At 51.3% G+C, this 288,358-nt stretch overlaps 1 protein-coding gene across 1 annotated transcript; it reads left to right on the forward strand.

The window, feature by feature from the left end:
* Nucleotides 1-53,671: 53,671 nt before the first annotated feature.
* On the forward strand, nucleotides 53,672-190,269 carry LOC142255125 (chondroitin sulfate proteoglycan 4-like). Its single transcript, XM_075326588.1, has 10 exons — nucleotides 53,672-53,778; nucleotides 92,499-92,662; nucleotides 94,151-97,693; nucleotides 107,397-107,867; nucleotides 110,026-110,202; nucleotides 112,072-112,270; nucleotides 122,053-122,184; nucleotides 124,356-124,528; nucleotides 184,835-185,018; nucleotides 185,104-190,269. Exons 1-10 carry the CDS (start codon nucleotides 53,682-53,684, stop codon nucleotides 187,140-187,142), a joined length of 7,179 nt encoding a protein of 2,392 aa, XP_075182703.1. The 5' UTR covers nucleotides 53,672-53,681; the 3' UTR covers nucleotides 187,143-190,269.
* The last annotated feature ends 98,089 nt before the right edge of the window (nucleotides 190,270-288,358 follow it).

Here is a 288,358-nt window from a genome sequence, read left to right on the forward strand (position 1 = left end):
GCACATTCAAAAATACACCAGCCTTTACTCTCCCCAGGATGACACCAGGGTAGCAGAGTCCGTGCTAATCCATGACTTGTTCATCTTGATGAACGTTAGTCTGTGCACATTGTTACTGGACAGACGCGTGCGCTTATCTGTCAGCACACACCCAGCAGCACTGAAGACACGTTCAGAGACAACGCTGGCTGCGGGACACGACAAGATCTCCAAGGCGTAAGTGGCAAGTTCAGGCCATTTTTCAAGATTGGAAACCCAAAATGAGCAAGGCTCCAGTTGCACAGTCATGCCATCGATGTTCATTTGGAGATACTTCTGTATCATCCTCTCCAGCCGTTGACTATGTGTCAGACTTCTTGTCTCTTGTGGCCTTGCAAAGGATGGTCTAAAAAAATTATGAAACGATTCCATAAAATTGCTGTTACCACCAGATACGGTGTTGCTGGTACGGTTTGACTGATGATGACGAGACAGTCTCATGTTTTGCAAGTTACAACTGGGAGATTCACTCTGTGCACCACTGGTGTTTGGTGGAAAAGCCAAGCTAAGATTGCGTAACAGATTCTGCTGATACTCCTGCATATGTGCGTCACTTTCTATGCCTGGAATTATTTCGCCAAATTTGGACTTGTACCAGGGATCTAAGAGTGTGGCAACCCAGTAGTCATCATTACTTCTAATTCGGACAATCCGAGGGTCATGTTGTAGGTAGTGCAGCAAGAAGGCGCTCATGTGTCTTGCGCATCCCTGCGGACCAAGTCCTTGCTGTGTTTGTGGCGGCAAGGTGATAACCGTGCTTCCTTCCTCTGACATCTCCCCCCAACCTCTAACAACCGAAATTTGACCAAGGTCTCCCTCATCTGCTGAGTCTTCCATGCCCATCGCCAGTTCGTCCTCCATTTTTTCCTGGGCTCCTGCACCTTCGTCAACAGTTTGGCTGCTACCATGCGCCCTTGTTAATCCCTCTCCCCCACCGTCCCATGCCTGCCGCCTTTGTGATGCTGAGCGTCTGGACCTTGTAGATCTTGGTAGCCCTTCCGCATATGAATCCTCCTGTACTTCCTCCCCTTCCTCTTGTCCCACCCCCTAACTCCGAATAGTGTTTAGCATGTGCTCCAGCATGTAAATGACTGGAATTGTCATGCTGATAATGGCATTGTCAGTGCTAAACATATTCGTCGCCATGTTGAAAATGTGCAGAAGGGTGCATAGGTCCTTGATCTGAGACCACTCCATCAGCGTGATCTGCCCCACCTCTGCATCTCGTTGGCCCAGGCTATATATCTTAACATATTGCACCAGGGCTCGGCGGTGCTGCCACAGTCGCTGTAACATGTGGAGAGTCGAATTCCAGCGTGTCGGCACATCGCATTTCAGGCGATGAACCGGCAGGCCAAAAGACTTCTGGAGCGATGCAAGTCGGTCAGCTGCGCCGGTTGAACGGCGGAAGTGAGCAGAGAGTGACCGTGCCCTGTGCAGAAGCCCATCTAGGCTGGGATAGTGTGTTAAAAATTGCTGGACAACAAGGTTCAACACGTGAGCCATACAAGACACGTGTGTCACCTTGCCCCGGTGAAGGGCCGCACCCAGGTTTGCAGCATTGCCACACATGGCCTTCCCTGGCTGCAGGTTGAGTGGAGACAACCATTCACTAAACTCTGTTTTCAGAGCTGACCACAACTCCTCAGCTGTGTGACTCTAATGTCCTAGACATTTCAATGTAAAGACCACCAGATGCCGTTGAGCTCTGCTGCCAGCATAGTAAGGAGGTGTGCGGGATTCCTTGTGTGCAGTTACAACGCGGGTGGCCTGACCAGGCAGGCTTGGGGCGGAGGTGGAGGACCCAGATGAGGTTGAGGAGGTAGAAACAGTGGAGGAACTTCGACATACAGAGGATTGACGCACAAGTCGTGGGGACGGCAAGACTTGTACAGCAGACCCTTCTCCATCTCGCACCATAGTTACCCAGTGCCCAGTCAGGGACATGTAATGCCCCTGTCCATGGTTACTGGTCCAAGTATCGGTGGTGAAATGCACCCTGTCACACACAGAGTTTCTCAAGGAAGCGGTGATGTTGTGTGCGACATGCTGGTGTAGCGCAGGCACACCTTTCTTGGAGAAGTAGTGCCGACTGGGCATCTGGTACTGGGGCACTGCGACAGACATAAGGTCTCGAAAATCCTCTGTGTCCACCAGGCGGAAAGGCAGCATTTCTGTAGCCAATAGCTTGCAGAGGGTGAAAGTCAACCTCTTAGCTTTGTCATGGCTCGGAGGAAATGGCCTTTTACTTGTCTACATCTGAGGGACCGAGATCTGGCTGCTGTGCGGAGACAGTGTTGAGTAGGATGTCCCTGGAAAACTGCTGGTCTGCGAGGAAAGTGCAGGCGGAGACATGATATTGCCTTCATCCAAAGTTGGTGCTCTCGATGTCTGAGAGAGATCTACACCAGCACCTGTTTCCCCTCCCAAAACAACTGATGACCTGCCAAGCAAACTGCCTGTTGCGCTTAAAGAGGTGGAAGGTCTGCGTAGAAAAATGTGTGACAGCTGTCCCCACAGTCATAGAGGATGAAGAGCGCGCGGATGCACTTGAAGGGGCAGACGGTGGTTGGCCCGCTCCACTAGGCCGCATTGTAGCACAGTGAGCTTCCCACTGGGACTTATGCTTGTTATTCATGTGACGGTTCATGGACGAAGTAGTCAAACTAGTGAGTTTTTGGCCTCTACTTACAGATTGGCAAAAAATCCTACAGATCACATGAGTTGGGTGATCCTTTGCAATGTCAAAAAAGGACCAGGCTATGCAACTATTAGAGCCCATGCGACCCGCAGAGCCACCCCGACTAGTGCTCAGAGGGAGAGTTGTGGCTGAGGATGCAGTTGTTGACGTGATTCCAGTACTCCGTCTTTGTCCAGGAAGGTGCAAGCTAACGTCGTAGTCAGTCTCATCCTCCTCCACCGCCTCTGCTGACCTCCTCGAGTGCCTGCCTGTGGGTTGACAGTAAGTGGGATCTAGAACTTCATCCTCAACCGTTGAGTTTGCACTCCCCTCGCCCTCAGACCTAACCAATTCCTGCCCTGACTGAATAGTTAAGTTGTCATTCCAATCAGGTATCTGAGTCTCATCATCATCAGTATGTTCTTCATTGTCTCCACCAAAAGGTGTTACAGTTTGTGAATGAGGGTCTACATTATGCTCAGAAACTTGGTCATCAGGGCCTGAATCAGACTCACAAAGCTTCTGGGCATCACTGCAGACCATTTCCTGGTCTGTACTCACTGTAGCTTGGGAGCAGACCTCTGATTCCCAGGTTATAGTGTGACTGAACAGCTCTGCAGACTCACCCATCTCTGTTACAACATACTCTGCAGGGCGGGTGGAGACTTGAGAGCTGGGACAAAGCAAGTGCGATTGGGGTGACAACTCAGAGGACTGTTGTTTTTTGGATGTTGAAGTTGAGGTGGAGGAGAGGTCACTTGTTGGAGCACTTGAGATCAGTTACAGTAGTTCGTTTCGTAAAAAAGGGAGCACATCAGATTGTCCACGGAAAGTAGTAGACATCTTACTTTTGCTTGAAGACGGCCTTTCTTCAGCAGATGTTACTGTAGCTTTACCACCTCCCCCATGGACACAAACTTTTTTTCCCTTTCCAACACGCCTGTTCCCCTTTCCACCAGCATCTGTCCTTTTGACACTCATTTTGTTTGTGACCAGATTGGACACTTAAAATGTCGTAGCAAAAATGGAGAGGTGGTGTACAATGCAGAGGTGGTCTAGCTTTATTGACAGCTGAAGAACCAACACTGACTATCCCTGACAATGCAACTATGGCCCTAAAACTGGCAGCACTTTTTTCAATTTAAAATAGCGTAGCAAAAATGGGCAGCTGTGTAGAATGCACAGGTGGTGTACCTTGCTTGGCACCAGAGGAACACTAACTTAGTATCCCTGACACTTTTAGTATGCCACTAAAAGTCTCAGCACTGTTTGCAATTAAAATTGCATAGCAGAAATGGGCAGGTGTGTAGAATGCACAGGTGCTGTAGGTAGCTGGACAGCAAAAGACAACTAACTTAGTATCCCAGACACTTTTAGTATGACACTAAAAGTCTCAGTACTGTTTGCAATTAAAATTGTGTAGCAAAAATGGGCAGGTGTGTAGCATGCAGAGGTGGTGTACCTTGATTGGAACCAGAGGAACACTAACTTTGTATGCCAGACACTTTTAATATGCCACTAAGGGGGGCTTTACACATTGCGATATCGCTTCCGAAATATCGTCGGGGTCACGTCGTTAGTGACGCACATCGGGATCGGGCGCTGGTAACGACATCGCAACATGTAAATCCTAGGTGCACCGATAAACAATCGCAAAAGCGTCGAAAATCGATGATCTGTGTAGCGTCGTTCATTTTCATAATGTCGGGTCGACCGCAGGTACGATGTTGTTTGTCGTTCCTGCAGCTCCACACATCGCTGTGTGTAAACCCGCAGGAGCGACAAACATCTCCTTACCTGCGTCCCGACAGCAATGAGGAAGGGAGAAGGTAGATGGGATGTTATGTTCCGCTCATCTCCGCCCCTCCGCTTCTATTGGTCGGCCGATTAGTGACGTCGCTGTGACGCCGAACGCACCTCCCCCTTGAAGGAGGTATAGTTGGGCGGTCACAGCAACGTCGCCGATCAGGTATGTGTGTGTGAAACTGCCGTAGCGATAATGTTCGCTACGGCAGCCATCACCACATATCGCATGTGCGACGGGGGCGGGTACTATCACGCTGGACATCGCTAGCAATTGCTAGCGATGTCGCAGCATGTAAAGCCCGCCTAATTGTCAGCACTGTTTGCTATTAAAATTGCGTAGCAAAAATGGGCAGGTGTGTAGAATGCACAGATGCTGTAGGTAGCAGGACAGCAAAGGAACACTAAGTTAGTATCCCAGACACTTTTAGTATGCCACTAAGTGTCAGCACTGTTTGCTATTAAAATTGCATAGCAAAAATGGGCAGGTATGTAAAATGCACAGGTGCTGTAGGTAGCTGGACAGCAAAGGAAGCCACACTTTCTATCCCTGCAAATGAAAAAATGCACCAAGGAATTGCCTGAGCTGATGTAGCCAGACGCTGTTATATAAAGCCCTGCACAGCGTTGGCACGGACCTGCCTAGCAACAATGCCTATGAAGGGCTGTAATGCAGCCCTGAAAAGGGCTGAAATTACAAGCAGTCCCTAATCCCTAAAGCGCTGTGTAGATTGCGCTGTATGTCTATAGCGCACACAGCAGCAGCGGGAGCGGTGACTGTCACCCACCCGCAGCAGAGAGATAATGGCAGCGACGGGGAAAATGGCTGGGTCTTATAGAGCAAAGACATGTGACATGCACAGCCTATGACACATGCCCTTGCTTGTCTGGCAAAAATCCACTTTGCTGTGTTTGTGTCTGTGATTGGCTGACAGCCTGGCCTGCCCCACTGTACGCGCGGTTAGGGGAAAAAAAAAAAAGTGACTCACACTATTACAGTGAAAAGCCAGCTAGTAACTAGCTACGCTTTTTGGTGATCGAACCGTTCTCGAACGTAACTCAAACTATTGAACTTTTAGCAAATCGTTCGAGTTCGTCGAACGACTCGAACACCCACCAAAATCACTTGAACATGAAATTGGCGAACCTCGAACCTCGCTCATCTCTAGAAATAATGGGAAACAGACCAGAGGGGAAAACACAAAAAAGACAAAGGAAATTAAAAACGCACCACAGGTTCCGCACAGCAAATGTTCTCTGAATGTCTCCGTGGTCCACAGGTCACAGGTTTCCTCTAGAGGTAAGCAATGTAGAAACTATCAACAGAGATAACCTGAGCTAGGATGGAAGTCTTTATAGCAGAGCTAATTAGCAATAGATAACAGCTGGCTATAGCTTTCATTCAAAGTTCAGGAAATCAGAGAATCTACTTCACCCTAGCAACACTGGTAAAAGGAGAATCTGCACAGCCAGCTGTATTAACCTGAGCAACTGTGTCTGAAGCCCTGTGCTGTGATCTTCTAACACCATAAAAAGGAGGGACCACTCTCCATCGTGATACACTCAAGACAGATGTACTCTGTAAACACACACCCCTACCACTGATTAGCAGCTCTCTGCCTATCCACAGTGTACACATAAAGTTGCCAATCAGTAGTGTGGTTGGCATTCTGCAGAGCTCAGAACTTTTGAGAACTGCTAGATTTGCAGTACATAAAACTGTGATTTATGTTAAAATCAGGGTTTCTGCCCCAACATCATGCTGTTCTCATTAACTCCTGAGCTTCTGCAGTGTCAGCATGATGCAGCATTCAAGTTGGTGCAAACTTATTGGCCATAATAGTGGTCTATGGCTGCTGCATGGGAGACGAAGTACCACCTTTTTTCTGATGTCTGCAACGCTGCAACAATGATGTCTCGCAGTATATAATACAGTATATAATCAAAAGTAGAGCCAGAATGTCAGCACGTAAGATGTGGTACTCCCTCTCCTGTGCAGCAGCCACAGGCCACTTTTGTGGCTGATGGAATGGGATGCCACCAATTCTACACAGCAATATTTCCACACAGAATATACAAAAGAGAAAGAAATTAGTAGGCAGAGCATAAAAAAAAAAACAGGTGGGGAGCTGCAAGTTTACAAATTCAAGGGCCAGCATGTCTGGCTGGCAGAACAGTCATTTTCAATCCTCTTACACACAGATTCTCTACATCCTCATATATTGTGTTGTAAATGGTCTACGATTTTAAGAGCTTAATCAACAATGTTAGGCCACATCTATTTCACCCAAATGTCAAAGAATCTGCAAATTATGTGATAAATCTGCTACTACACACTGCATTTGTCATGGCTCTACTCCAAGGGTTGAACCCTGATCTCATGTTGTTGGTCAGTTTCCCTTTTGGTTGGACCACAGCATGTTTTGTGTTGGTCCAACTGCTGAAAGATCTGTTATCGAGTTGTGAGCACTTTCTTGTTTGGTTTGCCCAATCACTTTTTGGGAAGGGCTATTTATACTTACTACCCACATGCCTCATTGCTGGCTATATTTCTTGATGGATGATTGTCTGGAGTCCCAATTTCTCAGTTAAGGACACTCAGGGTCAACCATCCATGAGTGGGGTAACCATTATCTGACCTTAGTGTGCCAAACGCTGTCAGGCAGGGACAAATGAGGGTCACGTCTAGGCAAGTTCTAGCCTGTTTTGAGACCTGTGGATTTCTGGTTTTACATCTCCCCTGAATTCTCCTTCCTTATGAGAGTGTTATGGTTCAGTCATCACAACATTTTGCATACGTGTGAGTTAAGAGACTGAGAAGTCAATCTTTTCAAGAAGTTCTGTTATATCTCACATGGTGAAGTCACTTATCAAAGTGAAGGTTTGGAAGAGCAGGTGTGGAGCAGCACGTACAGGTAGCACATTAGCAATAGGGTAGAGGAATGGACTGTAGAAGAGATGCCAAACTGATATAGTAGAGGTTGAATAGTAATGACTGGAATAGCTAAAGTAGATCCTAGCGAAGAAAAGATAGATTGACAATGACTGGAAAAACAGAGCTACATCAGTGAAGACTGAAGTAGCAGAGTTGAAAACAATGGAGTCTGATGTAGTAGAGCTAGTAGAGTGGATAATAATATCGGGAGATGTGTGTGAGAAGCAGGGTCAGTCATAAATGAGGGACAGTTGTGGGCTGCGCTTGTAAGAGTGTCCTTACCTTCATCCAACGCTATAAAGCAAGTGTAACACAAAAACAACAATAACATAAATAAAGTACACACAAGCAGAGTGTGAGACGCCAAAGCTGGGAACGTACAAACACTTTATAACTACAAAACATATACAGCTGCACATTAAAATGCTAACAATGAATAGGAGAACTCTGATATTGCATTACTGCTATAGAAATATTTAAAAAAGAGATATTTAGCTTATGTATTGGCCAATGCATGTGAGCCCGGTCACCACAGCAAGGTAATCTCTGTATACCGGGAGCCTAACTTGAAATGCCACTATCTGGGTTAAAACCTCTATGTCTGGGCAGCTAGATTCCAGCTATAAAGGGGATTGAACACAGCCTGGTTATAGGGCGGAGTACTCAATCAGAAAGAGATGCACTATAAATATATAAAAATATTGTCACGAGGTGACTATTATAATAACAGGGGACAGGGGTTCCAATGCTCTCCGTCACGCTAGGGGACTCTAGGCTATCCCTAACCTCAGGGTTACTCCTGATGGTGGAGAGGTCTGAGTCCCGTTTCTGGCTATGCTCCTGACCAGTACTACTCTGATACCCCCCTCCCTCCAGGGAAGGACAGGGCAGGAGTGCGATGGAAAACAGAAAGACAAAAAAGGGAAAAACAAAACTCTGACACACTACACACACAGAGGAATAGACAATAAGAGACTCAGGAGTAAAGCAAGAGCAGGAAGGTAACAACAAAAAGGCAATAAGGGTTAACTCCACAATCACACTCAGTAACAAGTATAACAGCCACCAGATTGTCTGGATCACAACACCTCACCAGATAAGATAAGATAAACTATAGCTGGCATGAGTGAAAGGATCGAGCGGGCATTTATAGGAAGAGAGCAAATGTGATTGGTTTGTCCACAACATGTGATCAAAGGAGACTAACACGCAGACTAGCAGAGATTAACTCTTGATACCCGGCCTATGAATTACCCATCTACAGGTTGACACTGGAGAAAAAACAAAAAGCCAGCACCAAATGTGCACTTCAGCACTAAACATTCCAAACTGTACTTATTATAAAAATGTTGAGATTTTTGGCAAAAAATTGCAATTTCTTGAGCTGCCTCGCCACGTCACGGCAAATCTCATTTGAGGCAGTCCTACACTAAAATATTTTTATAAAATGTGCCATATGGCCTTACATATGAATAGTAGAACTGCTCTTAGCAGCACTCACCTGGAGTCTGCCTGCGATAATCAGAGACACCAGAAAAGTCATTGGGTGGAGTGTCAGAAACTGTAGTCTGAACAGCATAGAACGCCGCCATGACAGTTGGAGAAGCTTGTAAAAATCTCCATGTGACAAACACAGTCATAAAGGAGTAATGGAATACAAGAAGCCAAAAAGAATAACAGAATAAATGGAAATCCTCCCAAACCCAAATGAAAGAAAATAGGAGATAACTGGGAAGGGATTCATACAAACAAACTGCAGGGAATAGCACTAACAATGACCTTTACTACTGAGCTGGGATTCCAGACAATCATCAGTCAGAAATATAGCCAGCACAGAGGAATGTGAGTATTGAGTATAAATAGCCCCTCACAAAATGTGATTGGGCAAACTAAATGAGAAAATATAGACACCTACATAGATGTGAAACAGGAAGGCAAAGAATAAGAAAGAAAGACGAGATCCTTCAGCAGTTGGACGAACACAAAACAGACTGTGGTCCAACCAAGAGGGAAACCAACGAACAACGAGGGATCACTGGTTCAAGCCTTGTTCATGCAGCCATGGCAGCAGGACTTGGTGTAGGTGTGACACCCAAAAACCCTGGCTGATCAGTGGTCTCCAATGCTGACATTATCCAGATATGCTGAGTTGCAGACTTGCATAGTACAGCTCCATCAATAGTGGTCGCAGCCCAGTACTGCATTTCTGCCTTGTATTTGAATCAATAGTGGGAGCATGTGTAGTACCTGGCTGTGTCTACTATTGCATTGACAGACATGTGCTGTACAGCTACGCAGCTCAGCACATATGTTGGCTGATTAGTGGGGGTTCTAAGTGTCGCACCCTCATCAATGAGGTATTGATGGCCAATCCTAAGAATGTGCCATCAATATAACATTCTTCGATAACTCCTTTAAGTGCACTGGGATTGACAAGCACATCCCGACCAACTGCCTCCTGAGGTTGTTTCCTGATTCAGCACCAGCCTCTTTAGCTTAATTTGATAGATCACTGTCTTTTTTTCTTGCATGGTGCTGGACATCACAGTCAGCTACTAGTCAAGAAAGCTGAAACAATTTGGGGAGTCATATGTTCCTTAAATGCGCAGCAATGTCCAGAGCACTTTAAGCACCACTCTAGTCTTAAGGGTGATTTACACGCTGCAACATCGCTAACGATATATCGTCGGGGTCATGTCGTTAGTGACGCACATCCGGCGCCGTTAGCGACATCGCAGCGTGTGACACCAATGAGCGACAATCAACGAGCACAAAAACGTGAAAAATCGTTGCTCGTTGACAAGTCATTAATTTTGTTACTATCGTTGTTGCTGCAGGTACGATGTTGTTCGTCGTTCCTGCGGCAGCACACATCGCTATGTGTGACACCGCAGGAGCGACGAACATCTCCTTACCTCCCTCCATCAGCAATGAGGAAGGAAGGAGGTGGGCGGCATGTTCTGGCCACTCATCTCCGCCCCTCCTCTGCTATTGGACGGCTGCCGTGTGACGTTGCTGTGACGCCGCACGAACCGCCCCCTTAGAAAGGAGGCAGATCGCCAGGTAGAGCAACGTCGCAGGGAAGGTAAGTCCGTGTGATGGGTGTTAGCGATGTTGCAGCAATTTGCCCGTGGCGCACAACCGACGGGGGCGGATACGCTCGCTAGTCATATCGGTACCGATATCGCAGCGTGTAAAGTACCCTTTACACTCACCCTCCGAAATCTTCACCTTTTATCAACACTACTCTGGTTCCACGATGCCATCTTGTGACCACAATTACTTACTTTTCTGGCAGTCAGAAGTTATTTAACAAGCTCTCAATGAAGTCTTTGAGAGCCACAATGAGGTTCTTATAAATTTGCATTGAGTTGTGACCTCTGGCGCGCTCCATGGAAAACTGGAGCTTCCAGTGGGTCATAAACTGCAGAAGACCAATTGCACCAATGGTGATAAGGGTGCTTTACATGCTGCGACATCGCTACCGATATATCGTCAGGGTCACGTCGTTAGTGACGCACATCCGGCGCCGTTAGCGACATCACAGAGTGTGACATCAAAGAGCGACGAACATCTCCTTACCTGCGTCCACCGGCAATGAGGAAGGAAAGAGGTGGGCAACATGTTTCGGACGCTCATCTCCGCCCCTCCTCTGCTATTGTGCGGCCGCTTAGTAATACCACAGTGACGTCACTATGACGCCAAATGCACCTTCCCCTTGAAGGAGGGATTGTTCGGCGGTTACAGCGATGTCGCTGAAAAGGTATGTGCGTGTGACGCTGCTAATGTTCGCTACGGCAGCGATCACCAAATGTCGCAAGAACGACGGGGACGGGTGCTATCGCGCACGACATTGCTAGCTATCGCTAGCGTTGTCACAACGTGTAAAGCACCCTATAGACGATGAAGACAATGGATAATGAGTATAACATAAGACATGGGACTTAGATTAGCACCATTCCTGGGGGAAAGTTAAAAATATAAAACTGGAGTGGGGCTTTAAACCTTTTTTGCACCTGAATAAAATGCTGATTCCTGGGAAATGTTGCAACAGATAGAAGATATATGCCTCATTTTTCATTTTATAAAACGCACTGGAATATAAGACGCACCCCAAATTTAGAGGGAAAAAAAATGTAAAAAAGAAATGGAGTCCATCTTATACACCGGTTGTGTTTTCCCGGGAGGGGGGGCCGGGTGCGGCACTACACCGATGTAATGTGAGTGCAATGCGATGTTTCTCTCGCACCCATAGACTTGTATGGGTGCATGTGAAAACAAATTGGATTGCACCAGCAGCATGCTGCGATTGTTTACTTGGTCCGATTAGGGCTCAGAAAAAAATACGCTCATGGGAGCGGCCCCATAAAGTAATATTGGTCCGAGTGGAATGCAATTTTTTTATCGAATTCCACTTGCTCCGTTTTATTCGTCGTGTGTGCTTACCCTTAGATGGCCAACCACGTTAATTGTTCACACTGAATACACAGCATCCACAGGTTAAGATTAATTGTATGAGTTTTATAGTGTCATTGCAGTATTCTACACAACTACTACGTAGGATGTAAAAATGTATTCTCCTTATCTCCGGCACATGGCTCCACTGCTACTCCATACAAACACTTGCACAACATGGACACGTTGTTTGGGAACATGGAGACCCTTTTATGAGCAATCTTTTAAAGTCCTAGCGATTTCAGTGGAGAAGTAGATGTTTCAAAGTTTTAGTTGCTTGAACATTTATTCAGTATAATTTCCCAAAATTAAAGCAAAGATTCTTCAAACCCCTCCTTAAAAGTGATTTATGGACTTACGTGAAACGTAGACACAAGTTCAATTTTCGGAGCGTTGTTACAGCAATCACATAACATTCTGTCTTTTTATCCCTCCTTTATTCCCCTGTACAATTTATCTCACATCTTAGAAGTTCCTCTCTGGAAGAAGCATTTACATTGTGGTTAGACAAGTGGAGAATTACCATCTGCTGACACAATGATCTATGTGCGATGTCATCGCTGATTCGCTGCACTATAAAAACTGCCAGGACAAAACACATGCGCCCTTTGTAAGATGAATAAAAGGGAGTTGGGAATATTTTCTTTTTTATTTTTTTATTTTTGACTTTTTTGAGCAATGAGAGTACATTTATCATATACAGGTTCACCTCAGTTGGGTTAATTCAGGTTATAAAATGGGGAAAATAAGTATTTGATACACTGACAATTTTGTAAGGTTTCCACTTACAAAGAATGGAGAGGTCTGTAATTCTTATTGTAGGTACACTTCAACTTAGACAGAATCCCCCCCCAAGAAATCCGGAAAGTCACATTGTATGATTTTTTAAAAAATTAATTTGCATTTTATTGCAGGAAATACGTATTTGATCACCTACCAACCAGGAAGAATTCTGGCTCTCACAAACCTACTCTGCACTCATTACCTGTATTAATTGCACCTGTTTGAACCGGTTACCGGTATAAAAGTCATCTCTCCACCATGGCCAAAACCAAAGAGCTGTCTAAGGACACCAGAAACAAAATTGTAGACCTTTACAAGGCTGGGATGGGCTACAAGACAATAGTCAAGCAGCTTGGTGAGAAGGCAACAACTGTTGGTGCAATAATTAGAACATGGAAATAACACAAGATGACTGTCAGTCTTACTCGGTCTGAGGCTCCATGCAAGATCTCACCTTGTGGCATAAGGATGATTTTTAGAAAGGTAAGAAATCAGATCAGAACTACATGGGCGGACCTGACCAATGAGCTGAAGAGATCCGGGACGACAGTCTCAAAGATTACTGTTTGTAACACATTATGCCTTTATTATGCCACTCTCTGACCACAACCTTGTTTCATTCTTGGTCAAGAACTGTCAATCCACTCAGCACGCCCCCACTTACCACCCAAATAGGAATATACACACCATTAACACACACAAATTTCTAAAGAATTTGCAGTCATCACTGGCCCCAATCTCCTCACTCTCATGTCCTGACTCTGCTGTAAGATATTATAATGAAACCGTGCAGAGCACCTTAGATGACGCTGCACCTGCTACATGCAGAGCAACTCGGCACAGACAGCAGAAGCCCTGGCATACATTGCAAACACGTTTTCTCCAGCGGTGTTCCAGGTGCGCTGAACATCTGTGGAGAAAATCCAATCTAGCCGAAGATTTCATCCATTATAAGTTTACGCTCAAAACATACAAGGCTGCCCCTCACCTCTCCAAACAAGCTTACTTCAACACCCTCTTCACCTCTCTAGCCAACAATCCTAAACGACTCTTTGATACTTTCCACTCACTCCTTGGACCAAGAGTTCTGGCCCCAACCACCAACCTCAGCGCAGATGATCTGGCTAATTATTTTAAAGAAAAAATTGACCATATAAGCCAGGAAATTTCCTCCCAGCCTCATAACACCACACATTGTTTGCCCGCCTATACTTCATCTAGCTCACTTTCATCCTTTGATCCGGTCACTGAAGAAGTCACCAGGCTCCTCGCCTCTTCTCACCCTACTACCTGCACCACTGACCCTATTCCCTCACATCTCCTTAAATTTGTCACCCCAGCTGTCACCATTGACCTAACTAAAATATTCAATCTTTCTCTCTCCTCTGGTGTTTTTCCCTCCTCTTTCAAACATGCCAGTGTGTCACCCAGGGAAGTGGGTACTCGGTCCCGGGCAGTTGCAAATGGGAATGTCACTCTGGTGGTCATTGCCTGGCCCCGTGCTCTGGGGCTTCTCTTGTAAAGGGGAAATTATTTAAAGTAGGGATGAAAGTTAGGTGAGATGCCACCTGCGGGTTGCGGTTAAGGGGGTAGAACCGCCGCGGCTGAATGTGGGTACTCCCAGGGCTGGTGGTGGTTGCAGCAATGATGTTGGGCCCTCCACAGGTAGAGCCTTGCCTGGGAGATGTGAAGGTCAGTAACGGAGACCACACAAGGTTGTAGTAACTAGTAAACAGTCTCTACCTACTCCGACCCGTGGATGACTGGTTCAGGTCCCATGGATTATCAGTGCCAATGTAGTGACCCAAGTTGCTCTGTCCCCGGCACTCTCTGTTGATTGGGTCCCCGTAGCATAGAGCATTTAGGGGCCCGACTGTCCCTTTTGGGGTATCAGTCTCCTTCTACATATGTTGGGCACTGCAGACCCTGTGGGGAGGTAAGTATCCGAACCCCAATCCTAGTTTACTGCTGATGCCCCCGGATTATTTGGTTCGGTGAAGTCCATGAAGGTGTCCACATCGTGCAGGTGATTATCCAGCCGGGTAGAACTGGCACCTGATCTAGGGCCCTGTGCCCCGTGCGTTCTTCGGTCCCAGCGGTACTTGTCCGTACCCGCCCTGGCAACCTCTCTCCTGTGCCCCCGGGTCACCGTTGCATGGACCCAGCTCTCGCACGTCCGCACACCTCTCTATGTGCCACGGTTCTCTCTGTTCCCTCCCACCAGGCTGGCTAATCCCTGGACTCGTTCCTAACTCTAGGCGACTATCCCCTTACTTGATTAACCCCTTAGTCCCGGTGTGAAGAGGAGAACTAGGATTTTGGTTGTGCTTTGGTGGTATCGGCACTGGTACTCCAGGTCCCAGGGGGTGGGTCCTGCATCCCCAAGAGGATTCAGTTCCTTGTAGTGCCCTGAGTGGCTCAGGGGCGCTACACCAGCATACACCCATTACTTAAAACAACCATCCCTGGACTAAAACTGCGCCGCTAACTACAGATTAGTCTCTAATATCCCCTTTATCTCCAAACTCTTGGAACTCTTGGTCCACTCTCGTCTAATCCGCTATCTGTCAGATAACTCTCTCCTCGACCCTCTACAATCTAGTTTCCGCTCCTTACCCTCTTTTGAAACTTCTCTTACTAAAGTCTCTAATGATCTACTAACACCTAAATCTAATGGTCACTAATCCCTGCTGATTCTCCTGGATCTCTCTGCTGCATTTGTTACTGTGGATCACCAGCTCCTCCTCACTATGCTCTGCTCTATCGGGCAGAAGGACATCATTCTCTCTTGGTACTCCTCTTATCTCTCTGACCACTCCTTCACTGTATCTTTTGCCAGCTCCTCTTCCTCTCCTCTTTCCCTTACGGTTGGGGTTCCTCAGGGTTCAGTCCTCGGTCCCTCCTTTTCTCTCTATACATGGCCCCTATTGGACAAATCATCAGCAGATTTGGTTTCCAGCACCATTTCTATGCTGATGACACCCAACTGTATACATCGTCTCCTGACATCACCCCTGCATTATTACAAAACACTAATGATTGTCTGTCCGCTGTCTCCAACATCATGTCCTCCCTCTATCTAAAACTGAACCTGTCAAAAACTGAATTTCTCCTGTTTCCTCCCTCTCCTAACCTTCCCAAACCCAATATTACCATTTCTATTTGTCGTTCTATCATTACTCCCCAGCTGCATGCCCGCTGTCTTGGGGATATATATTTGACTCCGATTTCTCCTTCGCTCCCCAAATTCATTCACTCGCTCGCTCATGTCACCTCCACTTCAAAAACATCTCTAAGATTCGACCTTTTCTTACCGTTGACTCTGCAAAAACTCTTAATGTTGCTCTTATTCATTCTCGCCTGGATTACTGTAATTCATTACTAACTGGTCTCCCTGTTACTAAACTCTCCCCTCTCCATTCCATTCTGAATGCCACAGTCAGGAGCATTTTCCTCTCCAACCGCTTCACTGATGCCACTGCTCTGTGCCAGTCATTGCACTGGTTGCCTATCCACTACAGAGTCCAATATAATTATTATTAGTATTATCACTCTGACCCACAAAACGTTCTGCACCACCCTACATCTCCACCCTCATTTCTGTCTATTACCCCACACGTGCCCTCCATTCTGCTAATGACCTAAGACTGACATCCTCGATAATTTGAACCTCTCACTCCTGTCTTCAAGATTTCTCACGAGCCAGGCCATTGCTCTGGAACACTTTACCAAGAACAATTCAATTAATTACCAACACCCACACCTTTAAGCGGGCCCTAAAAACGCATTTCTTTAGACTAGCCTATCACCTCCCCTCCCTCATCTAACTATTCCCATTCTGCCCTTCATAAAATTTACTTGAAATTCTTGTCCCCTGTATCTTATGATTCCATTACTCTCCATGTACCTTTTTACACTCTGTACCTGTATAAATTCTGGCTGGCAACTGGTCCATGGAGCTGGTTTTGAATCCCCTATTAAATTGATGGCTGGACCATATATGACAAGCTTCCCCCCATTTACCTTTTGTGCCTCCCATATTCCCTCATAGACTGTAAGCTTACGAGCAGGGCCCTCACTCCTCTTGGTATCTAAATTTTGTTATGTTGTATTGTCTCATATTGTCTATACCTTTCCCCTTTGAATTGTAAAGCGCTACGGAATATGTTGGCGCTATATATATAAAAATTATTATTATTATTCATGGATTAAAATCATAGTCATCTTATGTTCTGATCCCAGAAATCTGGGACCTCTCCAAGCGTTTCCAAGCCCAAGGAAGGAAAAGGACACTTAAGAAAAATGTTGAGTTTGCAAGACATATTACTTGTCCTGTACAGAATCTTCTCCAAATTCCAACACATCATGGAGTACATGACACGACACAGGTTCCTAGCTAAATTCTTAAGTAACAGTTTATTTCAGCATTGTACATTTTCTCTCGTTTTAGCTGTTAGAACAATCTATTTTCAGACTGGAATTAATTAGAGAGAGCGACAAGGGATAACGTCTAACAAATACATCCCACCACGCGGTTGATAACATAAAGTGAGGAATCTGAAGCATTCACGTGTATTCACAGTATTTTTGTCGACAACCGTGCTAATTCTATTCTTACCAACTATTATTGAGCCTAGAAAGATACATCGTGAATGGACTCTATCCCCAAATTTCTAGGCTATGTAGTTATAGCGGTTGTCTGGGATTTATATATTGATGACCTATCTTTAAAATACAGTGGTGGTTGAAAGTTTGTGAACCCAACAGAATTTTCCATATTTCTGCATAAAGTTTACCTAAAACTATATCATATTCTCACACAATCCCTAAAAGTAAATAAGAGAACACAAACAAAAGAATAAAAAAAAAATTTAGACTGTCTTTTTTTATTGAGAAAAATAATCCAATACCACACGTGTGTGTGACAGAAATATGTGAACCTTTGCTTTCAGTGTCTGGTGTGACCCACATGGGCAGTAAAAACCTTTTCCAAATGTTTCCGGTAATTGTTGAATAGTCTTTCACATGGGCAGATACACTGTCCCTTGTAGAGATCTGAATTCTAGAAAGACATTTGTATTGCCCTCTCCTTATTATGTTGTAATGTCCCCTATCCTGTACTAATGTCCCCCATTCTGGACCCCTTCCAAGTATATTTGTCCCCATTCCTGGGCCCTCTCCTGATATGTATGTCTCCCATTTAGTTAGATATGTCCCTCATCCTGGTATAAATTTCCACCATCCTGATATATGTATATATGTACCCCATCCTGGACTCCATCCGTGTATACTTGTTCCCCATCCTGGTATATACACAGTATATGTTCCACATTCTGGGCCCCTTCCAGGTACACTGATGAGAAAAAGGATAACAATGCTTTGAACTTTTGAATTTTAGGCTCCATATCTCACCATCCACTACAGCTTGGAGCATGAGTCTACATTCATTTTATAGACAATCATCTTGGCTATCTCATACTTAAATTTTACTTGCCACTATTTAGCATATGATTAGTTATGCAAATTTCTGTCTTGTCACTGCATTATTACAGTTATGCTCCTAAAAGTCAAATTGTTTAATTTGATGATTTTATTAGTATGTTGCAGTGGTGTAACTAGAATCTGATAGGCCCCAGTGCAGAGTTTGAGCCTTCCCCCCCCATATGTTCATCAAATCTATGGGCTATTGTAGCATTCTAAATCCTATAAATACATACAAGTTGCCCCCCTTCATTGTGTAGTAATGTCCCCCATCCTGGGCCACTTCCTGGTAAATATGCCCCCTCATTCTGGTAAATAAGTCCCCATCATGGTCCCATCCTGGTGTATATCCACATCATGGCCCCCATCCTGGTATATGACCCTATCATAGTTATATCCTGGTATATATGGTCCCATCCTGGTATATGTCCCCATCATAGCCCCATCCTATTGTGTGACCCTGATCATGGATATAGTCTGGTATATATGACCCATCGTAGTATGTGTGGCCCCATCATGGCCTCTTCTTGGTATATATGCTCCCATCATAGACCCATCCTGGTATATATGCTCCCATCATGGCCCCATCCTGGTATATATGCTCTCATCATGGTTTATATGGCACCATCATGTCCCCAGCCTGGTATATAGCCTCATCCTGGTATATGTCCCAAGCATGTCCCCATCTTGATATATAACCCCCACCTTGGTATAAAGCACCCCGTCCTGGTATACAGCTCCCTCATCCTGGTATATAGTCACCTCATCCTGGTATATAATCACCTCATCCTGGTATATACCCACCTCATCCTGGTATATAGCCACCTCATCCTGGTATATAGCCACTTCATCCTGGTATATAGTCACCTCATCCTGGTATATAGTCACCTCATCCTGGTATATAGTGCCCCATCCTTGAATATGCCCCCTCATCGTGGTATATATCCACCTCATCCTTATACAGTATATAGCCATCTTATGACGGAATAAAGCCACCTCATCCTGGTGTATAAATCCCCCATCATGCTATATAACCCCCCCATCCTGGTATATAGCCCTCCATACTGGTATACAGCCCCCCACCACGCCACACACAGTAAAAAATAATAGTAATAATAATACTAATAATAAATGATTGTACCCTACCCTGCGCTCCCTGGCGTCCTCCTGTGACACTGGTATGCCAGCAACTGACCAGCGTGTAAGCTGTGCAGCGCATGACTTTAGTGTCTTGCGTGGCCACTTACAGCACCAGCAGCTGTCAACATATTCTCTGCTCCCCATGCCCAGGATTGTGTGCATGGGGAGCAGTGAATATTCATGGCCTTAATCGGCAGCCGGCACATCACAGTGCAAGGACCTGAGCAGTTCATGGCTGAAAATCCCACCGACAGAGGCAAAGCTGTTTTGCATGGAGAAATTGGCTAAATTTCCTTTAAACAGAGCTGAAGGACCAATCAACTATTAGCAGAATCATTTAGATGCAGTTATTCTGATGTAGTTTCAGGTCAAAATTATGTAGAAATATCGAAGATTTTGAAGGATTCACAAACTTTCAAGCAATACTGTATATGTCAATATATGCAATACACAACTGTATAAGGGATCTGTTGCTCCCTCTAGTGGAGTACCTGTGATTTATAAGTGTCAGTACCATATTTGTGCTGTCGAGAAAGGCCCCTTTCACACATCAGTTTTTTGCCATCAGTCACAATCCGTCATTTTGTGGAAAAAAAAACAAAACAGATCCAGTGCTGGATCCATTTTTTTCTCATTGACTTGTATTAGCGACGTAATGCGACGATTGGCCTCACGTTTCATCCGTCTACGACGTATCCATCGAAAAATGTTTGTCCAGCCGACGGACCCAACGTCCACATGAATGTTTTTTGTGTGCGTCGAAAAAAATGGACCACGACGGATCCGTTGTCATCCGTCGTTTGTTATAATGGAAGTCTATGGGCGCTGGATCCGTCGCAATCCGTCAAATGATGAATTCCTGCGCCGGATCAGTTTTTTTGTAACCGAGTATGCTCAGATGTGTAAATTCCATTCTGGTCAGGAAACCTCTCTCTCTCCTCCACTATGGGGTGATATAGGTTTTCATCAGCAAATAACCTTTGGCATGAAAAAACTGGTACGACGGATCCAGTTTTTTTTAACTGGATCCGTCGCATCAGTTTTAACACAATCTGCACACTAGTCACAATATATGGGGAAATAATTAAAAGCAAAACTGCTATGGGAATACTAGACTGAAAAATACAATGAACTATATGAAAACTTGAAAAAACTTGAAAATGGAATATGCATAACTGCTATGAATAATAGGAATACAAGAGATGTTTAGCCATTGTATTGATCAATGCAAAAGAGCCCCAAACCACGCCAAGGTAATCTCTATTTTTGGGGTCCCTAACTTATGTGTAACCTCACCTGCAGTTAATAAACTTGCTCTGTATGGGAAGCAAAGGACCATTTATATATGTGGAATAAGACACATGGCTATGGGTGGGGCAGGGTTCTCAGACAGAAAATGCATCCTAATTACAGAATGTACGTCTGGAACACCAATGGTGTGAACAAGGTGCAAAGCTGAAAAACATATTACCATACAATAAGGTAAAGAGCTGCACACTAGTCACAATGTATGGGGAAATAATGAAAAGCAGAACTGCTATGGGAATGCTAGACTGAAAAATACAATGGACTATCTGAAAAATTGAAAAAAAAACTTGAAAATGGAATATGCATAACTGCTATAAATAATAGGAATACAAGAGATGTTTAGCCATTGAATTGATTAATGCAAAAGAACCCCAAAACCAAACGCCAAGGTAATATCTATTTTTGGGGTCCCTAACTTATGTGTAACCTCACCTCCAGTGTGCAACTCTTTACCTTATTGGATATTATATGTTTTTGAGTTATTATATGTAATTAATATATTTAGTTAATGTATATTATATGTTTTTGAGTTTTGCACCTTGTTCACACCATTGGAGTTCCAGACGTACATTTTTTAATTAACACAATCTGCGACGGATCCGTCGCATCAGTCACCAAACGGATTGTGACTGATCACAAAAAACTGATGTATGAAAGGGGCCTAAAGAAATGGCAACTTTTTAAAACAGTGGATGAGTGTGAACAGGTGCAAGCTGCTGTGACTGTATAATATAGAATCTAAAGAATATAGCAACAATCTGCATTTTAGTTAGTGTTGGATCCTACCAGCCCTTTAAATATGTTAAGTTTTTAGCCTGGGAGAAATATTAAATTTAGGGTCTCATCAAAGAAATGTGAGTCTTGTTACTGCTGGCGGGCTCTCAAGAATTGGCCAAATTGAAGTACCTTAATTTTATAAGTGTATAGTGCACTAATGCAGCCCAAATTTCATGTATTTAATATTCTTAACGCTTGCAGAAGTTGCTGGATTACTTAGTTTGTATAAAATCTATTCTAAATCTAAAAGTTAGAAGATGTTTAGCACCTTCTTTTCTAGCTAATCTACTTCTATACGTCCGTCTTCTCCCTTCTATATGTTTTCCTCTCTAAATTTTAAAGCATTTAAAAAACCCTTCAATGCATCTTGCGCCGAATTTGAAGTGATGTCTCCCTCTAGTGGTCAATTACTAATACAGTAAATAAAGTTCAAAATTTTGCAGTTGTTACTGTAGGACCAGTCAAAGAGGCTCTGCCATCATTGAAAGTCAATAATTCTAATCACCGCACACTCAGAAGTAGTTTGCAAAAAGTGATCAAAGTTTATTTACAAACGTGGTAAAAGGGCAGTAGGTGGTGTCGGGAATTGAGCGACTAAAGCGTTTCGACCCTGCATGGGTCTTGTTCACGTTGTTGGTGAAATAGTGAAAAAGAAAAACATAGAATAAATAACCACATACAGGTACGATGAAACAATAATAAAAAAACAAACAAAACAATATACACAGTTAGGCCTGTTTCACACGTCAGTGATTCTGGGACGTTTGTGCTTTTTTTTCTACGTACCAGAATCACTGACATATGCAGACCCATTATAATCAATGGGTCTGGTCACACATCAGTGATTTTTCACTGACCTTGTCTCCGTGCGCCGTGATTGCCGCACGGAGACATGTCCATTTTTTTCTGGCATCACTGATGTCCCACGGACCACGCAGTGGTGTCATCCGTGAAACACGTGCCAGAAAAAAACGTGCATATAAAATAAAAATCATTTTTACACGCCCGGCTTCAGCGGCGCTCTGTGCAGCCTGTGCTGCCTGCTGCTTCTAAGCCGGCTGATTACTGTCGTGCATATTCATGAATGCACGACACAGCCGACCCGGAAGCAGCTGCTGCGGTCAGCGCCGGCCGGATGCTGCACCGCGGAAGCGTTCAGCACCAAGGAGAGCGGGAGCGGGCACAGGTGAGTTAATCTCCCTGTGCAATCACGGACCACGGAGAACGGAGCCCGGATTGCACTTAGACAACCCACGTGTGCCGTGAATCACGGCACACGCAGGGACATGTGCGTGTTTTACACGTCAGTGAAGAACGTCTGTGTTTTTCACTGACATGTGAAATGGGCCTAATAGGGTTAAAATGACATCTGATGAATACAATATATACATATATAAATATGCAGCGACCTAACATGGAAATTTGGATCATTCTTAACCCCTTCAGCCCCAGAGCGTTTTCCGTTTTTGCGGGGCTTTTTTCCCTCCCCTTCTTCTGAGAGCTGTAACTTTTTTATTTTTCCATCAATCTTGCCATATAAGGGCTTGTTTTTTGCTGGACGAGTTGTAATTTTAAATGAAACCATAAGTTTTACCATATAGTGTACTGGAAAACAGCAAAAAAAATCCAAGTGCGGAAAAACTGCAAAAAATGTGTGATCACACAATAGTTTTTGGGATATTTTATTCACCGTGTTCACTATATGATAAAACTGATGTGTCGTTGTGATGCCTGATGCAAACGTATGGACACCTCACCATAAAAGTGACATTAATATTTTGTAGATCCTCCTTTTGCAAAAATAACAGCCTCTAGTCGCTTCCTGTAGCTGTTAATGAGTTCCTGGTCCTGGATGAAGGTATATTTGACCATTCCTGTTTACAAAGCAATTCCAGTTCAGTTAAGTTTGATGGTCGCCGAGCATGGACAGCCGCTTCAAATCATCCCACAGATGTTCAATGATATTCAGGTCTGGGGACTGGGATGGCCATTCCAGAATATTGTAATTGTTCTCTCTGCATGAATGCCTGAGTAGATTTGGAGCGGTGTTTTGGATCATTGTCTTGCTGAAATATCCATCCCCTGCGTAACTTCAACTTCGTCACTGATTCTTGCACATTATTGTCAAGAATCTGCTGATACTGAGTTGAATCCATGCGACCCTCAACTTTAACAAGATTCCCGGTGCTTGCATTGGCCACACAGCCCCAAAGCATGATGGAACCTCCACCAAATTTTACTGTGGGTAGCAAATGCTTTTCTTGGAATGCCGTGTTTTTTTTGCCTCCATGCATAATGCCTTTTTGTATGACCAAACAACTCAATCTTTGTTTCATCAGTCCACAGGACCTTCTTCCAAAATGTAACTGGCTTGTCCAAATGTGCTTTTGCATACCTCAGGCGACTGTTTGTGGCGTGCTTGCAGAAACGGCTTCTTTTGCATCACTCTCCCATACAGCTTCTCCTTGTGCAACGTGCGCTGTATTGTTGACCGATGCACAGTGACACCATCTGCAGCAAGATGATGCTGCAGGTCTTTGGAGGTGGTCTGTGGATTGTCTTTGACTGTTCTCACCATTCTTCTTCTCTGCCTTTCTGATATTTTTCTTAGCCTGCCACTTCTGGGCTTAACAAGAACTGTACCTGTGTTCTTCCATTTCCTTACTATGTTCCTCACAGTGGAAACTGACAGTTTAAATCTCTGAGACAACTTTTTGTATCCTTCCCCTGAACAACTATGTTGAATAATCTTTGTTTTCAGATCATTTGAGAGTTGTTTTGAGGAGCCCATGATGCCACTCTTCATAGGAGATTCAAATAGGAGAACAACTTGCAAGTGACCACCTTAAATACCTTTTCTCATGATTGGATACACCTGCCTATGAAGTTCAAAGCTCAATGAGGTTACAAAACCAATTTAGTGCTTTAGTAACTCAGTAAAAAGTAGTTAGGAGTGTTCAAATCAAGAAATTGATAAGGGTGCCCATACTTTTGCACCGGTCAAATTTTGTTTAAATGCGGATTGCAAATTTTCTGTTAGTACAATAAACCTCATTTCAATCCAGAAATATTACTGAGTCCATCAGTTATTAGACATATGAAACTGAAATAGCTGTTGCAAAAACCCAAATTGTTATAAAGAAAAAAGGTTAATATTAATAGGGGTGCCCAAACTTTTTCATATGACTGTATATCCGTCATTGGTCGTGAAAGGGGTTAAAGTACAAAATGAGATAAAGACTGCAGTAAGTATGAACCAGGGAGGTGAAACAGAGAGGAAGAGGGAACAAAATGAAATAGAAAAAGATAAAAATTATATATACATATATACCTGAGATATACAATGCAAGAGGCGCTGTATCCATTGTATGCCTGTATCCATCATTGAAAGTGATTGCATTGCATCTAGTGCAGGAAAAAACTGTGAAAGGTGCTGTGACGCCCCTGAACTAGTCAGGGTGTTACAGGGTACTGCACTCTTTATCTTTTGGTGCAGGACTCAAACCCTCATGGTTCTGGGATCCTAACTTTTGGAATTGCTCCATCAGCATGCAAATCCTAGTCAAACCTCACACCACACCCTGTCAGGCACACCAGTGGGTGGTCAAGCTGGAACAGGGCCACCCACCTAGGGGTCAGACAGACTGGTGGGAGGGGCAGTGTTAGTTCAGTAGTAATTCCCAAAGAGTGAGGAGCTGGGAGTAGCAGCTCCCTGGAGTTGAGTGGTAGCCCTCAGAGAGTGAGGAGCTAGGGGGAGTTGGAGCTCCCTGGGAGAAGTTGGCTAGGTCGCAGACTTTAGTCTGGGACCAAAAGAGTCGGAGATCCGATCGCAGGGTATTGGAGAAAGGTGCCAGGCTTAGTTTAGGGGAATGGTCGGCACTGGAGTACCTAGTAACCGAACCGGTACCGAGCATGGCGGGGTACTGGACCCTAGATCAGGGAGCAGCTTCACGCAACCTGATAATTAACCTGTGGAGGATAGTATCTTTATGAACTTTCCCCAAGAGCTCAGAGATCGAAGGCATCAACACAACGAGGGGGATAGGGCTTTCCAGCTTATGTGGCCCACTGAAATCCCAAGTGTCAGCCATCGAGAGCACAGCTTCACTACTTAACAGTGGGGAGCGGGACCCCGACAGCTTCAGGTATAGGGGTAACAATGAACACTAAAATTCAGTGCATGGAGGCAACATACAGATCATCAGCAATACCAAAGGGAGCGGACTCCCGGACGAGCTCCCCTGAAGCGGTAGCGTCAGCTAGAGACTTGGTTTACCTTTGTGTCAGAGTCTGCTTTGCGGTCACATCACTACCAACACTGCCTGAGTGACTACGCTGTCCTCCCCTGCTTCCAATCTGCACCATGCTCCCCTACACACCTCCACTCATCCAGAGTTTCGAGGCCTCCCCTACCCGTGGAGGGAACGTCATCTGGCTGACCCACTCCATCTCCCCCGGGTACTCCCATCGGCAGCGGCGGTACTCCCCTTACCGCGAACCACGGGTGGCGTCACGATCTCTTATCCCCTGTAAATACCCCCTTTTTATTTGAAGTGGCTGCGAGCCCCCGGTCCGGAGACCCTCGAGCCACAGCAAACCCCGGATCCGAGCGGTTCGACAGCTGCAGGGGCGGCACAGTGCCACAATGCTAAACTGATAACTGTGGCAACTTTACTCTTAAAACGCTGAGTCAGACCGCCACTCATTTCAATTATAACCAACACTTTTTATGATGTGATGCTGGATTAAGAGAAAAATTGTCACTCCAATTAAAGAGAATTGGTCAGAACCGATAACACTATTAGTTTGCAGGTATAGGATTAATCTGCAGGTAGGTTAATGACATTATGATGGTGCTTGGCTGCAGTACAAAAAGTACGGTGCCCAGGAGAAAATAAACTTTATTCCTCCCAGGAACTGCTGGATTTCAGTCATGCAGGTGTGCTCACAGCACAAACAGCATTGGCTGTAAGCATATGTCCCTATGTCACGATAACTTTGGGATAGTGAGGAACTGGGGCTCCTAAGCTGTCCCTCAAGCCTAGAGGACCCTACGCTATCCCTAACCTCAGGGAAACACCTAACGGATCTGGGGCTGTGTGATGGCATATTTTTGTGCCTTCAGCTGACATTTTTACTGATAACTTGGGATAGATACGATGTTTACATCACTTGTTATTGTATTTTATTCCAATGTTTTTTTTTTTTTTTTCTCGTTACACATTTGTCTGGCGTCAGTCAGATTAATTTATTTTATATTTTAATAGATTGAACATTTCTGAACTCAGCAATACCAAATATGTCCATTATTAATGGATAAAAAGGGGGTGATTTAAACTTTTGTGTTTTTTAATTTTTTTAAAACTTATTTAATATATTTTACGTTAATTATTAGTGCTCCTCTGATCACTTGTGTTATACAAAGCGGGGCATCAGCACTGCTCTGTATAGCAAAAATCACGATCTCCTATGAATGCAGCCAGCGTTCACACGAAGATCTTGATGACAACCACGGGGGTTATCAGTAGACCCCCGTCTGTAAAGGCAACTTATCGGGGCCCCACAATCATGTGATGTGGCGCAGATGGGCAGAATTAGTGACGCACTTCCTGTCAGCATGTGTTAAATGTCGCTGTCAGAGACAGTGGCATTTAATTGGATAGTGGCACATGATGGCTAACTGAATTAGCTGTCAAGTGCTGTGAAAGATGCGAGCTCACACACTGAGCCCACATCAAAGGCAGTGGCAGATGATGTACATGTACGTCATAGTTTGTGAAGGGGCTAATGTGGCACCCCTGAGGCTTCCGTCGCCACAGGACATTGCACCCCATCCAGCAGTGTGATACCCCATTCTGGGGGAGGAAAGGAGTGAACACCGGTCCCCTAGTAAATCTACACAATACCCATTGTTAGGGACATACTGGGACCAGGGACAGTGGCAGTAACCCTCCCATGCTGCATGCTGGGAGGGGCCGTAAGACCCATCCCTGCTCCTATAGGGTACAGCATAGCAACTGGGGAGGTGGGAGGAGCCACGAGAGAGCAGATAGAGAAAGGAAGGTCAAGTTAGTTTCAGTTTACCTCAGAGAGTGAGAGAGTGAGGAGACAGCATGTAGCTGTGAAAGAGAAAGGAGCTCTGTGAGCTCAGAGTGTCCGCACAGAGAAAGCAACAGAAGTCTGAGAGAGAGTGGGGAAGGAGGAGGAAGTCTGCAGGAGGCAGGCAAGGAGGAGAGAAGGAAAGACAGCTCTAGTCAGGCAGGAGCTAAGAAGAAGAAAGAGACGCTTCCTGGTGAAGATCCTGGGACTCAGAGGGTCCAGGTGACACCAAGCACGGAAAAGAAGGGATTCCAGGGCCACGGATAGCTGTAGAGCTGTGGTGGCCTGTTCCACAGGAACATCGGTGGAGGGATCAAGCTGCAACAGGGGACGGTCCCTAGAAACCGGAGGAGTGCAAAATCATCTCCAAACAGTAAAAACCGAGGCCCAGGGAAAGTTGTAAACTCCCCGGGCCACAGCCCACAGCAGAACCTCTAGAAAGGGGACAATCATCCGACAGGTGACCCCCCAGCCTGGAGGCTGTAGTGGAGGCCGAGCAGGTTCATCCTAAAAGAGCTAGGCTTAGGAAGACAGCTGAAGACAGAGACACCTTAGAGAGAAGGGTACCGGTTTTTACTCCAGGAATCACCCAGAAACGGCGGAGATCCCTGACAGTGGGTTCCAGTCGTCTGAGGGCACCAGTGAGCTCCTACCAGGACGTGTGAGTAAAGAACTTGAAACTGCACCCTTGGTGTGGCCTCTGTTATTCCGTCTGCATAGACTTCCACTACACCATAGACTCTCACGAGCACCAACAGTGTCCCCGGGGCATTGCTCCACCTGTTGGGAGCAGTACCATCATTGCTGCCGCTTCATCACCCCAGAGGCCTTACACAGCAGCGGCGGCTTAATAGCCGCAAACCACAGGTGGCGTCACGAACACAAACTTTATTCACCCCAAGTCTGAAGCCAAATTTAAACTGACACCCACCAGGGCTACGGAGTCGGGCCCCGCCACCACTGACTACCCCCGGACTAGTCCGGCCCGGCACCGGGTGTCCCATAGCCCTGAGGTGGGCAAGTCAATTTTGGCGTCACGAACAGGATTTCGTGCCCGGCGCCCACCGGGTACTGTGCGCCTTTGAAAAGACTGTGTAATAGTGAGAAACTGCCGCCATTGAAGCCACTGAGCGCGGGAAGAAGGGGGGCGTGCCAGAAGAAAGGGCGCGAAGAGAAGCCCCGCCCCCTTGGTCTTGCCCAGAAAGAGTGCGAAGCAGTGCCCGCTATGCAGAGCGGAGGAGAGAGAAAATGGCTCCTGTAAGCGGAGGCCAGGGGGAGCTCACCTGGATCAGGCCTGTGACCTCCGCTGAGCTGGAGGCTGAGGTCGGAAGGATGGCTGACGAGATGAAGAAGAAGAGCGGACGGGAGACAGCCGTGTGGGGGAAGGAGATGGTGCTGGCCATGAGGAGTCTGCAGAAGTCTGTGCAGCGAGGCCTGCGTAGGGGTGATGCCCACGTCCATCCAGAGTCCACACCAGCGATGCCGATCCTGCTGCAGAGCATCTCCGGCCTAGATCTGGGTGAGTCCCATGCTGCCCCTGCCGGCGCGAGTGCCCCAACCCCCACTGCCATGCCCGCGGTCCCTGGAGAGACGCCCGGCACGGCGACGCCGATTCGGGTCGCAGCCACGCCAGGTGCAGCCCGCCAAGATTTTGCCGCTGGAGCGACGCCCATCCACACCGCAGCAGCGACGCCCAGCCCGGCCCGTCCAGCTCAGGCCCCAGCAGCGATACCCCGCTCGGCCAAGCAAGATCCCGCCGCAGCAGCGACGTTAATCCACGCCGCAGGTGCGACCCGCCAAGCCCAGGCCACAGCCACGCCAGGTGCGGCCCGTCAAGAACCGGTCACAGCAGCGACTCCAATCCAGGCCGCCGCCATGCCAGGCGCGGCTCGCCAAGACAAGGACGCAGCTCTGATACCATCACCCCGCAGCAGCCCCACAACAGCTGGAGAACAGGACCAAGGGACTCAGACCAGTCTGAGCACGGCCTGCATGCTGTCCAGGGCCCTGCCGCAGCGTGACCTCTGCAATTAAAAGAAATGAAGAAGCTGAACTGTATATAGCCCCTGTCAGCCCCTCATCCCTTTGTGAAGATGTCCCTTTTGTTTTGCCCTAATGTGCTTTTTGAAGATGACACCCTTTCCTGCCTTATTGCCCCTTGTGCTTTTTGAAGAAGTCACCCCCCTTTGTTTATGTGTTACCGGGCCACTGGACTGGAATGTGGTCCCCGGTGAATGTGAATGTGAATGTAAATGTGTCCTGTGTTACCAGGCCACTGGACTTAGTGGCTGGTTTTGTCTTTGCCCTTTGTAGTTTGAAAAGTTGAACGAACTGCCAGGCTACTGGACTTGTCGTAGCCAAAAATGTAAATAGTTGCACCTGTTGTGCCCCCTACCAGAATTATGGGGGAAGTGCCCAAACCGTGCAATGGACTGGAAGTGCACATATAGAGTTTCTTTGTAAGAAAGTTTTGCAACGTTCAAGTATCTGTGCCTCCCATAAAGGGAAGAAAAGTTTATTGTTTTATGTTATGCATAACAAAAATGTTTTTGCAATTTCTTTCCACATTTCTTGTTGTTTTTCAGCCCGAGGACGTGCTGGGATTCGCTGTGGGGGAGTGTGGCGCCCCTGAGGCTTCCGTCGCCACAGGACATTGCACCCCATCCAGCGGTGTGATGCCCCATTCTGGGGGAGGAAAGGAGTGAACACCGGTCCCCTGGTAAATCTACACAACACCCATTGTTAGGTACATACTGGGACCAGGGACAGTGGCAGTAACCCTCCCATGCTGCATGCTGGGAGGGGCCGTAAGACCCATCCCTGCTCCTATAGGGTACAGCATAGCAACTGGGGAGGTGGGAGGAGCCACGAGAGAGCAGATAGAGAAAGGAAGGTCAAGTTAGTTTCAGTTTACCTCAGAGAGTGAGAGAGTGAGGAGACAGCATGTAGCTGTGAAAGAGAAAGGAGCTCTGTGAGCTCAGAGTGTCCGCACAGAGAAAGCAACAGAAGTCTGAGAGAGAGTGGGGAAGGAGGAGGAAGTCTGCAGGAGGCAGGCAAGGAGGAGAGAAGGAAAGACAGCTCTAGTCAGGCAGGAGCTAAGAAGAAGAAAGAGATGCTTCATGGTGAAGATCCTGAGACTCAGAGGGTCCAGGTGACACCAAGCAGAGAAAAGAAGGGATTCCAGGGCCACGGATAGCTGTAGAGCTGTGGTGGCCTGTTCCACAGGAACATCGGTGGAGGGATCAAGCTGCAACAGGGGACAGTCCCTAGAAACCGGAGGAGTGCAAAATCATCTCCAAACAGTAAAAACCGAGGCCCAGGGAAAGCTGTAAACTCCCCGGGCCACAGCCCACAGCAGAACCTCCAGAAAGGGGACAATCATCCAACAGGTGACCCCCCAGCCTGGAGGCTGTAGTGGAGGCTGAGCAGGTTCATCCTAAAAGAGCTAGGCTTAGGAAGACAGTTGAAGACAGAGACACCTTAGAGAGAAGGGTACCGGTTTTTACTCCAGGAATCACCCAGAAACGGCGGAGGTCCCTGACAGTGGGTTCCAGTCGTCTGAGAGCACCAGTTAGCTCCTACCAGGATGTGTGAGTAAAGAACTTGAAACTGCACCCTTGGTGTGGCCTCTGTTATTCCGTCTGCATAGACTTCCACTACACCATAGACTCTCACGAGCACCAACAGTGTCCCCGGGGCATTGCTCCACCTGTGGGGAGCAGTACCATCATTGCTGCCGCTTCATTACCCCGGAGGCCGGAGATTACTTCATACTGAGAGATTGTATCTTTATCTCTCCCTCCTCCCTCCTTCTTTCAGATCCACTTTGAATGTCGGCACAAACTCATGGATCCTAATGTTTAAAACCTCCTGATGAACCCCTTGGCACTACCATACAAGGGGGGAAACGCGTCGAGGTATAGGAGATGTTAGCTGTATCGTGATGACTTGGGCTATCAATCAAGCACAGTGTGTATGATGGACTAATGCTAATGGGAATATGGATTTATCATATCCTTGAATTCGACTGATACCATGAAGAATGATGAAATATTTTCTTTGATGCGATAATCAATTCATCTATCAAGAATTTGCACCAAGGATTATTTTCCAGCTGTCGGACTTTCTTCTTTTTTGATTTTTTTTGATTCTCTGGCATTGTTGTCTGTGCTTCTTTGATTGCTGAGAAAGAAAATCTTTAGATTAACAGTTCAGATGATGGTTATACATCGACGTGAAGTCTCTGTTCTGTGGGGAATGACTTCCTAAGCATTCCAATTATGTGCATTATATTTAAATTAACAATTCAGGTGACGGGTTGTGTCTAATGGGACGTCCCTGTCTTATTGGGAGTGACCTATTAGGCATTCCATTGTGTACATAGTTAGGTACCTTTGTGTTTTCTCCTGGCATTGATCAGTTCTCGTTGGTGATAATGGTGTTCGACTAGCTTGCATTGAGGAAAATCAATAGGGGTTTCCAGAGGTAACCTGAGTTATCAGGTGGATTTATCGGTTCAGGTGTTGGAAACTGGGTAATCTGCTGGAGCTGGGCATTGAGACGACAACAACATTTTTGTCTCTATGGTCAGCTCCTTAAAATGGGATTGGCAAGTGGGTATATATATACACGGTTGAATAAGAGAAATATTGTGATTATCAGCATTATTTAGCTATAAATTATATCTTCTATCATATGTGAGCCCTTTTCTCTGGTTCCCCTGTTTATCTGAAATACTAAGTGTATGGCTATTGGGGGAGGAGTTACCACTTTTGGGGGAATCGGGATTTTGGTGAATGGAGATGTTATGTATATATAAATACTTATTTATTACCCTGATATATGTTTGAACCCAGCGGAGATACCAAATATATGTGTCTGTGGGTGTTTTTTAGCTTAATGTAATAAAGTTTATCCTTTTAATTTGAATATTGGGGTTTTACTTCTTAAAAATTATTCTTGACCCCTTTCATATATCTATATATATAGAAAACCAAGTCTGAAGCCATATTTAAACTGACACCCACCAGGGCCACGGAGTCGGGCCCCGCCACCACTGACTACCCCCGGACTAGTCCGGCCCGGCACCGGGTGTCCCATAGCCCTGGGGTGGGCGAGTCACTAATAATGACCCACATTTTTGCCCCCTTTAGTTAATAATGTTCCCCATCCTGGCCTCCTGTATTTAATGATGTCTCGCATCCCAGACATCTATGTTCCTCCATTTCAGGCCCCCATGTTGCCCTACTCTAGGTCATTATGTCCTCCTTCCTGGGCCCCTATAGGGTGCTTTACATGCTGCGACATCGCTAGCGATTGCTAGCGATGTCGTGCGCGATAGCACCCGCCCACGTTGTACGTGTGACATTTGGTGATAGCTGCCGTAGCGAACATTATCGCTACGGCAGCGTCACACGCACATACCTTGTCAGCGACGTCGCTGTGACCGCCGAACAATCCCTCCCTCAAGGGGGAGGTGCGTTTGGCGTCATACCGACGTCACTACGGCGTCACTAAGCGGCCGGCCAATAGAAGCAGAGGGGCAGAGATGAGCGGGACATAACATCCCGCCCACCTCCTTCCTTCCGCATTGCCGGTGGACGCAGGTAAGGAGATGTTCGTCGCTCCTGAGGTGTCACACATAGCGATGTGTGCTGCCGCAGGAACGAGGAACAACCTCGCTACTGACCAGACAACGATTTTTGGTGTTTGGACGACCTCTCCAAAACCAACGATTTTTGTCTCTTTTGCGATTGTTTAAGGTCGCTCGTACGTGTTACACGCTGCGATGCCGCTAACAACGCCGGATGTGCGTCACAAACACCGTGACCCCGAAGATAAATCGTTAGCGATATTGCAGTGTGTAAAGCACCCTTTAGTCCACTATCTTCACAGTCTGGGGAGAAGATTCTTCTCACCTTCCTGCACTCCCCCGGCCATCCTATTGCGGCTTCATACCCAACACGGTCGTTAAAATGGCCACTGACTCTTTAGACGATAAAAGGCCACCGCCAGTGTACTGCTCAGTGCGCGGTGCATAAGTAGTGATGTTCAATGGGCGCCGACATTTGTATGCACTGCACGATGAAACGCATGGCCTCTGATAGGCCCAATGACATTTTAACGGCCAAGGTTTCCGGTGGGCCCCCTCTATCCAGAATAAAGGCAAATTGAAAACCTGGGGAACACCAAAGGATTGTCTGGTGTCCTGCCAAACCTGATGCTGGTTCTGGATACAGCAGGAAAGTTTCGGATTTGGGTCTATATCTTTCATACGGTGTTCAGTTCTAAACTCACCAGGTGTCATGGCACCTTCTTACCCTGTTCACACTTCAGTGTCTGACACGCCACACGGTGCTTTTGAGTTGCTCACTTAGAGCCAGGCATCGACCTGTTGTGCGCTTACTAATCATTGGTCTAGCAGGAATTAATTTCTGCTGGCCTGTGAATTGCTGCTAGGGTCATGGGTTTCTGGAGACCTATCACGGTTGCCTCCGCCCCTTAAAAGATGGTGGTATCTGCTTCTCCATGCCGATAATAGCGCTATGTGATTCTGGACTATTTGCATGGTGAGCCAGCTTCTTGTGAACTGCTGCATGCTATCTGGTGTGCTGTGGAATTACTTTTGTTGTTTATTATTTTATTCCTTTTATTTATTTTTTCTATACCTCTGAGTGATTGCTAGGCGTTTGAGTTTGGGTTTCCCCCTGTCTGTCTTTCTGTGTGGGATTTACCACTCCAGTCCTCTCGTGGTTTGGGGGTTAGGGGGAATTAGACCTAGGGCTGATAAGGAGTCAGGGCTACGCTGGTGTTCCAGACCTCTTCACCTTCAGAAGCACCTCTGGGATAAGGGACAGTTAGGGCCCCTACCCTTTGGGCCAGTTTAGGAGCCCCTATTTCCAGTTACTCACTTACCCAGGATTACAGGAAATTGTCATGAGGGTATCTGCTAATTGTCCTAAACTACCACCGCCCCTCTGACACCTCCTCCTGATGGGGTAGAAAGAAATAGCAAATGGGTGGGGCTTGGGGTGTGGTTAGGGGCGTGATCAAAATTTCCAGTATAATTTGTCCCGCTTTCTATTCTTTCACAATTGGACGGTATGGCTGCAGTAGCTCTGATCACTGCAGCTAGAGGCAGATGCGGGTTGTAGAGCACAGTCAGTACCTGCCCTGTATGGTACAAGTTCAGCTCCTGAACCGCTTCATATACACACAGCCAACAACCACATGTGCATGAAGGGGTTAAAGTAGTTTTTGCTCTCGTTTCTTCCTCAAACTGTAGTAGGTAGCCAGTGAACAACACCCACAGCACCTCAAACTGCAAATCCACTTTGGAAGAGGTAGCCCCGGATTGCTGTCGCTGATCCTATTGAAAATGTGCAGTAAATAATTCCACAAAAAATGGAAAAAATTATGGAATTAACTAAAGAAAAAAAAACATCCAGCCTATTTTGTAGATAACATGACCCTAGGAATATCTCAGTGACATTCCAAGGAGGTCTGGTTCTTGTCTGCACCACCGGGCATTAGAGCAGGAGGAGCAGTGAACACTATATACAGATGTAGGTGCACTCACTCCAGTCTGTCACCTCGTGTTCGGTGCTTTATGGGGGCGTCTCTTAATCTGATACTTTTTTTCACAGCAAAATGAAAAAGTGAAGATGTTTTATTTCTGCACTGTAATAATTATCACTAATACCCAGGAATAATTAACAAGTATCACAGTACAGCAGATCGCTGAGTATGAGGAGGCACGGGGAATCTGTGTCACTATGTCTTATGTGATTGACACTTGTATAGAGATGTGCAAGAGGGGGGCAACACGGGAGATAAGATCTTAAAGGTTTAATAAAGTTATTCCCACACAGCGACACATAAACTACGCTCCCATGATGAGCTTTATAAGGGCTCATGAGCATGTTGCGGGTTTTTTTGCGTTTCTGCAGCGTCTTAAGCTGCAGCGTCACATTGACAAAATGCATGCGTTGTGCTTCCCCAGAAAAGTCTATGAGAATTATGCAAAATCCGTGCGCACGTTGCTTTTTTAAACGCTGCGTTTTGTCAAAAATTTGACAAAATCGCTGAGTTTAAAAAAGCAGCATGTCAATTCTTTTGTCCGTTTTGACAGCGTTCTACACCCATTGAAATCAATGAGTTGTAAAAAAAATGCTACCAAAATGCTAAGCACTGCATTTTTGTTGCGATCTGCATGTTTTTTTGACATAACAAACGCAGGCCTTTCGGTCTCTATCTCTCTCTGTCCATTTCGGTCTTTCCCTCCCACCCCCTCTCTCATACTCACAGATCCACGATCACCGGCATTCACACTGTGGCGGCTTCTCCTCTTTTGAAAATGCCGGCCGCTCATTATTCCATCTCGTATTCCCTGCTTCCCCCCTCCCACTGGCGCCTATGATTGGTTGTAGTCAGACACGCCCCCACGCTGAGTGACAGCTGTCTCACTGCAACCAATCACAGCCGCCGGTGGGCGTGTCTATATCATGCAGTAAAAAAAAAAAATAATTAAAAAAACGTGCGGTCCCCCCCCAATTTGGAAACCAGCCAGGGTAAAGCCACATGGCTAAAGGGTAGTATTCTCAGGATGGGAAGCTCCACGTTATGGGGAGCCCCCCAGCCTAACTATCAGCCAGCAGCTGCCCGGAATTGCCGCATCCATTACATGCGAGAGTCCCAGGACTCTACCCGGCTCATCCCGAATTGCCCTGGTGCGGTGGCAATCGGGGTAATAAGAAGTTAATGGCAGCAGACCATAGCTGCCACTAAGTCCTAGGTTATTCATGGCAGGCGTCTCCCCGTGATATCTTCCATGATTAACCTGTAAGTTAAAGAAAATAAACACACACATCCAAAAAATTCTTTATTTGGAATGAAAGACAAAAAAACACCCTCCTTCACCACTTTATTAATCCCAAAAAGCCCTATAGATTCGACATAATCCACATGAGGTCCTACGACGCTTTCAGCTCTGCTACATTGGAAGCTGACAGGAGCGGCAGTAGAACACGACCGCTCTCTGTCAGCTCCACGCAACAACTGAAGTGAGCCGTGCGATCAGCAATGATGTCACTCAGGTTACTCGCGGCCACCGCTCTCAGGTGGAGGACTCCAGCTGTGGCCGCAGGTCACCTGAGTGACGGCACCGCTGATCGCGCTTGCTCAATTCAGTCACTCAGGGATTTTGCGGTCACAGGTGAGTCCTTCATGTGTGACCGCAAATCAAGCTGCGACACAGAGAGAGAGACGTGCGATGTCAGTGAAATCGGGTGAAGCTCTGATGTCACTGTTGTGGACTCCGGTGTCCTGGCACTGACCTCGGAGGTTCATCTGAGTTCATGACAGCACACATAGACAAAGCCGCGGGATGACAATGAAGTCGAGTGAAGTTCATCCGAATTCACTCTCATCGCCCGGCTCTGTCTGTGTCTGCTGTCAGCGGGCATGTAGCAGAGCTGAATTGCCGGGGGACCGCATTGACAAATGCATCCAAAACGCATGAAAAATGCATCCAAAATACATGCATTTTGGATGCATTCTTTTTGTCAACACGCAGCGTCAAGTCTGCCAGAGGGTGGCCCAAACATGGAGGAGGCGATTGCTGGATGGTAAAACTACACACTGATGGCTTGCATAGAGCACTGTTCACACTAACAGATGCACAGTCACAAACCCGCAGCCTATGAGGTTTTTTGTTAGCGTTATGGCCATAAGACGGAAGCCTAAAACACTCGTCACGGGAACCTCCTGTTTGTAGGTCCCTACACTATATATAATATCATGATATAAAATCCCATATATATATATAATATAAAATCCCATGATGAGCTTCTGATAAGTATTTAATACTGGGTATTTTCACTGAGTATAAAACGCAGCATCTGACAGCTCCAGTAAAGTGGATGGGATTACAGAAATCTCCAGCCCGCTGCACTTCTTTTTATCTCAGTGTAATCTGACCTGCGGTGCGTGTTTCAAGTCCGCAACATGTCAATTTATCTTGCGGGTACACAGTTATGTGCAGATCTTCCCACAGACTTGTATAAGGCGTTTTTTGCCGCAAAAAAGGTGTGTTTTTTGTTCATAATCTTTATGCAATCTTCCCGAGGAAAATCTATGGGAAATTCAAAATGCTGTGTGCACACTGCGTTTTTTTTTCCTATAGGTTTTCTTGCAGAATTTCTGCAGCTTTTCTGCAGCAAAAAAAGAAGTAGCATGTCACTTCTTTTCCACAGGTACCTGCGTTTTTTCCATAGATAATGGTAAAAAAACCACAGGTACCAACCCGCGGATAAACCACGGCAAATCCGCACAAAAACGCAACAAACCAGAGCAAAAAAATTGGTGCGGATTTTGCCGTGGGTGTGGAATTCTGCCACTGGGTGTGGATTTTTCTTAAGAAAATCCAATTACCCAGTGCACATAGGGCCTTAGAACGGTAAAAAAAACCCGCATCAAATACTCATTTAAAGGGAACCTGTCAGGTGCGATACGCACCCAGAACCACGAGCAGTTCTGGGTGCATATTACTAATCCCTGCTTAACTGTTCCTGTATACATTAGCATAGCTATTTTAGCTTTAGCATAGCTAGAGTATTTCTAAAGATCTTTATTGTATGCTAATGAGCAAGGGGAATAGTCCCCTGGGCGTTAGTTCCCCTGGCTAGTTGCACCCATTAGCATGTTAGTACGTCCCTGTGGGCGTGCTATCATGATAATGAATACGCAGCATCACACGATGGATGATCTCACTCACTTCTCCACCGCCATCGTATCCGACAGGGGATTTTGTCTCAGTGCGCATAACCACAGAGTTTAGGTCATGCACACTACTTCAGTTTGAAGCTAGGACGCATACACCCGGCTTCATAGTGCGCATGACCTAAACTCCGGGGTCATGCGCACTGGGCCAAAATCCAGTGTCGGACGCGATGGCGGCGCGAGAGGTGAGTGAGATCATCATGTGACACTGCGTATTCATTTATACAGCTAGAAAACAGAAGCGCTGATAGGGTCTTACCAGATAAATAAACAAGTAATGTATAATATTATACACTCACCAGATGAGGTTGTGAAGGCACAGATAGGATGAGATAATGGCGGCTGCCGCGGCCCCGAGTGGATATATCTTCAAAGCAGGAGGAGAGAAGGGGTTAATGCCGCACAATCCGCCAGAAAGAGATGTGGAAATGTTGATTAATTAATCTCTTTTTTATTCCACAGGTCTATACGTTTCGAGATATGAAACCTCTTCCTCAGGACCGGAATATCAACAATGTAATTTTACGGTTGGGAGAAGGCAGTCTGGATGGAATGCTTCTTTCGACTGTCTCCAAACGTACACTCGGCCAGAGGTCGGAAATAGGGTAAACGATGATTCGTCTGAGCATATCATATGTTTCCGCTGCTCGAGGGACCAATTCTGGAGGTTTCTACACCACTTTAAACGCTTGGACACATTTGTCATTGAGAGCAGTGGTTTTCTAATTGCAGCTCTTCCGTGGAATCCAGATTTGTGCAGCTCCCGACGAACAGTTTTCGTGGAAACTGGGTTCTGTAGGTGTTGATTGAGCTCACCAGTGATTTTCGGAGCCGTGGCCTTGCGATGCTCTCTCACAATTCGTTTTAGAGTCTGACGGTCTCTCTCAGTCAACTTCGACTTTCGGCCGGACCTGTGCTTTGCTGCATACGTTTTTCCTTCTCTTTCAAATGCAGTCATTACTTTGGAGACTGTACCTCTTGACACGCCAAGCATTCGGGCACTTTTTGTTACACTAGCGCCTGCCATACGAGCACCAACAATTTGGCCTGAAAATCCGAGAGGTCTGCCATTGGTATCAGGTTCTCATCAATGTTCTTACAATTCTGAAAAACAAACAGTTAATTTACATACACATCACATAACACAAATAATCAACTACAAAACATTAACATATGTCACGGTTTGCATGTTTATAACATGTTCGAAGATCATGATGCCAAAACGTTAGGTGTTTCCATTATTTTGTCCAACCCCTGTATATATACACATATCTTGATCGATAAATAAATTGATATAATTATTTATTAAAATTATGGTTTTAACTCCTTTTATTAGTCCCTTAGGGGACTTGAACCTGCAAACACTTTATCACCTATGTACTACTGAAATTGAGGCCCCGTTGTCGTTCACATGTATGGAATCCGAGTTGTCATCAGATTTCACATGGACCTGAAAGTTGTGTTAAAAGTAATTACAGTGAAAAGTAAATTTACCCAACGTCTTGCTAATGTTAAACCTTTGCTGACATGTGCAATACGTATACAGTGGATGTGCGCACTTAAGGTCCAGTCACACTAAGCAACTTACCAGCGATCCCAACAACGATAGGGATCGCTGGTAAGTTGCTAGGAGGTTGCTGGTGAGATGTCACACTGCGACGCTCCAGCGATCCCACCAGCAACCTGACCTGGCAGGGATCGCTGGAGCGTCGCTACATAAGTTGCTGGTGAGCTCACCAGCAACCAGTGACCAGCCCCCAGCGCCGCGTGGAAGCTGCTGCGCTTGGTAACTAAGGTAAATATCGGGTAACCAACCCGATATTTACCTTGGTTACCACCGCACGGAGCTACACGTGCAGAGAGCAGGGAGCAGCGCACACTGAGCGCTGGCTCCCTGCTCTCGTAGTTACAGCACACATCAGGTTAATTACACGATGTGTGCTGCAGCTACATGTGCACAGAGCAGGGAGCAGCGCACACTGCTTAGAGCTGGCTCCTTGCTCTTATAGTTACAGCACACATGGGGTTAATTTCCCGATGTGTGCTGTAGCTACATGTGCACAGAGCAGGGAGCAGCGCACACCGCTTAGCGCTGACTCCTTGCTCTCCTAGTTACAGCACACATGGGGTTAATTTCCCGATGTGTGCTGCAGCTAAATGTGCACAGAGCAGGGAGCAGCGCACACTGCTTAGCGCTGGCTCCTTGCTCTCCTAGTTACAGCACACATCGGGTTAATTAACCCGATGTGTGCTGCAGCTACATGTGTGCACAGAGCAGGAGCCGGCAGCACAGGCAGTGAGAGCGGCGGAGGCTGGTATCAAAGGTAAATATCGGGTAACCAAGGACAGGGCTTCTTGGTTACCCGATGTTTACATTGGTTACCAGCCTCTGCAGAAGCCGGCTCCTGCTGCCTGCACATTTAGTTGTTGCTGTCTCGCTGTCACACACAGCGATCTGTGCTTCACAGCGGGACAGCAACAACTAAAAAATGGCCCAGGACATTCAGCAACAACCAACGACCTCACAGCAGGGGCCAGGTTGTTGCTGGATGTCACACACAGCAACATCGCTAGCAACGTCACAAAAGTTGTTCGTTAGCAGCGATGTTGCTAGCGATGTTGCTTAGTGTGACGGGGCCTTTACTGTATTGTGCTGGCTCAGGAGCTGAGCCCGCTCTACCCAGCTGTGTGATACAGCCAACACCCAAGTAACAGCTCTGAGCACAATAGTTTAAAGGGAACTTGTCATGTCGTAAAACCGTTATCAACTTGCAGATGGGTTAATCTGCAGGTTAATTGTGTTCTGATACCAGGAGCCAAAGCCCCACTGCTGGGGCAACCTGTCAGGTCCTTTATGCGCTCTAACCTACAAGCAGGATGATGTGTGGCCTAGTAACCCCTTCCTACCCATCCCTGTGTTGTAATATTGTGTAATATGAATTTATAAAAAAACGTTTTGTTACTTAGGTGCCGCCCCAGCAGCGGATCGAACCGCTCGGAACCGGGGGTGGTGTTCGTTCATGGCTCGAGGGTCTCCGGACCCGGGGGCTTAGGTGCCACACTCAAGTGTAAAAGGGAGTATTTACAGGGGATTTGATATATAGTTTGTGACGCCACCCGTGGTGTACGGTAATTGGGAGTACCGCCGCTGCCGTTGGGAGTACCCGGGGTGATGGAGTGGGGCAGCTAAGTGACGTTGCCCTCCACGGGTAGGGACAGGCCCCAGGACTTTGGATGGTGATGCGGGGGTGCAGTGCAGGGGTCAGTCGGAAACTCACTCAGCAATGAAGCAGATGCTGACAACAGGGTAAACCAAGTCTCTGAACGCCGTTGCCTCTCGAGGGGAGCTCGTCCGGGTCCCGTCCCCTGCAGTGCTGCTGGTGGTCTGTAACCTGCCTCCTGGCACTAAGTTCTAGATTGTCCGTTGTGGTCCGGTAGCTTGGAGCTATCTGGGCCCCGCTCCCGACTGTGGCTAAGTGAGGGAACCTGCTCTCAGGAGCTCACGCTTGGGATTTCAGTGGGCTGCTTGCTAGGAAAGCCCTATCCCCCTCGTTGCGCTAGTGCCTCGATTCTGGAGCTGATGGGAACAGTCCATAAAGGCCCCGTTCTCCTCAGGTTAATTGTCGGATTGCCTGAAGCTTCTCCCCGACCTAGGGTCCGTGTACCTCATCGTGCCTTCGGTCCCGGACCGGTGATAGGACCAGGCTGCCGGCCGTCCTCCTTGACAGGTCCCAGGCACCTAGCCTCAATCCCCTGCGACCGGGGGTCCGACTCCTCTAGGTCCAGACCACCATCTGTGACCTAGTTTTCCTCTCCCCTGGGAGCTCCAACTTCCAGCTTCCTCAGAGCTCCTCTCAGCTCGAGGGCTACTACTCAACTGACTCACCTTGACACCTCCCTGTCTGACCCCTAGGTGGGCGGCCCTATTCCTGCTTAAGCAGCCCACTGGTGTGCCTGACAGGTGTGGTGCAAAATGTATCTAGGATTTGTGAATGCTGGTGGAGGCAGAACTGCAGGATAGAGACCTGAATACCGCACGGGTAGGACAGTTTGTGCAGTACCTTGAATAGTCCAGGGGCATCACACTTACATCTCCAGGAGCTGACGGTGACGTCGCTCATGTAAATCCATGATATGACACCCACATGGGCGTGATAACACGGAAAGCATGCAAACGCCCACGGGGAGAAGCGATGCCCAGGGCATTAGGCCTTGTGCTTATTTACATAGGGAACAAGTAAATTATAAAACGTTTTTTTATAAATTCATATTACACAATATTACAACACAGGGATGGGTAGGAAGGGGTTACTAGGCCACACATCACCCTGCTTGTAGGTTAGAGCGCATATGGGACCTGACATATTCCCTATACCTTTCTCTCCATCATAGGGGCATGGTCTGTGCAGCTTGAATCACCACTCCGTGCATAGTGAGTGGTGGCTACCACCGCGCCCTGGCACTGACTGACAGCTGGCTCAGGTGGATCAGTGCTGCGCTGTCAGTCAGTGCCGGGTCTTGGTTATAGCTGTCGATCACTAAGCGGTGACTGAAGCTGCACCTCTATGACTGAAAGCCAGAGGCAGTTGGGAGAAATACATTTCATTTCCTCCCTGCAGCAGGGCTCTGAGTGCAGAGACCACAGAGGGTCAGAATGCTATTAACCTTCACATTAACCCCATATCTGCAGGCTAATAGCATTTTTGATATGGCAGCTTCCGTTTATCCCGTTTGATGTTAATGATTATGGATAGTTATGGCAGCCAAAGGCCTATCGAAAGCACCCATGAAGGAAATCAACAATTATACACTGTAATACAATAGCATAGGCTGTCAAGCAATCGTAAAATATGCTACAATTATATTATATATATATATATATATATATATATATATTTAAAAAGTTCAGTTTACGTCACCCCCCTTTCCTAAAACATGATTAGCACAAATAGAACAGTAACAGAATATCATGGTGTGCGTATTTGTCTGCAAGCTCGATTCTCTAGGTCACTACAATTACGCTAAGGGTAAGAACGCACTTTGCGTTTCCACCTGCGTTTCAGGTGCTTTTTAGGTCCGTTTTGAGAAGCACCTTTTTAATGTCAAAAGGCATGCGTTTTGATTTTCCAGCATAGTCAATGGAAAATGGGGACTTTCAGACCACACTTTGCGTTTCTAAACGTTGCGTTTAATTTGCATATTTTGTGGCAAAAACCATGTGTTCAAAGAAGGAGTATGTCAGTTGTTTTTGCCATTTTGGGTGCGTTTTGCTAACATTGAAGTCAATGAGAAATGGCAAAAACCAAGATTCCTTCAAATCCCTGCGTTTTACCTGCTTTGTATGTGCAGAAATCATGCGTTTTGGACAGGGGTGGGCAATTAATTTTCCTATGGGGCCGCATGAGAAATTGGGATGGTTTTAGAGAGCCGGACTAATATAATTAACTCATTTTTACCCAATACTGTATACAGTATATATACTATCCCTTCATAAACAAACAGTAAGTTACGGACTGTGTCACCCCTCGTGGCCCTGCACGCAAACATGTCCATTTTTTTCTTCGGCAGCACGGGTGTCACACGGATTGCACACTGATGTGATCTGTGTGACATCAGTGTGACAAATACCAGAGAAAACAAGAAAACACGGGTCTTTTTAATAAAAAGATTTTCTATATTTACTTCTCTCCAGCTCTGCTGTCTCTGGCTCTGCTGCCTCCCGCTCCTTATCGCTGGTAATTATACTCACTGAATATTCACTGCAGTGAGCAGCTGGAAGCAGGGACAGCGCTGGGGACCGCATCGCTGGGTGAGTATACAGGTGTGTGTGTGTGTGTTAAGAACCTGGAAGCCGGAGCACCTCGGGGACTCTTCACAGTTCCCAATGAACTCTGATGAACCTGTGAAGCTGTAGCGCGGGTGTCACAGGGGTGTCATCAGAGTTCATTGGGAACTCCGATGACCTCCTGGAGGTCACTGTGCTTGCAGAATACTCACCTGTCCCCGCGGTGATGTCCTCAGCGGTGCTGTGCCCAGCGCTGTCACCGTGATGCTCCGGCTTCCAGGTCCTGAGTGTGGTGAATAATCAATGAATGAGCGGGGGTCAGGAGCGGGAGGCACTCCTATATACTGCACCTGTAATATACATCACTACACTCCTATATACTACACCTGTAATATACATCACTACACTCCTATATACTACACCTGTAATATACATCACTACACTCCTATATGCTACACCTGTAAGATACATCACTACACTCCTATATACTACACCTGTAAGATACATCACTACACTCCTATATACTACACCTGTAAGATACATCACTACATCCCCATATACATCACCTGTAAAACTACATTCCCATATACTACATCACTACACCCAAATATTACTCACCAGTTACCCCCCCTCCCCCCATTGTCCCCTCAGGTTATTACTCACCTCTCCCTCCTCAGGTACCTCCGTACCAGCCCCCGCCGCTGCGGTTCTTGTAGGGGCCCCGCCACTGCTGTTCTTGTAGGGGCCCCGCCGCTGCTGTTCTTGTAGGGGCCCCACACGCGCGCCGTACTGACGACATCAGGGCGCGCCTGTGTGTCACAGAGAAAGTTGCCGGGCAGGGAACAGAGGACAGATTCTTGCGTTCCGCTGCCTACACTGTGCGGCGCTGCAGGATCTGTCCTCTGTTCCCTGCCCGACACGCAGCGTGTGATGAGGGCAATCTGACCACAGGCCTCCCGGAGCCTGGAGCTCCAGACAACAGGTCAGATTGCCCTCATCACTGACCGGTGAGCAAGGACACCTTGCCCAGGTCTGGTTTTGGACTTCCAAAACGCATGCTTTTTGGACATCAAAATAATGATTTGATATGTCCCTTTACACACACACATAATCCGACAATTAAATTTAAGAAAAATATGCATTTATTGCTATTTTAGCGATAAAATGTATATTACCGCTATCATTTTATGAAATATATCTCTTTTCCTTATTTTTCCAATTAATAAAGATTTGATCCTTTTTTTTCTCTTTTTTCATTATGTTTGACTGTTTAAACTTTATTAAGCAGTGTCTTGATGTTCAAAACGCATCTGTCAAAACGCAGGTGAAAAAGCATCCAAAAAGCGCTGAAATCGCATCTAAAATGCGGTAAAGATGCATGCGTTTTCAGCGCTAAATTTCTGAAAAAGGCAACTTTGGTCAAATCAATTAAGCCCAAAACGTGCGTTTAGAACTGCAAGTAGGAGAACGCAAAGTGCATTCTTACCCTAATACCAAATGTTTATACAGTGCCTTGCGAAAGTATTCGACCCCTTGAATTTTTCAACCTTGTCCCACATTTCAGGCCTCAAATATAAAGATAAAAAATTTTAATTTTATGGTGAAGAATCAACAAGTGGGACCCAATTGTGAAGTTGAACGAAATTTATTGCTTATTTTAAACTTTTGTAAAAAATAATAAACTGAAAATTGGGGCGTGCAATATTATTCGTCCCCTTTACTTTCAGTGCAGAAAACTCAATCCTGAAGTTCATTGAGAATCTCTGAATGATCCAATGTTGTCCTAAATGACTGATGATGAATATAATCCCCTGTGTGTAATCAAGGCTCCGTATAAATGCACCTGCTCTGTGATAGTCTCAGTGTTCTGTTTAAAGCACATAGAGCATCATGAAGACCAAGGAACACAACAGGCAGGTCTGTGATACTGTTGTGGAGAAGTTTAAAGCCGGATTTGGTTACAAAAAGATTTCCACAACTTTAAACATCCCAAGGAGCACTGTACAAGCGATCATATTGAAATGGAAGGAGTATCATACCCCTGCAAATCTACCAAGACCCAGCTATCCCTCAAAAATGTAAGCTCAAACAAGGAGAAGACTGATCAGAGATGCAGCCAAGAGGCCCATGATCACTCTGGATGAACTGCAGAGATCTACAGCTGAGGTGGGAGAGTCTGTCTATAGGACAACAATCAGTCGTCAACTGCATAAATCTGGCCTTTATGGAAGAGTGGCAAGAAGAAAGCCATTTCTCAAAGATATCCATAAAAAGTGTCATTTAAAGTTTGCCACAAGCCACCTGGGAGACACCAAACATGTGGAAGAAGGTGCTCCGGTCAGATGAAACCAAAATCAAACTATTTGGGCACAATGCCAAACGATATGTTTGGCGTAAAAGAAACACAGCTCATCACCCTGAACACACCATCCCCACTGTCAAACATGGTGGTGGCAGCATCATGGTTTGGACCTGCTTTTTTCAGCAGGGACAGGGAAGATGGTTAAAATTGATGGGAAGATGGATGGAGCCAAATACAGGACCATTCTTGAAGAAAACCTGTTGCAGTCTGCAAAAGACCTGAGACTGGGAGATTTGTCTTCCAACAAGACAATGATCCCAAACATAAAGCAAAATCTACAATGGAATGGTTCACAAATAAACGTATCCAGGTGTTAGAATGGCCAAGTCACAGTCCAGACCTGAACCCAATCAAGAATCTGTGGAAAGAGCTGAAAACTGCTGTTAACAAACGCTCTCCATCCAACCTCACTCAGCTCCAGCTGTTTACAAAGGAAGAATGGGCAAGAATTTCAGTCTCTCGATGTGCAAAACTGATAGACACATACCCCAAGCGACTGCAGCTGTAATCGCAGCAAAAGGTGGCGCTATAAAGTATTAACTTAAAGGGGACTAATAATATTGCACGCCCCAATTTTCAGTTATTTATTTTTTATAAAAGTTTAAAATAAGCAATAAATATCGTTCAACTTCACAATTGTGTCCCACTTGTTGATTCTTCACCAAAACATTAACATTTTTATCTTTATGTTTGAAGCCTGAAATGTGGGAAAAGGTTGAAAAATTCAAAGGGGCCAATACTTTCGCAAGGCACTGTAGTTTTTCTTTTTATTTAAGTACTGACATTTTTTTTAGTTGTGTCACCATCTTCCGAGACTCGAAACATTGCTAGTTCTCTGTGGACGGTGATGTGTGACACCCTGTTTTTTGGGTGGCAAGATGGAGTTTTTAATGATACCACTGTGTGACATGTACATTTTGATCACTTGTTATGTTCTGCGGTCAGCGAGCTCGGGCCACAGTCAGGGAGGTAGGGCCGCACTCGGGGACACCGGGCCGCACTCGGGGACACCGGGCCGCACTCGGAGACATCAGGATGCTGCTGTTATTGGCACAGCCAACTGCCAGGAATGAAAAATCCCTTAGCGTATAGCGGGGGATTGACATGATTACACAGGCCCTCTATCTGTGATATTATGTGGTAAGGCTGATAATCTGCCTAGTAACGCGGGAGAGTGGTTGGTAACCTATCAGCTCTCTGCGCGCCCAAAGTATGAAGTGGTTATTGGTGTAGAGGTCAGCTGTGTGGCTATAAAAGGTCAGTTTGTCAGCTGTGTGGTCAGTCACAGCTGAAGAACAGAGAAGATTTGTCATGGACAGCCTTCTGCAGCAGTTGATTCAGCGGGCCGGCGAAGAGGACGGGATCCAATGGATGAGATCCTGCCTGGGCGGCGGGGTCTCTGAAGCATCAGGCAGCGGCGAGCCGGGCGACATCGCGGCAACTTCTATCCGGGCTCCGGTCGGCGCGGCGGAGGAAGATTCAGTGCCGGTTCGGAGGACAAGGAAGAGGAAGGAGGCTTACTCACCGCCGGTGGACAGAAGATCTCGGCGAGCAGCATCTGGAGCAAGAAGTTCGGGCAGCCGGAGGAAGAGTTCCGCGCCGGCGCAGAGACAAGCTGGGAGTGAGCGAAGAAGCGGCCGAGAAAGAACATCGCGGGCGGCGCCGACATCGCGGGATCTCGCGACGTCAGAGCGGGAGTTCCAGCGGTTGCGTCATCAGGATGCGTCTGCCTTCCCGGATGTCGGGCGCCCGGCTTCCGTTCTCCTGGAAGGAGCGAGGACCGTCGGGATGCTGTCCAGCGAGGACTTCCCCTCGGGCAGTAGCATGCCTCCGCTGCTGCAAAAGAGCTCCGATGCAGCGGTGGCGCTACAAGCCTGGTCCTCTGAAGAATCCGGGAGCGAGAGCGGTGAGGCTGGCCGGCTTCCAGAGCCTGCCGCCACAGTCGGCGCGATCAACAATCAGCTTCCAGCGGAGAGGACCAGCAGGAGAGTCGATCGCCGCATCGGGTCTGGTGAGGACATTTATCCCCCTTTGCCTAATGTATTGGTAGATAACAGGGATAGTGTGAGGGATTTAATTTATAAGGTATGTGCAGAGTTTATGCAGTCAGGTGCCAGGGTAGCTGCCCCTCAGCTATTGGACTTAGGTGACAATAGCTTAAAAGGTATCCCTCAATCCTGTTTTAAAGAGGCTTTGACTTGTCAGGCTTCTCCTTTGGGGTTCCATTTATGTGGAGCTGTAAAGGAGAAGATTTGGAGAAGGGAGTATGTGGATGTTTTTTTCCTTGCTCCCTTCTGGTAGGGATTCCCAGCGGGTTGCGGGGCCTGAAGCTAAAGGTGATGTTGATGGTGATAAGAGAAGGATTTTCAAATCCTTTCACAATTGGCTTCAGGCCTTTGCAATCTATGCTGCGGTTTTAGGCGAGAAATTCCCGGGAGATTGCAGTGGGCTATTCCAGCACATCGATTCAATTTTGGAGGCCTATCGCAATTTCGGCGGGGTGGCTTGGCTCTCATATGACGAGTCTTTTCGCCAAAAGATGGCGGGTACACCAGAGGATGAAATGGGGTGAAAAAGATGTAGGGTTGTGGTTGAACTTGATGTTACCACAGAGGAATTATGTGGCAAAACAGGCTCCTAATCAGCAGCTGAAAAAAGGAGTCTGTTTTTGCGTATAACGAAGCCGAATGTAAGTGGATGCAGAATTGTAGGTTCAGGCACGAGTGCTCGTCCTGTGGTGGTTTACATCCACTTGTAAAATGCTTTAAACGTAAAGTGGTGACTGGACAGCAGCCTAATGTTCAGCGGGAGCTTTTTCTTAAAGGCACGGACGCCAGTGAGTTTGGCAAACATGCTCCCATGGCTAAGGCAATACCCAGACAGGGTGAGAGCCAACATAGTAACTAATGGTTTTGAGCAAGGGTTTTTTGTGCCACGGTTCAAGGGTCAGGGGTGTATTTTAGTTAAAAATTTACGTTCAGTTAGGTTACAAGGTTCTTTTGTTTCTAAACATATTGAAAAAGAATTGGGTTTAGGGAGGATAGCGGGTCCTTTTTTGTCTCCGCCTTTTGAAAATTTTCGGGTGTCCCCATTGGGGATCGTCCCAAAAAAAAGAGGCTGGTACCTTTAGGGTTATTCACCACCTGTCATACCCTAAAGGCGGGTCTCTTAATGACGAAGTGAATACTAGTATGGCATCAGTGAACTATGCATCGTTTGACATGGCAGTTGAGCTGCTTCGGCGATTTGGCCGGGGCGCTCTGCTGTCAAAATCAGACATTAAATCGGCTTTTAGACTGTTGCCGGTTCACCCTTCGGGTTTTAGTTCATTAGGTTTTTATTTTAATGGGGAATTTTATTTTGATAGGTGTTTGCCGATGGGGTTTTCGTTGTCATGTTTTTATTTTGAATGCTTTTCCTCTTTCTTACACTGGGTAGTGCAGGACTCTGTGCCGACTGGCGGTGTCCTGCACTATCTTGATGACTTTTTGTTCGTCGGCCACGGGGATTCTAATTTGTGTATGGAATTATTGCAGAATTTTTTAGAGTTTATGGGCCATTTTGGAGTTCCCGTGGCTGCCGAAAAAACTGTTCTTCCTTGTAAAAAGATGGAATTTTTAGGGATCACGCTAGATTCGGCAGCGATGGAATGTAGCCTGCCAAAGGAGAAGTTGCTACTTTTACAGGAACTGATTGAGAGTGTAGCAGGAAGAAAAAAGGTGACCCTTCGAGAGTTGCAAGCTCTGTTGGGATCTTTAAATTTTGCCTTGAGAATAATTCCCATGGGGAGGGTTTTTTGTCGTAGGTTATATGACAGTACAAGAGGGTTGAATTCACCGGGTGCGCACATCCGGGTGTCGTTGGAAATGAAGGAGGATTTATTGGTTTGGCGAAGGTTTTTGCAGGATTATAATGGAATCAGTTGTTTGCAGGATCAGTTTTGCTCGTCGGGGGATCTAGGATTTGGCGTAGTTGTAGACGAGCAGGGTTTTTTGGCTTCGCTGGGAAGTTCATGGTCAGCGGAAGTATGGCCGGATAGGTGGTCTGCAGTGGGTCTAACTACTAAGAGAGTGGTTTTGGAGCTGTTTGCTATTTTTGTGGCTACCGTTATTTGGGGTAAGGTGTTGGCAAATAGAAGGATTTGTTTTCGTTCCAGGAGTAAGGGAGTTGTTTTCGGGATTAACACGCTTTCTTCCAAATGTTTTTGGTCAGCAAAAGTTTTGAGGCAGCTGGTTTTGCAATGCTTGAACTTTAACATTTGGTTGAAGGCGGAGTTGGTTTCAGAAATGGAAGAATTTTCATCTTTGTCTTTTTTGCAGCAGCGGTCCGCCTGGAAGGAAGGAGCGCAGAGGGGGCAAGTGGAAGTGGCTTGCCCGGAGCACTGTTGGGGGATTTTGGGGATTTAATCCCTTTTTATATTAAGAATTCGTTAGCCTCGAATACATGGGTAGCGTATGCTGCTGCATGGGACAGGTGGAAGCAATTCTGTGTCGCTAGGGGATTTGATTGTTATGTGTTAAAGTTATCGGTTGTATGGGATTACATTCAGTTTGAGTTAGTGCAAGGGATTAGTCATTCTGCGTTGCACAAAGCCTTATCTGGCGTTTCGTTTTTTCTGAAGTTGCGGGGTTTTGATTCTTTATTTTCAATTTTTCCTATTAGGCAGATACTGAAAGGCGTGAGAAGAAGGTCTATTCGGGCTGACGTTAGACGCCCGATCTCGGTTGAGTTATTGGTTGAATTATGGTCGGCTCTTGGTTCAGTTTGTATAAACGAGTTTGAGGCGTGTTTGTTTAGAGCGGCGTTTGTGCTTGCATTTTTTGCTGCTCTCCGTATTTCTGAGCTGGTGTCTCCTAATAAAAAGATGGCTGGGGGGTTTAAGAGTCGAGGATGTGAAGGTTGGTAAGTCACAGTGTTTTCTTTCCATTATTAGCTCAAAAACAGATCAGTTAGGTAAAGGGCAGTTGGTGAAATTGTCTGCTGTTAAGGGTTCTCAGATATGTCCAGTTGTTAATCTTCGGAGATGGCTGTTAGTTCGCCCGCCGGTTCCAGGCCCGTTGTTTTTACATGTTTCTGGTGTACCGGCGACAAAATTTCAATTTAATGCAATGTTAAGGCATTGTTTGACTAGTTTGGGGAAGACTGATTTTCCTCGCATTCGTTTAGAATAGGGGCTGCTACTGTGGCTGCTAATCTGGGTGTGAGTAAGTCAAAAATTATGAGGCTAGGAAGATGGTCATCAGGTAGATATAAATTATATGTTAGGCCTAATCTGTTACCTAACTAAGTATGTTTAATTTTCAGAGCCTTACATCGTGTGGATTGTCGGCCACTCATTTATTTATTGGGCCCAGAAGCGCGCATCAGTGCGTAGGTATTCTGAGAACCTGTCTTTTTCCCTCGATAAGGTTATTATTTTCTGGGTTAGTTGCAGAGGAATGAAATGGGAGCATCTTTTGGCGGAGCTGAAGAGGAGAGTTAAAGTTCACCCGGTTCCTGATTTATTAATAGTTCATTTGGGTGGAAATGACTTGGGCAAGGTTAAGACTCTTGATTTTCTTTTTCAGGTGAAACGGGACATTATTTTTATTAAAAATCTTTTTCCTTCAGTGTCGGTGGTTTTTTCAGAAATCATCCCGAGGTTGGAGTGGAAGGCAGTTAATGTTTGTTTTATGGTGAAAATTAGAAAGAGGGTTAATAGGTTGTTAGCTAAATTTTTTTCTTCGTTAGGGGATTTTTCCTTTCGGCATGTGGATTTGGAAGGTTTTGAGGTTGGGCTGTACAGGACAGATGGTGTACACTTGTCCGATACCGGAGTTGATATTTTTAATTTAGGGCTTCAGAGTGTGGTGGAAAAATGGCTGGATTGTGTTGTGGGGGGTCACTAATGTTCCATTAGTGTCCTTGTGGGCAAAAATCGCCCAGAAAGGTTCTGGGTGGATTTTGGTATTAATTTATGGTGGATTTTTGGTGTTAATTTATTGAAGGTATTGCTAATGTTTTTATTCTATTTATTACGGTAACCCTTAATAAAAACAAAACGGCCAGTTTTTTCCAACACACTCCTTGTTGTCCGTGTCAGTTTATTTATGGTTGAGTGAATGGGTCTTGTGTGATCATGATCCGTGCACCGGCACCCGATGTTGAATGTATCTAGCACATTGTCAGTGAGTCAGGGATCTACGGCCGCAGTCAGGGAGCTCAGGCAGTATATGCCTCAATCAGGGAGACCGGGCCGCGGTCAGGGAGACCGGGCCGCGGTCAGGGAGACCGGGCCGCCGTCAGGGAGACCGGGCCGCCGTCAGGGAGACCGGGGCCGCCGTCAGGGAGACCGGGCCGCCGTCAGGGAGACCGGGCCGCCGTCAGGGAGACCGGGCCGCCGTCAGGGAGACCGGGCCGCCGTCAGGGAGACCGGGCCGCCGTCAGGGAGACCGGGCCGCAGTCAGGGAGACCGGGCCGCAGTCAGGGAGACCGGGCCGCAGTCAGGGAGACCGGGCCGCAGTCAGGGTGCTCAGGTCACTGCTGTTATTGGCACAGTTGGCATCTACCAGGTATGATCCGTGCATCGGCGCCCAACATAGGATGTATCTAGCACAATGTCAGTAAGGGGTTACATACTAAAAAAAAATTTAAAAAAATTGGGCATCATTATAACCGTAATCAATGAAGTGGAATACTGCTGCATTTTCCAATGATGGAGCATGTCACTTCTTCCAGTGTTTTTTTTTTTACATTCAAAGCAACGACAAAGTGCAAAAACGCCGAAAAAAAACAGAACTGCTGCATTTTTGTGACTTTTAAACATGAACTGTAGACGAAATACAACAAAAAAGCCACAAAAAAGGCAGAAAATCCGGCTTTATGGAAGCGGCTTCTCCACTGGCAAGACAGCGGACTATGGCTGCAGAAAAAAGCCGCAAAATGCAAAGTAATAGTTGATATTGTAGGTTTTATTCACCATTTCGTGTCACTTGATTTTTTTTCAGTCCATAATACAACAACTCGTCTATCAAAAAAAACCAAAAAACTTCCAAAAAAAGTTAAGGACAAAAAGGTGACGTTGTGCAGTGCTATTAGAGGAGTTTTCCAGTTCTGGGAATGTGTGATCTGCGGCTGTGCTCAGGGCATGCTGGGAGTTGTAGTCCCCCTGCAGAGCTGTGTCCCCTCCTCCCGTGCTCGGAGCCCCGGGCCCCCTCCCGGCCTCTGACGTCAGGCGGCGCCGCCGCGCGTGCTCCAGCAGAGGGACCCGGGAGGAATGAGCGTGCCCCGGGGAGGAGGAATGAGCGTGCCCCGGGCCGTGCTGCTCCTGGCGGCCGCCCTGTGCTGGAGCGCCTGTGTCCGCAGCTCCCCAGGTAAGAGGCGGCCGTGCACGGGACCCTGGACCTGCTGCACCGTGCAGCCCGGGCGGGCAGGGGTTAACTGTGGCTTCTCTGAACTCCTGGGAAGTTCTGGCGACTACCGACCGGGAGGAGGAGCCCACTGCGCCTGCGCCATTGTCAGGACCTCTTCTTGCTGTCACTCCGGCTCCTCGGTGCTCAGTTCTGTAGTGTGATTTGTCCTCTACATTTCATTCAGGGGGGAATGCGGAGGGGGCACAAAGCTAAGATGTAAATCTGACCTGCGCCATTGTCATTCTCTCTGTATTTTTGCAGCGCTCTTCATTATTTTTTATTTGGTATATAAATGGAAAAAAAAAAATTCTGGCAGTTTTTTTGGGGGGGGGAGGGGGAACAGATTGTGTTTTCGGCTTACAGTGTGCAGACTCCTCATCAATACGACTGGGCTGTGTTCACACACTGTGCGTTTAGCTGCATTTTTAATGAAAATTAAAAGCTGTGCTTTACAGCATTATTATTATTATTATAGCGCCATCAATTCCATGGCGCTTTACATGTGAAAGGGGTGTACATAATAGGGCAAGTACAATAATCATAAACAATACAAGGCACAGAGAGGTACAGGAGGAGAGAGGTCCCTGCCCGCGAGGACTCACAGTCTACAAGGGATAGGTGAGGATACAGTAGGTGAGGGTAGAGCTGATTGTGCGGCGCTGTATCAGGCTGAGGGTTACGGCAGGTTGTAGGCTTGTCGGAAGAGGTGGGTCTAAAGGGTCCTTTTGAAGCTTGTCAAGGTAGGCGAGAGTCTCATGTGTTGTGGCAGAGCATTCCAGAGTATGGGGGAGGCTCGGGAGAAATCTTGGATGCGATGGTGGGAAGAGGAGATTAGAGGGGAGCAGAGAAGGAGATCTTATGAGGATCGAAGGTTACGTGCAGGTAAGTACCGGGAGACTAGGTCACAGATGTAAGGAGGAGACAGGTTGTGGATGGCTTTGTAGGTCATGGTTAGGGTTTTGAACTGGAGTCATTGGGCGATGGGAAGCCAGTGAAGGGATTGGCAGAGAGGAGAGGTCGGGGAGTAGCGGGGGGATAGGTGGATTAGCCAGGCAGCAGAGTTTAGAATAGATTGTAGGGGTGCGAGACTGTTAGAAGGGAGGTCACAGAGTAGGAGGTTGCAATAATCCAGGCGGGAGATAATAAGGGCATGTATTAGGGTTTTTGCAGCTTCTTGGGAAAGGAATGTACGGATTCGGGAAATATTTTTGAGTTGGAGGCGGCAGGAGCATCAGCAAAAGTTTTTTGTTGTTTTTTTTGCTTTTTTTTTTTTAAGTTTTCCTTTTTTAATCTTCAGTCACTACAGTCGACAGAGTTAGGGGTTTCCAGAAGTTTATTCCCTGATTCAAAAGTTGTCACAATTGTGCTCCAGTTCCTTCCGCGCCCCGCACCCTCCGGAACGGACAGAATGTGCAATTTTTTTTATTTTTTTTTTTGTATGAAAAAGTTGCAAAACTGGTGAAAGGTACAAATATATTTAGATGAATTAGGGCAAAAAAAATAAATTCTATGACTATCACACCATTTCTGAGACTCGTAACTCTCTATTTTCGGGCTCTGGGGCTGCATGGGGGCTTACTTTTGCACCCTGAGCTGATGTTTTTATTGGTACCATATTGGTGTAGATACGATGTTTTGATCTCCGCTTACTACATTTTCTTGAAATGTTGCAGCAACCCAAAAAATTCTGTCATTTTGATTTTTTTTTTTGCTGTCATTAATGCTGTTTACTGATTGGATTAAGGGCTCATGCGCACTTTGCGGGGTTTTTTTTCCGTTTCTGCAGCGTTTTAAGCTGCAGCTTCACATTGTCAAAATGCATGCATTCCGCTTCCCCAGCAAAGTTTACGAGAATGATGCAAAATCCGTGCACACGATGCGTTTTTGAAACGCAGCGTTTTCCAAGTCAAAAATTTGACAAAATCTCTGCGTTTAAAAAAGCAGCATGTCAATTCTTTTGAGCGTTTTGGCAGCGTTCTACACCCATTGAAATCAATGAGTTGTAGAAAAAGCTACCAGGATGCTAAGCAGTGCGTTTTGCACTGCATTTTTGTTGCGATCCGCATGTTTATTTGACATAACAAACGCAGGTCTCTCTCTCGCTCTCCTCTTTTGTAAATGCCGGCCACTCATTATTCCATCTCGTATTCCCTGCTTCCCCTGCGCCTATGATTGGTTGCAGTCAGCCACGCCCCCACGCTGAGTGACAGCTGTCTCACTGCAACCAATCACAGCCACCAGTGGGCGTGTCTATATCGTGCAGTAAAAAAAAAAATAATTAAAAAAACAACAATGTATGGTCCCCCTCAATTTTGATACCAGCCAGGGTAAAGCCACACGGCTGAAGGCTGGTATTCTCAGGATGGAGAGCTCCACGTTATGGGGAGCCCCCCAGCCTAACAATATCACCCAGCACCTGCTCGGAATTGCCGCATCAATTAGATGCGACAGTCCCGAGACTCTACCCGACTCATCCCGAATTGCCCTGATGCGGTGGCAATCGGGGTAATAAGGAGTTAATGGCAGCAGCCCATAGCTGCCATTAAGTCCTAGGTTAATCATGGCAAGTGTCTCCCCGAGATACCTTCCATGATTAACCTGTAAGTTAAAGAAAATAAACACACACATCCAAAAAATCCTTTATTTGGAATGAAAGACAAAAAACACCCTCTTTCACCACTTTATTAATCCCCAAATAACGCAACAGGTCCGACGTAATCCACATGAGGTCCCACGACGCTTTCAGCTCTGCTACATGAAGCTGACAGCGAGCGGCCGTAGAACACCGGCGCTCCTGTGAGCTCCACGCAGCAACTGAAGTGAGCCACGCCATCAGCGATGACGTCGCTCAGGTTACCCGCGGCCACCACTGTCAGGACGAGGATGGCACTGCTGATCGCGCAGCTCACTTCAGTCACTCAGGAGATTTGCGGTCACCGGTGAGTCCTTCATGTGTGACCGCAAATCAGGCTGCGAGAGAGAGAGACGCGCGATGTCAGTGAAATTGGGTGAAGCTCTGACGTCACTGTTGTGGACTCCTGTGTCCTGGCCCTGACCTCGGAGGTTCATCTGAGTTCATGACAGCACACAGAGACAGAGCTGCGGGATGACAATGAAGTCAGGTGAAGTTCATCCGAGTTCATTCTCATCGCCCGGCCAATATGTCCAGATCCAATATGCAGCCAGAGCCATGAGCAGTTCTGGTGCATAGTGCTAATCCCTGCCTAACCGTCCCTGTATACACTAGCATAGATAAAGGGATCTTTAGAAAAAGTATTTCTTATATCGTATGCTAATAAGCGAGGGGACTAGTGCCCTGGGCGTTACTTTCCCTGGCTAGTCAGCCCCATTAGCATGTTAGTACGCTCCTGTGGGTGTTCTATCATGCTAATGAATGTGCAGCGTCAGAGGATGATCTCACTCACCTCTCTGTCGTCATCGCATCCGGCGGAGGATTTCGGCCCAGTGCACACGACCCCGGACTTCCGGTTATGCGCAGTATGAAGCCAGGTGTACGCGTCCTGGCTTCAAACTGAAGTAGTGCGGATGACCCAAACTCCGGAGTCATGTGCACTGAGCCGAAATAAAGTGTCGGACGCGATGGCGGTCGTGAGGTGAGAGATCATCCTGTGACGCAGAATATTCATTAGCATGATAGCACGCCCACAGGGGTGTACTAATATGCTAATGGGGGCGACTAGCCAGGGGAACTAACGCCCAGGGGACTAGTCACTGGCCTCATTAGCATATCATAAAGGATCTTTAGAAATACTTTATCCCCCCCCCCCAAAATTCAGAAAAATTCACAGCACGAAAGTGTTTACCTGCCCAGGCCACAGAATCAAATGCACTCACAGGATGCACTTGTGTGTTGTTTTTTTTGAGGTTTTTTCTTGTTTTGTTTTTTATGTCTTTGTGTATAGCTAAAATCACAATCTCCTATGAGATCAATCCCACGTCAAAGGCAGGGACACTACTTTTGACGTACATCTACGTCAAAGTTAGTGAGGGGGTTAAACATATACTGTAGACGAATGACATATAATCTGCCCCCAAAAAAGCAGCACAAAACGCTGCAGAATCTGCCTTTACAACAGAAAGCTGGTTTTGCCTGCAGAACAAAAACAAAAATAAAGCAACGTGTGACTATAGGCTACAAGCCACATTGAAAATAGTGAAAGAATGACTAATTTAATTTACAGAAATCAATACTCCTTTTAATGAATTGGTCACTCACAAATCAAAAAAGTGACTAACTGAGAGGTGTTAAGGCAAAAAACAAATAGTAGAAATTAAATGATCAATTGGGCCCAATTTTTTTCCTGCCACAATGTATCAGTGAAGTAAAAGGTGTCACAGCAGAGTCCATATATCAGGGATCGTCTACACTGGATACAATTGTATTGAGATTGAAGGTGCCCATATACCTAAGGCCCCATGCGCACGCTGCAGTTTTTGATGTGTTTTTGGTTCCCCTATATGACATTTTAGTTTTTCTATCCACACTTTGCTTTTTCTTTTGGCTGCTTTTTTGTGGTGACCACAAAATGCAGCTTGTCAATTCTTTTTGCATTTTTCACCCATCGGTGATAAAAAAAACCTCATTAAAAAACAAATGGCCAAAAAACGCATGTGTTTTTTGACGCAGTATTTTTTTTTTTTACTACAGGGTGATTTTTTTTTTGTGGTTATGACAAAACTGCATCGTGTGGACATACACTAAGGCCTCGTTCAGACTTCAATTTTTCACGTATGTGTTTTGTGGTTTTCAGTTTCAGTTATCTGTCAATGATGTCTGTTTTTTTTTACTGTTAAATGGGCAGCAGAAGCTTGGATTTTTTTTTAATATTTTTTACAAGGAAAAAGGATGATACACTGGTACAGACCAAAAAATGGATGAACATTGGATCCTGTGCACTGATAAAATACATCCCATTCCTATCTCGTCTGAAGGAGACCTATACACATTCGCTATCAGTAGAGTAGACCCCTGCTTTGGCCGCCACCGAGCTATCCTGACTTCTGCCGAGTTCTCTATGAGAGAGCCGCTGTCAGACTCCTCTGCTGGCCGGTACCTTATATCATCGAGAATAAAAAATAATGGCGGTCCGAAATCAGACGTCTGATCCTTATGTTCCCTGACATCATCTGTCCTGGGCCACATATAGGCGGCTTCAGCCTACGTTAGTCCAGCGCGGCCTTAAAAGGGGTGTGAGGACAAGTTATCGCCTATCGTCAGGAAACTAAAAAGACTGTCTTTGTTGCCCGTAGCAACCAAACACCGCTCCATTTTAATTTCCTATAGCACTCAAAAAATGAAAGCTACACTATGATTGGTTGCTATGAGCAATAAAGTTTTCTTTAGGCTGGAGTCACACTTCCGAGTGACTCACATTAGTCTTGCATCGCATCACCCGGCACGGTGACAGGAGCGGGTCGGCTGCATGTATTTCTATGCAGCTGAGACACTCCTGTCAGGAGAGTGTGTGGCCGTGCCGGGTGATGCGATGCAAGACTAACGTGAGTCACTCGCAAGTGATTCCGGCCCTAGGAGAAGACACTTGATCCCATTCTGTGCTCCCCTTTCATAGTGCAGTTTACTCAGCTGATAGATCCACCTTTACCCCTCCCTGGTCATGTGGAAATACCACTAGAGCGGCAGTGACCAGAGCCAGCGCCGATTGCTGCTTTTTAAACATTTAGGCAAGCGTCATACTTGCGATTGTAGAATCGGTCCGATTCTCATGCCTGAGAGTAGGACGAGCTCTGTCCGAGTGTTGATCCGTGTGCATTGCAATGCAAGTCTGTGATTTTTCTCATGATAGTAGTCCGTGAGCAATCCATATTTAATCCGTATGTGATCCGTTTTTTTCTCAGCAGCTATTAGTCATGTACAGGAGCATTTACAGTGGTCTCTGCTACTTGATAGAATTGTATTTAGAAAAACGCATGTCACTAGGATGGTCCATGTGCTGTCCGTGTGACATCCGTTTTTTTTCTCGCACCCATAGACTTGCATTGGACAGACTCATGCGAAAAACTCTAAAAACCACAGCATGCTGCGATTTTTTTTTTTTTGATTTTTTTTTTCTCAGTCCGATTTGAGCTGAGAAAAAAATAGCAGATCGGAGCTGCCTCATTGATTAACATTGGTCCGAGTGCAATGTGAGATTTTCTCGCATTGCACTCGTGCGAGTTAATCGCAAATGTGACGCCGGCCTTAGGCTGTGTTCACATGTTGCGTTTTTTACATGTTTTTTTCATGAGTTTTATGCAAATCAAATAAAAAACTGTTTTTAAAGCTATGTGCACACACTGCAGATTTGGTACAGGCATTTTCTGCATCAAATCTGCACCTTCTTGCAGAAAAAAGTACCAAAAACGCATCCAGTTTTGGTACATTTTTTTTTCGTGTCTTTTTGTTTAGTGAAGTTAATGGTGCAAATGGCTAAAAAAACGCAGGAAAAAAAATGCCCCAACAATGACATGCTGCAGTTTTTTTCAGCATCAAAATCTGCAACGAAAAAAATGCAACATTGGCACAGCACTTCAGAAATCTCATAGACTTTGCTGGCTTCAGGAGAGATTGCAGAATGCAGATTTTGGTGCAGATTTAGAAAAAAAAAGTATCAAAAACCACAGCGTGTGCACAAGGCCTTACAGTACCAGCAAAACCCGAGAGTCCAGAAATCTCATGCGCACACAGTTGCTTTTTATGTTCCTGACTGAAAACTGCTGCATTTTTGCTTTGTTTTTGAAATAATCAGCATGTCAATTCTTTTCAGCATTTTTGCAGCTTTTTTTCACCACTGAAAGCAATGAGAAAGTGCAAAAAACACAGGTGCGCTTTCTGCTGCATTTTTGCTGCTTTTGTGGTGAATGAAACTAACTTTAAACATGTTCTGTAGACAAATGACCAAAAACGCAGCAGCAAAACCTGCTCTTTGGAAGCAGGTTTTTTTACTGCCAAAGGCTTCTGCCACACTCACGTGAAATTCACGCACGTGCCGAGAGACACGTATTTTCCCTGCGTGTTGCGTGCAGGTAAGTACGTGTCTCTGGTACGTGCGTGACACGTGTGTTCTACGTGTGCTATCCGCGATAGCACACGTAGAACCGGTAATTAACATACTCACCTGGTCCTTCCTGCTGTCCGCGCTGCTGTCCGTGGTGCTGATCCTCGGTCTCCAGCCCTCCCGTCTACCCGCTGCTGCTGCTGCTAGGCAGTGAAGTGAATATTCAATGAGAATAATGAGCGGCGGTCGGCAGCAAGAGGCAGCAGCGGCAGAGACAGGAGGGCTGGAGAAGGTGAGTTAATGTTTTGTTTTTTTTCACTGACATGTGTGTTTTCTCCGGCGCGTGTCACACGGGACCGCATCCACACTACACCCGTGTGGTACGGGTGCGGGCCGTGTGACACCCGTGCTGCGGGAGAAATCACTGACATGTCAGCGCTTTGAAAAACGCACACACGTACAAACGCACACGGACACACGTTCCGTGTGGTTTTACGTGTGTGTGCCTGCTACAATAGGGTAGCATTGCTTAACGTGTCTCCGTGCCGCCTGTACGTGTAAAAAATGACAAACACGTGCCGGCAGCACGGATGTGTGTCGCAAGCCAAAAGAAGAGGAAAAAAAGCAGAAACATATGAGCATACCCTAAAGCAGGGGTCTCAAACTCGGCTGGGTGTATGGGCCGCACAGAGGAAAAAAATAATTTGGGGGGGCCGCATTCTTTGCAGGACAAAGTGACATTGTTATTGGTACCATATATATATATATTTACACACCTTTGGATCACTGAATTTGAACATTTTTAACTTGTTTATTATAATAAATGTGCACATTCTTTGTTTAAATATATATATATATATATAAAAAAAATTTGATAGTAAAAAAAAGTCATGCCTTATTTTGTTTTTTTGTTTTTTTACATTTTATCCCTTTTTGTAACTAATAGTGTTACAATTATCACTATATAGAAATTTTGGCCAACATCTTTTAGTAATGTTCCCCATCTTGTTGTAATGTGCCCATCCTTGTCCCCTTGTAGTATTGTGCCCCATCCTAGTCCCCATCCTACAGTAATATGCTCATCCTTGTCCCCATCCTGTAGTAATGTGTCCAGCCTTGTCCCCATCCTATAGTAATATTCCCCATTTTTGTCCCCTTGTAGCAATCTCCCTATCCTGTAGTACTGTCCCCTTCATATAGTTGTTCCATTCTATAGTAATTTGCCCATCCTACAGTAATGTCCCTATCCTGTAGTAATGTGCCAACCTTGTGCCCATCCTATAGTAATGTCCCCAGCCTTGTCCCCATCTTATCATAATGGGCCCATCCTGTAGTACTGTGCCCATCCTAGTCCCCATCCTATAGTAATGTCCCCAGCCTTGTCCGCATTCTATAGTAATGTCCCCATCCAATAGTATTATGCCCATCCTTGTAATGTCCCCATCCTTTAGTAATGTCCCCATCCTTTAGGAATGTCTCCAGCCTTGTCCCTATCCTATAGTCATGTGCCCACCTTGTCCCCATCCTATAGTAATGTGCTCACCTTGTCCCCATCCTGTAGTCATGTGCCCACCTTGTCCCCATCCTATAGTAATGTGCCCATCCTGTAGTAATGGGTGGGGGGGCTGGGGCAGTGGCGGCGGCTGAAAGGGGGCAGTGGCTATAACTTACCGATCGCTCTCCTCAGCTTCCACAGACGCTGGAGAGAAGGTGAGGGGAGCCGTCTCTGGCCCCAGATCCACAGTGATTGGAGAGATCGGTCACAAGGCCGATCTCTCCAATCAGAGCTGGGGGCGGGTGAAACAGAGGTCACCCAGCTCCAGCCAATGATCGGTGCTACAGCTGCACTGATGGTGGGTAGATTTCAATGTTTCAACCATTTTCAATGGCTAAAACATTACAGTGGCTGTGATTGGCTGACAAATGCCGCTCAGCCAATCACAGCCTCCGTAGGTCCGGGGAGGAGACACCACCCCTCCTCCCGAATCTAAGGTATTTGCAACGCAAAGCGATCACAGCCACCGGGGCTCCGGGGCCGCGATTTCGCCATGACGTACTGGGTATGTCATGGGTCCTTAAGTACCAGGGAGCCATGACGTACGCAGTAAGTCACAGGTCACTAAGAGGTTAATGTGCTGTCCTTCACATACACACACACACAAAAACACCATTCTTCTCACCTGTCCCGCGTTCCCTCGGCTGCCTCATCTCTGCTTCTTGCTGTCTGTGCCCCCGGTGACTATCGCGGCCGGTGAAGGGGCTGCAGCCACTGTCAGTGATTTCTGTCAGATGAATGTTTTGCCGGCGTTGCGCGCGCAGTGTCCTTAACTGTGAGAGCGCAACAAAACATTAATCTAACTAAGTGCAGACAGTGGCTGCGGCCCCTGCACCGGCCGCGATAGTGTACAGTGGCACAGGCCTGGGGGCCGCACGAAGCAGCCTGAGGGGCCGCGTGTTTGAGACCCCTGCCTTAACGGGACATGTGACGCCCTGGCCGGGTTAGGTAGTCACAGATAGGCCCCTGCACTACACCTTTCCCTCACAGGTGACATCAGCCAACCTTTAAAAACCTAGTCACCCCCCTCGGGGCTGGATGGACACACCAGGGGGCGGAGCCAGGCGGTTGGAAGACGCCCACCAAGGAGTCTAGACAGCGCGGGGCGGGAAAGTAAACAGTTCAGTCAGATCAGTTTAGAGTTCAAGTTGGAGAGGAGTGTGGGCTGGAGCTGTGTGCAGCTCCAGCAAAGGCGAAAACCCCAAATTGAACGGCTCGGTGGAACCGAGGTGGACCAGGACAGGGTAGTGGCCCGCCGGTACCGACCCGGGGAACTGACTCTGAAACCGGAGCACACAGAGGGGTACTCGGACCCTGAGGCCGGGACCAGAAGTGACTGGAACCGGTTACTTTAGCTATTGAGGACAGGACTAGAGGTCCTGTCCCACCCAAAGTCCTTATTAGAAGACAACAGCCCACCGAGGGGGATAGAAGGCCACCGCCAGGGCTCAGAGATCCCACGGGCCAGCGTCTGCGGGCAAGGGCTCCTTAGGCCACATCCAGCCGGGAGCGGACTCCTGAAGTTGCAAGCACAGGCAGTCCACCATTTCACAAAGGCGCAGGAGAAAGACAGAGACCACCAGCCGGGTGGGGGAACCAGAACACTGCACCGACCACCATCACCTTGGTTTACTAGAGACTCGTGTGTTTCATTCAATAGTGAGTACACCAGCACCCTGCGGTCGCCCATCTACCTGCACCAAACCCCACCGGGTCCCAGGGCCACCATCCCTGCCCACGGAGGGGTTAACAACTTGCTGCATAACATCTCTCCCGGGTGCCCCGTCACTTCAGCGGTGGTGTCCAACCTCACCACATACCGTGGGTGGCCTCATGAACTTAATACGGCTCAGCCCGTATATATACGTCCTACATCCACCACTACAACCCCCCCTTTTTGATCGAAGTGACCGCCCGGGTCCGGAGACCCTCGAGCCACCCACAGAAGGTCCGGATCCGAGCAGCTCGGCTGCTGCGAGCGGGGCAATACAGACACAGTGATGTGGGAACAATCCAAATTTTTGTGCAGGTGGTTGGGGTTGTAACGTCATCGGCACGCTCCCCTCCAATGCAGAGATCAGTTGAGCTGGATTACTTTTTATTACGTTTCGCCCCCATATTTTACTCTGTGTTATACCCTTGTGTGTAGGAGTTTGCGCCTCGTCTCCTTTCTGACTTCTGTTTCGGTGTCAGCCTGCGGCGATGGCGTCTCTCCTCTATCATCTAGATTTCCCCGATTTGTAATCTGCGAGTTACAGGGATTAGAAAGCAGATGTCATGTGCCACTTCAAAGTCCAACAGCTGAGACAGTTTTGCCCTCCAAAAATATACAGGAGGCCGTCTATAGTTCTCCCTGCGGACGCCCGCCCTAGAGATCAGTAACCCATTCAGCACCAGATTGTGAAGCAGCGTGGAGTACAATGTCCTAATCCTGATATATGTGGTTAAGGCCCCCTTCACACGTACCGTCTCCAGTACGTATGAAAACGGACGTTATACATACCGGAGACACGGACATGCGCAGACCCATTAAAATCAGTAGGTCTGTGCACACATCTGTGTTTTTTCACAGACGTGTGTCCATGTGTTCCGCACGGAGACAAGTCTGTTTTTCTCAGGCAGCACTGATGTAACACGGTCCGCACACTGATGGGATTCAAGCAAGGAGTTTGTATGTTCTCCCCGTGTTTGCGTGGGTTTCCTCCGGGTACTCCGGTTTCCTCCCACACTCCAAAGACATACAGATAGGGACTCTAGATTGTGAGCCCCAATGGGGACAGTATTGCCAATGTATGTAAAGCGCTGTGGAATTAATAGCGCTATATAAATGAATAAAATTATTATTATTATTATTATTATTATTCATGTGACATGTACCAGAGAGAACACGTGTCTTAGAAATAAAATGATTTTCTATACACACCTGTCCCCGGCGCAGCTGTCACTTGCTTCCGGGCCTTGATAACCACAGTCTTGATAGGATTGTTAAGAAAAGGCCATTCAAAAATTTCAGAAAGATTGACAAGGAGTGGACGCTGCTGAAGTCAGTGCTTCAAGAGCCACCACACACAGACATATCCAGGACATGGGCTACATCTGTCGCATTCCTTGTGTCCAGCCACTCATGACCAATAGACAAAGCCAGAAGCGTTTTACCTGGGCCAAGGAGAAAAAGAACTGGACTGTTGCTCAGTGTCCAAGGTGTTCTTTTCAGATGAAAGTAAATTTTGCATTTCATTTGGAAATCGCGGTCCCAGAGTCTGGAGGAAGAGTGGAGAGGCCACAATCCAAGCTGCTGAGGTCTAGTGTGAAGTTTCCACAATCAGTGATGGTTTGGGGAGCCATGTCATCTGCTGGTGTAGGTCCACTGTGTTTTATCAAGACCAAAGTCAGCGCAGCCGTCTACCAGGAAATTTTAGAGCACTTCATGCTTCCCTCTGCTGACAAACCTTTTGGAGAACGAAATTTAATTTTCCAGCAGGACTTGGCCCCTGTCCACACTGCCAAAAGTACCAATACCTGGCTTACTAACCACAGTATCACTGTACTTGATTGGCCAGCAAACTCACCTGACCTAAACCCCATAGAGAATCTATGGGTATTGTCAAGAGGAAGATGAGAGACACTAGACCCAACAATGCAGACGAGCTGAAGGCTGATATGAAAGCAACCTGGGCTTCCATATCACCTCAGCAGTGTCACAGGCTGATTACCTCCATGCCACGCTGCATTGATGCAGTAATTCATGCAAAAAAAGCCCCGGCCAAGTATTGAGGCATTTACTGTACAGACTTTTCAGTAGGCGCCAACATTTCTGAGTTTAAAATCATTTTTTCAGTTGGTCTTATATAATCTAATTTTCTGAGATAATGACTTTTGGGTTTTCATTGGTTGTAAGCCATAATTATCAACATTAACAGAAATAAACACATGAAATAGATTCTTCTGTGTGTAATGACTCTATATAATATATAGGAATAGATCGCTCTGTGTGTAATGAGTCTATATAATATATAGGAATAGATCGCTCTGTGTGTAATCACTATATAATATATAGGAATAGATCGCTCTGTGTGTAATCACTCTATATACAGTCATATGAAAAAGTTTGGGCACCCCTATTAATGTTAACCTTTTTTCTTTATAACAATTTGGGTTTTTGCAGCAGCTATTTCAGTTTCATATATCTAATAACTGATGGACTCAGTAATAATTCTGGATTTAAATGAGGTTTATTGTACTAACAGAAAATGTGCAATCCGCATTTAAACAAAATTTGAATGGTGCAAAAGTATGGGCACCTCAACATAAAAGTGACATTAATATTTTGTAGATCCTCCTTTTGCAAAAATAACAGCCTCTAGTCGCTTCCTGTAGCTTTTAATGAGTTCCTGGATCCTGGATGAAGGTATATTTGACCATTCCCGTTTACAAAACAATTCCAGTTCAGTTAAGTTTGATGGTTGCCGAGCATGGACAGCACGCTTCAAATCATCCCACAGATGTTCAATGATATTCAGGTCTGGGGACTGGGATGGCCATTCCAGAACATTGTAATTGTTCCTCTGCATGAATGCCTGAGTAGATTTGGAGCGGTGTTTTGGATCATTGTCTTGCTGAAATATCCATCCCCTGCGTAACTTCAACTTCGTCACTGATTCTTGCACATTATTGTCAAGAATCTGCTGATACTGAGCTGAATCCATGAGACCCTCAACTTTAACAAGATTCCCAGTGCCGGCATTGGCCACACAGCCCCAAAGCATGGAACCTCCACCAAATTTTACTGTGGGTAGCAAGTGCTTTTCTTGGAATGCCGTGTTTTTTTCCCTCCATGCATTACGCCTTTTTGTATGACCAAACAACTCAATCTTTGTTTCATCAGTCCACAGGACCTTCTTCCAAAATGTAACTGGCTTGTCCAAATGTGCTTTTGCATACCTCAGGCGACTGTTTGTGGCGTGCTTGCAGAAACGGCTTCTTTCTCATCACTCTCCCATACAGCTTCTCCTTGTGCAAAGTGCACTGTATTGTTGACCGATGCACATTGACACCATCTGCAGCAAGATGAAGCTGCAGGTCTTTGGAGGTGGTCTGTGGATTGTCCTTGACTGTTCTCACCATTCTTCTTCTCTGCCTTTCTGATATTTTTCTTGGCCTGCCACTTCTGGGCTTAACAAGAACTGTACCTGTGTTCTTCCATTTCCTTACTATGTTCCTCACAGTGGAAACTGACAGTTTAAATCTCTGAGACAACTTTTTGTATCCTTCTTCTGAACAACTATGTTGAATAATCTTTGTTTTCAGATCATTTGAGAGTTGTTTTGAGCAGCCCATGATGCCACTCTTCATAGGAGATTCAAATAGGAGAACAACTTGCAAGTGGCCACCTTAACCCCTTAACGACCGCGGGCCGTAAAATTACGTCCTAAATGACATAATCTTACTGCCCGCGGTCCTCCGGCGGCAGCATGCCGCGATCGGCACACATCTCAGCTGTTTTTCACAGCTGAGATGTGTGCCTGCTAGGCACGAGCAGAATCGTTATCTGCTCGTGCCGATTAACCCCTTATATGGCGCTGTCAATACATGACAGCGCCATTATAAGCGCAATCGCGGTAAAGTTTTACTTACCGCCGAAACCGGAAGTCACGTGACGCGATCACGTGACTCCCGATAGTTGTCATGGTAGTACAGGGTCATGTGATGACTCCTGTACTACACATGAATTGGTTTCACTTTCGCTGTGCCCGGGGCACAGCAAAAGAGAAAGAGAGCGTATCTGCTGTTTACAGCCTTCCAGCTGTGATCAGCAGATACTGCAGAGCGATCGGAATGCTGATCGCAATAGCCCCCTAGGGGGACTAGTAAAATAAAAAAAAAAAGTAAAAAAATAAGTTTTAAAAAATTAAAAAAAAACAAAAAAACCTAAAAGTTCAAATCACCCCCCATTCGCCCCATTGAAAATTAAAGGGTTAAAAAAATAAAAAATATACACACATTTGGTATCGCCGCGTTCAGAAACGCCCGATCTATCAAAATATAAAATCAATTAATCTGATCAGTAAACGGCGTAGCGGCAAAAAAATTCCAAACGCCAAAACGACGTTTTTTTGTCGCCACAACTTTTGCGCAAAATGCAATAAGAGGCGATCAAAACGTAGCATCTGCGCAAAAATGGTACCGTTAAAAACGTCAGCTCGAGACGCAAAAAATAAGCCGTCATTGAGCCTAAGATCCCGAAAAATGAGAACGCTACGGGTCACGGAATATGGCGTAAACGTGCGCCACTTTTTCGGACAAACTTCCGATTTTTTTTTAACCCCTTATATAAAAGTAAACCTATACATGTTTGGTGTCTACGAACTCGCACTGACCTGAGGCATCACACCCACACATCAGTTTTACCATATAGTGAACACAGTGAATAAAATATCTCAAAAACCATAGTGCTATCGCACTTTTTTTGCAATTTTTCAGCATTTGGAATTTTTTTGCCATTTTCTAGTACACAATATGGTAAAACTGATGGTTTCATTTAAAAGTACAGCTCGTTCCGCAAAAAATGAGCCCTCACATGACCATATTGACTGAAAAATAAAAAAGTTACGTCTCTCAGAAAAAGAATGGCGAAAAAAAAAAACGGAAAGCGAAAAATCGGCCGGTCGTGAAAGGGTTAAATACCTTTTCTCATGATTGGATACACCTGCCTATGAAGTTCAAAGCTCAATGAGGTTACAAAACCAATTTAGTGCTTTAGTAAGTCAGTAACAAGTAGTTAGGAGTGTTCGAATCAAGAAATTGATAAGGGTGCCCATACTTTTGCACCGGTCAAATTTTGTTTAAATGCGGATTGCACATTTTCTGTTAGTACAATTAACCTCATTTCAATCCAGAAATATTACTCAGTCCATCAGTTATTAGATATATGAAACTGAAATAGCTGTTGCAAAAAGCCAAATTGTTATCAAGAAAAAAGGTTAACATTAATGGGGTGCCCAAACTTTTTCATATGACTGTAATGTATGCGTTTCTCTTTTTGTATTGAATTACTGAAATAAATTACCGTACCTTTTTTATGATATTCTAATTTATTGAGATGCACTTGTAGTTCTATAGGAGCTGTGGAATCTGCTGGGCATGGTGCTGCTAGATTTACTAGTATGGAAAGCAAACACATTGATATCATAAAAAATGTCGCTGTACAGATTTCTCCTTAAAGGGATTGGCCACCACTCAGATAACTCCTTATCAATTTATTCCCTCATGCAAAATACCTGCCTGTATTTTCTCTCCGGTTCCATTCTAGCCATGTAGGTGGCAGGGCTTGCGTGATATATTACATGAGCCCTGCAGCTAATCAGCGGCTAATAATGGACTGTTTCACTCTTGCCTCCTTCTGACTAGAGTTGAGCGCGGTTCGTGGTTCTCCAGTTCGCGGTTCGAGTGATTTTGGGGGCTGTTCTAGATCGAACTAGAACTCGAGCTTTTTGCTAAAGCAAGATAGTTCTAGTTACGTTCGAGAACGGTTCTAGCAGCAAAAAGCCAAGCTAATTACTAGCTGGCTTTCCGCTGTAATAGTGTAAGTCACTCTGTGACTCACACTATTATGAAATTTCAGTGTATAGTGTGCGGGAACAGCGCATTCAGATTACTGCTGTTTGGATAATGGCGATTGCCTTTTTTTTTCTTGTGTCTTCCTTCCCTAAGCGCGCGCGTGTAGTGGGGCGGGCCAGCATGTCAGCCAATCCCAGACACACACACAGCTAAGTGGACTTTTAGCCAGAGAAGCAACGGCATGTGTGATAGGATGTCCATGTCACATGTCCCTGCATTATAAATACGGGCATCTGCCCGTCAGGACGCCATTATCTGCCTTCTGCGTCTGGGTGTCAGTCACCGCTGGCGTAGCTCCTGTCTCCGATACTGCTGTGTATGCTTTATACACAGCACTATACAGAATAGGGATAGAAGTTTCTATTAGCCCTTATAAGGGCTAATTACAGCAGGCTCAGAGCCATAGGTGACAGTAAGGTCCGTGGAAAGAGTTTTTAACAGCTACAGAAGATAACAGTGTCTGTGTAGCTAAGGTCAGGGACTTCCTCGCTGCATTTCCCCATTAGGAGGGATATAAAGTGAGGCTTCCTTTCCTCTACACAGACCCACAACCCTGTCACTGTACCCTCCTGCCCTTTGCACACTCAAGCTCATTGTTACTAAGCCATTATACCAGCAAACACTGAGGAAACTTAGTGGCATCCAAAAAGTGGCTGTTGGACTTCATTATTGTCCCACTGGTGCAAAGATATTTGCAGCACCTCTGCATTGCACACTCAAGCTCATTGTTACAAAGCCATTAGAATACCAAACACTGAGGGAACTTAGTGGCATCCTAAAAGTGGCTGTTGTACTCCATTTGTGCCCCACTGGTGCCAAGCTATTTCTAGCACCTCTGCATGACACCCTCCTGCTCATTTAGCTACGCTATTTTGATAGCAAACTCATGGAATTCCTTGCTGCATTTCATCATTAGGAGGGATAGAAAGTGAGGCTTCCTTTACTGTACACTGACCCACAGAACACGGCCACTGTACCCACCTGTCCACTTTTTCCACGCTATTTTATTTGCCCAAAGAGCTGACTCTTTTTCTGCCATCATAAAATTGTTTGGAATACTAAGTTATTGTTCCTTTGCTGCCAAGCAAGGTACAACACATGTGCGTTCTACACTCCTTTCCATTTGTGGAACGCAATAATTAACTGCAGGTAGTCCAGCCAATCTTTCACGAAGGTGCAGGCGTGGATATAATCTTGCCTTCATCCAATGGTGGTTCTCTCGATGTCTGACAGCTCAACAATACCATCTGTTTGCACTTAAAAAACAAGTGACGACCTGCCAATCACACTCCCGCTTACGGGTAACGGGGTGTAAGTTCAGTGTGAAAAAGCATGTGTGACTGCTGTCCCCAAAGTCACAGAGGATGAAGAGCACGCAGATGCACGTGATGGGGCAGGCGGTGGTTGCACAACCCCGCTAGGCCGCATTGTAGCACAGTGAAATTCCCTTTGCGACTTATGCTTCATTTTAAGTCTTGTATTTGGTGGGATCCACAGTATGCAGCAAAACCACGCAACATGAAAAGCACTGTTTGCAGTTGGGTTCATAAATGATTGTTTCACTTTCCCAAAACAAACAATAAGAACCATGGATTAAATTGAAATAATAGAACAATCTATTCAGTTGCCTACTGCTTGCTAAGCCCTCTGCGTAGCAGCAGTAATTGTGTGTGTGTGTGTGTGTGTGTGTGTGAAGACAACTTACCAGTGGCGCATCACAAGAGCTTCCCAGTTATCTACCTAAACATAGACAAAACACATCACCCACCTTGAATACCCTTGTTAGCTGAAGCTTCACAGATAAGGCAGATGATAACAGTGTGAATGCAAACCACACAGCTCTGCAACACAGTCATGTAAATCTTGAAAAGCAACATTCAATGCAAACATGTGTCGCTGTCCCTCTATGATTTAAACTGTACGTGACAATTTGACAGTGCAGAGGCAGCAAGTGTGATTGTCTATATAGTCGTCCTACCCAGAACAGATATGTGTTTTCATAATAAAACAAAGTGTTGCATTGACGCATTACTGTCTGGGCACAGCCTACCGTTCGGGTACTTTGATGTCCAGTTGCCATAAATACAGACTTTATGCTCCTATCATGGTTAACAGTATAGACAGCACCGGAAGAATGTTGGTCTGTGGCACAGGATGCTGCTCACTGGCGTTACGGTACTCCTCACCAAACTCCAAAATGACTCCCCTCGCAATTGAACGAAGTGTTTCCGCGGTTTCTCCTTCCTCTGTGCCAATTTACCCCAGCCGCAGCCTAACTCCAGTGTTTTGCCAACTGAGTATGCTCTGCCTGACTGTGTCATTCCTGAGGCAAAGTCTTAATTTTGGGCTACAGCGCATGCTCGTTTGGACTGTGCCTGAGTCATTCTGCGACCTGCGGCTCAACACACTTACACAGGGCCCTGGGGCTTGACTCACTGTCGGGAGGCCACTAAAACTAACTGCACCCAACATCAGCCCCAGGTGTCCCCTTACACTGCAGTGGCGGTCCCCACTGACCGCAATACCGATAGTGGCGTCACGAAAATACATATAAAGAAGCAACCTAAGTGTGACCAGACTCTTCCTTCACGTGGAGTCCCTGAAGGACCAACACAACACCTGTGGGGCTTCGCACTGACTGAGAAAAGCCTCTTTGCACAGGTACTTGCACTCCGTGCCGGGTCTAAGTCCTGTGTTGTGCCTAGACAGCATGCTGAAGCGGATAGTCTTTTTTTCAGAAACTGTATTTCATGCTACTGAGCATGCTTCAGGCACTTACTGCATCAGAGGCTAGGTCGGGTAATGAACTCTTTGGCCCTGCCCCTGATGTGGGTGGCCCATATAGACCACAGGGCATCAGGTGTCCTGACAATTTGGCCAGGCCACTCCCAACAGGCTTGCAGAGGCCCGCCCATTTGACTTGTCACCTCATTGTTGTTGGTCAGACGATGACTGTTGAGGTGTTTTGGTTGTGGCAGCCATGAGGTCATCATTCAATTGGCGGTTCAAAATAGGACGCTAGTTATGCCACTCATGACGTGTCACTCTGCTTTTGTCTCCAGGAGGTGCATTGTGGTCCACCCGGGTTTGGGGCGGACCCAGGTTATAAAAGGGGCTGTAGTCAAGAAGAAGGTTCCCAGTCTTCTATTATGCTCCGAAAGAGCACACCTTCATGTGTTGAACCCATTGCGGCTTTAGGCCAGAGGTAGGCAGGGATAGGGCGTCGATGCAGGCCGCCAACACAGTTGGTAACGCAGAACGGTTAAGACCAGCTCCTGTCCTACAAGTCCTGCTTGTGCAGCCCAGTGGCATTAACAGGCCTGCTGCTGCTGATGCGCCTGCTGTCCACAGGTGTGTCCCCTACGCACACGGACAGCGTAACCAATGGCCCCTGTGTTGTTAACAGGGAGTTTCGGGGCTGGGTGGCGTGTGGACCCTGTCACGCTAACAGGGCTCCCAGTCTCCAGATCCGAGTGGCGTCATACTCAGTTCAGGCTACTATTTGTTTCAGAGTCAACCTGCTCTGTATCCTCCACCTAACCTTCCAGTTGCCAACCTCTCCTTTTCCATCTGTGAGCACGGTGGACACCGAATGGCGATTGGGATATCTACCTTTCTCTTTCTTTTCTTCTTAATATTTTTTATATAGCGGTAACATAGTATATACCACCTTATCCAAATCTGCCAGTCCCACCATACCAGATGTTGTTTCTTCAGCAAATTTTAATGTTGCTTAACCACCAAACCCACGGACACAAACTTTTTTTCCCCTTTCCAACACACCTGTTCCCCTTTCCACCAGCATCTGTCCTTTTTCAACTCAGTTTGTATATGACCAAAAATGCAACTCTGCAGAGACACCGTACTCAACGCCGTCTCAGCACAGCAGCCAGCCCTCGGTCCCTCAGATGTGGACAAGTAAAAGACCATTTCCTCCTATCCATGACAAAGCATTGAGATTCACTCTGTGCACCACTGGTGTTTAGTGGAAAAGCGGATGTAAAGCCTGCTTTACACCTTACACTTAGGTGTGCAATCTCGTATGCGATGTGACACGCCCAGGTTGCATATGGGATCTTATGAGATTGCACATAGGACGTTCATTTGCTGTCACACGTGCGTTAGTAGTCTATGTTAAATTGATCAATTTTGTGTGCGATCCTTTAGATCATGTGTTCTGTGACGTATGCATTGGGCACCCTTTTTTTTTTTTTTTTATTTATTGACTTGCCAAGCGTGTGTAATGTGTAGGGATGCGTTTTTACTATGTCATCTGCCATTCAGCTCTGCTACATGGCCGCTGACAGCAGACACAGACAGCCATGTAGCAGAGCTGAATGGCAGATGACAGCAGACACAGAAAGAGCCACACGATCAGAATGAACTCGGGTTAACTTCACCCGACTTCATTGTCATGCTGCGGCTCTGTGTCGCGTCCTGATTAGCGGTCACCAGTGAAGGACTCACCGGTGACCGCTAAACTCCTGAGTAACTGAATTGAGCAGCCCTCTCTCATACTCACCGATCCCCGATCACCGGCGCGGCACTGCACGGCTTTCTCACTGCTCCGGTGGCTTTTACTATTTTGAAAAAGCCGGCCGCTCATTAAACAATCTCGTATTCCCTGCTTTCCCCGCCCACCGGCGCCTATGATTGGTTGCAGTGAGACACGCCCCCACGCTGAGTGACAGGTGTCTCACTGCACCCAATCACAGCAGCCGGTGGGCGTGTCTATATTGTGCAGTGAAATACATAATTAAATAATTAAAAAAAAACGGCGTGCGGTCCCCCCCAATTTTAAAACCAGCCAGATAAAGCCATACGGCTGAAGGCTGGTATTCTCAGGATGGGGAGCCCCACGTTATGGGGAGCCCCCCAGCCTAACAATATCAGTCAGCAGCCGCCCAGAATTGCCGCATACATTATATGCGACAGTTCTGGGACTGTACCCGGCTCTTCCCGATTTACCCTGGTGCGTTGGCAAATCGGGGTAATAAGGAGTTATTGGCAGCCCATAGCTGCCAATAAGTCCTAGATTAATCATGTCAGGCGTCTCCCCGAGATGCCTTCCATGATTAATCTGTAAGTGACAGTAAATAAACACACACACCCGAACAAATCCTTTATTAGAAATAAAAAACACAAACATATACCCTGGTTCACCACTTTAATAAGCCCGAAAAAGCCCTCCATGTCCAGCGTAATCCAGGATGCTCCAGCATCGCTTCCAGCTCTGCTGCATGGAGGTGACCGGAGCTGCAGCACACACCGCCACTCCTGTCAGCTCCACGCAGCAAATGAAGACAGCCGCGCGATCAGCTGAGCTGTCACTGAGGTTACCCGCTGTCACTGGATCCAGCGGTGGCCGCGGGTAACCTCAGTGACAGCTCAGCTGATCGCGCGGCTGTCTTAATTTGCTGCGTGGAGCTGACAGGAGCGGCGGTGTCTTCTGCAGCTCCGGTCAGGAGTTATTTCGCAAAATTTTGTGTTGTACCGGGGATCTAACAGTGTGGCAACCCAGTAGTCAGCCTGACTTGGAATTCGTACAATCCGAGGGTCATGTTGTAGGTAGTGCAGCAAGAAGGCGCTCATGTGTCTTGAGCATCCAGGAGGACCAAGTCCTTGGTGTGTTGGTGGCGGAGAGGTGAGAATCGTGCCTCCTTCCTCTGCCCTCTCCCCACAACCTCGCACAACCGAAATGTGAGCAAGCTCTCACTAATCTGCTGAGTCTTCCATGCCCATCGCCAGTTCGTCCTCCATTTCTTCCTGGGCTCCTGCACCTTCCTCAACTGTTTTGCTGATACTATGCGCCCTTGATAATCCCTCTCCCCCACCGTACCATGACTGCCGCCAAGGTGCCGCTGACCATCTGGACCTTGTAGATCTTGTTATCCCTTCCGCATATGACTCCTCCAGTACTTCCTCCCTTCCTCTTGGACCAACACCTGACTCCGAATAATGCTTACAGTGTGCTCCATCTTGTAGATGACCAGAATTGTCACGCTGAGAATGTCATCGCCAGTGTTAAACATCTGCATCGACATTTGAAAACTGTGTAGAACGGTGCATATGTCCTTTATCTGACACCACTCCAGCAGCGTGATCTGCACCACCTCTGGATCAAGTTAGCCCAGGGTATACATCATAACGTATTTCAGCAGGGCTCTGCGGTGCTGCCACAGACGCTGCAACATGTGCAGATTAAAATTCCTGCGTGTCGGAACATCGCATTTCCGGCGTTTAACCTCCAGACCTTTAAGACTTCAGGAGCGATGAAAGTTGTTGAGCTGCTGGGTGCGAACGATGGAAGTGAGCACATAGCGAGCGTGCCCGCTGTACAAGGCCATGTAGGCCGGGATGTTGTTTTAAAAATTGCTGGAGAATCAGATTAAACACATGAGCCATACAAGTCACGTGTGTCACATTGGTCTGACGAAGGCACGCTGCCATGTTTGCATCATTGCCGCACACGGCTGTTAAGTCACCACCGTAGTCCGCTACGTCAATTTGTACTCCTGTCGCAAGGTGACAACGTGTTCCTTTCGTGCATAGTGCTGATGATGGGAGAGGAGTCGACGCCAGCAGTGCAGGTGGACGCAGGTTATGCTCACCCACTGGGTTGCGTTACCTTGACAGATACAGAACCACAGGCTGAATGCAGGTGGTGGGTATCTCACAGATGAAGTACCATCATTCAGCTACAACCAATGGGAAGACACAACACCTTTTTTTAGGCCCCTCCTGTCTGAAGACCACTGCGAGACATAGCTATGAACCTCTGGTTACTGTTACCCCCAGTTTAGTTTTATGAGTTTGTGTGCTTGTTACCTGACTACTTTTCCTGCTTGCTGTTTAGGTACCTCGTTGGCCGATTTGCATTTCACCTGTGCTTGTTTTCTGATTAAGTCCTGTCCCTCCCATTCTGTTCCTCTTCCTCAATTAATGTTTTGACCCTGTATGACTACTATTCTCTGGAACTGCAGCCTTCCACAGGTATTGATCAACTTGGGCCCTGCGTCATTCAAAATCACTGTATAGGGGTTAAAGGGTTTCAGGGTTCTGGGGGCCCAGCTTGGTGAGTGGGTTCCCTCTAGCCTATCCTTTACAGCCCGTCTGAGTGTGTCGATCCAGGCAGGCGTTACACCGTGCCCTCGACAGAAGGACATGTAGGCCGAGATAGTGTTTTAAAAATTGCTGGAGGTTCGGATTCAACACGTGAGCCATACAAGGCACGTGTGTCACATTGCCCTGAAGAAGGGCCGCAGACTGTTTAGCATCATTGTCGCACCCGGCATTCCCTGGCTGCTGGTTGAGTGACAACCATTGATGAAACTCGGTCTCACTCTACAGAGCTAACCGTCCACAACTCAGCGGTGTCTCACATTTCCCCTACATTTCAAAGTAAACATTTGACCGCCTGATGGCCTTGAGCTCTGCTGCCAGCATAGTAAGGAGGTGTGTGGTATTCCTTGGGCGCAGTTACAAGGAAGGGTGGCCTGACCTTACAGAGTTTGGGCTGAGGTGCAGGAACAATACGAGGTTGATGAGGCAGAAGCAGTGGAGGAACTTGTACATACAGAGGAAGGATTGAAACACACAACTCGTGGGGACGGAAAGACTTGTACAGCAGACACTTCTCCATCTATCACCATAGTTACCCAGTGCCCTGTCAGCGACATGTAACGCCCCTGTCCATGCTTACTGTTCCAAGTATCTGTGGTGAAATGCACCCTGTCACACAAAGAGTTTCTCAAGGAAGCGGTGATGTTGTGTGCGACCTGCTGTGTTAGCGCGGGCACCTCTTTCTTGGAGAAGGAGTGGCAAATAGCCATCGGCTCTTGGGGCACTGCAATGGGCATAAGGTCTCGAAAATACTCGGTGACAAAAGGGTGTACAGGCAACCTTTCTGTAGCCAACAAGTTTGAGATGCTGAAACTAAACCTCTTAGGCATGTCATGCACTTCGAAAATCATGTAAAAAACAGCGAGGGGACTCCAACCACAGTCTCCCTCGTTGCCATTAATTGGGCCACACACACCCCACTTGACTGTCATCAGTTGACCCCCTTTTGAAAATGAAAAAGATGCTTTGCATGAAGCACTCTCAAAAATACGCGTGCCTTTCCCGTCCCCTGGATGACCCAGGGGAAGAAAAGTCCCCTGAGAGCCATGACTTGTTCATCTTGGTTCTTTTAGAAACACAGCGAGGGGACTCCAACCACAGTCTCCCTCGTTTCCACTAATTGGGCCACACACACCCCACTTGACTGGCATCAGTTGATCCCCCTTTTCACAATGAAAAAGATGCTTGGCATGAAGCACTCTCAAAAATACGCGTGCCTTTCGCCTCCCCTGGATGACCCACGGGAAAAAAAGTCCTCTGAGAGCCATGTCCACATTGTCAGTGGACAGACGCGTGTGCTTATCTGCCAGCAGACCCCCAGCAGCACTGAAGACAGGTTCCGAGAGAACGCTGGCTGCAGGACACAAGATCCCCAAGGCGTACGTGGCGAGCTCAGGCAATTTATCCAGATTGGAAGCCTAAAATGAGCAAGGCTCAAGTTGCACAGTAATGGCATCGATGTTCCCTTGCATATACTCATATATCTGTGTCTCCTCCTCTTTTTCCTCGTAACGCTGTTTTGTTTTTGCATGAGAATTTGTTCTTGTCACTTTCCCATGTGTTTGTGTTATGTTGCGAGTTGTTTGTCACCTTTTGGACACCTTTTGAGGGTGTTTTCTAGGTGTTTTTATGTGTTTGTGATTGCCTGCCATTGTTTCCTATGCGGTTCGAGTGGTTCGCCGAACCAAACTCGAACGAGACCTCCGTTCGGCAAACCGAACTCGAGCCGAGCCACGGCCGGTTCGCTCATCTCTACTTCTGACGAAACTGACATTAGAAGTAAGTATGAGAGCACCAGTTCTGACTTCTTCCAGATGTCAGTTTTGTCTGAACAAAGTGATCGTGAAACGGTCCATTAGCAGCCACTGACCTTCTGCAGGGCTCACACAGCATAGCAATGTCACTGTAGATGTGGCGCTTGCATCGCTGGAACAGCATCGGCATCAGAGGTGACTACAGTCTCTTTTTTTAATTTTACGTTGCAGAATATAGTATAGCATTTTATTTAAAGCAGCACTCCAGTGTGGGGTTTTTTTTTTGTTTTTTTTTATTTTAGCGCTGGAATGATGCTTTAAATGTAAGTCCTCTGCCCCCTGTCTTATACTCGCCTGCCGTCTTCATCATTTTCCAGCGATGCTCCGTCGGTCCCCGCGATTTGTAACTTGTCGGCAGCTCCAGTCTTTTATCTAGCGAGTTGGAGGTCACAACTGAATACAAGTCTATGAGAGCCTTGTTTTGGCTTTTCTCCAACGCTTGTTCTCCAACGTTGAAAAATATTCTGCTGGAGTGGTGCTTTAACACTAGAACTACTGAGGTAGTCATTTTGACTACTTTGCACCATGTATTTCTATATAGATGTCACGAGTCCAGTAGTTCTAGTGTTAGGCTATGTTCGCACGTTGCGTTTTTTTCCGCGTTTCTGCAGCGTTTTTAGCAGCAGCGTTTTTGCGCTAAAACGCATGCGTTTTTGATTGCCAGCAAAGTCTATGGGAAAAGCAGAAATCCTGTCTGCGCTTTGCTTTTTTTTCTGCAGCGTTTAATTTGCATATTTGTGGTAAAAAACCATGCTGAAAAAGAAGCAGCATGTCAGTTGTTTTTACCATTTCTGCAGCGTTTCCTTAACATTGGAGTCAATGAGAAATGGCAAAACGCAACCAAAATCAACTTTCCTGCGTTTTTCATGCTTTTTACCTGCTTTTCCATTGCGTTTTTGGCTTCAAAAACGCATGCTTTTCTGGCATAAAATTAAAGGGTTATAATGTTCCTTTACACACACACAAAAACCGAAAATTTAAATGATAAAAAATATTAAACTTTACCTATTTTTCTGTTAAAATGTGCATAACCGCTATTATTTCATTAAAATTGATAATGTTCCATATATTTTTATTAAAAGTTAATTTTATCCTTTTTTTCTCTTTTTTCATTCTTTTTGACTATTCCAACTTTATTTCTCAGTGTCTTGATCTACAAAACGCATCTGCAGAAACGCAGGTGAAAACGCAGGTAAAAAGCGCTGAAAACGCACTAAAAACGCAGTAAATACGCATGCGTTTTTAGCGCTAAAAAATGGCCAAAAGCCATTTGGTCAAAAACCAAGGGAAGGAAAACGTGCAGAATAAACTGCAGGTACTCCGACGCAACGTGCGCACATAGCCTTAAGGAGTTTTTTGAGCAGAGGTTTTCTAAAATACTGTTTCAAAAAGTCTCCCAATTAATTTCTTTAGTAAATTCACTTTACTATTCATATGAGGAGTTTTTGATGCTTTTTTTTCCTCTGAAGAGGTTGGGGTGGAGGGTCACATCTTTGAATGGGATCCTATAGAAAACCTCTCCAAACTGGGCACTGTCCAATCAAAAGGCTGCAAATCACTATGTAGGAAAAAAATCTATTTCAAAAACACTTCAGAAAACTGTTCAGAAAAAGAAAAACTTTCTCAAAAATGGAGCGTTTTCTGTAGCACTTTTGACTTGAAAACTAAACGTGTTTGAAGTCCTTTAAAAACTGTGAACACCCCGCACCTTTACTGTAACATTTTTCACAGTGGGAACATACTTTTAAATAGGGGAATATTTACCAACACTGGTAAAATGGAAAAATATGAAGCAACCAATCAGAATCCTCCATTTATTTTTATTTGGAAATCAAAAGCAATCTTATTGATTTCTTTAAAGGGAACCTGTCACCACTTTTTGGCCTATAAGCTGCGTCCACCACCACCGGGCTCTTATATACAGCATTCTAACATGCTGTATATAAGAGCCCAGGCCATTGTGTAGAACGTAAAAAACACTTTATAATACTTACCTAACGGTCGCTCGGTTGGCCAGATGGGTGTCTCCGTTCTCCGGTGCCGGCGCCGCCTCTTTCGGCCATCTTCGGCCTCCTTCTTCTCTAGCCGCGGTGCATTACGCGTCCGACGTCATCGACACGCGCCAGAATTCAGGTCCTGAGCAGGCGCATTTTGATCTGCCCTGAGCAGGGCTGATAAAAGTATTGTAGTGTGCAAGCGCAGGACCAGCGAGTGTGTATGACGTAGACGCGTCATGCACACAGGAGTCAGAAAGAGGACGAAGATGACCGAAAGAGACGGCACCGGCACTGGACAAGGAAGACGCCCATCTTGCCAACCGAGGGACTGTTAGGTAAGTATTATAAAGTGTTTTTTATGTTCTCACAGAGGCCTGGGCTCTTATATACAGAATGTTAAAATACTGCATATAAGAGCCCGGTGGTGGTGACCGCAGCTTATAGGCCGAAAAAGTGGTGACAGGTTCCCTTTAAGCAACTGCTTCATTACCATTCTGAAATATGCCAAATTGCCTTATGCCATCCATATTGGCAGTACTGCTAAGGCCAGTGATTGGCTGTAGCGGGCATGGTTACTGTAGTCTTGAATTCATTGCTGCAGCCCATCAATCATGACAGGCAGCAGCAGTGACGAGGCATTGATGGAGAGGGAGAAAAGGAAAACCTCTTCAACAATAACATCTGAGTACCGACATTGCTGGTTGGCCTACAACAGTTGATAAACTGAGCCTAATGGCCCTTCCCTGCTGACCTTTTTCAGTTGGAGGCAACAGGCCGTATACAACATTCCACACTAGGTTGGCGACATTGTGTATAGTACCTTTATCTAATGAGAGATCCTTTAACTGCACTCATAAAGTGTCTTAATGGCGGAAATAGCAGTAAGTACTTACACGTCTGAGCACGCCGCGCCTGGAATGCCGGAATACTGTGGATTCGTTCTGTTTGCTTTATTAGTGTCTTTACTTAGCAGAGGAATTTTGGAGTAAAATTCCACATAATTCTGCCGGTTGCTGTGTTAATCACAACTTCGCTACGAGATCGCAGAGAAAAATACCTGTAATTTTATTAATGCTTCATATTTGTTGTTTTCCATTTTGGCACATGATCGCCATACCTCCCAGAAGAGAGAACACACCAAATAACTTTCTTTTTTGCCTACAACTAAATTGTGCCCCTATTGAGGTCCCTTAGTGTTCCCACACAGTTCACTCCTCTTTGCCTCCTATAATATGCAATATAACACTTTTACAATTTCCCTATACATAATATGCTGTCTCCACTGTGCCTCACCACACACAATATGATGTTCCCACAGTGCTGTCTTCCCCAGACTATGATGACAGTCCACCTCAATGGTATAATCACTGCCCTACAGTGCCCTTCACATAGGTTGGCACCCTACAATGCTCCCCCCACACAGTATGATCCTCTACAGTGCCCACTCACACAGTATGACACCATACAGTGTCCCCTGACAAATATGATGGCCTACAATGCCCCCTCACACAGTGTGATGCTCCACAGTGCCCCCTCACGCAGTATGATGCTCCACAATGCCCCCTCACACAGTATGATGCACTGCAGTGTCCCCTCACACAGTATGATGCCCTACAGTGTCCCCTCACACAGTATGATGCTCCACAGTGCCCCCTCACACAGTATGATGCCCTACATTGTCCCCTCACACAGTATGATGCTCCACAGTGCCCCCTCACACAGTATGATGCTCCACAGTGCCCCCTCACACAGTATGATGCTCCACAGTGCCCCCTCACACAGTATGATGCTCCACAGTGCCCCCTCACACAGTATGATGCTCCACAGTGCCCCCTCACACAGTATGATGCTCCACAGTGCCCCCTCACACAGTATGATGCTCCACAGTGCCCCCTCACACAGTATGATGCTCTATAGTGCCCCCTCACACAGTATGATGCCCTACAGTGTCCCCTCACACAGTATGATGCCCTACAGCAGGGGTCTCAAACTCGGCTGGGTGTATGGGCCACACAGAGGAAAAAAAAAATTTGGGGGGCCGCATTCTTTGCAGGACAAAGGGACATTTTTATTGGTACCATATATAATATATATATATTTTATTGATTTTTTTACACATCTTGGGATCACTGATTTTCAACATTTTCACTTGTTCATTATAGCAAACGTGCACATTCTTTGTTTAAATATAAACCTTTTTTTTTTTTACATTTTATCCCTTTCTTGTAACTAATAGTCTTACAATTAGCACTAAATAGAAATTTTGACCAACATCTTTTAGTAATGTTCCCCATATTGTTGTAACGTGCCCATCCTTGTCCCCTTGTAGTATTGTGCCCCATCCCACAGTAATGTGTTCATCCTTGTCCCCTTGTAGTTATGTGCCCCATCCTAGTCCCCATCCCACAGTAATGTGCTCATCCTTGTCCCCATCCTAAAGTAATGTTCCCCATCCTTGTCCCCATTTTGTAGTAATGTGTTCATCCTTGTCCCCATCCTATAGTATTGTGTTCATCCTTGTCCCCATCGTATAGTAATGTCCCCCATCTTATAGTAATGTTCCCCATCCTTGTCCCCTTGTAGCAATGTCCCCATCCTATAGTACTGTCCCCATTCTATAGTAATGTGCCCATCCTTTAGTAATGTGCCAGCCTTGTCCCCACCCTATAGTAATGTCCCCAGCATTATCCCTATTCTATAGTAATGTTTCCCATCCTTGTCCCCTTGTAGTAATGTCCCTATCCTACAGTAATGTGCCTACCTTGTCCCCATCCTGTAGTAATGTCCCCATCCTATAGTACTGTGCCCATCCTAGTCCCCATCCTATAGTACTGTGCCCATCCTAGTCCCCATCCTATAGTACTGTGCCCATCCTTGTCCCCATCCTATAGTACTGTGCCCACCTTGTCCCCATCCTATAGTACTGTGCCCACCTTGTCCCAGTCCTATAGTAGTGTGCCCATCCTAGTCCCTATCCTATAGTAATGTCCCCAGCCTTGTCCCCATCCTATAGTAATGTGCCCATCCTAGTCCTTATCCTATAGTAATGTGCCCATCCTAGTCCCTATCCTATAGTAATGTGCCCATCCTAGTCCCTATCCTAATATCCCCATACTATAGTAATAATGTCCCCATCCAATAGTATTGTGCCCATCCTTGTAATGTCCCCATCCTATAGTAATGTGCCCAGCCTTATCCCTATCCTATAGTAATGTGCGCACTTTGTCCCAATCCTATAGTAATGTCCCCAGCCTTATCCCCATCCCATAGTAAAGTGCGCACTTTGTCCCCATCCTGTAGTAATGGGTCAGCAGCTCCACTCACCTTCCACAGATGACGGAGTGAAGCTGAGGGGGCGGTCTCCGGCCCCAGATCCACAGTGATTGGAGAGATCGGTCACAAGGCCGGTCTCTCCAATCAGAGCTGGGGGCGGGTGAAACACAGGTCACCCAGCTCCAGTCAATGATCAGGGCTACAGCTGCACTGATCTTGGCTGGATTTCAATGTTTCAGCGATTTTCAATGGCTGAAACATTAGTTGCTGTGATTGGCTGATGAACGCCGCTCAGCCAATCACAGCCTCCGTAGGTCCGGGGAGGAGACACCACCCCTCCTGAGGTCCCCTCCTCCCCGAATCTAAGGTATTTGCAGCGATCGTAGCCACCGGGGCTGCGATTTCGCCATGACGTACTGGGTATGTCATGGGTTCTTAAGTACCAAGGAGCCATAACGTACCCAGTACATCATAGGTCGCTAAGGGGTTAACGTCCAATACACACACACACACACCATTCTTCTCACCTGTCCCGCGCCCCCTCCGCTGCCTCATCTCTGCTTCGTGCAGACCCCAGACCCGTGCCCCTGTTACTATCGCGGCAGCTGCAGTGTCACTGTCAGTGATTTATGTGAGAAGATTGTATTGCCGGCGCGAGAGCGCAGAGCCTGTAACACATTCATCTGACATAAGGTGCAGACAGTGGCTGCGGCCCCTGCACCGCCCGCGATAGTGACCAGGGGCACGGGCCTGGGGCCGCACGAAGTAGCCTGAGGGGCCGCATGCGGCCCGCGGGCCGCGTGTTTGAGACCCCTGCCCTACAGTGTCCCCTCACACAGTATGATGCCCTACAGTGCACACCACACACAATACGATGCCCTACAGTGTCCCCTCACACAAAAACCTTTGTCACCTTTATAGTACCAGAATGGCCTTTTTTAATCCAGATAACACTGATAGACTCAATAGGGCAGCTGCCATTTTTTCTATGGATTGCTCTTCCACTAGTGTTGAACCTGTTGATTTCAAGGAATGTCTGCAGAAAATGGAAAAATCCATGTCTTCCAGGTTGCGCACCTGGTGGGACTGCATGATGCTGCAAAAGTATGTTGAAAATTCTATGATACCGCGGGGTCTGCGAATTAAAAAGCAGCCCACATTTATGTTTGATGCAGAATTCTTAGTGTCATGGAATGCTATATTGTCAGAGTGCTCCACCAAATTAATGAATCTTATAGTGGAAAAAGAGCAATCCAGAATTGTAGCTTTGGAGGAAGAGATTAAAGAACTGGATGCATCACTCACAAAATATAAGGATGATTCCTCCTATGTAAAGCTAAAAAAGGATGTTTATGAGCGGCTTGAAAAATTGGAAAATAACATCACTGAAACCAAGCGCAGGAAGTTCACTCGAGACAGGAGGGATTATGAGAATAATGAGGTTTACACCTGGCGGGACAGTAGAAATTTTAGAAATCCCAGATCCATACTAAGGGGTACTTTGCACGCTGCGACATCGCAGGCCGATGCTGCCATGCCGAGCGCGATAGTCCCCGCCCCCGTCGCAGCAGCGATATCCTTGTGATAGCTGCCGTAGCGAACATTATCGCTACGGCAGCTTCACATGGACTCACCTGTCCTGTGACCGTTGCTCTGGCCGGCGACCCGCCTCCTTATTAAGGGGGCGGGTCGTGCGGCGTCACTGCGACGTCACACGGCAGGCGGCCAATAGGAGCGGAGGGGCGGAGATGAGCAGGATGTAAACATCCCGCCCACCTCCTTCCTTCCGCATATCCTACGGAAGCCGCGGTGACGCCGGTAGGAGATGTTCCTCGCTCTTGCGGCTTCACACACAGTGATGTGTGCTGCCACAGGAGCGAGGAACAAGATCGGACTGTCACGTCAGCGTAATTATGGATTACGCCGACGCTGCACCGATGATACGATTACGACGCTTTTGCGCTCGTTAATCGTATCATCGAGCCTTTACACACTACGATGTCGCATGCGATGCCGGAAGTACGTCATTTTCAATTTGACCCCACTGACATCGCACCTACGTGCAAAGCCCGCCTAAGACGCAATGAGGATGAATTCAGATCTAACCGACGTGGGTCTCGGGTGAGCTTCTCTTCCACTGAATTGGACACCACTGGAGGAGAATCAGATCCTGAATCCTTGGCTGCGACATCAGAACGCAATAGCGATGTTTTTAGGTCAGGAAGTGAGAAAAAACAAAAACCTACCAGGAGGTCGGGGAGGAAGCATAAATCAAGCAAAAACTCATGGTTACTCCTTCAGAAACCGCAAGTAAATGATGGTAACGAATTTACAGTGATTAATTTATCGGCTACTATACTCTCTGGAGAGGAGATTGATGTACTTAAAAAAGGCTTGAGTTTCGTACCCACCAGAAATTTCGACTTGTACTCCACTTTTAAAGACGTTAATAAATTTGTTAGGCAACTAACTGTGAAAAAACATTTTCTTCAAGCAGAAGTAGAGAATTATGGTATGGGTCAGAAAAAAACATGTTGTAATCAATTTGAGGACTTGATGTTCATGGAACAGGTTACTCTGCAAAACCTGGACTCCCTGAGTACCAACAATGGGAGGGATGAGAACCTAGTTACTGATACTGATTTTTCCAGCAGGGTCCCAAACTCTCAGTTTTATCCCTTGGCTTCTAGGTCATCAGCTATGGATGACTACCAACATGTGGTGTTTGAGGAGCTTAAAAAACTGCATGTAGCTGATATTGCAACCGCAAAAAATGATAACATGACAATTCAAGAACGCACAGCCCTCAAAAAATTAAAATCCAATGACAGGATAATTATTAAAAACTCGGACAAGGGCGGTTTGGTGGTAATTCTGGACCGGGATCTTTATGAGGGCCAGATACAGCTTATGTTGAGTGACTCATGTACGTACCACAAAATTGGTGGTGACCCCACTAGTAAAATACAGACAGACCTGCAGCAGCTATTACAAAGGGGTGTAAACATGGGACTTTTGACTGAGAGGCAATTGGAACATATGGTCCCTGAGTCTTCCAGGGTCCCTCTGTTCCATGCCTTGCCTAAGACACACAAAGGGGTTTTCCCACCACCATTCAGACCCATTGTGTCTGGCATAGGGTCCCTTTTTGAGAACATTGGGACATGGCTGGATGAAAGATTACAACCATTGATGAAGTCTTCTCCTGCGTACATTACGGATTCAAAACATGTGCTTAATGTGATGCAGAAAATTGAATGGCGAGAGAGTTATTTATGGATATGCAGTGATGCTACTGCTTTGTATTCATCCATACCCCACAATATGGCATTAACTGCACTGCAGGAACAGATGCTGGTCTGCACAAACGATTCGGAAAATTTGCAAGATTTTATTTTGGATGTTATTTCTTTCTTGCTTAAAAATAATTATTTTGTTTTTTTGAATCAGTTTTATGTCCAGATCCGCGGCTGCAGTATGGGAGCCAAATTTTCACCTTCATTGGCCAACATACAGTTAGGTCCAGAAATATTTGGACATTGACACAATTTTCGCGAGTTGGGCTCTGCATGCCACCACATTGGATTTGAAATGAAACCTCTACAACAGAATTCAAGTGCAGATTGTAACGTTTAATTTGAAGGTTTGAACAAAAATATCTGATAGAAATTGTAGGAATTGTACACATTTCTTTACAAACACTCCACATTTTAGGAGGTCAAAAGTAATTGGACAAATAAACCAAACCCAGAAAAAAAATTTTTATTTTCAATATTTTGTTGCGAATCCTTTGGAGGCAATCACTGCCTTAAGTCTGGAACCCATGGACATCACCAAACGCTGGGTTTCCTCCTTCTTAATGCTTTGCCAGGCCTTTACAGCCGCAGCCTTCAGGTCTTGCTTGTTTGTGGGTCTTTCCGTCTTAAGTCTGGATTTGAGCAAGTGAAATGCATGCTCAATTGGGTTAAGATCTGGTGATTGACTTGGCCATTGCAGAATGTTCCACTTTTTTGCACTCATGAACTCCTGGGTAGCTTTGGCTGTATGCTTGGGGTCATTGTCCATCTGTACTATGAAGCGCCGTCCGATCAACTTTGCGGCATTTGGCTGAATCTGGGCTGAAAGTATATCCCGGTACACTTCAAAATTCATCCGGCTACTCTTGTCTGCTGTTATGTCATCAATAAACACAAGTGACCCAGTGCCATTGAAAGCCATGCATGCCCATGCCATCACGTTGCCTCCACCATGTTTTACAGAGGATGTGGTGTGCCTTGGATCATGTGCCGTTCCCTTTCTTCTCCAAACTTTTTTTTTTCCCATCATTCTGGTACAGGTTGATCTTTGTCTCATCTGTCCATAGAATACTTTTCCAGAACTGAGTTGGCTTCATGAGGTGTTTTTCAGCAAATTTAACTCTGGCCTGTCTATTTTTGGAATTGATGAATGGTTTGCTTCTAGATGTGAACCCTTTGTATTTACTTTCATGGAGTCTTCTCTTTACTGTTGACTTAGAGACAGATACACCTACTTCACTGAGAGTGTTCTGGACTTCAGTTGATGTTGTGAACGGGTTCTTCTTCACCAAAGAAAGTATGCGGCTATCATCCACCACTGTTGTCATCCGTGGACGCCCAGGCCTTTTTGAGTTCCCAAGCTCACCAGTCAATTTCTTTTTTCTCAGAATGTACCCGACTATTGATTTTGCTACTCCAAGCATGTCTGCTATCTCTCTGATGGATTTTTTTTCTTTTTTTTCAGCCTCAGGATGTTCTGCTTCACCTCAATTGAGAGTTCCTTAGACCGCATGTTGTCTGGTCACAGCAACAGCTTCCAAATGCAAAACCACACACCTGAAATCAACCCCAGAGCTTTTAACTACTTCATTGATTACAGGTTAACGAGGGAGACGCCTTCAGAGTTAATTGCAGCCCTTAGAGTCCCTTGTCCAATTACTTTTGGTCCCTTGAAAAAGAGGAGGCTATGCATTACAGAGCTATGATTCCTAAACCCTTTCTCCGATTTGGATGTGAAAACTCTCATATTGCAGCTGGGAGTGTGCACATTCAGCCCATATTATATATATAATTGTATTTCTGAACATGTTTTTGTAAACAGCTAAAATAACAAAACTTGTGTCACTGTCCAAATATTTTTGGACCTAACTGTATATATGAATTGGTGGGAGAAGCAGTTCATCTATAATTCTTGGAACCCTTTCCTTTCTGATATATTCTGGTATGGTCGTTTCATAGACGATATTTTAATAATATGGCGCGGGAGTGAGGCAACCATACCAGATTTTTTCAGTTACATTAACTCAAATGCGTTCAATTTGAAATTTGTTTCCCATAGTCAGCAGGAGTCCATCTCCTTCCTGGATCTCACCCTTATTGGTGATCCAGCAACTGGACGGGTCAATTCTGAGCTCTACAGAAAACCCATAGCAGGGAACTCCCTTCTCTATGCCACTAGCATATAGTGAAAAACATACCTACAGACGAATATATTAGGGCCAGGAGATCTTGTAGCACGGAGTTGGCTTATGAAAAAGAATGTGAAATAATTGATGGTGGGTTGAGGAATAGGGGATATGGCAAAGCCGGTAATAGGGCAAAAAATAGAGTGAACATGGAGTCCAGAGCTCATTACTTGATATCAAAAACCGTCACACGGGATAGATCAGACTAGTGTACCGGTTTTTTCGACTCAGTATAGCAATAGTTTTTGGAAAATTATTGGAATTGTGCGCAAATATTTGCCTATCTTATCAGTGGACGATACTCTTAAAAACATTTTGGACACAGGTTGTCGATTTGTCTCTAGACGTGCCCCTACCATAGGTAGTCTCATTTCGCCTAGCGACGCATATCTGGTGAAATCTGCACCCAGCACTGTAAAAAATTGGCTTCCCACATGCGGTTCTTTTAGGTGCGGCAAGAAGCAATGTGGAACGTGTTCACACATGTATAATACTAAAGAAAGTGTGAGTTCCAGTACTGGAAAACGTTATAAAATTAACTCCTTTGTGAACTGTGGTTCAGACCACTGTGTTTATTTGATAACATGCGAGAAGTGCTGTATACAATATGTTAGCTCTACGATCCGCGCCTTAAGAAAACGCATTGGGGAACATTTATATGACATTTCAAATCCGACCTCTAGAAGCCTATCGGGAGCATCGCAACATTTTTTATATAACCATAATGGGGACACTAGTTCTCTCAGAGTGAACATAATAGAACAGGTTTTTTCTCCCAGAAGAGGCGGTGACCGTATTCACATGCTGCGGGATAGGGAAGCAAAGTGGATATTGGCTTATAACACCTGCATGCCAACAGGTATGAACATCAGAAGTGATTTGATGTATATATATTAAATGTTGTGATGTATGGATTATATATAGGCATGTTTTGTAGTCATGTTTTTTTTGTTTTTTTGTTTTTTCAATAATTTTTTGAACGCAAAGATTTTTTAGAGTATATTTGCCTTATAATTATGTAAATCGATTGAGTCTAGCAATAACAATATTGTTGTACCTTTAACATGGGGTTAAATTGATGCTGTCAGTTTACTAACTGCAATGTTACTATGCATGTCGATCTAATCAAGTGAACCTGTGTACCTTTGACCGGATTTGGTACGCCCAAAGGTGATGGTGTGTTGTTTTTTTTTTTGTTTTTCTATTTATTATGTGTTTCATTCTGTTAAAATAAGTCTATGACTAAGGGCCACACTGGCCTGACACGCGTAAGACGTTGCCTTTTAACTTTGGATATCCCTCTAACGCATGTTAGTTTTAACATTTTTTCAAATAAAATGAGTTTTTAAAAAAATTATTACACTTTTTGGACGTTGTTGCTGGATCAGGAAAGGAATTTCCATTGCTATCTATCCTACTTCTCTGAACACTGAGTTTATGTCCTTCCTGAAGTCTGGAGCCAGATGGAATAGTGGGTGAGCGGAAAAAAAACTTTTTATACTACTGTCCCCTCACACAGCCTGATGCCCTCCAGTGCCCCCTCACACAGCCTGATGCCCTCCAGTGCCACCTCACACAGTATGATGCTCTCCAGTGCCCCCTCACACAGTACGATGTCCTCCAGTGCCACCTCACACAGTATGATGCTCTCCAGTGCCCCCTCACACAGTACGATGTCCTCCAGCGCCACCTCACACAGTATGATGCTCTCCAGTGCCCCCTCACACAGTATGATGCTCTCCAGTGCCCCCTCACACAGTATGATGTCCTCCAGTGCCCCCTCACACAGTATGATGCTCTCCAGTGCCACCTCACACAGTATGATGCTCTACAGTGCCCCCTCACACAGTATGATGTCCTCCAGTGCCCCCTCACACAGTATGATGCTCTCCAGTGCCACCTCACACAGTATGATGCTCTCCAGTGCCCCCTCACACAGTCTGATGCTCTACAGTGCCCCCTCACACAGTACGATGTCCTCCAGTGCCCCCTCACACAGTATGATGCTCCACAGTGCCCCCTCACACAGTACGATGTCCTCCAGTGCCCCCTCACACAGTATGATGCTCTACAGTGCCCCCTCACACAGTATAATGCCCTAGAGTGCACACCACACACACAATACGATGCACTACAGTGACCCCTCACACATGTTGATACCCTACAATGCTTCCCATACACAGTAAGATGGCCCTACAGTGCTACCTTCCCCTTAATATAGTAACCCTCCACCTCCACTGCCAAATAATTTAAAAAAATAAATAAATACATGAACCTGTAATGGACGGAACAGATCTCTGCTCTGCACAATAAAGTGACGTGCCCTGAGCATCAGAGCCTTTTGGCACAAGTGAATGGTGGAGCAGGGAACTGAGGCCACACTGCTCCACCATTATATTCAAACGGAAATGCATCCTAAAGACAAATACAGTTGAAAGTGGAATTTGCAGGACAGTGCTACCCACACAGTGCCTCCTCGCACAGTATGATACCCTACAGTGCCTCCTCACACAGTATGATACCCTACAGTGCCCCCTCACACAGTAGGATGCCCTACAGTACCTGCAGCTTGTTAAATCTAGACTGTTGTATATGAATGGTTACTGTTTTTGTTTTTTTGCTTAACTTTTTTAACTCCTTTAACCATTTGTCTGAAGGATTTGGAGCTATGGATCAGAAAATCAGCCCTCTGTCCACTATATTAAAATGGTGCCATACAGTTCCTCATATATAATATATATGACTGCAATTCTTTATTCCAAAGTTATTTGATTTTACTGTTTTGTTTTTTTTTTCACCTTGCAGCTTCCTTCTTTGGTGAAAGTTACGTAGAACTGAAGAAAGTGGAATCGTTCTCTAAGTCTTCACTGCAATTACGTTTCCGAACCAGTAAATCGAATGGATTAATCTTCCTGGCAGCTGGGAACCATGATTATTGCTTGGTGGAGCTGCGCTCTGGACACGTACAGGTGACATATCTGCAGGAAACCACTGCAGCTTAGCAATGCCATCTTCCCTTTCTTTGTATCGCGGTATCCTGGTTGCTCCATTCAATTTTAAATGTTAACTCTAAAGTTAAAAAAAAAACAACAATAAAAATCACTTGCTATGTTTTTTCCTGGAGCAATAGAAGCGGAGGGGCGGAGCTGAGCGGGACGTAAACATCCCACCCACCTCCTTCCTTCCGCATTACCGGCTGGGAGCTGCAGGACGCAGGTAAGATCTGTTCATCGTTCCCGGGGTGTCACACACTGCGATGTGTGCTACCCCGGGTACGATGAACAATCTGACGTTCAATTCGTCAGGAATGAACGACGTGCATGCGATGAACGGTTTTTCGTTCAATCGCAATTGCACGTAGCAGTCACACACTACAATGTACCTTACGATGCCGGATGTGCGTCACTTACGACGTGACCCCGCCGACACATCGTAAGATATCTTGTAGCGTGTAAAGCGGGCTCCAGATTCGCTTATCTCTACTGGTGAGACCCATGTTTGACCATATTCTTATTGATGACACCTCAGTAGAAAAAAGTTAAAGGAATGATTCATGGTGCCATGAATTAGAGACAGATACTATCATTACAAATTTTTGAGTTGAGTTTCTGAAACCCTGTGACATTTCAGAAAAATATATTTTTAACAGGGAGCTATGAACAAGGTGACTGATATGACTAGTCAGAGGGGCAGATTCCCACCGGCTTCTTTCAGTCTGCCTGGTTCTACTTGACTTTAAGAAAATTGTACCTGATGTGCAGTTCTTGGCTCCGGACTCCATTCAGTGTTTACATCCGGGATCCTGCCAAAGCTTATAACAGCTGATCAGTGGGGATGTCAGGTGGTGGACCCTCACCGATCTGATATTGACCTATCCTAGGAATACTTCATGAATATTAGATGCCTCAACAACCACTTTAGAACTAACCTGACCCCATACCTATGCCTGGATGAGGTGTCTTTACACTTATCTGTTAAATTTAGATTTCTGCCTTCACCATGGTGTAACATATCTCATACACTTATGTGGTTGAGCTACAACATTTGTGAGCCACTTAGAAGGATGAGCAGTATTAGAAAATGCGATGGTACCCACGTTAGGTCAGAGACGGTCAGACATGTTGATTTAGTCTGAATCTGTTAAACATCTGATGCCCATGCGGTTTCCCAACTAGTCTCCAGCAGATGAAAGAAGGATCAGACTTATTGAATTTGAATGCTCAGTCATTCTATTATTATTAGGGAAATAGGCTACTGCCTGATGTACCCGCACACCTGTGACCATGAGACATACTGATGCTTCAGGAATTGCTGACCAAAGTTTGTGAATTGGCTCCAACTAGACTACTTTGTCCTTGAAATGTATGTTATTATGCCCTAAATCATATCCAACTTTTGTATTATTATATTTCATTTTGTAGTTTATTTTGTAAAAATTGTTGTTTTTGTTTTTTTAGGCAAAATTGAGACTCGGAATTGATGAACTAATACTTTTGCACGACCAAGGACCTCGTTCAGATGACATGAAATGGCACTTGGTCAAATTGACCCATGAAAACGCCGAAGTGACTCTTACTGTTGATACAACTATTAAATCAATTGTTATAAATCCTGTTGGCGCCAATGAGCTTCACGTTGAGCATGGCTTCTATGTTGGTGGACTTGGAAATCTGAAAGCTTCATATCTAAAAGATACACAGGAATATTTCAGAGGATGTCTACAAGACGTTGTGTTCAACGAGTATGAATTACTCTCTTCACTTCGACCATACCCTGGTCAGAAAAGTGTTCATGAAGTTTCCCTTGGATGCAGTGATGAGTTCTTCATAAGCGAAGATGACCCCATCAGTTTGTTCAGTTCTAAGTCCTTCTTAGCTTTTCCTCGTTGGACCATTGGGGATGACGCTGCCTGGGAGTGTTTGATACAAGCAACAGCTGGCAGAGGCTTGCTTCTGTACCACTCAGGAAAAGCAGATGATTTCATTTCCCTAGAAATTGTCGACTGGGTGTTGAAAGCCAGTATCGGCAAAGGGAAAAATGTCGTACATGTAGATTCTTCCAATGCTCTTAGGGAAAATAAATGGCATTATATTAAACTTGTAATAACCTCAAGGCATCTTCATCTGACTATAAATGATAAAACTGAGAAGGCTTTACTCAACTTCCGCATTAAAACACACGGCTCTTTGTACGTAGGTGGCATTGATGATGCTTCTCGAGACCATGTAAAGAGGTTTGGTTTAACAACACTTTCTGGGAAAAATACCAAAGGAGGATCGTTTAAGGGGTGTATTAAAAATATGAAAGTGAACTCCATTAAGTTTGGATTAAAGAACGCCTTAGCTACGAAAGATGTGTCACCTGGTTGCAAAACTGAGGTTGCGTTGAGCACTGTGCCAACTTCACAACCCCAGGCCTCACAAGTAATATCCGCTTCTCCAATTTTATTAGTTACTACTTTGATACCTAAGAATAGTCAAAAAGATAACTTCTTGGTTCTTAATAATTTGGTGGTAGCAGAGGGAAGCAAAGCCACCTTACAATCAAAACATATCAAACTGAATTTGGATTATAAAGTGCTAGGTCTTCGCCAGTCACAAATTTCATTCACGGTTGTTGAATATCCTTCACGTGGACAATTAAAACTAGATGTTTCTCCACAAGACAAAGGAACATTTACTATGCTTGACTTATGGCATGGACGTATAAGTTATGTCCACGATGGCTCAGAGGGAGCAAGTGATCACTTTAGCTTTTCTGTTACTGCCACAAGCAAAAATGAGATGCCTTCATATCTGAAAGGAGAAGAGGTACACTTTTTTAACATCACTGTAACGCCATCTAACGATGCTCCGGAACTATCTCTTCCGGAAGGAAATTTATTCATATTGCTTGAAACTTCCAAGAAACGCCTAACTGGTAATTTGATAAAAATTTCAGATGTTGATTCTGAACCTCAAAATCTAAATCTTGTAGTACTTGGGAACCTCAACATAGATGCAGGATATCTAGAAAACATGAAAGATCCAGGAAAAGCGCTTACCAGCTTTCCTTATTCTGAGCTCCTTGAAGGGAATATTTTTTACGTCCACCATGGGTTGAAGAATGCAAGATTTGTGTTGAGGGTTAGTGATGCTGATAAAGTCAGTAACACTGTTGTGTTGAGAATTTTGGCTGTTCCTCTAGAATATAAAATAGTTAACAATACCGGAATTGAAGTAATACAAGGCTCAAGTGCTTTCCTTAAGACCAGCAATTTAGCAGTGGAAACCAATGCAGTAAATCAAGAGATGGAAATACGCTACGACATTACAGAGACACCTAAGTTTGGTCACATTGAAAGAAGGAGCTCTGCAAATGAGTGGAAACCAGTGGGTTCATTTACTCAACGATCTCTTGAGCGAGATCGTATTCGATACCATAATACCTTCAAAGAAATTAAAGAAACTGATGTAATGGACACCTTTAAATTTAGAGTTACCATAGCCAACCATACCAGTGAAGAATTTCACTTTCTAATTAAAGTCAAGTGGCTTAAATATGCATTAATTAAACATTTTCCTTTGACCATCGAGAACGCAAAAAAGGCAAAATTTGGTTCTAATAACCTTGAAGCTGCCATGGAAGGAGATATTAAGGACGACACGTTAATATATTATAAGATACAATCTTTGCCTACCAAAGGATCGATTATGAACAGAAACATCATTTTAGGCAAAGATGACATGTTCAGTCAGAGCGATATAATGGAAGGAAACATTGAGTATGTAGTAAATGGACAACCACGTGAAGATTCCCAGGATTCCTTTGAATTTACACTGTTCACAAAATATGCACAATCAAAGCCATTTACTTACATCATTAACATTAAAGCGGATTTGAACAGCATCCTTTTGACGAACAAAGGCTTGTCCTTAGCTGAAGGTGAAACAAGACTTATCACGAAAGACGAACTTTTTGTACAAACCTTAAGTAACAAAACTTTTTCTTTTAAGGTTTTGAAAAGTCCTCTCCATGGAAAGCTAAAGCTCATTAATTTTTCAGATTCTCTTGTAAGCAATGATAACATCACCGCTTTCTCTAGCCAAGATATTTTGAGTGAACGACTCATGTACGTTCACGATAATTCGGAGACAGTGTCCGATACCTTTGTTATTCTTGCATCCTCAAGACTTGCGGAACAAGAACAAGTTGATTCGGATGGAACACCCTTGGAGACAGAATTTGCTTTTAATCTATCCATAGAACTGAGGAATGACGAGAAGCCTGTCCGCGTTGTCGACAAACTATTTCACGTGGTTAGGAATGGTAAGAAATTGGTAACGTTAGAAGACTTGTGCTACCATGATCTTGACACAGATTTCGATGATGGTCAGTTACTCTACACCAGGCGAGGTATTCCCAATGGAGATCTCGTTTCATCTAACGATACTTCCAAAAAGCTCTACCAGTTTACCCAGGAGGACTTGGAAAATAACCGTGTGCTCTATATACATCATGGAACGGATTACGGGCGCTTTGTCTTGTTTGTTACGGATGGAAAACATTACACGTCTTCCCTTCTAGAAGTCAGTGCCTCTGAGCCCTACATCAAGATAGTCAACAACACGGGACTGTTGGTACAAAAAGGTAAAGGGAACGTATTAACCAGCACTAACTTTAGCATTGCCACTAATATGTACGTTGAAAGTGACCGTGATGTTCTGTATTACATTTCATCGCCACCAAAACATGGAAAGATTTACATACAGAACTTGATGAAAGACTCCTTTACAAACCAAGATCTAAAAAATGGTCACGTGGCTTACCGGCACAACGATGGCAATCATCTTGTAGATACGGTTAAAGTTGCGGTAAAAATTAACACCGTGACGCTGGATGTCGACATTAAAGTTCGTATCTATTTGGAAAGTCATCAGAAACTTCCAACCGTGCAGAATCATGAAAGCCTTGTAGTAGAAGAAGGAAAGCCAGTCAAAATCGGGAAAGACAGGCTGCAAGTGAGTATATCGGAGCTTTTGTCAATTTTAATTAAAAAAAAATAATAATTTTGAAAAGTTTCTATAAGTTTATATTCACATGCAACATTTTTTTTTTCTGCACCCAACACTCTCTTGGCAGTAAAATCTTTTTGGTAAAACAGCCATTTGTTTACATTATGACATTTGACAACGTATTTTAGTGCTTTTTTTGCAGATTAAATGTGTGCTTTGCCTACAGCACTTGTTTAAAACACTGCAAAAAAAGCTGTTGCATTTTTTTTCCAGCAATTTTGCACTTTTCCATTGATTTCTATGGACGGAAAAATGCCGCAGTTTTCTATTTTAGGAAACAAACAAAATGAGCAAATACCGTACAGTAAGTAAATAAATAATAGTATATAGAAATAACATAGGGTACTGAGTTAATACTATATTTCATAAAAGAGCATCAAAGCCGTCCCAGCTATTGTAAGGTGTAGCCAGTAAGGATGGTCCCTAACTCAGTAGGCCTCAAAAATAGATGGGGGCAGAGCAGGACCTGCACCTGACTATTTGAACACCTGTCATTGGAAAGCTATATAGACAAGATGCACTGCCTGAAAAGGGGTAGCCATGAGCCTGTATTTTGAAAGTACAAAAAAACCTTTGAGTTTATCCACTACAAAGCATAGTGGCCACATCGATGTAAAGCTGTGACAGAAGGCTTTTTCTGAATACCTACTGTTGTATATTCTGCCTGTGAGCGGCACTATCACTTTCCTCTCATCCCCATCACATGACCCGGGCTGCAGTGACCTCTGATGTCTGGTGATGTCATGTCAGCTTTCGGAATTGGAAGTTGAGCAGACATCACCGAGGCGGGACCCAGTCTCCATGACTGACTTGGCTGTGGGCAGAATTTCACCGCTCATCACAGCCCAGCATCTCGCGCTCTCTCTCCTCTCCTTCACCGCAGAGCGCCGCAAGAAAGAGCGATGCTGGGCTGTGATGTGCGGTGAAACTGCCCACAGCCGGGCGTGGCCTGGACGGCAATGTGAAGAGGCGTGTTTGTGGAGCTCTCCTGCAAACTCCCTTGATAAATCCCTGAATACCGCTGTTATCACTGCCTCAGCCGGCTGTCAGGAAGATAAGGTGGTGAGGACTTGTCTGGGGTGAGTCTGGTGGATGCAGAGTGCCATGGTCCGTCACAGGCAAAAAGATAATGGAGGCGGGAAAGTCCCCAGCTCTCAAGATGGTGCCATGATAAGGCAGGAAGCTGAGAAAGTTAATGCAGCCTGTCAGGAGAGGATGCAGATCACTGCAAGGCTGGAGAAATTTGCCTGGACTTCAGAGAAATCACATCAGCATATAGATAACAGAGGTGAGGAGGGAGAAGATAATGCCAGCTCTGATGAGATGGGGGATGGTGAAAAGCAGCAAGATAAGACAGGAGAAGTGGAGAAAGCACATAGTGCACAGGAGGCTCCAGAAAACCCCACTTTAAAGGACATTTTTGCAGTGGTGTCTTTTTGTAAAACAGCTCTGACTACCCTGACGAAGCAAGTTAAGGGATTACAGGCAGAGGTTGCTGACATCAAGAAAGACCTCAAGAAAGCCGATCTGAGAACAACGGCTGTAGAGGAGAGAGTGGGGATAACAGAGGATCATATTACAAAACTACAAAAGTCTGAAAAAACATTTGCACAGCAGATAGCTGAAATCATGGCAAAAAATGATGATTTAGAGAACCGCTCTAGAAGAAATAACATCCGAATTGTCGGCATCCCTGAGAAAGCGGAAGGAAGAAACCCCACTGAATATGTAGAAGACTGGCTCAGGGGGAAAATGGGTGCTAATGTCTTATCCAAGCTCTATGCCGTGGAACGAGCACACAGAGTCCCGATACAGCCACAACCAGCAGGCAGGGGCCCTCGCACTATGCTAGCCAAGCTCCTCAACTACAGGGACAGGGACACTATACTGCGAAAGGCAAGAGACATGGAGGATCTTATGATTGACGGCCAGAGAATTTCCATATACCCGGACTACTCCATTTCTGTTCAAAAGCTACGTATGACTTTTACAGGAGTAAAGAGGCGCCTGCGAGAGATGGGGGTGCAATACTCAATGATGTTCCCAGCAAAGCTAAGAGTGACGGCGTTGGAGCGGGTGCACTTTTTTACAACTCCAGAGGAAGCCATGCAGTGGTTGGACGCAAACGAAAAGCGGATCCGTTTGAAGGAATGAGCTGACTGTCTGAATCTGCAGTGTGTTGGAGAAGGCCGGCTGAGGCTCTACAACATCCTTAGGAGCTTACAGGGGACCCTTCTTGTTTTTTCTTTTTTTTCTCCTTCCCTTTGGGATTGAGGTAGTATGCAGGGGGAATGCGAAGGGTTTGATGTGAGCTTCGCAGGACATGGGGACTGCCTAATTAGGCGCGGTGGTGGTATTTACAATTTGAGATTCCAGTTTAATTACTGTTCGCCATTTTACTGTTATATTGGTTGAGTGGAATATGATTATACATAGAAAGGGGGGGAGTGGAGAATTGTTGGAAAAGGGACGAGTTTTAAAATGTGTCTAAGAGGGGAAGGCGAGGGAGGTAGGGGGGAATTTAGTAGGGATTATGGACCAGGTTTGGAAAACCCGATGCTTCACGGGAGTACTCGAAAACACGAAGTGGTGGGGAGTAGGAGGGGAGGGGAGCAGGGGGGAGGGGGGAAAGGGGTAGGGTAAAGGCAGCATGGGGAGATACTACAAGGTTTGATGGTTTTACTGGGTGGGATAATGGGGGATAGAATTAAGGTGTTGAGTTGGAATATTAGAGGGTTATCAGATAAGTCTAGGAGAGCGGCATTAATTAAATATGTTCAAGACCAGAACCCGTCAGTAATATGTCTACTAGAAACGCATCTAACAAAGGAGACAACACATGTTTTAAATAGGAGATGGGTGCAGAAGGCCTATCATTCCACCTTTTCCAACTATGCAAGGGGTGTATCACTGCTGATCCATAACTCTGTGCAATATGAAGAGATAGAAGTGTATGTGGATAAAGAGGGACAGTGTGTGGCCGTCAAGTGTAAAATATTTGGCAGACTCATGTGTATAGCTGCAATATATATACCACCTCCATATAAGTGCACCAAACTAAGGGAGATGAGGGAGTTCTCTGAGAAGGGGGGAGTAATCCCTTTTTTACTGGTGGGGGACTTCAATAATGTGATAGACCTGTACTGGGATAGGAGTAGTAGACCTCCAGGTATCCAGGATAGTTGTATGACTTCGTTTGGCACTCTTATTGGGGAACTTGGAATGGTGGATGCCTGGCGAGTGAGGAATGGGAGGGTATCCTGCTTCTCTTGTTATTCGGCTTCACATAACACTCTGTCCCGCATTGACATGGCTCTAGCTAGTGATCTGATGGATGCAATGATAAGCGACGTGCAATATCTGACAAGAGTGATTTCAGATCATAGCCCAATTCTAGTATCCATACGACGGGGGACCCTGACAGGGGGAAGGAGGGGAGAGTGGAAGCTTCATCCAGCATGGATCCGTCATATTAATATGGGGAATATAGAACGGGATCTTGGGGATTTCTTTATCCACAACGAGGGTAGCACTGGTCCGCTGGTGGTATGGGATGCGATGAAGGCATACCTCAGGGGGCTCCTGTTCAGGGATATCTGTAAACGTAAAACACAGACGAGGCAGGATGAGAAAGATAGCCTGGAGGCCTTAGATAAGGCAGAGCTGGAAGCAATCCGGAGTACTACTACGGACGCGAAGCAAAATCTTAGGCAGGCGCATGAACAGGTTAATAAGATGCTTTTGGAGAAGGCGGTAAGGAAGCAGGCATTCCAAAAATTGCATTTTTATGAGGAGGGGGAAAAAGTTGGTCATCTATTATCGGTCATAGCTGCAGCTCAAAGGAGTGGTTCATTTGTGCATGGTATGGACACGGTGGAGGGGACACAGGTCACTGAGGTTGAGGAGATCCTTGGGGTCTTTAAAGATTTCTATCGCACGCTATATTCTTCTATTGGAGAGATGAGGGTGGAAGAGGTGGACTCATTTCTTGAGCGAGGTGAGCTTCCGGTGTTGTCTGTGGCGGATAGAGATAAACTGGAGTCACCTATTACTATTGATGAACTGGAGGACGCTCTGCATGGCATGAGCAATGACAAGGCACCGGGAGCAGACGGGCTACCAGTTGAAATTTATATACAGTTAGAAGAAATCCTATTACCCAAACTATTGAAAGTCTTTGAGGTGGCGGAGGGGGAGGGTGTATTGCCTGAATCTTTGAGAGAAGCAATAATAGTAGTAATTCCTAAGGAGGATAAAAATCCGAGGCTTCCAGACTCATATAGACCCATCTCGTTATTAACAGCGGACGTGAAGCTTCTGGCTAAGGTGTTGTCAAACCGGCTGACTGGAGTTATATCTAACCTAATTCATATGGACCAATCAGGGTTCATGGCCAATAGGTCAACAGCTGCTAATATCAGGAGATTGTACCTTAATCTACAGTTGCCGCCTGACAACCCTGGCCGGAGGGTGATCGCTTCGCTAGATGCCCAGAAAGCGTTCGATAGTGTTGAATGGGGGTATCTGTGGAAAGTGTTGCAGCATATGGGTTTTGGCCCAAGGTTTGTAAAGTGGGTGCAACTGTTGTATAATAGGCCTACTGCTAAAGTTAGAGTTAACGGTATGACCTCCTCAGCGTTTGAGTTGCACCGGGGAACGAGGCAGGGCTGCCCACTATCGCCGCTCCTATTTGCTATTGCAATAGAGCCTCTGGCGGCGGCCATTAGGAAAACAAAGGAGATCCATGGATTTAAGTATGGGCATTTAGAGGAGAAAATAGCTCTTTATGCTGACGATTTATTACTTTTCTTGGGGGATCCATCAGCCTCATTGGATCATGCCATGCAGATAATAGAGAAATTTGGAGAAGTTTCGGGACTGACCATTAATTGGTCTAAATCGAGCCTCTTTAAAGTGGATGGGGAAGTAGCCTGGACAAATGAGGATACTGGGGCTAACAAATTGAAGAATGTGGACGAATTTAAATATCTAGGTATCCAGATATCTCTGCCAGTAGAAAAATACATACAGGTGAACTTATGGCCTCTCCTTAAAAAATTGAGAGCCAAGGTGGATGCCTGGAACAAGCTACATTTGTCAGTTGTTGGAAGGGTTAATTTGCTAAAGATGGTAGTAATGCCTAAACTCCTATACATACTGCACAATGCCCCTGTTTGTATTTCAAGGAAAAGATTTAAAGGGATAAACTCGCTGTTTAGGGACCTGGTGTGGGGTAAAAAGCAGCCTAGGGTGCGATTAGAGACTTTACAAAGGCCGAAGGATGAGGGGGGTCTAGCAATCCCAAATCCGGAATTGTATTATATAGCGGCGCAATGTCAACACCTCAGGGGTTGGTCTGATCGAGAGGAAGATGGGGGCATTAAAGAAGTACTGGAATACATAGTGGGTAGAAGTCCATTGGTAATGGGACTAGAGGATGGTGCGGTGGGGCTCCTGGGTAGAACATCTCCTACAATGGCACTTATAAATAAGACCTGGGATAGGCTGAAAAGGGTGAGAGGGGTGACCCGGTTAACTAAGTTTACACCTATCTGGGATAACAGTAATCTCCCGGAGATTCAGAAAATGGGGAATATTGAGGAGTGGAGACGCAGGGGTGTAGTATACATGCATCAGATATTGGACGGAGGAATTGTGAAATCGTTCCCACAGTTACAGAGTGAGTTTCAGTTACCGGCGTCCGGCTGGCTTCACTACAGTCAATTAAAACATGCGATTGCAGCCCAAGCGGCTAAACAAAGTGTGGCCATACAGACTGACCTGGTATGTGTGTAAGGGCGGAGGAAGCACTAAAGGGATCATTTCTGGCACGTATAAAGATATACTACATACCTTTCTTTTAGACTACCCAATTAAAACTAAATCTAAATGGGAGGAGGAAGTAGGGCCGATAACGGAGGAGGTGTGGGAGAGTATCTTAGAGTATATCCCTAAACTTTCCATGAGCGAACCAGCCAGACTGTCTCACCTATACGTGATTCACCGGGTATATAGGTCTCCTTTACTGATGTTTAAAATGGGGTTGAAAAGGAATTCGGAGTGTCCAAGGTGTCAGGGATCTGACGCAGGTATTTTTCACATGATGTGGTCTTGTCCGAGACTGGTCTCCTTTTGGACTCAGGTTATCCACAAGATAGGAAGAACATATGGGTGTGTCCTCCCCAGGGAACCAGTGATATGCCTATTGGGATATGTTGAGGAGCTTGGGGTGGAAAATACTATGAAAATTGTCATTGCTAGGCTGCTGTATGCGGCAAGAAAGCTAATCGCCAGGTCCTGGATTAAAAAAGACCCCCCGACCAGGGGAGAGTACATTAAAAGGGTGAAGTGTATACTTCAGCTGGAACGGGGAGTGTATGAAAGAAGGGGGAATGTTAAAATGTTTGAGAAGCTATGGTCTCCTTGGCTGCAATGCGAATAAGACGAGTGATGGACCAATAAACTGGTCTGGGACCGGGATAGCCGTCGGAGACCTCTGATGTGTATGTTTTGTTTTATTTGTGTTACTAGTTGTTCCTCTTGCACAACGGGATGGTTGCTATACTACAGTTGAAGGGTATCCTAAGTGTGTACTAAATGGGATGTAGTATCGGGGAGAAGTGTTGCTGCCGGGGTGGGGGAGGGGGCGGGAGGGGGAGTTAAAGGGGTAATAGATGTGATAAATTTAATTTGGATGCCAATTTGTTATTCTGTTGTATGTATTCTGTTTTAATAAAAAAGTATCTGATTTAAAAAAAAGAAACTGCCCACAGCCAAGTCAGTCACAGAGATTGGGTCCCGCATCGGTGATGTCTGGTCAACTTCCAATTCCTGAAGTTGACGTGACCTACCAGACATCAAGGGTCACAGCAGCCTGGGTCACATGATGGAGATGGAGTGGACAGTGATAGCGCCGCTCACAGGCTGAATTGACAACAGAAGGTATTTAGAAAAAGCCTTCAGTTTCACCTTTACACCGATGTGGCCACTATGCTTTGTAGTGGGCCACCTCGTTAAGGAAAACCAAATAAATGGGCTGGCATACCTGTTTGTATAAGTGGAATGTATAGGTGCACATTCACACTGTGGCCATAAACAGACAAAACCGAGAATAAAATCAAAATGAGCAAATATTCTGCAGTAAGTAAATATTATTAGTAGATTTTGAATAAAAGCCATCCCACCGCAACCGGGTGTACCCATTCAGAGTGGTCCGTAACCCTTACATAATAGACTGGAGCAGAGTGGGAAGCAGACTTGTTCGTTTCTACACCTGCCCTTGGAAAGCTACATAGACAAAATCCACGGCCCAAAAAGGTTTTGCTTTAGATTTGTTTTACTTTGTACATATCGAGGCGTGGCTCCCACTTTTTCGGCTGTACATTTTCTCTATTTAGCTTTATATTGGCAGGTGTGAAACTGTCAGACTCTGCACCTATCTATTTTGGCATAGTAAGGAAGCAGCAGCGCCAGAGACATAAGCATCGGGGACAGATAAGTAAAAAGTTCCTGCTCTCCGTGTGCTGTCACATATAGCACACGGTGAACACTAGTGTGCCAATATCACGGCACACGGATGGGCCATACGCACCTTCAACACGGCCATGCAAAACACAAAGTTTTTCACTGACGTGTGAAGGGGGCCTTAGAGATGGGACCATCCTGATTGGGGTACACCTTGTTGCGGTGGGATGGCTTTTATGCTCTTTTGAACAAAATACTGTAAACTAAGTACCCTATGTTATATACATGTACTATTACTACTTATATACTTACTGCAGGGGATTTGTTGATTTTGGTTTCATCCTATCTTCTGTCTGCGAATAGTCGCAGTGTGAATGTGCACCTACAAATTGCACTTATATTAACAGGTGTGCCAAACCATTTCTTTGTTTTTTCTTTTGTTTTTCAATTCAAACAGGAAAAAAAACCGTGTGCATTTGATTTTGGAAATCTAGCTTTTGCTGCTACTGTACATGCAGCTTTTAATTTTTTTAAAATCCTGAAAAAACCCTGCAAAAAACATAATTTGTGTGAACATAGCCTAACCTTCTAATGTTATTCAGTAGATAGTTGAACACAGATTTGGGGACAAGACTTTCAGAATATATTCTTTTCCAGCTCAGTTTTGAACAACCTTTTCTGGTCTGAGGGCCACATTTCCATTGAAGGCTGAGTGTTGTAGTAGTTGGCTGCATTTCACATTTCTTAAAGGAAACCTGTCACCAGATTTTGCGACTAGAAGTTGTGGCCACCACCAGTGAGCCGTTATATACAGCATTCCAGAATACTGTATATAAGAGCCCAGGCCACGCTGCATAACATATAAAAAATTACTTTTATTATCACCTAAGGGGCGGTCCAGTCTGATGGGTGTCACTGGGCTCGGTCCGGCAACTTCAATCTGCAGTGATGGCCGTCCTCCTTCTATCCCGCCCAGTATGGATGACGTGTCCACAGGCCAGCATTGCGGTCCTGCACAGGCGCATTTTGATCTGCCCTACTCAAGGCATATCAAAGTACTGTAATGCGCAGTTGCGAGGAAAGGTTAAAGACCGCCTGTGCATTCGCACTATAATACTTTCATCTGCCCTGAGCAGTGCAGATCAAAGTGCGCCTACGCAGGACTGCAATGCTGGCCTGTGTGAATGGCATAGGACACGTCATCCACACTGGGCTGGGTAGAAGGAGGACGACCATCACAGCAGAGAGAAGGCGCCGGATCTGAGAGCAGCAACACCCATCAGACCGGACCGCCCCGCCCCCTAGCTGAGTATGATAAAAGTTATTTTTATGTTCTACAGAGCGGCCTTCGCTCTTATATACAGTATTCTGGAACGCTGTATATAAGAGCTCACTGGTGGTGGCCACAATTTATAGTTGCCAAATCTGGTTAAAGGTTGCCTTTAAAATTGAATAGTGATAGCTTCATGCATATGCAGCTACTGCTAAATTCACCTGCCTTGCTGGAGGGTTAAACTGGGGGTCAATGAACCCTACCTAGTATCTTGATGTGCAGGGGACCCAGATACTGTATAACTACACTGTGCTTGCTCCATCGCATCCTGGTTCCTTAGCAGTGTGCTACTCCTGCCTTTGAAAAATACAGTATACAGAAACTTTGGTAGTATGGCATGGCAGGTCACATGTAGCCCCATTTTCACAAGTTCTGCACCCCTGGTCTAAGGCCATAGAGTTGAAAAAGTGTATCTCAAAAGTTTCGCCCCCCTGTTTTTGCTTCTTCTGCGGCACTATTCTGTTAAAATGTGTCTCTCCTTTAGTAGTATATAAAACTATGAATTTATTAATAAATTCTATATTTCGGCGCCTCTGCTAGGCAATAATTGAATATGGATCTGCACTCCTATGTTTACTTTTCAATGGAGTATAGTTGATGTAATAACAATCCTTTTCAAGAAATGTGCTAATGGTGTATATTACTGCACTAGAAACTTGAATCCACATTTTCATGGAAAGGTAATTTTAAAAGTTTCAATTTTGTCCATGTTGGATTTTACTAATTATTGTTTTTTGTTTTTTTTTTTAATTTTATGCTTGTATTTCAGCTGTATTTTATTTGACTTTTAAAAGATACACTACATAGTAACCTAGGTTGGATTGCTCACATTTTGCATGTCACTTATTTTAGGTTGTCCACGAAGATAACGCACCCAGTGAGATTGTGTACACCGTAGTGACAAGTCCGTCACATGGATACATCCGTCGTTTTGAATCCACTGAAGGACTTTTTCCCGATGATCCAAAATCCATTACAACATTCACACAGCAAGATATAAATCGAGGAAACGTCCAATATGTGCAGACTGCATCTGGCCAAGTACAGGACAACTTTACATTAGACGTCACAAACGGCGTGAGAGACATTACTGGGATTATAGTGTCTATCGATATAATTCCAATCCTAATTCCACTGGAAATACAGAATATTACTATCAGGGAAGGAGCATCCAAAGCCTTGACCCCGGATTATCTACGAGTTGTGAATAAACACTTTCAAGATCTCAATTTTGAGTTTGTCCTTTTGGAGAGACCCCAAAATGGTTATGTTGAAAATATGAGATTTCCTGGAGTAAAGTTATCAAGGTTCTCCAAAAAACAGGTAAAACATTTTTAGTTTTTGATTTATTTACTTTTTTATTTATTTTGTGAGGGGAATATTTAATCATAACAATATTTATAGGATACCATAATTAGTTAGCAAACAAAAAGATATATTTGCAGCTTGTACTGTGCAGAGTGAGATTTCAACAGGGAGGAGGGACGCTGAGGAGTCATCAATCAGGATAAGTGGTAGAAGACATTCAGAAAGGATTATTCATCCATACTTAAAACTTAGACCAGCCTCATCAGGTTTAAGATGAAATAAATAATGTATACAGTTTGTATTGTGAAATCTGGTGACAAGTCCATTTTAAACAATAGACTGTAAATTGTGATAAATAAAAATTAATCCATCAGTATGTACCGTATTTTTCGCTTTATAAGACGCACCTGATTATAAGATGCACCCCCAAATTTGGTGAAGGGAAAAGAGAATTTATTTTTTTTTTTAGTTTTAAATGGGGTCTATCTTATAATGCCAGTGTCCGTCTAACAAATCATATAGGGTATATGTCCCTCATAGCCCCCCCATCCTAAAATTAGCCCCCTTAATCTGGATATGGCCCCCTTATATTGAATATAGCCCCTTTGTGCTGGCACACGTTCCCCTGTGCTGCCTATGGCCCCCTATGGATTGCACACGTTCCCTGTGCTGCCTATGGCCCCCTATAGATTGCACACGTCCCTCTGTGCTGCCTATTGCCCCCTATGGATTGCACATGTTCCCCTGTGCTGCCTATGGCCCCCTATGGATTTCACACGTCCCTCTGTGCTGCCTATGGCCCCCTATGGATTGCACACGTTCCCCTGTGCTGCCTATGGCCCCCTATGGATTGCACACGTTCTCTGTGCTGCCTATGCCCCCCTATGGATTGCACACATTCCCCTGTGCTGCCTATGGCCCCCTATGGATTGCACACGTTCCCCTGTGCTGCCTATTGTCCACTTTTGATTTGCACACGTTCCCATGTGCTGCCTATGGCCCCCTATGGATTGCACACGTTCCCCTGTGCTGCCTATGGCCCCCTATGGATTGCAAACGTTCCCCTGTGCTGCCTATGGCCCCCTATGGATTGCACACATTCCCCTGTGCTGCCTATGGCCCCCTATGGATTGCACACATTCCCCTGTGCTGCCTATGGCCCCCTATGGATTGCACACATTCCCCTGTGCTGCCTATGGCCCCCTATGGATTGCACACAGTCCCTTGTGCTGCCTATGGCCCACTATGGATTGCACACGTTCCCCTGTGCTGCCTATGGCCCCCTATGGATTGCATACGTTTCCCTGTGCTGCCTATGGCCCCCTATGGATTGCACATGTTCTCCTGTGTTAGATATCACCCCCATGCTGCTGCCCATAGTAAAATAAAACACTCTTTCCTTACCTCCTCCAGTGCTGATCTCCCTCCTGTCTCCCTCCATGCTTCTGTTCCTCCACTTCCTGGTTCTAGTGCCGGTCATGTGATCGGCACAGCAGAGTGACTTCATCTCTGCGTACCTGATCACAGTGGAAGCAGGGACACCGGGGAGAAATGCTGGATGAGGTAAGTAAAGCTTTTTTATTTTAGGATGAGCAGAAGCATGGGGGCCATATCCAACACAGGGGGGGCATGTGCCATCACAGTGGGATGCAGGCTCATATAATATGCACCGCTGCCCCAGCCCGTCACTGCGGTGCGGTTTCAGCACCACGGTGATGGACAGCGGCTGTGCATATTATATGAGCGGGAGCAGGAGATCTAACGCTGCCGCCTGCAGTATTCACCTGCCCCCAGCTGCGCTCCAGAGCGGACCCTGCAGTGTATGTGTGTGTGTGTGTGTATATATATAATATATATATATACACCCCCTCCCCCCTTCCCGTATAAATTTGGGGGAACAAAAGTGCGTCTTATAAGGCGAAACGGTATTTTTGTTTTTTTATCTTATTTGTTTGGTTGAGCCGCGACTGTACAGTATGTTTCACCTCTTGTAGCTGTCAAACGTGACACTTTGGGTTGTCGGTGTGCTCCTTCTCCACTTCATTTATTTTTTTATTGTGTCTCTGGACTCCGGTATGATATGGGCCTCTTTTATATTTCTGACGTGACAACAAATCGTATCAATAATCTTTAAAACTGGGATTTATTTATGTTAAATGTTTAATTTTTCAAGATGGAACAAGAATTGATTTACTACGTCCACGATAACGGTGAGTCCTCGCAGGATAACTTTACCATCGTTGTGAACAGTACGGAACTTTCCAAGGAAAGTCTACCACAGACGATATTTGTCACCATCACTCCTGTGAATGATGAGTTCCCAGTTATTACTGTTAATAAGATTTTACGGGTAAGGATATTTTATTTTCATGGTGTTTCTTGTTGTTACTGACGACTTGCGATAAAGGATTGGTACAACAAAATACAGTTGAAACCAGAAGTTTACATACACTCTCTATAAAGACACATCTGCAGGTTTTTCTCACTATCTGACATAAAATCAGAATAAACCTTTCCTGTTTTAGGTCAATTAGAAACCAAAATTCTTTATATTTGCCAAATGCCAGAATAATGAGAGAGAGATTATTTTAAGGCATTTTTATTACTTTCTGCAAAGTCAAAAGTTTACATCCATTTCATTAGTATTTGGTACCATTGCTCTTAAATGGAACCTGTCACCAAGCTGCGAAAACAACCACTGGGCTCTACGTCATGCACAGTTGTCGACATTGAGGTCCTGCGCACGCGCACTTTGAATCTGCTCTGAACAAGCCAGATCAAAGTATTGTAGTGCGCTTGCACAGGACCTCAATGCTGGCGCGTGTGCATGACGTAGGACACGTCATGCACCCCGGCTTCAGATGAAGGAGGACAAAGATGGCCGAACAAGGAGGCGCCGCACCTGGAGAACAGAGCCAACTATCTGACCCATCTGCACCGTACCGACCATTTAGGTAAGTATTATAAAGTCATTTTTACATTCTACACATGTTAGAATGCTGTATATAAGAGCCCAGTGGTGGTTGCCACAGCTTATAGTCACCAAATCTGGTGACAGGTTCCCTTTAAACTGTATTACTTGGGTTAAACATTTTGGATCTCCTTCCACAAGCTTCTCACAATAGATGGTAGGAATTTGGGCCCATTCCTCTTGACAGAACTGGTGTAACTGGTCTAACAGGCTCCTGTACCCTGGGTCATTAGATGACCTTGAGGTAACATGGTAACCATCGGAACCCACAATTACGATTGCTGGGGGTCAATGATGTTAAGAGGGCTGTTTTAACCCCTTTTTAGCCACTTAGATGTTGTCTCAATTGACAACATCTGCATTTAATTGGTTACTCTGTCCTGGTCAGTCCCAAATCCAGATGGGACCGATGCCGCAAGGTGTCAGTCGTCATGAACAGTTGTCACCTGCGGGAATTTCGCCTGCGGGTGGAGGCACTATTCATGCATTTCTTATCACCGCTTTAAAATGGAGTAAATTAATCCCCTTGATGTCCACGGTATTAATACATATCAGAGGTCGTTAAGGAGTTAACTTTCTGCTTCCAAACATATATCACTTACTCCTGTCCTGAAGAAGTGCCTTACATATAGCAACTATCTCCACCTGATCTCAGGGCTTTACCTTCAGTGTCCTGTCTTACCCTACAGCAATCTGTGTCTGATGAAGGTTCATATAGAGAACGTAACGTTACACCATTACTTTTTGTTGTAATTTCTTCTATTAAAATCTGAGTTGTCATCCTCACTTTGAAGTGCCAAGTGCCTCTTTTATTTATCATGAAAAAACCATTCCTCCAGCCAACCTCTATGTCCAGCCATTGCTTCTCTTGTTTGCTTCAAAACTCCTAGAACAGCATGTCCTCACTGAACTTTGCTACCATCTCTCAGCTAACTCAATCTTTGACAACCTCTAATCTAGCTTCCGTCCCACCCATTCCACTGAAACTGCTCCAACCGAACATACTATTTACTTACCTCGAAAGCTGACAGACCATTCTCTATAGTCCTTTTTCCAGACCTGAACTCTTCCACTGAAATAGTCAATCACTTCCTCCTACTCCAAATCCTCTCTTCCCTTGGCATTAAAGACCTTGCCATTATACCTCTTCTTTTTGTTTTTTCCATTCGGCAGTTGTGTAAAGGTTAAATGCTTTCCGACTATACATTAAGAGAGTAAAAATTTAGACTTGCATATTCTGTCTTCTAGGTGTGGGTTGGTTCGGTGACGGAAGTGACAAACCATGATCTATCTGCTGAAGATAAGGACTCCTCCCCTGAGGATCTCGTCTTCTCCATCACACCACCAAGCAATGGTCATCTAGCTCTCAAATCTCATCCGGATAAAAGCATTCTGAATTTTACCCAGCAACACATAAATGATGGTCACTTGGTGTTTGTGCACAGTGGTAAGCCATGGCAGTAGTAAGATGTCCACATCACGTTTTTTGTTGTTTTGGTTTTTTTTCCAAACAATTTTTGCCAGGCAGGTTTACTTTTCGTACAATCTAATAGTACCCAATTTGTCAAAAGGGCATCTTGAGACCGTTAGCATGACCATTTTGAAATAACATTTCCAGTATCACATATAGACAGGAACACACAGACACAGCATACTTGTGCATGTGTGATATCAACTGATGAGTCCATGTGCACTATGGACTTCTGTTGAATAGAAAAGTTTTAGTTTTAGTGCACATTGACTCCTCATGTGATGTCACACATCCACGAGTACGCTGCCTCTGCACAGTCGGGGCACCGCTGGCCAGGGTGCTTTGTCTTCTCCCATGTACCACTGCCACCTACACCTCTCAGTAAAATTAAGGCAAGCAGAGCACCTCCAGACTGTCCCCAAAGCAATCCCAGAACCGGCAATCATTTCACTGGAACAGGTTCAACTGACCACATCGACTGCTGTCCACTCAAATGAATGCCTATCTGTTATGATTTGACCAGGCACCCTCCATTGCCAGCTCCACCTGCCGGACTGTTCAGCTTCCATTGCCAGCCTTATTCACTGTACTGTTTATCCTTCCATTTTATTTATTCACTGCCCGGCAACATTTAACCTCTACGGGAGATTAGGTGACACTGTGGGTATTATTAGGCCCTACGGGTGAACTCCGCAACATTTTAGGCTTCATTTCTGCAGTAAACAAGACTCTTCTTGATTCAGCATTTCAATTTTTGGTTGACAGGTCAGGCTGTTCGTCTTTTTTCCATTTGATTAGCAGGAGTGCATGCGGCCACTGTCATATTTTTTTTAACATTGTATTATTAATAATCAGTTAATATGGATATAAGCAGTAATGACATTTTTAAATAAAATATCCATATAATTATGCTACATCGCTTAAAGGGTTTACTTTGAAATTCCACAAGCTGGTGAAAAAAGGAATAGAAGTTACAATAAACGTAATTCATTTGATAGAGTACAGGCAGGTTCTTCACTATCATAGTAGTGCAACTAACGCTTATCTCTCAGTAATAAAAAGTATCATCTATAGAGATAGCGAGGTGTGGGAGAACTGAAATACACAAAGTATGTAAAGGAAAGGAGAGCATTCTAAGGATGTACACATGAAATGTATATAGCATACCTTTAGTAGAAGTCAGAGTGTGCTCCTTGACTCTCGTTTCGCATCATGCTTCTTCAGGTATCCCTTGCTAATTATAGCATATCATCAGTAGAAGTCAGTGCGCTCCTTGACTCTCATTTCGCATCATGCTTCTTCAGGAATCCCTTGAAAATTATAGCATACCATCAGTAGAAGTCAGTGCATTCCTTGGCTCTCGTTTTGCATCATGCTTCTTCAGGAATCCCTTGCAAAGTATAGCATACCATCAGTAGAAGTCAGTGCGCTCCTTGACTCTCATTTAGCATCATGCTTCTTCAGGAATCCCTTGCTAATTGTAGCATACCAGCAGTAGAAGTCAGTGTGACCCGCCCCAGGGCCGTGGGGTACTCGGTTCCGGGTGTTGGTTAATGGGATTGTGTCACGGGGGCCTGTGCCCGGTTCCGTGGCCCTGGTGGTCGCTGAAAGTCAATAAATAATAAAAATTAAAAAAAATAAAAAAATAAAATAAATAAAAAAAATAATAAAGAAAAAAAAATAAATAAATAAAAGTATTTCGTGACGCCACCTACGGTTCCAGTATGGTTACTGGGGGCTGCAGGTCAGACCTCTGGGGTGATGGTTAGGCAGCCAGTTGTTTACGCTTCCCGTAGGTGAAGCGGGGTCCCCAGGGCAGTTTTAGTAGTACACAGATATGGCGGTTTTTCTTCACAGCCTTTTCAACTGTCACTTTAGTGCAGCAGCCTATGGCTCCTCAGATGAAGAAATAAAGTGCATCACACCAATTCATTAACTCTGACCAGATTTTACTTGCAGGTGTTAAAAAGGGGTTCAGTTTCTGATGTTACAGTTTTTGGTGATCTGGGAACAGTTCAGGATCTCTGCACCAGGTCAGTTGTGTGGCCTCCCTGCTGCGCTATGTTTCTCCTTGGTACTAGGCTGCCTGTAGCTATACCATATCCCTCTCTCACTGTCTTCACCTGTATGGCAGGCGGCGGGAGCTTCTCTAAGGGGCACTGCTGTACTCACTGCGATCCCTAAGCTCTGTGTAGCAGCTTTGCCTTCAGGTGCTGCTGCGGCCAGGAGATCTGCAGTCTCCCTGGCCCCCGGTCTTTATTGCTGGGCAGATTAGATCCCTCACAATCTCGGACGCCGGTGTCCGATAATCAGCGCTGTTCCTTGGGGATGAACCGGTCTGGCCCCACCTCCCCGGTCACTCCTCTTTTGCCTCACTCTTGATCCCTCAGGCGGTCACACAGTTACTTGTGCGGGCTAAGCACTGCCCTCTCCATTTTGATGTCTCCCCTCACTCTCTGCTCGCACAGTCTCCTTTTTTCCAACTGTCAACTGTCTATCTGACTCCGCCTCCAAACCTGGCTTTAAAGGGGACCTCACCTGAACTCGACTTGTAGAGCTCCCCCTCCAGGCTTGGAGTGGAAATGTTGTATGTGGGATTACCTAAGGTGGAGATCCTTCCCTGCCCAGGTACAGGTATATTTGTGGCAACTGAACCCTGGGGTGCCACATTCCCCCTTAGTTAAATTCAGTACTCCTGGACTGGAAACACAAACTTATAAAACATTAGCAACAATAAAGAGTAGTACAAAGTCTTAAAAAATAAAAATTACAGAAACCAATAAAACAGAAAAATGCAGTCCTTCCGCTGCAAAATGTGAGTATGGTATATATAAGAAAGTTTTTGACCACTACCAGTTCTGTGGTCCATTGTTTCATAAAAGTTCAAGAAGATGCAAAAGTTCATGCAAAAAGTCCTGCAGGCTAAACACGCTTGACGGTTATGGATTTACTTAGTTGCAATAAACAAATAAATAAAATATTTTTACATTTTACTAACTACTACACTTTCTATTTAATATTCTTTTATATAACGGGACGGGGCGGACCAAAGTTGCTACGGCTAGACCTACGTAATGCCTGTGTCACAACTGGTCGGTGCAGTGTACTGGTACTTAGTGCTGGTGCTATGCATGCACTATCTACTAGTCTGCATGAGGATCTACGCAATATTGGTATATGTGAATGTTGTCTTAGTCTTACCATAGGACTGGCAGGATCCCCAATAGCAGGGTTCTCTGGTTCTACTGCGACAGGTAGTTCTTCTGAAACGTTGACCGGTTCTTCCAGTCTTTCTGGGACTGCTACTGGTTGAGCGCCAGTCAATAATGTTATAATTATGGCTCCATTGTACTGAGGCCAACTTTCAGGAAAATCACCAAGTACTGTTCTTATCATCTTCTCTTTCTTTTCCTCTTTAGGTTGAGGTATACACGGGATTACTTCTTTTTGCTTCAACTGTTCAGGACATTTTTTAAGGTGGTCTCTAGAAACTGCCGCTGACGTTTTTCCCTTATCCTTGCTGATTAAGCAGATTTTCTTGTTGTCAAATTTAGAGGGCAATACTATGTATGGTTCTGCTTCCCACTGGTCATCAAGCTTATGGGTCTTTCTTTTTCTTTTTAGAACCATCTCTCCAGGTATTAAAGGAGCAGCTGGTGCATTCTTGTTATAATCTTTCTCTTGCCTTTCTCTAATTTGGTCTAGGCTTCTTTCTACGCACTCCTGTACCTTTTTGTACTGCTCTTGGCGCTTAGTGTCCCAATCAGCTTCAGGTGAACTGGTTTCAGGAACAACAATTCCCATTTCTAAGTCAACTGGTAACTTCCCGGGTCTTGCTCTCATCAAGTATGCTGGCGTGCAATTGGTGGAACTCACAGGGATGTTGTTGTACATGTCCACTAAATCAGGCAACTTCTCTGGCCACATGCTTCTTTCTTCCAAGGGCAAGGTTTTTAACAGGTCTATAACAACCTAGTTCATTTTCTCACACATGCCGTTTGTCTGTGGGTGATTCGGTGTGGTTCGTATTTTTTTACATCCATACAGGTTGCAAAACTCCTGGAACACTTCAGCTTCGAATGCAGAACCTTGATCCGTCAACACCTGTTCCGGGTAGCCATGTGGTCTGCAGAAGTAGGCTTGAAAGGTTCTCGCTGCGGTTCTTGCTGTCAAGTCCTTTACAGGTACTACCACCAGAAACCGGGAATAGTGGTCTACCATAGTGAGGGCATACGTATAACCGGATCTACTGGGTGTCAATTTCACATGGTCCAAGGCTACAAGTTCCAGCGGCTGCTTGGTGACAATTGGTTGTAGTGGAGCTCTTTGACTGTCATGATCCTTTCTTCTCAGGTTGCATGGGCCACAGTTTCGGCACCAGTTCTCAATGGTAGTTCTCATGCCAACCCAATAGAATCTGTGGCGTAACAGTACCTCAAGCTTTTTCCACCCGAAGTGTCCTGCTCCGTCATGGTATGCCTCCAGCACCATCTGAACATCTCTCTTCGGTACCACTATTTGCCACACCCTCTCATAGGTTCGGGGGTTGATGTAATGTCTGCATAGCCTACCCCTGTAGATGAACAATCTGCTCTTTTCCTTCCACAGGTGTTGCGCTTCCGGTGGGGCATCTGGGCTAAGACTTGAGTCTGGTTGGATTATTAGCTCTTTAACTAGGCGAACAGCCGGATCGCTGTCTTGCGTTTCCTCCCACCCGTGGTAAGGTAACTGGTTCAGCGTGGCCCCTTGGCGTTTGCCTTTAACACCTTGGTTACACTGGGATGCACTGTTGCGGTGAAAAGCCGGCAGCTCTATCTCTTCTAGCTCATCCGAGTCTTCTCCTGCATCTGGTAAATGGGGCATTCTCGACAATGCATCAGCGTTAGCGTTTTTGCGGCCTGCCCGATATTTGATGGTGAAGTCATAGTTTGACAACCGGGCCATCCATCGCTGCTCTAGTGCACCTAGCTTTGCGGAGTCCAAGTGGGTAAGCGGGTTGTTATCCGTAAATACGGTAAACTTCGCAGATGCCAGGTAGTGCTTGAATCGTTCAGTGACGGCCGAGACTAAGGCCAGGAATTCCAGCTTGAACGAACTGTAGTTTTCTGGGTTTCTCTCAGTAGGACGGAGCTTCCTGCTTGCAAAGGCAATTACACGTTCTTTGCCATTCTGCACCTGCGACAGCACAGCTCCCAATCCCACATTACTGGCATCTGTGTACAGCACGAATGGCAGATTATAATCAGGGTAGGCCAGGATTTCCTCACCGGTCAGGGCCCACTTTAGGTGCTTGAAGGAGTCTTCTTCTTTCTTACCCCATTCAAACGGAGGGCCCGAAGTCTTGCCCTTTTTGGTCTGGCCTACCAGGAGATCTTGCAAAGGCGCCGCTATTTTCGTGAAGTCCTTTATGAACCTCCTGTAGTATCCTACCAGCCCCAAGAACTGACGCACCTCTTTGACGGTTGTTGGCTTTGGCCAGTCTCTGATAGCAGTGACCTTTTCAGGGTCTGGTGCCACACCATCCGCACTGACCACATGCCCAAGATACTGAACCTTCGGCTTCAGCAAATGGCATTTTGAAGGCTTTAGTTTCATACCAAACTTTGACAATGCTTCAAACACCTTGGCCAGGTGCTCCAGATGTTCCTCATACGTCTTGGAATACATGATGACGTCATCAAGATATATCAGTACAGTCTCGAAGTTTCGGTGCCCCAGGCAACACTCCATCAGCCTTTGGAACGTGCCGGGTGCATTGCAGAGTCCAAACGGCATGCTGTTGAACTCACACAGACCCATCGGCGTCGTGAATGCGGTCTTCTCTCGATCTTCTTCTGCCATGGAAACCTGCCAATACCCACTGGTAAGATCCAAGGTGGAAAAGAAATTAGCAGCTTTCAATGCAGCAAGTGATTCCTCAATGCGGGGCAACGGGTAAACATCCTTGTGTGTTATGCGGTTTATCTGCCTATAGTCAACGCACATCCTCATTGTGCCATCTTTCTTTCTAACCAGGACAAGTGGGGCTGACCAGGGGCTACAACTATCTCTAATAACCCCAGCTTCCTTCATTTCCCGTAACATATCTTTAGCACACTGATAGTGAGCTGGTGGTATAGGCCTGTATCTCTCTTTTATAGGTGGATGGTCTCCCGTGGGTATGCGATGGTGTACCCCTTTTATCCGCCCAAAGTCTAATGGATGCTTACTAAAGACCCGTTCATATTCCTTCACCACCCGATAAACTCCGTGCCTTTGGTAAGAAGGGGTGGAATCAGTGCTGACATGCAGCTTCTGACACCAGTCTTCCAGCTGTCCCTTGGAGCTATTGTCCTCCGCCTGGTCGGACGGGGTCAAGGGTTCCACTGCCTGAATTGAGTTGTTGTTGACAGTGAACAACTTGGCAACAGTAGCATATCTGGGTAGCTTGACCTCTTCCTCTCCACAGTTTAAAACTCATACAGGTACCCTCCCTTTGCGTACATCAACTATCCCCCTGGCTGTCAGGACTGTGGGCCTACTATCTGAGTACATGGGCTCTACCATTGCCTGGTAATCCTGCCCTCTGAGGCCTATAGCTGCCCGACACCAAATCATCACTTCACTTCTTGGGGGTAACACAATGGGGAATGGGTCGCTTACCCGTACACTGCCGATTTCTCCACCAGACAACTCTACCTGTTGTCTCTGCAGAAGGGCTTTGATTTCTTTCTGTAGGACCCTCTGCTGCCCGATGCTGGCAGTTTCTGCAACCTGCTGGAGCAAGAAAAGAACTTCTCCTAGACAATTTTCAACAACATTAGTACCTAATATCATTGTTGGATTTCTTTCACGACAATCAGTATCCACCACAATAAGTTCTTGGCCCTTTAGCTCCTCCCACCCCACCTTTATCGTCACCTCCTTGTACCCTACTTGTGATACCGGCTGTCCATTAGCAGCATATATAGTAAGGTCTGGGTCTGGGCGAGTGAGCTCAGAATCGGCCCAAAATCTTTTGTAAAGGATATGCGGGATCGTCGTCACCTGTGAGTCAGTGTCCAATAGAGCAAGTGTGGGAATGCCATCTAGCAAGATAGATAGGAATGGTCGTCCTCCCACATATCTATCGCGTCAGTTCGATGGGCCTGGTTGTTTTATTCCTGGTGGCCGGCCCGCTGCCCCAGGAGTCGCTGGTTTAAAGGACATGACCTGGCAAAGTGGCCCGCCTCGTTACAACGGCGTCAGATAGGTTGTCCTGACGAGTCGTAGCGGTCGTTGGGTCTTCCTCTGGGCGGTGGGTTCCTCCTTCCTCGCATCCATGGGATTTCCTCAGGGCTGTCAGCCAACTGGATCCTCTCCGATGACTGTGGTTTCTGCTGAAGTTGCATGGCCTTTAGGAGCATGGCCACATCTTTTGTCAGCTGCTGTACCTGGGAACGCAAGTCATCAGAGGCACCAGGTATTACAGTCTGTCCATTGATTTCTGCTGGAGTTAAGGAAAGGGACGCCACCTCTGAGGGAGAAGTGATGGCTTGCCGCGGTTGAGGTGCGGGGTCTGTAGTCACAGGGACTCGCAGTGCTCTAATGGCCCGGTTCTTCAGAGTTACAAAGTTTAGACTCGGATGCTCCATGACCCATAGGCGCAGCTGTGTTTGATGAATTGGTGAATGTAGCCCCTCAAGAAACTGTTCAATTAACATTTTATCTTCCTCTCTTGCACTTTCAGGGTCTACCTACTTTACAGCCTGCAGCGCCTCCTGAAGGTTCAATGCATAATCCCGTATGCTATCCTGCGGTCTTTGTTTGCAGTTGTAAAACCTCATTCTTAGCTCAGCTACAGTACAAGTTTCAAAAGCAGCTTTTAAATTAGCAAATATCTGGGTTATTGTCCTTTTATCTGTATTCAGCCAGGATTTAACCTCTCGCTCTGCTGCACCCATCAGTTGCCCCAGCAAAACAGACACTTGTTGCTTGTCAGTCATAGAGTATATGTCCAGGAAATTGCACATCTTTTCTCTAAATTCAGCTAGGGTATTGGGCTCCCCAGCATATTGCGGTAACCATGCCGCCCCTGGGACATACGGCAGAGCAAGCGGCATGATCGGGGCTACAGCTTCAGGTGCTGCAGCTGCTCCAGCGGCATCAGCATCGCCTTGCATCTCCATCCTCACTGTGGCGCAGTTAGTTTTTCAAATGCTCAAAATGGCGGCAAAGTTCAGTTATTAAACAGTTTTCAAGGCACATGTTACCCAGGGTTACTGGGCCTTGTCCAGATCCTGTTCGTGACGCCAAAAGCTGACCCGCCCCAGGGCCGTGTGGTACTCGGTTCCGGGTGTTGGTTAATGGGATTATGTCACGGGGGCCTGTGCCCGGTTCCGTGGCCCTGGTGGTCGCTGAAAGTCAATAAATAATAAAAATTAAAAAAAATAAAATAAATAAAAAAAATAATAAAGAAAAAAAATAAATAAATAAATTAATAAATAAAAGTATTTCGTGACGCCACCTACGGTTCCAGTATGGTTACTGGGGCTGCAGGTCAGACCTCTGGGGTGATGGTTAGGCAGCCAGTTGGTTACGCTTCCCGTAGGTGAAGCGGGGTCCCCAGGGCATTTTTAGTAGTACACAGATATGGCGGTTTTTCTTCACAGCCTTTTCAACTGTCACTTTAGTGCAGCAGCCTATGGCTCCTCAGATGAAGAAATAAAGTGCATCACACCAATTCATTAACTCTGACCAGATTTTACTTGCAGGTGTTAAAAAGGGGTTCAGTTTCTGATGTTACAGTTTTTGGTGATCTGGGAACAGTTCAGGATCTTTGCACCAGGTCAGTTGTGTGGCCTCCCTGCTGCGCTATGTTTCTCCTTGGTACTAGGCTGCCTGTAGCTATACCATATCCCTCTCTCACTGTCTTCACCTGTATGGCAGGCGGCGGGAGCTTCTCTAAGGGGCACTGCTGTACTCACTGCGATCCCTAAGCTCTGTGTAGCGGCTTTGCCTTCAGGTGCTGCTGCGGCCAGGAGATCTGCAGTCTCCCTGGCCCCCGGTCTTTATTGCTGGGCAGATTAGATCCCTCACAATCTCGGACGCCGGTGTCCGATAATCAGCGCTGTTCCTTGGGGATGAACCGGTCTGGCTCCACCTCCCCGGTCACTCCTCTTTTGCCTCACTCTTGATCCCTCAGGCGGTCACACAGTTACTTGTGCGGGCTAAGCACTGCCCTCTCCATTTTGATGTCTCCCCTCACTCTCTGCTCGCACAGTCTCCTTTTTTCCAACTGTCAACTGTCTATCTGACTCCGCCTCCAAACTTGGCTTTAAAGGGGACCTCACCTGAACTCGACTTGTAGAGCTTGGCTTGGAGTGGAAATGTTGTATGTGGGATTACCTAATGTGGAGATCCTTCCCTGCCCAGGTACAGGTATATTTGTGGCAACTGAACCCTGGGGTGCCACAAGTGCGCTCCTTGACTCTCATTTAGCATCATGCGTCTTCAGGAATCCCTTGCTAATTATAGCATACCATCAGTAGAAGTCAGTGCGCTCCTTGACTCTCGTTTCACATCATGCTTCTTCAGAAATCTCTTGCTAATTTGCATTTAATTGTGTAAGCATATGATTTTATTTTTTTTTTTCCACTCAATAAAGACTACTTATTTAGGAGTCCCTTTTTCTATTAGATTTCTGTTTGCTCTTGACCTCCTATGGTAGGCTGCTGTTTTAGCTACACTATTGAATATCTGTTACCAATACACTTTGTTTTTTGTATTTTTTTTTTCAGGTGCCATGTCTGGAGGTTTAAACTTCCAGGTTACAGACGGTGTGAACTTTGCACCTAGGCAAATTTTTAGTATCACCGCAAGGAGACTTGTCATCAACATGGAAATTAATAAAGGGTTGGGTGTGTTTCCAGGTATGTATTGGGCAGCATCACACTCCCATATTTATTTATGTATTTTTCTTTTAAATGGTTTTCGTCCATCAACGACAATATACATTACAGCCGGGTACCGGGTCCTACTTTGTGATGTACATTTTCATCAGTGTGATTTAGTGGATTGGGCAGTGCTGTATTACTTATTGCTGCTCCTGCCTCTATTGCTGTAATCGATGCCAGGCCTTATCCTGGCATTTCAACCGTCAGAAGCTATGGTCAATATCGACCATATCATCTAGGCGATTAGACAGAAGGAGCAGCTCCCTCTGTCACTCAGGTCCCCCTGAGATCGTAGCTACCATGGCAGCCAGGGTCCTTAAAATGGCCCTGTTTATTTTACTTCTCTAAGGCATTTTATATTAGAAGGCCTGCCAGCATTTTGCCGTCAGTCGTAATACACTACACACAATCCAGAAGTATTGTACTCTATTATATGAGCGATCAAGCACATTGAAGTTCAAGTTCTCTTATGGGACTAAATAACTACAAAAAAAATGTTTTTCCATGTAAAAGATTTTTTATTTTTTTTATTTTTTACCAGTATTGGAGAAAAAAAGATATAGCATAAAATAACATAAAAATTAAGCCTTACCTATGACAAAAAAAAGAGGCAAAATTTCTTTGAATGTACAAACGAGAAAAAAAAATTCTAAGTGCATGTACAAAAGAAAAGAAAAAAAGTGCTTGGTCAAGAATGGGGAACAATGGCCTTGAACTGGTTGAAGGGAACCTGTCAGGTCCCATATACGTTCTGACCTACAAGCAGAGTGATGTGTGGCCTAATAACCCCTTCCTACCCATCCCTGTGTTGTAATATTGTGTAATATGAATTTATAAAAACAGTTTTATAACTTACATGTTCCCTATGTAAATAAGCAGAGGCTGTAGTCCCCGGGCGTCGCTTAGCCCTGTTGGTGTTTGCATGCTTTCCATGGTATCACGCCCCTGTGGATTTACATGAGCGACTTCACTGTCAGCTCCTGGAGATCCCGCGCGTTCACACTTCTCATTCCCGTAGCCTTGTTATCCGGTTGTTTGCTTGTCGGTTTCACAAGCGCACTGCGCATGATCAGAAGACTCCTGTGGTTCTGACTATGCGCAGAGCGCGTCTAAAGCCATCAAGTAAGCACCCGGATAACAAGGCTACGGGAATGAGAAGTGCGTACGCGCGGGATCTCCAGAAGATGACAGTGACGTCACTCATGTAAATCCATGGTATCACACCCACAGGAGCGTGGTACCATGGAAATCATGCAGAGGCCCACGGGGCTAGAGTCTCTGACATTTACTTAGGGAACACTTAAGTTATAAAATTTGGGTTTTTTTATAAATTCTTATTGCACAATATTACAACACAGGGATGGGTAGGAAGGGGTTACTAGGCCACACATCACCCTGCTTGTAGGTTAGAACGCATATGGGACCTGACAGGTTCTTTTTAAGCTGGCTATACACATAAGGCTGCGGTCAGACAGCCATAGATTATCTCATCCGAGAGTATGGGGTGGATTATGGTAATGACACTCTGATCAGAGTGTCCTCTTGATGTGATCAGATTGTCTTGGATGAGACAATCAGAGCACATGGTCAGGACATGAAGAAAATCTCTCCATCTTCTCCATTCTATGACCTCAAAAAAAACTTTGTAGAACACCTTATAAAAATACCCGAGTCCCCCTGATTCTGACCCTCTTTTCCGTTTTGTGCTCTATCACTCCATTGCAGAGATACTCAAATGTGTTTCTTCTGCAGTATAATATGTGAAATCTCTACTTTGGAGCCCAACATTGGCGTTTCCTCACAGTCTTCTCTGAGTGCATTCGCTTTCTCCTCTCCCACATGCTGCCAATCACAGCTCTGCGGCTTATCTGGCAGTCTCAGACTGTGAAGAAGGGGTGAATGCCCCCAGCCCCAGAGAAGACTGAAGAAATGCACGGTTGAACTGCAGGCAGAGATTTCACATAGTGCTTTCCAAACACAACAGATGTGCATATGAAACTCTCTCTACTAGTTTCTGCAAAAAAAAAAAGTTAACCTCTGATTCTACAGTATGACCTCTATAGATGATGTATGATGCTTTTTCTGTTGGATTTTTCCATTACTAAGGTAGTACAGTTTTTGGTTTTGTTTTTGGTTTTTCTTACCAGGAATGAGAAGAACAATTTCTTCAGATATATTAAAAGCTGCAACCAATGATGAGAACAATCTACACAATCGCTCCATAAGTTTTGACGTCACTACTTCTCCCATACATGGGAAGATCTTAAGAATTGTTGAAGAAAATACTACGGAGGAGGCGTCCAGCTTCACACAACAAATGGTGAGGAGTCCTTTTGGTATGAAATTATATATTACAAGCATTTTTGGTTTAAAGCACCAAAAATGTGAATCTTTTTTTTTTTTTTATTAATTAAAAAAGAAAAAATGATCTGTGAGATCCCCTCTATTTTTCATAACCAGCCAAGATACAGCAAACAGCTGAGGGTTGCAGCCGGCAGCTGCTGCTGTTCTTGTGCTGGATATGAAAAATGGGGGAGACCCCACATTATTTTTTTACAAAAAAAAAAAAAAATTTTTAAAAAACAGTTGTCCAAGCAACTATCCCTCTATCAAGCTATTCTGTTATTTCTTTCTATTTTATATGTTCTTATCTAGTTATTTCTGCTATGTATCCATCTATTCTAGCTATCTATCAATTATCTTATCTATTCTATATGTTCTTTCTAGTTATTTCTGCTATCTATCCATCTATTCTAGCTATCTATCAATTATCCTATCCTATCATATTTTATTTGTCCTTTAAAAAACGCACTGACAAAAACGCATCGAAAACACATGCGTTTTTTTCGTCAAACGCAGTGTTTACAGTTGTCAAGTCTGCCAGAGGGTGCATTTTTTTTTTTGTCAAATCAAGAACACAGCATGCGGACATACCCTAAACCAGGGGTCTCAAACTCGGCTGGGTGTATGGGCCGCACAGAGGGAAAAAAAATAATTTGGGGGGCCGCATTCTTTGCAGGACAAAGTGACATTTTTATTGGTACCATATATAATATAATATATATATATATATATATATATATATATATATCTCTCTCTCTATATATATATATATATATATATATATATATATATATATATATATATATATAATTTTTTTTTTTACACACCTTGGGATCACTGATTTTGAACATTTTCACTTGTTCATTAAAGCAAACGTGCACATTCTTTGTTTAAATATACACTTTTTTTTTTACACTTTATCCCTTTCTTGTAACTAATAGTCTTACAATTAGCACTATATAAAAATTATTTTGACCAACTTCTTTTAGTAATGTTCCCCATATTGTTGTAACGTGCCCATCCTTGTCCCCCTGTAGTATTGTGCCCCATCCCACAGTAATGTGCCCATCCTAGTCCCCATCCCACAGTAATGTGCTCATCCTAGTCCCCATCCCACAGTAATGTGCTCATCCTTGTCCCCATCCTAAAGTAATGTTCCCCATCCTTGTCCCCATCTTATAGTAATGTGTTCATCCTTGTCCCCATCCTATAGTAATGTCCCCAATCTATGGTAATGTGTCCATCCTTGTCCCCCATCTTATAGTAATGTTCCCCAACATTGTCCCCTTGTAGAAATGTCCCCATCCTATAGTACTGTCCCCATTCTATAGTAATGTGCCCATCCTTTAGTAATGTCCCAACCTTGTCCCCACCCTATAGTAATGTCCCCAGCATTATCCCTATTCTATAGTAATGTTTCCCATCCTTGTCCCCTTGTAGTAATGTCCCTATCCTACAGTAATGTGCCCACCTTGTCCCCATCCTGTAGTAATGCCCCCATCCTATAATTATGTCCACAGCCTTGTCCCCATCCTATAGTTATGTCCCCAGCCTTGTCCCCATTCTATAGTAATGTGCCCATCCTAGTCCCTATCCTAATGTGCCCATCCTAGTCCCTATCCTACAGTAATGTGCCCATCCTAGTCCCTATCCTATAGTAATGTGCCCATCCTAGTCCCTATCCTTTAGTAATGTGCCCATCCTAGTCCCTATCCTATAGTAATGTGTCCATCCTAGTCCCTATCCTATAGTAATGTGCCCATCCTAGTCCCTAGCCTATAGTAATGTCCCCATCCTAGTCCCTATCCTATAGTAATGTCCCCATCCTAGTCCCTATCCTATAGTCCTGTGCCCATCCTAGTCCCTATCCTATAGTAATGTGCCCATCCTAGTCCCCATTCTATAGTAATGTCCCCATACTATAGTAATAATGTCCCCATCCAATAGTATACTGTGCCCATCCTTGTAATGTCCCCATCCTATAGTAATGTCCCCAGCCTTATCCCCATCTCATAGTAATGTGCGCACTTTGTCCCCATCCTGTAGTAATGGGTCAGCAGACTCTGGAGTGGAGCTGAGGGGGGCGGTCTCCGGCCCCAGATCCACAGTGATTGGAGAGATCGGCCACAAGGCCGGTCTCTCCAATCAGAGCTGGGGGCGGGTGAAACATGTCACCCAGCTCCAGCCAATGATCACGGCTCCAGCTGCACTGATCTTGGCTGGATTTCAATGTTTCAGCGATTTTCAATGGCTGAAACATTAGTGACGAACGCCGCTAAGCCAATCACAACCTCCGTAGGTCCGGGGAGGAGACACCACCCCTCCTGAGGTTCCCTCCTCCTCCCCGAATCTAAGGTATTTGCAGCGATCGCAGCCACCGGGGCTGCGATTTCGCCATGACGTACTGGGTACGTCATGGGTCCTTAAGTACCAGGGAGTCATAACGTACCCAGTACGTCATAGGTCGCTAAGGGGTTAACGTCCAACACACACACACACACCCACACCATTCCTCTCACCTGTCCCGCGCCCCCTCCGCTGCCACATCTCTGCTTCGTGCGGCCCCCAGGCCCGTGCCCCCGGTCACTATCGCGGCAGCTGCAGTGTCACTGTCATTGATTTATGTGACCCCTGCCCTAAACCTTTCCCATTTTAGGTCAATTAGGAACCAAAATTATTTATATTTGCCAAATGCCAGAATAATGAGAGAGAGAATGTTTTAAGGCATTTTTATTACTGTCAAGTCAAAAGTTTATCTACACTAAAGGCCCCGTTACACGCAATGACATCGCTAACGAGATCTCGCTGGGGTCACGGAATTCGTGACACACATCCGGCCTCGTTAGCGACGTCGTTGTGTGTGACATCGTTGAATGTTGACATGTCGTACATTTTCAAAATATCATTGCTCGTTCTGGACGCAGGTTGTTCGTCGTTCCCCGGGAACGACGAACAACAGCGTTCCTGCGTCCTCCGGCAACAAGGTGGGAGTGACGTTCATGCGGCTGCTCTCCGCCCCTCCACTTTTATTGGTGGCCTGCTGTGTGACGTCGCTGTGATGCCGCACGATCCGCCCCCTTGGAAAAGAGGTTGTTTGCCAGCCACAGCGACGTCATTAGGCAGGTAAGTACGTGTGACGCGTACCTCCGATATTGTTCGCCACGGGCAGCGATTTGCCCGTAACGCACAAACGACGGGGACGGGTGCGATCGCTAGCAACATTGCTAGCGATGTCGCAGCGTGTAAAGCGCCCTTACGAGTACTGTGCCTTTTAAACTATATTGGACAGTCCATCTGATGATGTCATGTCTTTGGAAGCTTTTGATACACCTGTGGATGTACAGTCATATGAAAAAGTTTGGGCACCCCTATTAATGTTAACCTTTTTTTCTTTATAACAATTTGGGTTTTTGCAACAGCTATTTCAGTTTCATATATCTAATAACTGATGGACTGAGTAATATTTCTGGATTGAAATGAGGTTTATTGTAAGTATAATAGCAGGTCTGCTAAGCAGAAAATGTAATGCCCAATAGTCCAGAAAGTAACAGAAATGCAGCAGGGACTAAAACTTTTACTAGTAGCTAGATAAAATCAAAGTGCTTGTGCATAAATTGTGCAAACAACAACAAAGTGCCACATGGCAGCGCATAGGCTTGATCTCACCCATGCTTCATCCATGGGCTGGACTGGTCTCCCTCAAGGGAGACGGAGGAAAAAATTGGGAGAGATCGACCTGCAGTGGCAGGGATCAGCACAGGCCAAAAAGGTGATGGACCTATGTGTGCTAGGCAAATGGTGGCGCAGGTCGATCTCTCCCAATTTTTTCCTCCGTCTCCCCTGAGGAACTCTCATTACTGAGATGGAAACGCGTCGGGAGGAACTGTTTGTTTTTTGGTTGCGGGGCAGACATTCTATTTGGGTGCTGCCCTTGTCAGGGCGGAAGTTCATTCACGGGGCACGACAGGATTTGTAGTATACCTGTCCACCTTATCCTTCCGGCCTGTGACCTCTCACCTTGGGACCGATGTGCAGTCCAGCCCATGGATGAAGCTTGGGTGAGATCAAGCCTATGCGCTGCCATGTGGCACTTTGTTGTTGTTTGCACAATTTATGCACAAGCACTTTATTATTACTATTGATTTTATCTAGCTACTAGTAAAAGTTAAGTTTTAGTCCCTGCTGCATTTCTGAGGTTTATTGTACTAACAGAAAATGTGCAATCCGCATTTAAACAAAATTTGATCAGTGCAAAAGTATGGGCACCCTTATCAATTTCTTGATTTGAACCCTCCTAACTACTTTTAACTGACTTACTAAAGCACTAAATTGGTTTTGTAACCTCATTGAGCTTTGAACTTCATAGGTAGGTGTATCCAATCATGAGAAAAGGTATTTAAGGTGGCCACTTGCAAGTTGTTCTCCTATTTGAATCTCCTAATTGAATCTCCTATGAAGAGTGGCATCATGGGCTCCTCAAAACAACTCTTAAATGATTTGAAAACAAAGATTATTCAACATAGTTGTTCAGGGGAAGGATACAAAAAGTTGTCTCAGAGATTTAAACTATCAGTTTCCACTGTGAGGAACATAGTAAGGAAATGGAAGAACACAGGTACAGTTCTTGTTAAGCCCAGAAGTGGCAGGCCAAGAAAAATATCAGAAAGGCAGAGAAGAAGAATGGTGAGAACAGTCAAGGACAATCCACAGACCACCTCCAAAGACCTGCAGCTTCATCTTTCTGCAGATGGTGTCAATGTGCAACGGTCAACAATACAGCGCACGTTGCACAAGGAGAAGCTGTATGGGAGAGTGATGCGAAAGAAGCTAGCCATAAACAGAGTCGCCTGAGGTATGCAAAAGCACATTTGGACAAGCCAGTTACATTTTGGAAGAAGGTCCTGTGGACTGATGAAACAAAGATTGAGTTGTTTGGTCATACAAAAAGGCATTATGCATGGAGGCAAAAAAACTCGGCATTCCAAGAAAAGCCCTTGCCACCCACAGTAAAATTTGGTGGAGGTTCCATCATGCTTTCGGCTGTGTGGCCAATGCCGGCACCGGGAACCTTGTTAAAGTTGAGGGTCACATGGATTCAACTCAGTATCAGCAGATTCTTGACAATAATGTGCAAGAATCAGTGACGAAGTTGAAGTTACGCAGGGGATGGATATTTCAGCAAGACAATGATCCAAAACACCGCTCCAAATCTACTCAGGCATTCATGCAGAGGAACAATTACAATGTTCTGGAATGGCTATCCCAGTCCCCAGACCTGAATATCATTGAAAATCTGTGGGATGATTTGAAGCGTGCTGTCCATGCTCGGCGACAATCAAACTTAACTGAACTGGAATTGTTTTGTAAACAGGAATGGTCAAATATACCTTCATCCAGGATCCAGGAACTCATTAAAAGCTACAGGAAGCGACTAGAGGCTGTTATTTTTGCAAAAGGAGGATCTACAAAATATTAATGTCACTTTTATGTTGAGGTGCCCATACTTTTGCACCGGTCAAATTTTGTTTAAATGCGGATTGCACATTTTCTGTTAGTACAATAAACCTCATTTCAATCCAGAAATATTACTCAGTCCATCAATTATTAGATATATGAAACTGAAATAGCTGTTGCAAAAACGCAAAAATTGTTATAAAGAAAAAAGGTTAACATTAATAGGGGTGCCCAAACTTTTTCATATGACTGTATTTTAATGCACACCTGAAACATACTGCTTGTTTGTGTAGCATCATGGGAAAGTCAAAATAAATCAACCAAGATCTCAACAAATATGTATTTGATCACCTACCAAGCAGCAAGAATTCTGTCTCTCACACACCTTTTAATTTATAAAAAAAATTTTTTAAAAAAAGCCCTCCCACGCTGCACTTATTACCTGTATTAATTGCTCCTGTTTGAACTCATTACCTGTCTACATACTCCACTCTGCAACCTCTCCACAATGGCAAAGACCAAAGATCTGTCTTAGGAATCCAGGGACAAAAAAGTTGACCTGTACAAGGCTGGGATAGGCTACAGGACAATAGGCAAACAGCTTGGAGCGAAGGCAACAACTGTTGGTGCAGTTAGTAGAAAATAGAAGAAAGACACAATAACTGTCAATCTTAATCAGTCTGGGGCTCCATGCACGTTCTCACCTCATGGTGTAAGGATAATTCTGAAAAAAGGTCAGGAATCAGCCCAGAATTACACAGGTGGACCTTTTCTATTTCCTGAAGAAAGCTGGGACCACAATATCAAAGATTACAGTTAGCAACACACTAGACCGTCATAAATTAAAATACTGCAGGGCACGCAAGATCTCTCTGCTCACGCCAGCACATGTCCAGGCCCGTTTAAAGTTCGCCAGTGACTATCTGGATAATCAAGAGGAGGCATGGGAGAAGGTCATGTGATCAAATGAGACCTAATTAAAACTTTTTGGTATCAATTCTACTCATCATGTTTGGAGGAAGAAGAAGGACCTGTACCAAACCTATTAGGTAGCGAATAGGTGGCCAAATGTGTATGTGTCCAATTTACTCTCTGTTTGCTGCTATGGAAGGTACAGAAGAAGCTAAAACACTTGTACATACATGGCCACCGATCCATCAGACATAATTACCACCCGTGTATTTCGGTTTGATTTATTGCCGCAGCCATAAGTCCTAAAATTGAGAATTAATGTATCAAATTACCTAACTGTTATATATTATAAAGAAATGAGGAGACGGATTAATCATTGTTAAAGACTTTATTAAATACCGTCTTTTCCAATACCTAAAGCCATTGATCCAGAAGAAGGCGAAAAAACCTGGACACGTTCAGCCAATTTGTGCCACAGGGGAAAAATTCCTTCTTGACCCCGAGAAAAGGCAATCAGTACAAAAACCCTGGACCAGGGCTATACTACAACTAACTACTGTATTTGTTTTGTTTTATAAGACGCACCAGATTATAAGACTCACCCCAAATTTGGAGATAAAGAAAGGTAAAAAAAATGGGGTCCGTCTTATACTCTGGTTTTGTCTTACCGGAGGGGGGGAGGAGCAGCGGTGATGGAGCTGAGTCACAGGAGGCATGGACAGTGCTGCTGGGGGGTCGGGCTGGGCTAGTTCTGTAGAGCAGACCTGTGCGGTGGGTATCCCAGATGCTCTGTCTGCGGTGCGGGCTTCACAGAAATGGCGCCCGGAGTGGCGCATGCATAGATTGAGCTTTCAGCTCCATGACAAGATCTGCACAGCCAGTCGCCCCACACGGAGAGGCAGCCAGCCGGCCGCCCCACACAGAGAGGCAGCCAGCATTCCGCCCCGCACAGAGAGGCAGCCAGCATTCCGCCCCGCCCAGAGAGGCGGCCAGCCGGCCGCCCCGCCCAGAGAGGCGGCCAGCATTCCGCCCCGCACAGAGAGGCGGCCAGCATTCCGCCCCGCACAGAGAGGCGGCCAGCCGGCATTCCGCCCCCAATAGGGATACATAAGCAAGGATGGTTGACCTTAGGGAGATCAACATCCAACACCGCGGAGACACCATCACGTGTTTCTAAATGCAGTGATTCTAGAGCAATGCCCCCTGGGAAATATTCAAAACCAGAAAGTCTGCGGAGACACCATCACATGTTTCTCAATGCTGGCAGGAATCTAGCCAGGTCTTTCACTGGGAAGGAACAACCACGGGAAGGGCAGTCTCTAGTCAAGGAAACCGCCTATGCCAAAACATGGTATCCATCCACAGACAGCTGTTTCGGAGTATTTTCCCCTCATCAGTGTGGAGTAGGAAACTGGCTAGTGGGAGCAATCAACCATCCTTGCTTATGTAGTCTTCTACTAGACACGTGATGGTGTCTCCGCGGTGTTGGATGTTGATCTCCCTAAGGTCAACCATCCTTGCTGATGTAGTCTTCTACTAGGCATTGCTCCCACTAGCCAGTTTCCTACTCCACACTGATGAGGGGCAAATACCCCGAAACAGCTGTCTGTGGCTAGATACCATGTTTTGGCATAGGCGGTTTCATTGACTGGAGACTGCCCTTCCTGTGGTTGTTCCTTCTCGGTGAAAGACCTGGCTAGTTTCCTGCCTGCGTTGAGAAACATGTGATGGTGTCTCCGCAGGCTTTCTTGCCCCGCACAGGGAGGCAGCCAGCCGGCCTTCACGCACAGAGAGGCAGCCAGCATTCCGCCCCGCACAGAGAGGCAGCCAGCATTCCGCCCCGCACAGATAGGCAGCCAGCATTCCGCCCCGCACAGAGAGGCAGCCAGCATTCCGCCCCGCACAGAGAGGCAGCCAGCATTCCGCCCCGCACAGAGAGGCAGCCAGCATTCCGCCCCGCACAGAGAGGCAGCCAGCATTCCACCCCGCACAGAGAGGCAGCCAGCTGGCCGCCCCTCACAGAGAAGAGGCAGCTAGCTGGCGGCCCCGCACAGGGAGGCAGCCAGCCAGCCGCCCCGCACAGGGAGGCAGCCAGCCAGCCGCCCCACAAAGGGAGGCAGCCAGCCGGCCGCCCCGCAGAGGGAGGCAGCCAGCCGGCCGTCCCGCACAGAGAGGCGGCCAGCATTCCGCCCCGCACAGGGAGGCGGACAGCCGGCATTCCGCCCCGCACAGAGAGGCAGCCAGCATTCCGCCTCGCACAGAGAGGCGGCCAGCATTCCGTCCCGCACAGAGAGGCGGCCAGCATTCCGCCCCGCACAGAGAGGCAGCCAGCCGGCATTCCGCCCCGCACAGAGAGGCGGCCAGCCGGCATTCCGCCCCGCACAGAGAGGCGGCCAGCCAGCATTACGCCCCACACAGGGATACATAAGCAAGGATGGTTGACCTTAGTGAGATCAACATCCAACACCGCGGAGACACCATCACATGTTTCTCAACGCAGTGATTCTAGAGCAAAGCCCCCTGGGAAATATTCAAAACCAAAGAGCCTGCGGAGACACCATCACATGTTTCTCAATGCTGGCAGGAAACTAGCCAGGTCTTTCACCGGAAAGGAACAACCACGGGAAGGGCAGTCTCCAATCAAGGAAACCGCCTATGCCAAAACATGGTATCCATCCACAGACAGCTGTTTCGGAGTATGTGCCCCTCATCAATGTGGAGTAGGAAACTGGCTAGTGGGAGCAATCAACCATCCTTGCTTATGTAGTCTTCTACTAGACACGTGATGGTGTCTCCGCGGTGTTGGATGTTGATCTCCCTAAGGTCAACCATCCTTGCTTATGTAGTCTTCTACTAGGCATTGTTCCCACTAGCCAGTTTCCTACTCCACACTGATGAGGGGCACATACTCCGAAACAGCTGTTTGTGGATACAATGTTTTGGCATAGGCGGTTTCTTTGACTGGAGACTGCCCTTCCCATGGTTATTCCTTGTTCCCATGGTTGGTGAAAGACCTGGCTAGTTTCCTGCCAGCGTTGAGAAACATGTGATTGTGTCTCCGCAGGCTTTCTTGTCCCGCACAGGGAGGCAGCCAGCCGGCCTTCACGCACAGAGAGGCAGCCAGCATTCCGCCCCACACAGAGAGGCAGCCAGCATTCCGCCCCACACAGAGAGGCAGCCAGCATTCCGCCCCGCACAGAGAGGCGGCCAGCCGGCATTCCGCCCCGCACAGAGAGGCGGCCAGCCGGCATTCCGCCCCGCACAGAGAGGCGGCCAGCCGGCATTCCGCCCCGCACAGAGAGGCGGCCAGCCGGCATTCCGCCCCGCACAGACAGGCGGCCAGCCGGCATTCCGCCCCGCACAGACAGGCGGCCAGCCGGCATTCCGCCCCGCACAGACAGGCGGCCAGCCGGCATTCCGCCCCGCACAGAGAGGCGGCCAGCCGGCATTCCACCCCGAACAGACAGGCGGGGCACAATGCCGGCTGGCCGCCTCTCTGTGCGGGGCGAAATGCCGGCTGCCTGCCTCTCTGTGACGGGCGGCCAGCTGGCTGCCTTTCTGTGCGGGGCGGAATGCCTCTCTGTGCGGGCCGGAATGCCGGCTGGCTGCCTCTCTGTGCGGGGCGAAATGCCGGCTGGCCGCCTCTCTGTGCGGGGCGGAATGCCGACTCGCCGCCTCTCTGTGCAGGGGCGGAAAGCCGACTGGCCGCCTCTCTTTGCGGGGAGAAATGCCGGAAGCCTGCCTCTCTGTGACGGGCGGCCAGCTGGCTGCCTCTCTGTGCGGGGCGAAATGCCAGCTGGCCGCCTCTCTGTCCGGGGCGGAATGCCGGCTGGCCGCCTCTCTGTGCGGGGCGGAATGCCGACTCGCCGCCTCTCTGTGCAGGGGCGGAAAGCCGACTGGCCGCCTCTCTTTGCGGGGAGAAATGCCGGAAGCCTGCCTCTCTGTGACGGGCGGCCAGCTGGCTGCCTCTCTGTGCAGGGGCGGAAAGCCGACTGGCCGCCTCTCTTTGCGGGGCGAAATGCCGGAAGCCTGCCTCTCTGTGACGGGCGGCCAGCTGGCTGCCTCTCTGTGCGGGGTGGAATGCCTCTCTCTGCGGGCCGGAATGCCGGCTAGCCGCCTCTCTGTGCGGGGCGAAATGTCAGCTGGCCGCCTCTCTGTCCGGGGTGAAATGCCGGCTGGCCGCCTCTCTATGCGGGGCGGAATGCCGGCTGGCCGCCTTTCTGTGCAGGGCGGAATGCCGGCTGGCCGCTTCTCTGTGCGGAGCGAAATGCCGGCTGTCCGCCTCTGTGTGCGGGGCGCAATGCCGGCTGGCCGCCTCTCTGTGCGGGGCGCAATGCCGGCTGGTCGCCTCTCTGTGCAGGGCGCAATGCTGGCTGGCCGCCTCTCTGTGCGGGGCAGAATGCCGGCTGGCCGCCTCTCTGTGCGGGGCGAAATGCCGGCTGGCCGCCTCTCCGTGCGGGGCAAAATGCCGGCTGGCCGCCTCTCTGTGCGGGGCAAAATGCCGGCTGGCCGCCTCTTTGTGCGGGGTGGAATGCCGGCTGGCCGCCTCTCTGTGCAGGGGCGGAATGCCGACTGGCCGCCTCTCTGTACAGGGGCGGAATGCCGGCTGGCAGCCTCTCTGTGCGGGGCGCAATGCCGGCTGGCCGCCTATCTGTGCGGGGCGCAATGCCGGCTGGCCGCCTGTGTGGGGCGGAATGCGCCCAGCACAAAGAGGCGGCCAGCCGGCATTCCGCCCCACACAGAGAGGCGGCCTGCCGGCATTCCGCCCCACACAGAGAGGCGGCCAGCCGGCATTCCGCCCCGCACAGAGAGACGGCCAGCCGGCATTGCGCCCCGCACAGCGAGGCTGCCAGCCGGCATTGCGCCCCGCACAGCGAGGCGGCCAGCTGGCATTGCGCCCCGCACAGCGAGACGGCCAGCCGGCATTCCGCCCCGCACAGACAGGCAGGCGGCCAGCCGGCATTCCGCCCCGCACAGAGAGGCGGCCAGCCGGCATTCCACCCCGAACAGACAGGCGGGGCGCAATGCCGGCTGGCCGCCTCTCTGTGCGGGGCGAAATTCCGGCTGCCTGCCTCTCTGTGACGGGCGGCCAGCTGGCTGCCTTTCTGTGCGGGGCGGAATGCCTCTCTGTGCGGGCCGGAATGCCGGCTGGCTGCCTCTCTGTGCGTGGCGAAATGCCAGCTGGCCGCCTCTCTGTCCGGGGCGGAATGCCGGCTGGCCGCCTCTCTGTGCGGGGCGGAATGCCGACTCGCCGCCTCTCTGTGCAGGGGCGGAAAGCCGACTGGCCGCCTCTCTTTGCGGGGAGAAATGCCGGAAGCCTGCCTTTCTGTGACGGGCGGCCAGCTGGCTGCCTCTCTGTGCAGGGGCGGAAAGCCGACAGGCCGCCTCTCTTTGCGGGGCGAAATGCCGGAAGCCTGCCTCTCTGTGACGGGCGGCCAGCTGGCTGCCTCTCTGTGCGGGGTGGAATGCCTCTCTCTGCGGGCCGGAATGCCGGCTAGCCGCCTCTCTGTGCGGGGCGAAATGTCAGCTGGCCGCCTCTCTGTCCGGGGCGAAATGCCGGCTGGCCGCCTCTCTGTGCGGGGCGGAATGCCGGCTGGCCGCCTTTCTGTGCAGGGCGGAATGCCGGCTGGCCGCTTCTCTGTGCGGAGCGAAATGCCGGCTGTCCGCCTCTCTGTGCGGGGCGCAATGCTGGCTGGCCGCCTCTCTGTGCGGGGCAGAATGCCGGCTGGCCGCCTCTCTGTGCGGGGCGAAATGCCGGCTGGCCGCCTCTCCGTGCGGGGCAAAATGCCGGCTGGCCGCCTCTCTGTGCGGGGCGGCATGCCGGCTGGCCGCCTCTTTGTGCGGGGTGGAATGCCGGCTGGCCGCCTCTCTGTGCGGGGCGGAATGCCGGCTGGCCTCCTCTCTGTGCGGGGCGGAATGCCGGCTGGCCGCCTCTCTGTGCGGGGCGGAATGCCGGCTGGCCTCCTCTCTGTGCGGGGCGCAATGCCGGCTGGCCGCCTGTGTTGGGCGGAATGCGCCCAGCACAAAGAAGCGGCCAGCCGGCATTTCGCTCCGCACAGAGAGGCGGCCAGCCGGCATTCCGCCCCGCACAGAGAGGCGGCCAGCCGGCATTCCGCCCCGCACAGAGAGGCGGCCAGCCGGCATTCCGTCCCGCACAGAGAGGCGGCCAGCCGGCATTCCGCCCCGCACAGAGAGGCTGCCAGCCGGCATACCGCCCCGCACAGAGAGGCGGTCAGCCGGCATACCGCCCCGCACAGAGAGGCGGCCAGCCGGCATTCCGCCCCGCACAGAGAGGCGGCCAGCCGGCATTCCGCCCCGCACAGAGAGGCGGCCAGCCGGCATTCCGCCCCGCACAGAGAGGCGGCCAGCCGGCATTCCGCCCCGCACAGACAGGCGGCCAGCCGGCATTGCGCCCCGCACAGACAGGCGGCCAGCCGGCATTCCGCCCCGCACAGAGAGGCGGCCAGCCGGCATTCCGCCCCGCACAGAGAGGCGGCCAGCCGGCATTCCGCCCCGCACAGAGAGGCGGCCAACCGGCATTCCGCCCCGCACAGAGAGGCGGCCAGCCGGCATTCCGCCCCGCACAGAGATGCGGCCAGCCGGCATTCCGCCCCGCACAGAGAGGCGGCCAGCCGGCATACCGCCCCGCACAGAGAGGCGGTCAGCCGGCATTACGCCCCGCACAGAGAGGCGGCCAGCCGGCATTACGCCCCGCACAGCGAGGCGGCCAGCAGGCATTGCGCCCCGCACAGCGAGGCGGCCAGCCGGCATTGCGCCCCGCACAGAGAGGCGGCCAGCCGGCATTGCGCCCCGCACAGAGAGGCGGCCAGCCGGCATTGCGCCCCGCACAGAGAGGCGGCCAGCCGGCATTGCGCCCCGCACAGCGAAGCGGCTAGCCGGCATTCCTCCCCGCACAGAGAGGCGGCCAGCTGGCATTGCGCCCCGCACAGAGAGGCGGCCAGCCGGCATTCCGTCCCGCACAGCGAGGCGGCCAGCCGGCATTGCGCCCCGCACAGCGAGGCGGCCAGCCGGCATTGCGCCCCGCACAGCGAGGCGGCCAGCCGGCATTGCGCCCCGCACAGCGAGGCGGCCAGCCGGCATTGCGCCCCGCACAGCGAGGCGGCCAGCCGGCATTGCGCCCCGCACAGAGAGGCAGCCAGCTGGCCGACCCGCACAGAGAGGCGGCCAGCCGGCATTCCGCCCCGCACAGAGAGGCGGCCAGCCGGCATTCCGCCCCGCACAGCGAGGCGCCCAGCCGGCATTGCGCCCCGCACAGCGAGGCGTCCAGCCGGCATTGCGCCCCGCACAGAGAGGCGGCCAGCCGGCATTGCGCCCCACACAGAGAGGCGGCCAGCCGGAATTGCGCCCCGCACAGACAGGCAGGCGGCCAGCCGGCATTCCGCCCCGCACAGAGAGGCGGCCAGCCGGCATTCCACCCCGAACAGACAGGCGGGGCGCAATGCCGGCTGGCCGCCTCTCTGTGCGGGGCGAAATTCCGGCTGCCTGCCTCTCTGTGACGGGCGGCCAGCTGGCTGCCTTTCTGTGCGGGGCGGAATGCCTCTCTGTGCGGGCCGGAATGCCGGCTGGCTGCCTCTCTGTGCGTGGCGAAATGCCAGCTGGCCGCCTCTCTGTCCGGGGCGGAATGCCGGCTGGCCGCCTCTCTGTGCGGGGCGGAATGCCGACTCGCCGCCTCTCTGTGCAGGGGCGGAAAGCCGACTGGCCGCCTCTCTTTGCGGGGAGAAATGCCGGAAGCCTGCCTCTCTGTGACGGGCGGCCAGCTGGCTGCCTCTCTGTGCAGGGGCGGAAAGCCGACAGGCCGCCTCTCTTTGCGGGGCGAAATGCCGGAAGCCTGCCTCTCTGTGACGGGCGGCCAGCTGGCTGCCTCTCTGTGCGGGGTGGAATGCCTCTCTCTGCGGGCCGGAATGCCGGCTAGCCGCCTCTCTGTGCGGGGCGAAATGTCAGCTGGCCGCCTCTCTGTCCGGGGCGAAATGCCGGCTGGCCGCCTCTCTGTGCGGGGCGGAATGCCGGCTGGCCGCCTTTCTGTGCAGGGCGGAATGCCGGCTGGCCGCTTCTCTGTGCGGAGCGAAATGCCGGCTGTCCGCCTCTGTGTGCGGGGCGTAATGCCGACTGGCCGCCTCTCTGTGCGGGGCGCAATGCCGGCTGGTCGCCTCTCTGTGCAGGGCGCAATGCCGGCTGATCGCCTCTCTGTGCGGGGCGCAATGCTGGCTGGCCGCCTCTCTGTGCGGGGCAGAATGCCGGCTGGCCGCCTCTCTGTGCGGGGCGAAATGCCGGCTGGCCGCCTCTCCGTGCGGGGCAAAATGCCGGCTGGCCGCCTCTCTGTGCGGGGCGGCATGCCGGCTGGCCGCCTCTTTGTGCGGGGTGGAATGCCGGCTGGCCGCCTCTCTGTGCGGGGCGGAATGCCGGCTGGCCTCCTCTCTGGGCGGGGCGGAATGCCGGCTGGCCGCCTCTCTGTGCGGGGCGGAATGCCGGCTGGCCTCCTCTCTGTGCGGGGCGCAATGCCGGCTGGCCGCCTGTGTGGGGCGGAATGCGCCCAGCACAAAGAAGCGGCCAGCCGGCATTTCGCTCCGCACAGAGAGGCGGCCAGCCGGCATTCCGCCCCGCACAGAGAGGCAGCCAGCCGGCATTCCGCCCCGCACAGAGAGGCGGCCAGCCGGCATTCCGCCCCGCACAGAGAGGCTGCCAGCCGGCATACCGCCCCGCACAGAGAGGCGGTCAGCCGGCATACCGCCCCGCACAGAGAGGCGGCCAGCCGGCATTCCGCCCCGCACAGAGAGGCGGCCAGCCGGCATTCCGCCCCGCACAGAGAGGCGGCCAGCCGGCATTCCGCCCCGCACAGAGAGGCGGCCAGCCGGCATTCCGCCCCGCACAGAGAGGCGGCCAGCCGGCATTCCGCCCCGCACAGAGAGGCGGCCAGCCGGCATTCCGCCCCGCACAGAGAGGCGGCCAGCCGGCATTCCGCCCCGCACAGAGAGGCGGCCAGCCGGCATTCCGCCCCGCACAGAGAGGCGGCCAGCCGGCATTCCGCCCCGCACAGAGATGCGGCCAGCCGGCATTCCGCCCCGCACAGAGAGGCGGCCAGCCGGCATACCGCCCCGCACAGAGAGGCGGTCAGCCGGCATTACGCCCCGCACAGAGAGGCGGCCAGCCGGCATTACGCCCCGCACAGCGAGGCGGCCAGCAGGCATTGCGCCCCGCACAGCGAGGCGGCCAGCCGGCATTGCGCCCCGCACAGAGAGGCGGCCAGCCGGCATTGCGCCCCGCACAGAGAGGCGGCCAGCCGGCATTGCGCCCCGCACAGAGAGGCGGCCAGCCGGCATTGCGCCTCGCACAGAGAGGCGGCCAGCCGGCATTGCGCCCCGCACAGCGAAGCGGCTAGCCGGCATTCCTCCCCGCACAGAGAGGCGGCCAGCCGGCATTGCGCCCCGCACAGCGAGGCGGCCAGCCGGCATTGCGCCCCGCACAGCGAGGCGGCCTGCCGGCATTCCGCCCCGCACAGAGAGGCGGCCAGCCGGCATTCCGCCCCGCACAGAGAGGCGGCCAGCCGGCATTCCGCCCCGCACAGAGAGGCGGCCAGCCGGCATTCCGCCCCGCACAGAGAGGCGGCCAGCCGGCATTCCGCCCCGCACAGCGAGGCGGCCAGACGGCATTCCGCCCCGCACAGCGAGGCGGCCAGCCGGCATTGCGCCCCGCACAGCGAGGCGGCCTGCCGGCATTGCGCCCCGCACAGCGAGGCGGCCTGCCGGCATTGCGCCCCGCACAGAGAGGCGGCCTGCCGGCATTCCGCCCCGCACAGCGAGGCGGCCAGCCGGCATTGCGCCCCGCACAGCGAGGCGGCCAGCCGGCATTGCGCCCCGCACAGAGAGGCGGCCAGCCGGCATTGCGCCCCGCACAGAGAGGCGGCCAGCCGGCATTGCGCCCCGCACAGCGAGGCGGCCAGCCGGCATTGCGCCCCGCACAGAGAGGCGGCCAGCCGGCATTGCGCCCCTCACAGAGAGGCGGCCAGCCGGCATTGCGCCCCGCACAGAGAGGCGGCCAGCCGGCATTGCGCCCCGCACAGCGAACCTGCCAGCCGGCATTGCGCCCCGCACAGCAAACCTGCCAGCCGGCATTGCGCCCCGCACAGCGAGGCGGCCAGCCGGCATTGCGCCCCGCACAGCGAGGCGGCCAGCCGGCATTCCGCCCCGCACAGAGAGGCGGCCAGCCGGCATTGCGCCCCGCACAGCGAGGCTGCCAGCCGGCATTGCGCCCCGCACAGCGAGGCGGCCAGCCGGCATTGCGACCCGCACAGAGAGGCGGCCAGCCGGCATTGCGCCCCGCACAGAGAGGCGGCCAGCCGGCATTGCGCCCCGCACAGAGAGGCGGCCAGCCGGCATTGCGCCCCGCACAGAGAGGCGGCCAGCCGGCATTGCGCCCCGCACAGAGAGGCGGCCAGCCGGCATTGCGCCCCGCACAGCGAGGCGGCCAGTCGGCATTGCGCCCCGCACAGCGAGGCGGCCAGCCGGCATTGCGCCCCGCACAGCGAGGCGGCCAGCCGGCATTGCGCCCCGCACAGCGAGGCGGCCAGCCGGCATTGCGCCCCGCACAGCGAGGCGGCCAGCCGGCATTGCGCCCCGCACAGCGAGGCGGCCAGCCGGCATTGCGCCCCGCACAGCGAGGCGGCCAGCCGGCATTGCGCCCCGCACAGCGAGGCGGCCAGCCGGCATTCCGTCCCGCACAGCGAGGCGGCCAGCCGGCATTGCGCCCCGCACAGAGAGGCGGCCAGCCGGCATTGCGCCCCGCACAGCGAGGCGGCCAGCCGGCATTGCGCCCCGCACAGAGAGGCGGCCAGCCGGCATTGCGCCCCGCACAGCGAGGCGGCCAGCCGGCATTGCGCCCCGCACAGCGAGGCGGCCAGCTGGCGTTCCGTCCCGCACAGCGAGGCGGCCAGCCGGCATTGCGCCCCGCACAGAGAGGCGGCCAGCCGGCATTGCGCCCCGCACAGCGAGGCGGCCAGCCGGCATTGCGCCCCGCACAGAGAGGCGGCCAGCCGGCATTGCGCCCCGCACAGCGAGGCGGCCAGCCGGCATTGCGCCCCGCACAGCGAAGCGGCCAGCCGGCATTGCGCCCCGCACAGCGAGGCGGCCAGCCGGCATTGCGCCCCGCACAGCGAGGCGGCCAGCCGGCATTGCGCCCCGCACAGCGAGGCGGACAGCCGGCATTGCGCCCCGCACAGAGAGCGAGGCGGCCAGCCGGCATTGCGCCCCGCACAGCGAGGCGGCCAGCCGGCTTTGCGCCCCGCACAGAGAGGCGGCCAGCTGGCCGCCCCGCACAGAGAGGCGGCCAGCCGGCATTCCGACCCGCACAGAGAGGCGGCCAGCCGGCATTGCGCCCCGCAGAGAGATGCGGCCAGCCGGCATTCCGCCCCGCACAGAGAGGCGGCCTGCCGGCATTGCGCCCCGCACAGCGAGGCGGCCAGCCGGCATTGCGCCCCGCACAGCGAGGCGGCCAGCCGGCATTGCGCCCCGCACAGCGAGGCGGCCAGCCGGCATTGCGCCCCGCACAGCGAGGCGGCCAGCCGGCATTACGCCCCGCACAGAGAGGCGGCCAGCCGGCATTCCGCCCCGCACAGAGAGGCGTCCAGCCGGCATTCCGCCCCGCACAGAGAGGCGGCCAGCCGGCATTCCGCCCCGCACAGCGAGGCGGCCAGCCGGCATTGCGCCCCGCACAGAGAGACGACCAGCCGGCATTGCGCCCCGCACAGCGAGGCGGCCAGCCGGCATTGCGCCCCGCACAGCGAGGCGGCCAGCCGGCATTGCGCCCCGCACAGAGAGGCGGCCAGCCGGCATTGCGCCCCGCACAGCGAGGCGGCCAGCCGGCATTGCGCCCCGCACAGCGAGGCGGCCAGCCGGCATTGCGCCCCGCACAGCGAGGCGGCCAGCCGGCATTGCGCCCCGCACAGCGAGGCGGCCAGCCGGCATTGCGCCCCGCACAGCGAGGCGGCCAGCCGGCATTGCGCCCCGCACAGAGAGGCGGCCAGCCGGCATTCCGTCCCGCACAGCGAGGCGGCCAGCCGGCATTGCGCCCCGCACAGCGAGGCGGCCAGCCGGCATTGCGCCCCGCACAGCGAGGCGGCCAGCCGGCATTGCGCCCCGCACAGCGAGGCGGCCAGCCGGCATTGCGCCCCGCACAGCGAGGCGGCCAGCCGGCATTGCGCCCCGCACAGAGAGGCGGCCAGCCGGCATTCCGCCCCGCACAGAGAGGCGGCCAGCCGGCATTCCGCCCCGCACAGAGAGGCGGCCAGCCGGCATTCCGCCCCGCACAGAGAGGCGGCCAGCCGGCATTCCGCCCCGCACAGAGAGGCGGCCAGCCGGCATTCCGCCCCGCACAGAGAGGCGGCCAGCCGGCATTCCGCCCCGCACAGCGAGGCGCCCAGCCGGCATTGCGCCCCGCACAGCGAGGCGTCCAGCCGGCATTGCGCCCCGCACAGAGAGGCGGCCAGCCGGCATTGCGCCCCACACAGAGAGGCGGCCAGCCGGAATTGCGCCCCGCAAAGAGAGGCGGCCAGCCGGCATTGCGCCCCGCACAGCGAAGCGGCCAGCCGGCATTGCGCCCCGCAGAGAGATGCGGCCAGCCGGCATTCCGCCCCGCACAGAGAGGCGGCCAGCCGGCATTGCGCCCCGCACAGCGAGGCGGCCAGCCGGCATTGCGCCCCGCACAGCGAGGCGGCCAGCCGGCATTGCGCCCCGCACAGCGAGGCGGCCAGCCGGCATTACGCCCCGCACAGAGAGGCGGCCAGCCGGCATTCCGCCCCGCACAGAGAGGCGTCCAGCCGGCATTCCGCCCCGCACAGAGAGGCGGCCAGCCGGCATTCCGCCCCGCACAGCGAGGCGGCCAGCCGGCATTGCGCCCCGCACAGAGAGACGACCAGCCAACCGCCCCGCACAGAGAGGCGGCCAGCCGTCCGCCCCGCACAGAGAGGCGGCCAGCCGTCCGCCCCGCACAGAGAGGCGGCCAGCCGTCCGCCCCGCACAGCGAGGCGGCCAGCCGTCCGCCCCGCACAGCGAGGCGGCCAGCCGGCATTCCGCCCCGCACAGAGAGGCGGCCAGCCGGCATTCCGCCCCGCACAGAGAGGCGGCCAGCCGGCATTCCGCCCCGCACAGAGAGGCGGCCAGCCGGCATTCCGCCCCGCACAGAGAGGCGGCCAGCCGGAATTCCGCCCCGCACAGCGAGGCGGCCAGCCGGCATTCCGCCCCGCACAGCGAGGCGGCTAGCCGGCATTGCGCCCCGTACAGAGAGGCGGCCAGCCGGCATTCCGCCCCGCACAGAGAGGCGGCCAGCCGGCATTCCGCCCCGCACAGAGAGGCGGCCAGCCGGCATTCCGCCCCGCACAGAGAGGCGGCCAGCCGGCATTCCGCCCCGCACAGAGAGGCGGCCAGCCGGCATTCCGCCCCGCACACAGAGGCGGCCAGCCGGCATTCCGCCCCGCACAGCGAGGCGGCCAGCCGGCATTCCGCCCCGCACAGCGAGGCGGCCAGCCGGCATTCCGCCCCGCACAGAGAGGCGGCCAGCCGGCATTGCGCCTCGCACAGCGAGGCGGGCAGCCGGCATTCCGCCCCGCACAGAGAGGCGGCCAGCCGGCATTCCGCCCCGCACAGCGAGGCGGCCAGCCGGCATTGCGCCCCGCACAGCGAGGCGGCCTGCCGGCATTGCGCCCCGCACAGAGAGGCGGCCAGCTGGCCGCCCCGCACAGAGAGGCGGCCAGCCGGCATTGCGCCCCGCACAGAGAGGCGGCCAGCCGGCCTTGCGCCCCGCACAGAGAGGCGGCCAGCCGGCATTGCGCCCCGCACAGAGGGGCGGCCAGCCGGCATTGCGCCCCGCACAGAGAGGCGGCCAGCCGGCCTTGCGCCCCGCACAGCGAGGCTGCCAGCCGGCATTGCGCCCCGCACAGAGAGGCGGCCAGCCGGCATTCCGCCCCGCACAGAGAGGCGGCTAGTCGGCATTCCGCCCCGCACAGCGAGGCGGCCAGCCGGCATGGCGCTCCGCACAGCGAGGCGGCCAGCCGGCATTGCGCCCCGCACAGAGAGGCGGCCAGCCGGCATTCCGCCCCGCACAGAGAGGCGGCCAGCCGGCATTCCGCCCCGCACAGCGAGGCGGCCAGCCGGCATTCCGCCCCGCACAGCGAGGCGGCCAGCCGGCATTCCGCCCCGCACAGCGAGGCGGCCAGCCGGCATTGCGCCCCACACAGCGAGGCGGCCAGCCGGCATTGCGCCCCGCACAGCGAGGCGGCCAGCCGGCATTGCGCCCCGCACAGCGAGGCGGCCAGCCGGCATTGCGCCCCGCACAGAGAGGCGGCCAGCCGGCATTGCGCCCCGCACAGAGAGGCGGCCAGCTGGCATTGCGCCCCGCACAGAGAGGCGGCCAGCCGGCATTGCGCCCCGCACAGCGAGGCGACCAGCCGGCATTGCGCCCCGCACAGCGAGGCGGCCAGCCGGCATTGCGCCCCGCACAGAGAGGCGGCCAGCCGGCATTGCGCCCCGCACAGAGAGGCGGCCAGCCGGCATTGCGCCCCGCACAGCGAAGCGGCCAGCCGGCATTGCGCCCCGCACAGCGAGGCGACCAGCTGGCATTGCGCCCCGCACAGCGAGGCGGCCAGCCGGCATTGCGCCCCGCACAGCGAGGCGGCCATCCGGCATTCCGCCCCGCAGAGAGGCGGCCAGCCGGCATTGCGCCCCGCACAGCGAGGCGGCCAGCCGGCATTGCGCCCCGCACAGCGAGGCGGCCAGCCGGCATTGCGCCCCGCACAGAGAGGGGGCCAGCCGGCATTGCGCCCCGCACAGAGAGGCGGCCAGCCGGCATTGCGCCCCGCACAGAGAGGCGGCCAGCCGGCATTGCGCCCCGCACAGCGAAGCGGCCAGCCGGCATTGCTCCCCGCACAGAGAGGCGGCCAGCCGGCATTGCGCCCCGCACAGAAAGGCGGCCAGCCGGCATTGCGCCCCGCACAGAGAGGCGGCCAGCCGGCATTGCGCCCCGCACAGAGAGGCGGCCAGCCGGCATTGCGCCCCGCACAGAGAGGCGGCCAGCCGGCATTGCGCCCCGCACAGAGAGGCGGCCAGCCGGCATTGCGCCCCGCACAGAGAGGCGGCCAGCCGGCATTGCGCCCCGCACAGCGAGGCGGCCAGCCGGCATTGCGCCCCGCACAGCGAGGCGGCCAGCCGGCATTGCGCCCCGCACAGCGAGGCGGCCAGCCGGCATTGCGCCCCGCACAGCGAGGCGGCCAGCCGGCATTCCGCCCCGCACAGAGAGCAGGCCAGCCGGCATTCCGCCCCGTACAGAGAGGCGGCCAGCTGGCATTCCGCCCCGCACAGAGAGGCGGCCAGCCGGCATTCCGCCCCGCACAGAGCGTGGCGCAATGCCGGCTGGCCGTCTCTCTGTGCGGGGCCAAATGCCGACTGCCTGCCTCTCTGTGAGGGGCGGCCAGCTGGCTGCCTCTCTGTGCGGGGCGGAATGCCTCTCTGTGCGGGGCGCAATGCCGGCTGGCCGCCTCTCTGTGCGGGGCGAAATGCCGGCTGCCTGCCTCTGTGTGAGGGGCGGCCAGCTGGCTGCCTCTCTGTGCGAGGCGGAATGCCTCTCTGTGCGGGGCGGAATGCCGGCTAGCCGCCTCTCTGTGTGGGGCGAAATGCCAGCTGGCCGCCTCTCTGTGCGGGGCGAAAAGCCAGCTGGCCGCCTCTCTATGCGGGGCGGAATGCCGGCTGGCCGCCTCTCTGTGCAGGGGCGGAATGCCGACTGGCCGCCTCTCTGTGCAAAGGCGGAATTCCAGCTGGCCTCCTCTCTGTGAGGGGCGCAATGCCGGCTGGCCACCTCTCTGTGCGGGGCGCAATGCCGACTGGCCGCCTCTCTGTGCGGGGCGCATTCCGCCCCGCAGAGAGGCAGCCAGCTGGCCGCCCCTCACAGCGAGGAGGCCAGCCGGCATTGCGCCCCGCACAGCGAGGCGGCCAGCCGGCATTGCGCCCCGCACAGCGAGGCGGCCAGCCGGCATTGCGCCCCGCACAGAGAGGCGGCCAGCTGGCCGCCCCGCACAGAGAGCGGGCATCCGGCATTCCGCCCCGCACAGAGAGGCGGCCAGCCGGCATTCCGCCCCCCACAGAGAGGCGGCCAGCCTGCATTGCGCCCCGCACAGAGAGGCGGCCAGCCGGCATTCCGCCCCGCACAGAGAGGCGGCCAGCCGGCATTCCGCCCCGTACAGAGAGGCGGCCAGCCGGCATTCCGCCGCGCACAGAGAGGCGGCCAGCCGGCATTCCGCCCCGCACAGAGATGCGGCCAGCCGGCATTCCGCCCCGCACAGAGAGGAGGCCAGCCGGCATTCCGCCCCGCACAGAGAGGCGGCCAGCCGGCATTCCGCCCCGCACAGAGAGGCGGCCAGCCGGCATTCCGCCTCACACAGAGAGGCGGCCAGCCGGCATTCCGCCCCGCACAGAGAGGCGGTCAGCCGGCATTGCGCCCCGCACAGAGACGCGGCCAGCCGGCATTCCGCCCCGTACAGAGAGGCGGCCAGCCGGCATTCCGCTGTGCACAGAGAGGCGGTCAGCCGGCATTCCGCTTCGCACAGCGAGGCGGCCAGCCGGCATTGCGCCCCGCACAGCGAGGCGACCAGCCGGCATTGCGCCCCGCACAGCGAGGCGGCCAGCCGGCATTGCGCCCCGCACAGAGAGGCGGCCAGCCGGCATTGCGCCCCGCACAGAGAGGCGGCCAGCCGGCATTGCGCCCCGCACAGAGAGGCGGCCATCCGGCATTCCGCCCCGCACAGAGAGGCGGCCAGCCGGCATTGCGCCCCGCACAGCGAGGCGGCCAGCCGGCATTGCGCCCCGCACAGCGAGGCGGCCAGCCGGCATTGCGCCCCGCACAGCGAGGCGGCCAGCCGGCATTGCGCCCCGCACAGAGAGGCGGCCTGCCGGCATTGCGCCCCGCACAGAGAGGCGGCCATCCGGCATTGCGCCCCGCACAGCGAGGCGGCCATCCGGCATTGCGCCCCGCACAGCGAGGCGGCCATCCGGCATTGCGCCCCGCACAGCGAGGCGGCCATCCGGCATTGCGCCCCGCACAGCGAGGCGGCCATCCGGCATTCCGCCCCGCACAGCGAGGCGGCCAGCCGGCATTGCGCCCCGCACAGCGAGGCGGCCAGCCGGCATTGCGCCCCGCACAGCGAGGCGGCCTTCCGGCATTGCGCCCCGCACAGAGAGGCGGCCAGCCGGCATTGCGCCCCGCACAGAGAGGCGGCCAGCCGGCATTGCGCCCCGCACAGAGAGGCGGCCAGCCGGCATTGCGCCCCGCACAGAGAGGCGGCCAGCCGGCATTGCGCCCCGCACAGCGAAGCGGCCAGCCGGCATTGCTCCCCGCACAGAGAGGCGGCCAGCCGGCATTGCGCCCCGCACAGAGAGGCAGCCAGCCGGCATTGCGCCCCGCACAGAGAGGCGGCCAGCCGGCATTGCGCTCCGCACAGAGAGGTGGCCAGCCGGCATTGCGCCCCGCACAGAGAGGTGGCCAGCCGGCATTGCGCCCCGCACAGCGAGGCTGCCAGCCGGCATTGCGCCCCGCACAACGAGGCGGCCTGCCGGCATTGCGCCCCGCACAGAGAGGCGGCCAGCTGGACGCCCCGCACAGACAGGCGGCCAGCCGGCATTCCGCCCCGCACAGCGAGGCGGCCAGCCGGCATTGCGCTCCGCACAGCGAGGCGGCCAGCCGGCATTGCGCCCCGCACAGCGAGGCGGCCAGCCGGCATTCCGCCCCGCACAGAGAGGCGGCCAGCCGGCATTCCGCCCCGCACAGAGAGGCGGCCAGCCGGCATTCCGCCCCGCACAGAGAGGCGGCCAGCCGGCATTCCGCCCCGCACAGCGAGGCGGCCAGCCGGCATTGCGCTCCGCACAGAGAGGCGGCCAGCCGGCATTGCGCCCCGCACAGAGAGGCGGCCAGCCGGCATTCCGCCCCGCACAGAGAGGCGGCCAGCCGGCATTCCGCCCCGCACAGAGAGGCGGCCAGCCGGCATTCCGCCCCGCACAGAGAGGCGGCCAGCCGGAATTCCGCCCCGCACAGAGAGGCGGCCAGCCGGCATTCCGCCCCGCACAGCGAGGCGGCCAGCCGGCATTGCGCCCCGCACAGCGAGGCGGCCAGTCGGCATTGCGCCCCGCACAGCGAGGCGGCCAGCCGGCATTGCGCCCCGCACAGCGAGGCGGCCAGCCGGCATTGCGCCCCGCACAGCGAGGCGGCCAGCCGGCATTGCGCCCCGCACAGCGAGGCGGCCAGCCGGCATTGCGCCCCGCACAGCGAGGCGGCCAGCCGGCATTGCGCCCCGCACAGCGAGGCGGCCAGCCGACATTGCGCCCCGCACAGAGAGGCGGCCAGCCGGCATTCCGTCCCGCATAGCGAGGCGGCCAGCCGGCATTGCGCCCCGCACAGCGAGGCGGCCAGCCGGCATTGCGCCCCGCACAGCGAGGCGGCCAGCCGGCATTGCGCCCCGCACAGCGAGGCGGCCAGCCGGCATTGCGCCCCGCACAGCGAGGCGGCCAGCCGGCATTGCGCCCCGCACAGAGAGGCAGCCAGCTGGCCGACCCGCACAGAGAGGCGGCCAGCCGGCATTCCGCCCCGCACAGAGAGGCGCCCAGCCGGCATTCCGCCCCGCACAGCGAGGCGCCCAGCCGGCATTGCGCCCCGCACAGCGAGGCGTCCAGCCGGCATTGCGCCCCGCACAGAGAGGCGGCCAGCCGGCATTGCGCCCCACACAGAGAGGCGGCCAGCCGGAATTGCGCCCCGCACAGACAGGCAGGCGGCCAGCCGGCATTCCGCCCCGCACAGAGAGGCGGCCAGCCGGCATTCCACCCCGAACAGACAGGCGGGGCGCAATGCCGGCTGGCCGCCTCTCTGTGCGTGGCGAAATGCCAGCTGGCCGCCTCTCTGTCCGGGGCGGAATGCCGGCTGGCCGCCTCTCTGTGCGGGGCGGAATGCCGACTCGCCGCCTCTCTGTGCAGGGGCGGAAAGCCGACTGGCCGCCTCTCTTTGCGGGGAGAAATGCCGGAAGCCTGCCTCTCTGTGACGGGCGGCCAGCTGGCTGCCTCTCTGTGCAGGGGCGGAAAGCCGACAGGCCGCCTCTCTTTGCGGGGCGAAATGCCGGAAGCCTGCCTCTCTGTGACGGGCGGCCAGCTGGCTGCCTCTCTGTGCGGGGTGGAATGCCTCTCTCTGCGGGCCGGAATGCCGGCTAGCCGCCTCTCTGTGCGGGGCGAAATGTCAGCTGGCCGCCTCTCTGTCCGGGGCGAAATGCCGGCTGGCCGCCTCTCTGTGCGGGGCGGAATGCCGGCTGGCCGCCTTTCTGTGCAGGGCGGAATGCCGGCTGGCCGCTTCTCTGTGCGGAGCGAAATGCCGGCTGTCCGCCTCTGTGTGCGGGGCGTAATGCCGACTGGCCGCCTCTCTGTGCGGGGCGCAATGCCGGCTGGTCGCCTCTCTGTGCAGGGCGCAATGCCGGCTGATCGCCTCTCTGTGCGGGGCGCAATGCTGGCTGGCCGCCTCTCTGTGCGGGGCAGAATGCCGGCTGGCCGCCTCTCTGTGCGGGGCGAAATGCCGGCTGGCCGCCTCTCCGTGCGGGGCAAAATGCCGGCTGGCCGCCTCTCTGTGCGGGGCGGCATGCCGGCTGGCCGCCTCTTTGTGCGGGGTGGAATGCCGGCTGGCCGCCTCTCTGTGCGGGGCGGAATGCCGGCTGGCCTCCTCTCTGGGCGGGGCGGAATGCCGGCTGGCCGCCTCTCTGTGCGGGGCGGAATGCCGGCTGGCCTCCTCTCTGTGCGGGGCGCAATGCCGGCTGGCCGCCTGTGTGGGGCGGAATGCGCCCAGCACAAAGAAGCGGCCAGCCGGCATTTCGCTCCGCACAGAGAGGCGGCCAGCCGGCATTCCGCCCCGCACAGAGAGGCAGCCAGCCGACATTCCGCCCCGCACAGAGAGGCGGCCAGCCGGCATTCCGCCCCGCACAGAGAGGCTGCCAGCCGGCATACCGCCCCGCACAGAGAGGCGGTCAGCCGGCATACCGCCCCGCACAGAGAGGCGGCCAGCCGGCATTCCGCCCCGCACAGAGAGGCGGCCAGCCGGCATTCCGCCCCGCACAGAGAGGCGGCCAGCCGGCATTCCGCCCCGCACAGAGAGGCGGCCAGCCGGCATTCCGCCCCGCACAGAGAGGCGGCCAGCCGGCATTCCGCCCCGCACAGAGAGGCGGCCAGCCGGCATTCCGCCCCGCACAGAGAGGCGGCCAGCCGGCATTCCGCCCCGCACAGAGAGGCGGCCAGCCGGCATTCCGCCCCGCACAGAGATGCGGCCAGCCGGCATTCCGCCCCGCACAGAGAGGCGGCCAGCCGGCATACCGCCCCGCACAGAGAGGCGGTCAGCCGGCATTACGCCCCGCACAGAGAGGCGGCCAGCCGGCATTACGCCCCGCACAGCGAGGCGGCCAGCAGGCATTGCGCCCCGCACAGCGAGGCGGCCAGCCGGCATTGCGCCCCGCACAGAGAGGCGGCCAGCCGGCATTGCGCCCCGCACAGAGAGGCGGCCAGCCGGCATTGCGCCCCGCACAGAGAGGCGGCCAGCCGGCATTGCGCCTCGCACAGAGAGGCGGCCAGCCGGCATTGCGCCCCGCACAGCGAAGCGGCTAGCCGGCATTCCTCCCCGCACAGAGAGGCGGCCAGCCGGCATTGCGCCCCGCACAGCGAGGCGGCCAGCCGGCATTGCGCCCCGCACAGCGAGGCGGCCTGCCGGCATTCCGCCCCGCACAGAGAGGCGGCCAGCCGGCATTCCGCCCCGCACAGAGAGGCGGCCAGCCGGCATTCCGCCCCGCACAGAGAGGCGGCCAGCCGGCATTCCGCCCCGCACAGAGAGGCGGCCAGCCGGCATTCCGCCCCGCACAGAGAGGCGGCCAGCCGGCATTCCGCCCCGCACAGCGAGGCGGCCAGACGGCATTCCGCCCCGCACAGCGAGGCGGCCAGCCGGCATTGCGCCCCGCACAGCGAGGCGGCCTGCCGGCATTGCGCCCCGCACAGAGAGGCGGCCTGCCGGCATTCCGCCCCGCACAGCGAGGCGGCCAGCCGGCATTGCGCCCCGCACAGCGAGGCGGCCAGCCGGCATTGCGCCCCGCACAGAGAGGCGGCCAGCCGGCATTGCGCCCCGCACAGAGAGGCGGCCAGCCGGCATTGCGCCCCGCACAGCGAGGCGGCCAGCCGGCATTGCGCCCCGCACAGAGAGGCGGCCAGCCGGCATTGCGCCCCTCACAGAGAGGCGGCCAGCCGGCATTGCGCCCCGCACAGAGAGGCGGCCAGCCGGCATTGCGCCCCGCACAGCGAACCTGCCAGCCGGCATTGCGCCCCGCACAGCAAACCTGCCAGCCGGCATTGCGCCCCGCACAGCGAGGCGGCCAGCCGGCATTGCGCCCCGCACAGCGAGGCGGCCAGCCGGCATTCCGCCCCGCACAGAGAGGCGGCCAGCCGGCATTGCGCCCCGCACAGCGAGGCTGCCAGCCGGCATTGCGCCCCGCACAGCGAGGCGGCCAGCCGGCATTGCGACCCGCACAGAGAGGCGGCCAGCCGGCATTGCGCCCCGCACAGAGAGGCGGCCAGCCGGCATTGCGCCCCGCACAGAGAGGCGGCCAGCCGGCATTGCGCCCCGCACAGAGAGGCGGCCAGCCGGCATTGCGCCCCGCACAGAGAGGCGGCCAGCCGGCATTGCGCCCCGCACAGCGAGGCGGCCAGTCGGCATTGCGCCCCGCACAGCGAGGCGGCCAGCCGGCATTGCGCCCCGCACAGCGAGGCGGCCAGCCGGCATTGCGCCCCGCACAGCGAGGCGGACAGCCGGCATTGCGCCCCGCACAGAGAGCGAGGCGGCCAGCCGGCATTGCGCCCCGCACAGCGAGGCGGCCAGCCGGCTTTGCGCCCCGCACAGAGAGGCGGCCAGCTGGCCGCCCCGCACAGAGAGGCGGCCAGCCGGCATTCCGACCCGCACAGAGAGGCGGCCAGCCGGCATTGCGCCCCGCAGAGAGATGCGGCCAGCCGGCATTCCGCCCCGCACAGAGAGGCGGCCAGCCGGCATTGCGCCCCGCACAGCGAGGCGGCCAGCCGGCATTGCGCCCCGCACAGCGAGGCGGCCAGCCGGCATTGCGCCCCGCACAGCGAGGCGGCCAGCCGGCATTGCGCCCCGCACAGCGAGGCGGCCAGCCGGCATTGCGCCCCGCACAGCGAGGCGGCCAGCCAGCATTCCGCCCCGCACAGAGAGGCGGCCAGCCGGCATTCCGCCCCGCACAGAGAGGCGGCCAGCCGGCATTCCGCCCCGCACAGAGAGGCGGCCAGCCGGCATTCCGCCCCGCACAGAGAGGCGGCCAGCCGGCATTCCGCCCCGCACAGAGAGGCGGCCAGCCGGCATTCCGCCCCGCACAGAGAGGCGGCCAGCCGGCATTCCGCCCCGCACAGAGAGGCGGCCAGCCGGCATTCCGCCCCGCACAGAGAGGCGGCCAGCCGGCATTCCGCCCCGCACAGAGAGGCGGCCAGCCGGCATTCCGCCCCGCACAGAGAGGCGGCCAGCCGGCATTCCGCCCCGCACAGCGAGGCGCCCAGCCGGCATTGCGCCCCGCACAGCGAGGCGTCCAGCCGGCATTGCGCCCCGCACAGAGAGGCGGCCAGCCGGCATTGCGCCCCACACAGAGAGGCGGCCAGCCGGAATTGCGCCCCGCAAAGAGAGGCGGCCAGCCGGCATTGCGCCCCGCACAGCGAAGCGGCCAGCCGGCATTGCGCCCCGCAGAGAGAGACGACCAGCCAACCGCCCCGCACAGAGAGGCGGCCAGCCGTCCGCCCCGCACAGAGAGGCGGCCAGCCGTCCGCCCCGCACAGAGAGGCGGCCAGCCGTCCGCCCCGCACAGAGAGGCGGCCAGCCGTCCGCCCCGCACAGCGAGGCGGCCAGCCGTCCGCCCCGCACAGCGAGGCGGCCAGCCGGCATTCCGCCCCGCACAGAGAGGCGGCCAGCCGGCATTCCGCCCCGCACAGAGAGGCGGCCAGCCGGCATTCCGCCCCGCACAGAGAGGCGGCCAGCCGGCATTCCGCCCCGCACAGAGAGGCGGCCAGCCGGCATTCCGCCCCGCACAGAGAGGCGGCCAGCCGGAATTCCGCCCCGCACAGCGAGGCGGCCAGCCGGCATTCCGCCCCGCACAGCGAGGCGGCTAGCCGGCATTGCGCCCCGTACAGAGAGGCGGCCAGCCGGCATTCCGCCCCGCACAGAGAGGCGGCCAGCCGGCATTCCGCCCCGCACAGAGAGGCGGCCAGCCGGCATTCCGCCCCGCACAGAGAGGCGGCCAGCCGGCATTCCGCCCCGCACAGAGAGGCGGCCAGCCGGCATTCCGCCCCGCACACAGAGGCGGCCAGCCGGCATTCCGCCCCGCACACAGAGGCGGCCAGCCGGCATTCCGCCCCGCACACAGAGGCGGCCAGCCGGCATTCCGCCCCGCACAGCGAGGCGGCCAGCCGGCATTCCGCCCCGCACAGAGAGGCGGCCAGCCGGCATTGCGCCTCGCACAGCGAGGCGGGCAGCCGGCATTCCGCCCCGCACAGAGAGGCGGCCAGCCGGCATTCCGCCCCGCACAGCGAGGCGGCCAGCCGGCATTGCGCCCCGCACAGCGAGGCGGCCTGCCGGCATTGCGCCCCGCACAGAGAGGCGGCCAGCTGGCCGCCCCGCACAGAGAGGCGGCCAGCCGGCATTGCGCCCCGCACAGAGAGGCGGCCAGCCGGCCTTGCGCCCCGCACAGAGAGGCGGCCAGCCGGCATTGCGCCCCGCACAGAGGGGCGGCCAGCCGGCATTGCGCCCCGCACAGAGAGGCGGCCAGCCGGCCTTGCGCCCCGCACAGCGAGGCTGCCAGCCGGCATTGCGCCCCGCACAGAGAGGCGGCCAGCCGGCATTCCGCCCCGCACAGAGAGGCGGCTAGTCGGCATTCCGCCCCGCACAGCGAGGCGGCCAGCCGGCATGGCGCTCCGCACAGCGAGGCGGCCAGCCGGCATTGCGCCCCGCACAGAGAGGCGGCCAGCCGGCATTCCGCCCCGCACAGAGAGGCGGCCAGCCGGCATTCCGCCCCGCACAGCGAGGCGGCCAGCCGGCATTCCGCCCCGCACAGCGAGGCGGCCAGCCGGCATTCCGCCCCGCACAGCGAGGCGGCCAGCCGGCATTGCGCCCCACACAGCGAGGCGGCCAGCCGGCATTGCGCCCCGCACAGCGAGGCGGCCAGCCGGCATTGCGCCCCGCACAGCGAGGCGGCCAGCCGGCATTGCGCCCCGCACAGAGAGGCGGCCAGCCGGCATTGCGCCCCGCACAGAGAGGCGGCCAGCTGGCATTGCGCCCCGCACAGAGAGGCGGCCAGCCGGCATTGCGCCCCGCACAGCGAGGCGACCAGCCGGCATTGCGCCCCGCACAGCGAGGCGGCCAGCCGGCATTGCGCCCCGCACAGAGAGGCGGCCAGCCGGCATTGCGCCCCGCACAGAGAGGCGGCCAGCCGGCATTGCGCCCCGCACAGCGAAGCGGCCAGCCGGCATTGCGCCCCGCACAGCGAGGCGACCAGCTGGCATTGCGCCCCGCACAGCGAGGCGGCCAGCCGGCATTGCGCCCCGCACAGCGAGGCGGCCATCCGGCATTCCGCCCCGCAGAGAGGCGGCCAGCCGGCATTGCGCCCCGCACAGCGAGGCGGCCAGCCGGCATTGCGCCCCGCACAGCGAGGCGGCCAGCCGGCATTGCGCCCCGCACAGAGAGGCGGCCAGCCGGCATTGCGCCCCGCACAGAGAGGCGGCCAGCCGGCATTGCGCCCCGCACAGAGAGGCGGCCAGCCGGCATTGCGCCCCGCACAGCGAAGCGGCCAGCCGGCATTGCTCCCCGCACAGAGAGGCGGCCAGCCGGCATTGCGCCCCGCACAGAAAGGCGGCCAGCCGGCATTGCGCCCCGCACAGAGAGGCGGCCAGCCGGCATTGCGCCCCGCACAGAGAGGCGGCCAGCCGGCATTGCGCCCCGCACAGAGAGGCGGCCAGCCGGCATTGCGCCCCGCACAGAGAGGCGGCCAGCCGGCATTGCGCCCCGCACAGCGAGGCGGCCAGCCGGCATTGCGCCCCGCACAGCGAGGCGGCCAGCCGGCATTGCGCCCCGCACAGCGAGGCGGCCAGCCGGCATTGCGCCCCGCACAGCGAGGCGGCCAGCCGGCATTGCGCCCCGCACAGCGAGGCGGCCAGCCGGCATTCCGCCCCGCACAGAGAGCAGGCCAGCCGGCATTCCGCCCCGTACAGAGAGGCGGCCAGCCGGCATTCCGCCCCGCACAGAGAGGCGGCCAGCCGGCATTCCGCCCCGCACAGAGCGTGGCGCAATGCCGGCTGGCCGTCTCTCTGTGCGGGGCCAAATGCCGACTGCCTGCCTCTCTGTGAGGGGCGGCCAGCTGGCTGCCTCTCTGTGCGGGGCGGAATGCCTCTCTGTGCGGGGCGCAATGCCGGCTGGCCGCCTCTCTGTGCGGGGCGAAATGCCGGCTGCCTGCCTCTGTGTGAGGGGCGGCCAGCTGGCTGCCTCTCTGTGCGAGGCGGAATGCCTCTCTGTGCGGGGCGGAATGCCGGCTAGCCGCCTCTCTGTGTGGGGCGAAATGCCAGCTGGCCGCCTCTCTGTGCGGGGCGAAAAGCCAGCTGGCCGCCTCTCTATGCGGGGCGGAATGCCGGCTGGCCGCCTCTCTGTGCAGGGGCGGAATGCCGACTGGCCGCCTCTCTGTGCAAAGGCGGAATTCCAGCTGGCCTCCTCTCTGTGAGGGGCGCAATGCCGGCTGGCCACCTCTCTGTGCGGGGCGCAATGCCGACTGGCCGCCTCTCTGTGCGGGGCGCATTCCGCCCCGCAGAGAGGCAGCCAGCTGGCCGCCCCTCACAGCGAGGAGGCCAGCCGGCATTGCGCCCCGCACAGCGAGGCGGCCAGCCGGCATTGCGCCCCGCACAGCGAGGCGGCCAGCCGGCATTGCGCCCCGCACAGAGAGGCGGCCAGCTGGCCGCCCCGCACAGAGAGCGGGCATCCGGCATTCCGCCCCGCACAGAGAGGCGGCCAGCCGGCATTCCGCCCCCCACAGAGAGGCGGCCAGCCTGCATTGCGCCCCGCACAGAGAGGCGGCCAGCCGGCATTCCGCCCCGCACAGAGAGGCGGCCAGCCGGCATTCCGCCCCGTACAGAGAGGCGGCCAGCCGGCATTCCGCCGCGCACAGAGAGGCGGCCAGCCGGCATTCCGCCCCGCACAGAGATGCGGCCAGCCGGCATTCCGCCCCGCACAGAGAGGAGGCCAGCCGGCATTCCGCCCCGCACAGAGAGGCGGCCAGCCGGCATTCCGCCCCGCACAGAGAGGCGGCCAGCCGGCATTCCGCCTCACACAGAGAGGCGGCCAGCCGGCATTCCGCCCCGCACAGAGAGGCGGTCAGCCGGCATTGCGCCCCGCACAGAGACGCGGCCAGCCGGCATTCCGCCCCGTACAGAGAGGCGGCCAGCCGGCATTCCGCTGTGCACAGAGAGGCGGTCAGCCGGCATTCCGCTTCGCACAGCGAGGCGGCCAGCCGGCATTGCGCCCCGCACAGCGAGGCGACCAGCCGGCATTGCGCCCCGCACAGCGAGGCGGCCAGCCGGCATTGCGCCCCGCACAGAGAGGCGGCCAGCCGGCATTGCGCCCCGCACAGAGAGGCGGCCAGCCGGCATTGCGCCCCGCACAGAGAGGCGGCCATCCGGCATTCCGCCCCGCACAGAGAGGCGGCCAGCCGGCATTGCGCCCCGCACAGCGAGGCGGCCAGCCGGCATTGCGCCCCGCACAGCGAGGCGGCCAGCCGGCATTGCGCCCCGCACAGCGAGGCGGCCAGCCGGCATTGCGCCCCGCACAGAGAGGCGGCCTGCCGGCATTGCGCCCCGCACAGAGAGGCGGCCATCCGGCATTGCGCCCCGCACAGCGAGGCGGCCATCCGGCATTGCGCCCCGCACAGCGAGGCGGCCATCCGGCATTGCGCCCCGCACAGCGAGGCGGCCATCCGGCATTCCGCCCCGCACAGCGAGGCGGCCAGCCGGCATTGCGCCCCGCACAGCGAGGCGGCCAGCCGGCATTGCGCCCCGCACAGCGAGGCGGCCTTCCGGCATTGCGCCCCGCACAGAGAGGCGGCCAGCCGGCATTGCGCCCCGCACAGAGAGGCGGCCAGCCGGCATTGCGCCCCGCACAGAGAGGCGGCCAGCCGGCATTGCGCCCCGCACAGAGAGGCGGCCAGCCGGCATTGCGCCCCGCACAGCGAAGCGGCCAGCCGGCATTGCTCCCCGCACAGAGAGGCGGCCAGCCGGCATTGCGCCCCGCACAGAGAGGCAGCCAGCCGGCATTGCGCCCCGCACAGAGAGGCGGCCAGCCGGCATTGCGCTCCGCACAGAGAGGTGGCCAGCCGGCATTGCGCCCCGCACAGAGAGGTGGCCAGCCGGCATTGCGCCCCGCACAGCGAGGCTGCCAGCCGGCATTGCGCCCCGCACAACGAGGCGGCCTGCCGGCATTGCGCCCCGCACAGAGAGGCGGCCAGCTGGACGCCCCGCACAGACAGGCGGCCAGCCGGCATTCCGCCCCGCACAGCGAGGCGGCCAGCCGGCATTGCGCTCCGCACAGCGAGGCGGCCAGCCGGCATTGCGCCCCGCACAGCGAGGCGGCCAGCCGGCATTGCGCCCCGCACAGCGAGGCGGCCTTCCGGCATTGCGCCCCGCACAGCGAGGCGGCCAGCCGGCATTGCGCCCCGCACAGCGAGGCGGCCAGCCGGCATTGCGCCCCGCACAGCGAGGCGGCCAGCCGGCATTGCGCCCCGCACAGCGAGGCGGCCAGCCGGCATTCCGCCCCGCACAGAGAGCAGGCCAGCCGGCATTCCGCCCCGTACAGAGAGGCGGCCAGCCGGCATTCCGCCCCGCACAGAGAGGCGGCCAGCCGGCATTCCGCCCCGCACAGAGCGTGGCGCAATGCCGGCTGGCCGTCTCTCTGTGCGGGGCCAAATGCCGACTGCCTGCCTCTCTGTGAGGGGCGGCCAGCTGGCTGCCTCTCTGTGCGGGGCGGAATGCCTCTCTGTGCGGGGCGCAATGCCGGCTGGCCGCCTCTCTGTGCGGGGCGAAATGCCGGCTGCCTGCCTCTGTGTGAGGGGCGGCCAGCTGGCTGCCTCTCTGTGCGAGGCGGAATGCCTCTCTGTGCGGGGCGGAATGCCGGCTAGCCGCCTCTCTGTGTGGGGCGAAATGCCAGCTGGCCGCCTCTCTGTGCGGGGCGAAAAGCCAGCTGGCCGCCTCTCTATGCGGGGCGGAATGCCGGCTGGCCGCCTCTCTGTGCAGGGGCGGAATGCCGACTGGCCGCCTCTCTGTGCAAAGGCGGAATTCCAGCTGGCCTCCTCTCTGTGAGGGGCGCAATGCCGGCTGGCCACCTCTCTGTGCGGGGCGCAATGCCGACTGGCCGCCTCTCTGTGCGGGGCGCATTCCGCCCCGCAGAGAGGCAGCCAGCTGGCCGCCCCTCACAGCGAGGAGGCCAGCCGGCATTGCGCCCCGCACAGCGAGGCGGGCAGCCGGCATTGCGCCCCGCACAGCGAGGCGGCCAGCCGGCATTGCGCCCCGCACAGAGAGGCGGCCAGCTGGCCGCCCCGCACAGAGAGCGGGCATCCGGCATTCCGCCCCGCACAGAGAGGCGGCCAGCCGGCATTCCGCCCCCCACAGAGAGGCGGCCAGCCTGCATTGCGCCCCGCACAGAGAGGCGGCCAGCCGGCATTCCGCCCCGCACAGAGAGGCGGCCAGCCGGCATTCCGCCCCGTACAGAGAGGCGGCCAGCCGGCATTCCGCCGCGCACAGAGAGGCGGCCAGCCGGCATTCCGCCCCGCACAGAGATGCGGCCAGCCGGCATTCCGCCCCGCACAGAGAGGAGGCCAGCCGGCATTCCGCCCCGCACAGAGAGGCGGCCAGCCGGCATTCCGCCCCGCACAGAGAGGCGGCCAGCCGGCATTCCGCCTCACACAGAGAGGCGGCCAGCCGGCATTCCGCCCCGCACAGAGAGGCGGTCAGCCGGCATTGCGCCCCGCACAGAGACGCGGCCAGCCGGCATTCCGCCCCGTACAGAGAGGCGGCCAGCCGGCATTCCGCTGTGCACAGAGAGGCGGTCAGCCGGCATTCCGCTTCGCACAGCGAGGCGGCCAGCCGGCATTGCGCCCCGCACAGCGAGGCGACCAGCCGGCATTGCGCCCCGCACAGCGAGGCGGCCAGCCGGCATTGCGCCCCGCACAGAGAGGCGGCCAGCCGGCATTGCGCCCCGCACAGAGAGGCGGCCAGCCGGCATTGCGCCCCGCACAGAGAGGCGGCCATCCGGCATTCCGCCCCGCACAGAGAGGCGGCCAGCCGGCATTGCGCCCCGCACAGCGAGGCGGCCAGCCGGCATTGCGCCCCGCACAGCGAGGCGGCCAGCCGGCATTGCGCCCCGCACAGCGAGGCGGCCAGCCGGTATTGCGCCCCGCACAGAGAGGCGGCCTGCCGGCATTGCGCCCCGCACAGAGAGGCGGCCATCCGGCATTGCGCCCCGCACAGCGAGGCGGCCATCCGGCATTGCGCCCCGCACAGCGAGGCGGCCATCCGGCATTGCGCCCCGCACAGCGAGGCGGCCATCCGGCATTCCGCCCCGCACAGCGAGGCGGCCAGCCGGCATTGCGCCCCGCACAGCGAGGCGGCCAGCCGGCATTGCGCCCCGCACAGCGAGGCGGCCTTCCGGCATTGCGCCCCGCACAGAGAGGCGGCCAGCCGGCATTGCGCCCCGCACAGAGAGGCGGCCAGCCGGCATTGCGCCCCGCACAGAGAGGCGGCCAGCCGGCATTGCGCCCCGCACAGAGAGGCGGCCAGCCGGCATTGCGCCCCGCACAGCGAAGCGGCCAGCCGGCATTGCTCCCCGCACAGAGAGGCGGCCAGCCGGCATTGCGCCCCGCACAGAGAGGCAGCCAGCCGGCATTGCGCCCCGCACAGAGAGGCGGCCAGCCGGCATTGCGCTCCGCACAGAGAGGTGGCCAGCCGGCATTGCGCCCCGCACAGAGAGGTGGCCAGCCGGCATTGCGCCCCGCACAGCGAGGCTGCCAGCCGGCATTGCGCCCCGCACAACGAGGCGGCCTGCCGGCATTGCGCCCCGCACAGAGAGGCGGCCAGCTGGACGCCCCGCACAGACAGGCGGCCAGCCGGCATTCCGCCCCGCACAGCGAGGCGGCCAGCCGGCATTGCGCTCCGCACAGCGAGGCGGCCAGCCGGCATTGCGCCCCGCACAGCGAGGCGGCCAGCCGGCATTCCGCCCCGCACAGAGAGGCGGCCAGCCGGCATTCCGCCCCGCACAGAGAGGCGGCCAGCCGGCATTCCGCCCCGCACAGAGAGGCGGCCAGCCGGCATTCCGCCCCGCACAGCGAGGCGGCCAGCCGGCATTGCGCTCCGCACAGAGAGGCGGCCAGCCGGCATTGCGCCCCGCACAGCGAGGCGACCAGCCGGCATTGCGCCCCGCACAGCGAGGCGGCCAGCCGGCATTGCGCCCCGCACAGCGAGGCGGCCTGCCGGCATTGCGCCCCGCACAGAGAGGCGGCCAGCCGGCATTGCGCCCCGCACAGAGAGGCGGCCAGCCGGCATTGCGCCCCGCACAGAGAGGCGGCCAGCCGGCATTGCGCCCCGCACAGCGAGGCGGCCAGCCGGCATTGCGCCCCGCACAGCGAGGCGGCCAGCCGGCATTGCGCCCCGCACAGCGAGGCGGCCTGCCGGCATTGCGCCCCGCACAGAGAGGCGGCCAGCCGGCATTGCGCCCCGCACAGAGAGGCGGCCAGCCGGCATTGCGCCCCGCACAGCGAGGCGGCCAGCCGGCATTCCGCCCCGCACAGAGAGGAGGCCAGCCGGCATTCCGCCCCGCACAGAGAGGAGGCCAGCCGGCATTCCGCCCCGCACAGAGAGGCGGCCAGCCGGCATTCCGCCCCGCACAGAGAGGCGGCCAGCCGGCATTCCGCCCCGCACAGAGAGGCGGCCAGCCGGCATTCCGCCCCGCACAGCGAGGCGGCCAGCCGGCATTGCGCTCCGCACAGAGAGGCGGCCAGCCGTCATTGCGCCCCGCACAGCGAGGCGACCAGCCGGCATTGCGCCCCGCACAGCGAGGCGGCCAGCCGGCATTGCGCCCCGCACAGCGAGGCGGCCTGCCGGCATTGCGCCCCGCACAGAGAGGCGGCCAGCTGGCTGCCCCGCACAGACAGGCGGCCAGCCGGCATTCCGCCCCGCACAGCGAGGCGGCCAGCCGGCATTGCGCTCCGCACAGCGAGGCGGCCAGCCGGCATTGCGCTCCGCACAGAGAGGCGGCCAGCCGGCATTGCGCCCCGCACAGAGAGGCGGCCAGCCGGCATTGCGCCCCGCACAGCGAGGCGGCAAGCCGGCATTGCGCCCCGCACAGCGAGGCGGCCAGCCGGCATTGCGCCCCGCACAGCGAGGCGGCCAGCCGGCATTGCGCCCCGCACAGCGAGGCGGCCAGCCGGCATTGCGCCCCGCACAGCGAGGCGGCCAGCCGGCATTGCGCCCCGCACAGAGAGGCGGCCAGCCGGCATTGCGCCCCGCACAGAGAGGCGGCCATCCGGCATTCCGCCCCGCACAGAGAGGCGGCCAGCCGGCATTGCGCCCCGCACAGCGAGGCGGCCAGCCGGCATTGCGCCCCGCACAGAGAGGCGGCCTGCCGGCATTGCGCCCCGCACAGAGAGGCGGCCAGCCGGCATTGCGCCCCGCACAGCGAGGCGGCCATCCGGCATTGCGCCCCGCACAGCGAGGCGGCCATCCGGCATTCCGCCCCGCACAGAGAGGCGGCCAGCCGGCGTTGCGCCCCGCACAGCGAGGCGGCCAGCCGGCATTGCGCCCCGCACAGCGAGCAGGCCAGCCGGCATTCCGCCCCGCACAGAGAGGCGGCCAGCCGGCATTCCGCCCCGCACAGAGAGGCGGCCAGCCGGCATTCCGCCCCGTACAGAGAGTCGGCCAGCCGGCATTCCGCCCCGCACAGAGAGGCGGCCAGCCGGCATTCCCCCCCGCACAGAGCGTGGCGCAATGCCGGCTGGCCGTCTCTCTGTGCGGGGCGAAATGCCGACTGCCTGCCTCTCTGTGAGGGGCGGCCAGCTGGCTGCCTCTCTGTGCGGGGCGGAATGCCTCTCTGTGCGGGGCGCAATGCCGGCTGGACGCCTTTCTGTGCGGGGCGAAATGCCGGCTGCCTGCCTCTCTGTGAGGCCTGCCGGCATTGCGCCCCGCACAGAGAGGCGGCCAGCCGGCATTGCGCCCCGCACAGCGAGGCGGCCTGCCGGCATTGCGCCCCGCACAGAGAGGCGGCCAGCCGGCATTCCGCCCCGCACAGAGAGGCGGCCAGCCGGCATTCCGCCCCGCACAGAGAGGCGGCCAGCCGGCATTGCGCCCCGCACAGCGAGGCGGCCAGCCGGCATTGCGCCCCGCACAGCGAGGCGGCCAGCCGGCATTGCGCCCCGCACAGCGAGGCGGCCAGCCGGCATTGCGCCCCGCACAGCGAGGCGGCCTGCCGGCATTGCGCCCCGCACAGAGAGGCGGCCAGCCGGCATTGCGCCCCGCACAGAGAGGCGGCCAGCCGGCATTGCGCCCCGCACAGCGAGGCGGCCTGCCGGCATTGCGCCCCGCACAGCGAGGCGGCCATCCGGCATTGCGCCCCGCACAGCGAGGCGGCCATCCGGCATTGCGCCCCGCACAGCGAGGCGGCCATCCGGCATTCCGCCCCGCACAGAGAGGCGGCCAGCCGGCGTTGCGCCCCGCACAGCGAGGCGACCAGCCGGCATTGCGCCCCGCACAGCGAGGCGGCCAGCCGGCATTGCGCCCCGCCGGCATTGCGCCCCGCACAGCGAGCAGGCCAGCCGGCATTGCGCCCCGCACAGCGAGCAGGCCAGCCGGCATTCCGCCCCGCACAGAGAGGCGGCCAGCCGGCATTCCGCCCCGCACAGAGAGGCGGCCAGCCGGCATTCCGCCCCGCACAGAGAGGCGGCCAGCCGGCATTCCGCCCCGCACAGAGCGTGGCGCAATGCCGGCTGGCCGTCTCTCTGTGCGGGGCGAAATGCCGACTGCCTGCCTCTCTGTGAGGGGCGGCCAGCTGGCTGCCTCTCTGTGCGGGGCGGAATGCCTCTCTGTGCGGGGCGCAATGCCGGCTGGACGCCTTTCTGTGCGGGGCGAAATGCCGGCTGCCTGCCTCTCTGTGAGGCCTGCCGGCATTGCGCCCCGCACAGAGAGGCGGCCAGCCGGCATTGCGCCCCGCACAGCGAGGCGGCCTGCCGGCATTGCGCCCCGCACAGAGAGGCGGCCAGCCGGCATTTTGCCCCGCACAGAGAGGCGGCCAGCCGGCATTGCGCCCCGCACAGCGAGGCGGCCAGCCGGCATTGCGCCCCGCACAGAGAGGCGGCCAGCCGGCATTGCGCCCCGCACAGAGAGGCGGCCATCCGGCATTCCGCCCCGCACAGAGAGGCGGCCAGCCGGCATTGCGCCCCGCACAGCGAGGCAGCCAGCCGGCATTGCGCCCCGCACAGAGAGGCGGCCTGCCGGCATTGCGCCCCGCACAGCGAGGCAGCCAGCCGGCATTGCGCCCCGCACAGCGAGGCGGCCATCCGGCATTGCGCCCCGCACAGCGAGGCGGCCATCCGGCATTGCGCCCCGCACAGCGAGGCGGCCATCCGGCATTCCGCCCCGCACAGAGAGGCGGCCAGCCGGCGTTGCGCCCCGCACAGCGAGGCGACCAGCCGGCATTGCGCCCCGCACAGCGAGGCGGCCAGCCGGCATTGCGCCCCGCACAGCGAGCAGGCCAGCCGGCATTCCGCCCCGCACAGAGAGGCGGCCAGCCGGCATTCCGCCCCGCACAGAGAGGCGGCCAGCCGGCATTCCGCCCCGTACAGAGAGGCGGCCAGCCGGCATTCCGCCCCGCACAGAGAGGCGGCCAGCCGGCATTCCGCCCCGCACAGAGCGTGGCGCAATGCCGGCTGGCCGTCTCTCTGTGCGGGGCGAAATGCCGACTGCCTGCCTCTCTGTGAGGGGCGGCCAGCTGGCTGCCTCTCTGTGCGGGGCGGAATGCCTCTCTGTGCGGGGCGCAATGCCGGCTGGACGCCTTTCTGTGCGGGGCGAAATGCCGGCTGCCTGCCTCTCTGTGAGGCCTGCCGGCATTGCGCCCCGCACAGAGAGGCGGCCAGCCGGCATTGCGCCCCGCACAGAGAGACGGCCAGCCGGCATTGCGCCCCGCACAGAGAGGCGGCCAGCCGGCAATGTGCCCCGCACAGACAGGCGGCCAGCCGGCATTGAGCCCCACACAGCGAGGCGGCCAGCCGGCATTGCGCCCCACACAGCGAGGCGGCCAGCTGGCCGCCCCGCACAAAGAGGCGGCCAGCCGGCATTCCGCCCCGCACAGAGAGGCGGCCAGCCGGCATTCCGCCCCGCACAGAGAGGCGGCCAGCCGGCATTGCGCCCCGCACAGCGAGGCGGCCAGCCGGCATTGCGCCCCGCACAGCGAGGCGGCCAGCCGGCATTCCGCCCCGCACAGAGAGGCGGCCAGCCGGCATTCCGCCCCTCACAGAGAGGCGTCCAGCCGGCATTCCGCCCCGCACAGAGAGGCGGCCAGCTGGCATTCCGCCCCGCACAGCGAGGCGGCCAGCCGGCATTGCGCCCCGCACAGAGAGGCGACCAGCCGTCCGCCTCGCACAGAGAGGCGGCCAGCCGTCCGCCCCGCACAGCGAGGCGGCCAGCCGGCATTGCGCCCCGCACAGCGAGGCGGCCAGCCGGCATTGCGCCCCGCACAGCGAGTCGGTCAGCCGGCATTGCGCCCCGCACAGCGAGGCGGTCAGCCGGCATTGCGCCCCGCACAGCGAGTCGGTCAGCCGGCATTGCGCCCTGCACAGCGAGGCGGCCAGCCGGCATTGCGCCCCGCACAGCGAGGCGGTCAGCCGGCATTGCGCCCCGCACAGCTAGGCGGCCAGCTGGCCGCCCCGCACAGAGAGGCGGCCAGCCGGCATTCCGCCCCGCACAGAGAGGCGGCCAGCCGGCATTCCGCCCCGCACAGAGAGGCGGCCAGCCGGCATTCCGCCCCGCACAGAGAGACGGCCAGCCTGCATTGCGCCCCGCACAGAGAGGCGGCCAGCCGGCATTCCGCCCCGCACAGAGAGGCGGCCAGCCGGCATTCCGCCGCGCACAGAGAGGCGGCCAGCCGGCATTCCGCCCCGCACAGAGATGCGGCCAGCCGGCATTCCGCCCCGCACAGAGAGGAGGCCAGCCGGCATTCCGCCCCGCACAGCGAAGCGGCCAGCCGGCATTGCGCCCCGCACAGCGAGGCGGTCAGCCGGCATTGCGCCCCGCACAGCGAGGCGGCCAGCCGGCATTGCGCCCCGCACAGCGAGGCGGTCAGCCGGCATTGCGCCCCGCACAGCGAGGCGGCCAGCCTGCATTGCGCCCCGCACAGAGAGGCGGCCAGCCGGCATTCCGCCCCGTACAGAGAGGCGGCCAGCCGGCATTCCGCCGCGCACAGAGAGGCGGCCAGCCGGCATTCCGCCCCGCACAGAGATGCGGCCAGCCGGCATTCCGCCCCGCACAGAGATGCGGCCAGCCGGCATTCCGCCCCGCACAGAGAGGAGGCCAGCCGGCATTCCGCCCCGCACAGCGAAGCGGCCAGCCGGCATTGCGCCCCGCACAGCGAGGCGGTCAGCCGGCATTGCGCCCCGCACAGCGAGGCGGCCAGCCGGCATTGCGCCCCGCACAGCGAGGCGGTCAGCCGGCATTGCGCCCCGCACAGAGAGACGGCCAGCCTGCATTGCGCCCCGCACAGAGAGGCGGCCAGCCGGCATTCCGCCCCGTACAGAGAGGCGGCCAGCCGGCATTCCGCCGCGCACAGAGAGGCGGCCAGCCGGCATTCCGCCCCGCACAGAGATGCGGCCAGCCGGCATTCCGCCCCGCACAGAGAGGAGGCCAGCCGGCATTCCGCCCCGCACAGCGAAGCGGCCAGCCGGCATTGCGCCCCGCACAGCGAGGCGGTCAGCCGGCATTGCGCCCCGCACAGCGAGGCGGCCAGCCGGCATTGCGCCCCGCACAGCGAGGCGGTCAGCCGGCATTGCGCCCCGCACAGCGAGGCGGCCAGCCGGCATTGCGCCCCGCACAGAGAGGCGGCCAGCCGGCATTGCGCCCCGCACAGAGAGGCGGCTAGCCGGCATTCCGCCCCGCACAGCGAGGCGGCCAGCCGGCATTGCGCCTTGCGCAGCGAGGCCGCCAGCCGGCATTGCGCACCGCACAGAGAGGCGGCCAGCCGTCCGCCCCGCACAGCGAGGCGGCCAGCCGGCATTGCGCCCCGCACAGCGAGGCGGCCAGCCGGCATTGCGCCCCGCACAGCGAGGCGGCCAGCCGGCATTGCGCCCCGCACAGCGAGGCGGCCAGACGGCATTGCGCCCCGCACAGCGAGGCGGCCAGCCGGCATTGCGCCCCGCACAGCGAGGCGGCCAGCCGGCATTCCGCCCCGCACAGAGAGGCGGCCAGCCGGCATTCCGCCCCTCACAGAGAGGCGTCCAGCCGGCATTCCGCCCCGCACAGAGAGGCGGCCAGCTGGCATTCCGCCCCGCACAGCGAGGCGGCCAGCCGGCATTCCGCCCCGCACAGAGAGGCGAACAGCCGTCCGCCTCGCACAGAGAGGCGGCCAGCCGGCATTGCGCCCCGCACAGCGAGGCGGCCAGCCGGCATTGCGCCCCGCACAGAGAGGCGGCCAGCCGGCATTGCGCCCCGCACAGAGAGGCGGCCATCCGGCATTCCGCCCCGCACAGCGAGGCGGTCAGCCGGCATTCCGCCCCACACAGCGAGGCGGCCAGCGCCCCGCGCAGCGAGGCGGCCAGCCGGCATTCCGCCCCGCGCAGCGAGGCGGCCAGCCGGCATTGCGCCCCGCGCAGCGAGGCGGCCAGCCGGCATTGCGCCCCGCGCAGCGAGGCGGCCAGCCGGCATTGCGCCCCGCGCAGCGAGGCGGCCAGCCGGCATTGCGCCCCGCGCAGCGAGGCGGCCAGCCGGCATTGCGCCCCGCGCAGCGAGGCGGTCAGCCGGCATTGCGCCCCGCACAGCGAGTCGCTCAGCCGGCATTGCGCCCCGCACAGCGAGGCGGCCAGCCGGCATTGCGCCCCGCACAGCGAGGCGGTCAGCCGGCATTGCGCCCCGCACAGCTAGGCGGCCAGCTGGCCGCCCCGCACAGAGAGGCGGCCAGCCGGCATTCCGCCCCGCACAGAGAGGCGGCCAGCCTGCATTGCGCCCCGCACAGAGAGGCGGCCAGCCGGCATTCCGCCCCGCACAGAGAGGCGGCCAGCCGGCATTCCGCCCCGTACAGAGAGGCGGCCAGCCGGCATTCCGCCGCGCACAGAGAGGCGGCCAGCCGGCATTCCGCCCCGCACAGAGAGGCGGCCAGCCGGCATTCCGCCGCGCACAGAGAGGCGGTCAGCCGGCATTCCGCCCCGCACAGAGATGCGGCCAGCCGGCATTCCGCCCCGCACAGAGAGGAGGCCAGCCGGCATTCCGCCCCGCACAGCGAAGCGGCCAGCCGGCATTGCGCCCCGCACAGCGAGGCGGTCAGCCGGCATTGCGCCCCGCACAGCGAGGCGGCCAGCCGGCATTGCGCCCCGCACAGCGAGGCGGTCAGCCGGCATTGCGCCCCGCACAGCGAGGCGGCCAGCCGGCATTGCGCCCCGCACAGAGAGGCGGCCAGCCGGCATTGCGCCCCGCACAGAGAGGCGGCTAGCCGGCATTCCGCCCCGCACAGCGAGGCGGCCAGCCGGCATTGCGCCTTGCGCAGCGAGGCCGCCAGCCGGCATTGCGCACCGCACAGAGAGGCGGCCAGCCGTCCGCCCCGCACAGCGAGGCGGCCAGCCGGCATTGCGCCCCGCACAGCGAGGCGGCCAGCCGGCATTGCGCCCCGCACAGCGAGGCGGCCAGCCGGCATTGCGCCCCGCACAGCGAGGCGGCCAGACGGCATTGCGCCCCGCACAGCGAGGCGGCCAGCCGGCATTGCGCCCCGCACAGCGAGGCGGCCAGCCGGCATTCCGCCCCGCACAGAGAGGCGGCCAGCCGGCATTCCGCCCCTCACAGAGAGGCGTCCAGCCGGCATTCCGCCCCGCACAGAGAGGCGGCCAGCTGGCATTCCGCCCCGCACAGCGAGGCGGCCAGCCGGCATTCCGCCCCGCACAGAGAGGCGAACAGCCGTCCGCCTCGCACAGAGAGGCGGCCAGCCGGCATTGCGCCCCGCACGGCATTGCGCCCCGCACAGAGAGGCGGCCAGCCGGCATTGCGCCCCGCACAGAGAGGCGGCCATCCGGCATTCCGCCCCGCACAGCGAGGCGGTCAGCCGGCATTCCGCCCCACACAGCGAGGCGGCCAGCGCCCCGCGCAGCGAGGCGGCCAGCCGGCATTCCGCCCCGCGCAGCGAGGCGGCCAGCCGGCATTGCGCCCCGCGCAGCGAGGCGGCCAGCCGGCATTGCGCCCCGCGCAGCGAGGCGGCCAGCCGGCATTGCGCCCCGCGCAGCGAGGCGGCCAGCCGGCATTGCGCCCCGCGCAGCGAGGCGGCCAGCCGGCATTGCGCCCCGCGCAGCGAGGCGGTCAGCCGGCATTGCGCCCCGCACAGCGAGTCGGTCAGCCGGCATTGCGCCCCGCACAGCGAGGCGGCCAGCCGGCATTGCGCCCCGCACAGCGAGGCGGTCAGCCGGCATTGCGCCCCGCACAGCTAGGCGGCCAGCTGGCCGCCCCGCACAGAGAGGCGGCCAGCCGGCATTCCGCCCCGCACAGAGAGGCGGCCAGCCTGCATTGCGCCCCGCACAGAGAGGCGGCCAGCCGGCATTCCGCCCCGCACAGAGAGGCGGCCAGCCGGCATTCCGCCCCGTACAGAGAGGCGGCCAGCCGGCATTCCGCCGCGCACAGAGAGGCGGCCAGCCGGCATTCCGCCCCGCACAGAGAGGCGGCCAGCCGGCATTCCGCCGCGCACAGAGAGGCGGTCAGCCGGCATTCCGCCCCGCACAGAGATGCGGCCAGCCGGCATTCCGCCCCGCACAGAGAGGAGGCCAGCCGGCATTCCGCCCCGCACAGCGAAGCGGCCAGCCGGCATTGCGCCCCGCACAGCGAGGCGGTCAGCCGGCATTGCGCCCCGCACAGCGAGGCGGCCAGCCGGCATTGCGCCCCGCACAGCGAGGCGGTCAGCCGGCATTGCGCCCCGCACAGCGAGGCGGCCAGCCGGCATTCCGCCCCGCACAGAGAGGCGGCCAGCCGGCATTGCGCCCCGCACAGAGAGGCGGCCAGCCGGCATTCCGCCCCGCACAGCGAGGCGGCCAGCCGGCATTGCGCCCCACGCAGCGAGGCCGCCAGCCGGCATTGCGCACCGCACAGAGAGGCGGCCAGCCGTCCGCCCCGCACAGCGAGGCGGCCAGCCGGCATTGCGCCCCGCACAGCGAGGCGGCCAGCCGGCATTGCGCCCCGCACAGCGAGGCGGCCAGCCGGCATTGCGCCCCGCACAGCGAGGCGGCCAGCCGGCATTGCGCCCCGCACAGCGAGGCGGCCAGCCGGCATTGCGCCCCGCACAGCGAGGCGGCCAGCCGGCATTGCGCCCCGCACAGCGAGGCGGCCAGCCGGCATTCCGCCCCGCACAGAGAGGCGGCCAGCCGGCATTCCGCCCCTCACAGAGAGGCGTCCAGCCGGCATTCCGCCCCGCACAGAGAGGCGGCCAGCTGGCATTCCGCCCCGCACAGCGAGGCGGCCAGCCGGCATTCCGCCCCGCACAGAGAGGCGACCAGCCGTCCGCCTCGCACAGAGAGGCGGCCAGCCGTCCGCCCCGCACAGCGAGGCGGCCAGCCGGCATTGCGCCCCGCACAGCGAGGCGGCCAGCCGGCATTGCGCCCCGCACAGAGAGGCGGCCAGCCGGCATTGCGCCCCGCACAGAGAGGCGGCCAGCCGGCATTGCGCCCCGCACAGAGAGGCGGCCATCCGGCATTCCGCCCCGCACAGAGAGGCGGCCATCCGGCATTCCGCCCCGCACAGAGAGGCGGCCAGCCGGCATTGCGCCCCGCACAGCGAGGCGGCCAGCCGGCATTGTGCCCCGCACAGCGAGGCGGCCAGCCGGCATTGCGCCCCGCACAGCGAGGCGGCCAGCCGGCATTGCGCCCCGCACAGAGAGGCGGCCATCCGGCATTGCGCCCCGCACAGCGAGGCGGCCATCCGGCATTGCGCCCCGCACAGCGAGGCGGCCATCCGGCATTGCGCCCCGCACAGAGAGGCGGCCAGCCGGCATTCCGCCCCGTACAGAGAGGCGGCCAGCCGGCATTCCGCCGCGCACAGAGAGGCGGCCAGCCGGCATTCCGCCCCGCACAGAGAGGAGGCCAGCCGGCATTCCGCCCCGCACAGAGAGGAGGCCAGCCGGCATTCCGCCCCGCACAGCGAAGCGGCCAGCCGGCATTGCGCCCCGCACAGCGAGGCGGTCAGCCGGCATTGCGCCCCGCACAGCGAGGCGGCCAGCCGGCATTGCGCCCCGCACAGCGAAGCGGCCAGCCGGCATTGCTCCCCGCACAGAGAGGCGGCCAGCCGGCATTGCGCCCCGCACAGAGAGGCAGCCAGCCGGCATTGCGCCCCGCACAGAGAGGCGGCCAGCCGGCATTGCGCACCGCACAGAGAGGTGGCCAGCCGGCATTGCGCCCCGCACAGCGAGGCTGCCAGCCGGCATTGCGCCCTGCACAGCGAGGCGGCCTGCCGGCATTGCGCCCAGCACAGAGAGGCAGCCAGCTGGCCGCCCCTCACAGCGAGGCGGCCAGCCGGCATTGCGCCCCGCACAGAGAGGCGGCCTGCCGGCATTGCGCCCCGCACAGAGAGGCGGCCAGCCGGCATTGCGCCCCGCACAGAGAGGCGGCCAGCGGGCATTGCGCCCCGCACAGAGAGGCGGCCAGCCGGCATTGCGCCCCGCACAGAGAGGCGGCCAGCCGGCAATGCGCCCCGCACAGAGAGGCGGCCAGCCGGCATTGCGCCCCGCACAGCGAGGCGGCCAGCCGGCATTGCGCCCCGCACAGCGAGGCGGTCAGCTGGCCGCCCCGCACAGAGAGGCGGCCAGCCGGCATTCCGCCCCGCACAGAGAGGCGGCCAGCCGGCATTGCGCCCCGCACAGAGAGGCGGCCAGCCGGCATTGCGCCCCGTACAGAGAGGCGGCCAGCCGGCATTGCGCCCCGCACAGAGAGGCGGCCAGCCGGCATTGCGCCCCGCACAGCGAGGCGGTCAGCCGGCATTCCGCCCCGCACAGAGAGGCGGCCAGCCGGCATTCCGCCCCGCACAGCGAGGCGGCCAGCCGGCATTGCGACCCGCACAGCGAGGCGGCCAGCCGGCATTGCGCCCCGCACAGCGAGGCGGTCAGCCGGCATTGCGCCCCGCACAGCGAGGCGGCCAGCTGGCCGCCCCGCACAGAGAGGCGGCCAGGCGGCATTCCGCCCCGCACAGAGAGGCGGCCAGCCGGCATTGCGCCCCGCACAGAGAGGCGGCCAGCCGGCATTGCGCCCCGCACAGAGAGGCGGCCAGCCGGCATTGCGCCCCGTACAGAGAGGCGGCCAGCCGGCATTGCGCCCCGCACAGAGAGGCGGCCAGCCGGCATTGCGCCCCGCACAGCGAGGCGGTCAGCCGGCATTCCGCCCCGCACAGAGAGGCGGCCAGCCGGCATTCCGCCCCTCACAGAGAGGTGTCCAGCCGGCATTCCGCCCCGCACAGAGAGGCGGCCAGCTGGCATTCCGCCCCACACAGCGAGGCGGCCAGCCGGCATTGCGCCCCGCACAGAGAGGCGGCCAGCCGTTATTGCGCCCCGCAGAGCGAGGCGGCCAGCCGGCATTGCGCCCCGCACAGCGAGGCGGCCAGCCGGCATTGCGCCCCGCACAGCGAGGCGGCCAGCCTAGATTGCGCCCCGCACAGCGAGGCGGTCAGCCGGCATTGCGCCCCGCACAGCGAGGCGGCCAGCTGGCATTCCGCCCCGCACAGAGAGGCGGCCAGCCGGCATTGCGCCCCGCACAGAGAGGCGGCCAGCCGGCATTGCGCCCCGCACAGAGAGGCGGCCAGCCGGCATTGCGCCCCGCACAGCGAGGCGGCCAGCCGGCATTGCGCCCCGCACAGCGAGGCGGCCAGCCGGCATTGCGCCCCGCATAGCGAGGCGGCCAGCCGCCATTGCGCCCCGCACAGCGAGGCGGCCTGCCGGCATTGCGCCCCGCACAGAGAGGCGGCCAGCCGGCATTGCGCCCCGCACAGAGAGGCGGCCAGCGGGCATTGCGCCCCGCACAGCGAGGCTGCCAGCCGGCATTGCGCCCCGCACAGCGAGGCGGCCAGCCGGCATTGCGCCCCGCACAGCGAGGCGGCCAGCCGGCATTGCGTCCCGCACAGAGAGGCGGCCAGCCGGCATTCCGCCCCGCACAGCGAGGCGGCCAGCCGGCATTGCGCCCCGCGCAGTGAGGCCGCCAGCCGGCTTTGCGCACCGCACAGAGAGGCGGCCAGCCGTCCGCCCCGCACAGCGAGGCGGCCAGCCGGCATTGCGCCCCGCACAGCGAGGCGGCCAGCCGGCATTGCGCCCCGCACAGCGAGGCGGCCAGCCGGCATTGCGCCCCGCACAGCGAGGCGGCCAGCCGGCATTGCGCCCCGCACAGCGAGGCGGCCAGCCGGCATTGCGCTCCGCACAGAGAGGCGGCCAGCCGGCATTCCGCCCCGCACAGCGAGGCGACCAGCCGGCATTGCGCCCCGCGCAGCGAAGCCGCCAGCCGGCTTTGCGCACCGCACAGAGAGGCGGCCAGCCGTCCGCCCCGCACAGCGAGGCGGCCAGCCGGCATTGCGCCCCGCGCAGCGAGGCCGCCAGCCGGCTTTGCGCACCGCACAGAGAGGCGGCCAGCCGTCCGCCCCGCACAGCGAGGCGGCCAGCCGGCATTGCGCCCCGCACAGCGAGGCGGCCAGCCGGCATTGCGCCCCGCACAGCGAGGCGGCCAGCCGGCATTGCGCCCCGCACAGCGAGGCGGCCAGCCGGCATTGCGCCCCGCACAGCGAGGCGGCCAGCCGGCATTGCGCTCCGCACAGAGAGGCGACCAGCCGGCATTGCGCCCCGCACAGCGAGGCGGCCAGCCGGCATTCCGCCCCGCACAGAGAGGCGGCCAGCCGGCATTCCGCCCCGCACAGAGAGGCGGCCAGCCGGCATTCCGCCCCGCACAGATAGGCGGCCAGCCGGCATTCCGCCCCGCACAGAGAGGCGGCCAGCCGGCATTGCGCCCCGTACAGAGAGGCGGCCAGCCGGCATTGCGCCCCGCACAGAGAGGCGGCCAGCCGGCATTCCGCCCCGCACAGAGAGGCGGCCAGCCGGCATTGCGCCCCGCACAGAGAGGCGGCCAGCCGGCATTCCGCCCCGCACAGAGAGGCGGCCAGCCGGCATTGCGCCCCGCACAGAGAGGCGGCCAGCCGGCATTGCGCCCCGCACAGAGAGGCGGCCAGCCGGCATTGCGCCCCGCACAGAGAGGCGGCCAGCCGGAATTGCGCCCCGCACAGAGAGGCGGCCAGCCGGAATTGCGCCCCGCACAGAGAGGCGGCCAGCCGGCATTGCGCCCCGCACAGAGAGGCGGCCAGCCGGCATTGCGCCCCGCACAGAGAGGCGGCCAGCCGGCATTCCGCCCCGCACAGAGAGGCGGCCAGCCGGCATTGCGCCCCGCACAGAGAGGCGGCCAGCCAGCTGCCCCGCACAAATTCCAGATTTTGTTCTGTAAAATCAGTGTGTGATGACACATAAGGCTGCTATCGCACTTGAGTTGTTTTGCATCAGTCTCAATCCGTCGCATTGAGGAATTATGGTATCCTGCAAAATATTTTGCAGGAATCCGTTTTTCCCCATAGACTTTTATTAGCGACGGATTGTGACTGATGGCCCTGCATTGCATCCACCGTGTGATGGATCAGTTGTTTACTGACTGACCGTCAGGCGATAGGAACACACACTCTAACGTTTTTTGTGTGCAGCGGATCGTTTTTTTACTGTGAGCATGCTCACAGAAAAAAGCCTTGATGGACTGTAAATTCAGTTCCAGCAGCAGGAACAATTAGCTGATCGCCCGGCCGACGGCTTTTGGGAGTGATCAGCTGATCTTTCACAAAAGCAATGGATCCATTTTTTTCCGCATCAGTCACATCAGTTGTGCCACTATCTACAACGCAGCAGTCACACAACTGATTGTGACTGATGCAAAACTCCGCACGTGTGAAAGCAGCCTAAGGCATCTAATATAAAATACTGATTGTCCTAAGGCCACTTTACACACAGCGACATCGCTAGCGAAAGCACCCGCCCCCGTCGGTTGTGTGTCACGGGCAAATCGCTGCCCGTGGCACACAACATCGCTAGGAGCCGTCACACATACTTACCTGCCTAGTGACGTCGCTGTGGCCGGCGAAGCGCCTCCTTTCTAAGTTAGTCCTATAATCTAACACTAATCAATATCGTGGCCCTTCCTAGATTCCTCAGTATTTCTTTCTGGATGCAGATATACTCCCTGGAAAAAAAGAAAATAATGTCAGGTAAAGGCCTAGAAATCTGAAGACTTTTGTATAAACTGAAGATGGACTTCAATTGGTTGTGTTTATATGTGATCTGAGGTCCTTAAATTAGATTGTGACTAGATGCCCCATATGTGCACATGTGTGAGAACAAATAATGTATAACAATCCCCCACCTACCAGCGGGCATTGCGCCCCGCACAGCGAGGCTGCCAGCCGGCATTGCGCCCCGCACAGCGAGGCGGCCAGCCGGCATTGCGCCCCGCACAGAGAGGCGGCCAGCCGGCATTCCGCCCCGCACAGAGAGGCGGCCAGCCGGCATTGCGCCCCGCACAGAGAGGCGGCCAGCCGGCATTGCGCCCCGCACAGAGAGGCGGCCAGCCGGCATTGCGCCCCGTACAGAGAGGCGGCCAGCCGGCATTGCGCCCCGCACAGAGAGGCGGCCAGCCGGCATTGCGCCCCGCACAGCGAGGCGGTCAGCCGGCATTCCGCCCCGCACAGAGAGGCGGCCAGCCGGCATTCCGCCCCTCACAGAGAGGTGTCCAGCCGGCATTCCGCCCCACACAGAGAGGCGGCCAGCTGGCATTCCGCCCCGCACAGCGAGGCGGCCAGCCGGCATTGCGCCCCGCACAGAGAGGCGGCCAGCCGTTATTGCGCCCCGCAGAGCGAGGCGGCCAGCCGGCATTGCGCCCCGCACAGCGAGGCGGCCAGCCGGCATTGCGCCCCGCACAGCGAGGCGGCCAGCCGGCATTGCGCCCCGCACAGCGAGGCGGCCAGCCTAGATTGCGCCCCGCACAGCGAGGCGGTCAGCCGGCATTGCGCCCCGCACAGCGAGGCGGCCAGCTGGCCGCCCCGCACAGAGAGGCGGCCAGCCGGCATTCCGCCCCGCACAGAGAGGCGGCCAGCCGGCATTGCGCCCCGCACAGAGAGGCGGCCAGCCGGCATTGCGCCCCGCACAGCGAGGCGGCCAGCCGGCATTGCGCCCCGCACAGCGAGGCGGCCAGCCGGCATTGCGCCCCGCACAGCGAGGCGGCCAGCCGGCATTGCGCCCCGCATAGCGAGGCGGCCAGCCGCCATTGCGCCCCGCACAGCGAGGCGGCCTGCCGGCATTGCGCCCCGCACAGAGAGGCGGCCAGCCGGCATTGCGCCCCGCACAGAGAGGCGGCCAGCGGGCATTGCGCCCCGCACAGCGAGGCTGCCAGCCGGCATTGCGCCCCGCACAGCGAGGCGGCCAGCCGGCATTGCGCCCCGCACAGCGAGGCGGCCAGCCGGCATTGCGTCCCGCACAGAGAGGCGGCCAGCCGGCATTCCGCCCCGCACAGCGAGGCGGCCAGCCGGCATTGCGCCCCGCGCAGCGAGGCCGCCAGCCGGCTTTGCGCACCGCACAGAGAGGCGGCCAGCCGTCCGCCCCGCACAGCGAGGCGGCCAGCCGGCATTGCGCCCCGCACAGCGAGGCGGCCAGCCGGCATTGCGCCCCGCACAGCGAGGCGGCCAGCCGGCATTGCGCCCCGCACAGCGAGGCGGCCAGCCGGCATTGCGCCCCGCACAGCGAGGCGGCCAGCCGGCATTGCGCTCCGCACAGAGAGGCGACCAGCCGGCATTGCGCCCCGCACAGCGAGGCGGCCAGCCGGCATTCCGCCCCGCACAGAGAGGCGGCCAGCCGGCATTCCGCCCCGCACAGAGAGGCGGCCAGCCGGCATTCCGCCCCGCACAGATAGGCGGCCAGCCGGCATTCCGCCCCGCACAGCGAGGAGGCCAGCCGGCATTGCGCCCCGGACAGCGAGGCGTCCAGCCGGCATTGCGCCCCGCACAGCGAGGCGGCCAGCCGTCCGCCTCACACAGAGAGGCGGCCAGCCGTCCGCCCCGCACAGCGAGGCGGCCAGCCGGCATTGCGCCCCGCACAGCGAGGCGGCCAGCCGGCATTGCGCCCCGCACAGCGAGGCGGTCAGCCGGCATTCCGCCCCGCACAGCGAGGCGGCCAGCGCCCCGCGCAGCGAGGCGGCCAGCCGGCATTCCGCCCCGCGCAGCGAGGCGGCCAGCCGGCATTGCGCCCCGCGCAGCAAGGCGGCCAGCCGGCATTGCGCCCCGCGCAGCGAGGCGGCCAGCCGGCATTGCGCCCCGCGCAGCGAGGCGGCCAGCCGGCATTGCGCCCCGCGCAGCGAGGCGGCCAGCCGGCATTGCGCCCCGTGCAGCGAGGCGGCCAGCCGGCATTGCGCCCCGCGCAGCGAGGCGGCCAGCCGGCATTGCGCCCCGCGCAGCGAGGCCGCCAGCCGGCATTGCGCCCCGCACAGAGAGGCGGCCAGCCGGCATTCCGCCCCGCACAGAGAGGCGGCCAGCCGGCATTCCGCCCCGCACAGAGAGGCGGCCAGCCGGCATTCCGCCCTGCACAGCGAGGTGGCCAGCCGGCATTGTGCCCCGCACAGCGAGGCGGCCAGCCGTCCGCACCGCACAGAGAGGCGGCCAGCCGTCCGCCCCGCACAGCGAGGCGGCCAGCCGGCATTGCGCCCCGCACAGCGAGGCGGCCAGCCGGCATTGCGCCCCGCACAGCGAGGCGGCCAGCCGGCATTGCGCCCCGCACAGCGAGGCGGCCAGCCGGCATTGCGCCCCGCACAGCGAGGCGGCCAGACGGCATTGCGCCCCGCACAGCGAGGCGGCCAGCCGGCATTGCGCTCCGCACAGAGAGGCGACCAGCCGGCATTGCGCCCCGCACAGCGAGGCGGCCAGCCGGCATTCCGCCCCGCACAGAGAGGCGGCCAGCCGGCATTCCGCCCCGCACAGAGAGGCGGCCAGCCGGCATTCCGCCCCGCACAGATAGGCGGCCAGCCGGCATTCTGCCCCGCACAGAGAGGCGGCCAGCTGGCATTCCGCCCCGCACAGAGAGGCGGCCAGCCGGCATTCCGCCCCGCACAGAGAGGCGGCCAGCCGGCATTGCGCCCCGCACAGAGAGGCGGCCAGCCGGCATTGCGCCCCGCACAGAGAGGCGGCCAGCCGGCATTGCGGCCCGCACAGAGAGGCGGCCAGCCGGCATTGCGCCCCGCACAGAGAGGCGGCCAGCCGGCATTGCGCCCCGCACAGAGAGGCGGCCAGCCGGCATTCCGCCCCGCACAGAGAGGCGGCCAGCCGGCATTGCGCCCCGCACAGAGAGGCGGCCAGCCAGCTGCCCCGCACAAATTCCAGATTTTGTTCTGTAAAATCAGTGTGTGATGACACATAAGGCTGCTATCGCACTTGAGTTGTTTTGCATCAGTCTCAATCCGTCGCATTGAGGAATTATGGTATCCTGCAAAATATTTTGCAGGAATCCGTTTTTCCCCATAGACTTTTATTAGCGACGGATTGTGACTGATGGCCCTGCATTGCATCCACCGTGTGATTGATCAGTTGTTTACTGACTGACCGTCAGGCGATAGGAACACACACTCTAACGTTTTTTGTGTGCAGCGGATCGTTTTTTTACTGTGAGCATGCTCACAGAAAAAAGCCTTGATGGACTGTAAATTCAGTTCCAGCAGCAGGAACAATTAGCTGATCGCCCGGCCGACGGCTTTTGGGAGTGATCAGCTGATCGTTCACAAAAGCAATGGATCCATTTTTTTCCGCATCAGTCACATCAGTTGTGCCACTATCTACAACGCAGCAGTCACACAACTGATTGTGACTGATGCAAAACTCCGCACGTGTGAAAGCAGCCTAAGGCATCTAATATAAAATACTGATTGTCCTAAGGCCACTTTACACACAGCGACATCGCTAGCGAAAGCACCCGCCCCCGTCGGTTGTGCGTCACGGGCAAATCGCTGCCCGTGGCACACAACATCGCTAGGAGCCGTCACACATACTTACCTGCCTAGTGACGTCGCTGTGGCCGGCGAAGCGCCTCCTTTCTAAGTTAGTCCTATAATCTAACACTAATCAATATCGTGGCCCTTCCTAGATTCCTCAGTCTTTCTTTCTGGATGCAGATATACTCCCTGGAAAGAAAGAAAATAATGTCAGGTAAAGGCCTAGAAATCTGAAGACTTTTGTATAAACTGAAGATGGACTTCAATTGGTTGTGTTTATATGTGATCTGAGGTCCTTAAATTAGATTGTGACTAGATGCCCCATATGTGCACATGTGTGAGAACAAATAATGTATAACAATCCCCCACCTACCAATTTTTCAGATTATAATGACATATTACAATGGATACGTTACAACTTTGCAAAATATAATGGTCCCAGGGATCCAAAATGGTGTAATTTGCTCCAAATCTTTACAGTGTATTTATTTCTAATCTACCTCTCCATGTTTTTCAATTTTGCACCTTAATGATAAATTTGGAACAAATTCTGCCAGTGCAAGTTTTTAAACATGGTAATACACTTCCCAATGTTAGATGAGATTAATGTCTCAAATTTTGCAAATCTCGGAATTTATTTATTTTTTTCGAAAACTGATTTTTTTTATGTTAAAAATAGTTCCAACATAAATGTATTTTTGAGATGGCTATTACCTGTCTACAACGTGTTACCTTTATGTAGAAGTGGGTAATAAAAATATTTCCCCATATCTTATTTTTACATTTTGGAATAGTCATTTAAAACTTGCTTAAAACATTTAAAAATTTGGCTTAAGTATTATCAATAATTAGATGTTGCAATTTTGCCCCAAAAAAATAAAATGGTCCTATGTATAATATGTTCCTGAATGTGTGAGTACAAACCCCTCTTCCATGGTGGAATAATGATCATTTTTTTCTCCCACAAAATCTAAAATTAAGTAACGGGTGCCATCTTTGTGCGGATATCTCCATGTGGATGTCTCCATGTTTGCTGCATGGAACTCTCTGTGCCCAACATTCCGCCTTGTGACCTCACATAGAACCTTCATCACCCAAGATTCTAGCCGCAAAGACTGAAGCAATATAGTACTTTACAGCCACAATCAGATTTGGAGGGTAATTCTATGTTCACACAGGGTGTTTTTGTTTTCTTTTCTTTTTTTTAATTGGTTTTATGCAAATACATGCTAATAAAAATGCTTTTTACAGTACCAGCAAAACCTGAGATTCCAGAAATCTCCTGAACACACAGAAATGCACTGCTTTTTTTTCCTGAATGAAATGACAAAATGCTGCTTTTTTTTTAAAGAAGGCACATGTCTATTCTGTAAGCGATTTTGCTGCATTTTTTCACCATTGAAAACAATGACAGAGAAAGACACAGCAGTGCATTGTTTGGTGCATTTTTGGTGAATGAAAGTAACTTTATTTTACATGAACAGTAGACAAATGACACACCAAAAACGCCCAAAAAAAGCACCTATTTTACTGCCAAGAGATCAGGTTTTGCTGCAAAAAAACGACAGCAAATATGCCCTGTGTGAACATAGCCTAAGCATACAAGTTGGCACAAGTTTCACTGATTGAAAACCATTTGAAGTTCCTCATTTACCTGTGTCCTTCATCCTGGATCCTCTTCTCTTCTCGTCTTCACATTCTGAGATGACTGAGTAATCAATCTTTGATCCACCGCCCTCTTTATCTTCCCTTATTGACTTGAACATCTGAGTTCTCGATCCTTGATCCTCCACTCTCGCTGTCTTCATCTCCAGAGATGGCAATCTGCATCTTCAATCCTGGAACCTCCACTTTCTTTGTCTTCTGAGATAAACATCCGAGTCCTCAATCCATGATCCTCTGCTCTTCTCTTTACCTTGTGAGATGACATCTGTGTCCTCCATCCTTCGCTGTCCTCAACTTCATCTACTGAAATGAGCATTTGCCCCCAGAACATCAACCTTTTATAGATTCACAGTCATTGTGACATCATGCGGTGAGGTAACAATGGCTGCCTGGATAACATGATGTCACATGTATGACCATGAGTCACATCTCCTGTTATTAATATTGATGACAAGTAGTAATAATATAGGAGAACATATTGGTTAGGATCAAGGCTGTGAGGATCACGATGATTAAAAGAAAGTTCTAAAAGTAAAATATGTATATTTCGCCTGAAAATATAAATGACCTTATGATAATGTATTTGCGCTACAGATATTTACGAGCACTTGGAATTTAATCCCTGACGACAGCAATTTCCTCCCTTATATACAGTGCCTTGCGTAAGTATTCGGCACTCTTGAACTTTTTAACCTTTTCCCACATTTCAGGCTTCAAACTTAAAGATAAAAATTTAAATTTAATTTCATTTTAATTTAAATTTTTAATTTTTTGTGGAAGAATCAACAAAGGGTGGGACACAATTGTGAAGTTGAACAAAATGTATTGCTTATTTTAAAATTTTGTAAAAAAAAATAAACTGAAAATTGGGGCGTGCAATATTATTCGTCCCCTTTTCTTTCAGTGCAGCAAACTCACTCCAGAAGTTCATTGAGGATCTCTGAATGATCCAATGTGGTCCTAAATGACTGATGATGATAAATATAATCCTCCTGTGTGGAATCAAGTCTCCGTATAAATGCACCTGCTCTGTGATAGTCTCAGTGTTCTGTTTAAAGCACAGAGAGCATCATGAAGACCAAGGAACACACAAGGCAGGTCTGTGATACTGTTGTGGAGAAGTTTAAAGCCAGATTTGGATACAAAAAGATTTCCAAAACTTTAAACATCCCAAGGAGCACTGTGCAAGCGATCATCTTGAAATGGAAGGAGTATCATACCACTGCAAATCCACCAAGACCCGGCCGTCCTTCCAAACTTTCATCTCAAACAAGGAGAAAACTGATCAGAGATGCAGCCAAGAGGCCCATGATCACTCTGGATGAACTGCAGAGATCTACAGCTGAGGTGGGAGAGTCTGTCCATAGGACAACAATCAGTCGTACACTGTATAAATCTGGCCTTTATGGAAGAGTGGCAAGAAGAAAGCCATTTCTCAAAGATATCTATAAAAATTGTTGTTTAAAGTTTGCCACAAGCCACCTGGGAGACACACCAAACATGTGGAAGAAGGTGCTCTGGTCAGATGAAACCAAAATCGAACTTTTTGGTCACAATGCCAAATGATATGTTTGGCGTAAAAGCAATACAGCTCATCACCCTGAACACACCATCCCCACTGTCCAACATGGTGGTGGCAACATCATGGTTTGGCCCTGCTTTTCTTCAGCAGGGACAGGGAAGATGGTAAAATGGATGGAGCTAAATACAGGATCACTCTTGTCTGCAAAAGACCTGAGACTGGAACGGGGATTTGTCTTCTAACAAGACAATGATCCCAAACATAAAGCAAAATCTACAATGAAATGGTTCACAAATAAACGTATCCAGGTGTTAGAATGGCCAAGTCAAAGTCCAGAGCTGAATCCAATCGAGAATCTGTGGAAAGAGCTGAAAACTGCTGTTCACAAATGCTCTCCATCCAACCTCACTCAGCTCCAGCTGTTTAGAAAGGAAGAATGGGCAAGAATTTCAGTCTCTCGATGTGCAAAACTGATAGAGACATACCCCCCAAGCGACTCGCAGCTGTAATCGCAGCAAAAGGTGGCGCTACAAAGTATTAACTTAAAGGGGACAAATAACATTGCACGCCCCAATTTTCATATTTTTTACAAAAGTTTAACATAAGCAATAAATTACGTTCTACTTCATAATTGTGTCCCACTTGTTGATTCTTCAACAAAAAATTTTAATTTTTAACTTTATGTTTGAAGCCTGAAATGTGGGAAAAGGTTGAAAAGTTCAAGGGGGCCGAATACTTACGCAAGGCACTGTAGCAGTGCACATTATAGAAATAGAGGTCTCATTACTAATTAAAATGTAGCCTTTGCCCATAGCAACCTAACGAATTACAGCTTATGGGGGGGTTTGTACTAATATTTCTGGTTATTTTATTTTTTTTTTTCAGCAAAAACACTGTGGCAATATGTTTGAATTATACAATGCATTTTCACACCATTTTCGTGCTTTTTTTGGTGGTCCTGACCGTTTTTCTAAACTCAGCTTTCTTTAGTTTTAGCTTTTTTCATGGATATTAAAGTTTTCCAAAATCTTTTACAACTGCTGCTAACAGTATAAAATCATACAATAAGTAGAAATGGCTTTACTGATCCTTCTGTGCCAATGCTGCCCCTGGCAATGTGTACTACCCTGCATGCATGGACTGAAGAGTAGACATGTGGCTGTTGCCATCAGGCACTGACTGTAGCCATGTAATCATGTAGTGTAGCCATGTGCACATGGTTATGGAAGACATTCTCATAGTACTGGTAGTGGTTCTCATCATGGTGGCATGGACACCGATTGCTCCTTGGCTGATGGCTCATTTAGAAAAGCTGATCGAGGCTGGTAAATGACAACCGATCTGCTATATACAAGGCGGTGATTTACTGGCCTGTTTGCCTAATTGGCATTCACTGCAGCAGACTTTCTCCTTCCCACTGGTGGACACCCACAGAAAAAGGCCCCTTTGCAAGAAATATATATGGGCCCTTTGTAGCCTAAGATCAAAATGCACAATTTCACCAGGTTTGGAGGTTGAAATTGACCCCTTTACCTCTTGGGTCCCCGTGCGGCAGCACAGGCTGCACCAATGGTATGTCCACCCCTGGCTGTATCCATATCCTGGTTACAGTTGATTGATTCCTGTTTTGTTTTATTTTTTTAATTCATTTTTATCTAATAAATTTATATTCATACTGATGAGCAGAACTGTAACAGTGTTTTGAACTTGATATGCAGATTTTTACTCTCCATATCTCACCATCCACTACAGCATTGAGCATGAGACTACCTTCATTTTATAGACAATCATCTTGGCTATCTCATACATAAATTTGACCTGCGACTATTTAGCATTTGATTATTGGGAAATCGAACAATTCGTTAAGGGGTTAACGGGATATAACTTATTGATCTCTGGGGATCTACTCCCTGGGACCACCACCAATTACGTCTGTACAGCCCTGTCTGACTGGAGAGAGGGTCGAGGAAGCACACCTCTGCTCCCTTTATTCTCTACAGGAACTTAGTACTTGGCTATCTTTGACCGTCCCATGGAGAATGAATAGTGGAGATGTGTATGCTTGGTCTCCGCTCCATTCAGACAGAGCTCTACAGCGGTGGGGGTCCTAGCAGTCATACTACCATCGAGCAATAGGTTATCCCATGTATCGATAGAGACCTGTGGTCTGATCTTCTGCCACATCAGTTCGGTTTCTGTGTGTGTTGTTACAGAATGTCACATTGATGTTTCTCAGTTGGAATCTGCTCCAGGAAAGTGCTGGATTTCTATAGAATCTATAGTGTCTACATTTTGCTGACATTTTGTCACTGTGGTTTTGCTTTTTGCAGATCAATGACGGAGACATCGTATATGAGCACACGGACACTGAAGCCTTGGTGTGGAGTATGCAGGATTCCTTTACCTTCTCAGTGACCTCTCCTCCAGCTGTTCTTGAAATGCAGATGTTCCTCATCACAGTATCCTATGAGATCGATGATCCCAGCAGATCCACTCACCTTCTTGCCAATACAGGTCAGCAGGGTTTGAGAACAATGGCTTGTATTTACACAATTTGAATGTGATATTACTAAAGTATTTAATTTCCCTTTATCACCAGGTGCCTCTGTTGTGGAAGGAGGAAGAGTGCAAATAGACAAGTCAAAATTAGATGGCTCAAATCTTTTAGCCAGGCTGCCAGAATCCCAACGTCCCTTCTATGAAGTCTGGTTCCAGGTGACCTCTTTACCCAAACACGGTGTCATCGTAGTAGGAGATAGGAATATTACGAAAGAAAAGCCAAACTTCTCCCAATTCATCATCAGTAAATTTGGCATCACTTATGCACACGATGGAGCAGAGTCATCCACGGATCACTTCACATTTGCCGCATGGTTAAATTTAAAAAGCAAATCGGCAGTGAAACCAGACATGGACGTGTTAGAAGAGCAGTTCAATATTACCGTCATTCAGATAAATGATCAAGTGCCTGAGCTTAAGACAAAGAGGCCAAACTTAACAGTGCTACAAGGAAGAATGATGGCCTTAGGTCCCAAAAACCTAAATGTTGAAGATCTGGACAATCCTCCTGAAGATATAAAATACATCATTATTAGTGTGCCAAACAATGGTTACTTGGCAAAATCTGACAATCTCAATACTTCCATCCAGGTTTTTACACAGGCAGATATCAATAATGGTAATTTGTGGTTTATACAAGATGGAAGTTCACATTCTGGAGTATTTTATTTCAGTGTGTCCGATGGGAAACATAAACCACTCTATAAACTCTTTAACCTGGATATCATACCTGTTTCCATTACCCTGGTTAACAAAACCAATCTGATCCTTTTGCAAGGGCGAACATTTTTGACCCTCTCAAATAGTAATCTGACAGCAACAACAGACGGAAAGAGTACGACCATTACTTATCAAGTATCGCAGCCTCCTAGATTTGGCAACTTCATGCTTGCTGGAAGACGTGTAATGAACTTTGACCAAGCCGATATAGACTTGGGGAAAGTGACGTACCATATCGAGAACTTCACAATGTCTGAAGATAGCTTTGAGGTGTCAATCTTTACTTCAGAAACCAACCTCACCGGACATGAAGTCAACATCACAGTGGAGCCGCTAGTATATATTAAACCTGATCTGAAAATCCCCACTGGCCGCATGTACACTATAAAGACCATGGATTTGGATGCAACTGAACTAGGAAACTTGACCAACAGTGACCCAGAATATTATATACTTAATCCGCCAACATATGGAAAAATACAGAGAAAAACGCTCAAAAAAGATTTGTATGCAGATACTGAGATGTTCAATCAAAGTGATATCGACATAGGACGTATATCAATATATATTGACGCCAACATCACAGACCAGGAAATATTGAATGATTCCTTTGTTTTCATGCTCAGAGCTCTTGGCGTCCCATCTGCTTTGGGATATTTTACATATTCTGTTGTCCCTTATGAACCATTAATGGTAGAATCTACCACCACTTCCGTAGCTTCTCCAGTCAGTTCCCGCGCTCCCTTGTATACTACCTTGGGTTACGAGAGATGGACTACAAATCATAAAAACCTTACAGAAGTTCCTATCAAAAGATTTGGTAACCGCAATCGTTGGGGCAACCAAAACCTTGAGGAATCCATCCCATCTGTAGATGTAGGCCTCACCACCCCTTCCGTTAGAGACACTACTACCATTAAACTGTTGGCAATGACTCCAAAAGCTAAACTCAGTCAAACCAGTCCTCTCTCTATTATTGTTCCGCTGATAATCCTCGCCATCCTTATGCTCGTTGTCATCCTCATTGTCTGGTTCCTTCTTAGAAAACGGAAGGCAAAGAAGAAGGCCCCACCACATGTTCAAAGCCACTCCTATAGCATGGTGCCCCAGATACCCTCACCATATACAGAGCGAAGTGTTACTGTACCTAGTGTGACGGTAACCCCTTTGCAAAAAAACAATGACTGTTGTTCCGTAAGTCCTTTAATCTCGTCCAGACATGAGCATTTACGTACAAACTCCGCTCCCTCCCTGGGAGTCGATACTCAACAGAACTCTTGGCTACAAATGGATCCTGCAATGACTGAGCATTGTCGTAAGACTAATCCAACACTTAAAACCAATCAATATTGGGTATAGAGAGTCGTGCCTAGGTCCACAATTATTACATAGAAAACATATTTTATAAATATGTGTATTTTTAGTTTTCAATGAAGTAATCACCAATATATTTATTTTGCCTTCTCATATACTATGAAGAGGATTTTTTGTTATGTTAATTTCTTAAAGGTTACGAACACCATTTAAGGTGAAGAAAATATATAGAAATAGATTATATAGTGCATACCTTGGATTTAAAGGGGGAGGTCTCTTCTTCATAAATGGGTGCAATTGCAAAGTACTGGTAAAAACAAGCAATTTTGTAATTATTGACTAGCCTTCTCTTTTCTCAAGAATTGGGGGATATTTTTTTATTTACTGCTCATTTTGTGGATTACTGGCCACCTCTACAGTGTATGAAGAGGTAGCTGGTCTTCTAGGCAAAGAGCATATCACTTCCAAATCTAGCAATGCCCTTGCTCCGGATAGCATTAGTGCTCATGTGCTGCATGGAAGAGTGCACAGTTGGTCCAAACGTTGAGTCATAAAAACCAGTGGAAGGGTACGCTAAGGAATGAAGATGGGACAAATCCTTTAAAGAAGTTGCAATACATTTCAGGCCATAATCTCCATTTTTTTAATTTCTTTTCAGACTTTACCTACCCCCTATTTGTTTGCAACATGTTACTTGTTTCAGACTTTTCTTATGGACAGTAATATATACTGATATAAAGTCTGTGGATGTAGAATGCTGCTGGCGTTGCAAGCTCTCAATTACCAGCACAGTCAGGGCCGTGTGTACATCTTAGGCTGTACTAGGCACTGGGTCTGGATACCCCCTATTGTAATTAAAATATTAATGCATTTATAGAGTGCCAACATATTCTACAGCACTTTACAAATCAGAGAGAACAGGTACAAACAATATCAGATGTTACATAGCAAGACATTATTCAACAATTCAAAAAAAGTGGAGGGGGGCCCTGCTCACAAGCTTACAATCTGAAGTAATGGGAAGGCGGACATAAAATTAAAAAATGCTTATCATGTATGGTTCAATCATTTTTATATTAACTGGGGGTATTCAAGTGAAGCAGTATGACCGGTCGTCAGTCAGTATCTGTATAAGTTCAAAAGCATATTCAGTGGTACTCAATATTATAAGGACACATTGGCATTGCATTACTACTATAAGAATATTGGAGAAAGGAGAAAAATACATAGTTAATGTGAAAAATGAGTAAAAAGACAGGCATTTCATTACTGCTTTGGAAATAGTGACAAAAAGAGATTTTTAGCTTCTGTATTGGTCAATCCATGTGAGCCCGATAACCTCGACAAGGTGATCTCATTAAATCGGGAACCTAGCTGTAAATGCCTCAATGTGCGATTAAAAAATCTGTGTGTCTGAAAGCTGCTGGTCAGTTTTCTGATATAGTATCTGTATAAATACAGACACAAGTGCTGTGGAGGGTATGAAAACAGATGATCAAAGAGACCAGGTTCTGAGAAAGTGTTAGGAAAGAAGAACAGGAATGATAACAGTTGGATTTGTGAGATGAGGTAATAGGCCAATCTAACGCGGTGTGCTGTTAGAGGACTCTTAAAACTGTGGACACTGGAAAGTAACCAAATTATTTGGAGTGGGGTCATTCCAGAGAACTAGTTCAGCATGAGGGATGTCTTGGAAACGTGTGGGATTCGGGTTATAGATAATGTTAGTCTTAGATCAGTAGCAAAACAGAGAGCACAGTTAGTGTGGTAGACTGACCTGTAGAATAGTCCAGAACTACGGAGAGCTTTGTAAGTGAGAGTGATAAGTTTATATTGTACTCTATAACAGATGTGCCACCAGTGCAATGGCTGGCACAGAGCGGAGGCATCTGTGTAATAGCAGGACAGAAATATAAGAAAAATAAAGGCAAACATATACACAATTAATAAGTACATATATCATGTACAGGCACAAATACATGTACTCACAGGCACCCTATTTTTTTTTTTACAGGCATACTCCCTTATGCATACCCATACTATATAAATTTACTGTATGTGCATGTAATCATAGAGGCATATACACATATTCACTAAGTCCAACTATATAGAAAAAAATCAAATACTATTTGATGTTACCCAAGGCACCCACCCTCATGCGACTAGTGGCAAATATAGACCTGAGCACAAAAACATTTCTATACTGATTTGTTTTCTTTCTTTAGCTCATAATGGATTTCTTTCTTCATCTCACCACCATCATGAGTGTCTATTGTGTGTACTCACCTCTATCTTCAGAGATGCATGCAACCTATGAGACCCTTTCCATCCTAACTTGTGTGTGTGCTCTTATCCCCATGTACTTTCTGATACTGTAAAAAGGCTGAGTGTTCTGCCCTCACTGACTACTTGTGTACTTTCTTCGCCCTTGTTTTCGATACACTAATCTGCTATTTACAACCACAAGTAGGAACAGTCTGCTACCAGATGTCATAAGCAACCTAACAGCCAGCTATGTACAGGAGTTGCATAGATTCTGCAGCAGCAAAATTATAGAAAATTAATAAGACTATTTTTTTTTTTATTTAAATGTACTATGTTCATGTGGAAAAGCCACTGTAAGATGGAAATCTTCAATAGAAAAATTACAAAGTAAAGTTGCCTTTAGCCATTAAAGGGAACCTGTCACTGCGCAGGACCTCAGTGCCGGCGAGTGTGTATGACGTGAACGCGTCATGCACACAGGCTTCAGAAGAGGGCCAAGAGAGGAGGCGCCGGTCCCGGAGAACAGCGCCGCCCACCGGGCCAACCAGCACCGCAGCGACCGGTTAAGGTGAGTATTATAAAGTGTTTTTTATGTTCTCACAGCGGCCTGCACTCTTATATACAGCATGTTAGAATGCTGTATATAAGAGCCCACTGGTGGTGGCCGCAGCTTATAGGCCATAAAACTGGTAACAGGTTCCCTTTAAGTCATTATACGTCCCTCATGTTTTATGTGAAGACTACTGATTTTATTTTTTTCTATAACAAAGCTCTTCACCTACATTTTTTAGAATAATAGAGCATAGCATCGGGTGAATTTACGGAATGGTATTGCTGCATTGTTGCCGAGGTGCTTTTCTAGTGTCTGTACTCTGCTCTTCTTGATTTCATAACATATAGTGGTCAGAACGCCATATATATATATATATATATATATATATATATATATATATATATATATATATATATATATATATATATATATAATTAGATTTGCAAAAAAAATTTCTGAGAACAATTTTGAGAACTACCGCGCTACCTGATTGGGAATAGTCCTATGATGAACTAATGTAGCAATGCAGGGAAATGTGAAGACAAGGGAATCAGAGATAGAAAGTTTGTAAAAATATATATTTTATTCCAAATTTAAATAAAATTGCCAAGCGACTACACAATGGTCCAGGTACCCTGCAGCGATACCGGTGGGGAGTAGTAGGTAGGTGGCTGGATCTACGTAGCGCCTGTTAGAATGTAAAAAAAGTAGAGGGAATGAATTTGAGAGCTCTTGCGCTACCTATAGTAGATATGTGATAGACTAGTTTACCTGAATACCGCGGATTGGAAGGAGTATAGGCTCTAAAAAGGTGATGGAGAAGAGAAAGTGACTTTCCACAGAAACTGATAACAGGGGGTGCATGTAGGTATAAATTATGTAAAGGTTAGTCAATAGCACTAGAAAGCATATGTTGTGATGTGTATCCATACAGAAAACATGCCGGTGGGTACTTTATATATGCCACAATAAGGTTCCAGGTGGCGGTTTAAAGATTTTATGAGCGCCCTATAATGGAAGAGTCAAACAACAGTAGTTGCTTTAAACTATATGCAGAAATAAAACAACGAGTAATAGATAGTATTCAAGGTGTTAATAAATAAGGATAGCTGAGGTACCTGAGTATGTCCTGGCAGGGGATAGTGTTGGCTGGATGATATGAAAGCTATTGCTTGGACCTAAAACACGAGTATTAAAATCTTTTCATAAGACTGTCCGGAAGAGTAATATGCACCCTGTATATGATAGAGAACAGGGGCTTACCTGTCAAATGATAGCTAGTTGCCCCGAAGCGTTAGTGGAACAGCAGTTTATAGCATACTCCTGATTGTGTAGTGCATAAGGAGCGTGCTATTACCAGTTATGAGGTGTTAATAGTGGCAACTGGGGGTTAGTGGAGGGAAAATTGGGGCTGGGTATAAAGGTAGTATAGATCGTGGAGTCTAATGGTCAGTAAGGGGTTACATAAAATCAGCTGGGGCTAAGTGGAGGTGTCCAGGATAGTGCAGTCTGGCGGTAAGCCTGTAGCTAACTGGAGTGCCAAAGATCTTGCCTATCCAGCAGGTGGTCGTGAGGGAGGCTTGTGCGGGTGTATGGGTAAGCAGGAGTGCCGACGGAGACCGTGTGGAGTTGTGGTGTGATGGAATCACCAGTAGAGGAAGGCGTTCAGGGTAGAGGTAGTAACCAGTAATTTTCCACTAATTGGCGCCAAATTTTTAACCTCTTAGGATCGCTACTTCCAATAGGTGGCGCTGCGCTAGAGTTTGTCTCCTTTCCTGGAGAGACAATTTGAATATAACCTTTTATGATAAGTGAAATTGTGGAGGATTGCTAACTAGCATAGTTACATAGGTTGACAAAAAGACCTAGGTCCATCTAGTTCAACCTTCCTCAACTATATATTGAATGTATAAATTATACATTTTGTAATTAAGTCATTTATAACCAACAATGTTGTGTTTACTGAGGAAATCATCCAGCCCTTTTTTAAAAGCTGTTATAGTGTCTGTCATTACTACCTCTTGTGGTCGGCATTCCACAGTCTGACTGCTCTAACTGTAAAGAACCCTTTCCTATTTAGCTGTCGGAATCGCTTTTCTTCCACTCGCAGTAAGTGCCCCTTGGTCCTTAGTATTGTCTTTCGAAGGAATAAGTCATGTGCCAGCCCTTTATATTGACCACACATGTATTTTTATATATATATATATATATATATATATAATATATATATATATATATATATATATATATATATATATATAAACATCCATGCTAATATTATGTGTCTATCATAGGAATTTGTACTGAGCTGAGAAGGGGCAGAAAAAAAACAGATTCTCTCTGTCTTGCCTTGTAGGAGTGGCTCCATGGCTAACACTGCCACTCATTGGGCAAAATGCATGTGTCGCGGGCGGAGGAGGGGACGCTGCGCTCTCCCACTGCTCGGGTCCGGCCGCTGCTGCTACGGCTCGGTGGTGGCTCGAGCGGTGGGCTGGATCCTGGGGACTCGAGCGGCGTTCCTCGCCCGTGAGTGAAAAGGGTGGGGATCGATTGTGGGGATTGGATATTGTCCGTGACGCCACCCACGGTTGTGGTGATATTGGTGACACCACTGCTGCTCTGGACGGGGATCCGGGAGCGATGACAGGGAGCAGCCTGGATGTTAGTTCTCCCCTCTGTGGGTAGGGGGTTGGTCGTCCCGGGGCCCGGTGATGGGGTAGGGATGGATTGCAGGCGGGTTACGGGGCCTGGCGAGGTGCAGGGTCGCGGGGGCAGCGCTGTGCCGCACGGCACGGTGGTACTCACTCAGCCAATGATGAGGACACAGTTCTCGGTAAAACACACGGCTGGATGGACGGGTCCCACAGACGGCTGCGGTGTTGTTCCTCCCGGTAGGTTGATGGTGACTGCCTTTCCCTGCACCTGTGTAACGTGTACGGTTCCAATGGGTTCCCACTGGTAACCCGCTCCCCAGCTTGGATGGGTGCTGAAGGAGCCCCTTTTGCCCGCAGGCTCTGGCCCTGGGAACTTTAGCCTTGGCAGTGACTGTGCTTCCCTCTCTCGGTTGGACTGTTGCCTTCTGTCGGGATTTGGCTGCTGGGAAACCCAGGAGGTTCCCTTCGCTAACGGATTTGACAAATTCACGGCGACTCCTAGCCTTGTCGGGGTCCGTAAGCCCCTGCCGGATGGTGCTGGCTTCTCTTTGCGTACCGGTCCGGTACCGCTGGGCCACCGCCCGTCCACGGTCCTTACGGCAAGCTCCAATAGGCCACTCCTGCAGACAAGTCACCACCGTCTGCCAACCTTGCTGATCCGTCCGGGCCACACACCTGGACCACTTTCTGTCTGCTCAACTGCTACTTCCCTCCTTCCACTTTCACTTCCAAACCTCATCTCCCTACTTTTCCTGCCTCCAGGACTGTGAACTCCTCGGTGGGTGGGACCAACCGCCTGGCCCACCCCCTGGTGTGAACATCAGCCCCTGGAGGAAGGCAACAAGGGTTTTTGTCTGACTTTGGTGTGCCTGACCGGGAGTGTGTGGTGTGTTGGTGTAGTGCTCGTGACGTCCTGGCTTGCCCAGGGCGCCACACATGCAAACAGGGAGGCATGATTGGAATTAAATCGAAGCAGTCCACTTCCTTTCTAACCTTCTTGGGATTCTCAACTTACTGTGAAAACGGCCCACGTCTTCCCTGCCGCTTATCCTCTGAAAAGTGACATCCTGTTTATTATCACACCTGCCATTAATGGCATCAGATCGCGACCCTGTATCCAAATGGGTGTGCCATGACTGCCCGCCATAGTCGCGTGACATCGCCATCTTAGGACGAGTAGTGGGGAAGCGGCAGGCTACGGTGCTGGAAAATTGTCTTTTTTATTTTATTGCATAACGGTTTACACAGTAAATAGGTCTTCTTGAACGTTGTAAAACTACTGTAAGACAGTTATGTGATTTTTTTTTTTTATGCTGTATTATTTTTTTTTCTGTGTGTGGCCTTATATTTATATATAATTATGTTTTTTATATAGTTTTTGGTCTTTTTAAATGTTACTTTTTACCACTGTATTTCTGTTAAAATGTATTGAAAGAACTCGTGGAAGGTCACGTTTGTATTATTTTCTATTTGTGTATATATGTTGTATGTATTTATTCAGTATTAGTGCAAAAGTGGCTGTATCTATCAGGTTGTATCTCTTATACACTGAATTATATATTCTTTTTTTTTTATTTACTGATTCAATTTGGGTTTTTTTATTCTAGACCTTTAGTTTTACATCTTTTATTCTAGATGTCATTGTCTTTTCTTAAGAACAAAATAAGACATATAAACAATTTTAAGCATATGTTAATCTTTTCAAGTTAAACCAGTCAGCATGTTTTTACATAAGGAAGTACATTTTTGCTCAAAAGGTTACATACCCTGGCAGATTTTTTGCTTTCTTGGCCTTTTTTCAGAGAATGATTGATAACACAAAAACTTATTTCCCACTCATGGTTAGTGGTTGGGTGAAGCCATTTGTCAAACTACTGTGTATTCCTTTTTAAATCATAATGACAACCAAAAACATCCAAATGACTCTGATCAAAAGTTCACATACCCTGGAGAATTTGTCCTGATAACATGCACAGAAGTTGACACAAATGGGTTGAATGGCTAATAAAGGTAACATCCTCACCTGTGACCTGTTTGCTTGTAATCAGTGTGTGTGCATAAAAGCTGAGTTAGTTTCTGGGATCCAGACAGACTCTTGCATCTTTCATCCAGCCACTGACTTTTCTGGATTGTGAGTCATGGGGAAAGCAAAAGAATTGTCAACAGATTTACGGGAAAAGATAGTTGAACTGTATAAAACAGGAAAGGGATACAAAAAGATATCCAAGGAATTGACAATGCTAGTCAGCAGTGTTCAAATGTGGTTAACCAATGGAAATTCAGGGGCTCTCTAAAAACCAAACCACGATCAGGTGGACCAACAAAAATTTAAGTCACAACTGCAAGGAAAATTGTTCTAGATGCATAGGAAAAGCCACAAATAACATCAGCTGAAATACAGGACTCAATGAAAACTAGTGGTGTTGCTGTTTCAAGATGCACAATAAGGAGATACTTGAAGAAAAATGGGCTGCATGGTCAAGTCGCCAGAAGAAAGCCATTACTGTGCAAATGCGAGAAAGTATCTCACCTTCAATACGCCAAACAGCACAGAGATAAGCCTCCAAACTTATGGAACAAGGTAATTTGGAGTGATGAGAACAAAATTGAACTTTTTGACCTCAACAATAAACGTTACATTTAGAGAGTTGTTAAGAAGGCCTTTGATGAAAGGAACACGATTCCTACTGTAAAGCAAGGAGGTGGATCGCTGATGATGTGAGGATGTGTGAGTTACAAAAGCGCAGGAAACTTGGTCAAAATTGAAGGAAAGATGATGTTATCAGCAAATACTGGAGGCAAATTTGCACTCATCAGCCCAGAAGCTGCGCGTGGGACGTACTTGGACGTTCCAACATGACAACGATCCAAAACACAAAGCCAAGTCGACCTGTCATTGGATACAGCAGAGCAAAGTGAAGGTTCTGGAGTAGCCATCTCAGTCTCCTGACCTCAATATCATTGAGCCAATCTGGGGAGAACTCATGCGCGAAGTTCATGCAATAAAACCCAGGAATTTACAGGAATTTGAGTCTTTTTGCCAGGAAGAATGGGCAGCTTTACCATTTGAGGAAATAAAGAGCCTCATCCACAACTACCACAAAAGACTTCAGCTGTCATTGATGTTAGAGGGGGAAATACACGGTATTAAGAACTGGGGTATGTGAACTTTTGATCAGGGTCTTTTGCATGTTTTTGGTTGTCATTATGATTTAAAAAGAGAATACACAGTAGTTTGACAATAAATGGCTTCACCCAACCACTAACCATGAGTGCAAAAACAGTGTTAACATTCATATTCTCTGAGAAAAAACAAGCAAGAAAAAAATCTGTCGGGGTATGTAAACGTTTGAGCACAACTGTGTATGCCGTTGCCTTCCAATACATATTATACCTTTTTTTTTCCCAAAAATCTAATGTGCCAGTCATGAGAAATTTAGCTTAGACGTCCTATGCAAATCAGGATGAAAGTGCACTGGGGCATATCAATAGACTTATTTGAAGTGCATTGACATGCCCCCAGTGCACTTCCAGCCTAATTTGCATATGACATCTAAGCTAAATTTCTCGTGACTGGCACATTAGATCGCTATAAAAAAGTATCATATTTGTTGTGAGTCAAGGGCCTTTACAATACTACAAAGAGGTCATCATGAGAGATCATCACACTAACTTACTCCCTGGTTATACTCTTAGGCGGGCTTTGCACACTGCGACATCGCAGGTGCGATGTCGGTGGGGTCAAATTGAAAATGACGCACTTCCGGCATCGCATGCGACATCGCAGTGTGTAAAGTCTCGATGATACGATTAACGAGCGCGAAATCGTCGTAATCGTATCATCGGTGCAGCGTCGGCGTAATCCATGATTACGCTGACGCGACAGTCCGATGTTGTTCCTCGCTCCTGCGGCAGCACACATCGCTGTGTGTGAAGCCGCAGGAGCGAGGAACATCTCCTACCGGCGTCACTGCGGCTTCCGTAGGATATGCGGAAGGAAGGAGATGGGCAGGATGTTTACATCCTGCTCATCTCCGCCCCTCCGCTCCGATTGGCCGCCTGCCGTGTGACGTCGCAGTGACGCCGCACGACCCGCCCCTTTAACAAGGAGGCGGGTCGCCGGCCACAGGGACGTCGCACGGCAGGTGAGTGTGTGTGTGAAGCTGGCGTAGCGATAATTTTTCTCTCTCTCTCGATGAGGGAACAACCCAAAGCATATTCATTCCATGCAATACAGCATGACCATCAAATAATCCACCACACGGAGGGTAAAAATAGTCCAAAAATGGCATAAATGTCCCGGAGTTCAGTCACAATCCTCCAGCAGTCCTCCAGGGAAATTGGGGGTTTATCACAGTCTCTCTGGGGTGCTGGCCGCAGCCTCAGTGTCTCCTTCAGAGGTTCAATTTTGCTTCTTTCTCTCTTGTAAGTCTCACACAGAATGACTAATCTCTCAGGTAAACAGAGAGTCTAGGTGGATTCCAGGCCCTCTCCCCCACACCTAGGGACAGAAGCACTGCAAGGGGTTATAACCCTGCAGAAAGGACAAACAATACATCGAATAGACAGACCACCATGCTCAAAACATGAACCCACACAAAATGGTACATAACTCACAATATCACACCATCACAGTCAATATAGCCATATGAGGGCTTGTTTTTGTGGGATGTCTTGTGATTTTGAATGACACCATTTATTTTATCATTTGATGTACAGCAAGGCTGGAGAACAAATTTCAAGTGTAGGGAAATCGTGGTCCAAGTGCAATGTGAGATTTTCTCATACAAACACTAATGTGAACAGCCCCTTATCATGAAGCCCCACCTCTATCATGGCAACCCATTAGCACTAGAGATGGGTGGATCGATCCATAGATGATCAACTTTGAGTCAAATTTTGCAATTTTACACAAATTCTATTTCTCTCCCTATTTCTCGCTATCCCCAACTCTCGCTTTCTAATCAACTGTCTCCTTGTCCCCAACAGTCTGTCCCTCAACCCCTCTCTCCCGCAAATTCTCTTGCCAACTCTCTCCCTTTCTCCAACACTTGCTCTCTAACTCTCCCCGTCTCTTTCCCCCAAATTCTCTTTCTCCCTCCAACTCTGTCCCTATCCCTAATCTTTCTCACCTCCACCCACTCTTCATTCCCCTCCCTTCTCTCTGCCCAAACTGACGGGGGCCATCTTGGATATGTTTTTTGAATCCCGCTGTCACGCTTAAAAGGCATTTAAGAAGTTAAACTGATGAAATGGGAGCTCTCTCTGATCTCATTTACTCTCTGGTGCCATCTATTTTATGCACTCAACACGCTACACCGCCGGCTTATTCCTTCCGTTTAGTGATAGCGCCCAACCACCATACATGTACGGCAGCCATCATTAAGGGGTAAAGTGTACCTCCACTTTTAAAAGAAAAATTATTATAGTGCGGCACTTTGTAGTATATTCATTTTTCTAAGTTGTTATATATGAGTTTTTTGCTGATAACCCGCAGTATGGACCGGCCAAAGTCTCTGCTGTGGGTTGCCCTAATGTAAGCATCATTCAGAGCGAGCGCTGCCATCCCCACCACTGAGGATGGCCGCTCAATAACAGGGTGCTACCAAGTTTAGTGCTGCCCATGCTGCAGGTTAACAATAAAACCTCTTAAAGGGAATCTGTCACCAGGTTTTTGCTAATCTGACAGCACCATAATGTAGAGACAGAGATCCTGATTCCAGTGATGTGTCACTTACTGGGCTGCTTAATGCAGTTTTGACAAAATCACTGTTTAAACAGCAGGAAATTATCATTTGAGTACTACTTGTCATGCTGCAGGTAGTCCAGCATATTCACGACTTCTGCATAACCACACCCCACCACTGATTGGCAGTTTTCTATGATTCAATTGTTTTTATTGATTTTGCAAGTTGAAATGGGAAGTCATGCGGTGGGATAGCATAGGGTAACAGTAGGAAAAAAAAAAAGGGTCGTGATTATATAGGGTTACACTCTACATGGACGGAAAACTGCCAATCATTGTTGTGGGTGGGGATATAAAGCTCCACATTCACATAACTGCTAGATCTGCAGCAAATAAAACATTGATTTTATCAAAATGAGAGCAAACAGCTCAGTAAGTGACACATCGCTGGACTCAGGGTCTCTGTCTCTACATTATGCTGCTCTCTGATGGTGGAGCAAGAACCTGGTGACAGATTCCCTTTAAGTATATGATTATCCTGAACTTTTTTCAGGAATATTTGGAGCAGAAACTAAAAAAAAACATCAGCTCAAAAACTAAGAGTCTTGCTAGGAGAACTTGAGAGTTTCTGCTCCAAAATCTCAGTGTGAACATACCCTAATAGATTAGAAAAACGACTGTACCACAAAGTCCTGCACTATAATCGTTTTTCATAAAGTGTAAGTACGCTTTAACGCCCCTAGAAATTTTTCCTACATAATACCAACTATGAACACTAGGTGGTGCTCATATTAAACTTTTGAAGTTTTTAGTTTTCTTCTAAGATCTGCTATATGAATCATGCACTGTCTGCCATCATTACTGCGCTCAGCATAAACTGCCTTCACCGCAAGGAAAGAAGGTTCACCAGCGCACCATGTACATGTGTCCTGCGTGAGCTCACATGATGCAGCATTATTCTGTGAGGTTATTTATAATCTCATGCTAATATTCCTGTTACCAGAACATCGCTGCATGAGAATTAAAAAATAAAGTAGGAGACTAAGTTTTTTTGCTCTTTTTTTTTTTTTTTTTTTTTTTTTTTAAATTAGTACTGTCAGATTATATTTTGGGTACTTTCCTTAAGAGTCAACATTTTACAAGTAAATGACTCACGCTGAGTGTCCAGATACCAGGAATATGTGATGATTCAGCAAGTATAACTAAGAAAAGGAGTTTGTCCCTGGTCCCTGTCACGGTGAAATGTACATAAGTCCCACCTTACAGAATATACCAAGCACCACATCCCATACATTGTATACCAAGCACAGTCCCATACCTATAGTGCGGCTCAGCCCCGATCACTTTAATTGGACTGTGATGTAGTGAGTTTTTTCCACTAACGTAATAGAGGTTTTTCAGGTATATAATACTGATTATCTGCATGTAATGGGTCAATAGGAGCTGAGCTGCAATACCCAAGAATGGCCACTACACGGTTTATAGAGCTGTGTTGTTCCAATTTCAGACCATGTGACCTGCCAACAGCTGCTTGTTGGAGGGGCTATGTGTCGGGCCCTCACTGATCTGATATTGATGACCTATTATGAGGATAGGTGATCAATGGTGATGAGCGAGCGTGTGCAGGCAACGCACCAGAATTGGTGCATCTGATGTGATGCTCCTCTTCTTGGTCAGCTGCAGGCTGCTATTTTTAGGCTGGGAAGGGCCAAATAACCATTGGCCTTCCAAGCCTGATAATATCAGCCCCTAGCTGTCTGCTTTACCTTGGCTGGTTATTAAAATTGGGGTTACCTCAGGGATGCTGCCTGGAGGGAGAACGCCTGGATCCTGTGCCCGTTGGTGTTGCCTGTGACCTTTTCCTTGGCACCTTTTCTTCTAACTGGACGCTTTAGCATAAAACTAGTCGAGTACCGCTCACCGGTGTGGCTAACTGGGTGGGCTTGCTCTCAGGGTTCAGGCTTGGGATTTTCTTGACTATGTAGTGGGAAAGTCCTATCCCCCTCATTGCGCTAGTACCCCGATTTTGGAGCTGGTGGAGAACAGATCTTGAAGGCTCCGTCCTCATCGGGTAAATTGTCAGGACGCCTGAAGCTTCTTCCTGACTAAGGGTCAACGTACCCCGTCATGCCCTCGCCCCTGCCCAGTGATGGCACAAGGCCACCAGCTGTCCTCCTCGACAGTCCGTGCCCCTTGTCACGATCCCTTGCGACCGGGGTCCAGCTCCTACCAGGCCCAGACCAACGTCTGCCACCTAGTAGTAACAAGGAGCCCAGCTCCTGACTTCTCCTCACGAGAGTCACCACTCAACTGTCTGACTCCTGACACCCCTGACCTCCCCTTAACCAACCCCCCAAGTGGCCACCCCTATTCCCTTCAGGCTAGCCACTGGTGCAGAGTGTTTCTAGGATTTTGATTAGCTTGTTCTTGGCAACACCAAAGGTCAGGGACCCGTAACCAAGGAGGAGATGGATATGTGCAGAAGGGCAGATTGCACAATACCCTGTGACGACCTGATAGGCCAGGGCGTCACGTAAGTCTCTTACTTTTCTTTCCTAAGGTATCTTTTATCTGCTCAGCTGAGAACATAAGAAGAGGGAAGCCGCTCTGTGAGTGCACTTTTTAGGGATCATAGCTTGTAGATGGGTACAGGGTTGACAGCGTAACACATTGCCCTGTGGGGTCCTCTATAAGGAAGATGAAGGTTTACCGCATCTGCTCTGACCGTGTAACCTTCACAAGTGACGTGCCATCACTGAAAACTATTTATGTATGTGTCTGCCTGCTACCCTTTGTACATAAGTGTATGCTTCAATCAAAAAAACTCTGTTTTTACAAACTTGCTCATCTTGGGGATAGAAGTGTGTGGCACCACGTAGAGTGCGGCAGAGCTGAGCCTGATTTGTCCACTTCAGCAATAGTACCACCACACACACACCCAGGACCCCAGATTACTGTAGCGTGACGTGATGTGGAAGTCAAGTCCATTGCCTCACAGCTAGTGTCCCATAGCACGTTACCCGTATATAAGCGTATTCGCCTTTCGGCTATGAACACTATTCAGGTCAAAACAAAAAAGGTATGAGAAAATTGTTCTGTGGGTGTATTTTTTACTGTAATGTGAAAAACTGGAACAACAATACTTACGTTTTCATCGCTTCTGCCTTCCATAAATCGGTTCATTGTGAGCGGAGTAAAATATAATTACAGGAGGAATGTCTGTCATGTCGTGGTGCTGGCAGAGAAATGGCCTATTTGCAGATCCTTGATAAACCAGCCAAGAATTGACCTCAAAGTTCCTCCTAGAAATAAGAAATTGACTTTATTCCATAAGAAAAAATCTCTTTACTAACACTTTATTAACCAGCATCATATGCTGGATTCAATATTTTACTTTTGCACAATACCTATTATACCATGGAGGGGTTCGTATAACAACTAGATTATGTCTTTATTAAAGCCGATCGACCAAATTCATCATTTGCGTGGGTTTTTTTGTCTTTTATTTGTTATGTTTTTTTGTGGAAAATTTTTCAAAATGACAAACATGACGAATACATTTTGTGTAAAATCCACAATACTCGCATGTTTGGCTAAAAACATATACAAATTTAAAAAGGATTCAATATCCCATCAGTGGGTGGCAAAACTATGTGATCCTTTACTTTTAGTATCTGGTGTGACGCCATTGTGAAGCAATACCTTTATCCAAGGTTAAGTGCAGATGACCGTATTTGGAGTCTGAGTGCAATTTTGAACCCATTCCTCCCGACAAAAGGAAGGTGAGGAGATGATTTTTCTTCCTTGTTTTACGTGGGTTACGATTGTATAAAGGGGGTTGAAGTAGTGGACAATCCCTTTAAAGAGGTTAGCCAATACCTTTGATGGCCTATCCTTAGAATAGGTCATCAATGTCTGATCGGCTGGGCATCCCACTCCTCTGCCGATCAGCTGTTCTCAGTGCTGGCGGTGGCAGCAGGCGGCTGGAAATCTTCAGTTTCATAGGTGCCCCGTCTTCTTATAGTAGGCGTGCCCGGGTACTGCACATCCGCCTCCGTTCCAGACAGGGCAGCTCTGGAACTGAGTACTTCCAGCCACTTGCTGTCGCTGACGCACCGAGAACAGCTGATCGGAGGGGATGCAGTGTGCCAATCCGACATTAATGATCTATCCTAAGTGTGAGGCCCTGTACATCCCCAGGGGTCACAGGTCACTACACACACCACATACACCCCCACCCCAGTAAGGAACCATCAGTCAACTAAAGACCTGATTGCCTCCCTCAGAGTCAGACAGGCACACCAGGTGGGCAGAGTCAGGCAGATAGACACGCCCCCTGAGGAGTCTGCTGGCCTGAGGCAGGAGATACAAGCAGATTAAGCTTGGAGAATGGAGTGAGAGGAGGACAGTTCTTTGTGGGGCCTGGGTTGGAGCCTAGGACCCCCAATCAGTCAGGCAGGCGGTAGTGGCCGCCTGCAGGAGACCGGGAATGTGACGGGTGGAACCGTAAGGGACCGGGACAGGGTAGTGGCCCACCGGAACCGAATCGGGGAGCCAACTGGATACCGGAGCACCAGGCAGGGTACTCCGACCCCGAACTAGGCTATAAGCCACCACCATAGTCAAATCAACTGATTGCGGTCTGGACCTCGGGGGGTTCATTCCCACCTAAGTCCCGATTGAAGGCAACAGCCCAACCCGTCCGGATAGGTGCCACCGCCAAAGGCCAGAGATCCAAAGGGCCAGCGTCTGCGGGCAAACGGGCTCCTACGACACTTATACGCCAGGGAGCGGACTACCGGTGCCCAGGCACAGTAGTCAAATACACACACAGGTGCAGGAGAAAGGCAGACATTGCCAACGCGACTGGAGAAGCTGCAGCCGGCTGCGGGCCCCGTTCATCACCCCGTTTGGTTTACCAGCGACTCCAGTGTCTTGTATCGGAGTGAGTACACCAGTGCCCTCAGGCACTGCACTGCAACACTGCACCCTGCACCCCGACCCTCGCCAACCGGGCCCCGGGACCAACATCCCCCTACCCACGGAAGGGTCAACACCTAGCTGCGCCACTACACCGCTCACGTGAGTCCCGTACCTTCACCGCAGCGGTGGTGTCCATAATCACCACAACCCGTGGGTGGCATCATGAACTACCATCCCAAAACCAAATACCCGCATCCCCCCTGCGCATAGCGCCAACCTCCCTTGCAGAGCGACGTGACCCCCGGGTCCGTGAGAGGCTCGAGCCACCACCTGCAGAACACGAGCACGGACCCGAGCGGCTTAGCGGTCGCAGCCGAGGCCGCGGGGCGGTACTTAAGGATAGACCATCAATGTAAAAGTAGTGGACAACCTCTTCATTTGGTATTGCCATGAGCGAAACTGTGTGAACTAATAACCTATTACAAAATTTGTCACCGCTCTATCATCCAAAAAATTAAATAGTTCTGGTTCTTGGAAGGTGAAGTGAAAAAAAATTAAATAGACAGGGGCCTACCCACTGAGACGCTATGGCTCAAGCACTACATAAACTTTGAGTAGACCCTGTCAACAATTCTATTTTTTATGGTAAGAATATCACTGTAGTCTACAGTGTTCCTGCTGTCAAAAAAAATACTAAGACCCCTGAAACAGGGGAACTGTAGCCCTCATTTACCGGATAGATGACTACTCTGATTTTTATTATGTGAATGTCTGCAAAGGAATAAACATATGGAGCAGATGTCATGGGGGATGCACTCACTTTACTGTTATTTAATGCTTATTTTCTTTTTCTTTCAAGCAGCAGTAAGGAATTTCTTTCACGTGCACATGTGGCCCAGCGGAGGGCGGCCCTCTGTATTATCACACTGCTGAATTATAAGGCCGACCTTCCGCCTGCTTAATTTGGGTTGTTTTTATTTTCTGTTCCCCCCCATTATCTCTGCTCCTCTTCTGCACTAATATCATGTAGTCTGGGGTCTCAGGTGGCAGTTGTGACGCCAGTGTGACACCCCTGGACTATCAGGTCGTCACAGGGTAGTGCACGCTCTTTCCCCTTAGTGCAGTATTCAAATCCCTCATGGTTCTGGGTCCCAATCTTACAGTGCTGCCACCAATAGCAAATCAAATCCTAGGTACACCCTGCACCACACCAACCAGACACACCAGTGGGCGGCTTAAGCAGAATAGGGTCACCTACCTAGGGGTCAGGAAGGGAAGGTGAGGGGTGTCAGTGAACAGAGAGTAACAGAGAGTGAAGTGGAGGAGGCAGGGAGCGGTAGCTCCTAAAAGTAGCTGTCTAGGTTGTAGACGGTGGTCTGGACCTAGAAGATTTGGACCCCCGGTCGCAGGGGATTGAGGCAAGGTGCCTGGACCTGTTAAAGAGAACGGTCAGCAGCCTGGTCCTATCACCGGTCCAGGATCGAAGGCACGGCGGGGTACACAGACCCTAGGTTGGGGAGAAGCTTCAGGCAACCCGGCAATTAACCTGCGGAAAATGGAGCCTTTATGGACTGTTCCCACTAGCTCCAGAATCGGGACACTAGCACAACGAGGGGGATAGGGCCTTTCTTACAAGCAGCCCACTAAAATCCCAAGCGTGAGCCCTGAGAGCAAGCTCCCACACTTAGCCATAGTGGGGAGCGAAGCCCAGCAAGTTCCAGACTACCGGGCCACTATGATGAATTTAAACTTTGTGCCAGGAGGCATGTCACGGGCCATCAGGCAGCACTGCAGGGGACGGGACCCGGACGAGCTCCCCTTGAACGGCAGCGGCACACAGAGACTTGGTTTACCCGGTTGTCAGCATCTGCTTACTGGCTGAGTGAGTGCATGATTGAGCTCCCCGTCACGGCACCCCGTATTATCTTCCAGAGTCCTGGGGCATACCCCTACCCGTGGAGGGTAACGACACCTTGCTGCCCCATTCCATCACCCCGGGTACTCCCAACGGCAATGGCGGTACTCCCAGTTATCGCAGACCATGAGTGGCGTCACGAACTATAACTCCCCTGTAAATATCCCCCTTTACTTTAGAGTGTGGCCCCTAAGCCCCCGGGTCCGGAGACCCATGAGCCACGAACGGACACTGCCCATGGATCCGAGCGGTTCGATCTGCTGCTGGGGCGGCACACCAGTGCCTGATTTTTAAGACATGTTCTCACCACCACCTGTGACGTCACTACCCTTTGTGGGAATATATCAGGCACAATGCCCATTACAATTTCATCACTATGGTACCACAGTCTCTATAATTTTAAATTCACTCTCCCTTCTGGGGTCCGACCTGCACATCTCCTTAACAACCGCCCTCCTGACATCACAAAAGTAAAAAGAAAGGCACTCGTGATGTCATGCCCATATCCAAGGGAGCAAGATGTTTACAGCATGGACCACTCCTACTAGAGCAACAGATGATGATCTCTTAATTTAAGGATCTGGTGCCCCTGGTGACATCACTGCCCATTGTGGGCATGGGTCATTGCTACAAATTATGGGCTCCTTCTGCAGCTCTGTGTGTTTTTCCACATGGATGGGTGCAGGAGCTGCCTCTCATTACATACACCACTGACTGTGCATGCTGCTGTTTTTTTCCAGACGGACCCTCTTGTGCACTTGGTTGGAGACCATGGCACTAAGAATGATGTCAATTATTTGTACTTTTATTGAGAGATCAGCATGAGGTAAGAATCCACAGTGTCATAGATTGGCAATGTTTCAGTCCATTCCTGGACCTTTGTCAAGGACCGGGTAAAGTAGCGTGTGTGCAGCTTGGCCCTTTATCCACTCCTGTGCAGTTGCAGTAACAATGGTCAGCATACAGTTCATTGTGCACACAGTCCACACGTTGACCAAAAATGATGGTCTGAATCCAGCCTTAGGACTTTTTAAATTCTGGCCCCAAAGAACATCATGCTTTCGGCAGCACATCCCTGTTTACACCTGGTGATCTGCGCTTTCGGCAGCACATCCCTGTTTACACCGGGTGATCTGCGCTTTCGGCAGCACATCTCTGTTTACACTAGATGATCAGCTGCAGAAAATAATGATTTTTTTTGCCGTCACAAATGACCCAATCCTCTAACAAACAAGCATGTAGCTATGGTATCAGATCATCAGCGACATATTTACAAAGATTGATCATTGAGAATCAGTGGACATATGGCCATTTTTTGAGCATCCAAAACAGCATTAAAGTGCACCTGTCATTTCCGGCTGATGACTCTCAGTTCTTTTAAACAATTATTTTATATCTACTGGCTAGCACGGTGCAAAGTTTGTTTTTTTGTGTTGTTTGCAAAAATAGTTTGTTCTATTCGCCTGTACTACTTGACCGTTTCAGTGACATCACCAGCATGTGATGCCATTACTTAGCGGACTCTGTGCTGACCTGTAGGATTGGGCACCAGCGCAGTCTGATTATTACAATATTGCTTCACACTACAAATCTGTAGTCAGAAAACTTGGTAACATAATGTAATGTTAGTGTGAACTACTTTCTTTAATACCTGTGCATGAATTTAGTGTATGGCGTAATTGAAGTGCATATTCCAGTATTTTTTTTAATGCCGTCACTCCTGGATTCTGAATAAATGAATAAAATGTTATTAGACGGAGTCACTTGAGAATACACAGAGAGTAATTCTGGCGCTGGGCGATTTAAGCTGCTTGTACATTGGTACAGGGAACAGAGTGACTTTATATGGGAAACATGCTGGTATTTTGGGAAAGAATTTCGAGCTTTCAAAACATCATTCCTCTCCCAACACAGGCAGCATCAGAGAAGGGTCCATGTCATGTGAACACAGGCCAGCAGTCACTGGTATCCAGGTTATTGCACTATTTGCTTTGGTAATAGTCGCCTTCACCATGTTACAAAGTTTGCTTTAAGAGGACTTTTCACTTGCCAAAATGAGTATTTTTTGTTCACATTGTGAAAATGCCTCTGCTCCCCTGAATCCGGAAATGTTTTTCTTCTTTTCCTGCTCCTTCTTTTCCCAAATTGTCTTTTTAGCTGAGGGGGCATGGTCAGAGGCGTAACGATATAATACTTTTCACCTGAATGTGCATCTGAGCACTCACAGGTAAAATGGTGCAAAGATCCTATGGCTCCCTGCACTGCAATGTACATTGCCGGCCAATCAGAGTCCAGCAGCTGACTTTGGCTTGCCATTGACAGGCTTGGGCAGTGCATAACAGTGGCATCACTTGCTGCCCATACCAGCACTCAGAAGTTAGTTGCCGACTCTGGTGCTAGCTATAGAGGAGGATGCCGCATGACGTGGGAGGAGGGAAGGTGAGAATAATCATTTATTTCTTTTCAATATGTACTAGAGAAAAACAAAAATTGCCCACAATGGGGGACATGATGCTACGATATGGGGAATTATGACAGGACAGGGGACACGATTACAGAATGGGGGCACAGGTCAGGGGATAATAATACACAATGGGGCCAGGATGGGGGACATTATTACAAAATGGGGGTCCAGGATATGGGACATTATTACAGAATTGGGGCTCAGGACATAGGGCATTATTACAGCATGGGGACCATTACTAGAAGTTGGAAGGCATTACTACAGGATGGGGACCAGGACAGAGGACATTATTACAAGATAGTGACAAGGAAAGGGGATATTATAAAAGAAAGTGCCAGGATGCGGGACATTATTACAGGATGAGAGACAGTATTACAATATACAGGCCAGGATGGAAGATATTTTTACATTATCATTGTCCATCTGACCAACTTGCCAGTGGAGGCCCAAGTCCAAATTTTTCACTGGGCATATGGGATGGTAGTTACGCCACTGGCTGTGGTCCTCATAAAGACTCCCAGACAAAAGGGCTGAGCACCACGCCCACTTCGCTAAGAATACTAGTGTCGCACCCCGAGGCAGCCAGGCTGCTCTGATCCAGCCGATCCGTGGCTCGACGGGTATCGAACTCAGGGACATTGTCGAACAGTTTTAAATGAAAAATAAAAATAAAGTCCGACTACGTCACTCACAGTTTGTTGGCAGGGATGATAGGGCCGCCGCTGCAGGTTCCCACTGAGGATGATGGATGGGGGCAGCGTGGATGGTGGAGCCCTCCGCGAGCAGGGCTTTTCCCCAGGGGTAGATGAAGGGTTAACTTGGAGGCGCGCGGCAATGAAGCAGTCCAGGCAAGGAGAGCAGTTGGATGGTGTTTACTCACTGATTCGTCGCCATGACACATACTGGATTCCAGGTGCGCCCGTGTCCTGATGACTGTGCCGGCCAAGCTGGTGCCACTCTCCACCTGTGCACTCCTGTGTATGTGGGTCCTCTCTGGCGTGGAGCACTTGGAGGTCCTCCTGGTGTCTGTGCCCTGCCATAGGCAGCTTGGACTATTTAAGGGAATATGTCCCTGTCCCCACTTTGCTGCTGATGCCTCGGACGTTAAAGGGTGGCAGATGAGTCCGGGAAACCCACCCTCCTGGCAGAGTTAACAGAGGGCTTGAAGTCCGTGTCTGTTCTGGAGGTCTGCACCCCTGCGTTCAAAGTACTGTGAGCTTTGGATGTCTCCCCCCCCAGGATCCCTCTGTCCTTGGGGCTTGCTCTCTCGCTCTGCAGCTACTTTCCTCCTCTGAGTGGTTGTTCTTACTACTCAGGTCTTTGCAGTCTCTTTTACTATCACTCCGCCGACTTTCTTACTCCTCACTTTCCTTTCTGTGTCTCAAGAGTCTCTGGTCTGTCTTGATACCCTTCCTTTATCACTGTCTACTCCAGACTGACTGCTCACTAACTGTACACACATTTCTGTCCACAACGTCCCAGGTCACTATCTCCTCCCCCAGGTCTGGTCTCTTCCTCCCAGTTGGCTGCCTGTTATTTCACAGTGCCCAGCCATGTCATCTGGCTAGGTGAGGCTCCCAGCCGGGTACAGCGAGTCTAAATGTCCTGGTGTGCTAGTGTGTGTGTATGTAGTGGCTGGCAAAGCTACGTTGGACTTGGGCTGTTACCTTAATTGTTACCTTATTTTTGTGACACCTGGTTACCGCAGGGGCTTCACACTAGATTTATACACAGGGAAGAGGAGACCCTATCTCGGGAACAGAGAAGCTCAAAAACAAAAGAAATACAACGCGGACACCAGTGGATACTGTTAGCAGAGGTTGTTGTCTGTATAATATATCTGGGTGAAGCCCACTAGACACATCCATTCCGGACATGCGCCGTACATGTACAGCTTATGTGAGGAAGCGATTGTTTGACTCTAACCAGCTCATTTAGAAAGTGTTCAGGAGTTTTCAATGGGCAGAAGGAAGAATGCCACACCAGACAGCTCTGTCAGTAATTTATCTCCTGACAATAAAAGGATAAAGCTAAAAAAATGTCACCTGACTGATTCTTCTTCGCCCTGACAATCGTCAGCTGGGGAGATCAGTTAGCAGGTTCCGACTACTTTGGATCCTATAAGCTTTGTATCAAATCTAAAGGCCTCATACACCAGTTCTTTAAAAGAAACATAAAAGCTTTACTCGACAATCCTTTGATGCCAACTACACACACCTTATGCAATATAAAGGACATAATACACATTATATTTTACATGATAATACCGTGATTGGTTCTTTCAGGGATAAACGCAACTAGTTCACCTCTTTACAAAAGCAAAAAGTGGCCCACTGGGATTGTGGCCCAAGGACGCACTTATGATGCCTTCAGAGTTGTAGTACGGGTTAATACCCGATACCGAGCTGAGGGACCGTCTCAGTGTTACACTTTTAAAAGCAAGAAGACTGCGCCCTGAATGTTGATGTGGCAGCGACTGTTAACATATGCTCTGCATTGCACTTCTAATGATTCAGCTTTTTTCGTTTTAGACGATGATGTCATCAATTTTCCCCCATTTAGCACACGGCCCGGGGTAGTGTCATATTCCATCCATTTACAGACAGAATGCGAGAGTAAGGCCACGGCACAACCATCCGGAGAGAATTAGACTGCCTAAGTTAATCTCTTCCTGCTTTGTGAATATTCCATGGATAGGCTTCCTATGATTTACATAGTGGTATGAAAACCGAGCAAGTCTAATACCCAGAACGCTGATCTAAGGGGCTGAGACAGCAAGGAGCCGACAGAAAGGGAAAATGCCCCAATCCCCCACCGTCTAAGCAGGATATGTTAAAGCCAGTGCTGTCCCAGCACATCAGCATATACGATATATTTATGTGACGCTATTATTTAAGACGTATATGGCAATATTATTTATTTACACTGTCATTATATTTGTATTCTTCTATTTTATAAAATATTTTCTCCGTATATAATAGTAGTGTGTATTACTCTTTGTACACTGTATGGTGGTAGTTTTTTTTTTTTAGTATTCCATGCAGTATTTTTACAGCTGTACTATTTGTGCACTGTAGGGCAGTTTTTCTCACAATTCTAATTGCCTTTTTTTAAAATAAATTTTTGGACCTCTTGTCTGTAGCCTAATTTTGCTGGGCTATACCTTTTCTGGGGCGGCTCAGTGGCTCAGTGGTTAGCACTGCAGTCTTGCAGCACTGAGGTCCTGGGTTCAAATCCCACCAAGGACAACATCTGCAAGGAGTTTGTATGTTCTCCCCGTGTTTGCGTAGGTTTCCTCCAGCCTATGGGGTTCCTCCCACACTCCAAAATCATACTGATAGGGAATTTAGATTGTGACCCCCAATGGGGACAGAGTTGCCAATGTATGTAAAGCACTGTGGAATTAATAGCGGTATGTAAATGAATATATACACTCTCAATTTGACTCCCGGTAAGGGTACATATGTTTAGACTGTGGTTTAACCAATATCCACCAACTCCTATAATTCCCAAAACTAAATTCCAAATTTTTCTCTTTCTATTTTCATATACAGTGGTGTGAAAAGTGTTTTCCCCTGATTTCTCATTGTTTTCCATGTTTCTCATACTAAAATGTTTCAGATAACCAAACAAATTTACATATTAGACAAAGATAATGTGGCGCCCCTGACCTGGTCAGGCACCACAGAGTATTGCACCCATGCGGGAGCAATGCTTCCAGGTAATCTCCAAAGGCCAGGATGAGGTGCACACACAAACATATAGTGACCAGGCCTCCCACATTACCAGAGGGGACCCTTGGGTAGCCAGAAGGGGTTAACTTTCAATTCCCAGCTGGGGGTGTGTTCAGGGGCTGGTTGCTAGGAAGCAGGGCAGAGAGAGAGAGGAAGAGGGGAGTCTAGAGGAAGACGTTGAAGTGTGTGGAAGGGAGCAGAGGAGCTCTCGTGTCAGACAGGTCCTGAGGAGTGCAGTAGCTGAAAGCGGGGGAGAAAGGAGTACCGTGGGTCGGCCTGAAAATCATCCAGAGAGAAGGGTGGCTGAGTACGGAGATCCCGGTATCCGAGCACACAAGGGGAACTAGGTCCCCAGTACAGGCAGCAGATCATCCAGAGCTGCTTAACCTACAGGTGGGGGGGGTACTTCATGCCCTCACCACGACTACACAGAGCTTGAGCCAAGCAGCAATCACCAGGCCCATAAGGGGACAGGGCCAGAAGCCATCCCACCAAGGCCACGCTGCCGGCAGACGAGCCAGAGAGAGGGGAGCAGGGTGGTAACAGCTTCCCTGGAGGGGTCCTACCACGCTTCAAGCAAAGGATCCTCCTAAAACAGAAAGAGTGCAAGGAAGGCGAGTGGACAGCTACCCTCAGAACGGCCTCCTGGAATTCCTGGTTCAACCTGGTTATCACAGTGTCGCCCGGGCATCTCACCGTGACCTCCAAACAGTGAGTAAACACGTTGAAAGACTTCTTGGACTGTGTTTGAGTCATTCTGCGACCTGTGGTCCCACACACATACACCGGGGCCTGGGGCTTGCCTCACTCTCAGGGGGCTAATATACTGACTGCACCCACCATCAGCCCCAGGCATCCCTTAATCTGCAGTGGCGGTCCCCGCTGACCGCAATACTGAGAGTGGCGTCACGACAATCCTAAAAGAAGGTTCCCTACCTGTGACCAGACTGTTCCATCCACGTGGAGTCCCTGAAGGTACTGCACCGACACATACTAGCGGGGCTTCACAACTTCTGGCGTCACGAACAGGATTTGGACTAGACCTGTTCAGACAGGTGACCGTGTGCCTCAGAGGTCCGACCGCAAAAATTGAACCGCCGCCATATTGTCATCTTCAAAAGCGCGCGCTGCAGCCCGCGCGAGGGAGAAGAGCACCGCCCACGAAGAGGTGTGGCCGCCCCAGAATCCCCACAATTCAGGGAGCGTACTGACCCCGGAAGTGGAAAGGGGGCGCGCAGATTTTTGAAGAAAAATGGACGCTGCAGGAGGTAATGCCCCTGGTCAGGGCGACGCAGCCCAAGCGATGCCAGCCCCCGTCGCGCTGGACGCAGCAGCGCCTGGTGCCGGTGCCGCGGTCGCAGCCGCGCCGGCTGAAATCTCCCCCATAATGCCAGTTTCCTTGCTGTATGTCCCAGGAGCGCAATGGCTGCCCCAATATGCCGGTAAAATAGACACGCTGACCGGGTTTAAGAAGAAGATCAACACCCTGCTAGACATGCACGCGATGACTGGTAAGCAGAGGGCCGCTGTGGTGCTGGGACAATTGACTGAAGCAGCAGAATTGGAAGCTGAGTCCTGGACCAATGATGACCGGAGCTCTGTTGAGACCATCTTTGCCAAACTAGCAGCTGCTTTTGAACACCGCACCGAGGGAGAGCTGAGGACGGACTTCTATAACTGCCGGCAGAAGCCCCAAGATAGCATAAGAGCCTATGCCCTCAGGCTGCAGGCTGCACTACGGGCTCTCAAGCTGGTGGACCCTGTCAGTGATCAGGAAGGAAACCGGATGATGAAGGAACAATTCTTGCGGGGCCTGCGCTCTCCTGAGGATGGGAAGCAGATGAAGCTGTGGTCCCTGGAACACCCTGACGTGGACTTTGCCATTCTGAAAGACAGGGCAGTGAAAGCACTCCAACCTCCTGTGGACACAGACCCCGTCGCACCAGCATGGCCTGCCAGTTCCACGGCTGCAGGAGCGGAATCCTCCTCGCAGGCCCTGGTAACTGCAAAAGGACTCAACACGCCAGCAGAGACCATAAATACACTATCCTCCCAGGTGCAACAGCTCACTAAGGACGTCGCACAAATCCTGAAAGCAATGCAGTTGCCCTCAGAGACCAAAGTCCCTCATCGGATCCTGCTAGCTGACAACCCAGAGGACGTCCCTTGGATGCGGAGGAGAAGAGGTCCCCCAACCCGAGGCAGGAGCAGTGATCGCTATGACTCATCTGGACAACCCATCTGTCGTCGTTGCCAGGAGGCAGGACACTATGCAAGGGCCTGTCCTTTAAACGAGCCAAACCTGGGGCCGGGGGCCAGTCCTCAGGATTAAGAAGATCAGGCCCAAGTCGCTGCTGTGATCAGTACGTGGGTGGACGTCCTGTCCTGTCCATCGTCCTGGACGGGATCCCTACCCCGGCGTTATTGGACACCGGCTCTCAGGTCACCACGATCCCGTATGTCCTTTATCGGAGGTTTTGGTCGGACGACGATCTCCGACCACCGGACCCCTCCCTCACCATCTATGCTGCCAACGGACAACCTATAGACCAGATCGGGGTCAAAGAGGTAACCATAAAGGTGGGAAGGCAGGAAATGAAGGGACAAGGACTGATTGTTGTGGACACTGATATTAGAGAAAGGAACCCGCAAATGATTTTAGGCACTAATGTCATAGAAAATTGCCTAGGGGAAGTGTTGTTGTTGCTTCACCAGATTGTTGAAGGTGCTGAGGGCAGGTCGCAAAGAGCCTTGCAAAAGGAGATCCGAATCATTCTGAGGAAGCAACAGGTAAAACAGACTGGCGGTGAGATTGGTAGTGTACGGGTGATGGATGCAAACCCCATTGTGATACCCCCACGGAGTGAAATGATGATGTGGTGTAGAGCAGCGGTAGGTCTCAGAGGACAAGATTACCAGGCTGTACTAGAGCCCACTCATTCAGACCACTGGCCCACGATTCTGACAGCCAGGGGGGTAGTTGATGTACACAAGGGACGAGTGCCTGTACGAGTGTTGAACTGTGGGGAGGAGGAAGCCAGACTACCAAGGTACGCTACCATAGCCAAACTGTTTACATGCTCAGATGACGCCATAACACCTGTAGGTCCCCTGACACAAGCTGACTCAAAAGAGGGTGAGACCTCCCAAAAGCAGTTAGAGGATTGGTGCCAGAAACTACACGTGGGGACTGACTCTACACCCGACTACCAGAAACATGGGGTTTACAGGGTCGTGCAGGAATACGAGCAGGTCTTTAGTAAGAACCCACTAGACTTTGGTAGGATCAAAGGGGTGCAACATCACATACCCACAGGCAGTCATCCTCCCATTAAGGAAAGACATAGGCCTATTCCACCAGCCCATTACCAGCGCACAAAGGACATGCTGAAGGACATGAAGGAGGCAGGCGTCATAAGGGACAGTTGTAGCCCCTGGGCGGCTCCCCTGGTCCTGGTAAGAAAGAAGGATGGCACGATGAGGATGTGTGTGGATTACAGACGGATAAATCAGATAACACACAAGGATGCCTACCCTTTGCCAAGGATAGAGGAATCCCTTGCTGCCTTGAAAGCCTCTAACTACTTTTCTACCCTAGATCTTACTAGTGGCTACTGGCAAGTATCTGTAGCAGAAGAAGATCGGGAGAAGACGGCCTTCACCACCCCAATGGGCCTCTGTGAGTTCAACAGCATGCCATTTGGACTCTGCAATGCCCCCGGGACCTTCCAGAGGCTTATGGAATGCTGCCTAGGGCACCTCAACTTTGAAACCGTCCTGCTCTACCTGGATGATGTCATCGTGTACTCCAAGACCTACGAGGACCACCTGAAACACCTGGCTGAAGTCTTTGAAGCACTATCCCGATATGGAATGAAGCTGAAACCATCCAAGTGCCATCTACTGAAGCCAAAGGTCCAGTACCTAGGTCACGTGGTCAGTGCAGAAGGAGTAGCACCGGACCCAGAGAAGGTCACAGTCATCCAGAAATGGCCCACACCTACTACCGTTCGGGAGGTACGTCAGTTCCTTGGCTTGGTAGGCTACTACAGAAGGTTCATCAAGGGCTACACGAAAATGGCAGCGCCTTTGCAAGAGCTCCTGGTAGGCCACCCAAAGAAGAAAGGAAAGACCTCCGGCCCGCCATTTCACTGGGGAGAAGCAGAGGAACACTCCTTCAGACAAATGAAAGGGGCCTTGACGGGTGAAGAGATCCTAGCCTACCCTGACTACAGTCTACCATTTGTACTGTATACAGATGCCAGTAATGTGGGACTGGGAGCAGTGCTTTCACAGGTGCAGGAAGGCAAAGAGCGTGTGATTGCTTACGCCAGCAGGAAGCTCAGGCCTACTGAAAGAAACCCAGAGAATTATAGCTCATTTAAGCTAGAGTTCCTGGCCATGGTATGGGCTATCACAGAGCGATTCAAGCACTACCTGGCAGCCACCAAATTCACTGTCTTCACGGACAACAACCCCCTGACCCACTTGGATACTGCTAAATTGGGTGCCATGGAGCAGCGTTGGGTAGCCCGACTGGCGAATTATGACTTTACTGTCAAGTATCGAGCTGGCCGCAAGAACGGCAACGCAGATGCTCTGTCCAGGATGCCTCACCTAGCAGACGAGGGTGAAGATGTAGATGATCTTGAAGAGATTGAGCTGCCAGCGTTCCATCGCCATGGAGCAAAACAGTGTCGGCAGTCGCGTGCCAACCGCCAAGAGGTGACCCTGAACCCACTACCTCACTACAACTGGAAGGAGACCAAGGAAAATGATCCAGCGGTAGGCTTGGTAAAGAAACTGATCAGCCAGCCGGGCGCCAGCCTTGACAAAGGAGCCCCACCTGAGGCACAGTACCTATGGAAGGAGAGGGGTCGATTATTCATCTATCAAGACAAACTTTACAGGAGCATCATTGACCCGAGGACGCATGAGAAGGTGTGGCAAGTGATTGTACCACAGAAGGATACGAGGATGGTGCTAGAAGCCTATCACAATGGTGCAGGCCACTTTGGTTGGAAGAAACTGGAGGCCCTACTTAAAGTAAGATTCTACTGGGTGGGCATGAGATCTGCCCTAGAGAAGTGGTGTCGAAACTGCGGGCCCTGCAATCTTAGAAGAAAAGACCAGCACAGCCAGAGAGCACCACTCCAGCCAATCCAAACTAAACGGCCCCTGGAGATCGTGGCCCTGGACCATGTAAAGTTGGCACCCAGCAGACAAGGCTACAACTACGCTCTCACTATGGTTGACCACTACTCCAGATTCCTGGTGGTAGTACCAGTCAAGGACTTGACAGGTCAAACTGCAGCCAAAGCTTTCCAAACACACTTCTGTCGACCACATGGCTATCCAGATCAAGTGCTCACTGACCAAGGACCAGCCTTTGAAGCTGAAGTGTTTAAGGAGTTTTGTAACCTATACGGCTGCCAGAAGATCCGTACTACGCCTTACCATCCCCAGACCAATGGCATGTGTGAGAAGATGAACCACATCATTCTCGACCTTCTGAAGACGCTCCCACTAGAAGAACGAAGTCAGTGGCCGGAAAAACTGCCCGATCTAGTGGACATGTATAACAACATCCCTGTGAGTTCCACGAACTGCACACCGGCATACCTGATGAGGGCCAGACCAGGGAGATTGCCAGTAGATCTGGAAATGGGAGTTGAGACCCCTGAAGACCATCTACAAGGTGCTGATTGGGATTCCAACCGCAAAGCCCAATACAAGAAAGTACAAGAGTGTGTGGAGCGAAGCCTGACTCAGCAGCGTGAGAAACAAGAAAAGGCCTACAATCGAAAAGCACCTGCTGTTCCTTTGATGCCAGGAGATATAGTTCTCAAAAGAAAGAGAAGACGTCATAAACTTGACAATCACTGGGAAGAAGAACCCTATACTGTGTTACCATCGACGCTTAGCAATGAAAAGACATGCCTTATCAGCAAAGATGGAGGAAAAACAACAGCTGTCGTTTCTAGAGATCGCTTAAAGAAATGTCCTGAACAACTAAGAATCCCTGAAGAAAGTCCCAACCCTTTGCCAGTTCAAGAACCAAAAGAAAAGATGATCCATACTGTACTTGGAGATTTTCCAGCAAGTTGGCCTCAATACAATGGAGCAGTAGTTATTCCAGTCATTACATTCCCTCAATCTAGAGAAGTAAGAGACCCAGAAGAACCTGTTCAGAACCTGGAAGAGCCAAATGTAGCTGAAGCAGAAGACCATGCACTGGTATCAATACCCAGTACACCCATTATTCACATTGAGACACATACATCGGGTGGGAGGACACAACCTCAGACAGATGACAGTATAGTACTGCGTAGATCAACCCGCAGCAACTTTGGTCAGCTCCCATTACGCTATAGAGAAAGTACAGTTTAGTTCAAAGTGACTGTATGAAATGTAATGTTTAACCTGTTTACAGTTAGGTAACGTTTAAGCGAAATGTGCCCACAAGGACTATTGTGAGACCTCCTTAAAATGTTAGACCACTGGTTATGAACTGGATTTAACCACAAACTTTTGCATTGTAAAAAGTTACCTCCTTGGTATCAACCACAGAGTCTGCCTGTTGAGGGGCATGGCTCTGCACCAACAAGGGGGCACGCCTGTTTATGGGGCCTGCCCTCCAACACTCGGAAGCGGGTACGCCTGTTTATGGGGCCTACCTTACACCACTCTCCTCAGGAGAGGAAGATTGGAGGAAAGGTCTGGGGAATGTGATGGCCCAGCCCTGGTCACCAAAAGGACCGGCGACCTACCTCCTGGAGGTTTTTGGGTGGGGTTCGGACATGTGGGTGGTTGGTGGTGGAATGGTACCTGGTATGTTTAAATGTAAATAATTGCCCCTGTGTGGGAAAAGTTTGTATTTACCTTTTCTCTTGTCTTTGCAGCCCGAGGACGTGCTGATGATAACTAAGGGGGAATGTGGCGCCCCTGACCTGGTCAGGCACCACAGAGTATTGCACCCATGCGGGAGCAATGCTTCCAGGTAATCTCCAAAGGCCAGGATGAGGTGCACACACAAACATATAGTGACCAGGCCTCCCACATTACCAGAGGGGACCCTTGGGTAGCCAGAAGGGGTTAACTTTCAATTCCCAGCTGGGGGTGTGTTCAGGGGCTGGTTGCTAGGAAGCAGGGCAGAGAGAGAGAGGAAGAGGGGAGTCTAGAGGAAGAAGTTGAAGTGTGTGGAAGGGAGCAGAGGAGCTCTCGTGTCAGACAGGTCCTGAGGAGTGCAGTAGCTGAAAGCGGGGGAGAAAGGAGTACCGTGGGTCGGCCTGAAAATCATCCAGAGAGAAGGGTGGCTGAGTACGGAGATCCCGGTATCCGAGCACACAAGGGGAACTAGGTCCCCAGTACAGGCAGCAGATCATCCAGAGCTGCTTAACCTACAGGTGGGGGGGGGTACTTCATGCCCTCACCACGACTACACAGAGCTTGAGCCAAGCAGCAATCACCAGGCCCATAAGGGGACAGGGCCAGAAGCCATCCCACCAAGGCCACGCTGCCGGCAGACGAGCCAGAGAGAGGGGAGCAGGGTGGTAACAGCTTCCCTGGAGGGGTCCTACCACGCTTCAAGCAAAGGATCCTCCTAAAACAGAAAGAGTGCAAGGAAGGCGAGTGGACAGCTACCCTCAGAACGGCCTCCTGGAATTCCTGGTTCAACCTGGTTATCACAGTGTCGCCCGGGCATCTCACCGTGACCTCCAAACAGTGAGTAAACACGTTGAAAGACTTCTTGGACTGTGTTTGAGTCATTCTGCGACCTGTGGTCCCACACACATACACCGGGGCCTGGGGCTTGCCTCACTCTCAGGGGGCTAATATACTGACTGCACCCACCATCAGCCCCAGGCATCCCTTAATCTGCAGTGGCGGTCCCCGCTGACCGCAATACTGAGAGTGGCGTCACGACAATCCTAAAAGAAGGTTCCCTACCTGTGACCAGACTGTTCCATCCACGTGGAGTCCCTGAAGGTACTGCACCGACACATACTAGCGGGGCTTCACAATAACACAAGTAAACACAAAATAAAGTTTATAAATGAAGGTCATTATTATTAAGGGAAAAAGAAATTCAAACCTACAGGACCCTGTATGAATAAGTGATTGCCCCCCCCCCCCCCCCCGCCTTAAAACTTAAATTAACTGTGGTTTATCACATCTTTGGGAAGCTGAGTTCAATTACACTAGCCACACCAGGTCTGATTACTGCCACACCTGTTCTCATTCAAGAAATCACTTAAATAAAACCTGCCTGACAAAGTGAAGTAGACCAAAAGATCCTTTAAAGCTAGACATCATGCTGCGATGTAATGAAAATCTGCATCTTCTGCCAAAAAAAATGCATCAAACGGCAATGTGGTTTTGATGTGGTATTGATGAAGGCTTTTTGCCAAAGGATGCAGATTTGGTGCAGGAATTTGGTGTATAAATTTCAGCACCAAATCTGCATCTCTTGGCAAAATAACGGTTTTGATGCCATTTTGGTGCAGTTTACTACCAGGAGATGCAAATTTGGTACTTAAATGTCTGCACCAAATTTGCATCTCCTGGCAGGAAACAGCACCAAAATTGCGTCAAAACCGTTTTTGTGCGGGGTTTTTTTTGCCAAAAGATGCAGATTTGGTACTGAAATGTATACACCAATTTCATGCACCAAATCTGCATCACTTGGCAAAAAAGTCGCATAAATACCATAGTATTGGTGCAGGAATTTGTTGTATAAATTCCAGCACCAAATGTGCATCTCTTGGCAAAAATAAAACTACAGTTTTCTGCCAGGAGATGCAGATTTGGTGCAGAAATGACTGGATCAGATTTCTGCACCAAATTTGCATCTCCTGGCAGAAAACCACACCGAAACAATGTCAAAACTGTGGCTTTCTGCTAGGAGATGCAGATTTGGTGCTGGAAGTTATACACCGAATTTCTGCACCAAATCTGCAATATCCTGTCAAAAAATGCATCAATATCGCATCAAAATCGCATGAAATTTTGATGCATTTTTTGCCAGAAGATGCAGATTTGGTGCAGGAATTTGGTGTATAAATTCCAGCACTGAATCTGCATCTCTTGTCAAAAAAAATGTGATTTTCTGCCAGGAGATGCAGGTCTCATTGAATTCAATTCACCTGAGGTGAGGTCACTGAGTCTGAGTTCACCTGAGGTCGGTTTACCTGCGGTCACAGGTGGGGTACTGTGGGAACCTCCAGCTGTGACCGCAGATAAACTTTGAGCCACAGCTGTGAGCAACGACGTTACTATCTGCCTCTGCCTGAGTCTGCAGCGGGTGGTCACGTTTTGTACTGTGCCCGTGCATTGCGACTTCAGTGTTTAGCAGAGCTGGGATTGTTGTGGAACTTTGTGGGGATTACGTCTGACCTGGATGTTTGGTGAGTAAATAAATTGGAGAAAGAGGGTGGCTTTTTGGATTTTAGTTTAAATAAAGTTTTTTTCTGTTTGTGTTTTATTTCTTTTTACTTGCAGGGTTAGTAATGGGAGGGTCTCGGAGAGGCCTTCCATCATTAATCTAGGGCTTAATGGCAGCTGTGAACTGTGATTAATCACTTATATTTACCTTGACTGCCACCGCACCAGGGCAATCAGGATGATCTGGGTAAAGTGCCAGGATTGTCGCATCCAACAGATGCGACAATTCTGGGTGGCTGCAGGCTACTAGTTTTAGGCTGGGGTGCCCAATAACAATGGGCCTCCTCAGCCTGAGAATACCGGCCCCTAGTTGTCAGCTTTATTATGGCTATGTATCAAAATTGTGGGGACTGCATGTTGCTTTTTTAATTATTTATTTAAATAATTTAAAAAAAGCTGCATGGGGTCCCTCTTATTTTGATACACAGCCAAGATAACGCGCAAGTGTGCGGCTGCAGCCTATAGCCATCAGCTTTATTTGCACAGGGTATCAATATATGAGGGGACTCTACATCATTTATTTATTTATCTATTTATTTATTTTACAATCTTTTCCAGCAGGGGACCCAGGGGATATTTCCAAATTTTCCAGCAGGGGACCCGAACAGCCTCTGTGGGCGGGGGAAGCAGTGAATGTGTATGAGATGTAATTAGCGGACCCAAAAGCAGTGGGACAGACATGTGCGTGGAGACTGGTAAGTAATCTCCTCATCAAACACCTCCCATCCCCCGGTTGATCATACAGCACCACTATCCTAGCCAAAGTCATAATAATGTATAAGAAAAGCATTAGTGCAACAGCGAACATTTACCAAACAAAACCGAACATTTTTGATTCTTGAATAAAGTGTTCAGGATTGCTAACATGAATAGGCAAGGCTTGTGCCGAATTTGAGATTGGCAAACCTTTTTCGAACAAGTTCATTCAGCTCTACTCCTGACTGCATTTCATGACTCTTGTTGCGTTTAGCTATTCCTCCATATTACCGCTTTAACTGTCACTTGTCACCCAGAAGAGTCTCATGTCTTTACTGTAATGGTGCCATAGAGCACTATGGCCCATCATCCACCAGATCTGCCAAACAAACCATGCATACAGGGCAACATAACATATGTATATTGCATATCCATCATCTTAGTAGTCATGTAGAAAACATGCAGTTCTTATAAAACATGTCTGTCTTCTTTCCGAAAAAACACCACTTATGACCATGAAACATGCCTGGTATTGCAGCGCAGCTCCATTCACGTCAATAGGACTCAGTAGCAGTACTAGGAACAACCTGTGGTCATGGGTGACACTGTTTCTGAAATAAAGGGAGGTTATTTTCGACACTATATACAGAAAATCTTCCAGATGTGATGCTTCCCATGAGGTTTTGAAATCTTAAGCAGCACCTGGAAGATTTGTCACATGTTCTGGGAATTTCGTGGGTTCCAGAAATTCCAAGAAAGTCCTTTTGTGGAAGTTCAAAGGTAATACGAGGCCCTACGAAGAGCCAGATATTTTGCTTTGATCATTCGTGAGCATCTGGTTCCAGTTCATAGTGACATATTTGCTTTTCATTAAAGCATCACTCCAGTGTTTTTTGTTTTTTTTCTCAGTGTTGTAGTGGTGCCTTAAACGAAGTCCCCTGCCCCCAGTCGTATACTTATCCTGCGGCATTTTCAGCTATTTTCGGTGCTACTTCAGTTCCGCAGGGCCATCTTGTGACAATAACGTCTGACTGTCCGGAAGTCAGAAATTACGTCACAAGCACGCAATACAAGTCTCTTTTAGCCAGATCAAGACTCTCACAGACTTGTATTCATTTGTGAACTCTGATAAGCTCCATGAAGCCCATGAAACACTGGAGCTACCGGCAGGTCACAAAGAGACCGAGTGGAGCGACGTTGAAAACAAACAGATGAAGATGCCGGAGGGTGAGTATAAGACAGGGGCAGGGGACTGAAGTTTAAAACACCACTCCAGAGATGTAAAAAAACAAAACACTGGAGCCGTGCTTTTAAAGGGGTTGTCCACTACAGGGAAGACCACTTGTCAATCCACATGTTTACCCCTATTGAAATAACAAAGCCTATACTCACCCCCAGGGGTGGAATCGTTCCAGCAGTATCCGGACTCTCACTCCTTGAGCTCAAGTGATGTTGTGATGTCACGCGAACCCTGCATCCAATCATCGCTGCTCCCCACCTTCAGACGCAGGAGCAATCAACAGGATGCGAGTGGCAGGTACAGTGCTCACTTCCTGTTGATTAACTTATTTGTCGAAAGGCGGAGAGAGAAACAGGCGGTGATTGGGCACAGGGTTCGCTTGACGTCACAACCTCACGTGAGCCCTAGGAACTGCTGGAATGGTGCCACTGTTAAGGGGGACATAATTTTAGGGTGATGCAATCCAAGTTATGCATCTACACCTTAAATCCGTCTGACTCCAAATCAACTGAGTCATTTGTCATTAACATGCTATCTCATTCATCCAGAGACCAGTGATGTACACAAATCTAAATTGAACATATGACTGGTTTAATTACAGAAGTTCACATACATTTAAAGAAATCAGTTGGCTAAGTGCCCACAATACGTAACATGTCTCCTATTGGGTAAACTGTAAAAAGAGCTTATTCTGAGATATATTTATATACTCTATACGTGTTTCCTCATTTATATTAAGCTAAGTCAGATTCACTTATCACATGAAAGTCCCAGAATGTCTGGTGAGTCTTATGATGTCTGCTGAATAAAGGTGGGGTACATATTTCAAGTGCCATCTTAAGTCTTGTTTTTGGATATCTTCATATAATTCTTAATACTCATAACAGTTCATAATCATGTCCATAACATCACCACCGGGAGTGAGTATAGGCTGTTTTATTTTAATAGGGGAAATCATGTCTTGAGAATGGGTTGTCCCCTTCTCATTGTTTCACCCCAAAAACTGTTCCTGAAAATTAAAGAAACACTCCAAATGTTATTTTGTGAGTACAGAGCCGCTGTGCCACATGTGCTCAGATGCCGTATTGTGGCGCCTGCTCTTCATGTTATGTGCAGACCTTGACCTCGTGAGGTAGCAGAGATCATATGTTTGTGGCTGGAGTTTTGGCTTCCTGTTTAGAGATGTTGCAATCTGGGTGAGTCAGCAAGAAGCTACTACACCTAGGATTGTTACAGTTACTTGTCCTCCACAACGCTTTACGAGGAGTGATTTCTAGATTCTTTTTTTTTTCTTTTCGTTTGTTGAACCTTATGATCTCTCGAGCTATTTATTGGTTGAATATTAATATTTAGAATGTTTCCTTTTGGCTTCTGTCTAAATGTGCATGAATTAAAGATGCTCTAATGCCGGCGTCACACGGTGCGATATATCGGAGGATATGTCGGCGGCGTCACGTCATAAGTGACGCACATCCGGCATCGTTTGATATATCGTAGCGTGTGACAGCTACGAGCGATGGTGAACGAGCAAAAATACTCACCTTATCGTTGCTTGTTGACACGTCGCTCATTTTCAAAAAGTCGTTTCTTCTTCTGTGCGCCGGTTGTTCATCATTCCCGGGGCAGAACACATCGCTCTGTGTGACACCCCGGGAACGATGAACACAGCTTACCTGCGTCCCGCCGGCAATGCGGAAGGAAGGAGGTGGGCGGGATGTTTACGTCCCGCTCATCTCCGCCACTCCGCTTCTATTGGCCGGCCGCTGTGTGACGTCGCTGTGATGCCAAACGTCCCACCCCCTTTAGGAAGAGGATGTTCGCCGCCCACAGCGAGGTCGTCCTGGAGGAAAGTGCATGTGACAGGGGGTTAACGACTTTGTGCGACACGGGCAACAAATTGCCCGTGACGCACAAACAACGGGGGCGGGTATGATCGTGTGGCGCCCCTGAGGCTTCCGTCGCCACAGGTCATTGCACCCCATCCAGCGGTGTGATGCCCCATTCTGAGAGAGGAAGAGAGTGAACTCCGGTCCCCTGGTAAATCCACACTACACCCATTGCTAGGAACACACTGGGACCAGGGAAAGTGGCAGACAACCCTCCCATGCTGCATGCTGGGAGGGGTCATAAGACCCATCCCTGCTCCTATAGGGTAGAACAGGGCAACTGGGGAGGTGGGAGGAGCCATCTGAGAGCAGACACAGAGAGGAAGGTCAAGTTTAGCTAGTCTACCTCAGGGAGTGAGAGAGTGAGGAGCCAGCATGTAGTTGGAGAAGAAGAACGAGAGAAAGGAGGGAGGAGGAGGCCTGCTGGAGGCAGGCAAGGAGGAGAAAAGGAAAGAAAGAAAGAAAGAAAGAAAGAAAGAAAGAAAGAAAGAAAGAAAGAAAGAAAGCTCCAAGTCAGAAAGGAGCAGAGAAACAGAAGGAGACGCTTCCTGGTGAAGATCCTGGGACCCAGAGGTCCAGGTGACACCACGTAGAAGGCAGAAGGAGTCGCAGGGCCACGGGTAGTCTGTATAGCTGTCGGGGCAGTTTAGAGCTATGGTGGCCTGTTCCACAAGAACATCGGTGGAGTGATCAAGCTGCGACAGGGGACGGTCCCTAGAGACTGGAGGAGTGCAAAGACCATCTCCAAACAGTAAAAACCGAGGCCCAGGGAATGTTGTAGACTCCCCGGGCCAGAACCCATAGCAGAACTTCCAGAAAAGGGGTAATCAGCCGACAGGTGACCCCCCACCTGGAGGCTGTAGTGGAGGCCAAGCCAGGTTTATCCTATCAAAGGCAAGGCTAAGGAAAACAGCAGATGAAAGAGACACTAAGAGAAGGGTACCGGCTTTCACTCTCAGAATCACCCAGAAACGGTGGAGGTCCCTGACAGTGGTCCCAGCAGTCCAAGGGTCCCTGCAGCGCTGTGACAAGAAGTGTGAGTAAAGAACTTGAACTGCACCCTTGAAGTGGTCTCTGTTATTTCAGCTGCATAGACATTCACAAGCACCAACTGTGCCCCGGGCATTGCTCCACCTGTGGGGAGCAGTACCACCATTGCTGCCATAACACCATCCCGGAGGCCTCACACAGCAGCGGCGGCTTAATAGCCGCATACCACAGGTGGCGTCACGAACACAACCATTATTAAGCAAGCCACATATTTTACTGACACCCACCAGGGCCACGGAGCCGGGCCCAGCCACCACTGACTACCACTGGACTAGTCCGGCCCGGCACCGGGTGTCCCATAGCCCTGGGGTGGGCGAGTCAATTTTGGCGTCACGAACAGGATTTCATGCCCGGTCACACCGGGTACTGTGCGCCTGAAGAATCGTGAAATAGCCTGTGTTTACTGTGAGAAACTGCCGCCATTGAAGCCACTGAGCGCGGGAAGAAGGGGGGCGTGAAAGAAGAAAGGGCGCAAAGAGAAGCCCCGCCCCCTTGTCCAAGAAAAGCACGCGAAGCAGTGCCCGCCATGGAGGGCGGAAGAAGAGAGAAAATGGCTCCTGTAAGCGGAGGCCAGGGGGAGCTCACCTGGATCAGGCCTGTGACCGCCGCTGAGCTGGAGGCTGAGGTCGGAAGGATGGCTGACGGGATGAAGAAGCAGAGCGGACGGGAGACAGCCGTGTGGGGGAAGGAGATGGTGCTGGCCATGAGGAGTCTGCAGAATTCTGTGCAGCGAGGCCTGCGTGGGGGTGATGCCCACGTCCATCCGGAGTCCACACCAGCGATGCCGATCCTGCTGCAGAGCATCTCCGGCCTAGATCTGGGTGAGTCCCATGCTGCCCCTGCCGGCGCGAATGCCCCAACCCCCGCTGCCATGCCTGCGGTCCCTGGAGACACGCCCGGCGCGGCGACGCCAATCCAGGCCGCAGCCACGCCAGGTGCGGCCCGCCAAGATTTAGCCGCCGGAGCGGCGCCCATCCACACCGCAGCAGCGACGCCAAGTCCGGCCCGTCCAGCTCAGGCCCCAGCAGCGATACCCCGCTCGGACAAGCAAGATCCCGCCACAGCGGCGATGTTAATCCACGCCGCAGATGCGGCCCGCCATGCCCAGGCCGCAGCCACGCCAGGTGCGGCCCATCAAGAATCGGTCACAGCAGCGACTCCAATACAGGCCGCCGCCATGCCAGGCGCGGCCCGCCAAGACCAGCAGACGCAGACTGTGCTGACCGCTGTCTACCTGCTGCCAGGTGGGGAGCCGGAGAAGAATCCCTACATGTAAAGAAGTAAGAAAAGAAGCTGAACTGTATATAGCCCCTGTCTGCCCCTCATGCTTTGTGAAGATGTCCCTTTTGTGCTGCCCTAATGTTCTTTTTGAAGATGACACCCTACCCTGTTGTACTGCCCCTCATGCTTTTCGAAGATGTCACCCCCATGTATATGTGTACCGGGCCACGGAACTGGAATGTGGTCCCTGGTGAATGTGATGTCTTATGTGTCCTGTGTAACCAGGCCACTGGACTTAGTGGCTGGTTGAGTATTTGCTCCATTGTTGTTGTTTGAAAAGAAACGAACTGCCAGGCTACTGGACTTGTTGTAGCCAAGAAATGTATATAGTTGCACCCGTTGTGCCCCCTACCAGAATTATGGGGGAAGTGCCCAAACCGTGCAATGAACTGGAAGTGCACACATAGTTTCTTTATAAGAAGTTAGCAACGTTTAAGCATCTATGCCTCCCATAAAGGGAAGAAATGTTTTATTATTTTATATTGTTCATAAAAAAAATGTTTTGCAGTTCTTCCACATGTTTTTGTTGTTTTTCAGCCCGAGGACGTGCTGGGATTTGCTGTGGGGGAGTGTGGCGCCCCTGAGGCTTCCATCGCCACAGGTCATTGCACCCCATCCAGCGGTGTGATGCCCCATTCTGAGAGAGGAAGAGAGTGAACTCCGGTCCCCTGGTAAATCCACACTACACCCATTGCTAGGAACACACTGGGACCAGGGAAAGTAGCAGACAACCCTCCCATGCTGCATGCTGGGAGGGGTCATAAGACCCATCCCTGCTCCTATAGGGTAGAACAGGGCAACTGGGGAGGTGGGAGGAGCCATCTGAGAGCAGACACAGAGAGGAAGGTCAAGTTTAGCTAGTCTACCTCAGGGAGTGAGAGAGTGAGGAGCCAGCATGTAGTTGGAGAAGAAGAACGAGAGAAAGGAGGGAGGAGGAGGCCTGCTGGAGGCAGGCAAGGAGGAGAAAAGGAAAGAAAGAAAGAAAGAAAGCTCCAAGTCAGAAAGGAGCAGAGAAACAGAAGGAGACGCTCCTGGTGAAGATCCTGGGACCCAGAGGTCCAGGTGACACCACGTAGAAGGCAGAAGGAGTCGCAGGGCCACGGGTAGTCTGTATAGCTGTCGGGGCAGTTTAGAGCTATGGTGGCCTGTTCCACAAGAACATCGGTGGAGTGATCAAGCTGCGACAGGGGACGGTCCCTAGAGACTGGAGGAGTGCAAAGACCATCTCCAAACAGTAAAAACCAAGGCCCAGGGAATGTTGTAGACTCCCCGGGCCAGAACCCATAGCAGAACTTCCAGAAAAGGGGTAATCAGCCGACAGGTGACCCCCCAGCCTGGAGGCTGTAGTGGAGGCCAAGCCAGGTTTATCCTATCAAAGGCAAGGCTAAGGAAGACAGCAGATGAAAGAGACACTAAGAGAAGGGTACCGGCTTTCACTCTCAGAATCACCCAGAAACGGTGGAGGTCCCTGACAGTGGTCCCAGTGTGTCGCCCTGGGCAAGCCAGGGGACACAGGTAACAACACACACACACCCCACATTCCCTGCAGGTACACCAGCTAACCCACAAATCCTTGTTGCCTTCCTCCAGAGGCTGATGATGCACAACAGGGGGTGGGCCAGGCGGTTGGCTCCGCCCACCGAGGAGGTCACAGCTCTGGAGGTGGGAGAAACCAGGCAGTCCAGTGAGGGACATGAAGGAGTAAACAGCGAGTGTAGTCCAGGCAGGGCTTGTGTGCAGAAGGACGAGCTTGTGGAAACAGCGAGTGTAGCTCAGGAGGGAGCTAGAGTGAAGTGAAACAACAGTGAAAGTGACAGAAAGCCTGAAGTTGGTCTGTGGCTGTGTGCCCAGACGGAGTCAGCAAGGTCAGCAGACGGTGGTGAAGGTCTGCAGTGGGACTGTCTGGAGGTTGCTGGAAGGACCACGGAGGCTGTGTGTACCCGGGGGTCTGGAGCAGTATACAAAGGGCAGTCAGCACCAAGGCAGGGGCTTTTCGGATCCCGGCAAGGCTTGGAGTCGCTGTAAATTGCCAAATCCGTTAGTGAAGGGGACGTAGATCCCCCAACAAGGAAGTCCTGATTGACGGCAAAGGTCCAACCACAACGGGGAAACACCGCCACCGCCAAGGCACCAGTTTCCCAGGGCCGGCGCCTGCGGGCAAAGCGTGGAGCTCCTCCGGCTCAGATTGTAGTCGTGGAGCGGGTAACCGGTGGGAAGCCATCGCTACCAAACAGACATTTCAAAGGTGCAGGGAAGAGACCGTCACCGCTAACTGCAGGGAACCGCAGCACCGTGAACCGTCCGAGGGACCCGTCCAACCAGCCGTTTGTTTACCGAGAACTGTGTCGTGTTTACTGGCTGAGTGAGTACCTCAGTGCCGCAAGGCACAGCGCTGCCCCTGCGCCCCTGCACCCCACTGGGCCCCGGGATCACCAACCCCTACCCACGGAGGGACAACACAACAACTGGCTGCTCCGCCTCACCATCCCCGGGATCCCCATATAGAGCAGCGGTGGTGTACACTCAATCACCACAACCGTGGGTGGCGTCACGGACAATAAACAATCTCCCCAACCAAAATCCCCTTTTCACTCACGGGCGAGGAGTGCCGCTCGAGAACCCCCGGGATCCGGCCCACAGCTTGAGCCACCACTGAGCAGCAGCCGCCGGACCCGAGCAGAAGGGGTGAGCGTGATGTGCCGACACCCTCCTCCCCGCCCGCGACAACTTGGCGTCACGAACAGGATCTTACCGCTCTGCCGTCTGGTAGAGGTGCGCCTTGTTACCGCTGGAGGTATCCGGCAGAAAAATTTCAGAAGCCGCCATCTTTGGCGCGAAAAGTTCCCGCTCGAGCGTCTTCTCGAGCAGTAGAGGCGCGAAGGCCAAAACCCCGCCCCGAGAGAGGAGGGGCAGGAAAGAGCTAAGGGGGACGGAAACAAGATGTCTGCGCCCGACGGAGCCGCTGGAGGAGCGGTGGTCGCAGCCGCAGCGGCACCCGCGGATGGGAATGGGCCTGCCCAGGTCCCGGCCGTACCGGCGGGAGGTGCCGCGGCCCCCGCGCTCGCTCAGGTCATGCCGTTCTCCTTGCCCTATGTGCCCGGAGCTGCCTGGCTACCGCAGTATGACGGGAAACCGGATGCCCTACAGGCCTTCCGGAAAAAGCTTAACCCGTTGCTAGAGCTGTACCCCCTGACTGATAAGCAACGTGCAGCGATAGTACTAGGCCAGTTAACCGGTGCGGCGGAGCAGGAAGCGGAGACCTGGGCCGAGGGGGACCGGCTCTCTGTAGCCACCATCTTTGAGAAGCTACAGACTGCCTTTGAGACCCGGACTGAAGCGGAGCTGAGGATGCAGTTTTACCAGTGCCGGCAACGAGCTGGGGATAGTATTCGGGACTATGCTCTATGTCTGCAGACCGCCCTCCGCACGCTGAAGCGGGTGAACCCTATTAATGAGGCGGATAGCAACAAGATGTTAGTGGAGCAATTTGCGCAGGGGATGAGGTCCCCTGAGGATCGTAAACAACTCCGGCTGTGGGCCCTGGAACACCCTGATGTGGACTTTGCTGTGTTAAAGGAGCGGGCCATTAAAGCACTACAGCCCCCAGCTGTCAAAGTTCTGGAACCCGCCCCGTGGCCCGTCGAGATGGCTCCCGTGGTGGCGGCCTCAGCCAAACCAACCTCTCCAATACCTGCAGCCCCGAGCAGCACAGTGGAAGAACTGGCAGCCCAGGTCCGTCGCATGGACGGAGACCTTGTCAAGATCCTCACTGCACTCCAACCTCTGACCAGATCTCAGCCTCCAGCACAGATACAACTTGCTGACAGTCCCGAGGATGTTCCCTGGATGCAGCGGAGAAGTGCTAACAATCCGCGGAGCAGACCCCCAATCTGCTACAAGTGCCGTAAGCCGGGTCATTACTTCCGACAGTGCCCGTTAAACGAGCAACCCCTGGGGCCCCGGGCCAATCCTCAGGAGTAGAACATCGTGGCCCCCCGGACTGGCGGGACCGATACATCGGGGCCCGCCCTATTATCCCCGTGGCGGTGGACGGCATACCAGTGATGGCTCTCTTGGACACTGGATCACAGGTAACTACCATACCGTACACGTTGTACCAGCGGTATTGGGCCATAGACGAGCTGGCGCCCCCAGACAATAGTATAACGTTGATTGCCGCTAATGGACTTCCATTGACCCAGGTGGGGTATAAACAAGTGGCTATGACAGTGGGGCAAGCTGAACTGCAACACCAGGGTATGATTGTGATCATGAATGAGCCCAGTGATCATAACCCGAAAATAGTGCTGGGAACCAATGTGATGGAACACTGCATGGCTGATGTGTTAACCCTATTGCAACAGCTGGCCGCCACGGCGGCGGGGAGCCGACAGAGAGCTGTGCAGCGTGAGATCCGAGCCCTGATGTACCGCCAGCATGTAAGCTCAACAGGAGGGGAGATTGGTGGAGTGAGAGTGATGGATGTTGCTCCATTGACTGTGCCCCCTAGGAGTGAGATGATGATCTGGTGTCGGGCAGCAGTAGGGCCTCAGGGGCGTGACTACCCTGCGATGATGGAGCCCATGCCTTCCGAGTACTGGCCCACTGTAATGGCCGCCCGAGGGGTGGTGGATGTGAAGAAAGGGAGAGTGCCTGTGAGAGTGCTGAACTGTGGAGAGGAAGAAGTCAGGCTTCCCCGGTATGCCACCATTGCCAAGCTGCTTACCCTGGACCCTCACACTATCCATGAAGCCAGTCCATCCACACTCCCACCTACCACCAGCACTTCCCCACCCCAAGGGGAAACAAAGGAGTGGCAGCAACATCTACATGTAGGCACTGATGATACCCCTACACATCACAGGGCAGGGGTATACAGGGTGGTGCAGGAGTACGAACAGGTTTTCAGTAAGCACCCCCTAGACTTTGGGCAGATCAAGGGGGTCCAACACCACATTCCCACCGGTGAACACCCCCTATCAAAGAGAGGTATAGACCTATTCCCCCTGCACATTACCAGTGTGCCAAAGATATGTTGAGGAATATGAAGGAGGCAGGGGTTATTCGGGACAGCTGTAGTCCCTGGGCCGCTCCGTTGGTATTGGTCAAGAAGAAAGCGGATGTGTGTGGACTACCGGAAGATCAACCAGATAACCCATAAAGATGCCTATCCATTACCTCGTATTGAAGAGTCTTTGGCTGCACTGAGAACTGCAAACTACTTCTCGACCCTTGACCTCACCAGCGGATACTGGCAAGTGGCCGTGGCCCCAGAGGACCGGGAGAAAACCGCCTTCACCACCCCGATGGGGCTCTGCGAATTCAATAGCATGCCGTTTGGGCTGTGCAACGCCCCCGGAACCTTCCAACGGCTGATGGAGTGCTGTCTGGGACATTTAAACTTCGAGACCGTCCTGTTGTACTTGGATGATGTGATTGTTTATTCCCAGACGTATGAGGCCCATCTGGAGCACCTGGCCGAAGTGTTCGCGTCCCTTGCCAAGTACCGGATGAAATTGAAGCCCTCTAAATGCCACCTGCTGAAGCCCAGGGTGCAGTATCTAGGGCATGTGGTGAGTGCGGATGGTGTCGCCTCCGACCCTGAGAAGATTACTGCCATCCAGAGCTGGCCGAGACCAACTACAGTGAGGGAAGTAAGGCAGTTTCTGGGTCTGGTGGGGTACTATCGGCGCTTTATAAAGGGGTACACGAAGATGGCTGCCCCCATGCAAGACCTCCTCGTGGGACAGACCAAAGGTGGCAGACCCATTGGAGCCCCACTGTCGTGGGAGGACAAGCATGAGGAGTCCTTTTGCCAGCTGAAGGCGGCCTTGACCGGAGAAGAGGTCCTGGCGTACCCTGATTATGGGCGCCCGTTCATCCTCCACACGGACGCCAGTAACGTGGGGCTAGGAGCGGTCCTATCCCAGGTCCAGGATGGAAAGGAGAAGGTGATTGCCTACGCTAGCCGAAAACTCCGGCCGACCGAAAGGAACCCTGAGAACTATAGCTCCTTCAAGCTCGAGCTATTGGCGTTGGTGTGGGCTATCACGGAGCGGTTCCGCCACTACTTGGCGGCAGCAACATTCACAGCGTTTACGGACAACAATCCGCTGACTCACCTGAACACGGCCAAGTTGGGCGCGCTGGAGCAGTGGTGGGTAGCCCGGCTACCCAACTATGATTTCACCATAAAGTACCGAGCTGGTCGTGTCAACATAAATGCTGATGCACTCTCCCGAATGCTGCCCCATTTGTCAGAAGAGGGGTGCGAGGATGACGACCTCGAGGAGATCGAGTTGCCTGCGTTTCACCAGCCGTCTACTGAGAGGGTACAGGTACATCAGCAACGGGTGGATCTGGACCCACGGCCCAGTCAAGAGTGGCAGGAAGCTCAGGACCAAGCGCCGGCTGTTCGCCTTGTCAAGACTTTGGTGGAACAAGGCGCTACGGGAATAGACCCTGCCGCTCCGGCCGAAGCCCAACGCTTGTGGAAAGAACGGAAACGGCTTTACCTACACCAAGGGAGGCTGTACCGTGAGCTGATCAACCCGAAGACCCATGAGAAAATATGCCAGTTGGTCATTCCTCAAGCTGACGTCGCTACTGTCCTGCGGGCATACCATGATGGTGCTGGCCACTTTGGGTGGAAGAAGCTGGAGATGCTGTTGAGGGAGCAGTTCTATTGGAGTGGGATGCGTGAATCGGTGGAAGCCTGGTGCCAAGAATGCGGTCCTTGTACGCTGAGGAGAAAGGACGAGACTAGCCAGAGGGCACCCTTACATCCAATAGTCACCCATCAGCCGCTGGAGCTGGTCGCCCTAGACCATGTCAAGCTCACCCCTAGCCGAAGTGGGTACACCTACGCATTGACCATTGTAGACCACTACTCAAGATTTATGGTGGTAGTCCCTGTTAAGGACCTGACTGGTCGAACTGCTGCTCGAGCGTTTCAGGCTTATTTTTGCCGACCCCATGGGTACCCCGAAAAGGTGCTGACCGACCAAGGCCCGGCCTTTGAAGCAGAGGTGTTCCACGAATTCTGCCAGTTGTACGGCTGCAAGAAAATCCGGACCACTCCGTACCACGCCCAAACCAACGGCATGTGCGAGAAAATGAATCACTTGGTCCTGGGGCTTCTCAAGACGCTACCCCTGGAAGAACGGAACCTGTGGCCGGAAAAGTTACCCGACTTGGTCGACATGTACAATAATATCCCCTCTAGCTCGACGAGGTGCACCCCAGCGTATCTGATGAGGGCTCGGCCTGGCCTCCTGCCGGTGGATCTGGAGATGGGGTTGGAGGCCCCAGAAGCACTCCCTTCGACGGCGGAGTGGGAAAGTTGGAGGAGAGCACAATACCGGCAAATCCAGGAGTATGTGGAGAAAAACCTCAGTCGAAGTCGAGAACAGCAGGAGCACCGGTTCAATCAGAAGGCGTCCGCAGGTCCTTTCCAGCCAGGAGATGTGGTGCTGAAACGGAAGAGGAAGGCCCACAAGCTGGTTGATCAGTGGGAGCAAGTCCCTTACGTCATACAACCCACAGAATGGGAAGATGGGAAGGCCTACCGGATCAGTCGTGACCAAGGGGGCACCCTGGCCACAGTTTCCCGGGACCATCTAAAAAGGTGCCCCCCAGCGTTGAAGGCAGAGGCCGAAGTACCGGTTCCTCCACCAGCGGAGAAGGCAGCAGAGGTAATCCACACTGTAATGGGTGACTTTCCAGCAAACTGGCCTACACAGAACAGCGCGGTGATTCTTCCAGTGATACTGTTCCCACAACCCGTGGATGAAGAAGTAGTGGAAGCGGTTAACCGTGAGCCAGAACCAGTGCCAGTGCCCAGGGATGAACCTGTACCCAGCTCCCCTACACCTCCGCCTGCTCCACACTATAGCAGGGAGGAGGAACCGATTGTTTCCTCTACCCCACTGTCTAGCACCACTGACACCGGGCCCCGAAGGTCCACCCGTTCCAACCTAGGTAGACCCCCACTTAGGTACAGGGAGACCGTTCTGTAAATAAAAGGGGTCAGGTAATGTAAAGAGTGGTTGTTTGTTGTTTGAAAAGTTTTGAAAGAATGAAAAATGATGATACCGTGAGAGTAACCTGATTTGCTTTGCGATTTGCAACCGGCTGGAGCCGGCACCGTTGTCCCCGTGGGGACCGTTTAAAAAGTTGTTTTGCATGGAGGACTATCCATGGACAAGCCCGTGAACTTGCAGGGCAACCACAAACGTTAAGTGGCTTGTAAATAAGTTGTTTGCCGTTACCGTTTTCCGCAATGCCGCCTCCGGAGAGGCAGGTTGGAGGGAGGGCCCTCAGCAGAGCAGGCTAGGGCCCAGCCACCAAAGGAACCGGTGGCTACCCTCTGGAGGGGAAGGACAGATCCCGCTCGGGTAACTTGCGCTGGACTGTGGGTCAAGGGGTGCTGCCTGGGCTTTAGGGGCAGCATCAGGGCCAGGTTGCTTGGGTGGGAGAGAGCGGAAACCGTAACCGTAAACCGTTATGCAACGTTAAAAGAAATGTGCCTCCCGTCTTGGGAAGAGTTATTATTAAAAATGTACATAATTTACCGTTTATCATGTTATACCTTTTTACTTTACAGAAAACAAAAGGAAAATAAAACCGGTGTTGGACGGGCAGCCCGAGGACGGTCTGCGTTTTGCTAAGGGGGAATGTGTCGCCCTGGGCAAGCCAGGGGACACAGGTAACAACACATACACACCCCACATTCCCTGCAGGTACACCAGCTAACCCACAAATCCTTGTTGCCTTCCTCCAGAGGCTGATGATGCACACCAGGGGGTGGGCCAGGCGGTTGGCTCCGCCCACCGAGGAGGTCACAGCTCTGGAGGTGGGAGAAACCAGGCAGTCCAGTGAGGGACATGAAGGAGTAAACAGCGAGTTTAGCCCAGGCAGGGCTTGTGAGCAGAAGGACGAGCTTGTGGAAACAGCGAGTGTAGCTCAGGAGGGAGCTAGAGTGAAGTGAAACAACAGTGAAAGTGACAGAAAGCCTGAAGTTGGTCTGTGGCTGTGTGCCCAGACGGAGTCAGCAAGGTCAGCAGACGGTGGTGAAGGTCTGCAGTGGGACTGTCTGGAGGTTGCTGGAAGGACCACGGAGGCTGTGTGTACCCGGGGGTCTGGAGCAGTATACAAAGGGCAGTCAGCACCAAGGCAGGGGCTTTTCGGATCCCGGCAAGGCTTGGAGTCGCTGTAAATTGCCAAATCCGTTAGTGAAGGGGACGTAGATCCCCCAACAAGGAAGTCCTGATTGACGGCAAAGGTCCAACCACAACGGGGAAACACCGCCACCGCCAAGGCACCAGTTTCCCAGGGCCGGCGCCTGCGGGCAAAGCGTGGAGCTCCTCCGGCTCAGATTGTAGTCGGGGAGCGGGTAACCGGTGGGAAGCCATCGCTACCAAACAGACATTTCAAAGGTGCAGGGAAGAGACCGTCACCGCTAACTGCAGGGAACCGCAGCACTGTGAACCGTCCGAGGGACCCGTCCAACCAGCCGTTTGTTTACCGAGAACTGTGTCGTGTTTACTGGCTGAGTGAGTACCTCAGTGCCGCAAGGCACAGCGCTGCCCCTGCGCCCCTGCACCCCACTGGGCCCCGGGATCACCAACCCCTACCCACGGAGGGACAACACAACAACTGGCTGCTCCGCCTCACCATCCCCGGGATCCCCATATAGAGCAGCGGTGGTGTACACTCAATCACCACAACCGTGGGTGGCGTCACGGACAATAAACAATCTCCCCAACCAAAATCCCCTTTTCACTCACGGGCGAGGAGTGCCGCTCGAGAACCCCCAGGATCCGGCCCACAGCTCGAGCCACCACTGAGCAGCAGCCGCCGGACCCGAGCAGAAGGGGTGAGCGTGGTGTACCGACACCCTCCTCCCCGCCCGCGACACCAGCAGTCCAAGGGTCCCTGCAGCGCTGTGACAAGAAGTGTGAGTAAAGAACTTGAACTGCACCCTTGAAGTGGTCTCTGTTATTTCAGCTGCATAGACATTCACAAGCACCAACTGTGCCCCAGGCATTGCTCCACCTGTGGGGAGCAGTACCACCATTGCTGCCATAACACCATCCCGGAGGCCTCACACAGCAGCGGCGGCTTAATAGCCGCATACCACAGGTGGCGTCACGAACACAACCATTATTAAGCAAGCCACATATTTTATGGCACCTACCAGGGCCACGGAGCCGGGCCCAGCCACCACTGACTACCACCGGACTAGTCCGGCCCGGCACCGGGTGTCCCATAGCCCTGGAGTGGGCGAGTCAATCGCTCGTGCGATTGCACAATAGATCATACCGTGTGACGCCGGCATTAGTTCATTCTCTAATCTGCTCTGATAAAGGGAAAAAATACAACACAGCCGTCTGCAGATGGGTGTCTTTTACTGTTAATATGTGCGCATACAGCATCTTTTTCAGGCTGATTCTACCGGTATTCCGCCTGTAAATGGCACCATAGAACCGCCTCAGAAAATGAACATAGTGCACAGCAATGTCTAAACAACATTAGGCTATGTGCCCACTGAGTTTTTTGTGATCAATACTACAAGAAAAAACGCATCCCAGCAAAGTCTATGAGAATCCTGATTTGTGCAATTGTTTCAATTTTTTCCTTGCAGTTTTTGGTGCAGAAAAATCTGCAGCATGTCAATTCTTTCAGGATTTTTTCCTGCAGATATAATGCACTACAGTGTTTGATCACTGCAGGGCATTATATCTGTCAGTGCTGCACTCACATCACTGACACTTTGCCTCTCTTGCATCCGGCATGGTGTATGAGGCAATCCATTGCTCAGTAACCCAGGGTTGTCATAGTAATGACCCAGAGTTGCCATGGCAGCAATCAGGTCCCTGTGATCGCATTACAGGGACCTGATTGCCAGGAAGAGGTAAGCAATTCCTCTCCCTGCCTCGCATTGATCGCAGCATTTAGGGGGTTAAACTGCCAGGAGTGGCGCGGGCACCTCTCTGGGGAGTTAGAGCCAAGTCCCAGCTGAACATCAGCCGGAGACGAAACCGTACAGTATTTAGAAGAAGTGACATGCTCATCCTTAGGGTGGCTTCCTAGTGGAAAGCATAGAGTAAAAGACGCTGACCGCAAACCTACCAAAAGAATGGTATTTCACGAAAATAACCATCAACAATTTCCTGAAGTGGCTTTACTGGGAAAACTCAGTGGCTGCATTGGCTTGTAAAAGACGCCATGTGTATATAGCATTAGAGAAGACTCTGGTTTGGCTAAACATTGACTTACAAAAGTACCTACCTTAAATAAATGGCACTAAAGAGGCAGTTTTCTTAATCCTTAACCAAGGGGTCCCTAACCTGTAGAATAGGAGCTACATGTGGCTTGCGGGCCCTTGATGTGTGGTTTGCGGATGTCTTCTAGGTTGACGCATAAGCAGCAGATCTTGCAAACAGCTATGAGGAGCAGGTCTCCAGATGTTGACTTTTGTGAGTAGCCCCACAGAGAAATAGAACATTGGAAAGGGGGTATGGTAGGAATCTCTGGAAACTGGTAAACTTGGTATGATTTCTGTAGAAAAGCTTTGGCTGTCATTATACCAGTAATGGTGGCTTTGGGTATCACTACTGGGAAGGGAGGGGGAGTCGGGAGCTGGATGTAGCTCGCGACCCTCTTTCAGAGCTAAATGTGGCTCTGTAGGTCAGAAAGGTTGAGGACTTCTGCCTTAGGCGGGCTTTGCACGCTGCGACATCGGTAACAATGTATTACCGATGCTGCAGCGATAGTCCCGCCCCCGTCGCACGTGCAATATCTAGTGAAAGCTGCCGTAGCGATTATTATCGCTACGGCAGTTTCACACGCACATACCTGCCGTGCGACGTCCCTCTGGCCGGCGACCCGCCTCCTTCCTAAGGGGGCGGGTCGTGCGGCGTCACAGCGACGTCACACGGCAGGCGGCCAATTGAAGTGGAGGGGCGGAGATGAGCAGGATGTAAACATCCCGCCCACCTCCATCCTTCTCATTGCAGCCGGCGGCAGGTAAGGTGAAGTTCCTCGCTCCTGCGGCTTCATACACAGCGATGTGTGTGGCGCCCCTGACCTGGTCAGGCACCACTGAGTACTGCACCCATGCTGGGGACAGTACAATACAGGTAATCCAGAAGGCTGACCGAGGTGTGACTACACAGGCGCATAGTGATCAGGTCTCACACATGTACCTTTGAGAGGACCCCTGGGGATCCCAGGAGGGGGCAAAGCCTTCACCTCCACTGGAATAGTGGAGGGGGTAAAGCCTCCATCTCCACTCAAGGGGTGTGGTGGAGAGCCTGGTTGCTAGGTGGCGTAGGCAAGAACAGGAGAGGAGGAGCAGTGAGCCGGTTTAGTGTGCAGTTCAGGGGGAGCAGACGTCAGGAGCAGACCCCTGGGGCTGTTGCAGTCTGACAGCGTCCGCGCAGTGGCTACCGACGGGGGAGAACGGTCACCTAGTAGTGCTACCCGAAATCCATCTTCAGCTAAAGAGAGAGCAACGGAGTGGGAAGTAAGGAGACTGCTAGGGAGTTACCAGGCCCAAACGGGTAGTAGGTCCCAGTGCAGGGATAGATCCACCTTTCCTTGCCAAACCTGCTTGAGGGGGTACTTTACACCCCCAAGATCACACTACAAAGTCCGCAGCCACGTCGCCACAGTTAGGGCCCATAGTTCACAGGAGGCAAGCAGCTGGAGTGTCCTGGCCCAGGCTACAAGCAAACGGACAAAACGAAGGGGAGAGAGGCTTCAGCAACTTCCCTGGGTGACCCCCATAGGGACTAAAAGTCGGGGTTACCCCAAAACGCAAAGGGCTAAGGAAGGCGAGTCGGTAGTCACCCTCATCAGTCAGCCCGAAGGACACCTGGTTCCAGCCTGGTTCATCCCAGCTACGCCCGGGTTACTCACCCTGCCATCTAATGTGAGTAAAACCCCTGAAAGACATCCTGCTTGTGTGGAGTTATTCTGCGCCTTGTAGTTCTACACATCTACACAGGACCCTGGGGCTCGCCTCACTCTCAGGAGGCTACGACACCTGACTGCACCTACCATCAGCCCCAGGCACCCCTAACCTGCAGTGGCGGTCCCCACTGACCGCAATTCTGAGAGTGGCGTCACGACAATCCTAAAAGAAGGTTTCCTACCTGTGACAAGATCCAGCCGAGTGGAGTCCCTGAAGGTAATGCACCGACACAACACCTGTGGGGCTTCACATCTGGCGTCACGAACAGGATAAGGACTAGACCTGTTCAGACAGGTGACCATGTGCCTGGGCGGTCCGCTTGAAAAATTGGAAGCGCCGCCATATTGCCACCATGAAAAGCGCGCCGAAAAACAACAGCAGCCCGCGCTGGGAGAAGTTACCGCCCACGAAGAGGTGTGGCTACCCAGAGATCCCCTGCAGAGTCCTGACCTCGCAAATGAAGAGAGCGGAAGCGTTCAGAGACGTCGGGACAGCAAGGGAGCCAGAAGTCTGCTGTTAGAGGAAATGGCGTCTGAACACAGAGACCCAGAGCCAGGCTCCGCTGCCTGGTGGTGTCGGGAGCTTGCCGAGTTCTGCGATCAACTGGAGGCCAGGGTCGGAAGGCAGATCAGAGAGGGACGTACGGAGTTTCTGTAAATGACCGCGGCGGTTCAGGCCTATGAGGGGAGAGCCGCGCGCCGAGTGCCAGACCGGGCGGTGACGACTCAGACCCCGATGCTGCCAACGATGGGTGAGTCCAGTGTTGCCCCTGCCAGCGCGAGTGCCCCGACCACTGCTGCCATGCCCGCGGTCCCTGAAGAGGCGTCCGGCGCGGCGACGCTGAAGCAGGCCGCAGCCACGCCAGGTGCAGCCCGCCAAGCCCAGGCCGCCGCAGCGATGCCCTGCTCGGCCCACCGAGACCCGGTCCCTGCAGCAACGCCCAGTCCGGCCCGCAAAGATCCGGCTGCCGCCGCAACCCTTATCCACGCCGCAGGTGTGACGCTGACCCAGGCCGCCGCCATGCTAGGCCCGGCCCGCCAAGCTCAGACCGCGGCAGCAACGCCCAGTCCGGCCCGCAAAGATCCGGCTGCCGCCGCGACCCTTATCCACGCCGCAGGTGTGACGCTGACCCAGGCCGCCGCCATGCTAGGCCCGGCCCGCCAAGCCCAGACCGCGGCAGCAACGCCCAGCCCGGCCCGCCAAGAACCGGCCACAGTAGCGATGCCCGCTAAGGCTCCAGCTGCGACAGCGACGCCAATCCAGGCCGCCGCCATGACAGGCGCGGCCCGCCAAGAAAAGACAGACGTACCATTGTTTACCCCGGCCCGCAAGGCCAGAGCGGACACCGCTCCCCAGTCTAAGGAAGTCCCTGCTAGGAAGTCCCTGATAGGTGCGGACCCCGAATACTGGAGACTGAAGGCTGACCTGGAGGCCAAGTTCCCACAGGAGATGGTGGACCGGTATCTGCTCCCTCCGCACACCCCCAAGGCGACTTCTGCAGCAACCACGCCAAAGAGTCCCCCGCCCGGGCCTGCTGATGAAAGTCCATCCCCAGCACTGCCACGACAGGAGTGTTCAGAAGAACTAAGGGGGAGAGGAGGACAGAAGGCTGAGGAGCTGACTCCGGAGCCATCAGCAGTGGATTCATACCCCGAGCCAGAGATGTTGCCATACTCCCGCTGGGACGAAGAAGACCCGATACCTTCCGCTGAAGAAGATCTGCCCAAAAGCCTCACCTGGGAGCTTGTAAGCTGTACCCCGCAGAATCCAGTCCGCAAGACACGGCGCCGTAGCAGGTCCAAGTTCACCCCTGCACCACAGTCTCCAGAGCAGAAAGATGAAATAACGGCCAGAGACTTGGAGGAGAAACGGTTCCTGAGAAGGGCCAAAGCCCAGGTCAGAGGACCCCTTTGTCGAGGAGTAGTAGAAGATTTCAGCCTAAAATCAGGATACGGCTTTATAGTTGCACCTGGTATGAAAGAAGGCATTTTTGTCAACAGAAGAGACGTTAGAGCTCATTTGCCCAGAGGACATCCTGGAAGGAACCTAAGGATGGGAGACACAGTGCAATTTACAATGCATCAAGGAGAAAGAGGCTGGTATGCACTAGATGTTACACCTTGTCCTAAAGAAAAAGAAACAGACACAGAGGAAGAAAGGAAAGATAGAGATAGAGAAAGAACAGATAAGGAACCCACTGATGAGACCACCACGGATGATGAAAAAGGCCGAGAAAGCAGCAGGTGCCGCAGCCCTACAGGCCCAAGCCCTGGTGAGGAGGAATCCACGTAAAGCAAGAAAAGTAAAGTACAGAAGTTACCAGTTTGACAAGTTTTGAAAAGTTTTGCAACGTTACTGTTTAAGAGATGTGCCCACATAAACTAATGTGAGAAATGAACCTTAAGGCTATGAACTGGCTATAGCCACAAACTCTCGCAGTGTAAATAGTTACACCAGAGGCACCACCACCAGAGCCAGCCTGTTTAGGGGCTTGGCTCGCCTGCAACCAGGGAGCACGTCCGTATATAGGGCCTTGGCTCACCTGCATCCAGAGAGCATGCCTGTTTATGGGGCCTGGCTCTCCACCACAAAGAGGGTACCTGGTCAGCACCAACTGTGGAGGCCGCCTCTGCATCCTGCCAGAAGAGGCTGAAGGCGCGGCTCCACCAGGCCAGGTATGCCCTGAAAACCACCAGACCCTGGAAGCCGCCTCTACATCCTGCCAGAAGTGGCTGAAGGCGCGGCCAACGGGAGAGGAAGATTGGAGGAAAGGTCTGGGGAAGTGGATGGCCCAGACCTGGTCACCAAAAGAAACCGGTGACCTGCCTCCTGAAAGGGTTTGGGTGGGTTAACGGACTTGTGGGTGGAGGGTGGTGATGTATGGTACCTGGTGGTTTTAAAAATGTTTTACCATGTTTTAATGTTTTATGCATTTTAAAATGTTGTCTTGCAGCCCGAGGACGTGCTGGTGATAACTAAGGGGGAATGTGGCGCCCCTGACCTGGTCAGGCACCACTGAGTACTGCACCCATGCTGGGGACAGTACAATACAGGTAATCCAGAAGGCTGACCGAGGTGTGACTACACAGGCGCATAGTGATCAGGTCTCACACATGTACCTTTGAGAGGACCCCTGGGGATCCCAGGAGGGGGCAAAGCCTTCACCTCCACTGGAATAGTGGAGGGGGTAAAGCCTCCATCTCCACTCAAGGGGTGTGGTGGAGAGCCTGGTTGCTAGGTGGCGTAGGCAAGAACAGGAGAGGAGGAGCAGTGAGCCGGTTTAGTGTGCAGTTCAGGGGGAGCAGACGTCAGGAGCAGACCCCTGGGGCTGTTGCAGTCTGACAGCGTCCGCGCAGTGGCTACCGACGGGGGAGAACGGTCACCTAGTAGTGCTACCCGAAATCCATCTTCAGCTAAAGAGAGAGCAACGGAGTGGGAAGTAAGGAGACTGCTAGGGAGTTACCAGGCCCAAACGGGTAGTAGGTCCCAGTGCAGGGATAGATCCACCTTTCCTTGCCAAACCTGCTTGAGGGGGTACTTTACACCCCCAAGATCACACTACAAAGTCCGCAGCCACGTCGCCACAGTTAGGGCATATAGTTCACAGGAGGCAAGCAGCTGGAGTGTCCTGGCCCAGGCTACAAGCAAACGGACAAAACGAAGGGGAGAGAGGCTTCAGCAACTTCCCTGGGTGACCCCCATAGGGACTAAAAGTCGGGGTTACCCCAAAACGCAAAGGGCTAAGGAAGGCGAGTCGGTAGTCACCCTCATCAGTCAGCCCGAAGGACACCTGGTTCCAGCCTGGTTCATCCCAGCTACGCCCGGGTTACTCACCCTGCCATCTAATGTGAGTAAAACCCCTGAAAGACATCCTGCTTGTGTGGAGTTATTCTGCGCCTTGTAGTTCTACACATCTACACAGGACCCTGGGGCTCGCCTCACTCTCAGGAGGCTACGACACCTGACTGCACCTACCATCAGCCCCAGGCACCCCTAACCTGCAGTGGCGGTCCCCACTGACCGCAATTCTGAGAGTGGCGTCACGACAATCCTAAAAGAAGGTTTCCTACCTGTGACAAGATCCAGCCGAGTGGAGTCCCTGAAGGTAATGCACCGACACAACACCTGTGGGGCTTCACAATGTGTGCTGCCACTGGAGCGAGGAACAACATCGCACCTGTCGCTGCACCGGCATTATGGAAGTGTCGGAGGCTGCAGCGATGATACGATAACGACGCTTTTGCGCTCGTTCATCGTATCATCTAGGATTTACACACTACGACATCGCAAGTGACGCCGGATGTGCGTCACTTTCGATTTGACCCCACCGACATCGCACCTGCGATGTCGTAGTGTGCAAAGCCGCCCTTACACCTTTTATGCTAGGGAGCATTGTCTGGCTTATGAGGCTCACAGAGTTATTTTTAGGCATTCAAATTTTTCAGTGGAAACCACTTCAGGAAATCCTCCCTTTTAGAGGATTTTTTTTCCTTTCCTAAACTACTTTTGAAGAGTTTAATTTATTCCCTCAATCGTTTTTTGCAGGCTTTTAATTTAGCAGTGCCTATTTTGGATTAAAGAAGTGACATGTACTGTCTTTTTCCCACAAAGCGTTTTTCAAACGTCTTCTTCTGGAAGAAAAAAAAAATCTCAATAAACTCCTCATATGAACTTCACAGAGAATTTCCTATAGAAATGAAAAGAAAGGGTTTTCCAAGGGTTTTTTTTAACCTGTTTCTGAGGAGGATTGTGAAGAGGATCCGCTTCTAAAACACTACGCGTGAACTTAGCCGAACAGTCTCCATAAGGAGAGCACATCCATAATTCTGCACGTGATCATGCCCTAATCTGCAGTATATTTAGGATAATGTAAATGACAAAGGGAGGCAATTAAGGCCCCGTCACACTCTACGATTTATCTAACGATCTCATGAGCGACGTGACACGCCCAGATCGTAGTTACGATTTGCCGAGATCGCACAAAGGTTGTTTATTAGCGGTCAAACATAACGATCGCACAAACGACGCAAAATCGTTCAGCGATATATTGTTTGACCAAGGCAGTCGTGTGGATGTTGTTCGTTGTTGGCAGGATGTCAAACGTAGCAATATGTCTGTTGCGTTCCAAATGACGAACAGTATTTTGAAAATGACCGTGTCAACGATCAGCGGTTTTCAACCTATTTGCGATCATTCGGAGTCGCACGTAGGTGTCACACGCAATGACGTCGCTAACGATGCCGGATGTGCATCACGGAAACCGTGACCCCGACAACATATCATCAGATAAATCGTAGCGTGTAGCGCCGGCTTTATAGGTTAAACTCAACAAACCAGTGTTATTTGAACCTTAACAAACTAGGAAACTAAAGTGTTACAAGACTCCGAGAACTTCTGAGTACATACACGATGCTGATAGTTCAGTACGTCTATGCTGGGTTTAGCAGCCACTTTTATTCCACTTTGGCAATCAGTTTTTGGTAAGTGTCCCTCAAAAATAGTCTAATCACCAACTGTTCTCCCACTACTGAGACCTCAAGTGACTACATGTAAAATGCAGGGAATACTGGCTCTATGTGTTCAATTTTCCTGCAGCGCCACTGCTGGAGCAATGATGAATTACTTGTCTATGTGAATTTATAGCCAGCATATACTTTATAAAAGCGCACCAATCGCCTGGATTTTCCTATATAACCTAAAGCCAGTGCTATACTGGCACTATCAGGCTGATTCTATACATAACTTTAGTTGTCAGCTCGGATGTATAGGTTTTCACACAGGCAATAAAGTTTTTAAATGAGCAGCTTTTTGTATGACAGCAGCTGATAGCTTGAGTGGGTATTCATAGTTATTCTCAAGCCCTGCCTGTCCGTCCTCCCTGTTATTTATGCTAATTCTATTATAGAATCGTTTTACAAACTGTCTAGAAGGACCTGTGCTTATGTCATACCCATGTGACCAGAAGGGTCGGGTCCTCAGTCAACAGAAAAATAATGTTTCTTCCTGGTATCAGCTATGTTGGCTGAGGCCCTGCCCCTTCTGGTCACATAGGTATGACATCAGTACAGGTCCTTCTAGTTAGTTAGTAAAACAATTGTATAATAGAATAAGCATAAAAAACAGGGAGGATGGACAGGCAGGGGGATAACCACCCCAGCTGTCAGCTGATTGGCAGATGCTTTCATTCAAAAAGCTGTTCATTTTACAAACTTTACTTGCTTGTGTTTCAAAACCTATACATACGAGCTGACAACTATAGGTATGTATAGAATCAACCTGATAGTGCCAGTATAGCAATGGTTTTAGGTTATATAGGAAAATCCTGGCGATTGGTGCACTTTAAGCTTAATTATTAGTTTTTTTAAAGCATTTGGACATTATAGAAGGAGGTCCACTGCCCATATGTATTTTGTGCCTGTATAGAATAAAGATAGAATTATTTTCCAAATCCATTCTGCTGGTAGAGGAGATCACCCACATTGTGAATGGACCGTAGTTGTGAATCCACAAATTGGGTAAAGTTAATGAAATGAAGATGTGGAATAAAATGTAAATCTATAACATAATACGGACTCCTATAATTACAGCTGAATTTTTCCTGAAACTTGAGTTTCTTTTTTTACATTATCACGAGGGTAGCCACAAGTCATCTTGTGCCACTCGGCTGGTTTGCTCTTTACTCTTCTTTTCCAGACAGTCTGAGATAACTTCCTGTTTGTTGTAGACACCCCGTTCCATAAGATTATGCATCCTGTGACCTTTTATGTTCTTTCATCTTTTTTTAAGTTATTTTTGGTCACAAAGAAGACATCTGCCCTTGATTTCTGTTTTCTACGGGACCAACCAGTTGATTGGTGGGAAACAAGGTTCAACCATTGCCCCTCTCTAAGACGATAAGAGGTTGGGAAGTGCTGGTGGCGGATATCAATCGTTGATACTTGCCAGCTTTCACAGATGCCCTTCTGTGGGAAATTGCTTCCACCACAAATGCTTTTTACATAGCCAAACCCCTTTTTTTAAGCCATGTTGTCTGAAGCTCCTCCACATCTCTTCCATTCCCCTTGAATTTACATTTTCTTGGAAGAATTTTGTTACTTGACAGCATCCCACTATCATGCACAAAAGCAACTTGCAGAGGAAGGCTTCCTGCTGATTTGACAACTCTTGCAGGAGTTCAGCAGGTCTCTCCGTTATTCAAAAAGCCTCCTGAATGTTCCAGGGGAGTTGGCAAATATATAGTAGTTGCTTGTCATGGGTGTGTCATGAGTGGCAGACAGTCATGTGGTTTCTGACAATTGATAATCACAGAATTTGGCTGTGCAAAATGCTCCCTGACTTTCTATTGTTCTATTGTACTAGGCAGCTTTCCTGCTGGGTTTTCATCTCTTCACCTTTTAAGGTGGTGTCACACACAGCGACAACGGCAACGACATCGCTGCTACGTCACCATTTTCTGTGACGTTGCAGCGACGTCCCGTCGCTGTCGCTGTGTGTGACATCCAGCAACGAGCTGGCCCCTGCTGTGAGGTCGCCGCTCGTTGCTAAATGTCCAGCTTCATTTTTTGGTCGTCGCTCTCCCGCTGTGACGCACAGATCGCTGTGTGTGACAGCGAGAGAGCGACGAAATGAAGCGAGCAGGGAGCAGGAGCCGGCATCTGGCAGCTGCGGTAAGCTGTAACCAAGGTAAACATCGGGTAACCAAGGTGGTTACCTGATATTTACCTTCGTTACCAGCCTCCGCCGCTCTCACGGTGCTAGTGTCGGCTCCTGCTCTCTGCACATGTAGCTGTGTGACGCCCTGGGCAAGCCAGGGGTCACAGGTCATTGCACCACCACACCCTACACCCCAGTTAGGAACACCAAGGCTACCAAAATCCTTGTTGCCTTCCTCCAGGGGCTGATGTTCACACCAGGGGGTGGGCCAGGCGGTTGGCTCCGCCCACCGAGGAGTTCACAGCCCTGGAGGCGGGAAAACCAGGCAGTTGAAGCAAGACTAGAGTCTGAGGAGGAGTTCAGTTAGGGAAGTGAAGGCGTAAACAGTGAAGTTAAGCAAGGGAAGTGAAGTAGTAGTGGAGCTAAAGAGAAAAGCTGAAGTGACAGAAAAAGTGAGAGTAGTAAAGCCTGAAGTTGGTCCGGCTGTGTGCCCCGGACAGTGACAGCAAGGTCAGCAGACGGCGGTGACAGTCTGCAGGGGGACTGCTCGGAGGTTGCTGGAAGGACCGCGGACGGGTAGTGACCCGGCGGTCTGGAGCAGTATACGAAGAACAGTCAGCACCAGGGCAGGGGCCTCTCGGACCCCGGCAAGGCTAGGAGTCGCCGTGAATTTGCCAAATCCGTCAGTGAAGGGGATGTCTGTCTCCAAACAACCAAGTCCCGATTGAAGGCAACAGTCCGACCGTTACAGAGAGACACCGCCACCGCCAGGGCACCAGTTTCTCAGGGCCAGCGCCTGCGGGCAAAGTAGGGCTCCTCCGGCCCATATCCAAGCCGGGGAGCGGGTTACCGGTGGGAACCCATCGCAACCATTATCAAAATAGGTGCAGGACAGAGGGACCGTCACCTACTGGGGAAAGCAAGTGCAGCCGTCCGTGGGAACCTTCTTTCCAGCCGTGTGTTTTACCGAGAACTGTGTCATCGTCTCAGGCTGAGTGAGTACCACAGTGCCGCAAGGCACAGCGCTGCCCCCGCGTCCCTGCGCCCACCAAGCCCTGCATCTCCCACCTCATCACTGGGCCCCGGGATCACCAACCCCTACCCATGGAGGGGCAACACAACAACTGGCTGCTCCATACCATCCCTCCCGGGATCCCCATACAGAGCAGCGGTGGTGTCAACAAATTACCACAACCGTGGGTGGCGTCACGGACAATAAACAATTCCCACACCCAACAACCCCCTTTCACTCACGGGCGAGGAGCGCCGCTCGAATCCCCGGGATCCGGCCCATCGCTCGAGCCACCGAGCAGAAGCAGCAGGCCGCAGCAGCCGCAGCGGCAGCCGGACCCGAGCAGTGGGAGAGCGCGGCGTCCCCTCCTCCGCCCGCGACAACTTGGCGTCACGAACAGGATCTTACCGCTCTGCCATTGGGTAGAGGTGCGCCTTGTGACCGCCGGAGGTATCCGGCTGAAAAATTTCGGAAGTCGCCATCTTTGGCGCGAAAAGTTCCCGCTCGAGCGTCTTCTCGAGTAGCAGAGGCGCGAAGGCCAAAACCCCGCCCCGAAAGAGGAGGGGCCAGAAAGAAGCTAAGGGGGACGCGATGGCGGCTGGCTGCATGTGAACGCAGCTATAAAAGCAGAGACGCCAGGACTCTGCAGCAATACTGGGTTCCTGGAAGGCATGATTGCCAAGATGTACCACCCAACTCCCAACGAGGAAGCCCCCGCGCCCGGCACGGCGATGTGGTTGAGGGACCGGACCGTCCCGCTGAGTAACCATCTGCAGGCCCACATGCAACTCCTCCTGGAGGAGTGGGAGACCGACATGGGGGATGTGGTGGCTGCTATGTGGAGACGCGAGGCAGAAGAGGATTTGGAGGAGCGGGTAAGCGACCCACGCCCCTGTATTCCTGAGGGATCGGCCATTGGAGCTGAGGGGCCCAGCCGGCTTCCGCTCACCCTGCCTCTCTCCCCGCTACCCGTGATAGCTGCTGCCGCTCCGCCATTAGGCCCGCTACCTGCCCAACCGGTAGCGATACCCTGCCCAGCCGCTCCGGCGGACTGGCCGGCTGCAGACGTCCAGGACGGCCCTGAAGTGCATCAGGGGGAACCTCTAGGACCGCGGCCCCTTAACAGCATGGTGCCAGAAGTCCCGGTAGTGACTGTGCCAGACCCTGAGCCTGGAACCGTGGCCTGGATGAAGGCCCGGGTGATGCAATTCCACCAGCGTCAGCAGGATCAGATCTTCCGGATGATGGAGCAGTGGACCAACGAGGTGGAGGAGCTGATTACAACTGCCCCGATGTACGGAGGGGAAATGGATGTAGCAGAGTCGACTGGTGACCCACGTCCCTATGTCCTACCAGGACCGGCCGCTGCGGCTGAGGGGCCCGGCCTAGTCTCGGCCTATGCATCACCCTTGCCGTTACTTACAGGGCACCTTAGTGAAAGCTCGCCTAATCTGCTGCTCCGTGCTACCGCAGAAGGGGCTGAAGTGCTGGATGCTGGAGGCCAGGAGGCTGCAACAGCTGGCGGCAACCCGCCTGATGCAGGAACAAGAGATGACGACTCCTGCCCCAGCCCCGGGTCCGCTGTTGAGTTTGAAGAGGCAAGTGAGCGCTCCCGTTATGTAGGAGACCCCGTGGTTGTCCATACCCCGCGTACCGGTGGAAATGGGTACCGGGTACCCCTGTCACAGCAGGCATGTCAGTGCATGTTTGATATGCTGGTGGCGGAGGATGGGGCTGCCTCGGCGCAAGAATATGAGTAGGGCAGCGGAGCACCGTTGTCCAGTCCCCGTTGGGACCACCACTGAGTTTATGTTTAAAAATTGAAAATGAAGTAATCAACTGATGGAGTAACCTGATTAACCGTGATTGAGAAAACCGGCCGTTGCCGGCACCGTTGTCCCCGTGGGGACCGTTTAAAAAGTTTGGCATGGAGAACTTTCCATGGACAAGCCCGTGAACTTGCAGGGCAACCACAAACATTAGTGGCATGTAAATAAGTTGTTTTACCGTTACCGTTTCCGCAGTTACCGCCTCCGGAGAGGCAGGTTGGAGGGAGGGCCCACAGCAGAGCAGGCTGGGGCCCAGCCACCACAGGAACTGGTGGCTACCCTCTGGAGGGGAAGGACAGATCCCGCTCGGGTAACTTGTGCTGGACTTGGGTCAAGGGGTGCTGCCTGGGTTTTAGGGGCAGCATCAGGGCCAGGTTGCTTGGGTGGGAGAGAGCGGAGACCGTAACCGTAAACCGTTAGCAACGTTTAAGAAATGTGCCTCCCGTTGTGGGATGTTGTCATGAGTTGTAATGTTACCGTTATCTTTTTACCTTTTTCAGAAAATAAAACCGGTGTTGGACGGGCAGCCCGCGGACGGTCTGCATTTTGCTAAGGTGGAATGTGACGCCCTGGGCAAGCCAGGGGTCACAGGTCATTGCACCACCACACCCTACACCCCAGTTAGGAACACCAAGGCTACCAAAATCCTTGTTGCCTTCCTCCAGGGGCTGATGTTCACACCAGGGGGTGGGCCAGGCGGTTGGCTCCGCCCACCGAGGAGTTCACAGCCCTGGAGGCGGGAAAACCAGGCAGTTGAAGCAAGACTAGAGTCTGAGGAGGAGTTCAGTTAGGGAAGTGAAGGCGTAAACAGTGAAGTTAAGCAAGGGAAGTGAAGTAGTAGTGGAGCTAAAGAGAAAAGCTGAAGTGACAGAAAAAGTGAGAGTAGTAAAGCCTGAAGTTGGTCCGGCTGTGTGCCCCGGACAGTGACAGCAAGGTCAGCAGACGGCGGTGACAGTCTGCAGGGGGACTGCTCGGAGGTTGCTGGAAGGACCGCGGACGGGTAGTGACCCGGCAGTCTGGAGCAGTATACGAAGAACAGTCAGCACCAGGGCAGGGGCCTCTCGGACCCCGGCAAGGCTAGGAGTCGCCGTGAATTTGCCAAATCCGTCAGTGAAGGGGATGTCTGTCTCCAAACAACCAAGTCCCGATTGAAGGCAACAGTCCGACCGTTACAGAGAGACACCGCCACCGCCAGGGCACCAGTTTCTCAGGGCCAGCGCCTGCGGGCAAAGTAGGGCTCCTCCGGCCCATATCCAAGCCGGGGAGCGGGTTACCGGTGGGAACCCATCGCAACCATTATCAAAATAGGTGCAGGACAGAGGGACCGTCACCTACTGGGGAAAGCAAGTGCAGCCGTCCGTGGGAACCGTCTTTCCAGCCGTGTGTTTTACCGAGAACTGTGTCATCGTCTCAGGCTGAGTGAGTACCACAGTGCCGCAAGGCACAGCGCTGCCCCCGCGTCCCTGCGCCCACCAAGCCCTGCATCTCCCACCTCATCACTGGGCCCCGGGATCACCAACCCCTACCCATGGAGGGGCAACACAACAACTGGCTGCTCCATACCATCCCTCCCGGGATCCCCATACAGAGCAGCGGTGGTGTCAACAAATCACCACAACCGTGGGTGGCGTCACGGACAATAAACAATTCCCACACCCAACAACCCCCTTTCACTCACGGGCGAGGAGCGCCGCTCGAGTCCCCGGGATCCGAGCCACCGAGCAGCAGCAGCAGGCCGCAGCAGCCGCAGCGGCAGCCGGACCCGAGCAGTGGGAGAGCGCGGCGTCCCCTCCTCCGCCTGCGACAGCTGCAGTACACATCGTGTAATTAACCCGATGTGTACTGTAGCTAGGAGAGCAAGGAGCCAGCGCTAAGCAGTGTGCGCGGCTCCCTGCTCTCTGCACATGTAGCTGCATTACACATCGTGTAATTAACCCGATGTGTACTGTAGCTAGTAGAGCAGGGAGCCAGCGCTCAGTGTGCGCGGCTCCCTGCTCTCTGCACATGTTGCAGCACAGCGACGCGTGTCGTTATGATCGCTGCTTCGGCTGCTGTGTTTGACAGGTAAGCAGCGGTCATAACAGCGACTTACAAGGTCGCTGCTACGTCACAGAAAATGGTGACGTAACAGCGACGTCGTTGTCGCTGTCGTTTAGTGTGACCCCAGCTTTAGACCCAATGGAGCCCTCCTTAAATCGAGCTGCTGATTATCAGTATTCTCTTGGTGCTTAAATACTCCCATCTTCCCTGGACTTGTGCTCGTGATATTATTCAGTTCACTTAAGCTCTGGTTGCAAGCAGGTGGCTTGTACTCCTCTGTGGTATCATTGCTGAAACCATGCTGAACTTCTACCTGAGTCATCTGTGGATAAGTAGTTCATCTGGCTTGGCGCATAGGTGCGGAACCTATATAAGAGAGACCCAAGGGACTAGCGGTACTTTTAGTCAAGGGTCACTGTGGCGCCCTGGACTACCAGGTCGTCACAGGTACTACAACACACACCCCCACCTTGAGACAGGCACATCAGCCAGACACAAAATCCTTGTTGCCTCCCTCCAGGGGCTGATGTCCATACCAGGTGGGGTGGAGCCAGGCGGTTGGCCCCACCCACTGAGGAGTTCACAATCCTGGAGGTGGGAAAATGAAGTCAGATCAGTTAGGGAAGTGCAAGTAAAAGGAGTGAAGTAGCAGTGGAGGAGTAAACTGACTGTGTCCGGGTGCATGGCCCGGGCACTAAGAGCAAGGTTGGCAGACGGTGGTGGCCGTCTGCAGGAGAGGCAGATCAACGCGGAACCGTAGGACCAGGGTCGGGCGGTGGCCCACCGGTACCGAACCAGGGAGCGAAGTGAAGCCAGCACACACCGGCAGGGCCTGCGGACCCCGACCAGGCTTGGAGTCGCCGTAAAGAGGTCAAATCCGTTAGTGACTGAAACCCCAGGGGTTTCCTAACATCCAAGACCCGATAGAAGGCAACCGTCCGACCAGTAGAAGGATATACAGCCACCGCCACAGCTAGAGTTCCAAGGGCCAGAGCCTGCGGGCAAAAGGGCTCCTCCGGCACATATACACGCTGGGGAGCGGGTTACCGTTGGGAAGCCATCGGGACCGAATATACACAATGGTGCAGGGTAAGGCAGCCACCACTAACCGTCCGGGAGAAACCACAGCAGCCGGCTGCGGGACCCGTCCATCCAGCCGTTTGTTTTACCAGAGACTTTGCGTACATTTGTGGCTGAGTGAGTACAACCGTGCCATCCGGCACCACGCTGCGCAGTCCAGGCGACCCTGCACCTTGCCAACCCTGCCTCCCCGTCACCTCACCGGGCCCCGGGACCACCAACCCCTACCCACGGAGGGGGGAAACAACATCCCAGCTGCTCCCTACCATCGCTCCCGGGATCCCCATCACCAGCAGCGGTGGTGCCCAATCTCACCACAACCCGTGGGTGGCGTCACGGACCAAATTCCCAAGCCAAACTACCCTCCCTTTCACTCATGGGCGAGGAGCGCCGCTCGAGTCCCCGGATCCAGCCCACCGCTCGAGCCACCGAGCAGCCATCGCAGCAGCGCTGGACCCGAGCGTTAACGAGAGCGCAGCAGCGACGGCGTCCTCCCCGCCCGCGACAACTTGGCGTCACGAACAGGATCTCTTACCATTCTGACGGCTGGTAGAAGTGCACCTTGTGCCCCGCCGGCGGTGTCCGGATGAAAAATTTCAGAGTCCGCCATCTTGCGCGCAAAGATTTTCCTGCTCGAGCGTCTTCTCGAGCAGTGGAGGCGCGAAAGCCGAAGGCCTGCCCCTGAAGAGGAGGTGCCGAGAAAAGACCAAGGGGGGGCAGATGGCATCCGGCCGCATGTAAACCGAGACCATAAAAGCAGGGACGCCAGGACTCTGACACCATTTGGTTCCTGGAAGATACCGCTGCCAGCATGCACCGTCCGTCCGGTTGCCCCGCAGTCCCTGAGCCCGCGCCCGGCACCGCAGCGTGGGTAGAAACCCGGACCTCCCGTCTGAGCAGCCGTCTGCAGGTGCAAGTGCAACTCCTGGAGGAGTGGGAGGCCGACATGGCGGATATGGTGGCGGCCATATGGAGACGTGAGGTGGAGGAAGATTTGGAGGAGTGGGTAAGCGACCCACGCCCCTGTGTCCCTACAGGATCGGTCGTTGCAGCTGAGGGGCCCGGTCTGCGCCCGCTCACCCTGCTGCCTCCCCCGCTACCCGTGTTGGCTGCTGCCGCCCCGCCACTAGGCCCGCTACCCCTACAACCGGTAGCGGAACCCTGCCTGTCCGCCCGAGTGGACCAGCTTGCAGACGAGGTCCGCAGACGACCCGCACTGCTTCCGTGGAAGCTCCCGAGGACAGCGTCAGTCTGCGAATACACACCGGTGGCATCGTAAGTGACTGCACCCAGTACCGTTCCAGCTCCGATGATCCATCCCATTCAGGAGGAGGCTCAGCAGGTGAGGACCCCTGTACCCATACCCCACGCCTCGGCTGAGGCTGCGCCGGGTCGTCGCTATGAGGCAGCACCCCAGGCCATGACACCGCAGGACCTTCCACAGAGGACGCCAGTAGTGGGCAGTGTGAAGGAGGCCCTGCGGGGCCCGACCCGCGCGCAGGGGCAGGCAGATGCCCCTTACTGGGACAGGGAGCTGAGCCAGCTGGGCCGGGAAATCGCGGAGAGGGAGAAGCGGAAGCCTGAGCTGATAGCCCGCACGATCCAGCAGAAGGAAAACCTCCGCAGAGTCACCTTCCGGGTACGGGGCTCGATATACGAGGGCCAGGTACGAAGATTCGACCCCCGCAGGGGGTATGGATTTATTTTCGAGCCGGGCCTGGAAGCCGAGGTGTTTGTGGCCCGTCGGGATGTCAATGCCCACCTACCAGAGGGCCACCCGGGCCGTAACTTGCTCCCAGGCGATCTAGTGACGTACACGCGGCACTGTGGAGAGAGGGGCTGGTTTGCCCTTGATGCCAAGCTGAGAGGAGGCTAGGAGGCCCAAGAACCGGCCCAGTCCCCTCCTCCAGCCTGCGGTGTGGACTTGAAATAAGGCAGCGGTCCCTCCATTGCACCGTTGTCCCCGTTGGGACCACCAGTACCGTTACCCTGTTAGGTAATGAATGAATCAAACCGAGAAAATAACCTGATTGACACCGTGATTGACCCGGCCGTTGCCGGCAAGTTGTCTCTGTAGGGACCCTTTGTACCGTTGGCATGAGGAACTCTTCATGGACATGCCTGAGAACTTGCAGGGCACCCACGAACTGGTGGGATTGTAAATAAGTTGGAGCATGTTTTCCCTTGCCGCCTCCGGAGAGGCAGGTTTGGAGGATGGGCCTGGAGGAAAGTGATGGCCTAGGCCCGCCACTACTGCAACCGGTGGCGATCCTCCAGGGGTCAGGGGACCCCCATGGATGTGGGGTCCCCTGAAGTGACAGCCGGGTGCGAGGCACCATACCCGTTCCCGCTCGGGCAGCCTGGATCTGGACTGGGATCAAGGGGTGCTGCCCACTTCTTAGGGGCAGCATCAGGGCTAGGTTGCTTGGGTGGGAGAGCGGAAGCCGTCAGTCCGTTATTATTAAAAGTGTATATTTATGTGGTTTGTAATGTTTAAGTGACCTGCCTCCCATAAGGGAAGATTTAAAATGCATAAACTGTTGATGTTTTTATATTTTTGCAGTTAAAAAGAAAAAATAAAATCGGTTATGGACGGTCAGCCTGCGGACGGTCTGCATTTAACCAAGGGGGAATGTGGTGCCCTGGACTAGCCAGGTCGTCACAGGTACTACAACACACACCCCCACTCTGAGACAGGCACATCAGCCAGACACAAAATCCTTGTTGCCTCCCTCCAGGGGCTGATGTCCACACCAGGTGGGGTGGAGCCAGGCGGTTGGCCCCACCCACTGAGGAGTTCACAGTCCTGGAGGTGGGAAAAGGAAGTCAGATCAGTTAGGGAAGTGCAAGTAAAAGGAGTGAAGTAGCAGTGGAGGAGTAAACTGACCGTGTCCGGGTGCGTGGCCCGGGCACTAAGCGTAAGGTTGGCAGACGTTGGTGGAGACTTTGCGTACATTTGTGGCTGAGTGAGTACAACCGTGCCATCCGGCACCACGCTGCGCAGTCCAGGCGACCCTGCACCTTGCCAACCCTGCCTCCCCGTCACCTCACCGGGTCCCGGGACCACCAACCCCTATCCACGGAGGGGGGAAACAACATTCCAGCTGCTCCCTACCATCGCTCCCGGGATCCCCGTCACCAGCAGCGGTGGTGCCCAACCTCACCACAACCCGTGGGTGGCGTCAACGACCAAATCCCCAAGCCAAACTACCCTCCCTTTCACTCACGGGCGAGGAGCGCCACTCGAGTCCCCGGATCCGGCCCACCGCTCGAGCCACCGAGCAGCCATCGCAGCAGCGCCGGACCCGAGCGTTAGCGAGAGCGCAGCAGCGACGGCGTCCTCCCCGCCCGCGACATCACCATCTCCTCATTCCTTAGATACAAGGTTTCCCTTCCATTTTGCTGTTCGCTTGTTACTTCCCTGTACCTAGTCTGATATTGCCACCCCAAGAATTTAGCCATAATGACTTCAGAGATTGTAGCACCTAAAGGATCCTTTGTGCATGTGACATCAGTATTGGGGTCATGTTTTAGAGGTCAAGAAACTGTGAGGTGCAACACTATGCCAATTGTGAGTAAGTGATATTGCTGGATCTCCACTAGAATTGAGATGGTGACTCTCTTACTCCACTCCCAATTATATTGTAACATCGGTGCCACTTACTGCTTCGGCCACAAGGCGACACTGCACCTTTGTTGTGAGTGATACTTGACAGCATCAATCCAAGGATCTCTGTGTAAGTCCAAATCCCTAAAGAAATGAGCCGGAGGATAGGTTACAACACATGCGGCGTACTGTATATGAGCATGTTCACACAGTTTCAATTTAACAGACAAAACCTAAGATAGAAATAAATAAGCATATACCCTGCAGTAAGTAAATAATAATACCACATAAAAATAACATATGATACTTAGCAACACTGTTTTTGCTCATAAAAGCATAAAAAACATCCCACTGCGATAGTCTTAAAGGGAACCTGTCATCAGAAATTTCGCCCAAAAGCTAAAAGATTCCCCCTCTGCAGCTCCTGGGCTGCATTCTAGGAAGATCCCTGTTATTATTGTGCCCCATGTGAGACCAAAATAAAGCCTTTATAAAGTTCTACCTTTTTGTATGCAGCTTCTGTAAATTCGTCCCGGGGGCGGGCTCTCTGCCGTCCGTTATTCTGCCTCCTGGTCCTGTATGCCGCCCCCATCGCTCCTTTCCATATCTGATGCACCGCCCACTGCTCCAGCCATCCCCGCGCATGCCCAGTGCCAGTCTCACAGGACTGAGCAGTTTGACCGCTGGTGACGTGTGCGCAGACAAGTGATTATGGACGGGACTGTGACTGTTATCAGCAAGTACCCGGCCATAATCTCTTGAGCGCGCAAACCTCTCCAGCGGTCAGACACACTGTGCTCAGGGTAGTGCTAGACTGTATGGGCTGCTTCCAGGGATGACGTCCCTTTGTCATGTGATAGGGGCGTGTTCAAAATACTATCACATGACAAAGGGACGTCATCCCTGAAAGCAGCCCATACAGTCTAGCACTACCCTGAGCACAGTGTGTCTGACCGCTGGAGAGGTTTGCGCGCTCAAGAGATTATGGCCGGGTACTTGCTGATAACAGTCACAGTCCCGTCCATAATCACTTGTCTGCGCACACGTCACCAGCGGTCAAACTGCTCAGTCCTGTGAGACTGGCACTGGGCATGCGCGGGGATGGCTGGAGCAGTGGGCGGTGCATCAGATATGGAAAGGAGCGATGGGGGCGGCATACAGGACCAGGAGGCAGAATAACGGACGGCAGAGAGCCCGCCCCCGGGACGAATTTACAGAAGCTGCATACAAAAAGGTAGAACTTTATAAAGGCTTTATTTTGGTCTCACATGGGGCACAATAATAACAGGGATCTTCCTAGCATGCAGCCCAGGAGCTGCAGAGGGGGAATCTTTTAGCTTTTGGGCGAAATTTCTGATGACAGGTTCCCTTTAACCCCTAGTATTAAGCGGGCTTTACATGCTATGATATCGTTAATGAATTATCTTCGGGGTCACGGTGTGTGTGACGCACATCCGGCGTCATTAACGATATCGCAGTGTGTGACACTTATGTGTGACCTTAAACGATCGCAAAAGCGGCAAAAATCGTTTGCCGCGGAGAGGTCGTCCTGAAACAAAAAATCGTTTTCTTCTCATTAGCGATGTTGTTCGTCGTTCCTGCAGCACCACACTTCGCTGTGTGTGACACCACAGGAGCGAGGAACATCTCCTTACCTGCCTCCACCGGCAATGCAGAAGGAAGGAGGTGGGCGGGATGTTTACGTCCCGCTCATCTCCGCCCCTCCGCTTCCATTGACCGCCTGCCGTGTGACGTCGCTGTGACGCCACACGACCTGCCCCCTTAGGAAGGAGGCGGGTCGCCGGCCAGAGCGACGTCACAGGGCAGGTAAGTGAGTGTGATGGCGCTTTACTTGTGAAAAAGGGGCATATATACAGTAGATAAGTACTATAATTGTGAACATTTCAAGGGATAGAATGGTACAGATGAGAGGACCCTGCCCGCAAGGCAGAGAAGGGATTGAGGAAACAGCAGGTGAGGGTAGAGCGGGTCATGCAACGCTATGGTGGACTGAGGGTTACGGCAGGTTGTAGGCTTTTGGGAAGAGGTGGGTCTTCAGGTTCATTTAGAAGGTTTCCACAGTAGGCAATAGTCTGACGTGTTGTGGTGGTGAGTTCAAGAGTCTGGGGGATGCACGGGAAAATTCATGTGATTGTCGGAAGAGGAGATAACAGGGGAGTAGAGAAGGAGATCTTGTGAAGATCGGATGTTGCGTGCTGGTAAGTACTAGGAGACTAGATCACAGTTGTTTGGAGGAGACAGGTTGCTGATGGCTTTGTATGCCATGGTTAGTGTTTTGAAACAGAGTCTTAGGGCAATGGGAAGCCAGTGCAGGGATTGACAGAGAGGAGAGGTCAGGGAGGGTGGAATTGGTGGATTAGTCGGGCAGCTGAATTTATGATAGATTGGAGGGGAGTAAGGTGTTAGAAGGGAGGCCACAGAGCAGGAGGTTACATTACTCCAGGTAGGAGATAATGAGCGCATGCACTTAGTGTTTTTGGTGATTCTTGGTTATGGAATGTACAAATCTGGGAAATATTTTTGAGTTGGAGTCAGCAGGGCTTGGATATGTGGCTTGAGGTAGGGTTACCCCCATGCAGCGAGCACGCAGAACTGGGGTGAGTGAGCAGCCATTAACTTTGGTGGAGTGGTAGAGTGAGGTAGGGGAAAGATGATGAATTCTGTTTTTTCCATGTTCAATTTTAGAAATTGAGCAGAAAATAAGGATGAAGTAACAGACAGACATTGTGGGATTTTGATTAGTAAGGAGCTGATATCAGGTCCAGAGAGGTAGATCTGCGTATCATCAGCATAAAGACTGAAAACCATGGCAATCTATGAACTGTCGCAGGCCAAAGGTGTAGATGGAGAAGGACAGCAGGGGTCCAAGAACTGAACCTTGGGGGACACCAAGATATAGGGCGTGAGATGTGAGAGTGGCCAAATCGAGAGCTGTAGTTATTGTGGTGTTATATAGAGCATCTGCATCGTGTAAGAAAACTATGTCAGCAAGAGGGAGTTGGAGAGTGAATGTATATCAAGGTGTTTGAGATTTCTGTGAAGTTGTGTATGTTTGTGTAGTGGGGTTGAGTGCTAGGTGAGGAGAAGGAAGAGAATGTAAGTAGGTTGTGGTCAGACAGGGGGAGAGGTAAGATAGGGAACAAAGGCGGGTGAAGATGAGGTCCAGTGTGTGGCCATCTTTGTGAGTAGGTTGTGGAGGACCATTGAGTGAGGCCAAAGGAAGAAGTGAAAAAAAGTTAAAAGTTTAGAGACAGCTGAGAGGTGTCAATGGGGGATGTTAAAGTTGCCTATGATGATAGTGGGGATGTCAGTGGAAAGGAGGTGGAGAAGTGGTCAAGAAAGGTGGTGGCTGGCCCTGGGGGGCAAATGACAGCGAGTTGGAGGTTGGAAGGGGAGTAGATGCGGATGGAGTACACCTCAAAAGAGGGGAGAGTAACGGAGGTTGTCAGTGGAATTGGAGTGAAGCAAGTTATCAGACAGAAGAACACTAACTCCTCCACCATGCTTGATGTTTGTGTAACGCCTCACCGGGGCCTGGGGGTACTCATTACCGGGCCGCCTCTGTTCTGCTCAGAGGATGTCACGGTGACAGGGACCGGCTCTGTGACCCCGGCGGTGTCGTTTTAAATGGTGGTGGGGATAATTTACATGGGATAATAGTTTGCGACGCCACCTGTGGTATGCGGCCAGATATGTGCCGCCGCTGCTATTCAGTTCCCTGGGGTTCGGTGGTGATGCAGCTGAGTTGGTATAGCTCTCCACAGGTAGATCCAAGGATAAGAAGAAACTGACCGCAAAACAGCTGCTATACCGGTAAATCTTTATTCCAATTTCCAAAGGTGCAGGATATAATCGGGTGGGAGGAAACCTGGATGCGGCCCCTCGCTGAGGACGACGGCCGTTTCGCCTTTAATTAGGCTTCTACGGGTCCTCCCGCCCGATTATATCCTGCACCTTTGGAAATTGGAATAAAGATTTACCGGTATAGCAGCTGTTTTGCGGTCAGTTTCTTCTTATCCTTGGATCATTGGAACTTTCCCTTTCTTCTGACCTGCACGCTGATCCGGGACCCATATGGCCAGCTGAAGCTGCATCTTCCTATATGTGAGTGAGCCCACGTGGTAACAGCTACGCACGAGTAGTGCAGGACTTGCCTTTTTCTTTGAGCATGTATTGAGTCTATCTCTATTGGAGTCCATTTATGCACACTCGGCCATTTCTGTACCACCGAGATTGTGATAAGCAGTTTGGATTTCTGCTACGAGCATCACATGGATTATATGGACAGCACTAGCGCACCATCGGTTAATACAACAGGTGTTCAGGTGGGCCGAGCTGATGCGGCTTCCTTCTTTGTGGAGTGTAACCAGAGAAAAGACACAGAGGTAATGGGTGTAAAAGCCATAGAACAGAAAATCTACTCTCTTTCTGAAAGAGACGTACGGTTGTTTTGGACTGTGCGATCACTACAATCGTATGCGGACTATAATAGGGTCCTGAGGGGCCTACGTATAATTAAATTTACTGTCACATTTCCAGCATGATTTGAAATTTATAAAAGACTGGGAAACTATACAATTGGACTGTTCTATGAAATTGTTCCAATTAGTGTTAAAGAAAAATGAAGAGGATTACAATGCTCTGAATGTGGAGCTTGATACTTTGAAACAGGATACTCGCTCGAGGGTGGCAGAGGATTACTGGTCTTTTACACAAAAACTAGATAAGAAATTGATGGAGGTCCAGACAGAAATTAAGAATAAAAAAAAGAGATACATTTTAAGAGATAAAAATGATTACGACACGAACCAGATTTACTGTTGGACAAAAGACAAAATAAGGGGGTACAAAAAACATTCGTACATGCAAAATAAAAATAAAAAATCTGGTGCCCATAATAGAGGATGCTTCCTGGCCCCTCTAGAGAAACCACCACCATTGTGCCTACTCCTGCCCCTTTAGGAAACGGATCCGACGGGGGGCAGGAAGAGGCACAAGGGGAAGGGGACGAAAAGGAAAGTCTGTATCATGGAGGAACTAATCACTGATTCATCTGAGGTCTCTATCAGCAATAATATAATAAATCTGTCTGACCATGTACTCACAAAGGATATGAAATCCGTTTTGTCTAAAGGGTTGAATTTTTGTGTCCCTGAGGGGTTTAATTTTGTAGAGTTTAAAATTGATCTATTCAAGGCTATAAGGAAGATGCATTTATTTAAATATTTCCATCAGATGTCTACCAATAAAAATGCTGTTCCTGAGGGCGAACAACCATGCGCAATACGTAGTGGAATCTTTGATGTGACAGGGGCTTTTGACTCTGCCACAGTGCAGGAGGCTGGGCTATTACTTAGTTTAAATGACCCCATACCAGAATTTGAAGTTGAGGTAAATGAAATGATTAGTGAACCGATGAGGTTCACTAAAGGTAATAAATAAGATTTTTGCCCGCCAACTGCGCATGGTAACTTGATTGATTTGTTCCAGGATACAGTATTAAAAGAGGTAGAAGCCTTGATGTATCCAAATCTCGATATGAATTTGAATAAGGGAGAATTAGCTGCAGTTAAAACAATGCGTACGTGGAACGACCCTGTATTCCGCGAAGCGGATAAAGGAAGCAATATAGTACTCCTGTCCCGCAGTATGTATTTACAAGAATGCCTAAGGCAGCTATAAGATCGGACTACATACAGGCCCTTACTTTTTAACCCCATCAGTGAATATAAAAAACACCTAACACGCCTCCTTGACAGATATGTGACTCTCGGTTTCCTTTCCCACACACAAGCAGAGAAATTAATCCCGCCTTTTCCGACAAGGCCCCACTGGTATTGCATACCCAAGATACATAAAAATGTAAAAAATCCCCCCGGCCATCCAATAGTGGCAGGGATTGGCTCACTTACTGAGCCACTCTCCCACTATTTGGACTGGCTTTTAAGACCATTATTACCGTATATTCCCTCCTATGTTATGGACAGTGGAGATTTCTTATCCCTGTTAAAGGGCATTACATGGCAGGAGGGTTTCAGCTTAACAGCAATTGATGTGGAAAGCTTGTATACACGTATTCCACAAATCTTGGGTATAGAAGCAGTTAGGGATATTGTTGCGCGGAGTGGAAAGAGTTCTCTTTTTTGTGAATTTGTGGGTGAGGCACTTGAGTTTATGCTGTCCAAAAATGCTTTCATGTTCCTAGAGAAATGGTACGTGCAATACGGGGGTACCGCAATGGGTACCCCTGTATCGTGCGCCATGGCTAACATATTTCTGGGATATTTTGAAAGCATATATGTCAGGGGGACCGCGATGGGGAGTTGCTGTGCCCCATCGTATGCAAACCTCCTCCTGGGCTGGTGGGAGGAAATGGAGGTCTTTGGTGACCTTCTAGATACCGATGATGTCGTCTTGTGGATTAGATACATAGACGACGTCTTTGTTATTTGGAAGGGACAGGAGGCTGATTTCCATCAATTCATGGCCAAACTGAATGACAACAACATAGGCTTAAATTTCACTTGTGAAATTGGCAGAGACAGTTTGGCCTTCCTGGACGTTTTGGTAGAGAGGGGACCGGAAGGCCGCCTTATAACTACCACATTTAGGAAGGCTACATCTTCTAACTCTCTACTAAAATGGGAGAGCGCCCACCCTGGTCCCCTTAAGAGAGGAATCCCCAAAGGGCAATTTGTGACAATGAGGCGTAATTGCTCGGAAGAGGCAAGCTTCAAGACACAGTCTTTGGATCTGATTTGGGGCGTCTGAGGGGGAGAGGTTATCCGGAAGGGATAGTCAAAAAAGCATACAATTCTGTACGCAATCTGGACCGCACCACTTTGCTGAACCCTAACCTCAGAGAGGACGATTCAGCGGACATCTTGAGATTTATCACAACCTATAATAATGGTGCAGCTGACCTTAGGAGAACACTCTCAAAATATTGGCCTATCCTACAAATGGACCCCTTGATTGATAAACATCTTTTGAGTCACCCGTCTATCACCTTTAGGAAGGCAAGGTCCCTGGGTGACAGATTAGTCCATAGTCATTTCAATGAGGACAGTTCAGTCACGGCAGTGAGTGCGATCAAAGGCTGCTTTAAGTGTCATGATTGTGTCAATTGCAGGTTTATCGAGGAAGGAAAGGAATTTACCAACTACAACAAGAGCAAAAGTGTCCTTATAAGGTCCTTGATCACCTGCAAATCTAAGGGGGTTGTGTATAGGATCAACTGTGTGTGGTAAACTCTACATAGGTAAGACCATTAGGGAGTTATGATGACGGGTAGGAGAGCATAAGAACGATATTATCAAAAAGAATGACACCCCCGTTGCCAGGCATATTAATGCTTTCCATGATGGTGACTAGGGGAGCTTCAAAATCATGGGGATTGATCTCATCCGTCCCTCAGTACGAGGAGGCAATTGGGATAAAAAAAATTCTTCAAAAAAAATGCTACTGGATATATAGCCTTAACACCATGATACCGGTAGGCTTGAATGAATCTCTATCCTTTACATCCTTCCTAGAAGCACCATAGAGTCTAGGGCATGCTAGGAGGGACAGCCGACGTCTGAGTGGGGGCACCATGGGCGTGGGAAATACTAGGGTGCCGACCTCCACATGATAGGTAGGGTTAGAACCAGCATAGGGACATCCCTTAGTGTGCACTTTAGTCCCCCCCCCCCCTAGGTTTTCTTGCCTCTCGGACTGGCCTGTTCTCACATGCCTGCTGGCTACATATATAGTTACCCCTTTTTGGGTTTTCAGCTTTTTTATGTGTATCTACACCTGGTGGGTACAGTAATATCGGGGTCTAATTATCTATGTGGGTATGTATATCATGTGTCTATATAGGTATGTGCATCATGCCTCTACCTCTGCACCTGGTATCTAGTACTATACTCCATTTACTGTTGGTAGATGGGATTATTCTATATATACCACTGTACTCCCTGTCGGTACATGCGATCCCTCATTATTGCCTACCTATGAGGAATTGCCTCCCGGTGTGTCCTCCTCCCTCCGCCTCATCCCCTTTCCCTCCATTCTGTTAGTTGTCAGTGAGCGTTACTGGCCTTCCTTGCCTGTGTCTTTTCTTTTAATACTATTAATTCTGACCATTCACAGCGCTACTGTATACCTATCACGCTTTGGCCTAGAGCCTGCGCGGTTTAACTATGTTATGCTATGCAGTGTTTAAACCAGAAGGCGTCCATGTCACGATGGCAATGCCTCCTGTGTTTACATTCTCAGCCAGCGTTTGTTCCACTCACCAGGATATGATGTCTCTGTGTGAGGCTGCCGCCGCTCCACTGCGACGCAGCTATCGATGACGCGGCACTTTCGGTCTCAATGGTTTCTGGGAGCGCGCATCACGGGCTATGACTGTGCTTCTGCGCATGTGCCGGGCTATAAATGGAGCCTGCTCCCGGACGATGAGCACGGCACTTTTGAAACTTTGTCCTGGCACACGGATGTGTGCGATGAGTATCCTAAGTATGGGGAATGATGATATCTGTGTACTACGCACCCGTGTGGCTTACTTTTTGAATTGTTTATTTTTATAGTGATTTTGGGCACTACAATATTGCCACACGAGATGTCTGTTGGCAGTACCCATTAAACATCACTTGGACTCCCCTGAAGATTGCATACCATGAAACGCGTCGGGAGTGTGTGTTTCATTGCTTGACAGAGGTTTTTGTTCTTGGGCTTTTTTATGGGATTTGATGTACTGGTCGACAGTTTCCCTATGAGCCTAAACCTCATCATAAGCTGCCCTATGAATTTCTTCTGGATCTGATAAGACCGTTCCCTTTTATTTGGGGATGGAATGTTACGGTGCTCAGGTCCTTGCTGCACTATTTGCCTAATTTGACACTTGCATATCCCGCCCCATGTAAAGGGGCTGTAGGGGGGATTGTGTCTGTGCTTAGCCTATTTCACCCTAGGTAAACTATATGGTGGTTGACCGTTTGGGGTTTGAGCGTACCACCTCCAGCCAAGAACGATAGTGGTGATATTAATGGGCTAATTGCAATGCCCTGTTCTCAGCATTACGGACACTATTGCTGATTACTACATTGGTTTTTATTCTCACCTATAGTGAACCTCTGTTCACTTTTTATCTGCATATTATTAAAAGTTATGTTTTATGTCTTTTTTGATATTATTAGCTCCTCCTTGATTCAGCTATTTACTATTGTGAGTACTGTGGATCCCTTGGGTATTTTTGCTATTTTGAATTGTTCTAGGGTGAGCTTCTTCAGCCCAAGTCCCCTAGGACCTGTCTCCTGCACGTCCTACTCAATTCTCTTCCTAACTTGTTCTGACTTTCTCCACACAGTTTTAAGTGTCCACACACTAACTAACCCCACCTCCAAGCTTGTCTACAGAACCATGGCCTGATGGGGTGTAGCTAAATCAAGCGTGAGTGTGTGTGTTGCAGTCTGCAGCCTCCTCCTTACCAGGGAACGGGTTCCCACACCTCTGACTGAGGTGCAGTACCTCTGTGTCGACTGGAGCCTCAGGAGCGCCACACTTCCCCACAGCAAATCCCAGCACGTCCGCGGGCTGGAATAGAAAAAGATATACAACTGGAGTTAGGACATGCAAAACAAGTAATATTAAAACATTTTCTTCCCTTGATGGGAGGCACCATTACTTTAACATTACAAACATTCTAAAACTTTTGTAATAAAATATTATTTCAACATTATTAACATTTTCAGGAGTCCAGGGTGATTCACTTTTCGAGTGTCCTTTGTCACCTGCTCCAGATACAAGCAGTAAAAGCAGCATAACAAATGGGGGACCCGCCAACAACAAACCCCCAACATACGCTCTGGGCGGGCGACAGAGCGTTCATGACCACGCTTAGTTTTTTTGGCCACACCAGATGGGTTTCAAACCCTATGGTCCATGAGTTCTGCTAGGGGGCACTGTAACCAGGGCAAACTATGTACAAGAAGTTCAGGTTGTTCACTGTCCACAAACCTAAAGGCCGTGTCACACACAGAGATAAATCTGCAACAGATCTGTGGTTGCAGTGAAATTGTGGACAATCAGTACCAGGTTTATGGCTGTGTACAAATGGAACAATATGTCCATGATTTCACTGCAACCACAGATCTGCCAAAGATTTATCTCTGCGTGTGACGGGGCCTTTACAGTCTCGTTTTACATTCTATAGAAAGAAAACTATTAATGTTATTATCAAGCAGGTTAACTATTTACATTATCTCAGCAGTTCTGTATATTTACTCATTTTTCTGAGAGTTGACCCCTGCACCCAGGTTCTACCCAGTCAAAGGACAGCCTCGGGCATTGTGTCCTGCTTTGTTGCAGTGGTGGCAAATCAGTTGCCCATTGGAGTCATAGCGATCGGGGACTTGTCCTTGGGATGACGGGTTCCTCCCTCGCCGTCACCACAAAACATCATCTGGACTGGAGCCCAGCTTGATCATTGCTAGCCGCGGGGCCACCTATAATGACTGTGCATTTTTTGTTAGGGCGGTCACGCTTTTAGTCAGTTCTTGAACCTGGAACCTCAAATCTGCAGAGCGGTCATTACCCAGGGTCTGTGCTTCTTTTGCGCTGCAGGGCATTGCGCCGTGGGCTACTTCCGCACTACGGGGTACGGTGGTGGGTTGCAGAGGGGCCACCAGTCCTTCCCCGCTATAGGTCATCACATCACAGGCCAAGTATCGGGAAACCTGGCCAGGTGCAGGGGCCTGAGAAATTGTGAGGGGTCCCACCAAAGTGTCCTTGACTACGGGACAACTATTGGTTTCACAACCCTTACCTCTCCGGGGCCGGTCTCCTCCTCCAATGGGGTCGGCATCGCCAGTTCTGAGACTGCACATCCCTCTGCCACCTTCTCCAACAGGGACTCCTGCCATCTCTGAAAAGCATCAACTTGGGTCTCCAGCAACCGGCGGCTCAGCCTCTCCACCTCCTCCACAAGGAAGTCTGGATTGAGTGCAGGCCGCGGCACTGGTGCATCCTCTGGACAGCCAGGGGAGCTTAACGCTTCCACCCCACGCTCCAGGTTCCCCTGGTCATTGCTTGCCATAGCTCTCTCCGGGTCTGTCTGCTGCGCAGTTACCCCATGCCTATCCACTTCCTGGGAAGGCGGGACTCCTGGGCCCTTTGGTAAGTTTTGAAGGCGGCGTGCAGGGCCATCAAATAATTCCAAGACACAAGGGGTTGCAGTCCTAGTTCTTTTACATCACAGTTTGAGATGCTGCCTTTGGAGCACTGAGACCTGCTGTGATGGGGTTCCAGCCAATCCCGGGAAGTTCAGAGAAGAAGACTGGTGTTCCCTTCTGTATACCTTCCCTGGTCGACTTCCTGCGCTGACTTATCCCTCCTGCCCTGCGCCCTCACACACAGAGCCCCGAGCAGGTGTCTGCGGACCCTGTCAGGTGGCTTGAAGCTCTATCCCTTGGCCCTATGTGGTTATATTTTCACTGGATGTGTGTAGATATGGTTTCGGTACTTGCAGTAACCTCAGCCTCCGGTTTGCTAGCTGAGCCTTCTAGTTCTCCACTAGTTACATAGTTACATAGTTACTTAGGTTGAAAAAAGACCTAGGTCCATCTAGTTCAACCTTCCTCCACCAGTTCTACATTTAGTCACTAAGTCATTTATAACCAACAATGTTTTGTGTACTGAGGAAATCATCCAGCCCTTTTTTAAAAGCTGTTATAGTATCTGCCATTACTACCTCTTGTGGTAGGGCATTCCACAGTCTGACTGCTCTAACTGTAAAGAACCCTTTCCTATTTAGCTGTTGGAATCGCTTTTCTTCCACTCGCAGTGAGTGCCCCCTGGTCCTTAGTACTGTCTTTGGAAGAAATAAGTCATGTGCCAGTCCTTTATATTGACCACACATGTATTTATACATATAAATGAGATCTCCTCTGAGACGTCTTTTTTCTAAGCTAAACATATCTAACTTTTTCAACCTGTCATCATATGTGAGGCCTCCATTCCTTGTAATAGTCTAGTTGCCCGCCTTTGAACTGACTCTAACTTCTGAATGTCCTTTTTAAAATGTGGAGCCCAAAACTGGATCCCGTATTCCAGATGTGGCCTTACAAGTGATTTATAGAGGGGTAACAATACGTTGGGATCACGGGATCTAATCTCTCTTTTTATACACCCTAAAATCTTGTTTGCTTTAGCAGCTGCTGCTTGACATTGAGTGCTGCTGCTCAGCTTATTTGTAATGAGAATACCCAAGTCCTTCTCCTGTTCTGTAGTCCCGAGTTTACTTCCATTTAATGTATACGCAGCTATAGGATTACTCCGTCCTAGGTGCATTACTTTACATTTATCAACATTAAATCTCATTTGCCAAGTATCTGCCCATTCTGACATCTTATCCAGATCTTTTTGTAATATTGTACTATCCAGGTCAGTTTTTAATATCCTACATAGTTTGGTGTCATCGGCAAAGACTGACACTGTACTATCAATCCCATCCACAAGGTCATTAATAAAGAGATTAAAAAGAATCGGTCCAAGCACAGATCCCTGCGGCACCTCACTGCTGACTATAGCCCATTTAGAGAATGTACCATTTATGACTACTCTTTGTTTCCTATCTTTTAGCCAATTCCTTACCCAGTTGCATATTGTGTCCCCTAGTCCTTGCTTCTGGAGCTTTAGTATAAGGCTATTATGTGGTACAGTATCAAATGCCTTTGCAAACTCCAAATAAATCACATCAGCTGCATTACCAATATCCAGGTTTGAGCTTACCCCCTCATAGAACCCCAACAGGTTGGTTAGACATGACTTATCTTTCATGAATCCATGCTGTTTGTCAGTTATCATATTATTTTCTGCAATATATTTTTGCATGTCATCCCTTAAAATGCCCTCAAAAACTTTGCATACTACTGATGTCAGGCTTACTGGACGGTAGTTGCCTGGATCTACCCTCTTACCTTTCTTAAATATCGGTACCACATCAGCAATCCTCCAATCCTGAGGCACCAACCCTGTTACAAGTGAGTCTAAAAAGATGAGATACAGCGGTCTGTCGATTACGGAGCTCAATTCCCTCAATATTCGTGGATGAATGCCTTCTGGCCCTGGGGATTTGTCAATGTTTAATTTACTCAGACGTAGGCGTACTTCATCTTGTGTTAAATTAATTATATCGGGTGGTGAACTTTGATTTTTCACTTGTTGAATGATCCCTGGTACAGTCAGTTCCTTGGTGCATACAGATGAGAAATGCCTATTTAATATCTCAGTCTTTTGTTTGTCCTCTATAACTAACTTGTTATTATATTTTAAGGGGCCGATACTATCCTTTGTTTTCCTTTTGGCATTAATGTATTTATAAAAGATTTTGGGATTTATTTTAATGTCATTGGCGATTTTTGTTTCAGTAGCTAATTTTGCTTGTTTGATTTCTTTTTTACATTTCCTATTGATATCTTTATACTTCTGAAATGCTATTTCTGTATTCTCAGCCTTTAAGGTTTTAAATGCCCTTTGTTTTTGTTTTATTATACTTTGTACAGTCTTATTTATCCATAGTGGTTTCTTTTTATTCCTGGACATTTTATTACCAGAGGGTATACGTTTTTTACAGGACTCTAGTAGTATATCCTTAAACTTACCCCATTTATGTTCGGTATCCCCAGTTATTATGACTTTGTCCCAATCTACACATTTAAGCTCTTCCCTTAATTTGTTGAAATCAGCTTTCCTAAAATTCCAGGTTTTAGCATTCCCCCTTTGAAATGTTCTATTGAATATTATGTTGAAGCTTACCATATTATGATCGCTGGTGCCCAAGTGCTCCCGGACCTGTAGATCTGAAATTGTATCCGGTCTATTTGACAGGACCAGATCTAGCAAATTATCTCCCCTGGTCGGTTCACCTACCATCTGAGAGAGGAAATGGTCTTGAATAGTAGATAAGAACTTACAGCTTTTAGCAGAACCAGAAGATTCTATGTCCCACTGAATGTCTGGATAGTTGAAATCCCCCAAAATAAGAACCCGATTATTATTATTAGCTGCCTTTTCAATTTGTTCCAGCATTTCACCCTCTATTTGTTGAGGTATGTTAGGAGGCTTATAGCAAACTCCAATTAGCATTTTTCCATTATTCCCCTCCCCATGTACATTTACCCATACTGACTCTACATTGTTGCTGTTCCCCTCAATGTCATCATACAACACAGGTTTTAGGTTAGATTTAATAAATATACACACCCCACCACCTTTTTGGCCTTTCCTGTCCTTCCTAAATGTACTATAACCCTGTATGTTTGTCACCCAGTCATGGCTTTCATCCAGCCAGGTTTCCGTAATGCCCACCACATCATAATCCATGGTTGACATAAGAGTCTCCAATTCATTCATTTTGTTTGCAAGACTTCTTGCATTTGCCAGTAGACATTTAATCCTATTGTTAGGTTGACCTAACGGTCACAGCTGTTGCCAGCGATGTCCGAATGCAGAGAGGGTACCGGTGACCCCCCCCCTCTGCTACTCCGTCTCAATGAAAACAAGCGGACGCCGTTATACACATAAGACTGGAGATGTGCGGCTCCGAATAGAAAGTGTATTGGTATTGTTTACATTTCAAAGTTATGCAAAGTTGATTAGGGCGTAACTATGCAACATACATATTCATTAAAGGCGTGAATTACATATTCCCAGCAAAAGAAATTAATATAATGACTTATACTCCAATAACAAACTGTTGCGTTCTTATTCCCATAACAAGATGTTTGTCAGTCGTTTCTAAGTCAAAACATTCTGTGTCCTTGAGGTTGGTCTCACAGTTTATTACGCAAATAAGTCTGGTTCGGTCTTGCCAGGGAGAATGAATTTCTATTATTTTCTAAGTCAGTGAAAAAGGTTAATTCTTTCCTCACAATCCCCCCTATTGGCGTGATTGATGGACAGGGGGTCATCGAGAAGCTGTGGACTATAGAGAGAGCAGGCTAGCCTCCAGATACTTTCTGAGCCGCGGGTGTGCTCAGGGAGTGTCGTCTCACATCCGTCACCCAGGACTGCCTGCATGCCTCTCGATAGGAGTCTCATCATGATACGCCAAGGTGATTTCTAGAGGAAAGAGTAGAGAAGAGAAAAAAGGCATATTAGTGATTTCATACGGGTGCTGAATAATCATTGTATCTACATTGCTTCAAGCAGCGGGAAAACAAAGCCATTAGCAACTTGAACACTACATAAGCAACTAGTAAACAGAGTAACACTTGGTGTCATTGACTGATAGTCTGTTGTAACAGCCTCCCCATTGAAACACTTTGTTTATTGGGACTGGTATGGCTAAGTATCACATGGAAGAGGCTGTCACAAGTGCGTGTGTACATATCCAGCAGTCTGTGATCTCAAGTTTTTTCAGCTAACACTTCATGATGGGTCTCAAATGAATTCTGCCGTGGTGTAGAAGGCCCCAAAAAGGGAGTACACATAGAAATACTTATCAGCAGTATTAGGCCTTCTTGCAGTGGCTGGCATGGACCCATGTCGATCTCCCCTCAAGTTTGACGGAGGTTGGAGTGGTCAGCTGGACAGTCAAAGGCCCTTCGAATCGTGGCTCAAGGGTCTTTCTCACGTGCTTCTTTAGGTAGACCCGGTCACCAGGCTTTAGGGAGTGGGTTCCTGGAATGGCATCAGGATCAGGTAGAGAAGAGTAGACCCTTTGGTGGGTTTCAGTTAGTCTCTTCTGCAGGGAAACAACATAAGACATTAGGCTATCACATTGCAGGTGTAACTCCTGTGGGAAGTAGCATCCTAATCTGGGTGCACTACCAAAGAGTATTTCAAAGGGTGAGAGCCTGTGCTTTCCCTGCGGGGTAGTCCTTATAGAGTAAAGAGCTATGGGGAGACATTCTGTCCATGGTCTACCAGTCTCCTCCACTGCCTTGGCTAGTTTGAGCTTTAGAGTTCAATTTAACCTTTCCACTTTCCCTGATGACTGTGGGTGGTAAGGCGTGTGTAAGGCTGACTGAATGCCTAACAGGGCACAGGTGTTCTGGAAAACTTGTCCAGTGAAATGAGTACCTCGGTCTGACTCTATGACTTCAGGGAGTCCAAACCGAGGCACCAGCTCACAGGCCAATTTCTTTGCTGTAATTCGGGCCGTGGCTGAGCTTACATGATAGGCCTCTGGCCATCCTGAGAAGAGGTCTACACAGACAAGTATAAACTCGTAGATGCCATGTTTTGGCAACTGTATATAGTCTATTTGTACTCTTTGAAATGGGGCAAACGTCTTTGGCATGTGTCTTTGCGGGGCTTTAGTTAGCTGGCCTGGATTGTGTTGTTGACAGATGTGACAAGCTTTTATTCTCTGGGAGGCGTATTGTCTGAAGCCGGGGGCTACCCAATATGGTTGCATCTGGTTCATGATTGAGTTTGTGCTTCCATGTGTGGGGTAGTGGAGTACTTGGAAAATGGCAGGGAACCAACTGCGTGGCAGGACGGGAAGTCCGTTTAGGCGCCAAATCCCCTCCAGCTTTTCTGCCCCCTTGGCCCGCCATCCGGCCTTTTCTTCCTCAGAGGCGTTTTCTTGTGTCTCAAAGAGGTTCTGCATTTCTTCCTCCGTCGTTGACACTGTTTCCGTCTCCTTCAAAGGGAGTAAGGCGGCTTGTTTTGCTGTTTGATCGGCCAAGCGATTTCCCCTTGCCTCGGGTGTTTGAGCCTTGGTGTGAGCAGCAACCTTTATGATTGCTAGCTGTTTTGCTATCAAGGCTACTTCCATTAGTTTCTTCACTGAGGCTCCATGCCTGATGGGATTTCCTGTTGCTGTGAGGAATCCTCTAGTCTGCCAGATAGTGCCAAAATCGTGCACAATGCCGTGTGCATAGGCTGAGTCCGTGTAGATGTTCGCTGTTCGTTCTTCCAGAAACTCAATTGCCCAGATGAGGGCAAGAAGTTCTGCTTCTTGAGCAGATATGCGTGGAGGTAGCGGTTGTTTGGCTAAGACTGCATATAGAGTCACTACTGCAAATCCGATGTGGAACTTGCCTGCTTCATCAGCGTATCTGCTACCATCCACAAAAAGTACAAAGTCTGGATTTGTAAGCGGTGTTGTCTGAATATTGTGCAGGGGCTTTGCCTCATGTTCAATGAGTTCCTGACAATCATGATCAAATGGTGCGCTGATACGTTTGTCACTCTCTTCTGTCCTCTCTTCTGTCCCCCCCTCTAAACTTGTAAAGATCAGCAGATCAGCAAGGTTTAGACTTGTAACTCGAGCAAATGAGATGTTTGGGGGTAGCAACAGCGTGCACTGGAGTCTGACTTGTCTTGCCATGGAGAGGTGTTTCAACTGCACTTGATTGAGAACAGCATAAATGTCATGGCTGGTAAGGATGGTAGTCGGGAAATCGAGTGAGATTTCAGATGCTTTCTGCAGTATGTTTGAAACTGCTGTAACAGCACGGACACAGGTTGGTGCTGCTTTTGTGACGTTGTCAAGTTGAGAGGAGTAGTACCCGATTATGTGATGTTTGTCCATCTTCTGGGTGAGTACTCCTACGGCAAATCCTTGAAGCTCTGCTACGAACAGATTAAAGGTGAGATCATAGTTTGGTAATGCCAGAGCAGGTGCATCAATCACTAGTTCCTTGAGCTTTTGAAAGTTTTGTCGAGCTTCTTCTGTAAGGGAAAAAGGAACATTCTTTGTGCAATCATACAGCGGTTGCATGAGTAGTGACGCATTGGGAATCCACCGTCTGCATTTATCTCTGCTTGCTTTGCATCCTACTTCTGCCAGAAAGGTAAGCATTCCTCTTCTCTAGGGCAGCACAGTAGTAAATCATCCACGTACTGGTAGATGTACTGCGAGAGGTAGCGGGAGGGGGGATTGTCTCAGCTGCGGTGGCATAATTCCAGGCTTGACTGAAACTTTTACTGTGGACACGGGTAGTGTGCCGAGGTCAGTTTTTGATGTGGACCAGAGTTTTGCAGGAACTTGTAGAAGTATTGGATCCGTGTTTACTTTACGTGTAACATCAGATTCTGGTTGATCTTCTATCATCTGGAGAGTGCACAGGATTTCTTCTGGGATATCTTCTGGAATTTGCAGGATAGCAGATCCATCTTCATTGTAGACAATCTGAGCTTGTAGTCTTGATAGTAGATCTTCTCCCACTAGGGCATCTCCACCCAGGGGGGACACTAAGAATTTAGACACGAACATGTGTGGTCCCAGTTTCACCTTCAGTGGATGTGTTATTGGGATTATCTGGGCTTGTCCATCAAATCCGGATACTACAGTAGTTTCAGATGAGATGGATCCTTCAGGCACTAGGTTCCTGGGGTTCAGGAGCGTGAGGCTCCTGAGTCCACCAAAGCTCTTATTTCCTTGTTGCCAATGTGAAGGGGGACGTGTATAAATGGACCTCTGGCATCCCTATCCCGTGCTGCCGCAAGTCAGGCAGTCTTCTCCTCCTGACTCTCGGGTTGGTTTTGAGTGTCCCTCTTCTTTCTACAGTCTCTGATCACATGTCCTCTGATCCCACAATAGTAGCAGGTCGGTGCCTTCCTTCTTGTACCTTCTGGCTGACCGTCCACTGCTGCTATGACAACTTTCTTGTTGCTAGTTTTATCCTTTGCGTCGGTTTCTAAGCCACTTGCTTTGTTGACTAGAAGATCTATGTCTTCCATGTTTCTCCATTCTGGGCAGCACGCTTTCAATCTTTCTGCCAGAGATGCATGTATTCCATCCATGAAGGATCTTACCATCAGGCGACGTATTGCACCCGCTTGTAAGTCCAGCCCTTCATCTGCGAATGACTGCATCAATCTGTAGTAAAATGAGCTGACATTCTCCACAGGACCTTAACGCAGAAGAGATTGAGTCTTATCATGAAATCTTGGCCCGATTCCACATTACGGGTATTATCCGGAACATGTCCTGTCAGGTGGGCAGTGAGTTTGGCATACAGTTCGGGAGACATTTTAACTCTACACAAACCTTCCATGTCCAACCAAGTGCTTCTGTAGGAGACCTGTATTTGGTTCAGGTAACGTGAAAAACTGACTGGGTTTCTAGTCGGGTCTGGAGCATTTTGCAGGAAAGCCATCTGCTCGGCTGGAGTCCAGGGTACGTAGTCATCATACGTACGAGGAACTGCATCTCTGGGAGCATCTGGGTTTTGTGGATTAACAGGTGGTCTTATCAGGACTCTTCTTTCCACTACGGGATAAAGAGGCACTGGTGCTGTAGCTTGTAGCTTGTGCTGTGGGGCTCCACAGGCTAGGCATGTTTCACTCCAGTCCGGATTTTGTTGGCTACAGTTTGTGCAGGTCCATTCCGGGGATCCTGCTATTTTTGAAGCTGTTCCAGGAGTAGCTGACAGGTACAGAGGAGGCTGCTGTTGATCCTTATTAGCTTTCTTCCCAGCTTCTTCCCATGTGTCTGATTCTTCATGGTATATCCAACCTTGATCGTGGGCTATTTTTGCCATGTCAGAAAGAGTTCTGACTAGTTCAGTCCATGATTTATCTGCTATCACTCCTGCTCTAGTAGCTGTTATTGTGTCCCATTTGTTGGGGTCCAATTGATCCTTCCCCTTCAATCCAAATGTCTTGAAAACTTCCTTGGACTGACTGGCTGTTCTTTTGCCATGATAACACGTAATGAGATGTTGCAGGGTGCATCCAGCTCTTCTGTCTTTTGATATTCCTTGCCCCATTCTTCTTCTATCTTCTTCAGCTTTTAGACCCTTGAACGTCCTTTGGACTAAACCTACCTATCCTGGAGATACTCAGAGACTAACTCCTTTTGTATTCCTACCTAAGGTGAGGTCTAAAACCACCTTTCCTGGAGATACCTAGAGACTAACTCCTTATTTGTATTCCTACTGAAAGGTGGTGTCCTAACTTCAGAGGGGGCTGAGAATGTTGAATGGCGCTGGGTTGCCCTTCTTGTAACAGAGATACACTCTATATCCGATAGCAATGGCAAACAGGGCTATTCCCACTAACACTAGGGCAGTGAATATCACATCCATTGGACAGAGCAGGTACACTATTCCCTTTCAACACTCACTGATGTATGGGATCTATGACAACCAACAAAGACAACAGCACAGAAGTAAAGCGCAGGAGAGCAGACACGCGACACATGGAGAGGCAGAGAAACACAGAGAAACAAACAAACAAACAAACAAGGCACAAAAAACATCAGCTGGCAAGGCTCTCTCAGAGTTCAGTAGAAACCCGCCAATAACCCAGTATCTACTCACAGTGTACCATTTTGCGCGTTGAGGAGAGGGGAGATCAGATGTGGGGAGCATAAAGAGAAGAATAAGGTTCAACTCTTACCTGGCCAGGTGTTTCTGATCCCCACGTCTGGTCACCTCCTCCTCGGCTTGGCAAGACAATCGACTGCGTCCTGGGATTACAAACACGGGTCCCTGCTTTTCGGGCGCCAGATAATGTTAGGTTGACCTAACAGTCACAGCTAATGCCAGCGATGTCCGAATGCAGAGAGGGTACCGGTGACCCCCCTCTGCCCTCCCTTTAGCCTTCAATGAAAACAGGCAGACACCGTTATACACATAAGACTGGAGATGTGCGGCTCCGAATAGAAAGTGTATTGGTATTTTTTACATTTCAAAGTTATACAAAGTTGATTAGGGCGTAACTATGCAACATACATATTCATTAAAGGCGTGAATTACATATTCCCAGCAAAAGAAATTAATATAATGACTTATACTCCAATAACAAACTGTTGCGTTCTTATTCCCATAACAAGATGTTTGTCAGTCGTTTCTAAGTCAAAACATTCTGTGTCCTTGAGGTTGGTCTCACAGTTTATTACGCAAATAAGTCTGGTTCGGTCTTGCCAGGGAGAATGAATTTCTATTATTTTCTAAGTCAGTGAAAAAGGTTAACTCTTTCCTCACACTATTAACACCTTTATTACTCCTAGCCTCCCTACGTTCCTTGTATGTCCCATCCCCCCCTAATCCTTCATTGACCTCTACCGTCTCACTGTCTCTATCTGCTCTATCTCTCCCCTTATTTGCTCCACTACCCTCCCTCCCCCCCGATCCTAGTTTAAAAGCTCCTCCATCCGTCTGACCATTTTCTCCCCCAGCACAGCTGCACCTTCCCCATTGAGGTGCAGCCCGTCCCTACCGTAGAGCCTGTAGCCTACTGAGAAGTCGGCCCAGTTCTCCATGAACCTGAACCCTTCCTTCCTGCACCAATTTCTAAGCCACATATTTATCTCCCTAAGCTCCCGCTGTCTTTCTAGTGACGCTTGTGGCACCGGTAGTATTTCTGAAAACACCACCTTGGAGGTCCTGGACTTCAGCTTCTCTCCTAGTTCCCTGTAATCATTTTTAAGGACCTTCCACCTGCCTCTAACTTTGTCATTAGTACCAATGTGCACCATGACCGCTGGGTTTTCCCCAGCCCCACCCAGCAATCTGTCTATCCGATCCGCAATATGCCGAACCCGAGCACCCGGCAGACAACACACTGTTCGGCATTCACGGTCTCGGCGACAAATGACCCTGTCTGTCCGCCTAATTATAGAGTCCCCTACCACCAACATCTGTCTGGGCTTTGCTGCACTCCTATTTCCCTCCTTCCTACAGCAGTTGTTTTCCTGGTTGCTAGGAGCAACATCCTGCTGTAGTGACCCTAGTCCAGGCCCTTCATTCCTAATATCAGCCAAACAGGCATATTTACTAGGTTGTGCCAGGTCTGGACTAGGCTCCCTGACACTTTTCCCCCTACCTCTTCTTCTAACTGTTACCCAGCTACCTACCTCTGGGTCCTGATCTTCCCCACCTCCACCCTCCTCCATATCACTGGCCCCAGCCAGAGAAAGCTCAGTGAGCTATAGAATCCTCTCCAGGTTTGCAATGCCCCTTAGTATTGCAAGCTGCTTATTTAGATCAGTTACCTTGGCTTCCAAATACGCAACATGCTTGCATCGAGTGCAGACATAGTCACCCTCAAACGGTTGCTCTAGGCATGCAAACATCTGACAAGATACACACCTGGTAGCATTGTCCATGGAGCACCTATTAAATGGGGATAAACGTTAAAGTAGTAAAACAAAGAGAAAAAAAACAATGGAAAACGTATAAGGATAAATTTAAACTATGTTCTTGTGTCAAACTATGTAATTGTGTTGAAACTATGCACTTATCTTAAATTCAGCACTTTACTTCAGTTCAGCACCTCGCACGCTCAGCACCTCGCTTGCACTGGCTGGTTTATATAGATGTACAATGGCTACTAGAAGCTGCTAGAAGCTTCTAGAAACAGGTGTGACTAATCCTACTAATTAAATCACAAGACTAACTTTTTTTTTTTCCCTTTTCACAGAATCACAAACAGACACACAATTCCCTAATGAAATTCAACAATTACAGTTATCACCACTATGTAATTGTGTTGAAACTATACACTTATCTTAAATTCAGCACTTTACTTCAGTTCAGCACCTCGCACGCTCAGCACCTCGCTTGCACTGGCTGGTTTATATAGATGTACAATGACTACTAGAAGCTGCTAGAAGCTTCTAGAAACAGGTGTGACTAATACTACTAATTAAATCAAAGTTGAGAAATTAATTAAAGTTGAGAGGCCAGTTCCCTTTGCGGCCAAGTCCCTCCACTCTGGTATGCCGACTGTGGAACGAGACCACAGGTATATGGTGCACTTCCCATGGACTCCAGGACCCCATCTCTCCTTTTGGTCCTAAGGTGAGCTTCAGCCCAAGTACCCTAGGACCTGTCTCCTGCACGTCCTACTCCATTCTCTTCCTAACTTGTTCTGACTAGTTTCACTTTCTCCACACAGTTCTAAGTGTCCACCCACTAACTAACCCCACCTCCAAGCTGGTCGACAGAACCATGGCCTGATGGGGTGTAGCTAAATCAAGTGTGAGTATATAATGTGATGACAATATGATGTAACATTTGACATTACTAATAAAAAGTTATGGTTTAAAAAAAAATAAAAAAAAAAAATCAAGTGTGAGTATATGAGTTGCAGGGGTCCCACATCTCTGACTGAGGTGCAGTACCTTTGTGGCGACTGGAGCCTAGGGGGTACCACCCTTGTAACTGGGGTGGGGAGTGTGAGACAGATGGAGACCACCATAAGAAAATGCAGCAGGAGAGACTGTGTCAGAGGGGGTGAACAAGGTTTCAATGATGCCAAAGAAGGAAAGTTTGTTAGTAATGAAAAGGTCATGGCTGTATGAGAGGTTATTGCAGACAGAGCGTATTTTCCATAAAGCTCCTGTTAGAGGGACTGGGGAAGCGGTGGCTGGGTGATTGGGTATAAGGATAGATAAGTTGCGGAAGTTTGTGATAGATAATGGATGGGGGTTAGAAATGACTGTGGGGATGTTGTGTGGAGAGCCAGGATTTGGAGAGATATCTCCAGCAATGAGAAGAAGCAGAGAGAGTGTTAGTAGGTGGGAGCAGGAAAGGGCAAAAGGTGGCCGTGGGTGTCTGGAGGCAGAGGATTTTATGTGAGGGAACAGATCTGAGGAGAAAGCAAGATGGGTGGGGAGAATGGAGGGAGAGATGACCAGTTTATTACTGGGTTTAGAGATCAGGGGGGTAAGTAAAGGCCCCATCACACGCTACGATATACAGTGCCTACAAGTAGTATTCAACCCCCTGCAGATTTAGCAGGTTTACACATTCGGAATTAACTTGGCATTGTGATATTTGGACTGTAGATCAGCCTGGAAGTGTGAAATGCACTGCAGCAAAAAAGAATGTTATTTCTTTTTTTATTTATTTTTTTAAATTGTGAAAAGTTTATTCAGAGGGTCATTTATTATTCAACCCCTCAAACCACAAGAATTCTGTTTGGTTCCCCTAAAGTATTAAGAAGTATTTCAGGCACAAAGAACAATGAGCTTCACATGTTTGGATTAATTATATCTTTTTCCAGCCTTTTCTGACTAATTAAGACCCTCCACAAACTTGTGAACAGCACTCATACTTGGTCAACATGGGAAAGACAAAGGAGCATTCCAAGGCCATCAGAGACAAGATCGTGGAGGGTCACAAGGCTGGCAAGGGGTACAAAACCCTTTCCAAGGAGTTGGCCCTACCTGTCTCCACTGTTGGGAGCATCATCCGGAAGTGGAAGGCTTATAGAACTACTGTTAGCCTTCCACGGTCTGGACAGCCTTTGAACGTTTCCACCCGTGCCGAGGCCAGGCTTGTCTGATGAGTCAAGGCTAACCCAAGGACAATAAGGAAGGAGCTCCGGGAAGATCTCATGGCAGTGGGGACATTGGTTTCAGTCAATACCATAAGTAACGTACTCCACCGCAATGGTCTCCGTTCCAGACGAGCCCGTAAGGTACCTTTACTTTCAAAGCGTCATGTCAAGGCTCGTCTACAGTTTGCTCATGATCACTTGGAGGACTCTGAGACAGACTGGTTCAAGGTTCCCTGGTCTGATGAGACCAAGATCGAGATCTTTGGTGCCAACCACACACGTGACGTTTGGAGACTGGATGGCACTGCATACGACCCCAAAAATACCATCCCTACAGTCAAGCATGGTGGTGGCAGCATCATGCTGTGGGGCTGTTTCTCAGCCAAGGGGCCTGGCCATCTGGTCCGCATCCATGGGAAGATGGATAGCACGGCCTACCTGGAGATTTTGGCCAAGAACCTCCGTTCCTCCATCAAGGATCTTAAGATGGGTCGTCATTTCATCTTCCAACAAGACAACGACCCAAAGCACACAGCCAAGAAAACCAAGGCCTGGTTCAAGAGAGAAAAAATCAAGGAGTTGCAGTGGCCTAGTCAGTCTCCTGACCTTAACCCAATTGAAAACTTGTGGAAGGAGCTCAAGATTAAAGTCCACATGAGACACCCAAAGAACCTAGATAACTTGGAGAAGATCTGCATGGAGGAGTGGGCCAAGATAACTCCAGAGACCTGTGCTGGCCTGATCAGGTCTTATAAAAGACGATTATTAGCTGTAATTGCAAACAAGGGTTATTCCACAAAATATTAAACCTAGGGGTTGAATATTAATTGACCCACACTTTTATGTTGAAAATTTATTAAAATTTAACTGAGCAACATAACTTGTTGGTTTGTAAGATGTATGCATCTGTTAATAAATCCTGCTCTTGTTTGAAGTTTGCAGGCTCTAACTTATTTGCATCTTATCAAACCTGCTAAATCTGCAGGGGGTTGAATACTACTTGTAGGCACTGTATGTAACGATATGTCGACGGGGTCACGGAATTTATGACGCACACCCGGCATCGTTAGAGATGTCGTAGCGTGTGACACCTCCGAACGACTGTTAACAAGCAAAAATACTCACCTTATCGTTGCTCGTTGACACATTGTTAATTTTCATAATGTCGTTCCTGCTTCTGCACGCCGGTTGTTTGTCGTTCCTGAGGCAGCACACATTGCTACGTGTGACACCCCAGGAACGACAAACACAGCTTACCTACGTCCCGCCGGCAATGAGGAAGGAAGGAGGTGGGCGGGGTATTCTGGCCGCTCATCTCCGCCCCTCCACTTCTATTGGGCGGCCACTGTGTGACATCGCTGTGACGCCGAATGTCCCACCCCCTTCAGGAAGAGAATGTTCGCTGCCCACAGCGACGTCGTTAGGGAGGTAAGTACGTGTGACGGGGGTTAACGACATTGTGCGCCACGGGCAACGAATTGCCCATGACGCATAAACAACGGGGGCGGGTGCGATCGCTCATGCTATATCGTAGCGTGTAATGCCACCTTTAGAAATGAAGTATTATAGGGGTGAAGGTAAAAAGAAAGATGAACATTGTTTACAGTGACTATGTATCCAGTTACCTTCGTGTCCAATTCTGGTCTAATTCATTGCAGTATACTTGTATGATGCACACTTTGATGATGCAGACTAAAGTCTTAAGCAGACTAGAAGGCCACAATATATGTGCCGCCCCCGTGCCAGCAGCCGATGCTGCTCGGATCTGGATTTACGGTATGGCTCGAGGGGTTCTCCGGACCCGGGGGTCGTGCGGACTCTTCGAATAAAAGGGGGGATGTATTTGTACGGGATTTGTAGTAAACGGTCTGTGACGCCACCCACGGCGCGTGGTGGGATGTGACACCCACCGCTGCTGTTGTGGAGGTACCCGGGGGCGATGGGCTGGCAGCTGGATGTTAACCCCTCCGTGGGTATAGATGGTTGCCCCGGGGCCCAATGTCTCTTGTGCTGGGAATGGTGATTGCAGGGACCGGCGCGCCCGGCCAGGCCGGGGGTATCAGCTTACTCATGGTTGAATAAATCACACAAGTCACTGGTAAACCAAGGTGATGGTGGCCGGCCTCCGCAGACGGGTGTATCTGGTCCCACTCCCGGGCTGGTGGTCTGTATCTTCCTTCTGCACTGAGTGTTTTGTGTGGTGGACTTCCCAGTGTAAAACACGGGAGTCCGCTCCCGGTCCTTTGGTTGGGAGCCGTGCCCGCTGATGCTGGCCCGTGGGATCTATAGGCCTTTTACGGATGCCCTTTATCCCCCGCGTTGGGCTGTTGTGTCTTTTCAGGACTTAGGTTGGGACAGGACCTAGAATCCTGCCCTCACTTGGTTAATTAGCTAGGCCATTTGTGCCGGTCCTGGCTTCAGGGTCCGAGTACCCCCTTGTGTGCACGGTTTCCGGGTCGGTTCTCCGGTGGCGGTACTGGTGGGCTCCAACCCTGCCCCGGTCCACCTCGGACCTGCCGAGCCATCTTCCTGTCTCCTGCTGATGCAGACCACCATCTGCACGCCTAGTCAGTGTGTCAGAGCCCTGGCCCTGACATCTGTCACTTCCACCTCCTCACTCTCAACTACTAATCCAACTGAACTCAAACTCCAACCCAAACCGACTGTTTTCCAGCCCCGGGCTCTCTAGACTCCTTGGTGGGCGTCCCCATCCACTGGTTCTGCCCCCAGGTGTGTCTCTCCAGCCCTAAGGGGGGGTGACTAGGACTTCACGTTGGCTGGTGTAACCCTTTGTGAGAAAGGTGTTGTGCGGGGGCCTATCTGTGACTACCTGGTTTTGTCAGGGCGTCACATATATACACTTACTGTACAAGTGCAATCAGATGTGAAGGGGAGGAGTTGGAACTGATCTTGATCACTAAAATCAAAACTGAGCATAGAAGTGGGATACAATTGGCAGAGTAAACAGAGGGGGGCATGAAGAAAAGTGGGGAGGGGGTGATCGAGTGGTCAGTTAGAAGCATACCAGATTAACACAAGCAGCAGAGGGAAGGGAGATCAATTCAGGGGAAAGTAGAGTAGTTGTTCAAACATGCCAGATGGGGGTAGAGCAGGACCAACTAGTTTAGACACCTGCCCATAGGAAGCTACTATTGCATCTCAGTAAATTAGGATATCATCAAAAAACTAATTTATTTCAGCAATTCAATACAAAAAGGAAACGCATATATTATATAGAGTCATTACACAGAGTGATCTATTTCACATGTTTATTTCTGTTAATGTTGGTGACTTACCCTCCTTGTGGAGGGTGTCAGTGACTGCCTTTTGGACATCTGTCAAGTCAGCAGTCTTCCCCATAATTGTGTAGCCTACAGAACCGGATGAAGGAACCATCTTAAATGCTTAGGAAGCCTTTGCAGGTGTTTTGTGGTGATTATTCTAATTTTCTGAGATAACTTTTGGGTTTTCATTGGCTGTAAGCCATAATCATCAACATTAACAGAAATAAACACTTGAAATAGATTACTCTAAATTAACTTATTAAGACTTTCTAATTTATTGAGGTGCACTTGTTTATAAATGAAATGCTTAGGATTAGGAGCATGCTCACACTGCGGTCATTAAACAGACAAAATCTGAGATAGAAACAAAATGAGCATATTAACTGGAGTAAGTAACTAGTAATAGTGTGTATATATATATATATATATATATATATATATATATATATATATAAATAGCAGGATACTTAGTAACAGTTTTAATACTAGAGGTTACGTCCATCCTGATTGGGGTACACCTTGTTGCGGTGGAATGGCTTTTATGTTTTTGTGATCAAAAACAGTGTTAGTAAGTAGCATGTTATTTATATATACTATTTACTTACTGCATGGTATTTACTAATTTTGATCCTATCTTAAGTCCAGATTCCTTTACAGGGGGTTTAAGGCTGAAGGCCAGGGCTCTCGGAAATGGAGTAGCTTGCACCAAGCCATTTTTGAGCTGCAAGGTGACTTCAAGCAGAGTTTTCTTGACTTATACAAGCACAAAATAGCAATTACCTTATATACAACAAATGTTAAGCGGGCTGTATCATCTTTCTTCAGTAGCACATTGCTCCTCTTTCTCTGCCAGTGGATGGTGCACTTCCGAGGACTGACAGTGCGGATCATCGATATAGTCAAACCACTGGTCTCTCAAATGCTGAAATTGGAGGCAACTTTGCCTCTGCACCATGGGAAAAGTGCAGGGACATTGACCCTGGCTGGATCGAGCTGCATGGCCAGGTTTAGAGCAGCGCTTCCAGGCTCTAGAGCATTGATCTTGCAAACTCTCATTCCTTGCTGTCAGCTGAATTAACATTTGGCTGACATTTACTGTATCTATCCTGACTAGAGATGAGCGAACCGGTCCCGGTTCGGCTCGAGGTCGGCTCGCCGAACGGAGGTCCCGTTCGAGTTCGGCTCGTCGAACGTTCGACGAACCGAACTCGAACTGCATAGGAAACAATGGCAGGCAATCACAAACACATAAAAACACCTAGAAAACACCCTCAAAGGTGTCCAAAAGGTGACAAACAACTCACAACACAACACAAACACATGGGAAAGTGACAAGGACATATACTCATGCGAAAACAAAAGAGCAGGACAAGGAAAAAGAGGAGACACAGATATAGATATGGCACGCCCTTCTAAAATCATGTAAAACACCGCAAGGTGACTCCAAGCGTAGTCTCCCTTTTTTTCCAAAAATTGTGCCCCACACACACCCACCCCTTCAGTGGCAGCAGTTGTGCCCCAGTTGTGCACTTCACAGCTAGATTTGCATCAAGCACATTCAAAAATACGGCCTAATTAACCGTCCCCAGGATGACACCAGGGTAGGTAGCAAAGTCTTTCCTGATCCCAGCTCTGTTCATCTTGGCTTCTTTTAAAAACACAGCAAGCAAGGGTTACTCCAAGCGGAGTCTCCCTTTTTTCCAAAAATTAGGCCACACAGACACCTTATCAGTGGCAGCACTTGTGCCCTAGTTGTAAACATGATGTTTTGATTTGCATCAAGCACATTCCAAATCCACAAGCATTTACTCTCCCCAGGATGACACAGGGGTAGTAAATTCCTTCTGGATCCATGACTTGCTCATTTTGATGAACGTCAATCTGTCCACATTGTCATTGGACAGACGCGTGCGCTTATCTGTCAGCACACACCCAGCAGCACTGAAAACACGTTCAGAGACAACGCTGGCAGCTGGACACGACAAAATCTCCAAGGCGTAACTGGAGAGCTCTGGCCATTTTTCTAGATTTGAAGCCCAAAAGGAGCAAGGCTCCATTTGCAAAGTCATGGCATCGATGTTCATTTGGAGATACTCCTGTATCATCCTCTCCAGCCGTTGACTATGTGTCAGACTTGTTGTCTCTGGTGGCCTTGCAAAAGAGGGTCTAAAAAAATTATGAAAAGATTCCATAAAATTGCTGTTACCAGCACCAGATACTGTCCTACTGGTACGGGTAGACTGTTGAAGATGACGAGACCGTCCCATGTTTGTCAAGTTACAACTGGGAGATTCACTCCCTGCACCTGCACGGTTGTTTGGTGGAAAAGCCGAGCTAAGATCGAGTAACAGCTTCTGCTGATACTCCTGCATACGTGCGTCCCTTTCTATGGCTGGAATTATGTCACAAAATTTGGACTTGTACCGGGGATCTAATAGTGTGGCAATCCAGTAGTCATCATCACTTCTAATTTTGACAATACGAGGGTCATGTTGGAGGTAGTGCAACAAAAAGGCACTCATGTGTCTTGCGCAGCCATGCGGACCAAGTCCACGCTGTGTTTGTGGCATAGAGGTGCTAACCGTTCTTTCTTCCTCTGACATCTCCCCCCAACCTCTTTCAACTGAAATTTGACCAAGGTCTCCCTCATCCGCTGAGTCTTCCATGTCCATGGACAGTTCGTCCTCCATTTCTTCATGTTCTCCTGCACCTTCCTCAACATTTCGCCTGCTACTATGCGCCCTTGTTGATCCCTGTCCCCCATGGTCCCATGCCTGCTGCGTTGGTGATGATGAACGTCTGGACCTTGGTGATGTTGTTGTCCCTTGCGCATATGAATCCTCCTGTAGTTCCTCCCCTTCCTGTTGTCCCACCCCCTGACTCCGAATAGTGTTTAGCGTGTGCTCCAGCATGTAAATGACTGGAATCGTCATGCTGATAATGGCATTCTCAGCGCTAAACATATTCGTCGCCATGTCGAAACTGTGCAGAAGGGTGCATAGGTCCTTGATCTGAGACCACTCCATCAGGGTGATCTGCCCCACCTCTGCATCTCGTTGGCCCAGGCTATACGTCATGACGTATTGCACCAGGGCTCGGCGGTGCTGCCACTGTCGCTGTAACATGTGGAGAGTTGAATTCCAGCGTGTCGCCACATCGCATTTCAGGCGATGAACCGGCAGGCCGAAAGACTTCTGGAGCGATGAAAGTCGCTCAGCTGCGGCGCTTGAACGGCGGAAGTGAGCAGACACTTTTCATGCCCTGTTCAGAAGGCCATCTAGGCCGGGATAGTGTGTTAAAAATTGCTGGACGACAAGGTTCAACACGTGAGCCATACAAGGTACATGTGTCACCTTGCCCAGGCGAAGGGCCGCACCCAGGTTTGCAGCATTGTCGCACACGGCCTTACCAGGCTGCAGGTTGAGTGGAGACAACCATTTATTAAACTCGGACCGCAGAGCTGACCACAACTCCTCAGCTGTGTGACTCTTATTCCCAAGACATGTCAAGCTAAAGACCGCCTGATGCCGTTGCGCTCTGCTGCCAGCATAGTAATGAGGGGTGCGTGATTCCTTCTGCCCAGTGAGAACGCTGGTGGCCTGACCAGGCAGGCTTGGGGCGGAGGTGGAGGACCCAGATGAGGTGGAGGAGGCAGAAGCAGTGGCGGAACTTGGACAGACAGAGGATTGACACACAAGTCGTGGGGACGGCAAGACTTGTGCAGCAGACCCTTC

Source organism: Anomaloglossus baeobatrachus, chromosome 1 (assembly GCF_048569485.1).
Source record: "Anomaloglossus baeobatrachus isolate aAnoBae1 chromosome 1, aAnoBae1.hap1, whole genome shotgun sequence".
Lineage (NCBI taxonomy): Eukaryota > Metazoa > Chordata > Amphibia > Anura > Aromobatidae > Anomaloglossus > Anomaloglossus baeobatrachus.

Coding starts and splice junctions, on each gene's coding strand:
- LOC142255125 (XM_075326588.1), top strand. CDS start 53,682: ATGAGCGTGCCCCGGGGAGGAGGAATGAGCGTGCCCCGGGCCGTGCTG. Junction 92,663..94,150: donor TGCGCTCTGGACACGTACAG/GTGACATATCTG, acceptor TTGTTTTTTTAG/GCAAAATTGAGACTCGGAAT. Junction 97,694..107,396: donor TCGGGAAAGACAGGCTGCAA/GTGAGTATATCG, acceptor CACTTATTTTAG/GTTGTCCACGAAGATAACGC.